Here is a 288,358-nt window from a genome sequence, read left to right as displayed (position 1 = left end):
ATTCATAATTATCATATTTTGGGGCCCTATAAAATTAGAAAAAATTAAGAGAAAATCATGATACTTTTTTTTCTTGAGAATTTAATATTTTCGAGGGTTATTTAATGTTGAAGTACATTTTCTCGTGCTAACATTAGATAGATGCGGGTTATTCGTATATTATTAATATGATTATACCTCGTATTAATAGCTATTTTTGTTTAGATTAATTTTAAACGATGTTTGCATGATTTTTTTTACCATTGTTTAGCCATTCTTTTTGGATATGTTCTTTACGTTTTTCAATGATGATTATAATCTGCGTTCAAAGTGTTTCACCTTCTTTGACACTTTTTCATGATAATTTATTTTGCACTTATTTAAGTGTGGTCTATGCTTAATATCTTAAGCCTAAGACAAATTCTATCATGGGTTAGTTGATCTGTTTATTTTGGTGGATTTTATTGGATGTTTTTTAAGTTTTATATGAACTTATCAGGTTCTACCTAGATCACTTGTGTTTAGGGGTTTTTTAATGAGTGTTACACACATGTGTTTTCACTTACTTACTTTGGAATTTTACGTGAACGACATCACGTTCATATACTCCGGATTGATGAGTTGGCCATCAATTTTAATGCTTCTTTTGGCATGATTAATGACCATTAGATTGTATGCATTGATTTTTATGATCAACTATGGTTTTTATGGATTCAAGGAGCTTCTATGCTTTTATCCATGGTTTTATTAGGATCTTTTGATCTTTTGGGACAATTTCATGTGCTTTGAAATAGCATTTGTCTTCATTTTTTGCACATAATTTTGGATTGTGTTCCTTGTACTCTTGTACATATTCTAACTCGGATACCTAGTTGCTTATGTATCTAGGTGAGTTATTTTTCTACCCTAGCTTTATTGTGTTTATTGGATAGTTATCATTAGAAAGGTGCTAATAATTCAAAATTCTTTTTTAATGATGTACTCGGAAAGAGTTATTTCTTGATGTGGTCTCAGGAATATAGAGACATGTTTTAGTATGTGAAAGCCTAGGATAAGGTCATCTTATTCCTTTTATATAGGATTTTATTCATATTTCCTAGACGTCATACTAGGGAGTTTCAAATTGATAAGGTATGTATGGGTGGTATCATGGTGGTATGGGACGCTAGGGATCCCTCACATATATTATCTTATGGGATAATTTGGGCTCAAGATTGTTCCTTTGCTTACATCACTTAGCATGTTAACCTTAACATTCAAACATAATCTCATTTTTTGAATTCATTTAAAGTTGTTGTGTGGACATTCTCTAGATAAACTTCTTTTATCTATAGCTTGCATGTACTGTGATGAGTGTAATCTCGTCGGTATTTTCACTTGTTGAAATCTCTTTCTTTAAAGTTCAACGAGTTTATCTTGTTGTGTTCTAATTAAGAAAATTTAGATTTTTCCTTTGTTGGCATTTCTTTCTCTAGTTCCGAACTTTAGGTGATTTACTCAGTCAACCTGATGGTTTACGGATGGACATATGTGACTCATCGAGACGTGGATGACTCTCTATGTTGATATGGGTAACTCGGGATGCTGATAATTCCGTGAGTAGATGTGGGTACATCAGGCCGCCGATGGATACCTGGTTTCTACTGTTATAATGCCATGTTTTCCTACTTTATTGTGAATGGTTTACAACGAGAAAACTACTGTGAGTATGAATTCCTCTGATCATCCATAGTCTGATGGGCAAATAGAGCGTGTGAATCAGATTATAGAGGATATGCTTTATGCATATGTCTTTGGAAAATCATCATTGAAAAAAATATCTTCCGATGATGGAATTTACCTATAACAATTTTAAACATACGGCTATTGGTTTTAGTCCATTCATGCTTATGTATGGGTTTCAACCCAGGACACCTACTATTGATGTTGGTCTTGAGGACATTGAGCTTGATGCATCAAGGGATTTCTTATGTGATATGTAGGAAATACTGACCGAAGCTTAGGATTCTATCAAGAGTGCTCAAGATTGGGTACGGTTCTATGTTGATAGAGGATGATCAACTTGGTTTTTTGAACCAGGAGCGTTGGTTTATTTAAAAGTTCCTAAAGATTCTCAGACTTTGTCAAAAGAAAAATGCTTGAATTTATCTCCTAGATATTGTGGTCCATTTCGATTTATACATCGGATTGGCACGGTTGCATATGAACTTAAACTACCTCTACATGTTAGAGTTCATCTAGTCTTTTATATCAATATATTGAAAGGGAAATTGGGAGGTGAGGATAACACAGTTACTCCTCTTCACAAGAACTCGTTGAAGTCGAAGAATTATCCTATGTTCCACATGAACCTGATAAGGTACTTGAATTGAGGGAAAGAAAACTTTCTAGTTGACTAATCCCTGAGGTTAAAATTAGGTGGAAAGATAGGGAAATAGAGGATTCGACTTGGGAGTTGATTGAGATTGTTTAGCACAGTTCTCCTTATTTTCATTGCAAGAGTGCAATGTTTTGAGAGAGGGGAAGTATGTTATATGCACATTATGTATGCATATACTAGGAGGCTAACCCACATTAGACTTGTGATGAGCATGGGAACAAGCTCTAGTGGAGTTTGGGTTAGGACTAACCGTAAGGGTTAAGGTTTAAGGTTAGGCTTGTGAGCATGGGAACAAGCTCTAGTGGAGCTTGGGTTAGTGCAATGTTTTGAGAGAGGGGAAGTATGTTATATGCACATTATGTGTACATATACTAGGAGGCTAACCCACATTAGGCTTATGAGCATGGGAACAAGCTCTAGTGCAGCCTGGGTTAGGACTAACCTTAAGGGTTAAGGTTAGGGTCAGGCATCCAAGGGTCACACATGGGATATGGAGAGTCAAGAGTCACTTGAGGACCCTCCTATATAATAGGGGCATGGGGCACACTCAAGGGAGGCTTAGGCTATGTTCTCTTGATGTTATCTTGTCTCTTGTGTAGAGGATCATAACTACTCACCTACCATTTTACACTATAGCTACATGCTGATGGATTGGAGTTATACCTCTTGATGGTATGGGACACCAAGGTAAAGGTATGATGTACTTCATTATAATTCATGTGTGCATCCCTTGGGCTCGGGGGTGGTCGAGTGAATGAGTTTATGCCTGATTTGTGCATGTTTATGCATAACAATTATCTAGAGAGATCTTAGGGTTTTAACACAAACCAAAAGATCATTGCTCCTGCCGATGTTCACAGAATCTTCAGAAAAGGGAGCATTGGCCATGGGATGTGAGTGCCAGGTATATAAATTGACCTTAAGCATTTGAGACCCTTTGTGGAGGTAGACATGATGCATGTCCCAGTCGTGGCCTAGGGTTTTGCAAAGTTTGCGTCCGCAAGCTTGATCACCAATTTGGTGGGATCAAGGCATGGTTGGTCCCAGTTTTCCCAACATGTTTGTGTGAGAATGCTTACACTAGAACCTCCATCCAGGATGCCTTTTGACTACATGTCCGTTATAGGAAATGGGCAATGTTGTGTGTATCATCACCTTCAAAATATCGTCCCAACACATTGATGCGAATTGTGGGTAAGTCTTTCGACTGTGGGTTGTGGTAATGGAGTAAGTCTAGATGATGGGGCTCATAATTGTATGAGGAATCTGAGGTAGCGCCCTCCTCCATAGAAGCCTGTAGTTTGTGTTCCATCCAATCCCGAAGGTCATTCCATAAATTTGGACTACCTTTTAACAAGGTTCCTATTGGCATGTGGATTTGGGAGGAAAGGAAGGCAGAGAGGCTAGCCAGGTCCCATTGATGAGTATGGGCTTCTTGAGGGGAGGGGCCTTGATCATAGATTGTGCCAGCAATAGTATATGGAAGTTCAATTTGGTCCTTATTTGACAAGTGTGGAGGTCGAGAGTTGGTTGCAGTAGGAGGATAAAATATCTTAGTAAATTTTATGTGTGGACCTCGTGAGTCGCTGTCGGACTCTGTGTGTCAGTGTTTGCATGAGTGGTTCGATGTGAACATGGGAATTGGGCTTGGCCATTTATGGAATAGGCATTGGAGGATGAGGAGGAACAAGAGGGAAAAAATCGTCGTTTGTCAATATCATGTTGGCGAACAGATCTTCTGCAGCCTTGAGCGTTGCAGGGGCTCTTGCCTGATGTGGTGTGGATGTCGAGATTCAATGGTGCATGACACGCACTCAGGCACACTGGGTCAAATGCTACAAAAATAGGTGGCGTTTCAAGGTGAGCCTTGTATTGCTCTACCAGTGCTTGGGCCTCCTAAGGAAGACGTTTCTTCTCAAGGATGGCATTGGGATAGGTGGCCAGCCGTTTTTCTTGCTTGGTGGGTTGCATGGGGGAGTGGCAGTTCGGCACGATCATCGCTCCTCAGAATAGGATGATGTGGTCTTTGTTGAGCCTGTGTGTGGATGCTAACCACCCGATCGTCTCTGTGGGCCAACATGCTTAGAGCATTGCTTCTTTTGGGATGTGGTCTTCTTTATCTTGGCTTGCAACCATGTGACGACATTCAATGGGATAGTGGATATCTTTCCATGTTGAGCGCCCAACACATTGAGGGATGTAATGCCTTTGATTATGGAATGAGAAACTGATTGCAAATGGAAATCCTTATAGGTAATGGTCAATTCCACAGCCATGACATTGTGGTTGCATTGGCAGACATTTCTTTTGAGGGCATTTTGCCACTTTATGGGGTCCATGGTAAAGGAAACACATAAGAGGTGGTTTCCTTGCGGGTGCACCTATAGTGTGCACAAATGGTTTAGGGTCCGGACATTATAAATATGAGCTAATGTATATAAGACATTTTATGAAATATGAAAAGGGACAATCCCATTTATCTCAATTGAGTCTTGCCTTCTCTCCCTCTCTCTCTCTCTCTCTCTCTCTCTCTCTCTCTCTCTCTCTCTCTCTCTCTCTCTCTCTCTCTCTCTCTCTCGCTTATGGTGGCATGCTTGCTTGTGATTGTTGGTGTATGTGAATAGGAATGATGTTGCTCTCCCTTCTCTCCTTTACTCCCATCTCATTGCTCTCCACCTTGTCTTGTTTGCATACGATTGACATGAGTTACAGGTTGAGCTCTCCATAGCTCCTTCCCTCTTGCTCCTACCTAGCTTGCTTGGATCTCTCTTTGGGTGACACAAGGAGAGTGTGGAGTGAGCCCCTAGCGGCCTCACATCGGAGTGTTAATCCTAATAGGGTTGGCCAAGTCCTAATCACCAGATTAGACCCTTGCATGCACTTCCCTCTTCTTCTCTCTTATGCTTGTGAGGTAGTATGTTATTCCATTGATATCTTTGGTGCCATTGCTGGGGAATGGTCTCGGGGGGGTCACTCATAAATATGTAAGTGTAGCACGTGGGTTCAACCACGTGGGTTCAACAGGAGTTTTTAAAATCCCCTTTTTACATATTTTTTTATATACAGAAGGGTACCATTTAAAAGGGCTATTTACAAATTAAATAGAAAAGGGTGTGTTTTATTCATGAAGAATTTACAGATAAGGCATTTTTAAATTAGGCCTTGAACGCACGTGATATAGAGAGTGGGAATGGCATTTGGCTTAGGGTCCTCTAGTTTTGATTCATTAGCTAGATCTTGATTTAGCCAGTCGGAGTGCAAATCCACCGGTTGGTTGATTAACATTGTTTGTTTTGTGTTTTGTTGGATATTACCCGGAGTTTGGATCATTGATAGAGCATCGAAGCATTCGACTCTTCATTGCCGAGAGTGGGGAGAAGGAAGTAAGTGTCTCTATTTTCCCTCAACATTCAAGAAATTTCAATTTGTGTGGTTTTTCTTCATGTTTGTATTTTTTAAATCATTCAATTAATTTTAATACATTAGCTTAAACCATGCATTGTAGGTATCAATAAGTAGCTAGAGACTAGCTCTAGTTCCTTGTAAAAACAAAAACATCAAAAAACCTTGGGAAGATGCGTGAATCAGGCTGTGCTGATTGGAGAGGTTCCTAGGAAAAATTGCATTCTTCTAGGCTTCTCTAAGAAGCGGACGTCCATGGTGGGCAAGTTCAGGGAACGCCCATTCCAACTCTGGAATAATTGTTCCTTCTGCGTGTGCAACCCAAATTAGGTAGATTTACTGTCTAAATTTGGTAGGAGCATTAAAATTAGTTAATTGCATTTAATTGGGCCTCGTGTGCATTAAAGTGCATTAAAACTAAGAGAATTTTGTATTGTAAGAGTGGTTGTTAGACTTGTAGCCATTAGGCTAGCCAAATTTGAAAATTCCCTGCCTGATAGTGCCACGGTCATACGCTCCAAAGGTGCACGCCTATTTGCTCCTCATCCTGAAGCGAACGCCCATTTGAGTTCCCTTTTGCAGCTTGCCACATCCATTCCACTCGGCCCATAAACTCGCATGTCCATTCCTTCTCCTCTTTGTTGAGATATCGAGCTCGTCTAGTGAGGCGGTGGCCACTGATGACCCACCTGGGGGATAGGCCCCACACTTACACCACTGGCATGGTTGATGAGATCTTGGGTGATATGCGGCCAGTGGGATGACACGCTGTGTGACAGCCATTCTAGAGACTGGCATAGTTATAGCGCCAGCTCATTTAGTCGGGTTCACACTATAGAGAACCCATGTATGTATTGGTTGAGTACCTTTCATATTATGTGTACTCTTATTCTTATATATGGTGTGTTGAGTGTTGAGTAGAGAAGAAGAAGATTTTCAGCCTCTCACCTTGTGTGTTCTCTATTAGGGTTTTGTGAGTGTGTGTGTGTGCTTGCAAGAGCTCAAGCTCTCTTCCCCCCTGCATCTTTTCATGGTATCAGAGCCTGGTTCGTGCTAAGGGCTGAGCTGCAAGCAAGAGAACCACAGGAAGCGATACGAGGGTAAGAGCTTCAACTACTCTTCCCTATTGTGTTGGTGACTACACCCTTGTCGGGAGCTCTATGGGAGGCACCGGCAAACGGTCTCTGATTGAGGAGCTTTCTTCGCGGGAGTAAAGCTATAGGGCAACTATACAGTCCTTCGGACTATTATTTCCGGGCCGAAAACGCGTTTCGGGCGCGTCTGGACCTCCGTTTTTCAGAAAGCAGGTGATTTCGAGCATTGCGGGTAAGTCATCGATTCTCTGCAGAACTCTGTTTTAAGAATTGTAGGAAGACAGATTGACTGTGCAGACACTGTGGGTGCTGCAAAGAGGTCTACAGTTGCCATTGGGTGTATGTATGCACATTGAAGTCACTGTTGGTGACATTTGAGAGTACTACAGTACCGCTGTGCAGAAAATACAGCAGTTTGTGCAGAAAAACCAGAGTGCAGTTTCTGGTAAAATTGTGTGTTTGGCAAGATGTCTAATGATGGCATAACACAGATTGTGGCTGAGAAGCTGGATAAGAATAACTTCCATGCTTGGAGGTTAAGGTTAACGAATTTCCTGATGGGAAAAGGCTATTGGGACTACATAGAAGGTGAGCATGAAGAGGCACCGGAGATACCGGATATAAATTCGACTGCTGCAGATGTGAAAGAGTTTAAAGACTGGAACCAAGGAGCCAGGAAAGTAATGTATTGGCTTTCCATTAGTATACAGGACACCATGATTGGGCACATTCAGGATGCCAAGTCCCCCAAGGAGGCGTGGGACACCTTGGTAAAGCTTTATGAAACAAATACCAAGGCACGTAAGATACAGTTGAAGAATGAACTTCATACTGTGGAGAAAAAGAGCATGTCTGTGAATGACTATGCGTTGAAGATAAAGGGTATTGTGGAATCCCTTGCATCTATTGGTGTGTCAGTAGATGATGATGACAAGGTGGAAGTCTGTCTACGTGGTCTCGGGCCACAATACAAGGCGTTTAAGACATCTATTCAGACTCGGGAAAACATTCCCAACTTTACAGATTTGGTGTCTATGCTAATTATCGAAGAGAAGAGCTTGGGTGAAGACCAACAGTCTTCACAAAGCAAGAACAGTTCAGAGCAACAGGCCTTCTACACGAGTTCAGGAAGAGGACGAGGTAGAGGAGGCCGTGGACGCGGTCAAGGAGGTGGCCGAACAGGTAATCAGAATTATGGCCAGCAGCAGCAGCAACAACAACAGTCCCAGAATCAACAACAACAACAACAACACGCAAGTGGAAGAGGCAAATTCAGAGGCAGGGGGAGTCAAAGAGGCCGTGGAAATTGGCAAAGGCAATATAATGATGCACGTGAATGCTATTATTGTGGTAAGCCTGGACATGCGCAGGCAGAATGTTATAAGAAGCAAGCTGACATGCAAAATGGAAAAGTGCAGCAAAACAACTATGCATCCTCAAGCAGAAATAATGAGGATAATGAAAGGTTGTTTGTTATGCAGCATGTCGTGAATGCCATGTCTGAAAATGTGGATGCAGCACAAAAAGATAATGTATGGTATGTGGATTCAGGCGCTTCGAACCACATGACGAGTCATGGGGAGTGGTTCAAGGAGATGAAAAACTCGGAAAGACCAGGTTTTGTGGAAACAGGGGATGACACTGCTCATCCAATTGCCCATGTTGGAGATGTGCCATTGTCTATGCTACAGGATGGCAAAGTGAAGTACCTTGCAGATGTACTTCATGTACTGAACATAACAAAGAATCTGGTTTCAGTTGGCCAGATGATTGAGCAGGGTTTACAGGTTCGGTTTAACCCTGATGGATGTTATGTTGAAGATTTTAAAGACAAGTGCAGGTTGGTTGCAAAAGGCAACAGAGTGGGTAGAATGTTTACGTTGGATGTAGACATGCCTGAGATGAGTGCTGCGATGTTTGCAAATGGTTCAGGAATTGTTGCAGACACAGACATATGGCATAAAAGAATTGGACATGTGAATGTGCAGAGATTGAAGTCTATGCAGACAAAAGGGCTGCCAAAATTTAAAGTGGAAGGTATGCATAAAATCTGTGAAGCATGCCAATTTGGGAAGCAAACAAAGCATGTGTTTCCACGTAACAGATATGTGAGCAGAAATGCACTAGATGTTGTGCATTCAGATGTATGGGGTCCTACGAAGACCATATCTATGGGAGGCTACAGGTACTATGTGACTTTCATTGATGACCACACAAGGAAAGTGTGGGTATATTTCATGAAGGAAAAGAGTGAGGTGTTCACTCACTTTCAGAATTTCAAAGTTTTGGTTGAAAAGCAAACAGGGAAATATATGAAGTGCCTAAGGTCAAATGGAGGGGGAGAGTACTTCTCCAATGAGTTCTCTGATTTTTTGAAGAAGAATGGTATTCGGAGACAGTTTACATGCAGATACACTCCGCAACAAAATGGAGTTGCTGAGCGGAAAAACAACCACATTGCTGAGATTGCGCGAGCATTGATGGAAGAGAAGAATATGCCGCATTGCTATTGGGCTGAGGCTGTTTCAGCAGTATACATCATGAACAGGACTCCAACTGCAGCCATACATGATGTAACTCCAGAGGAGAGGTTTACTGGCAGAAAACCAGATTTGTCTCATCTGAAAGTTTTTGGATGCATTGCATATGTGCATGTGCCAGATGAGCTGAGAACTAAGCTAGATCCGAAAGCTGAAAAATGTGTGTTTATTGGATATTCCCTTGAGCAAAAGGGATACAGGTGTTATAACCCTGCTACACGTGAGTTGAGGGTAAGCAGGGATGTTATCTTTGATGAGATGAGCAGCTGGTATGCTGCTGAAAAAGAAGCTGTTAGGGCTGATGTGAGTGGAAGTGTGGTTGCACAGAATGCAGGTCAGCAATCACAATCTTTGAGTGGACCAGGAGAGTCCTCATCTAGTGGGTCTGTTGATAGACCATGGAGTGGCAGGCTGCATCATAATACCAGTCCTGCAAATGTGATTAGTACATCACGTAAAGGAAAAGAGAAAGTGGTTGAGCCCCTTGGTATGCCTGACATTTCTGCAGGGCATTCTCATGTTGATGGAGAGTCTAGTGGCTCAGATATGAGCCTTGATGAGGAGCTTGGGATCCCAGCTATGAGAACACCTGGTGTAAAGAAGGCTATGGAAGCCATGAATGAAAAGCTGCGAAGATCTGGGAGAGTGAAGAACCCTGTGCAGAGGTTTACTTATGATGGTTATGTGGCACATCACTATGCATATATGGCAAAGGTTGTGCAAGTTGTTGAGCCCACATGCATTGATGAGGCTGTTGGAAAAGTGTGTTGGGAGAAAGCTATGGATGAGGAGATGGATGCACTATATGGAAATGAAACTTGGAATTTAGTGCAATTGCCTGAAGGCAAGAAAGCCATTGGATGCAAGTGGGTGTACAAAGTTAAACATAACAGTGATGGAAGCATAAACAGGTACAAGGCTAGATTGGTAGCCAAAGGATATGCGCAGACATATGGCATTGATTATGAGGAAACTTTCAGCCCAGTTGCCAAGATGGCAACGGTGAGAGTTGTGATAGCAGTGGCTGCGTCAAAGCAATGGTCTTTACATCAGATGGATGTAAAGAATGCATTCTTGCATGGGGATTTGCAAGAAGAGGTGTATATGTTGCAGCCACCTGGTTATGAGGATGAGGGTCACCCCGAGCATGTTTGCAGGTTGAAGAAAGCCTTATATGACTTAAAGCAAGCACCAAGAGCATGGTCTGACAAGATTTCTGAATATCTTGTCACTATTGGCTTTCATGTAGCCAATGCAGATTTCTCATTGTATGTGAGACATGGTGATAGAGGAATTGTGCTTGTTGTCATCTATGTAGATGACTTGATCATTACGGGGGACCATGATGCAGAGATCTTTGATGTAAAGATCTTGCTTAGACAGAAGTTTGAGATGAAGGATCTGGGGGAGCTCAGATATTTCTTGGGCATTGAGGTGATTAGGTCACCACATGGTATTGGATTACTGCAGAGACAGTATGGCTTGGACATGTTGTCCAAGTATGGTATGACAGGCTGTAAGCCTATTTCTGTGCCATTGGATCAGAATGGCAAGTTGAGTGCAGATTCAGGAGAGATCTTGGAGGATCCTACTATGTACAGGAGCATAGTAGGAAGTTTGATCTACATGACGATCACCAGACCAGATTTGAGCTATGCTGTTGGGTTGGTGAGTCAGTTTATGCAGGTTCCACGGAAACCGCATTTGGATGCAGTGAGACGCATACTGAGGTATGTGAAGTCTACTTTGCATTGTGGACTATTCTATGAGACTGGGACAGAGATATGTGTACATGGGTACACAGATGCTGATTGGGCTGGTAGTATCTCAGATAGAAGATCTACCAGTGGATTCATGTTTTTTTTAGGGAGTGCTGCTGTGACTTGGAGCAGCAAGAAGCAGCCTACGGTTGCTCTATCGAGTACAGAGGCTGAGTACAGAGGAGCTGCTATGGCAGCATGTGAGGTAGCTTGGTTGAGAAAGCTACTTGTTGTAGATTTGGGTCTATCAGTGGATAGACAAGTTGTCATTTTCTGTGACAACATTAGCAGTATACAGTTAGCCAGGAACCCAGTCTTTCATGCTCGTACGAAGCACATAGAGGTCCACTACCACTTCGTTAGAGAGAAGGTCTTAGCAGGAGACCTTGACCTTGTTTATGTCAGCACAGAGGATCAGGTAGCTGACATCTTCACCAAAGCATTGGGTACAGAGAAGCTCCGCAAATTTAGGGCTTCGCTTGGTGTACATGAGATGGAGTTGAGCTCGAGGGGGAGTGTTGAGATATCGAGCTCGTCTAGTGAGGCGGTGGCCACTGATGACCCGCCTGGGGGATAGGCCCCACACTTACACCACTGGCATGGTTGATGAGATCTTGGGTGATATGCGGCCAGTGGGATGACAGGCTGTGTGACAGCCATTCTAGAGACTGGCATAGTTATAGCGCCAGCTCATTTAGTCGGGTTCACACTATCGAGAACCCATGTATGTATTGGCTGAGTACCTTTCATATTATGTGTACTCTTATTCTTGTATATGGTGTGTTGAGTGTTGAGTAGAGAAGAAGAAGATTTTCAGCCTCTCACCTTGTGTGTTCTCTATTAGGGTTTTGTGAGTGTGTGTGTGTGCTTGCAAGAGCTCAAGCTCTCTTCCCCCCTGCATCTTTTCACTCTTGGTGAGCGAACGCCCATGCCCATCTTGAAGTGAATGCCCGCGGGGGCATCACCTTGCCACACCCGTTCCAATTCATTTTATCCCAAACGTCCGTTTCCTTTCCTGCCCCTGAAGCGAACTCCCGTTCCATTTTGCAATCTTATTCCGAATGTTTGTTCCCTTCCTCACCTGAAGCGAACGCTCGTTCTATTTCATGCCAAAAGCAAACATCCATTCCTTCTCTCACTAAGGGGCAAATGCCCGTTCCATCTCAATTTCTTCAAAGCGCACGCCGTGTTAGTCGAGAAGTGAATGTACGTTCCTTCTCTCACTGAGGAGCATACGCCTGTTTGCTCACAAGTGTACGGACATTCCCTTTTTTTAAAAAATCTTTTCTCAGAGGGCTCTGCACATTACTTCTATATTCCCATGCACCTACACTCGAGTAGGTTGGTGAGAAATAACCCTCTTTTCGAGACAAAGTGAGCTCTCTAAACGCCCCTTTGCAAATCAGGTCGGACCCATCGATAAATATCGCATGGAGTCAAACGATGCTCATCTTTGACAATACCAGCGAGATCGAGGACCTCCCCAGTAGTGGACAAGGGACTCGAGACCCTGAGGCAAGAGATTGAACCACAGTGTATGGACAGACCATCTGTCTAGGAAGCTACTTCCATCTCTCCAACTCATTCTCAGCAAAGCCTTGTATCAAAGCTTCTCATTTTATCCTAGGAAACGCATAGTCCATAGAACCGCAACCCAGGGTGAGAGATATGAATCAACCTCAAGAAAGTGGACCCGCTCCATCTCTAGATCTTAGAGTCAAAATTGACCATAGCAAAAGCCATTAGTCTCAGACCCAGTTACCAGACTAGAGAGCCATACTTGTCTTAGGGGTGGCATACTCATTTAGAGCTCCGAAAACCTTGCCAAACAAAAAACTAGGTCCATCTTCCCAAAGGTTACGTCATACCAAGAGAATGAGTCTACCCAAGGCCATCGCCACAACAGGGCCCGTCGATCTATCAGCAGTACCCACCTCAAGGAGTGTACCAAATGAGACCACGTGGGCCACAACCTGGTTCTTCTAGAGGGCAAAGACGCCCACTGGTCTACTATCTACTATCCACCTAGTCCCCTCCACACACTATTCCCCAACCTGCACCACTACTCCCGCCATGACAGGGTTGACACCTTAAATGTTAAGGATTGCCATGGAAATAGGGAAGGGGTAGCCGCTGGCATTACTCCCCCTACACCAGTTCGACCTAGGCAACAGGAAAACGAACCAAACCAGCAAACATCTCTAAGCTGATCACAAAGTTCAATGGAATAGGTGACCCCATTACTCACCTAGAGATGTTTAATCAGATATGCAAAGCATTTGGCCATATAGACGATCAGAATAAGATAAGTGCCTTACCTTGGATAGCAAAGCTGGCCAATGGTTCAGAGCTCTGAAAGCAGAAGATAAATCTTCCTTCGAGGGCTCGAAAAGAAGCTTTCAAAGTGGGGCGTTCTCGTCAAGGTACCCGACAGAGCCCTGTTGAACAGTTGAATAATGTCAAACAAAATGAGGGCAAAACCATCAGAGATTACATAAATAGATTCAGATATCTCCACTCACGTGTAGTACTACAGACAAGTTCTCTAATGAGAGACTAATTGGGAGATTTTTGGAGGGACTTGAAGATATTCCCCTACACAACTTCTTGTTTGCCTTTGGTCACACCTCTTTTGAAAAATGCTGCAGGAGTGCTCTAAAGTTTGAGGATAACTTCAAGGGAACACGTTCCCAACCACTTTACAAAGGTGCATTAGAAGCCTCCTTCAATATCACCAGCACACAAAGCAGCCTAATGAAAAGGGTAAGGAGTCCATGTCTGGACAAAGTGTGGAGCAACTAGCCGCCGCCCTAATGCAACAAATGACCCGGTAATGGAGAATCAACCAAGGCCGAGATCGAGGGGTCCATCCACATCTTTATCTTAGAAGGGAACTAGTATGGTGCCCGACCTGTCGAGAAAACCATACTGGCACTGAATGTCCTCATCTAAGACCCCAACCAAGTCTTTATTGTACCTATTGTGTAAAGTGGGCAATCACGAGATCTCTAACTGCTACCATCACAAGGCTGCTTTAGCTCGAGCGATGCCTCAAATACTACCCATAAACCCCAGGGGCAACTGCTGGCTTTACCAGGTCCTGCACATCACAATGCTCCTTAACCTAGCCAAGAAGTGGCCCAAAGAGAAATTCTTAGGGTACCAAAAATGCCCTTACCGCCCCCAGTTCTCCCACCTTAGTCCCCGTTACCCAGAGTCACACCAGTTTGTCAGATAACCTTGATAGAACTCTTTGAGGATGGGAATGAGGGAGAAATCCTAGAGACTCCCACTTATGAAATCCAAGAGCCAACAAGACCACCTTCACAAATCCTAAGTCACTATGTCATGGAGGGTTATCAAATGTACCCTGTGTACTTTTAGCAGCCTTGATATCGCAGGCTAGGGATATGAATCAGACAATGAGAAGACCGCCCATACAGTGTTATGATTGTGGTGGACCTCACCGAGTGGCTAAGTGTCCTAACAGGAATAGAGCGACGAGTGCCCCTGCAAGTGCTCCCACCATGACTCCACTGTGCGTTGGATGTGGTATCGATCATATGTACAAGGACTGCCTACTATGACCAGGAACAACTAGAAAGGCTCATGAAGCTAATCCTAGCACCAGCCTTAACCTGATGAGTGTTAGAGATGGTTTATTCAGCAGTCCCTCTCAACGCAATGACCAGGCTACAAAACAGGCAAAGGGCTGCAGCACATGCCAACAGGGGCATCAACCTCTCAAAACCAGGACCAAGCAAGAGCCCCTGAACAAGCTCGAGTAACTTTACACTCACGAAAGAAAGCCACCAAGGTTGGGAAGGGAGAACGCCGCGTGATTATCAAAAGCGGTTATGACTCTAGCGGCATAACAACTCATCCTTTGACTTCTTCATCTGAAGAAGAAGATATGCTACGTGCAGCCGCCCGAGTCTAAGAACCCATTGACACCCGTCAGCTACCTAAAAAGATTATGGAATATCCAAATCCTATTGAGGAAAAATAAAGACTCCTAGCTTCCCAAGAGCTAGTTCATGATGTGAGAGCCAAGCTCAGTTGTTTGGAAGCTAATCCTCCTACTGCCTACCTTGAACCATGCCCATATGTCTCAAACTAGAGACCTCCGCATGATGCTCAGGTTTATCCATGCGGGCTTCAAAACCAACCACTCTGGCAAGAGTTAACAGAAGAAGAAGCTACCCCCCAACAGAAAAAGAGGGTGGCAGAATATCTTAGAGACTTGGGAGATGAACATCATAGGGGAAGCAATGGAGAAATCCCTATTCCCATCCCATACGCCTCAAAAATCTTGAGACAAAGCAGACCCAACCTTCCTCAAAGGATAGCCAAGAGACATTGCATATCTCTCTTTTTTCCTTTATTCTCAGGTCCAAACCTTGCTCCAAAGTAGCCCAACCCTATGGAATGACCTGAAAGACTGGATGGAGGGACGTCTCAGGGCAGGCATGCACAAAACCATGGAGGAGCTTGATCGCTCTGATGAATCTAAGGAAGAAGAATTCCACATACCTCTTAAATAAGGTAAAAGGGACTCCTACCGCTCGAGTGAACAAGCTCGGACGATACTTTGAAGGTGATGAACTCAATGTGGCCTTGCCGATACAATGGCCACCAAGTTACTGTAATCTTGGATGGAGGAGCTGGAGTGAGCATTGTGACCAAACAATGCTAGGAAAAATAGGAAGCACGTGCCTTGGATAATAACGCCTGATTGCTAGTTAAACTCACTGATGGAGCCACCACTAGACCCATTGGTCTACTATAAGGGATCTTAAAATTAAGATTCTGGGAACCACCTACCACCACACGTTTGTGGTGATGAATTTTGGACGTCAGCCAGTTTCATATATGACTGCATCCTTGGCAGACCCTTTATGCGAGAATCCAAGATGATCCATGATTGGGATACTAACCACATCTACATTTGGAGAAAAGATCTTACCTTCAAGATCAATCTACGCACATGGAAAGTACACCCCATGAGTGGCAGACCATTTGCCTCGAGGACTCAGTCACAACTACACAAACTACTAAAGTCCATCTATGCTAGACATGCCATTAAACACTAGAAGATGAAAAGGAGAGTGAGGATTACGCACCACTTCCAGAGCCAAAAAACTGTGAGAACTAGATGCATATCCTCGCTACCTTGGACATCTTGCCTAGAAAACCTAGTACAAGATTTGCCACGACAGATGGGCAAGAGCTTACATCATTATATATGCTTAATTTAGTATATCTACCTAATATAGCCATGCAAGAGCCTGAACAGGTTGTTTGAGCTAAGCCATCAAGGAGTACACGCTCCCATAAAACTCACAAGCCTGAGGGATTCCTAGACAACTCAGAAACCCATTGGTTGAAATATGTGGGTGTCGTGGAAGCACATGAGCATTTTAATGAAATGTGGCAAAAAGAGTTTGCAAATAGCTCTCTTTTGGTCCACACTACAGTCCCACAGCCAGTTGAACCCATTCAACTAGAACCAATCCCTGAAAAGCTTTGCCGCTTCGCATGCAAGGCATGCAACAAAAAAAGAAGCCAAAAGGCTAATTGACGAGGAAAGTGCTAAAGCCAAAGAAACACGACAGGTGCCCAAGCACCTGTTGTGTTTCGCATGCAAGGCATGCAACAAAAAAAGAATCCAAAAGGCTAATTGATGAGGAAAGTGCTAAAGCCAAAGAAACACGACAGGTGCCCAAGTATCTTAAAGTGCCCAAGCACTTTAAGATCTTTCAAATGGATAATTTGCTTTGTTCAATATGATTCGGCTCAAAGGTCTAATAGTGGGCAACCTAGGACCTCATATGATGGCGGTCCACAGCCAAGGTTAAGGAAGCGACCTTGGCAGGCTCGGGTGAAGTCCCGAGGCCCGTATTCATTTACAGAAGACCTTTCAAAGGAATAAGAGGCCAAGATCATTACTCTCTTGAGATTGAATTCTAGGACTGCTTCATTTGGAAGTACATGGATATGAAGGGTGTACCTCCAGAAGTGGTTGAGCACACCATCCCATGGTTGACGGAGCTAGGCTAGTCAAACAACGAGCTTACCCAATGAACCCCAAATATTCCAACATGGTCCACGAAGAGATTGAAAGACTTATCGATGGCGGATTCATCTATGAAATTGAACATACGGAATGGGTATCACTGATTGTGATAGTGCCCAGGAAAAATGGAAAAGTCAGGGTGTGCATTGACCTCAGAAAGGTCAATGCTGCACCACAACATGTACTGAAGAATCCATGGTCAGGAGCTTCCACGAATTCATCCGCACTATGACCAAGTCCCTAACCCAGCGGTGATTGCCTCGATTCGATTCTTTAACCTCATCATCACCTTGCTAGAGTCCTTCCTGACATGGGACAATTACTTCGAAGAAGCCTAAGGCCTCGCCTTGCTAGAGTCCTTCGTGACATGGGACAATTAGTTCGAAGAAGCCTAAGTCCTTGCCTTTGACATCAATAAAGGGCCCACCTTGCAATTGTTCCGCTACTATAAACCGGTCATGTGGATGCCTGCTTGGCGGCTCTAAACTTTTGAAGACATGATGGAGACAAACTTCTGGACCAACTACCGCGTCTTCCATCGTGCCCCTCCCACTTCTACCTCGTGATGGGACTTTGTCCGCATTACTCTATCTACTACAGATAACTTCTTCGACTAGTTCCAAAGACGGACCTACAATTGAGAGGAGGGTATGTTAAGCACTCTGGCTTATGGCTTGTGTAATGCCGGTCATAAGGAATTGATGTACATAGAGCTAGTTAAACTAGGAAGACTAGTTTTGTGCCCCCATTTGTAATTGGGAGGCCAGACATTGTAAATATGAGCTCATGTATATAAGACATTTTATGAAATATGAAAACAGACAATCCCATTTATCTCAATTGAGTCTTGCCTTCTCTCTCTCTCTCTCTCTCTCTCTCTCTCTCTCTCTCTCTCTCTCTCTCTCTCTCTCTCTTACGGTAGCATGCTTGCTTATGATTCTTGGTGTATGTGAATAGGAATGGTGTTGCTCTCCCCTTATCTCCTTCACTCCCTTTTCATTGCTCTCCACCTTGTCTTGTTTGCATATGATTGGCATGAGGTAGAGGTTGAGCTCTCCATAGCTCCTTCCCTCTTGCTCTTACCTAGCTTGCTTGGATCTCTCTTTGGGTGACACAAGGAGAGTGTGGAGTGAGCCCCTAGCGGCCTCACATTAGGGAGTTAACCCTAATAGGGTTGGCCACGTGCTAATCACCAGATTCGACCCTTGCATGCACTTCCCTCTTCTTCTCTCTTGTGCTTGTGAGGCAGTATGGTATTCCATTGACACTTGCATGTTGTCATCTCGAGAAAGATCGCCTATTTATAGGCCTGATCAAAGGGGGAGGGGTCCTTGACCAACATGTGGTTATGAAGCCTTGGATTGTGCAAGCCTAAGAGGAAATGATACATTAATTGCTTATCTCTCAATTTTTCCCTCTCTTCACAATGCGAATCAAGGTACTTGATGTGAGCGATGTAGTCGCGTAATGTTTCCTCGGGTTTTTATAGTTGGATGATGGGGCTCCATTTGGGCCCCTAGTATGTAAATCCGAGAATGAAGGCCTCTCTCACTGCTTTGAAAGTGCTTTTGTGCCAACGATCCAAGGATTAAAACCATTGCACGGCCTTGCCTTCAAGGCTGAGTCCAAGGAGATATATTTTGGTTGCATCGTCGAAAATTTCAAATGCCTGACAAATTTGGTTAAAGACCTTGATGTGGTATAGGGGGTCTCCAACTGTGGAATTTTGGCAGAAGTTTGAAAGTTTTTGCCCACATAGATTTTGTATGTGATGTTTGTGGGTGTAAGTGTTGTGACACTCCCCTTCCTAGAGCTTGTGCTAAACTCAAAAAGAATGGCAAGTTATGGCGCAAGGGGAGGTGGTACAAGGGTGGGAGGTGAGAATAGATCCATGGTGGATAGAGAAGAGGGTATGTGAATGTGCTCGGAGCATCTATCCACGCCTAGGTGCATGTATGGAGAGGCCCCACTGGATGAGGGCTCTTCAAAGATTGTATGGCTTTTAGTATGGGGAGGAACGGTAGTGGCAAGTGTGGAATGGCCGTACGGATTTTCTTTTTATAAAAATGTTAAGTTTTATTTTTGAACTTTTTTTGGTACAGCCATACGCTTACAAGCATACGCCCGTAGCTTTAGTATGGAATGGCTGGCAAGTGTGGAACGACTGTACGGATTTTTTTTAAAATATTTTTTTATACAGTCGTATGCTTACAAGCGTACGCCCGTGGCTTTAGTATGGAATGGCCGCCGTGACAAGTGTGCAATGGCCGTATAAAATTTTGTTAAATTTTTTGGGTATGATTGTACGCTTATAAACGTACACCCGTGGCTTTAGTATGGAACGGTCGTACGAAAATTTTTTTGGTACGGTCGTACGATGTGGCTTGAAGGTGGTACAGCCATGGCAAATGTGGAACGGCTGTTGCAAGTTGGAATTTAAATTTGAAATTGAAATTTGGAATTTGGAATTTGAATTTGAATTTGAATTTCAAATTGGAGGGGAGTGAGAGATAACTGACTCCCTTATTAATGCTAGGTAGGGCTAAAGTTAGAGGCTACCTCTAAATTAGTGAATTTTGACTAATTTAGAGGCACTCTAGCTTAACTAAAGATTAATTTTCTTAATCCCACTTTTAATCACTCCTTAACCCTCTTCTTTGCCCTCAAATTACTCTTAATTGGTAAGGAGTTTAAGCATGGGGATTTGATAGGTGGATTAGCAATGTTTATGCTAATCCAGAGATATAATTATCCCAAAAGAGTTTCACTAATTAGGTCACTGATTAATCAACTTAAAAGAGGGAAAAATTAGACAAAAGAGACCAAATTAGTGCTAATTCTTACTAATTAAGGCCTAATTTGAGTGAACTAAACATATATTTAAGTCAAGGCAAGTGTTTAGAACACTAATGCCACTCCAATTAGTCTAATTGCAAGCAATTAGGCTCATTTTTTTAGTTTTTTGCTCTCTTTAAGTCTACTAATCTCACTAACTAGTAGGTTAGTGATAATTAGTAAAAATTAAGAGATAGTTTATGGTTTTTTTTGTTTGATTAGTGTTCTATCTAGTAATGTTAACCTACCTATGCAAAGGAATGAAGCAAAAAAAAAGGAGATTAAACTAAAAATTAACAAAAAGAGTCTAGGTTTAAATAAAATTCCTCTTAATTAGGCTCTCTAATCACCCAAATCTCAAGTTTTTTCCACTCAAACAAGTGATAATCCTACTCTAAACACAAAGCTATACATGAATCTCACCAAAAACACCAAAAACAACCAAACAAAACATCAAAATACAACAAAACATAAAAATACTACATGCCAAAGAGCCTACCCGGCATCGGCGGGCTATGGAAGCTCCGTCGGATTCAAATAAAAGCTGGCGTAGACAAGGCTCTCCCTGGTAGCAGCGGCACCAAAGATGTTAAGGAAACCCTACCCTAACGTGTCATGGGAAGTTTCCTATCCGTCGAGCTCGAGCAGCTCAAGAGCTCCACTGTAGACACTCGTCACCGCTGTCCTCCCACACTCATTGTCACACCGAGGTGGTTGCTCTAATCCTATGGGTGATGCAAGCTCTCTCACGAAGATTGTGTGGGATCTCTACAGAAGAGGATCGCATTGGTAGTCCTAATCACGAGAGAGAGAGAGAGAGAGAGAGAGAGAGAGAGAGAGGAAGCAAGAGGAAACAAGTGATTAGCACTAATCACTCCCAAACCCTAACCCTAAGCACACCACATATGCTAGATTAGAGTTGCAAGAGAGAGGGAGAGAGATAACACTCCACTTATATTACACAAATGGGAGAATCGATTACAAACAAGAGAAATTGGCTTTTATAGTTCCAAGCCTTTTCCCACTAGGGAGTAAGTGACTCAGGGCACCCAAAACATAGTTACAAGGCTTTTCTCTATGGTTTGGCAAATTGACCAAGATTCTCTTGTCTATCCTTTGAAGCTCAATACTTGGGAGCATCTTTAGGGTGTTTCCCTCATCAAATGATGGGATTTACAATATAGCATGGGCACCCATTACATAAGTGTGTGGACATAGCTGTCATAGGAATGTGTTAACCAATATGTGGTTAACATAAGGCAATATTGATGGCATCAAAAAATGGAGAGATGATCATAAGAGAAGAGCATGAGTATACATCAGGATGTGACCCTCAAGTTAGTATATTATTCATCTCTAGCTCATGCTTCGATTGTCATATACCTTGTTTAATACACTATACTAAATATCATGCTTTTGTTTAATGTTAGTACAAACTATATAATGCAATATGGTTAGAGGGAAGGAACTTTCGCACACTGAGCATGTGGATTCTAAAAGAAACACATTTGATTATGGTGTGATAGTAAATTTTCAGCAAGAAAGTCGAGCTACTAGACATGATACCAATGTCATAGAGGACAATCTTGAGTATTATGGAACTATTCACGATATTCTTGAGGCTGGGTTTAGAGCATTTAGTCTATTCATTTTTTATGTCAAATAGTTTAAGGTGATTTATAGAGGTGCTGAAGAAACTGTGACCAAATGGGTTTCTCCAAATTGATTCCACCAAGTTTTGGAATGATGAGAAAGATACTTTCGTACTACAACACTGTCAAACAAGTTAGTAACCCAACCATCATCGGTAAATCTTAATGTAGTATAATGAAAGTGTAACCCCTTTGCTTTGTGATTTTAGATTGTATTTCATGCCGATCGAATTGATCCAAAGTAGTGGTATATTATACAAGTTTCTCCTTGTTTAAAACATATCTTTCAAGATCAAGATGTTGAGGCCGAATCTCTGGATGAGGTGCAAGTACTACCTCAAATCGACTCATTAGAAGAAGACGATGATGAAAATGAAGAAAACAATTTAGAGGAGACCGATCAGGAGCAAGAGGAATATCAATCTGAAGAATACGTTGAGCGACCTATCAATCATGACAATGTTTTATTGGATAATGATAGTGACAATGTTTTATTGGAACCCAAAAAGAACCTTTAATGTTATAAAATCATTATAGTTGGTGTATCTAATACGAGTTATATCATCATTAAGCCGTGCCGAATTATGTTCTGTCTAAAGCTCGTCATTTTGTCTCTCTCTACTACACACATTGTGGACACCTATCACCCTCCATAGCTCTTCTTTCTCACTTCTTGTGAACTAGGCCTGTACTAATATATGGTATCAAAGCTGCTGGGTTAACTGGTCGTTTGCGCTACTCATCCACCCATCCCTTGCCTTTGATCTCATCGATAACTATTCGACCAGCTTCCACGATTGCTTTGGTGAATTATTGGTCGGCATGCCTACTGTTCGCCTTTCTGCTCCTTCTGCCCATCCTAACTACTTGACCATTGTCAACTTTTGTGGTTATCATCTCACTAACAACTCTTGCTGCAGTCGCCTTCTCTTCCTATCAACTAGGCCTTTACTATTGTGCATGTGGAAGGCAAAAAGAATGTAGTGGCAGATGCTTTGTCACGCAAGCCACAGGTCTCTGCAGTTTCACTTGCTTATCATCATGAGCTTGATGAAATGAAAGAGTAGTATGCCCATGATGAGGACTTTGAAAGGTTGTATGATCAGATGTCTGAGGGTCAGCGGCATGAGCACTATACTCTCAGAGATGGGTTCCTAACGAAGCAAGATTTAGAAGCATGGATTTACTATTAATCCTCTTGTGTCTTAAGCTTACTTGAAAACCTACTTCTAAATATATGGCAAACCCCTAGAAATAAATTAACCAAAACGTAACTTAAATCAATTTTCTCAAGAATAGACTCAATTAGGATGATAAAACTTTATTAAAGCAAGATTAGTGAGATGAAGGGGGAAGAAAATCTAGTTTTTAAATAGATTTGGGAATGGAATTGGGGCACCTTAATCCATTTATTGGTGGGATCTATGGTAAGGAGAACTTAGTCTATGTTGTGGGAAATCTTTTCACTAAGAGAAACATAAAAGGCATAAAAAGCACACACAAGGGAGGAAGGGAGTAGCAAATTTGTGATAGTTTTTGGCAGATTTGGGAGCTTTAAAAGCGTGCTTCAGGCATGGCTAGAGAGCCTCCTTAGTATGGGATTCAAGGCTTGGGTGTTGGGTGAAAGCATCAACAAGATGAGCATTATATGGGACAAGCAAGGGATCACCTCCATAGCCATCATCTCAACCTTAAAGAAGTGCTAGTTTTTAGCATGCAAAATCCTCAAGAGTCCATGATACTTTTCATTTTCCTCTATTTTCTTCTCTTAAGCTAAAGATAGCAAGAGAGGGGGTTTATTGAATATAATTAGCATGCATGAGTAAGAGGTGGTTTTATTCAACTAATGGATAAGGTTTGTGAGATAAGTGTCACCACCCTACATGTGTTGCTAAACTAATTTTCCTCTTATTAATAATAATTTGACATTATCCTCAACCTTTGCATATTTGTTTAATTTTTCACCCTTAACACTTTCCAAGGTTTAATGCTATTTAAATTCAAGGATGATAGGTTTGTACTATTACATTAAATTCAAGGATGATAGGTTTGTACTCAGGTCATGGGATTACATTAAATTCAAGGATGATAGGTTTGTATTTAAATTCAAGGATGATAGGTTTGTACTAAGGTCATGGGATTACATTACCAGATAATTCATTCTTCTATTGATGATCATCACAAGTCTACTAATTAGTGGCTACACACACACCACTAACTAGGATCCATAAAAATCCCTATACATGGGTCACAAAACCATAAAGTCCAAGAGAAATTCTAAATATTAACAAGTCCATTAACGTATCCACATATTGAACTGGTCTATGTGCACAAGGAGCAAGCCCTACTATGGCATCCAGCTAATGAAGTTATGCCCAAGGGTTCAATCTTTCTCCAATGAACCTAAATTACACAAAACTAAATCAATCTCTCATTTTATCCTAGATTAGAGTTCTAATAGAAAAACTTCCATTCACACATTTATCTTAATCCATATCACCTTAGGGTGTACACTGCTGAGGAGTAAGGGGGGTAAGGGCCATCTTACAAACTCCCCCACTAAAGAAATTGAGTTGTCCTCAAATCACAAAAGAATGAAAGTTTCCAATAGATCTCATCTAGTCATTCCTAAAAAACTCTATTCCTTAAGGGCTTCTCTAGAATATCAAAGATTCTCTTTGGCTCCATGGGGAATTTGGTTTGACCCTCGAGTGCTACGAGTTCATTTATTATTACCTCAACCTTAGCCCAACATTTACATATTTGTTTAATTTTTCACCCTTCACACTTCCCAAGGTTTAATGCTATTTAAATTCAAGGATAATATGTTTATATTAAGGTCATGGTATTACATTACTAGTAAATAATTCATTCTTCTACTGAGATGATCTTCACAAGTGTACTAATTAGCAGCTACACATACCCCCAACTAGGATCCATATAAATCCCTACACATGGGTTACAACCATAAAGTCTTGTACCCAAGAAAAATTTTGAATATTAGCAAGTCCATTTATGTATCCACATATTGAACCAGTCTATGTACACAAGGACCAAGCCCTACTATGGCATCTAACCAATGAAGTTATGCCCAAGAGTTCAGGCTTTCGCCGATGAGCCTAAATTACACAAAACTAAATATGTGTATAGGGTATTTATTTTTTATAGTACACTAGTTAAGGCACCTATAATCCACACATAACCTAAGGGAACCATATATTTTCTTTTAAAATAGTATAGGAGATCCCCAATATGATGATGCATGTATAAATCATTACGGTCTAAGTGTTTCTTCAGCTCTAATCCTTCAATTATATTTCTTATAGCACATACATTTTATAGGATCTCTTACCACCACTGGGACTAGCACCTGGTTGAAGACTAATCTCATGGTCTACTTCCCACCATAAAGGTGGTAATTGAGTAATCTCATCTGGATATACATCAGCATATTCACTAAGCCATTCCAGCTCATATCCCTTTGAGTGAGCTTTAGGTTTGTTGAGTTTGAGTAAGTAAATTCTTAGCCCTTTTCTCAGACCCTTCATTAGCTTGGAAATCTTTACTATGTCTTCCTTGGAGTAGAGACTTGCTAGAGGAATCATTTGTAAAAAGTTACAATTCCTTGACTGCACAAGATATCAGCATGCTTTGTAAGCCAATCCATTCTCAAGGTTCTATTGTAAACTCCTAGAGGTAGTACTCTAAATTCATGAGAGGTTTTGCTTTCAGCAAGGGTAAATTAAAAATTATCTATTTTGAGATAGATTTTCACTTCTCTGTCACTCACTAGCTTATTTTTACTTTAAGCTCATGGGAATATTTAATTATTTTTAGGTTTAACTTTTTTACACATGATGGAGACATAAATGAATGGGTACATCTAGAATCGATGAGAAAGGTAAATGGGGTACCTTGATAAGATCTTAGTGCACATCTCAATTCAAACCTAAAGAATCTCTAAAAATCAAATCTATTTATCCTATCCTACCCAAGGCTCAACCTAAATAGAGAGTCACCCAAGAAGATATAGAGGTCAAGCTATGCCAATTTGCAAAGCCTGAATTAGTTGTACCATCTCATCCTTATTTAGCTTGTTCACATAATATTCAGACCAATACATGTATACAAATTTGTGCATCAACTCTATCACATCCAACCCTAGAGTGGTTTCTTTCTTAAAGGATATATAGTTTCTAGTATTCCACATCTCCCATAAACATCAAAACCTGATTATGTTGAAGATTAAATAACCAGCTCCATCATTGGCTATGTTGAAATATACAAGTGAATAGGGTGTGTGCGGGAACAAGCCCTTGGTTAGAGGCTGTAAAAGAGAATGTGTAAATGTGAGAGAACCTGTGAAAAGGTGAGAAGAATCTATTGGGAGAGAATAAAGGAGGGTAGCATGAGAAGATTTAGGATGTGTGGAGATATTCTGGGAGAGGTGGAGATATTCTGGGAGAGGTGGAGAGAATCAAGCAAAAGAGGTGGAGTGAATCAAGGAGAAATCAGTGGGATTAGATGCTTGGATGTAAACACTATAAATTGAGGCATTGGCCTAATGAGAATTTGTTGGTTTTTTATTATCCATGCCTACATTAAGCTATTAGTTAATTGCTTACTAATCACGTCTTAATTATCACCTAATGATATTGATTCTAGCATTTGATCCACCATAGCTTGTCACATTGCTATAATTTTAACATGGTATCAGAGCCAAGCCTAGAATCCATCAAGTTTATGAGCCCATTATCTAGTTAATTAGGATTAGTAGATAATTAGAAAATAATCAAATTTTTAGTTATTTTCAAGAAGCTTTTTGTACCCCCAGCTAGTGGAGGAGCTCCCTCTCCTTGCACACTCAAAATTAGCCCAAATCCTTCTAGCCCAACATAGCCAGCCTCTCCACGATCTAGCCCATCGAATTAGAAGCGCAAACTACCAGCGCATTCAGGAGAAATCGCGATTTTGTCAAGCGCTTTTGTTTCTGGGAGCAAAACTGAGATCTTCTCTTCCACAAATCAAATGGGTCTAATTCCTCTTAGCCCCAGGTGTTTTCAAGCATGCTCTACAAGCTGATGAAGTCAGAATTTGATTTGATCAAGTCTACAATGAGATCCAAGCTCTTCATTAAATTTGCCCAGGTGACTTTGGTAATACAGAGATTACACATTTAATGTTTGGTCAAATCTTGTGTTTCTTGGCTTAATCCTCTACTAGACTGATTGCTATTGATGGCCTTGAAAGGATTTGAGCTCATTTGAACTCTAAGGCCTCAAATCTGGGCTCCCCGCATACTCTGTTTTTTGTACACAAAACAGAGGATTAATTTGCTAATGAGTGATTAATCAATGCTAATCACTATATTTTGGTACAATTGAGGGTTCAAATTAACCATTAGGATACAGATCCCTATAGCTTCAGATTTCAATTCGGAGATGGTTTGATACTCCAACCATTCCGTACAAATTGGTTACCCTTGATTTAATGTAATTTTTTGGTAAAATTATGCTATAAATTTGTGGTAATCATCATTTTGCATTTAGCCCTTGGTTAATGCCTGCAAATCACACTCAAATTCAAGATTATTCACATTCAGAGTTGCATTTGGGAATGTGCATAAGAATGAATGCTATATGCATTATGTATTGGGCACATTACATCAGTGTAAAGATGGGATCAAACACTGCCCTTGTCCAGAATAAGGCTAGAGGTAAGACCTCCCGCATAGATTTGGGTTTGCACTACATAATGACACAAGATAAACATCAAAAGCCCAAAAGAACTGTCAGCAAAACGTTTGAACATGTTGCTCACATGGAGCACTGACGGACAAGCTCATGGCCCTAGCCATAAAAGAAGAAGAACATCTCTTTCCAAGAGGAAGATCCACACCAAGAAGAAAAGCTAAGGGAAGTATTGAAGGAAGAGATGGACACAAGAAGAGAAGCTGCCACAACAAGAAGACTAAAAGAAGAGGAAGACACAGACGCGTGAAGAGAAGCTGCCCACGACAAGAAGACTGAAGACAAGAAAAGATGTGAGGCTCCAAAGAGTGAGGAGCCATGTGAAAATCTCTGAGAGAGAGAGGGAGAGAGAGAGAGAGAAAGAGACCCCACAACCCAATGTAACCTGCCCCAACAAAGTAAAACCACCTCTGAGCCACCGATGATGTAGGCCATGTGGTAGATGTATGTGTGAGCACTTTAGTCAAGGTCGCGAGCACTTGTAGTAGCCTTGGACGACACATAGAGAGAGAGAGTGTCAAGGACTATGAGTTTAGGGACTTGAGGCACCGGTCGGCGGACTATCAAGTAAGAGAGAAACTTGATATAGGGTCCAGGTGTGCTAAGTTCACTTGAGGGGAGGTCACAGACTATCAAGTAAGAGAGAAACTTGGTATAGGGTCCAGATGTGCTAGGAGTATTCACTTGAGGGGAGGTGTTGAAATATACAAGTGAATAGGGTGTGTGCGGGAAGAAGCCCTTGGTTAGATCCTAGAGGCTGTAAAAGAGAATGTGTAAATGTGAGAGAACCTGTGAAAAGGTGAGAAGAATCTACTGGGAGAGAATAAAGGGTAGCATGAGAAGATTTAGGAAGTGTGGAGATATTCTAGGAGAGGTGGAGATATTCTGGGAGAGGTGGAGAGAATCAAGCAAAAGAGGTGGAGTGAATCAAGGAAAAATCAGTGGGATTAGATGCTTGGATGTAAACACTATAAATTGAGGCATTGGCCTAATGAGAATTTGCTGGTTTTTTATTATCCATGCCTACATTAAGCTATTAGTTAATTTCTCACTAATCACATCTTAATTATCATCTAATCACTTTGTTAATGATGTTAATTCTAGCATTTGATCCACCATAGCTCATCACATTACTATAATTTTAACAGGCTACCCATCTTCCTAAGATCTAGTCCTCCCACTGGCCTTGTATTCCTATACTATAACAGACCCATTTCCCACATGCCCCTCTAATGGCTGGGTAGTCCCAAAAGGCATGTTTCCCATCTTCCAAAGTAGTCTTGCATCTAGGACAGCATCCACTAGTAAAGTTTCTCTGAAGTAGCTTGATCCCAATGGGTAAGGCCCACATGCATATCCTCCATAAAAAAAATCTAAGATTTTACAAAGATACATGTCTCCCATATTTCTTTCCATCTCCTTCTCCAGCTATTTTGGCTCCGGTTTACCCTCCAAATATTATTACAGTAGTCTACATTCACCTCACTTTTCCTTAACTCCTTAATACAAGTCCCTAGTTGCTCCTTTATCCAGTTTTATACCATTATACCAGGTCCAATCCTTAATCCAACATGATTCATCAAAAGCTGTAGATGTCCAACCCTTTTGTACCTCATCCAGTACCTACCTAACCAATTTCCTTTCCCTAGGAGACGGTCCAAACTCCTCTTCTAACTATTCAAGCTCCTTCCACTCCACCACTGACTAATCCCAACAATCTGCCAGCCTCCTTAGCCCTTTATTATTCAAATTTTTAGCTGATCTAAGGTCCTAGAGAACTAAGGGAGGGTTAAACTTGTGAGTCCACCATATCCTCGAGCTTAACAAGGAATTCCCTGATGCTCTGCGACATCCATCCCAGATCATCAACCCCAAAGCCTCCTTCCATTTGTTGCATAGCATCCTGTGACTTTTAGGGGGGCATAAGAGAGTATCTTATCCTACCATCCTAGTCCCTGCCACCTACCTTTTGATTGGATATGAGAGTATTCCACTAGCTCCCTTCCCATCGTAGTCCATATCTCCTCTTTTGTTGAAGACACTTAGAGAGGAGCAAATCAATCCTTGCTGTGGTCTGAGAGGGTAGAATACCACCTCCTTCAGTCTTGGGTAAACATAGCTTGTCCCAGGCAGCCACGATGAAGTTTTTTTATTAGGTTTCTCATTTTGTTAAAAGTTTTCCATTTTATCCTACTCTCCTCTCTCCTAGCACATTTTTCATCCTCACTTGAGATACAAATTAGCTTCTTTTTTTGTGAGTTTCCCTACTTATCAAATTTTTTATAGAAATTCCATCAGTACACTCTCCATCTCCTTCTTTCTAGTATTCTTTCTTCAGCTCTCAATTTCCCAACCCCCCTTATTATAGCTTGCATCTCATTAGCAAAAGATCTCGAAGAACCTTCAAAGGTCCCTCTCTTTTTAAGTCTCCCGCTTCCCTCCTCAATGTAAATAATAAATAGCTCATCCTTGAGAAGCAAATTGTTTCCTTGTGGGGAATTTTTTCAGTTTAACCTCCTCCCTCTCTCAATTATGTGCTATTCCCACTTCAAGGGCATATGGTCAAAAGAGCAGTGCTAGAATCAACTGTCATCTTCAAAGTGTGAGGGACCTAGATTTCTTGATGATTAAGAAAGACTCTACCAATCCTAGATGATGAACCAAAGTATTGCAAGCTAAAGTAAGTATGCCCAGGTTTAGACCCCCAATCACCCATGTTCCACCCATCAATCAATCCCATCTTTCCTCTCTCAGTTTCTCCCACCTCTTCTTCTCTTGGCCCATCGAAATGGTGCTCCCCCCACACCTATCCAGTTGTTTTTCAACCATATTAAAATATCCTAGAAGGATACAATGGCCCTCAATATTCAGATTAGCAATCCATTCCCACATTCCACTTCTAACCTTAGGTTGTGAGCTGCTCCATAGAAATTCACCACCCACATCCTTTCCCCATTAACTTGGATCTCCACCACCAAAATCCTACCATTATAATGATTAGCAACTATATTAGGGTTTAAACTTATTTTAATAATAGTCATCATTCCACTATACCCACCATTCACTATACCCACCATTCACTCCCCCATACAACACAGTCCAGTCTCTATACCTATCCTTCCTAAAGGATTTTAGTCCAAACAAGTTATGCTCCTGAATAGCCATAATGGGAAGCCCCCAATCCTTGACTAATCCCCAAAAGGGTTTAAACTTATTTTAATAATAGTCATCATTCCACTATACCCACCACCATTCACTCCCCCATACAACACAGTCCAGTCTCTATACCTATCCTTCCTAAAGGATTTTAGTCCAAACAAGTTATGCTCTTGAATAGCCATAAGGGAAAGCCCCCAATCCTTGACTAATCCCCAAAAGGCAGAGTTCTTTTTCCTATCCTTAATCACTTTTACATTCCATGTGCAGCCACTAACTTCTATTCACTTACTCGTGTTAAGGCTGTTTCTAGAACCATGTCCACCTCCTCATCATCACCTTTGTCAACACCGTCTTTCTGTATCTCCTTCCAAGTCTCTTTCACCTACCAATTAAACCTTTGTACAAAGGATGTCCCACTCTCCACATCCCCCAGAGGGCCAATTTGTTATGGGCCTTTCTCGCCTCTTCCTTAGCTTGTCTGAGATTAGCTTTCCCTTTAGTTTTTGTCCCAACCTGATCCCCCCCGTCACTAACTAAAACTTCTTTCCCTTTCTCTTATTTTTACACCTCTATGATTGCCTCTCTATCCTTAGCAATGCTATCCCCACAAGTTTCACCTATCTTCCTCTCCTTGCTTGCTAGTTTTGCATGCACCCCCAGTACAATTCTTGGCTATATGTCTAAAGCCACCACACCTGAAACACGCTCCTGGAAAACAGACCAAAATGCAAGCTTTGTTGAAATGTCAAGCTCAACATGAAATGACATTCACGAGGTGCCTGCGTGACTGTTCGATATTTTCATCACTGATATATCTTCGCCAAAGATTCTACAGTTGGACTACACTGACTACTCTATACCCATCCACTCCACTTTAGTGTATTCACATTATGGATTGCTTGTATATACTCTAGTATGTATGTTAGTCACTTTATCTCCTTTGTAGACCTCTTTTGTTGTGAAGAGAAGAAGAAGAACAACAATTTTCAACCTTTCATCTTGTGTGTTCTCTTCTAGGGTTTGTGTGAGTGTTTGTGCTTACAAGATCTCAAGCTCCCTTCTCCCCTACATCTTTTCATGGTATCAAAGCCTAGTTCATGCTAAGGAGCTGAGAGGCAAGAAAGAAAAGATAAGAAAAGGTACGAGAGTAAGAGCTTCATCTACTCTTTCCCCTTTGTGTTGGCTACTACACCCTTGTCGACGAGAGCTCTTCGGGAGGCATCGGCATACGAACTCCAATTGAGGAGTTTTCTCCACTGGAGAGGAGCTTTAAAGCTTCTATATTGTCCTTCAAATAGTATAGAATCCCTGAAGGTCCTTTAGAGAAAACATTTCAAGCCAAAAACGTGTTTCGAGTGCATCTAGACCTCCGTTTTTCAGTTCGCGGGGCGTTCACGGGCACTGCGGGTAAGTTTTGATTGTCTGCAAATTTCTGTTTTTGGTACTACACAGGAAGGGTGATTTATTGTGCAGGCATTGTGTGTATTGCAAAGAGGTCTTACAAGTACTATTGGGTGTATGTATGCAAGTTGAGGTCACTGATTGTGATAGTTTGGGTGTAGCATAGTATCGAAAAATCCAACAGTTTGTGCACGTCAAACAAGAGTGCTATTTTTGGTGAGTTTGTGTTGTAGACAAGATGTCAAATGATGGAATTAATCAAATTGTTGCAAAGAATCTTGATAAGAGCAATTTCCATGCTTGGAGGTTTAGATTGATAAATTTTTTGATGGAAAAATGCTATTGAGACTATATTGAAGGTGAGGCACCAGAGATACTGAAGATTAATCCAACTACTGCAGATGTAAAAGAATACAAGGATTGGAATCAAGGAGCAAGGAAATTCATGTATTGGCTTTCTATTAGCATACAGGACACCATGATTGGATATATAGAAGATGCCAAGTCACCCAAGGAGGCATGCGACACCTTGCTGAAGCTGTATAAAACTACCACCAAGGCATGAAAGATTCAGTTGAAGAATGAACTTCATACTGTAGAGAAGAAAAACATGTATGTGAATGATTATACCTTAAAGATCAAGGGCATTGTGAAATCCCTTGCATCTATTGGTAATTCTGTTTTGATAATGATGATAAGGTGGAAGTATGTCTACATGGTCTCGGGCCACAATACAAGACATTCAAAATATCTATTCAGACTCAGGAAAACATTTTCAACTTTACAGATTCGGTGTCAATTTTGATCATTGAAGAGAAGAATTTGAGTGAAGATCAATAGTCTTCACAAAATAAAAACAGTTCAAAGCAGCAAGCCTTCTATACAAGTTCAGGTAGAGGACGAGGTAGAGGGCCAAGGTGGTGGCCAAACATGTAATCAGAATTATAGTCAGCAGCAACAACAACAACAGTTCCATAAATCACAACAACAACACATAGGTGGAAGAGGCCAGTTTAGAGACAGGAGGAGTCAAAGAGGTCGTGTGGTAATTGGCAAAGGTAGCATAATGATACACGAGGCTATTTTTTACTGTGGTAAGCTTGGACATGTGTAGGCAGATTGCTAAAGAAGCACAATGACATGTAAAATGGAGAAGTGCAGCAGAATAACTGTGTCCTCTAGCAAAAATAATAAGGATAATGAGAGGTTTTTTGTTATGAAATATATAGTTAATGTTGTGTCTGGTGATGATGTAGCAGCATGTAAGGATGATGCATGGTATGTTGATTCAGGTGCTTTGAACCACCATGACAAGTCATGGTGGTGAGTGGGTCAAGAAAATGAAGAGTCTTGAAAGACCAGGTTTTGTTGAAAACAAGGGATGACACTACTCATCTGATTGCCCATGTTGGAGATGTGCCATTGTCTATGTAGGATGGTACGATGAAGTACCTTGCAGATGTACTTCATGTTCCAAACATTACAAAGAATTTAGTTTCTATTGGCCATATGATTGCAGGTGCAGTTTAACCTTGATGATTGTTATGTAGAAGACTTTAAAGATAAGTGTAGGTTGGTTGCAAAAGGGAACAGAGTGAGCAGAATGTTTACATTGAATGTAAATATGCCTGAAGTGAGTGCTGCAATGTTTGCAAATGGTTCAAGAGTTATTGCAGATACACACATTTGGCATAAGAGAATTGGACATGTAAATGTGCAAAGAATGAAGTCTATGCAGACTAAAGAAATTGTGATAGGGTTGCCTAAGTTTAAGACTGAAGGTATGTAGAAACTATGTGAAGCATGTCAATTTGGAAAGCAAACAAAGTATGTACTTCCACATGATAGAAATGTGAGCAAGAATGTACTAGATGTTGTGCATTCATATGTATGGGGTCTTGTGAAGAGACTGTCTATGGGTACCTACAAATACTATGTAACATTCATTGATGACCACACAAGGAAAGTATGGGTGTATTTCATGAAGGAGAAGAGTGAAATTTTTACTTATTTTCATAATTTCAAAGTGATGGGTGAAAAGCATATAAGAAAGCATGTGAAGTGCCTAAGGTTAGATGGAGGGAAAGTATACTTCTCCAATGAGTTCTATGATTTCTTATGGAAGGATGACATTCAGAGACAATTTACATGTAGATACACTCCATAAAAAAATGGAGTTGCTGACCGAAAAAACAAGCATATTACAGAGATAGCACGAACATTGATGGCAGAGAAGAATATGCTGCATAGCTATTGGGCTGAGGCTATGTCTACAGCAGTTTATATCATGAACAGGACTCCTACTACTACAGCCATACATGATATAACGCAAGAGGAGAAGTTTACAAGCAAGAAAACTAATTTTTCTCACTTGAAAATTTTTTGATGTATTGCATATGTGCATGTACCAGATAAGTTGTATACTCACAACTAGATCCAAAGGTAGAAAAATATGTGTTTATTGGGTATTCCCTTAAGTAAAAGGGATATAGATGTTATAATATTGCTATAATTGAATTGAGGGTAAGTAGGGATGTTGTATTTGATGAGATGAGTAGCTAGTATGCTACTAAAAAAGATATGTTAGGGCTTATTATGTAAGTGGAAATGTGGTTGCACACAGAATGCAACTCAACAATCACAGTCATTGAGTGGACCAAGAGATTCCTCATGCAGCGGTTATGTCTCACTCCATCCCTTGAAGGATCATCCTCCCTTGGAACCGTTGCATGAGAGCCTTTCCTGGTGTGCCCCAAGTGGCTCCGGACTCATAGGACTTCCATTCCCTTGGGCTTTATGGAACACCACCAACCAAACCTCTTGACAGGGAATTCTTACCTGTCTTGTGTTCCTTGCCTTGGGCCTCGAACTTGTGCACTTTCCTGTGCCTTGGAGACCTGTGCACCTTCATCTGGGACTAAATCAGTGTTTAGCCTTGCTAAGCCTAATGCTCTGATACCAATGTTACATGTGGAAGCACTAAGAGTCTTTTTTCAGCCCTAAACACCATGTGGGAACAGCTTGATGCAAAACCCAAGTAGAAGAGAGAGAGAGAGAGAGATAGCTGAACCATGGAATGGTAGGCTGTGTCATAATATCAATCCTGGAAATGTAGTTGGTACATCACATAAAGGCAAAGTGAAAGTGGTTGAGCCCCTTGGTATGCTTAATAATTCTGCATGGTATTCTCTTGTTGATGGAGAGTCTAGTGGCTGATGAGCCTTGATAAGGATCTTGGGATTCCAGCAATGAGAACACTTGGTGTAAAGAATGCTTTAGAAGCTATGAATTCAAAGTTACAAAGATCTAAAAAATTCAAAAACCATGTGCAAAGGTTGACTTATGATGTTATGTGGCACGTCACCATACTTATATGGCAAAAGTTATGCAGGTTGTAGAGTCCACATTTTTTGATAAGGCTATTGGAAATGTATATTGGGAGAAATCTATGGATGAGACGATGGATGCATTGTATGGAATGAGACTTGGGATTTGGTGCCATTGCCTGAAGGCAAGAAAGCTATTGGATGTAAGTGGGTGTATAAGGTGAAACATAACAGTGATGGTAGCATAAGCAAGTACAAGGCTAGATTGGTAGCCAAAGGATATGCACAGACACATAGGATTGATTATGAGGAGATGTTTGTCCCAGTTGCAAAGATGGCAACTGTGAGAGCCGTGATTGTGGTGGCTGCAACTAAAGGCTGGTTTTTACATCAGATGGATGTAAAAAATGTGTTCTTGTATGGTGACTTGCAAGTACAGGTCACCCAAAGTATGTATGTAAGCTTCGTAAGGCCTTGTATGGGATGAAGCAAACTCCACAAGCATGACATGACAAGATTGCTGAGTATCTTGTCACTATTGGTTTTCATATGGTAGATGCAAATCACTCTTTGTATGTGCGCAAGAGTGATAATGGTATTATGATCATCACCATCTATGTAGATAATCTTATTATTGGGGGTGACAACTTGGAAGAGATTGAGCATGTGAAAAGTCTTCTCAAAAGGAAGTTTGACATGGATTTGGGAGATCCGCACTACTTTTTGGGCATTGAGGTCATTCACACACGTGATGCTATTTAGTTATCATAGAGACAGTATGTATTGGACATGTTGTCCAAGTATGGGATGGCTGGTTGTAAGCCAATCTTAGTGCCATTAGATCAAAATGGTAAGCTCAGTGTGGATGCAGGTTGTGTTAGAGGACCCCACTATGTACAGGAAGATTGTGGGGATTTGATCTATGTCACATCATCAACATGCCAGATTTGAGTTACACTATTGGCTTAAAGAGCCAATTTATGCAGGTTCCGCGCAAACCACATCTTGACAGTGTGCGACGCACACTTCAGTATTTGAGGGCAACTATTGATTATTTATTGTTTTATGCACCATTAAAGCTATGTGGGTACACAGATGCAGATTGGGCAGGTAGTATCCCAGACAGGAGATCTAATAGTGGATTTATGTTTTCATCGGGGAGTGTTGTTGTGACATGGAGCAGTAAGAAGCAGCCCACAGTTGCCTTGTCGAGTACAGAGGCAGAGTATAGAGAAGCTACGGTGGGGTAGCTTGGTTACACAAACTACTTTTGCTGATTTGGGATTGCATGTGAAGAGAAAGGTTATCATATATTGTGGCAACCTTAGCAGTATACAGTTGGCACCAGGAACCTAGTTTTCCATGCAAGAACAAAAGATATTGAGGTACACTACCACTTCATCAGGGAGAGAGTCTTGGCATGCAACATCAACTTGGCCTACGTCAACACACAGGATCAGGTCACTGACATCTCACGAAGGCCTTAGGAGATGAGAAGATTCGTAGATTTTGAGATATGCTCGAAGTTCACGAGCTAAAGCTGAGCTTGAGGGGGAGTGTTGAGATGTCAAGCTCAACATGAGCTGACACTCACGAGGTGCCTACGTGACCGTTCGACGTTTACATCACTGGCGGGTTTGGTAGCTGGCACACCGACATATCTTTCGCTAGAGATTTGACAGCTGGACTATACTGACTAGTCCACACCTACCCACTCCACTTTAGCATGTTCACATTATGGACCGCTTGTATATACTCTAGTATGTGTGTTAGTAACTTTATCTCCTTTTTGTAGACCTCTTTTGTTGAAGAAGAAGAACAATTTTCAGCCTCTCATCTTGTGTGTTCTCTTCCAGGGTTTGTGTGAGTGTGTGTGTGTGCTTGCAAGAGCTCAAGCTCCCTTCTCCCTGCATCTTTTCAGGCTCAACTCTAGCTTTCCTAATTCCCTAAAGTCTATCTCCAGGGTTTTAGGGGTTTCCACCATTGTGTTCCATCATGTAATACACACACCATTTGCCTAGCGGCCTTTTGCCTAATCTTTTAGAAGGTACAAAACCGGCCCAAGAGCACATGCAATCTCACTCAGCGCAGGTCTAAGCCAGGGAGGGAAGCCCACTATTTCTACCCAGAAAGGGGTGCAAGCTTTTATTCACATCAAAAAGAGGGTCGAAAGGAATAGCATGTACAAGTCTATGCCCCATGAACAGTGGTGCTTTTGCAAATAACTCAGAGACGGCTTGCCCTTTGGTGAACAGAACATTGAAAAACCCCTTACCTAGGTAAAACACCTGAGAGAACCTTGTCATGGTGGAAGATGTCCTCTGCAACCACTTGCCAATGTCAACTTTGGATGGGGGCTTGCCATCAATCACACTACACATAGAGAAAAGGCCAACTTGACTCCTAATAAGCTCCGAGGAGACTCTCATGCATACCTTACGCTCCCTCGGATGAACCCGTTGCATTTGGGCGTTAAGCTTTGCTGCAATCCAGTCAAGTAAAGTCTTCTTTCTCTCCCTCTCCCCATCGTCTTCGTCACACATGCGCTTCATGTCCTCAAGGTCCTCCAGCTCCCAATCCCCCCAGCCACCAACATTCTCTGCCACCTCCTATGCTTATCCCCTCTCCATCTGGGTCGCGAGCGTGCATGCACTGAAATAGAACCCCGGCCTGGTTACACATTCCACTATGCCGAAATGCGGAGGGTGATGGTCATGATAGTCGCCCGCGCAGGAGGGTATGCGCATGCGCTCTTGACGAGCACTCTAGGACCCACGTACTAGACGTCACCCGCCCAACGTACGAAAACATGCACTCCACATGCATAAACGAAATGATCGTATCTCCCACGTCGCCACTCCCTACTATTTTCATCACTCTCAAAGTCTATAGGCTCTCGCACCCAATCATGGAGATATTTCATCCTCCATAGCTTCATGATTGATCTCCTATGATTTCCAACATGGTATCAGAGCCCATATCCACTCTCCTTCAACTTGATTAGCCTCATCTTATCACATACAATAATCATGATTAGTGATTAATCACCTATTTTTCTCATATTTAGGTCATATCATGGAGATATTTCATCCTCCATAGCTCCATGATTGATCTCCTATAATTGCCAACATGGTATCAGAGCCCATATCCGCTCTCCTTCAACTGGATTAACCTCATCTTATCACATACAATAATCATGATTAGTGATTAACCACCTATTTTTCTCATATTTAGGTCATATTCTCCTTTTTTTCACCTTATGGACATCTCCTCTCCTAGCGATAGCTGGTGGAGCTTTGATTGCTCCCTCATAGGAACAACCAAAGCTCAAGCCAAGCATTGGAGGTTCTTCACAACTCAAAGGCGCATTGACGTGCAACATCAATGTAGAGAAATGCAACCAAAGAGGCGATTTTCACTGATTACACCTATATTTTTTGGGAAAAACAACCTAGCACTTCAATGACACCGTTTCGGCCTAATTCGATCACCACTCAAGGGTTTTTGAGCCTTGCAAATCTGCTTGTTACATTGGATTTGCAAAAGAACGCATGTAGCAGCTGGTATAGCACTCGCGATGCATCACACAAGCTATTTTTGGCATAAAGGTGATTAAGGTAGTATTTTTTAAGATTAATCTTATGCTTAGTGGCTTGAAGCGCATGTTAACCCACTGCTATAAGTACCTCTTAAACCTTTTCCAAAAAGAAGTTTGGTGAAATACCTTCAATCTTACACTCCACAGTGGTCCTTCTTTTACACTATGAACAATTAATTGCCTTTTCTAATCAAGTAATTAATACTTATCATTGAGGTGATTTTGGATCATTGGGATTTCAATTATACCATTGCGGATGCAGCTGCTATAGCCTCCCAAAGCTTCATCTTGAGAAAGTCCCTTGTTTTGTCCCTCCCCGACGATGCTGTACAAATTAGGGTATTTTTGCACAGTTAACAAAAAATTACTTTCACTAATATATTGATTAGTGCTAATGATCCGGGGATGGATCAAAGCCATATCCATGAGAATACATGTGATAATCCACACATGAGGGATCATGAGCCAACTTCCATGAAAGCCAAGATCCAGTCATCATAGGGAGTAATCACCCAGACATTGAAAGACTACCATGAATCAGCCATAGAAGTATGAGCTCCAAGAAAAGTATGATCGAAAGGTAATCAAAGTCATAAAATAAATCAAAAGGTAAAATAGCTATCTACCAAGTGACTCATATAGCCACTTACCCTAAAATGTGTCCAAACTAGCCCATTCCCAAAGCCTATGTGCCTCAATCCCAATGTGTACATGTGCTAATACCAACTAAAAGTCTAAGGTTTGCAGGATCAGAGCTATGGAGGGTGTAAGCACTCCATGATGTGTGCAAAGGAATAGAGAGAGAAACAACTGTAGAAAGAAAAAGAATGTAAGTTGCATGACTCAATGGATACTTGGTTTGATATTGATTGATGTGTAAAATGAAGTACAAGGCCTTTGCATATATATCCCTTTCAATATGCCAAACCCTTTGACCCTTATTAAATGCAAGCTCATCCACCTATAAGAGGTGGTTCACACGCTAAAGCACACTTACAACCATTAAAGGGGATGTTCACACACATACAAGATCCAATATATCCCAACAATGTGCTAGTGGAAAAAAATAGCTTTGTTATAGTACATGCCTACCAGATTGGGTGTCCTAAATTCTTCGATTGTCATAGATAACCTATTCTCATTTACACTCGCCTTATTGGCCAGCCTAGTTACATATCAACCACCATTTTCCTATCTCAAACCTTGTGTAAGAGTCAAAGAAAGTAGATAAAAAAGTGTCGAAGAAAGCATAGTGTTGGAGTTTTCACCAAAAGAAGCTTCTACACAGGCTCACCTATTGTCCAATGCCCATGCATGCTACCTAAATATGCACGTGCTCTGTAGGTAACAGACGTATAGGCATTGTTTGTTCTCAAACTTACATTGAGCCTTATCTCTAATAGTCATCCAAGTATATCTCTAGATGGGGAGACCATGGGTGAGTGCACGCCTGGCCCATGGTACAACCCATCACCTAGACCTTTCTCAAATTAGTAGGAGCCTTCTATGTCCTCATCTTTAACCACACCATCCATTCAACCCACCATGCCTCTATCCTACGTGCTCATCGACAATGCTAAATCCCTCAAGCCACAAAGGCATTGCAGCTATGGACACATCTATGTGCAAATCCATTACAGCTATGGACACATCTATGTGCAAATCCATTGCATGCCTCAAACACTCGATTGATTTTAACTCCACACGAAAAGGACTGTCAAGTAAATGTTGAAGAAAGAAGCAAAAAGAGTTGAAGAAAGCAGTTGGTTAGAGAAGTTCTTGTGTTGGGAGTAGTACACCCACATGGGCACACCTTCTGCCCATTGCCCATGTACATCACCTGCATGTTTCACTATGGGCATCATAACTTTTTCAATTCTCACATCTCGTGGGGCACACACAATGTACCTAAACCTAATTGCATCCCTGCCAACCCTCCTAATACATCTCTAGATGGGGGAATCGTTGCGGGCGCAAACCTACTAGCCCATGGTACAACCCATCGCTTGGAGAATCCCTGACCTTACACGTACCTCCAATGAGCCCTTATGCATGTATCCTCTTTTTCGACTTCAATTCAACAACAATAAAATTTCTCTCTAGTAGATGTATTCACCACAAAGAAGCCCAATCTCTAAGCATCACGCTATGAGATCCAAGTATAATACAAACCTCCATTTACCCATATGCCAATCATTCCATGGGATCCTAGCCAATCATAGAGTGTGGACCGCTTTTACCAACTACCTCATGTTGAAGGGTCCATGCCACTTCCATAACCAACAGAGACTGGGCATGTATTCACCACAAAGAAGCCCAATCTCTAAGCATCACGCTATGAGATCCAAGTATAATACAAACCTCCATTTACCCATATGCCAATCATTCCATGGGATCCTAGCCAATCATAGAGTGTGGACCGCTTTTACCAACTACCTCATGTTGAAGGGTCCATGCCACTTCCATAACCAACAGAGACTGGGCATGAAGAACCTCTACATCTTCTATCACTTTCTAGGTTGCCCCGACAAGTTGCCTACCATTAAGACTGCCCAAAGCTTCCCATCACTTTACCTTGCATCTTGCTTAACGGATTGGTCCTAAACTAACCACTTAACCTCAGCCATCAACTCCATGTCGTATCATGGAACATCCATCCCATCTACTTCTCGAGAGTAGCTTCACCACCAACGGGTAAGACGAGGACGCAATCACCATTAGAAAGGAAGGTATGTTAACACTCTGTTGGTTAACATTATTTCGCTTGCCCAACCTATCGTCGACATTATTTCGCTTACCCAACCTATCGTAAGGTGCTTTGCCATCTTACTCACTCAAATGGGCACTTAGCTTTTGACGACATGGGAACATATAAAGTGGTCTTACCCTGCGCTTAATGTCAAATAGGAAAAGTCTACGAACATAGTGTACATGGTTTCTTAAGACTAGTAATAGAGGTTGGGCCATTTTTAAGTTTGGTCGACCTACTATGAAAACTAGTTTTGTATATGTGTCATTTTTTACAATAATCAATACACAATCATTCCCTTGCAATAGTTTTCTTTTCTTCCCTCTTCTTGCTTGCTTGCATGCTTGCTATTGAATCGTGCTTGCTTGATGGATGCTATTGAATCGTGCGCTTATCCTGCGCTTAATGTCAAATAGGAAAAGTCTACGAACTTAGTGTACATAGTTTCTTAAGACTAGTAATAGAGGTTGGGCCATTTTTAAGTTTGGTCGACCTACTATGAAAACTAGTTTTGTATATAAGTCATTTTTTACAATAATCAATACACAATCATTCCCTTGCAATAGTTTTCTTTTCTTCCCTCTTCTTGCTTGCTTGCTTGCATGCTATTGAATCGTGCTTGCTTGATGGATGCATGCTAGATAGATTTGATTATAGGTTTCCTTCTTATAATAACTTTTTCTTTCCTCGCCTTTTGTTAGAGAGAACCATCGTGAAGGGCCATCTCTTCTTGCCTCCATCTAGGCATTGAGAGCTCTCCCGTCATCCCTTTGGCAAAGAGTATTCCAATGTGATAACAGAATGAGGATTCAATCGACAAGCTAGCGCATCCACAATGGGAAGTTGCATTTGCGACTCAAAGGCAAGACCCAGCAACACATACTTCGACAAGGCTAAGGTAATCTCTTGACTTGAACATTTAGCATGCAACGTAGATATACATTTGACAATATGAAATAATTGAGGTGTAACTTTAGATCTATGAGGAAAGTGAACAATGTAATTCTGCAACCATTTGCACTCTACTCTTGAGTATAGAGAATGCAATCATTTACAGCTCTTGAGTAGTGCAATTTTTAAACCATTGGCTAATTTGATTTTATTTTAATATTTTGAGATAATGCCAAGATCACGAGATACAGGTAGTTTTGGTTTAAGTAATAAGTGGTTCAAGAGTCCAAGTTAAAGTTCAAAGAAAATGTAGTTTAAGGAACTAGTAACTCATGTATGAAACTAAGGATGCTAATGCATGGTTGAGCATGTTTGAGAGCTTGCATAGCATTTTTCATACATGGGTGAGGATTCAAGAATGTCATGATTCATTAAAAGTACTAGAGACGTACATTCCTCAAGCTCAAGAGAGCCATGTTTGTCATGGTAGTCTATGTGCTAGACGAAAGCGCACACTATGTTGAGTCAAGTAGATTTTTTAAGTCGATTATACTATGAGTTCATTCAAGATGATTCAAACTTAGAATTGGTTCATTATAAAATAGATTGAGCTAACAAGGTACTATATGTGAGAATGAAAATCAAAACGATCGTAATATCATACTCTTAGAGAGATCCCTATAAAAATGCAAAGAATATCCCTTGTCAAATGTAACTTGAAAGGATAGCATTATCCTAGGTTTGACTTTTCCTAAAAGGGAAAAAGAGAATGCTACAACCCCTCTCGACAAACGCTACAAAGTATGTGACCCATTGGTGGCATATGGCAATACATCACATCTTAGATAATAAGTGTGAACGCTTGCCCATAATTGATGGGACACTTGGGTGACAACTGTAGGCCTAAAAACACAATGATGTGTAGCACAAGGATATTAGCTAGACACAAGGATAAGTGAGTATAGTGTGTAGTCGGTAAGGTACACACCGGTTTCCCAACAATATTCACTACACAAGGATGAGTGAGTGTAGTGTGTAGTCGGTAAGGTACACATTGGTTGCCCAAGTCATTTGTATTTATATGATTGGCTGGTTAAACAAAAAATGTCATGCTAGGGTTTCATCCTTTTGGGAGAAACACTCTTTATATAACTGGGTGGTTAAACAAAGTATGCCATGCTAGGGTTTCATCCTTTTGGGAGAAACACTCTTTATCTTCTTCTTCTCCATGTTTGTGAGCTTGGAGGTGAGATTTAGGGTCATGCTACGGTTTCATCCTTTTGGGAGAAACACTCTTTATCTTCTTCTTCTCCATGTTTGTGAGCTTGGAGGTGAGATTTAGGGTCATGCTAGGGTTTCATCCTTTTGGGAGAAACACTCTTTATCTTCTTCTTCTCCATGTTTGTGAGCTTGGAGGTGAGATTAGGGTCATGGTTTCCTGCATGGCTTGGGTCATGCTAGCCTATGCTTGATGGCAAAGTACCTAAGAATGGTTCTTTGCTTCGGCATGATAACTGATCATACATACACTTGATTCTTCTATGCTCTCAAATACAATTCTTTTGTGAACTTTCAATCACTAAAACAAGTTTAGAAAACTTTGTACACCTAGCAATAACTTCGCTAAACATATGGCATTGATTACTAGGACTGTTAAAATTCCCTTCTCTTTTATGAATAACATGTCCTCTCTCTCCTTTCTCTCTCTCTCTCTCTCTCTCTCTCTCTCTCACTCACTCACTCACTCACACACACACACGCTTTTCCTAGGGCATCACATCAACTCATACACTATTGTAATGTAATCATTCCCTCCATTTGGGCAAAAATGATGAAGCTCGCAAGGTTCATTGTTCTTTAAAAGCAGCTCTCAAGTCAAAGGGTTGTGCGAACACGCTTATACCTTTTCACCTTTCTCATTCAGAAATATCACATACTCTTCATGGCATGGCATGGCATGGCATTTGAAATGTACCGTTCATCATAATGCTTAAGCACAGACCTAATTCTCTTTTTTTTTTTTTTAAAGGTGCAAAAAGAGAGCACTGGTGAAGGGCATGTGTGGGTGAACAAGTCGTTTAGAAAACTAAACGCTGCAGAGCTCAAATAAGGCATGATTAGAGTCTCAAAATCCTAGTTTCTTTACTTGAGATCTGGCACCTGATATGCATTCAAAGGGTCGTGTACAGGCAGGCCTTTTCAGCCCACGAGCACGTAGATGGCGTAGATGATGCCGGGGAGGTAGCCCAGGAAGGTCAAGATGAGGCATATCCAGAATTCAACCTGCACAAGCACACACGGGACCAAGCCACAATTAAGAGAGGCGAACACGTGGGATGTGTGTGTGTGTGTGTGTGTGTGTTTGGGGGGGATCGCTTACCGCACACCCGAACCGCAAGAAGACTCCCAAGGGGGGCAACAGAATTGACAATATCACCTCCACAAACAACGCAGAACCCATCTCTTCTTGCTTATGAAAAGCTGCCTCAAGCAAGGCTTTGTGTGAGAGAGCTACTTGAAAGCCTTCTGATAAAAACAGGGCTCGTAAACAGTGCTCGAAATAAGCTTTTTCTATCACATCTGAAACCGGCCATAATTAACCTATGCCCAGTCTCCTTTCTTAATATTTTGTAACTTTGTGTCCATGTGGATTGGAGTGGCAACTCATATGGTTTAAGCTCACAAACAAGGTGCCTAGGTGCAAAATTACTATTGCCAATGACTAAATTTGTGTCAATTGTGAGTTGTTTCGCATGGAATGTAACGAGCCGTTGGACCATAATGTCTTAAAATCTCATGTTGTCGTAACGATCTTAAAATCTCTTGCTCTAACCTTTGCCTTGTAATAAGGAACCACATCATGTCGGCTTATATAATATATTTGGGTCAACTATGAGGAGCTGATTAAGCTTGTTTGCAGAAACTAGCAACTGGATCGTGTTCTCATATTTTAGCAAAGGAGATATTTTTTTAAGATTAAGATTTTCATGTTGTTTAATGAAGATACAGCTATTATATAATCGCACTATTAATCAATCCATGTAAGAAGATAGAGGGACAACCATTGTGAATGGTTTAGGATTAGGCTTATGATGTGTTCTTACAGGCTATTAAAAATAATATTGATGTGTGAAAACTATAACTTATGTGCGATTTATAGTAGAAAGCTATGTCATTAAAGCTGAAAATGTTTTAAAATGCCTTTCCAAGGAGACCATATACTTGTTGCTTCAGCATCCATGTTGGCATCTCGATATTGAGAAGAAAATGGAGATGTTGGATTGTTCCTTGGTCCATCCTAGGACCGGTTGAAATATCAAACACTAATGTAGTAAAAATAATCATGGTATATATAGTGAGAATTTGGTAAATTATATGTCTTTTTGGTAATGTGAAAGCCCAACATTCAAGTCAAGAGCTTAACTTAGCCTTGCCGAATCATGTGTCATTGGGCCTTGCCTTAGAGCCGCAATTGCAACTTCCCGATGTTGTGGGTGCACTAGCTCATCCGTCATGTCCTCACTCCATTGTCACACTAGAATACTCCTTGTTGATGGGGTGAAAGAAACTCTTTATTCCTAAATGGAGGTAAAGAGAGATTCACCTCGCACTTGTTCGCTCTCACAAAAGGCAAGGAAAGAAGAGGGAGTTAATGTAAGGGAAATCTACAAACAAACCTGGCATGCATCCATCAAAAGCAAGTGAGATTCAATAGTATACAAGCAAGCAAGAGTAGAGAAGAAGAGAAGCTCATAAGAATTCTATTGTAAGGAAATGATTGTGTATTGCTCATAAGAGGAGAAGAAGAGGAGCTCATAAGAATTCTATTGTGAGGGAATGATTGTGTATTGCTTATTATCAAAAATGATTTATACAAGCGACTAGTTTTCGCACTAGATCGACCAAACTTAAAAATTATCCGAATTCTATTACTAGTCTTAAGAAAGTAATGTGTAGATAAGTCCACTTTATATGTTTCAAGTCCATCTTACAAAATAAGTTCCCATTCGGGCATGTAAGATGGCAAAGCACCCTACATACCTATGAAGCGAGTGAAAACGTGTTAACCTATGAAGTAGTTAACATACCTCCCTTCCTAATGGTGACCACATCCTTGTGTCATCCAAGTGGGTTGGTGAAGTCCCTGCCGGGGTGGAAAGGTTTGGATGGCCTAGGATACGCCATCAAGTTGGCATGCGAGGTTAAGTGGTATGGTTTCAGACCGATCTACACCCAGATACAAGGTATATTTTGGTGAGAAGCTTTGGGTAGTGCTGAGAGTAAGAATCTTGTCAAGGTAGTATAAAAGGTATAGGAAATATATAAGTTCTTCATGATGCGAGGCCTCCTTGTATTGTGAAAATAGCTGGTACCCATCAAAATTAGGTAGTTGCTAAGTGGTTCGCACCATGTGATTGGTGGAATGAGCGCCAAGACCACCATGGACTAACTTGCATGGGTAGATGGTTGTCTTGATCTTTGTGGCATGATATGATATTATGCCCCGAGCTCACAACGTGCTGCCTAGAGATTGGGTATCTTCGTGTGAATGTGTCTATCAAGGCGAGGTGGTTTTGATGTTAAATTAGGTTAGATAGTGCCATAAGATGGCACTATCTACACGAGTCTAACCATGTTTGATGGGGCAAAGTACCTAAGCATTGTTCTTTGCTACCACATAAAGAACTCATATAGTGTACAACATCACAATATAACACCCCGTTTGATGGGGCAAAGTACTTAAGCGTTGTTCTTTGCTACCACATAAAGAACTCATATAGTGTACAACATATCACAATATATAACACCCGGGAACTATTTTGAGGCCTACCCCAAGGCTCAAAGGATGCCAAAATCTCTCCCTCTCTCTCTCTCTCTCTCACAAGAATTTCAATAATTCTAGTGGGACATAGTAGATCAGCATCACGTATAATTAATTCTAGTGGGACATTACATCAACATCACATATTATTGATTCTAGTGGGACGTTTCATCAACATCACATATATTTGTAGCCATCGCCTTGATTTGTACAAAAATGAGCAGGCAAACATTTAGCCATTCATTGAAAAATATTCGTTATCCTCTAGGAATAGACAATTATTGGAGCGAGCACTTGAAATAAACCTCACCTTTCACCTTTTCTTCGTTAAAAAACAGGCATACTATACACGACATCTGCATTTGAAATGTATCGTTCATCATAAGGTGGTAGTTCGTGAACCAAGGGAAAAAAAAAAGGTTAGCTTTAACCTAAAACCTGCTCATTTTCGAGAGCGTCTTTCCGATGTAAGGTTCAGGAAAAAATGCTTCTGAAACACTGCATTTAATGCTTAGACATTACATTTAATGCTTCTGAAACACTGCATTTAATGCTTCTGAAACACTGCATTTAATGCTTAGACATTACACGAATGTTTTAAAAAAAAAAGCTGTGCAAAACAAAACAAAAATTGTACTAGAGAAATGAAGGGCATGTGAGAAAAAGAGGGTTTTAAAAAAAATCAAACATCTACAGTGCAGAAAAGGGGAAAAAATAAATAAAACATTACAGGTCTGTTCGAAAGAAGCTCTGCAATGTATGATGACCTAGAGATGGCTTATTGGAGAAGTGTAGATAAGGGTTCTGTTTCAACCGACGAGCACGTAGATGGCGTAGATGATGCCGGGGAGGTAGCCCAGGAAGGTCAAGATGAGGCATATCCAGAATTCAACCTGCACAGGCACACACGGGACCAAGGGGTTTTAAAGCCACAAATAGAAGAGACGAATGTGTGTGTGTGTGTGTGTGTGTGTGTGTGTGTGTGGCGCTAGGGGAATCGCTTACCGCACACCCGTACCGCAAGAAGACTCCCAAGGGGGGCAACAGTATTGCCAATATCACCTCCACGAATGTGGCAGAACCCATCTCTGCGTGTGTGTGTGTGTGTGTGAGAGAGAGAGAGAGAGAGAGAGAGAGTGTGTGTGAGAGAGAGAGAGAGAGAGAGAGAGAGAGGGGGGGGGTGCCTCCTTGCTAAAAGCCGGCTCAAACAAGACTTCGTGTTAGGCGGATGTACATCACGTTATCGGTGAAAGCTAGGCGTGCCAGCAGCTTCGGTGGAGTCCAGCTCATCTGACCTTTCCAGATTTGCATTCTTTACCTTGTGGTATATCCCATTACAAAACTAACCTTGGACGTCCATGCAAAAAATTAAAATTAAAATTAAAATTTAAAATTTAAAATTAAAAAAAATAAAAAAAATAACAATTTAAAAAAATAAAAAATCCTTGCTTCAACAAGAGGTTTCATTTACGGAACTAAAGAATGGCATTGTAGCAAAAACAAGGTGCATGGACATTATCTATCTCTCTTTTTTTGGGGGGGGGTCTTTTGTGCCTGTGTGCTTCCGTGCCACCCCACCACAGCTAGCAGGTTTTGAACCCAACACCTCCTGCATGAGACTTCAACACCTTATTGTTAGGTTGTATCTTCATTGGCTGGACACTGTCTATCTATTGGTATTTCGTGAGCAATTGCACAAACACTATGAGAAACGACAAGTTTTTATCAAACCGCGCCATGGAGCCAGCATCGGTATGAGGTATAGCAAATATAATTGATTTTGTGGAGCACCTACTAGCAATGCTTCTCCCGCAACATGGGATTGTGAAATGACCCTACACTTCATGACCTTATGTTGGCCCATTGAGGTATGCTCACATCACAATGGGATAGGCAATAATATTGGCTAGTGTTTGCGATGTGCAAGGGTCCCTACACACTATGTAGTGCATCCACACAGTTAGACAATACTACCAGTTGTATTTCTAAGTGTTCCTAAAGCTAAAAAAGATGGCTTATGCATATGGGGCACCTATTTGTCCTTTCACACATGGAGTACATCCAAACATTAGAGGGCCATAATGGGTACATGACACATAATCCACATAGATAAGAACAAGACATTAGAGGGCCATACTAGTTACATGACACATAGTCACATAGATAAGAACAAGACATTAGAGGGCCATACTAGTTACATGACACATAGTCACATAGACAAGGCTACTAACAATGTCACTATTGAGTGCAATCATATAATCACAACTCATCTTGTGAGTGGCATTGCCATGTGCAGTGCACTTTCATCAATGTCAGGTGCACTTTCACCAATGTTGAGAACTTTTAAGGGAAGGCTAAGAAACCTTGAAATCCCTACCAAGACCACGAAATTGTGGCTGAAGTAAAAGTGAAGAGCAACATGCAAGTAATAATGTGAAGGTAAAGAAAGACTACTAGGAAAAACCTCTCCTTATATACAAAAAATTGCTAGAGGCTTTACATTGCTGACTCAATTCTCAAGAAGGACACATGAAATGTAAGACAAAACTATCCTTCATTTTTCTAAGCTTTGGAGTGAGTAGCTCATCATGTTATTATTTATTATTATTTTTGAAGAATTTACATATAACAACTAGGTTGGATGCATTATTCTTATTCATTCCACACACATGCCCATTATCAGAGAGAGAAAGATTTGCACACTAAAGACAAAAAACATAGTGCACTTGTGTGTGTGTGTGTGTGCGCGCGCGCGCGCATTAGGAGGGGGGGAGAGACAGCTCTACATCGATGTTGTTGAGAGAGAGAGAGTCTCTTGGGTGTCTACACATAGTCTCAAGAAAATAAGAGCAGCTAGTTAACCTAACCAAACAATTATATTTGCTTAATCTTTGGACATTCAAAAAGAACACATATTCTCTCAAAAACATATAATGTTCCTAGCAATTGTTTGCTTGCACTTTTTATCATTAAACCACCCACTACTATAAACCAGCCATGAAAAAATAAGTGTATAATCATTTTCACATGAAAAGTTGAATCACAACCTATTCCATACTCTTCCACATAACAAAATTGTCTAAGTGTTACATTATCAAGTTCCATATTCTTTTACATAATAACATTTTCTTTCAGTTTTACATTCCTTGAAGAATGTTTCCCATGTCTACACCCTAGTGTAGTGGTTTTAGACAATGTTGACTTGTATCTTAGCTTTATTAAAATGAAAAACCTTGGTAGAGCATGACCCCTTACAATAAAAATTGTATGAAATCATTTTATTTATTTTATGCTATAAAAGGCAAAGCACCTGGCGGAGGTCATGGGCTCATGGACATGTTAATATGTGGGGCTTTTGGCCTAGGCTTATGGGGGCATGGGTATAATAAGTGAGAAAGAGGTGGAAGTCTTTGATGATTGTCATGACTTTGAGGAGAGTGACCATGATTATGAGCCGGATAGTGAGTTTCCTTTCGACCCCGGCGGCACTAAACATTGTTCATAAGATGATTATGATGGCGTACTTATGTGTACTTTGGAGGATACTTGCATGGAACCAACCTTATGGATATGGGATGGGTGGAACCAAGTCAATCACCATTTGCATCACCGATGTTGTTGGCGAAGAAGAAGGATGGTACCTTTCAGACATTGATTATAGGATTGTGAATAAGATCACAATAAAAAAATAGGTATCCTATCCCAAGGATTGATGATCTATTGGATGAGTTAAAGGGTGCCAAGTTCTTTACAAAGATTGACTTGAGGTCTGGCTACCATCAAATAAGGATGAAGGCTAGTGATGAGATTAAGATAGTATTTAGAACCGAAAGGGAATCGTATCATTATATGGTGATGCTATTTGGATTATGCAATGCACCAGCCACTTTTCAAGCCTTAATGAATAAAATGCTTCAACCATACCTCTTCAAGTTTGTTTTGGTCTTCTTCGATGACATCTTGGTGTATAGCAAGAGTAAAGAGAAGCATTTGGATTATTTGGATGACATCTTGGGAATCGTATCATTATATGGTGATGCTATTTGGATTATGCAATGCACCAGCCACTTTTCAAGCCTTAATGAATAAAATGCTTCAACCATACCTCTTCAAGTTTGTTTTGGTCTTCTTCGATGACATCTTGGTGTATAGCAAGAGTAAAGAGAAGCATTTGGTTCATGTTCGCAAGGTTTTTGATGCACTTAAAGCCAGCTAATTGTATGCAACAAAGGAGAGTAAATGTACATTCCTGGTAAGTGAAGTTGAGTACCTTGGTCACATAGAGAATGCTTACTTCTACCCCAATTTTGGTGTGCCCGGATTTCACCAAGCCTTTCACTATTAGAGCAGATGCTTGTGGAAGCGGTGTTGGTGCGGTGTTATATCAAAACCATGGGTAATTACATTTGAGAGCCGTAAAATTGATGACAAAGAGAAGGATACGCCTGTCTATGATCAAGAGATGAGGGCTATATTACATGTGATCAAGAAATGTCATCCTTATTACTATGGAAGCAAGTTTTATGTGAGAAGTGACCATAAAGTTCTCAAGTACTTCCTCTTGCAACCAAATCTCTCACTCAAGCGAAGGTTGGCAACCCTTCAAAATTATGATTTTGAATTCACTTATACGAAGGGGAAGGATAATGTGGTGGCTGATTCACTCTCAAGAATGTGGCGTATGTTGTTTGCCATCATAGAAGTATATAAAGATTGGATTAAAGACATCCAAGAGGAGTATATATTGGATGAGGAGACTTCACAAATGATGCAGAAATTACAACTTGACATTTGTGAAGAGTTACCTCATTTTTGGTTGCAAAATAGACTCCTTTACTTCAAGGAGAAGGTGTATCTTGTACCTTTCAAAAAGAAGGTGTTGGACGAGATGCTTGATTCTCCCATGGTGGGACATTTGGGGTTGTTTAAAACCTATAATGCCATCAAAAAGAGCAATCATAGGAAAGGCCTTTGGAGTGATGTGAAGGAGTATTTTGCCAAATGTATGCCTTGTCAACTCAATAAGGATCCACACAAAAGCCCGATGGTTTGCTTCAGACTTTACCCATTCCAGAGGGTAAATTGACTCGTATAGCAATGGATTTTATCACGAGTCTTCCTACCACCAAGAAGGGGTGGAATATCATTTATGTAGTGTGGTTGATCGGTTAACAAAAGCTACCACTTTGTGCCTACAAAAGTGAGATATTTGACATCTATGGTTGTATGTCAATTCATGGATTATGTGTTTTGGATGCATGGCATACCGCAACATATAGTAAGTGACCAAGATGTCAAGTTTACGGTCACATTTTGGCGTACATTATTTGAGAGTATGGGTACTCAATTGGCTCCAAGTACAGCCTATCACCCGAAGACCAATGGTTAAACTAAGAGGGTAAATAAATATCTTAAGACTTACTTGAGGCATTGTTGCTATGAGGCGCAACATGCATGGGATGATTGGTTACACTTATCCAAGTTTGCCTACAATAGCACTTACCATGTGAGCATTGGAATGTCACCTTTTGAGGCTGTGTATAGGTATAAGGTGCATGTTCCAATTGTAGCATTCAAGAATGACAATGTGAATCCCAATGCAAAGAATGAAGTGGAAAGAATGCAAGCTCTCTTACAAACATGCAAAGATAATATCAAGAAGTCTCAAGGGAAGATGAAGCATTATGAAGATGCACATTGAAGACCATTGGAATTCAAGGAGGGGGATTATGTATTCTTGAGGATTCCCAAGACATGCTATGATTCTCTTAAGGGCAACACTAACACAAAGCTTGCACACCCTTTCTATGGTCCATAGAAGGTGGTGAGAAGGGTTGATGAAGTGGCCTATCGATTTCTACTTCCATCCACTACGAAGATTCATAATGTGTTTCATGTATCTCATTTGAAGGCATATATTGGACTGGAAGTGCAAGTCTTGGATGAGATACCTCCTATGAATGAGGATGGCATGGTGAAGGATATGAGAACTCATTGAATGCATCCGATGGGAAAAATTGAGCCATGTAACAGTGAATATGTGTGCTGCAATTTCCTGTGATTCACTGTTTGGAGGCCAATATGATGCTCAATTGGGATGTTATTGACATATGCACTTCATGGGAAGTGTATACTATATGGTGCTATGTTTTGGTGGTTGTTCGGGGAGCATCACATGAGATTTTGAAGCTCTTAAGCATGGTTATGCTCTCTTGGACAGTTTTCTAACATGGTACATCTACATGCATATAGTGGACATCCTCATACCAATGAAGTAGAAGAATGTTTCGAGGAGTATGGTTTGTAATGTGGTGGAGGACATGGGCTCATGGACATGTTCATATGTGGGGCTTTTGGCCTAGGCTTATGGAAATGAGCATAATAAGTGAGTGTGAAATAGGCTAAAGTATATAAGATAATTGCTCATAGTTGTAGAGGTACCTTTTGACTCTTTTATCATAGTACAATTACCTTAATGCCTATGGCTCAAGCTTTCATGGTGAGATTCTCCTTTCTTGAGATGCTAGGATGGTGATCAACCTATACCCTTGTTGTCACTCCAAGTATTGATTGGGCCTCCATTTTGCATACTCACGGGAACTTAGCACTTTATCACATATGGATTTACCTAGGGAAGTTAGTGATAAAAGAATGTATGAGATCACTTGAGTACAATAACTTGAGTGCACATTTTTATGAGGTCTACTTACAAGTGTTACATTTACAAGAAGCAAGCACCTCTATGACTCAGGAAACTTAGCACTTTCTCATATATGGATTTACCTAGGGAAGTTAGTGATAAAAGAATGTATGAGATCACTTGAGTAAACATGTTTATTACGTCTACTTGCATCTATTACATTTATAAGCTGCCAATATCATTAACTATATTAAATGAATTTCATCTTAAAAGTGTCACAAAACTAAAAACAAGGATGCAGGCACACTCAGATAGATAAGGTAGAATGAAATCTCATAACCATGAGCTCACAAAGAGAGCCAAAAATTGGAGGAAGGAGGGAGAGAGATAAGCACCATGAACACAAGATGTGGCACTCAATAAATCTTACATTCTCTCCAAGACTCTCTCACTCCTTTACAATGAGTGAAACACACTTACATAGAAAGATAAGGCTCATGTATATAAGCCATATGTCCCATCACATATCACTAAACTACACATATCAAAGACTCTCACTCCATACAATGAGTGTAGCACACTCACATAGAAAGATAAGGCTCATGCATGTGAGCCATATTGAAGAATACAAGCTCAAGTAGGCATAGAGTATGTGAACAAGGCTTAAAGCCTTAGGTTTATGGTTTTTTATGAAAAGCATGCTTTATTGTTTTTTAGGAAAAGCATGTTTGGATTTTATAAAAGTGTATATATAGACAAGACGCCTAGCATAATTAACAATTTGACATTGTATGAAAAAGGGCTTAGATCTAAGGGTAATAAAATAAGTCAATTAAGGCTTCATCAAGTTAGTTTTAACACTAGTATCAGAGCTAGCTTGCAAGTGTTGTGGCTGATTTTTGTGAACGATAGTGTAAGAAGAGCACTATTATTTTTTTTAAAGAAGAAGATCTCGTCATTGGAGGTGGTTTTGAAGGAGGTGTTTAAAGAGTGAAGGCACTTAACAAGTTTGTAGCATTTATATAGTAGTGATGTATGGACGTAGGCCAATAATGGCTTGGGACACTTTTCCCTCTTTAAGAGGTTTTTTCTCTGAGGCATGTCACTTTACTTGTACTTCACTCATTCTCATCAATCTACTTTGAGTGTTGTGCTTGCATCTATCTCTCCTTGCTTGCTGCATCTATGTTTATGTTGCTACATTGATCTCCACTCCAATAATTGGTGTTAGAGTAGGTTCTCTTGGATCTCACCCCCTTGTTATCTTCTCCTCGAGTTGCTCTTTTGAGGGGGATTTTTTTTGGCTAACATTTTCTAGCGATCGTTTTTGGGAATCGGGCGAGCAAATTCCAAAAAGATACCCTCCCCTCCATGAAGAGAGAGAGGGGAAAAGACAATTGAAGAGAGTAATACAACATAATTATTTGTTGAGAGGGAGAGAGCGAGAGAGAGCTAAAGGGAATGAAAATAGAAAAACATGACAACATCACATTCTCTATATCGAGGTTATTGCTTCAAACTAAAAATAAAACCAAGTTCATTCAAGTACAACTTCCAAATACAAAAATGTGAAAACCATCGTCTTTACTACTATGGGCCTTGCTTGTCCTCCGAGGTGTAGGCACAAAATAAGAGAACAGTGTTTGTACCCTTCCAGACTTCCTCTAGCAAGACATGCTCACACGATTCATCACTTAATAAAACCATGGGCTCGCCATATCGCAATTAAGCCCACCACTTTGGCCTTCACTTGAGAAATAGCATTATCATTACTAGGAAGTGGAAAGGATGTGAGACCTTTCCATGCTTGTATACCATCTATGGTCTTCTGCTTGACCTCCACATTGGTGGCCTCCCTCTGGATATGCGCAGCAATAACTTCAATGTTAATATTTGATGAGGCCATCACAAACAAAATGAAGGAGGGTTTAGGGTGGTGTGCTTTACTAACAAGGCTTGGTGGTAATGGTGATCAACAAAGTGCTTTGGAGCTTACCTCTATATTTATAGCAATGGGAGAGGTGCACTCTACCATTGACCATTGCGCCACCATTGACATGTCAATTGATCCTCCATTGCACCACCATTGACGTATTAATCGAGCCTCCACTGATGCAGCTTCACTGTGGTGGTAGGAGCCATGCACTACTTCTTGCACATTGCTTTGTGCTCTCCTTGAGACATAACACACACATACTTTGTTATGTGGGAAACCATGCTCTGCTCCCAATGAAATAGGCAAGACCTCTCCCTATCTATAAGGACGTTATTTTTTCCACCATTAAACACATGTCGAATTGTATTCCAATTAACTTGAGCCTTGTCTGCCACATGAAAAACGAATGAAATCTACCATTTCACAACCCTAGTTTGCCATCACTTCATTAATGCATTCCCATAACAGACATTGGGCCTCCATATCCTCCTTTTTCATTTCACATGTTGCAATCGTTAAGATCCTACATGTTGCGTGAAAACTCTAGTCATTTATGAGGTAACACAATTGACCAGATCTAACTACCTTAATATTCTACATTGGTAATATGCTACCTTGGATCATACATGTGACAAGCCATGGTCACCTAATCTGATGTTCGTTGGGTGTGGTTGAACTATATCCACACATGTTCTAGGTCGCCAGAGTCGCGGTCTGTTGCATTCGATTCACCAAATCCAATCCTGAAGCGGGTCCAATGGTGGACATCTTGAAAACATAGCACTTCTCACCTGAGGACCCTTGACCCGAGAACTTGCTTCCGTGGAAGAAGTAAGTGCACTCTCACTTCAACTTTATTCAAGCCAAAGATCTCCTTTGAGGGCCCTCGCCGAGCTACAGTGAGACTAACCTCTAAAACCTAAAAAACAAATTGTTTAAATTTCACACTTTACTTATCTAGATTTTAATAACTCTTTTACAGAAACATAATTGCCCAACCAGATTAGCGTACTAGCTATCTTCCACCCAGTGGTCCCATCTCCTCTGTAATGATGATGAACTCTTGTTCCCCAATGAAATGTGAGGAACCACCTTCTTGCACTAGTGTTGCCATTACGATTTCTTTGGCCACACACATTTGTACCTTCCTTACCCCAACATTCCCTAGCACCTTGGACACTAGTGCCTTTGATGTGCCTACCCGTATATTATGTTGATGGAAAATCTAATCATCTCATCGGAGGGCATCACATAATAGATGTAGCAATTTCATGTAGTAATGCACGTCGCTGGCATTGAGCAGTAATGGCAAAGGAGCTTTTCAGACACATTGCTACACTCCTCTCTAGTGGTGGTCGGTGCCTTTAGCATGCTTCCAAAAAAATGTGATGTATTTGACACCTTGTGGTTCTTTAAACCGCGCAAAGTTCATTCACACACTTCAAACTACCTAGGCAATGGCTTCTCCGACATAATCCAGGGAAGGCAATGTTATAGGTTTATAGCTTTGACCACTAGTGGGGATCATACTTATGCTCCATGGAGTCCATTCCTAAACGTGTTCCCATGGTTTGTGGGAACTCAAATACAATATCACCATTATATTTCCTAGGAATCTCCACGTCCTTGATAACCTCTTTGATATTCAATAAAATCTTTGTTAATGTGTTTCCCTTCTTCATGCTCCAAAGGTATTCCAGAATTCTCTTACCATCTCCTCTTGCAACAATGGATGAGCCTCATGCATCGATTTTGTTGTTATCTTGAAAGAGACTGCATAAATCTATCACATTAGTCTAAGATGGAAGTCCTCTGGGCAGGCTGTTTAAGATGGCTATCGGTTGTGGGTTTGAGTTCAATGAAGCATCAACTATTGCAGAATAATTAGCTAAAAGAGAGTCCTCAAGTATATAGAAATCCTCCCCCTCATGATTAGAGGTTGCCTCGAGAGGGACATGCAACTATCGGGACCCAATATTTACTATGGCTTGCAATCCATAGAATGAGTGGGGAGCTACTTGTTCTTGTAAAAACTTTGCACTCATCACGAGAATTCGTCCATTATTGAAACTTAGATTCTTCTTAGAAGATGGGAATGCGATTGTACAGCTCATTGTAAAGAGGAACAAAAAATAAGTACACAAGAACAAGAAAGAATGACACAACAGGTACCAAGTACACAAGTAATGAATGGTGATTAACACCCTTAAATAAGTTGGTCATTTTTTATTCGACTATTTTAAAATAATTATTATTGAACGCGCCCTCGCGCCCCCCTCTCCTCCCCAAATGTGCCCTCTCACCCCCCCTCTCTCCTGAATGCACCCTCTCTCCTCCCTTAACGCGCCCTTGCGCCCCCTCTCCTTCCTTAACATGCCCTCACCCCCCCTCAATCTTAAATGCACCCTCTCTTCTCCCTCAACGTGCCCTTAGGCCCCAAATCTCCTCTCTACCCTCAACGTGCCCTCGCGCCGCCCCTTTGACCTTGTTGAAAAAATTATCACGCCGCCAGCTCATTGTTTCAACACTCGCGATGCGAAAAAAGGCACCCCAGATTTCGTCAACTCTCGATGTGGCATCTTTCAAGGTGACATCTTTCAAGCCAAAATGACTCCCCATACTCATTTGCAATCGAAGAGATTCATCGAAAATCAAGATGAGATCTTAGTCTTGCAAGACATGGGCATTTCACAAGTGGCCACATCAAGCAAGGTAACGAACACCTCTCGATTGCAGTTGACTTTGGGGGCTAGTTCCTTAATTCCCGCCGATAATCGTGTGGCTAGTAGTAGTGCCACGATTGTTGAAGAAGAGTCCGTAAAAGAGAGTTTTGGCCAAGTGGTTGATTGACACATCTCCACGAATTGGGTGGAGGACCACTTGGTCAATAATCTTAATTGCCTTCCTAGAGTGCCACTTTGTCGCCTCCTTGCAAACTCGGCAATCTGTACGAACGAGGATTCCATCGAGGGTTAATCAAAAGCATGGAGGAGAGCACATACCAATCGACAATGGCGGCTTTCATTGTCTCTAAGGGATTTCCTGGCAAAGAGCCCTTTTCATTCAACCATCGAAGTGCAGTCAGTCAACATGACCTATCAATATCAGCTGAGTTTGACACAATACTAGAGGAGACGGAAGGATGGCAACACATGGTTTGGGAAGATGTTTGTTGTTTGGGATGGCAACCATTGACTCAAATCATGGCAAGAATGGGAAAAAACCAATTGAGTTGAAGAGAGAAGATACCCAAGCTGATTTGCAAAGTGGTCCGATTCCTTGAGGAGGAGCAGGTAGTAGAGTTCTTGTTGGTGCTATGCATGATGAACAAGTAAGTGGATTGTACATTGTTTTTTTGTGTATCAAATGAACAAACATTGTATATGTCATCATTTACCTTGTTTAGTATACATGTAAAATTTCGAGGGTCACTACCATTCATGTGCCGAACACAACGGCACATGATACATTTATGATGCAGCATGTGGGTCTTGCCGATCCCACAATCCTTGTTGTCAAAGTTCAATGACACTGATCATGCATGGGCCAAGAAAGCTATTACTCATTAAGGACCTAATAGGTCAAAATGGTTGAAGCTTCCCATGGCACTCCTCTCACAATTAGTTTTCAAGGTATGTGTGTGCCTCGTTCTCAAACCTCAGTAAATCCATTTTTTGATTTCGAAATATGTTTCTTAAACATAAAAGCATTGCAGTCAGAGTTTGATGCCACGTACTAAGACAAGATCAGTGGCTTCCTAGGCTAGGGACTAGAGAATACCTTTTGAATGTAGAAATGTTGGACAAGAACTATAGAGATGCCTTGAAGGAGATGAAGACACTATTTACTAAGAGGGGACATGAGCTGGTACAAATTGCCAACTCTGAATATGGAAAAGATTTTTTTTAAAAGTGATCTCGTACCAGGGCTGGGGTAAAAAGGCTAGCGAATTCACTACTCCCAAACTAGTAGGGATTGCTCGAGCACATATTCTAAATGGAGAGTAAGATCTCTAACTCTCTTAACGCATTAAATTTTTTTAAATGTAGGTAGAAACATAACGCTTGTTCACAATGCAGGAAATATAGGCTCCTTGACATATTGGCGGGGGTGGCGAGTTCGCTATAAGGGATGCCTAGATTCTATCATTCGACAAAGCGTTCTTCATGTGGATCCTTCGTCATGTGTATTGGTTCTAATTGACCGAGTACCCACTATAGTTGTACGTAAAGTTGGAGACGGGCTCACCCGCTGTAGTAGCTGGCATGTATGAGAGAGCCACATTGGACTCTGGGGTAGGTATCACGGATGCCCTCAAATCTTACAAGAAGACTCACTATGAGAAGACGTTCGTAAGGTGGAAAGGGCAAATGCATGCCACCTTGGATCCTGACCAGCAACCACACCTGCCGTACATAGTACGATGCCTCTTGTATAGGAATGTAGTAGCATGCTACAATACTATTTTTTTTTAAAATTTCACCTTACATGGTGGAGAAGCTGTTATTCTTATTATCTTGGTTTCTTAGATAATTTTAATGTTTCTGTATTAGGTGGTAGAGAAGTAGTGTCTGTGATTCGGGTATATATTCTCGAGCACCCTTTAGACGTATGGTTACAGTCTAAGATAGAGGAGATAGGATTGTACCTCGATGAGTGGATCGACAAGATTTGGGGCAAGGACACATGGATACTATGCATGTGGTTTGGCTAGAATACCCAGAGGAGGAGTTTCCTCCAGAGGAGGTAGAGCAATTTCAAAGTACATTTCATTGTGTACGGTAGATCATTTACATGAACTATGAAGCATATCTTATGGGAATTTAAAGTTCCTATGTTGGTTGAATGTAGTAGTGAAGAAGGGTAAGAAGCCTGGCACTAAGCAGCAATCAGCCCCCCAGAAGAAAAAGGGTAAGAAATCAGCAAACGAGGAGCCTCCATCATCCACAACCGTGACACCAACACCCAAAAAAGGTCATGGCTAGAGTGGAAAGGGGATGACATTGATGAGGGTTCTGAGGATAGCTAGTCCAAGGATGATGATCATGGCAATGAGCAGTAGTCCCATGACGCACAGGGCAATGAGCAGCAGGTGACCTCGCATGGTGAGAGCAAAGGGTAGGGGTGGGGGAGTTTAAAAGAAGACAAGGCAGCTCTCTTGGGATCTACGAAGTGAACTTAACATGTTTGTACATTCATTAGTTCATTTATTGATCAAACATTAATAACATGTATTTGGTGTTGTCTAAATAAAGACAACCATCCCAGTGTGGTGGACCCCTTGCACTTAGTTTTGAGCTCCAACATTGATCACCTCTGTCTCTCACTTTTGGGAAAGCGAAAACACAGGTATGATCTCTAACCCGGGCTAGTGACTCTCTCCACTCATCGTCATTATGTTTGCAGTCCACTTATATGATTTGTTGTTTTTCAAGAATCTTGCAGTATTACAACGATTCATGGGATCTCTAACGAGGTGGGGAAGCATGGATGCCTTTGATAGCCTTGAAGGCCTACACTTGGTGTGGGCTGATTTTCCAACAAATCTCTGTCTCTTTAAGAACGATGTTGTGGTTCCTTGATGGAATGTTTTTAGGAAGGTACTTGTGGAGTCGGCTTATGTGCTTGCTTCTGCAGAGTTCCTACATGCCAAAGGCACTATGGTGTGCACTCTACATGGCTTCCCCCACGATACATGTATTTCATGTTAGAAGATGGCCAAGAAGAGGTGAGTGCAGTAGTGACTGGTTTTTATTAAAGTGAAGCTCAATGATTTCCCTCCCTAGCATACTTACTAGTGTGTGCACGTAGGTCAGTGTTTTGTTTATCACCATTTTCACACACCCCAGTGAGAGTACGTCCAATCGTCCAAAGTATGACACGCAGGGAGGTGAGGTAGCTGCAGATTGTTCAGGTTTCAAGGTGGATGACGATAACTTCTTGGAGCTGAAACCATAAGAGGAAACCTTGCCATGGACGTGGGGGCACCATCTCCACATGTTCCTCAGCCATATCCTCTCCACATCCATATCCTCCACTCGTTCCCAATACCCATGAGCCCAACACAATCAAGTGCCTTGTCATGGCCACCTGGTGTTCCAAGGTGTTGAGATATCAAGCTCAACTAGTGCTACGGCAGACCTTGATGACCCGCTTGGGTGTGATAGCTTCGCACTTATGCCATTAGCACGGTTGGTGCGATTATGGTTGATATGCCGCCAATGTGGATGACAGGCTATATGACAGCTACTTTGGAGTACTAGAGTTATGGCATAGTTATAACACCAGCTCATATAGTCAGGTTCACACTATAGACTAACCATTTTGAATGTTATTGTAGGAGAGTACTTTCCCTTTATGTATGGACTCTTATCTTTTAGTTATATGGATACAGAGAAGAGAAGAAGATAGAAGAAAATTCAACCATCCATCTCTCTCTTGTGTCTTGCACTCTCTTGTGTGTGTGTGTGTGTGTGTGTGTGTGTGTGTGTGTTTGCTTGCCAAGAAACTCAAGCTCTCTCTCTCTCTCTCTCTCTCTCTCTCTCTCTCCCCGCATTCTCTTTATGGTATCAGAGCTCCGATTCATGTGAGATCTAAGGAGGCAAGCAAGAAGCAAGAAAAAGCAAGGAAGGAAGCGGTACATGGGTAAGAGCATCATCATCTCATTCACTTCTTGGTTTAGGAATGTACAGCACCCCTTGGTAGCTCCGGGAGCTACACACCTCTAATCAAGGAGCTGGCTTCACAAGCTTAGAGGTGCCTGTGTGGTACATGGTACTTTGTACTAAAGTTTTGCGACCAAAATTATGTTTCGACCGTGTTTTGGTCTCCGTTCTCACTGCAAGGTATTTTAGCCAATGAGGAACCTTCGTAGTTGTTTTTTGAAGAGAATGCCACTCTAGGAAACATAAAGGCGTTCAAGGATTAGAACCAGGGTGCAAGGAAAGCCATGTATTGGCTTTCAATTAGTGTCACAGACACGATGTGATAGGAGACATATAGGATGTAACACTCTAGTAGTTACGTGGTAGAATCTAGTGGAGATGTTCCAAACTAATACAAAGGCAAGGAAACTACATCTAAAGCAAGAGCTGCATACTATGGAAAAGAAAAGCATGTCTATCAATGAGTATGCTTTAAAGATCAAGGGCATTGTTGAATCCCTTGGGTCTATCAATGTATCGGTGGAAGATGGTGATTTGGTGAGTGTATGTTTGAATTTTTTGGCAAAGAGTACAAGCCATTAAAAGACCTCTATTGCAATTAGAGAGAATATTCCTAACTTTCGGGACTTGGTGTCTATGCTGATCATAGAAGAAGAGTCTCTAGGTGAGGACTCTTCTTCACAAAGCAAGAACACATCAGAACATGCCTTCTACTCTAATTCAGGTAGAGGCAAAGGTAGATGTCGTGGTCGAGGCCAAAGTGGTGGTCGACAAAAAAATCAGAATTCTGGACAACAACAGTCCAATGATTCACAACACAATATCAATCATACATAGGTGGAAGAGGCCAGTCTAGAGGCAGGGGGAGCCAAAGAGGCTGAGGTAGTTGGCAAAGAAATAAGAATGCAAATAGCATAGAGTGCTATTATTGTGGCAAACCAAGGCACATGGCAAAGGATCTATAAAAAGCAGAATGATATTAAAAGTGAAAAATTACAACAAGGCAACTATGCATCATCTAGTAAACACGGAGGTGATGACATAAGTGAGCAGTTGTTTATAATGCAACGCATGCTCAGCTCCACAACAACAGGAGATGTGTTAGGATCTCAAGATACATGGTATGTGGATTTTGGCACCTCTAACCATATGACCAGTCATGGGTGAGTGATTTAAAGACATGCAAAAAATGAAAAAACCAAGTTATAAAGAAACTGGTCATGATATTGCGCATCCCATTGTGCATGTTGGTAAAGTGCCATTGTCTATGCAGGATGGCAAAATGAAGTGCTTGGCAAATGTACTTCATTTTCCAAACATTACAAAGAGCATGGTTTCTGTTGTGGACAGATGGTTGAGCAGGGTCTGAGTGAGGTTTAATCCTCGAGGATGTTTTGTGGAAGACTTCAAAAATTTGTGTCGCTTGGTTGCAAACAAAGTGTAATAGAAATGGTAGGATGTTTACTTTGGGTGTGAACATGCCTTAAGCAAAGGCAGCCATGTTTGCGTATGGAACAAGTGTCATTTGTAGATATTGACATATGGCACAAGTGCATTGATCATGTGAATATACAGCGTGACTGAAATCTATGCAGGCCCAAAATATTATTTTACAAGTTTGCCAAATTTTAAGGTTGATGATATGCATAAATTATGTGAAGCATGCCAACTTGGTAAGTAGGCCAAACATGCTTTCCCACATGAAAAGGTTGATGATATGCATACATTATGTGAAGCATGCCAACTTGGTAAGTAGGCCAAACATGCTTTCCCACATGAAAAGCATGTCAGTGCAAGGCCATTAGATGTCATACATTCAGAAGTATGGGGGTTGGCCAAGACTGCAACAATTGTAGGTTGCAGGTATTATGTTACATTCATTGATGACCACACTAGGAAAGTGTGGGTTTACTTTATGAAGGAGAAAAGTGAGGTGTTTTTTCACTTCTAGAGATTTAAAGCCTTAGTCGAGAAGGAAAAAGGCATGCAAATAAAGTGCCTGAGATCAAATGGTGGGGGAGAATATTTCTCCAATGAGTTCAGCGATTTCCTAAGATAGCAAGGAATTAAGAGACAGTTTACATACAGGTACACTCTACAATAGAATGGTGTTGCAGAGAGAAAAAACATGCGCATTGTATACGTGGCACGTGCCTTGATGGTTGAAAAGAATATGCCATATTATTTTTGGGCAGAAGTAGTAGCAACTACTGTGTACATTATGAATAGGTCACTCACTGCAGCTGTTCATGGCATGACACCTGAAAAGAAGTTTACAGGCATAAGACCGGATGCGTCTCACTTGAAAGTGTTTGGGTGTATTGCATATGTGCATGTTCTTGATGAAGTAAGAACGAAGTTGGATCCAAAGGCAAAGAAATACATCTTTATTAGTTATGCTATGAAGAAAAAAGGTTATAGATGTTATAACCCTACCACTCGTTATATGCGAGTAAGCAGAGATGTCTTTGACGAGATGAGCAGCTCGTATGCACCAGCAATGAAGGCAACAGAAGATGTAGATGTAAGAAGTGATGATGCTGCACCACATGTAGAGTAGTAAAATCGCAAGTGCTTAGTGGACCTGGAGAGCCCTCTAGCAGTGGATCCAATGTTAGCCCATGGTCAGGCAGGTTGAGGACAGATGTAGATAGACAAGTATCACGCAAAGGGAAGGAAAAGGTAGATCAATCTTTTGTGCCTGATATGTCAGTAGGCACTCATATGTGGATGGTGACTCTAGCAGCTCTGAGTAGAGCCTTGATGAGGATCTTGGCATTCCGTTTGTGGTTACTCCTGGTGTAAGGAGAACGAGGGTTGTTTTGAGGACACCTGGCAGTGATGGAGGTGTACGCAGGTCTATGAGGGTTAGGTACCCTGTTGTGACAGGTTAAGATATGATGGATATACAACCCATCATTATGCTTACATGGTTAAATCAATACAAGAATTAGAGCCACTTGTTTTGAGCAGGCACTTGGAAATAAGAAATGGGAAGATGCCAATGAGGAGATGGCAGCATTGGATACAAATGCAACATAGGAGTTAGTACCTTTGCCTAAGGAAAAGAAGGAAATTGGATGTATAAAGTCAAGCATAACATTGATGGTTCAGTGAGCAGGTATAAGGTAAGATTGGTTGCCAAAGGCTATGTGTAGACTTATGGCATTGACTACATGAAGAGACATTCAGCTCGGTTGCAAGAATAGCAACCTGAGAGCTGTCATTGTTATGGTTGCAATAGCAAAGGGTTGGTCTTTACATCAGATGGATGTAAAGAATACCTTCTTGCATGGTGATTTGCAAGAAGAAGTATACACGATGTAGCCACCAGGTTATGAGAGTGATACACACCTAAATTTTGTGTGCAAGTTATGCAAAGCCTTGTATGGCTTGAAGCAGGCACTCAAAGCATGGTCAAATAAGATTGGGAAGTATCTTATTACCATCGGATTTCAGATATCGAATGTAGATTTTCACTTTATGTGAAAAATACAGATAGAGGAATCATGCTATTAGTCATCTATGTGGATGACTTCATTATCACTGGTGATAGTGATGTTGACATAATGTCAAGAGGCTTTTGAAGCAAAAGTTTGAGATGAAGGATTTGGATGAGTTGCGGTATTTCTTAGGCATAGAGGTGGTGAGATCACCTCATGACATGTTTTGCAAGTATGGTGACAAACTGCAAGCCTATTTCAGTGCCACTGAGCAGAACACAAAGCTTTCCCCACAGATACATGTGAGCTTCACTACATACAGGCAAATAGTGGGTAGCTTGATCTACATGACCATTACTGAGCTATGTTGTTGGACTTGTGAGTTAGTTTATGCTGCAGGCTCCTAGGAAGCCACACTTAGATGCGGCTAGACGGATTCTCAAGTACATAAAGGCCACAGTTGATTATGGACTTTTCTATGAGGCTGGTATAGAGATACAGCTACATGGGTACACAGATGCTGATTGGGATGGTAGTGTTGCAGACATGACATCTACCAGTGGTTTTATGTTCTCATTTGGGAGTACTGCTGTGAGTTGGAGAATTAAGAAGTAGCCAACAGTTGCCTTGTTAAGTACAGAGGTAAAATACAGAGGTGCTACTATGGCAGCTTATGGGGTAGCTTAGTTTCAGAAGCTACTTATGGTGATATGGGTGAATCCATGGAGATAGGGCAATTGTCATTTATTATGACCATGAGTAGCATACAGTTGGCCAGTAACCCAGTATACCATGCTAGAACAAAGCATATTGAGGTGAACTATCACTTTGTGAGACAGAGAAGGTTCTAGTACAGGTGATGTAGGTACGGTATATGTCAACATAGGATCAGGTGGTTGACATCTTCACGAAGGCATTGGGTGGGCACAGAGAAGCTCCATATGTTTAGGAGCCTACTTGGGGTGTAGTGTGTTGGGGTGTAGTGTGTGGAGTTGAGCTCGAGGGGGAGTGCTTAGATATCGAGCTCAACTAGTGCTACGCCAGACATTGATGACCCGCCTGAGTGATAGCTTCCACACTAGAATTAAGAAGTAGCCAACAGTTGCCTTGTTGAGTACAGAGGTGGAGTACAGAGGTGCTACTATGGCAGCTTGTGGGGGGGTAGCTTAGTTTCAGAAGCTACTTGTGGTGATATGGGTGAATCCATGGGGATAGGGCAATTATCATTTATTGTGACAACATGAGTAGCATACAGTTGGCCAGTAACCCAGTATACCATGCTAGAACGAAGCATATTGAGGTGCACTATCACTTTGTGACAAAGAAGGTTCTAGTAGCAGGTGATGTAGATATGGTATATGTCAACATAGGATCAGGTGGTTGACATCTTCACGAAGGCATTGGGTGGGCACAGAGAAGCTCCATAGGTTTAGGAGCCTACTTGGGGTGTAGTTTGTGGAGTTGAGCTTGAGGGAGAGTGCTTAGATATCGAGCTCAACTAGTGCTACGCCAGACATTGATGCCAGACATTGATGACCCGCATGGGTGATAGCTTCCACACTTATGCCACTGACACGGTTGGTGCAATTATGGTTGATATGCTACCAATGGATGACAAGCTGTGTGACAACCACTTTGGAGTACTAGAGTTATGTCATAGTCATAACGCTAGCTCACATAGTCGAGTTCACACAATGGATCGACCATTTTATATGCTACTATAGGAGAGTACTTTTTCTTTATGTATAGACTCTTATCTTTTAGTTATATGAATATAGAAAAGAGAAGAAGATAGAAAAAAATTCAGCCATCCATCTCTCTCTTGTGTCTTGCACTCTCTTTTGTGTGTGTGTGTGTGTGTGTGTGTGTTTGCTTGCCAAGAAACTCAAGCTCTCTCTCTCCCCTGCATTCTCTTTACAATGGAGACCCAATACCGACATGTCATGCCACATATATCCCCCATGGATTCTTTTACAATGCCCTCATATGGGCACCACGGCCTGAACTTGCGAGGCTGCTATTTCCACCCACACTTGCACCACTTGGTAGAGCTCCCTACCCCATACCACCTTTCTTCTTCTACCAGCGCTCGTGCGGCGTTCGTATACTGATATATTTCACTAGCTCGTAATGAAAGAAATATATTGTTTTAGACATTATTGTTGTACATTTTTATGTTTAAAACAGTAATTTCTGCTTAAAATAGTAATTTTATGCTTAAAATAGTAATTTTTATTTCTGAGAAGTTATAAATATAGTGGAGATTGCCATGTTCCAATACTTTTCTTCTAGGCGCACATCCTACCCTATCCTCCCCTTATATCTTCACATTGCAATGGAATCTTGTAAACTCTTTTAGTATGGCTTCATCCAGCAATCCCTCTAATATTACTACATTTTCAAGCATCTTGAGCCTTGTTCTTCAATCTTTCTAGCACCTCAAAGAAAAGGAACCTAGATCGGATGCCTTTATGAAAGCATGGACAACAATATCTGAAGTGCAAGAACTCTACAAGAAGCTCACAACACAGAAAGCGGTAGACCTTGCTAGCAAGAAAATGCTAGAGGTGAAAACAGCACAACAACCATTGGGATATGGAAAGCTTTTGACATCATTGAAGAGATAAAGGAGGCTCCTCTTCAAGCTGAAGTTACCACGTTCATTGTAATTTTAAGGTAGACGAAGAAGGCAAAGATGATAGTTGAGTCCCAAAAAACAAAGTTGCAGGTGTTTGTCATAGTATGCTACAGTATTGCTATTTTTATTTGAAATATAACGGAAGTAGCAATGACAATCGTGTGTTTAACATCTTGGCCAAAGTTTACCCTATAATGCTGACTTATAAATAAGATTTGGAATACAATGCAAGTTTTAAATTATAATATGGTGTTGTCTAAATGAGTTGCAATGATAATGACCCATGGAAATAAAGATCATATACACACATGCTTTCATATATTGTTGCGTGTGTTCAAGTATCCGTAGTGTAATGCTGTGGTCTTGTAAGATTTGATTTAGAATGTAATGAAAGTTTTAGATCATAATACGGTGTCTTTGTAAATGAGTTGCAACAATGATAGTGGCCCACGGTGTGTAGTGCTCAACATCTCTCGTAGGTGTCACAGTAGAGGGAGAAGAGTAGACAATAAGTGTATAGAGAGAAACTGCTCGCTTAAACACAAAAAAATGCTCGCTCAAAAATGATCACCAAAAAAATACACTCCTCTTTTGATTGTCTCAAGTTGAGCTATCCTCTTAGGCGAAAAAAGTATACCATATAGTGTGCTATTAACTATGTTGATGATATTTTTTTCATTTCAAATGCATTTCAGAGCTTATTCGCATGTTATAAGATTTTGCAACCATCTCAAGAAAGTTCAAACTATTTTTGTTTGATTTTGGGTTTTCTACACAATAACAGTAGTATTTGGTATGTGTAGACAAGGCCGTCGTCTTCAACATTACATCTTCAAGTTCATCTTCAATGACTTTAATAGCATTGTCAACATTATCATTGATTTATGCATTCTTGTTAAGTATCATTTTCACACTCTACACTTTGTAAATTTTGATACACTTTGCAAGTTTCCATCGTCACATCAGTAATCTACTAGCAAACGATTTCGGTTACATTCAACGGACGTTAACAATACCTGCAGATAGTTAGGATACTTATATCATGTGTGAAAGATTAGTTATTTGCACGTAAAATGATAGGTAGTGATGCATTTGGGATGCTCACCACCACTGAAGATAAGCTTGACAAGACCAACTATCCATTGTGGTGTTATATGATACGCCATGTATTGGTCGCCAAAGGGCTTTGAAATAAATCACACACTTTTCACCTTTTCTTCACATTAAACCACACACTTTTCACCTTTGAAATAAACCACACACTTTTCACCTTTTCTTCACATTAAAAAACAAACATACTATTCATGACATTTTCATTTGAAATGTATCGTTCATCATAACTAGTTGGCTCAAAACTACCTTTCTTTGTTGACTCAAAACTACCTTTCTCCTCTTCAACGGTCCATGACAGTGTGAGGAAAAAAAAGGTGTACTAGTAGGGAAATGAAGGAACATGTGAGAAAAAGTGGTTTTAAATAATCAAACGTCTAAAGTGCAAAAAAAAGGGGGAGGAAATATATAAAACATTACAGGTGCCAGATCTCAAGCAAAGAAGCTGCACAGGGACAGAGATCTGCTTGAAAGGAGCTCAAATGAATGATAAATTTGAAGATCTAGTACTGGCTAATTGGAGAAGTGTAGACAGAAGGTGGAGGAGGGAGGGTCCTGTTTCAATCGACGAGCACGTAGACGGCACACACAGACCTTATAGGCGTGCCAGTTTGGTGGAGTCCAGCTCATATGACCTTTCTCTTTACCTTCTTCTTCCTGACAAAATTAACTTTGGACGTCCATGCAAATATATATATATATATATATATAATCTTGCCTCAAATGTTTTTAAATTAATTAATTTTGAAAGAATATTCTACTACATTCACTCGCAAATGTTCACATCGAATTGCCTCAATTATTTAGAGGTGAATATTCCATGTAAAATATTTATTTGATAACAATGGCATTGTAGAAAGAAAAAAATGTGGATGGACAGAACTGGTATTTCATGAGTCCCAAGGTTATGGGTTCGAGCCCCCCCTCTACAAGTGGTGGCATGTAGGGCGTGTGTGTTGTTCTATCTCATTCTAGCCAAACTTTATTTATATATAAAAAAAAAGAACAGGTATTTCATGAGCAATTGCACAAACACTATGAGAAACACTATAAGCAATTGCACAAACACTATGAGCAATTGCACAAACACTATGAGAAACGACCAGTTTGACAAACTCAGCCATGGAGCCAACATCGGTATCATGGCTAGCAAATATAATTGATTTTTGTGGAGCACCTAGCAATGCTTCTTCCGAAACATGGGATTGTGAAATAACCCTGCACTTCATGACCTTATGTTGGCACATTGAGGTGGTCTGCTCATGCAATAATCTTGCCTATTTCTTGTGATGTGTCAGGGCCTTTACACACTACATAGTGCATCCACACAGTTACACAATACTACCAGTTATATTTCTAAGTGTTCCTAAAGCTAAAAAAGATGGCTTATGCATATGGGGCACTTATATCATTCGTCCTTTCGCAAAAGGAGAATTTATAAATTCTTTTTTTCTCTACATTCCTAAAGCTAAAGATGGCTTATACATATGGGGGCACCTAGATGATTCGTCCTTTCACACATGGAGTACATCCAAACATTAGAGGGCCATATTGGGTACATGACACATAGTCCACATAGGAAAGAACAAGACATTAAAGGGCCATACTAGGTGCATGACACATAGTCCAGAGGCTTTACATCACTAACTCAATTCTCAAGAAGGACACATGAAATGTAAGCTAAAACCATCCTTCCTTTTTCCAAGCTTTGGAGTGAGTAGCTCATTATTTTATTATTATTTATTATTACTTTTGAAGTATTCACATATAATAACTAGAGTGGATGCATTATTCTTATGCATTCCACACACATGTCCATCATCAGAGAGAGAAAGGTTTGTCCATTGGACACAAAATGCATAGTGCACCTATTTGTGTGTGTGTGTGTGAGGAGGGGGAGAGAGAGAGAGCCTTGCCTTTGATGGTGCCTTTGAGCATGTCCATGTACCTATCTTTGTGCGTGCCTTTGAGCATGTCCATGTACCTATCTTTGAGCTTACTTTGGGCTTAATTTACAAGTGTGTATGTGATAAAGATGTACAATCTCTCCAATGAGCTCCAAGATCTTATCATTCAACAAATTTTATGCCTATAATAATATATGATAGGAATTTAGAAGAGGTAAAACTCATTTTCTCTTTAACACGGTCTTAAACCCTTTATCCAAGTGCTTGTAAATCATAGCATAATAATATATGATAAGGATTTGGAAGAGGTAAAACTCATTTTCTCTTTAACACAATCTTAAACCCTATATCCAATTGCTTGTAAATCATAGCATAAGATTGAGAGATGATCCCCACTTTATCAAACCCTATATCCAATTACTTGTAAAACATAGCATAAGATTGAGAGACGATCCCCACTTTATCAAACCCTTGATCCAATTTCTTGTAAATCATAGCATAAGAGTGTGAGCTGATCCCCAAATACATTGAGCATCAATAGGTGTGAAAGACTTGCTCACCTCCTACAAACAGCCTAGGGCTATATCCTTAGAGATTGATTTAAATTTGGAAGACTGGAGTGCAGAATTTACCATGCCTTTTGTGAGTACTCTTGAAATTACCATATCAACTTCGTCATCTCGATTAGTAAACATTTGTGCAATGTTCTTGCATGCTCTGATTCGACATTTCCATTGACCACCTCCCATAACCAATTTCTCGTAGTTTGTATCTTCCTATTCCTCCATTCCAAACTCTCCACATTAATAGACAACGGAGCATTTTCTATGTACTGCATCTTGTAATTTATCATATGTACACAATTTCCTTCTCAATCATCAACACATTTGAGCGCTACACAATCCTTACCTCAGTAGGTGTTGAGCAGATGTATAAACACTATGTGCTTGGTTGATGAGTCTTTTTTTTTGTATCCTAACAAACCAGCATGGTCCTCACATACATACATACTTAATGAAAGATGTTAATCCTAAAAATTGAAGAGGCTTTCGAGTAAGAGGATCAAGTGGATGTACTCATCCCTTTACCCAAAGATCAACATGTTTTTTACGTATATCTCTTTGATGTTACGTCACTATTTGTTGCACCATACTTGGTTTTTTCCTCTTATGTGAAGGTGCATACTCAATATCTAATCGAAAGTGTATATCTCTTTTCTTGTTCCTACATCCTATGTAAAAAATATACAGACAATTAACCATAAAACTTACAATAGAACATACAAAAAATTAACCAATTATAAACCATAACAGTATCCAATATTTAAATCTTAATTGAAAAACATAACATTATTCTTTAACATCAAACCAGTAGAATATAATGTTGAAACTTATCAAAAGTTAACTTAATAGAGTAGTAAATCATAATAATAGCAATAACAACATAGTAAATCATAATATTAATCACACCAATTAAAGCATAGCATCAAGCTTATCTCTAAATAAAAAGATTAATGAAGAGAAAGCTGAGCTTTCTTAGTTCCAAACCAAATGGCACCAATAAATCAACACTCATCATTCTTGGTCTCTGTATGATGTTTTCAAAATGTTATCATGATTTAGAAGATCAGTGCCATTAATGTGGGAATAGAGCGAAAGGAAGAGAGGCAAGTTACACAAATTGAAGGCCATACACACAAAGATTCAAATTTCTCTTCTACAAAGGAGGAAAACTATAAAAATTTGGAAAATCCCTCATAACCTACAAAAAAGAACCTTAAAGATGTGGATAACTTAAAAACATAATGGTTAAACAAGAACATATAAACTAGGTCTCGAAGTTTAAAAAAAAAGACTTGTAAACTGAATAAAAATTGGAGAAAATGCACACACACACACTCTTTAGACCCTAATCTAGGCATGGATAAAAAATAATTCTAAAATCCAAAGTTTACCTATAGATATATGAAATTTCTTAATTGAAATGTAAAAAGAGCTTAAATTTGTCAAATTTGATGGAATTTCTTAATTGAAATGTAAAAATATCTTAAATCTATTAAATTTGATGGAATTTCTTAATTGAAATGTAAAAGGAGCTTAAATCTATTAAATTTGAATCTTATTATAGATTCAACTTTATCACCATATTTAAGAGGATAACTCTTAAATAAAAGAACTTAAGCACACTGTCTTAAAAAAGAAAACTTTAAGAGGGTTAAATTTCTTCTCTTGCCATGTAAGGTATGTTTGAAAATTGTAGATAAAAGTTCAGGTCTCAAGAGAGAGAAAGTGTCAATTTTCTTGTAGCTCACATTGGATTCTTGTAGTCATTTTCATCTTTAGCAAAGAAAATGCTATTCTCAGTCAATTGCTTGTGCAACTAGACATGGTTTGTGTACTTGTGTTTGTGTACTCTTTTGTTTGATGTACCTTGTTTTTATGGTAGCTTAATGCTCTATTGGGATTTTAACCATTGAAAATTGTTTGGCTACTACTTTGATTTCTAAGTGTATTGTGAGATATTTTGTAGGTGTGAAAAAAGGCTTTTACAATTATTGAGCTTTTTCCTCCAATGAAAAACCTCCAGCTTTCACAAATGGATTTTCTAAAATTGAGGTAAATTTAGAAACACACCTAGGTTGGTGTGAAAAATAATTAAACTTTGCATGTGGTTAAATACATTAATAGTATTATTTTTAATTCCTAGGCACAGGGATGGCACTCATGCAAATTGTTTGCTTGAATTTTCTTTTTTTGAACAATATAACGTTTAAGGTATGTTTTATTTTTACTTAGATTTAGAAGAAATGTATTCAATTCTTAAATTTTATTCTTCTTTTGAATCGTTTTTTAGTTTTCAAGTTCTTAATAACGATGAAATGGACTTGCAGTTGTTCTGAAATAAAATGATTCAAATCTTATTGAATCAAGGAGTTAACGGCATGACATTAGAGCTTGGAGTTTACTCAACAAATTTCTATCTCCAAAATTATGCCAAGAGGCATGATAAAAAGAAGAACAATAGAATGTACAAAGCAAAAATTTACCTTCTATTTTCCTAGAGAAAATCTAATACAGAAGATAATGGTGAGGTAGAGCCACCATGTGGATAAAAGGATCATGATTTTGCATTTGATAAGATACCTTATCATGTTGAGGTTAAGGTTTGAAACCCTAACCATTTCTATGGTGTAAAGCAGCCCAAGTATAAGTCCCCCATTCAAATGGTGAGGTAGAGCCACCGTATGGACAAAACGATATAGCTCCCATCCAAATGGTGAGGTAGAGCCACCCTATAGAAGACAATGGTGAGGTAGAGTTGCCCTATGGACAAAAGTATCATGATTTTGCATAATTTTGATAAGATACCTTACCCTATCGAGATTAAGGTTTGAAACCCTAATCATTTGTGTGGTGTAAAGAAACCCAAGTATAAGCCCCCACATCCATTCACCAACAAGAAACCCAAACGTAAGTCCCCCATTCACGTGACCACACCAATTTCATGTAATTATAGTTAAGTGCAAACATACACACACATAGGCACATAATTTAAGGCATTTATCACATATGGCTATCTTTGATGTTTTTGATAATCACCTTGATATGTTTGTTGGTAATATCTATGAAGCACTTATATTGGGATCAAAAGATAAAAATGAAAAGTATGCATGCATGATTAAAGAAAGTGCAAAAGAGGAAAATGATTAACAATGTGATGAAGTGCATGTCTTTAGCTTTTGGCCCCCTAGACATTGTACATTTGAGAAATAACATGAGCACAATCTAGTCTAATATCTCATGCTCTTGTGGTGATATCATGCATGCTTGCTTGTCTTAGTTGATGCTTGCTTGCTTGTGGATTATTGTGTATATATAAGAGGATTGTATGTAATTCATTTTCGACTAATGAGAACCCATTATCACAATTGAGTATAATTATTATGCTCTTATGGGATAGCATGCTTGCTTGCTTGTGCCTTCTTTGATACCTTCTTGCTTGTAGATTATTATGTATATGATGAAGAAAATGAATACATTAATAATGATGGTTGCTATGATGACCCGAATTGGTTGAATGGATTTTGATGATGATTATGTAAATAAGGATGCACTTGCACTTGCATATGTAGCATCATGGGATGATGAATCCAAATTGACCGAGGGAAAATTTCTTGAAATAATATTCCTTAAGCCACAAAAAGATTTGAAAGAGATGGGTGTTCACATTGAGTGGGAGATCACCGATGATGGTGATATAAAAATCATTGAAAGGGTATGATGCCTTATATGGTGATAGTGTAAGTGATGCAGCTACTAGAACAGTTATTGATGGCCATTCAATTGACACGTGTGATGCAGGATGATGATGGTGCATCGTTTGTGATAATCATACATGTAGTAACAACAGTGTGTCTTTCTGTGTCTTTCGGTAGTATAAGACATGATGCATGTGGGACATGCATTCGTGGAGTATCAACATGCATGTATCTTGCTAGGTAAAGGAGTAGCTAATTTGTTATCCTGCAATGTCTACACTAGCCATTTTGGCATACTCTTGGATGCTTGTATAGCTTCCTAGCATTATACAAAGGTAGAAGTGTATCAAAGATGTCATGTGAGCATACATTTTGTTGTTCTTTACATAAAAGCATGGGTTGAATTGAGTTCTCGACAAAGAAAATATCTCTACTCACTAAAATCTGCTTTATGGTTGGATGGTAGAGTCTATGTCCTTTGCTTGTTAAGCTGTATCTCAAAAAAAAACACATTTTACCACCTTATCATCCAGCTTACTGTGTTGTTACTCAGGCACAAAATCATAAGCAAGATAACCACCAAAAACATGTAAATGAGCCACTTAGGACTTCCTTTCATTCCAAGATTCATAAGGGGTAATTATCGCAAGGCCTTGGTGGGGAATTTGTTTAGCACATAAGTGGCACACATAACTGCCTCCTACCAAAAAATATGAGGCAAATCTTAGCCTTAACCATGCAACATGCCATCTCCATGAGAGATACATTCTTCTTCTCAGTCACATCATTTTGTTGAGGTGTATAAGGCACTGTGCATTGATGAGATGTTTAAGGCAATATTCATTGATGTTTTATGACTCTTTTAGCCATATATACATGAAACTCCTTTGCCATATACTCCCCCCTTGATCAATATGAATGGTGCCAACTTTACATGTAGACACATTTTTAACCATAGGAAATAAAGTGTCTAAAGCATGTAAAAACCTCTAACTTTGCTTTCAACGGATACACCCAAGTACGCCTAGAGTAGTCATCATTAAAAGTCACAAAGTAGAGACATCCCCCCAATCGATGGTGTCCTCATGGGACCACATACATCACTATGTATGAGCTGTAATTTCTGAACAGCTCTAAATGATCCATCTTTTAGGAATGATGCCCATTGCATCTTACCCAAAATGCATCCCACATACATGTTTGATAGGGGCCTCATACACAGACTTATAATCAAAATACTAAGAGTTAAAAAAAAGCTTTATGTTAAACACATATTTAATTTACAATTCTACTTATTTTTTAAGAACTCAAAAATTAAAATATAAACACAACTTTTGCAATAGCCAAAAATTCATGTTATTAATTTGAGGTGGGGAATGCTACAACTACTCCACAATCTCAAAGATGTGAGGGGAACTACATTACTTAAATGAAATAGACTTTTCATGTCTACTCATAAACTTCCTGCCATCTACCTTGAAATAGAAGTTTGTAAGAGGATCATTTAACATCAATGATATCTCTTGTCTTGCCAGAGGCTAATTACTCTCTATGTTAGATGAAATTATGTCGTGGCCCTCCCAACGAACATCCATATCCACCATAGTAGAGTGTGTGGGGTCTCATAAATCTTGATCTAAGCTTAGCCAATCACCTCTTAAGAGCCTCCATCTTCTATACTTGAAACACATGCATAATGTTTGTTAGTAAAATGAAGTACCTATTCAACAAACAACACTAGTAAAACCACGTTTTTAACAGCAGTCATATTCATTCTAGTTACATTCATTGCAGTTGTCATATTCATTCCAGTTACATTCATTGCAGCTCTCACCTGAAGGCATCCAATTTTGTGACTCTTCACTCAATTGTATCATCGTGATAAGTTCTCTTTGTATCCCATTAATCACCCAAGAAATGTGTCATCCAACCATCACTTGGACTTTTGTAAGCATACTAGGTGATTTTGCTTGAATTTGGTCTAAGCTGGGATGTGGCCATTCAAGATTAGATGATGAAGGGAGTGGTATATGTTGCAAAGAGCCAAAATTAGCTCCTCTCGTAGGTAGAATGTACAACGAAACATAAAAATAGATTTGTTTGGTAGCCAAAAAACTTGCTTTCTTGTTTTTATACATCAATGTACCAATCTTGGCATGGAGAACAATGACATTTCCACTTAAACACTACTCCACATACTACCACTCTTCCAATGGGGAAGGATACAAAGCTGGAAAACATTATGTGCTTCAAAATCATAAAATAAAAACAACTAGATTTATTAAACTCATTGTTTGGCTTGTGCCTTGGAATTTGTTTAACTGGATGCAATCAGATTGTTTGTGCAAATATACATGCTGAATAAGAACTTCTGTTGTCATAGTTGCACCATCGGTTTGTCATCTAAACTCTATTATGCCTTTCCAATAATGTTTCGATAAGTCACTTATGTCTCTTAGCTTTACTTTAAGCCTTGAGTGCTTGGTTGTGGTAAGACCCAAGTGAATTTACTCTATTATTCGGGAACCCATTTTTCCTTCTCATCTCTCTAATTAAAAACCTCTATTACTTTTAGTCTTCCTTCTTTTAGACATCTACAATAAAGAAACATATTTTATAAAATAGATAAATATTAATAAAATATTGCCTCAATGTAAGCCATTGGATTAACCAACATATTGAGATTAACAATTTTGCACTCATAAACTAAATTAACAAAAGAATGAACTTGATGATTACCTTTTTACCTTCCCAGAGTCTCAAGCAGTCTCCAAACCAATAGAACTTGGAGATTAAAAACCAAAATGAAAAATTCAAAACTTACCATGTAACAATTACCAAACTTTTAATAACAAGAGAATAAAAAATGCATATTACCTTAAGCTTTCTCAAACTAGGCTCCACATCAGAAGAAAAACAAAGCTTCAAAAATTGCAGAGCAACACTAAAAATTAGTCTCCATCGCAACACTAAAGATTTAGAAACTTATAATACATATTAAAAAAATATTCAATTTATAACCTAAACTTTGACTGGTTTTTTAAAAGAACAACAAAATGTGAAATGTTTCTTATCTTTTTGATTCTTTGCAAGTTATAATTTAATCTTCAAATCTTCAAAACCAACAAAAGACAAACTATTAACATTAATAATAACATGTAAACAATTTCAAACTGGAATTAAAAACATTAACATACGAGAGAGGGTGCTAACTATAAATTTTGTTCCAAAAAAGCAAGAAAAGAAGGACCAAATTCATGAATGCCATGAGAAATAGCATTATCTCATTGAGCTTCTATTCAAAGGAGATGACACTTTACCAAAACATGAACATACTAGAGAGAAACCTATCTGTAAATTTTGCCCAAAAAAATAGAGAAGAAGAACCACCTTTGAGAACGCGTGAGGAATCAACAATATCTTAAAGAGATTATGTCCTAAAAAGATAAAATTTTACTATAAGATAGACATACTAGAGAGGATGCTTACAATAATTTTGTATAAAAAATAAAGCAATGAAACATAAATATGAAAGAAATTCATGATGAAGGAACATTCATTACTCTGATACTTTAATATTTTATTGTGTGAGGACCATAAGGTACATCTGACATTTCTTTAGTTTTTAAATATTTGGTCCCAATATTATAAATTAACCTCATCCTCACCTTTCCTTTTTGGATGATATTTTTGGCCTCTTTCTAGTCCTATAAACAAGCAATCCATTTCAGCTTAAAAATATATAGTTGAAGTCCTTCAAGTGTAAGAGAATTATCTACTTATATGCTTTGATTTACTACAAATAAATAGTGACCTACTTATATCTTTGAGTAAGTATCGTAATTGAACAATGTTTGATTTGTGAATGATATCCTACAAAACCTTGAAAATCTACAATTATCCTATAGAAAAAAATATTATTATAGTCAAGTTAATCTATATAGAACTTTCCTTTTTTTCAAAATAGTACACTACACAAAACTAGCAAAGATTTGTGTATAGTCTATTCAAAAAACTAAACACCAAAAATATACAAAGAGATTTTATTTTCAATGTTATAAGTACATTAGCCCTAAGAATATTTTTCAATTTTCCATATTTGAAGACAAAGAAGAACTTTGAAGCTGCAGTTATTGTGATATAAGCATCATTGTTAAGTATCATTATATCCCAAATTTTATGCCATCATAATTTTTCTCATATCCTTTATTGATGTTATACTATCCATAATTTAATGTCATCTCATAATCCTTTTGATTCTATAGGATCTATAATTTTCAAGGTTTACATTTGAAATCCAATAGAGGATTTTCCCAAGGTTTAGAAGAATTTTGAACCCTAGATATATACATCATCAATTGGCTTTTATAATGAGACTTGGTTTCATTGTCAATATCATCAAGTGGTTCCATATTATAGGAATTCCATTCATCATTGATCACACTCTCGTACTGTGAATGAATTTTTGTTATTGTTGGTGCTTGTTTATATAACATGTTGAGGGGATCAATGACTTTTTATTATTGTTTATACTTGCCCATAACATGTTAAGGATACCAATGTTCAAACATTAAAGCTATCTTTAAATGCTAATAGATATGGAAGTATCTCCTATCAATTCTGTATCATCCTCATTTCCTCCATATGAAAGTGGAAAGATCCTAATAGATATGGAAGTAATACTCATTCCCTTCATATACATATCGTCCTCATTTCCTTCACATGCAAGTGGAAAGATGCTAATAGAGATATGGAAGTATTACTCATTCCCTTCATATACAAGTGGAAAGATACCGATAGATATGGAAGTATCACTCCCATAAAATCTTTAGCTTCCTCATTCCCTTCATATACAATCTGAAAGATGCAATTATCCATAGGATTTGTGCGTGCCTTATGAGGAGAATTATTGACAAGGAGAGTGTCTTTTTTTATATATGTGTGCATTAGAATTGTGTCTAAACATTGTACAAATGCTTAAATATTACTTCCACATTTTATTTACCTAGGTGATATAATATTGGAAAAGAATTTTATAGAAATTCTCTTGATTCCACACCACAAAGAATCTCAAAGGATGTGGCATTAAGTTTTCCAATAACATGATCACCTTTAGCTGTAGATTAAATTCTCAACTCAAAATTTTGAGTGATCTTTCATAAGAATTCAACATAACTATTTGCTAAGAACTATCCATTCCTTGCTATTCCTTATAACATAAAGCTTTGATCATGTTTTTAGCGTGTCTCTACTCCTATGTAAAAGAAATTCATTTAAGTCATGTCTCTACTCCTAGCTATTCCTTATAACATAAAGCTTTGATGATGTTTTTAGCATGTCTCTACTCCTATGTAAAAGCAATCCATTTAAGTCAAGAATAATATATATATTTTTCTTGATGTGTCATCAATGAGGAAATATTAAAAGAAAACATAATAGAGGAGTCATGATCACAATACAAAGCATTGAATATAACAAAAAGAACTAGAGAGTAAACAATATTTTACTACTTTGTAAATGTAAATTGATGGCTATTCGCCCACATTTGTGCTTTGGGTAAGGAGCTTTGACGGTGTTCACACTTTTCGTACATTTGAAATCCCCTCCTCTAGCCTAATATCAATTCTATGGGCACCCACTTGAGTTAGAAAATTGGTCAAAGCCCCTTGTATATATATAACTTTTGATAATGTGAATGTGAAGAACATCTATTTTAATTTATACAAAGCTTTCTTCTCATCTTGAACTTTTACCCTCCTTCTTACTTGGTATGCATGCTAGCGTGAGTGCTTGTGTGTTTAGTGTGCATTCTATATAGCTTGAGTGAGAGAGTGATTGAGCTAGAGTGGAGTGCAGAGTGGTTCAAGCTTCTTAGCTTAAACATTGCCATGGAAGGGTTGCCATGAAGGAGGATTGAGAGTAGAGAAGGTTCCAACAAAGAGGGATTGACACTCCTCTTCGCCTCTTTTGTCTCTCATATTGTGACTTCCTTGATCCAAGATAAGTGGTTTTCCACTATCATACAATTCCTTTCATGAGGGTAAGATGGGTCTTTAACATGAACAAATAGCATGTTATGCTGGGAAGAACTAATCTTGGATGAGAGAAGGAAGTAAAACTCTCAAAGATCTATTTTTCTCACTTAATCATGCCCTTTGGATGTAAATCCTTAGTTAATGTCTAGGAAATGTGTTAAATAGTAGGGTATTAAGGGGGCTAGAGTGTTAATATGTGTGATTTGTGTGTATGGGAGTGGATTTGTGTGATTAGAATAGGTTCTCTTACTAATCATGACCCTTTTGTCATTTTTTGTTGGCAAGCTCTCTTAAGTGCAATTAAGGTAGTTATCTCTCCATTTGGTTACTTTCATCATTACCATGAGAATTAGCCTTATGTTAATTAGGTATTTTAGTATATATTAATATTTTTAATTTTTTACCAAGCTTAGCTTAATTTAGTTATTAATCTTTATAGCTGTGGTTTTAGAAGTAATGATTAGATAATCATGGTATTAAGGTGTTGCTATGCATCACCACTTTTCTAGAAAACCTAAAAAAATCTAGAAAGACAATGAAAAAGCCAAAAATACTTTTTAAAAATGTGTATTTTGCTCTCTCGATTTTTTTCAGATTGTTAAGCATTCAAATCATCAATCCAAGGTTCATATCATTACTAGAGCTAAAAGTGGGAATTGTTTTGGTAAATAATCTTCATTTCCACACACGAGTTGAGAAAAAGGGAGCTGCCACAATATGCTACAATTAGTGGTAAATTATCTTCATCTACACACACTTGAGCTGAAAAAAAGGAGGCTGCCAATATGGTACAAATTAAATATTCTATTATAAGAGGGTATAAAGTGGTGTAAAGATCCCAGGTGTACTTGAAAAGTAAACTAAGAATGGCACCAACTAAAGTCTTAAATACACTTTCGGATTGCTAACCCAAATTTGGATCATTGATCTTTATCAGATTTTGATCGTCGATCCCAACTCATAAGTTCAGATCATTGATCCTAATACCATCGTTTAATTTTGGATCGTGCGATCCAAAATCTAGATCGCTAATCCAACTCTCAAATTGTTACTACATAAGGTGTCTTGTTGAAGAGAAACCTAACCAAACCAAGCTAATCTCTTTGGTCTTAGAAGAATTAAGAAGCAAGAAGCTACATGATGTGTTATATGCTAGGAGGCATCGAACGCTAGTTGCTTGGATGCCATAGACTTTGATGATAACTTATGGGCATCCCCTTTACAGATAGCCATCTATAGATAGCATAAGGTCATACCTTTAGTCACCAAAAGTGTGCCCAACATCAAGAGCTAGGATTCAAAGAGGTTTGAAAAGCCCAAGAGTGTAGAAGACATAGATATTAAGCCATTAGGTGCTCTCTAGTCTAGGCGCTTCATAGCCGATGATGGAATACCCATGGGAGGCACTGAAGAGCTTGTCTCCTCACCCAAGCCCTAGTGTAAATAATAATGAATATGTTAATCTTTGTTTATAATCTTTGTCCAATCACAAACAATATAAGATATACACTTAACTAATATGCATATACATGTGTGTGTGCACCATCATGTGGAGAGTGTATGTAGTGCTACGTTGTAGGGTTGGTATGGAAAGGGTTTAACATCCCCCCACCTCTAATATACATCCAATCCCAGGAATGTGGTCAAATGAGATGGAAATGAGTATAAAAATGAAGGGGGGAAGGATAAAAAAAGGGAGATAATTTTGATAAGATAAATCCCAAAAGAATGAAGGACCATGCCAAAGATGTGTCAATGTAGAGCATGACCCAAGCCCAAGGACCCATAGGTTGTGTCGATGAAGAGGATCCGGCATGCACCAACCGGCATGCACCAAAAAGTGAAGGGAGGGAAACTCCCCCACCTTAAGAGTGTAGACTATATGGAAGTGAGGGGTGATCCACCACCTAAAAAAGTAGATCCCATCCACCAGGAACCTAAATGAAAATGGGGAACTCAAGAGGCTTACTAAGGTGTATGTCGGGATCCCATATGAAAATATGGAGCTCAAGAGTCAGGATCCCATATGTAGGAGGCTACAACAGTAGGTGCTCTAGCAAACAACATGAAAGGTATATGCATGGAGATAATGATGTCAAAGAGGCCCATTGAATTTAATGTAGATTAATCCTGGATCCCACACAAAGTGGTTCAAGGTAGGTGGTTTAAAGCATGGTTAAGTGGTTCAAGGTAGGTGGTTTAAAACATGGTTAAGTGGTACCACTTTTTTGCTTTCAAGTAAAAAAAAGATGACTAATTTTAGGGTTCCTATTGTGGTTTCAAATTATAAATACTATTCTTCAAAGTCCTTTTATGGACAAGAATCTTACTAGTATTTTCTAAATTTACCTATTAAAACTCTCCAAAACAGAATAAATATTAGTATTAAAAGAAGTGTCAAAGACACTGCTTTTTGTACCACCTATCCATGCTTTCACCCAGGTGTGCACGAGCAAAGACTAATTGATGAATGGTAACATGTGAAGTAGGGCCTATGGAATAAGGTGGAGCTAAGGTCTCCAAATGTGTCATAGAACGGAAGGGATGAAGAAGCTCCACCTCACAAAATGTAAAAACAATGGAGGTGAGAAACCCCTCAAATGTTGATGGGTGAGGATAAAGTATCCATATAGGAGGATCTTGGAAGTGCTAAAAGCAGGTTCTCTTGCAAATGCAAGTGAGGAGTGAGAACCATGCAACATGAGGGCAATAGAGATGATGAAACTAGAGCATGTGGTGCAAATGGTGGCCAAGTAATCACACAGGTGAAGGGGTGTCCCCAAAAAGATGTATCAGTGGGGTAGGGAAAGATCCTCCCTAACTAATAAGAGAAAGAGGGTTCTTGGATACAATGCTCGATGGCGAGGATATATGAGGTAAGGGGGGCTCCTCCCAAGATGCGTTGATACAAGGCTCAATATAGCAAGGCAATGGGGGACATGTGGAGCTCCTAGTGATGAACCATGATGTGGTCCAAGTGATGAAGGTATAACGGATATGAGACACTAATAAAACCCACATGACCTATGGCACGATGGGGCAATGCAAGGGACAAAACAAAGTACATCAATGTGAAGACATGTATGGAAAAAATCCACATGACTTTGGAGCAATAGAAAAACATGTGAGAAGCTATAGACTGCCATAAAATGTAATGAATGTCAATACATCATCTCTTAATGAGATAATCATGGATCACCCATCATTACATCAGCCCATGTGTCCTTAAGGAACGGAGAAACACCCCACCAATCCCTCATATTACCTAAGTATGTGCATGAAGCTCATGGTGTGGGAGAGCGCTCACATGATGGGTAGGATGATATCGAGAACATGTGCTAGATAACTGAGATATTAAGTAGCCTTTATTTTAAGGAATGATTTTTCATACATTTTAGTTATAAAACCGGCATATAGTAAAGATTTTGGAAACAAAAATCGGATAGATTTAAAACTTATCCTTATTTTGATTGGTTGTTGAAAAATAGGTTTTCTGCTCAATATGGGCAGTTAACCCCCGTTAATGTGTGTGCATAGTGGGAATTTAAGAGGGGGTATGGTGTTAGTGGAAAATAAAAGAGCGAAAGATGGCTATGCCCTCTTTTGCTACATAATAACAATATTGGATGACGAGAGGGATGCTCTGTATGGTAATGACACTTGGTTAGGGTTTCGTCCCTTAGTGTGTCGCGTCGCTGGTTTGTTCCTTGGATGTGCTCTGCATCGATATTCCAACTAAGGGATCCTCCTAGGGGAGGCCACAAGGCACTACCCCTTTGCCCATGCCCACCATAGGGAGATGCCCCTTGACTGGTGACATGGCCTCCCCTACTTCTTATGACATTTGTCCATCGACGTCTGGCATAACACGTGCCCCACAGTCTCAACCCCTACCTATCACATTGGATACGACCCCAAGCATGCAAGATCTGGGTTGGCACGTGTCTTCTTCTCCTCCACCTATCATGAATGCTGGTGAAATTATCAATATCACTACTTTTCAGGTTTTTGGTTGTGAAGGCTAGTCTAGCCTCCAACTATCTCCAGTTGTGCATATAAGCCCCTTCTCTAGTTTGCATGCAAGTAGCCATGCATTGCCTAGGGTTGGTGACTTCTGCTCCAAGAACTCCAACGCGCTTTTCTCTTTCTCCAACGCGCTTTTCTCTTTGGTCGAAGGCTCAAGCGGCCAGCTACTCCAGCAAGACTCCTTCAATAGCAAAAACTTCAAAAGCCAACATCAAGAAGCGCTACTCTCCCACGGAAAGCATCTATATGAAGGAGATGGAGGTTGGGCATCTCCTAATGATTATGCATAAGGACAAAGAGCTTGGAAAGACTAGCCACATTGGTCCTGAAGGTGAAGAAGGAATCAGTGTTCGTTGTGTTGAGCAAGAAAATAATCAAGGTTCAACAAGCAAAATCTTAGTCACTCTTCTCGTTGATTTGGTGAAGGATTGGCTGTAGTTTTTGGCTGTAGTTTTACTAGTCCCATGCCCTTGTTGGATTGTGTCATGGTCCTCACCCTCCATCTCAGGTCCTAAGAGGATGGGTGAGAGCTAACCGATGGCTTAGAGGGGTTATAGTGGACCACATTCAATACCTTCTCAACAATTATTTCTGCTTTCTTTTCCAGGATGAAGATATGGCCATTAACATCCCAGGTGCTGGACAATGGATGATCAGAAACTTGCCTCTGTCCCTTTTTTGATGGTATCTTGAATTTTCCCCTAGTGGCCCCAAATACCCTATTTGGGTTGAACTTCCTGATCTCCCTCTTCATCTTTACCCATTTCTTAAACGGATAGTTAAACCTCTTGGTAAACTCCTAGGGCAAAGACCCAACCTTGATCTCAATTCAAGGTGGCATCCTTAGGCTTTGATAGAAATGGACTCTAATAAGGAACTTCTCAAGGATATCTTGATTAATCTAGGCAAGGATATTGGGTTTAACGAGGTTTTAACTAGCCCATCACCATAAGAACCTGCCCAATGCCTGCTTTCATTGTAATAAACGAGGTTTTAACTAGCCCATCACCATAAGAACCTGCCCAATGCCTGCTTTCATTGTAATAAACAAGGCCATTTCATAAGAAATTATCCTCTCAAAGACTCCCCTATTCATGAGAACCCTAACTCTCAGCCAATAGAGGATATCCCCAAGGATAATGAAGGATTTCAACCTATTAATAGGAGAGGGAAGGGTTTTAGACAAGCCTCGCTTAAGCCCCGACGGGTCTGAGGGAGGAACCAGAATAGGTTCACTCCCCTAGTTGTTGATGTGGCTGACCCTTCTCAACCATTGAAGAAGATGGTAAATCCTCAGAAGGGGAATAATATGTCTAGGACTCCCAACTGAATACTTTGGTCAGATTAGAAAGGGAAATTGATAGAATGAATTTTAGTGAAGACTCACCCCTAATAGTCTTAACCCTGGAGGAAGAGAGACCACCAAGCTCTAATGATAGTGAAAGGATTAAAATGCTCTTTGTTGGAGCCCCAATGTCCAAACATGTCTTTGTGCTAGTCATCTACTTAGCCACATCCCGGACCAAGTTCAATCCTACCCCATCAGGACCTTTCCACCACAAAAAGACGAATCTCCAAGGTAGGGATCAATATTGACTCACCAATCTTAGGGGAAAAACAGACCCCAATCAGAAGTGCACATGTTACCGAAGTTGTCGTGCACACGGGCGGTTGAGCTCCCTTCCTCATGATTTGAGACATGTGTGTTAAGTGCTATCAACAAAGACTTCTATGACACCATGGTCGGCCACCACATATTTCGACATTCATTGGCCTAGGCACTAGAGAATTCCTACTTCTCTTGTAATGGATTATTTTACATGCGTGATCATTGTTTGTGTATGAAAGGCGCACCATGGGATAATAAGGTTAGAGTTACTAGCTAGAACAAGGTGTTTGCACTAATGTAGGCAATCTTGGATGCACTAGAACCTCATTTTTAACATTGGCAGGCCATGTGTGAACACTATGAGCCAAGTGTAAAGGTCAAATTGTAACTCTAAATCCTCATTCTTGTATGCTCTTAAGTAAAGAATAGTGCTCTATTCTTCGCTCAAACCTTGCCTATCTCTTACCTTCAATGCTTGTGTGAGTGTGTGTGTGGGGGTGGGAGAGAGAGAACAGTGGTTACACTCGAGACATGGTGGTGGCAGCTTTGTTGAGCTACTTCGGTGTTCTTCCATTGACGTAGCTACCATGAGGAGTCCCCATTTCAAGCAAACGAGATAGAGGTAAGTGAGAGTTACCTCACTAATGCATTGCATGTTTCCCATGACATATTTGGTTTGGGTTGGAGTTTAGGCTCCTCGAGGCATGAGAGAAGAGTCCCATTGAGTGGCCGAAAGGCCCGGTTCCATTGTTGAGACACCAAACTCTTGTTAACAAGTGTCTTGCATAACTTGCTTATTTAAAGTGGGTTTCACTAATGAGGAAAGGAATGATTCAATCAACAAAAGACCCCCCAAAATCATGCAAGTTTGTTTGGTCAATTTTGTTAATTTTTGTTTAATTTTGCACTCTTTTTTCAAGAAAATCGAAAAACAAATTTCTCAATTGAGCACAAAATCATGGAATTTTGATGAAACAAACCTCGTCATTGCGTCTGTAGCATGCCAATTAGTCTATTTGCATGTGTGTACACATGAATCGACAAAATTTGAGCTTTAATTTGATATATATAGCAAAGGGGTTTGTTACATAACAATTTCTGGTTTTTTTGCAAAAAAGAGAGAGCCAAAACTACCTTTTAGCTCTCAAATTGTCAAAATTGAGAAAAACTAACATTGCCATCATGTCCAAAGCATGCCAATTAGTCTATTTGGCTATGTGTGTGCACAATTTGGCAAGATTTGTGCTTGATTTTGGAGCTTGGCTTGAAGAGGGTTATGCTAAATTGAAATTTATGGTTTTCCATATTAAAAGACTATTTCAATCGCTTAATTGAGCGCAAAATCATGGTATTATGATGAAACAAACACCACCATTGCATCTGGAGCATGCAAATTAGTCAAGTTGCATTTGTGTGTGCGTGAAGTGATAAGATTTGTGCTTAGTTTAGATGCCCATATCGAAGGGGGTTTTGCATTAAAAAAATTCTGGTTTTTGGCATAAAAAAGAAAAGAAAAAATCTCATTTGACCCTCAAAATCTCAAAATTGGGAAAGACTAGCATTCCCATTACATACAGGGCATGCCAATTAGTTTATGTGGACATGTGTGCATCTTATTGGCCTATGGGCTGACGAGGTTTGTTTTACTTCTTAAAAATTCAGTTTTTGTCTGATTAGTGTAGCATTTGTAGATTTGGAGGTGCTTTTGTTGTCAATTTTACATTTGAAAAAAAAAACCACAAAACATCTTCTCTCGATGACATTTTTTAAAAAAAAACGCCCCCCTCTTAAGTGCTTCTCGCTAAACCATTTTATTTTATTTTTTTAAAAGCTCAATAAAATGCTACGCCAACTCGGGCCCGTCTGCTCACGCCGGCCGCCGTCGTGGCTTATGACGCCAACTACGCCCCGCCAGCTACGCCATCAGACGTAGCCTAAATTAACAAGCAAGCACTGACACCACTCTTATGCACTAAACACCTTACTTAACCAAAAGAATTCTACAAAAGTAGAATTCAATCAACATAATAGAAAAATAAAAATCGACCTTCCACCCAACCTTTTAGTACTTGCACTCAACCTTGAGATGAAGATCTAAAGGTATCCATAGACAACGAAAGCTCTAGCGAGCTAATCATGGATTCTACATTCGTAGAGGGGATGGTCACGACCATACAAGAAAACCTTAGGCTGGCACTAGGTCCTTATGGATTTGGCTATCCAATAGCTATATAGTATTAATTGGCAAGAAATCTTATTGTTTATTGGTGTCTCCGAAAAAGGTGCTGAGCACTTGCTAGAGGTTGTCAATTATCTCATGAGCATAGTACAAAAAGTGAGCGGCAACGATTGACATGCCTTATGCCCGCTCAAGATACTACACCAACCAACTATACCCTATCCCTAGTGGATCCGGCACCCCAACTAGCTGAACCAAGCCAAACCCCATTAGACTTTACAAATCAAGAGTCAGAGAACACCCAGTCTACACAACACTCAAAAGTAGCACTTGAAAAACAAATGCTTGTCATATTGCCAAACTCTATAATGGATCTAGAACCTCAAGAGGCACACAATGACCAAATAGAGCTGTTAGTGCCCATTACTCAAGCAGTTCTGATACACCCTACCTCTCTCAGAGGCTCCAAAGAACTCGACAAATGTTGCTCCATCTTCTAGAGGATATTTGAGCACATAGACGAACAGGGTACTTAAACGTGTAGATTGGGAATACAACATTGAGACCCAACTACTCAAGGACTTGTCCACGCACCAAGAAATTGTGCAAGTTATGTCAAGTACCATGAAATGAGCTGAGCATCTTCAAGAGGTTACCAATTGCATTACTAAGGTAGTTCAGAATGAGAGACACTTGTTTGCAACCGCCCTACCTACAAATGTGCCCAAGCCACAAGCTTAAGAAAATAAGGTAGAAACTGGGGTGCCGGAACTGGTGGAAACATCACCTCAAAGCCCATCATGTGCTACTTCTATCATGCCACCACCACACTTTCCAAAAAAACAAGCTCTAAAAATGACTCCACATGAGGGGGTGGCAACAAGATGTGTACTACCAGTGTGGCTATGGCAGCCAAGGAGAGTGAGTTTCCTAGCTGAAGCTCACAAGCTATGAAAATGAATGATATGCCTAGCTCAACTGAGAACACCAATGGACCCACAAGAAGGATAGATTTCTAGTACTAGGTGGTCAAATGCTAGTTCTATTGGCTCTTTGGACTCTTTAGTGGACATAAAAACAACTGCCCCTAAAGATAGCCGAAAATATCATCAATCACCTACTTCAAACTCTAGGGTTATTCAAAAAGATACCATTGGTACAATAGAGATGAACCCTAACAGACTTCTCAAAGACCCTTGAGCGCATAGACGGAAGTAATTCTAAAGGGACAAGATTGGGAGTATAACATAGCAACAAACATGCTTATGGATCTTATCACTGAGAAATGCTATCCTTTGGTTTGGCAAGCACTGAGAAATGCCATCCTTTGGTTTGGCAAGCACTTATGCAAGTAGCCATCGAGGACCTTGGAATTAAACAACCGAGACTTCATTTGATGATGATGGGAATGGATCACTCCATGCAAGAAATGAGAAAAGAGCAAAACATTGTTACTCATGCCAAAAAATCTCAAGAATTGTCAAAGGCAGATGCACCTATAGTTTCTCAAGCCTCTAAGCAAGGGGACAAGCCATTAGCCAACTCATGAATTGCATCTAACATGACATCCCTGGGATTTTTGACAAAGCCATCAACCGCTCCACAAAAGCAAGAAAAGGTCCAAGAACCATCTAACACAAGCATGAATAGAGCTCCAGATGAAATCCTAGCTAGTGAACCATATGTTCCTCTAGCTATTGGAACCATGGCCATGACCACATCATTGGAAAACTATTGCAATGTTGCGACATCTTGGCACTCTAATCACACGGGTGAGATTAATCCAAAACTTGCTACTTCATGTATTGAAGCACCTATGGTTTTAGCTACAATAGGTTTAGAACCAAAAAGAAAATGCATTGAACTAGCTAGCCCCTTTGGGAAAGTGCTATTTAATGCTTTGATTGATGGGGAAACCATGTACAACTTAATCTCTTTTGCTACTTGGTGCCAACTAGGAAACCCTAAGCTTCAACCAAGTGAAGCTAGAGTGAGGGATAGCAAGAACAAAAATACAAAAGTGCTTGGTTTGTTAAAAATTGACACCTATTGTGATAATGATCACCTTGTCGGTGACTCCCTAGTCTTGCATAAAGGTAACTTCAAAGGGCCAATCACCCTTGGTTACAATTGGTTGGCAAGTGCAAAAGGTAAAGGTGACTTTATAAAAAAGATTTAACATATGGTAAAACATTCTAACTACAAAACTTTGGTCTTTATGCAACCTTCGGTGAAGTTTCTAGCTCTCAAGGATGATCACAAGAAGGAAGCTTTGCCATCGAATGGATTTAAAGCTAGTTGATCACACCCATCTACACCATTGTCAATGGAAGATTCTTCGACTTTAACTTCTCTATTGACTAAAAAAAAAAGAATCAAAGAGCTCATAAACGAAAACCAAAATGTGTTGTAGAGTCCACATATGAATCTACTAGTAGGGAGCAAAATTGCCAAGAAGTTCCAATAGTTTGTCCAACCACCACTGACTCCTCTCCACCAGAACCAAAGCTTACAACAAGAAGTAGGAAAAACAACAGCAGCGAATGGAGGAGGTCAAAGCTACAAGTTGCTCCTTAGTGGATCCAAAAAGAGCTACAAGCAAAAGGCTTTTATAAAGGAAGTATTTGGGTCCCTAGGCAAAAGCAAACTACCATCTTACCCAGCCCAAGTACAACAAGGTTTCTTCATCAATGACCATGACCAATGTGCCCCAATGTCCAAATCACACTTGGAAGAGGAAACCTATTCGAATAGAGACCGTGACAATTCCACCATCAGTAGCAATTGCTTCACTGAGATTAGACAAGGGCAATGCACTTATGGATGTGTCTACAACATCCCCACCTCTCCAAACTTGGCTACCTAAAAAGCTTTTGGAGGGTACAACATAGCTCAGGAAGGGGGGAGTCAAAACCATGCTTCAGCATCAAAAATCCATAGACATCGTTACCAAGAGGCTTCTTCACCCAACAAATCATCAACTCATGCTACTGAACTCCAACTCTTTAGTGCAACACCCCCTCAAGAGGAAATAGACATGCCATTACATCGTGAAGAGTACCTAAGCCAAATTCACTCTTATGAAAGCACATTACCACCTCTTCAGTTAGTCGTAAGCACTTCTCAAGCACTCACATGTGTACCATCACCTAGGCCTTCTCAAAATAGCATTTGGAAAAGATGGTTTCATGAAACTTACACCAAAGTGAGTAAAGGAAAAACTTGAGGTGGTGACCTAAGAAAATAGTCTCATCTTCCTTAAAACCCTCTACAACACCTTACTCCTTGACATTTCACCACGTTCATATCGAGAGGGTGCTTGTTGGAAAATTTAATATAGTAAAAACTGGTATTGACCCAACACATATAGCATTAATACTTTTTACATAGCTTAAACATTATTTATTTCTTTCATAATCACAAAAATACAAAAAAGTAAAAAATAATAAAAGAGTAAGAGAAGAGAGCACTAATCAATACAAGCAGGCATGTACTTCATAGACTTGGCTAATTAGCATGTGCAGAGCTTTCCTTGAGGATTTTTTTTTCAGGTTTATCATGATGCAACAAAAAATCTTCTACATAATAGCAGACACCTACACAAAATTTTTCATTCCTAACAAGTAGCTATAAAGTCCTTCACCAAGATCAAGAGCAAAAGGATAAGCAATGACTTCAGGAGCTTCAAATTAAACAAGTGTACTCGAAACTGGCTCTTCATACATGTCTCTTTTGCAATTCTATACTTCAATTGTTCCCTTGAAGAGTATTCTTGCATTGCACTTGGCTGGTTTGCCTTTCTCTTAGTAGCTTCCAAGATGAATATTAATGCTAGCATCTTTTCTTTTAAATCATCCTTGCCTTACGATTCTGTATCTAAAGATAAAGTATGCCAAGGAGTATGCCAAATCCTCCATTTTACATTTATTAAACCATCTTTAGCTATAGTTTAGCTCTCCAGGTAATGTGTGAGTGAAAAACATGGTTATTACACTATGCCAAGCGAGACAAGAAAGAGTCTAGAAAAGGTTCTTGCTTGCTATTTTCAAGCACATACATGCTTTATACGGGCAGAAGTGGCTTGTTTGTAGATGATGACAAAGTTGCAATCTCAAATGTATTCACTTGTTGAGGCTTGCTAACACCAATTGATGCTCCTCCTAAATAGAAACAACATGAGTTTAACAAAACATTCAACCTCCTTTTGTTTCAAAAAAACAAAAGATTCACAATGCTTACCATGTCTAGAACAAACAAACTTTAGTGCTTTTTGAATTGGACTTTTTATACATGGACTTTTTTTCAAGTTTGACTGAGACTCTTGACTTTAGTAGGTGTCAATATGTTGCTTTCGCTATTGGTGCTTTCTTACTCTACTACAAGTAGAGGAAGGAATAAGATTCACAAAGCAAGATTAAGATTCATAAGGTGTAAGAACTTTCAATAGAGCTTTGCAAAATACTAACCATGTTCCAAATCCATATCCATGTTTATGCAACTAAAATATGTTTTCTAAAGGCAGACATGTTAAGCAATACTTCAATCACACACTTTGCACGAGAAAGAGAGTATCAAGACAAAGACAGAGAAGGAGAGCAATTAAAGAGAGACCTAGGGAGTTTAAGAGATTAATCACTCAAGCTAGTTCTAAGTGACTGCAATTAAAGAGAGACCTAGGGAGTTTAAGAGATTAATCACTCAAGCTAGTTCTAAGTGACTGTGGGATAAAGAGAGTGCAAAATATTGTATGCTTGAGCTAGTTCTATCTCATAAGAGAGAAACAAAATATCTACTCTACTCAGGCCCCTACAAGAAATGAGTTTATGTGATATTTCACTTATCCTTGTATTATGTAAAATATTCTCGAAACATATAATTTATGATTAAGAATTTTTAACTCTCTTCTTTTCTTGTACATTAAGTGTTAAAAATATAAAGGTTTTAAAGAAACTTTTTATATCAATAAATCCAAATAGCAAATCAACCTTTTTTTTGTTTAATAACTTTTCACTAATATATATATGTTGGCAGGTATATTTACATGCAATGTTTTAAATATATATTGCATTAAAGAAACTCCTTAAAAACATTTAAGTAAATTTATATGTTTTGTGTGATAGATGTATTACTTTCTCAAGCAAATATATGTGTTTTATGTTTTAATAAAAGCAACATATTTTTTGTTTCATAACTTTTTACCGATATATATATATGTGTGTTTTATGTTTTAATAAAAGCAACATATTTTTTGTTTCATAACTTTTTACCGATATATATATATATTAAATGCAAATATATATACTCAAGAGAGTCTTTTAAGACATTTAAGTAGGGCTTAAAACATATTGCAATTAATATATCTATAAGTGATATACATCAAACATATATATTTTCCTTTTGGTATCATACTCTTTTTTGACAAAATAAATTGTTAACTCATTCCTAGGGTTAACAAGAGCTACCACCATTATCTTACATCAACGAGTCAAGGTAGATATACCAAAGGGTCATACATTGAAGGTATGAAGCAATGGTGTCTAAATCTACAATTTGGATGGGTGCCCATAATGGTGTGATGGAGTATTTATGGCAATTCCCACTTCAAGAGCGTGTGGTAGCAAGTTAGGATGAAGTCCCAAGTGTTGTACTTCATGGAGATATTATGAGAGTAGTCATTGTAATAGCATTAGGCCTCTTATGAGCCTAAAGTGCCCGGCCAGCCCCACAGTTTAAGTAAGTGTAAACACTTATGGCTACATATATCAGTGAATATCTCTCATAATACAATATACTCTCCCATTGTGCAATTGAGTCTTGCTCTTACTAATCTCTCTCTCTAATGCATGCTAGTGAGTGTGCGTGAGTGATGTGAGGTGAGAGGAGGGACGAGTACCCGTAGTGCAACGCGACGGTGTGACAACGCTCATGGGAGGCATGGTGGAATTGCCCCTCAAGGAGTTGTTGAGCTTAGAGACCTCAAGGGTTACGAGCTCGGCCATTGGAAAGATCCTCACCACAGCTGCGGTTCACTAGGTAATGTCTTGTTGGATGTGTTTCACAAGGGGGGTTAGGGTGAGCCATAACATTTTTGGCGCTACTGCCAAGGAGTCATCCCTTGGCTTTTTCCATCTTTTTTCTCTAATCTACACATTGTCCATTACCCATTGTCTTGATTAATGGTTTCCCATGAAAAAGATGTGGATTTGATGGTGATTTGTGTGTGATTTGGTGTAGAATAGCTCTCTTTTTTGTTTTTGTAAAGAATACTTTTTTTTTCTTAATTTTTAGCTTAATTTGTTGTTAATGTGATGAGCTTGCACATAGTTTGTATTAGGCTTCCATTGCATCAAACAATGCAATAAAATGCAATTTTTAGTGAATGTTAGCTCTCTTTAGTGTTAAACATAGAACTAAAATCATTAATTTTAACTTAATTTGTGTGTTTTTTGTTGAAATTGTTTACATTAGAGTGTTAGCAAGAATTAGGAGTAGCTTAATCCTTCAAAAAATTTCTCAAAACCATCAAATAATCCTTGAATTTGACTAATTTCTCTTAATGGACTGGTTTTTGTCATTAAGAGTAATTAATCCACTTCAAGAGATAAAAATTTTATAAAATGTGTTATTTGGGGTTTAAATTGATCATGTGAGTAGTCAAAATTAGTGTTTATAAGTGTTTTGAGAGCATCTAGATGCATCAAAATACCTAATTACATCAATTGGATAAATTTGACTCTCTTTGCTTAATTTGCCTTAAAAGAGGAGACCAAAATTAAGAGTCTAATTAATCTCCTATTTTAGATTAATTTACACATTTGTTGATGCACATAGCTTAGCATTCCCTTGCTCTATCCAATGATGTGCTCAATTGTGTGAATTAATTAAGGATTAGTGGTTAATTAGAGCCTTTGATTAGTGTAAAAGAGGGAAAGATTAATGAAAGGATTAATCTTTAATTAGTTCTTAATCGCCTTTTTGCATAACTCATTAAGGCTAATGAGCATTCAATGAGTAGATGCCTATGAGTTGTCAATTTGTCCATTTTGGGAGTCATTTCTGAAGGGTGTAAAGGGTATCATAAAAAGGTTGACTTTTTTATTACCATTTACCTTTTCAGGAAAATGCCCATATCTCCTTAATTTTAAATTCAAAAAATATCTCCCCAAACAAAGAAATTTGTATTTTTCTCTAGAATCTAAATAATAATAAATAAATAAATAAAAAATTTTAAAAAAAATGATCACGCGTGAACCATTTTCTGCACTCTCATGCCTTAAGGTCTCACGGCCTAAAGGTTCACTCTCAAAAAAAAATCAAAAATTGTCACGTCCTAAGTGGTTCACGACGTGAATCCTTAAGTGTTTCACAGCGTGAAACATTCCCACACCCAAAAAAATAATAATTCAAAACCATTTTCTGTACTCTCACGCCTTAAGGTCTCACGGCCTAAGGGTTCACGCCCAAAAAAAAAAACAAAAATCGGTTCACATCCTAAGTGGTTCACGATGTGAACCCTTAAATGTTTTACGACGTGAAGCTTTAGGCATCTCACGACATGAAACAGTAAAAAAAAATATCAAAAATCAATTCACATCCTAAGTGGTTCACGGCGTGAAACAGTCCTGCATCAAAAAAAAATCAAAAAAATAATTCACACCACCTGAACCATTTTCTGCACTCTCATGCCTTAAGATCTCACGGCCTAAGGTTTCATGCCAAAAAATCAAAAATAAAAAATCGGTTCACATCCTAAGTGGTTCATGACGTGAACCCTTAAGTGTTTCACAACGTGAAGAACTAGGCATCTCATGACGTGAAATAGTATAATAATAATAAATTTTAACTTTTCTATGAAGTCTAGCTCACGGCGTGAAACACTAAGCATTTCACGGCATGAAGCACTAGACATCTCACGACATGAAACCGTTTTTTTTAATTCAAAAATCGGTTCACATCCTAAGTGGTTTACGATGTGAACCCTAAGTGTTTCACGGCGTGAAACAGTCCCGCGAGATGTTCCTCATTTAAACATAGTGAAGCAATGGCAAAAGAAAGATTGGTCTCGAAATTGTTATTCGTCGAATTCTATGCAACCTTTCTTAAAAGCTTTCAATCGACATCTCTAAGGGAGGATGAGCTCCTTCAAAATTAACCATCCTTAATGTCTCTACAAGTGAGGAAGCGAAATACCTTGTGTTAAGTGCAATCACTATGACCATACCAATCCCCATTGTGCATACAAGGCACCTGTCTTTCTATACTACATATATTGTAAATCCTTTGGTCATGATACTACAAAGTGTCCCAATTCATCAACAATTGACTCAAAACCTCCATCTCACAAACAGTCGAAAGGGTAGAAATCTCTCAAGAAGCAATCAATCAAACACTTCTGTGTTTCTATTGTCGTGGACCTCACAAAGTGACAAACTACATAGTTTGGAATACTTCCATGCCCATAGTCTCACTGACACTTTGCAACCCATGTGTGAACGATATGGCATTGATCACATGTTCTAAGATTTCCCAAGGCGAGTTGCTTTAATGCAACTTATCTCACAAAATCCAACTCTTAACATCTTAAGTGTACAAAACAAGCAATCATCCACGGTACCCTTGAATGTGCTCACACGCTTACAAGCCAAGGCACGAGAGACAGTAAAAAAGAATGCAAAAGATAAAACTTCGAAATGGGTAGAAGAACATGCCTTAAAGTAGAAACCAAAAGAGAAAACAAAACCTTATAAACCCAAGAAAGACAAGGGACAACAAACTATCAAAACCAAGGTTGAATTAAAGGACAAGGAAAAGGAGCCTATGGAGGACATAAATCCAATAGGGGACATAAACCCAAAAGAGCCAAAAGCTACACATGATGCAGAAGCATCCACCTCAAAGGCCACCACACAAACCACAAAACCCATATGTGCAAAAACACATGATGCAAAAGCCCAAAAGAAAATTCGATCTCGTTACATGGGTAAACATAATGAAAAACTAACGATCCAAAGAAAGTCAGAAGATGAAACAAGTTCTAGTACGTCACTTAGTGAGAATAAAACAGTTTTGATTCATCACTCAATGCAATCAATAGACCAATCAAGAAACTAGAACCCGTCCAACCACCCCAAATTGAAAATCATGATCATATAACATATGCAAAATGCAAAAAGCAAGCTCAGGAGAGCATGCTTAGCATGGTTGAGTGTCTTACAGAATCACCGGTTGTAATTGAACCTCATAATTCCAATCCTAGAAAAGCAACCAAAATACAAAACCTAGAGGAGTACCGCTTTCCCTTTCAAGAGGAAGACATACTCTCTACAAAAGAGTCATTAGAGACAAATTGCATGAATCATGCAGTCGAAAAGCACGTGACGAATTCAATGAATCCCTTATAAAATTAAAGCAGTCTCTCAAAACCTCATTTGGAGGAATTCTCTTCTCTCATGGGTGAAGCCAGCATAGCATCAACACTTGCACCTTTAAGGGCTCAACATGAGTTATACCAAGACATAAAGAGCTCCATAGAACGAGACTGTGAGGATTCGCAAGTTTCCAAACAGACCTCATTTAGAATTGTCAGAGGACCAAGTGTGCCATTGTACACATTGGGTACTCTTGAAAAAGCTGAGAGCCAAAAAGAGAACGAAAGTGAATGGGAATATGAAACCGAAACAAGATCTGAAGCTGAAACAAAAACTAAAACATCCATGGTTCCTCTTGAAGATTCTATCATGGTATGGTTAGATTTTCCTACAATAACAAGCAATGATGTTAAGCGCAAACACACGTTAATTAGTCCTTGAGCTAGTCTAAAATCATGACAATAGACACTTGGGTGTCGTTGGGGGACAACCTAAACTCATCCCTACAGACAATGGTCTTGCAAGAGGAGCCAATGGACAAAACATTGAAGTTCCCAGTTACTTTAGCTATGCTACTCAAACAATCGGTGGGAGATGTAGAATTTACATTCCATGTTACCCTAGATTCCCTTGAGTATGATGTCATCCTTGGTAAAACTTGGATACATGACTCGTTGTATTCAATTGATGAATCCATGCAAACAGCAATTGCTTTACGGGAGGACGAGACCTTAGAGGATCTGGAACTTCCAACATATCTTACTGAAAAGATCCCTCGGATTCTGGTTGGATTGGAACTTTCCAATAAAATCACCACAGCTCAAGCACAGCTTTATCCAACATGAGAACACAATCTCATGACCCTCAAGTTATGGGATTTGTTAGGCCAACCAACACTCATGGCTCGTTTCTTGAAGGGATTCCCTTTACACAAGACTTGAACATACCATGTGTTAGGGTACTTTGAACATACAATGTATATTGAAACTAACCCCCTTACTTGCAAGTTTTTTGTGGTTGAGTATGTGTTGGAAGAAGATTTGATCTTGGGGCATAAATGGACTGTTTCTACCCAAGCACCAGTGTGCTTTGCCATCCCCAGCGATAGAGTCATCATGATGGTCAATGACACAAAGTTGATGATACTATACTACAAGGAAGAGGATCCAACCCTAATGGATTTCTATGATGCTGGATGCAAAAAGTTATAAGCCTCTTCCACAAAAACCACTCTACACAATGACCTACCATCTGCGTCAACGACTGATCCTGATAAAGCATCTACTCCTTCAACCCCATCCTCACCAACGAATTTCGATGCCAAAACCTCTCAGTGAGCAGATATTCCTCAAAAAGTTTCCCACGTGCAACCATCTCTCTTTAACAAGGAACTCCAAGGAAAATCCCTGGAGCCAACGCCTCTTTATCAACAAACCTCACCAAAGGAGACGACAATATGCTCAAAAGCCTCATCATCGAATGCCACTCTACAAGAGACTTGAACCTCATCGTCAACAATGCCCATGAGTCTCAAACCTACAACCTCAGCACCAACTAATGTGAAGGAGGGCTCACAACCTCCCACTTTAACCAAAACGAAAAATCCACCAAGACAATAAAAATCAAGGTATCTTAATGGTATCAAAATGTGGGTGGAGAAGCAGCTACTTGTTGCTCAAGGCTACTATGAATGTGCCAATCAAATTTGGGTGCCTCAATAGTCCAAGCCTCTTCCTCAACGCAGCACTCAGAGGCCAAGGAAAAAGAAAAGTACTCCACAACACTGTCCACAAAAGCCTATGATGCGAGTTTCTCAAAGAACTCCACCAAGTCAATAAGTGTGGGTACCAAAAAGATTACTACAAGCACAAGGGTACTACCAAGATAATACCAAAGCTTGGATTCCCAAGCGCATCAAAAAGTCCCCTCAACCTGTTCAAAGAAACAAACCTCAGCACCAAAGGCATCAACCACCAGTTTATAATGTACATAAAAAATGGGTGCATGTGCATGTGCTTCAACAATAAGGATACTATGATGGTAATCCCATCATATGGTTGCCAAAATTGAACAATGTGAAGAAAGCCTCACCACCGACTTCAACCCCAACAGCTTCACCTAAAGTTCAACAAGAATGGAGGCCCAAGTAACACCAAGCAAGTCACTCAATCACTCTCGTGTATTCAGTACCTACACAAGAGCTTGTGTGTTCAAGCAACCCCAATGGTAACCAACCAGTAGTCTTACCTACCGCCTTGACAACATTTGAGAGCCAAAAATTTAAGAATCAATTCCCACGTCTGCAATGGAGACTTATGAGCACATCAAAGACAATCATAATGCTCTTTTCACTCCTTTGGATGTAAAGTGCAAGTGTAGAAGCTATGCAACAAACATAAGAACCTATTCTGTCAAAAAGGAGAGTAGCCACAAGAACCTATTGCTCACAAGATGGTAACAATTCAAAAAAAAACACACAAACACAAGGGAGTTACATATATGGCCTACCAAACAACTCCCAAGGATCTTAAATAGCTATTCCATTTTTTTAAAGCTTATTACTTACTATTCTTTTGGCTATGTTAATGTAGCAGCTGCTCCATGAGTACATATCTATACTCATGCACTGGAGGACATTTGCACTAAAGCCTCACCATCGACAACTTCCAGGTACATCTCTGGATGGGGGGCCATGGTGAGCGAAAACCTAGTCAATGGTACAACCCATCGCTTGGAAGTTTCTTTCAAATTGCACACCTCTCCAAATGACACTACCATCTTCACAAATCAATGATCTCCAATCCTTAGTGAAGATATCTATATTAGCCTCGCAAGTCAACGTAATTCTTTTAATCCTCGCCAACAAGTTGGTACTTCAACACACAGAGTAGTTCAATAAGATTTTATATGACTCACTTCTTGTACTTCATGTATATCTACTTCATAAGAGTACTTAAATATACATAAAAGCATAAAAAGCACATGGAAAGAAGCATGCAGGAACATGTCCTACTCAACAACATTTGGCAAGAATCCTGCCTTCATCGAAGGCCAATTTCTTCAAATAATGAATGTCACTTCAATGAATCAAATGAGGAACTGAGAATCGCCATCTCATTTTGATGGTAATGTCTAGATTCCTCCAGATCCTTCCCTCTCTTCTCTCCCATTATTAACATCTCTTAGCATCCCTACTAACACAAATCAAATGTAACCTTGCTTATGATTTCCAAAAACAAAGTGAGCAAAAAAAAAACATGCTCACACAAATATAAAACTGCAATCATTCGCAAAAAACCCCAGCCCCCCACCCTATTAGAAATTCCCACTAAACCACTAACCTTTTCATTCACTAACTAGCTTTTCTTATTCCTTCCGGAGGAATAACGACCATTGAACGTCAACATCAAAGCCATCGACAAAGATTGTCCATTCTCCCCACACAAAGGTCTTCAACGCGATCACGAGAGGACGCGATCGCCATCAAGAAGGAGGGAATGTTAACCCATTCCTAAGGTTAACAAGAGCTACCACCATTATCTTACATCAAGGAGTTAAGGTAGATACACCAAAGGGTCATACATTCAAGATATGAAGCAATGGTGTCTAAATCTACAGTTTGGACGGGCGCCCGTAATGGTGTGACAAAGAATTTATGACAATTCCCGCTTCAAGAGCATGTGGTAGCAAGTTAGGATGAAGTCCCAAGTGTCGTACTTTATAAAGATATTACGAGAGTAGTCATAGTAATAGCATTATGTCTCTTTATGAGCCTAAAGTGCCCGGCCGGTAAGTGAGTGTGAACACTTATGGCCATGTATATAAGTGAATATCTCTCGTAATACAATATACTCTCCCATTGTGCAATTGAGTCTTGCTCTTGCTAATCTCTCTCTCTCTAATGCTGCTAGTGAGTGTGTGTGAGTGATGTGAGGTGAAAGGAGGGACGAGTACCCGTAGTGCAACGTAGCGGTGTGACAACGCTCACGGGAGGCGCGGTGGAATTGCTTCTCATGGAGTTGTTGAGCTTGGAGACCTCAAGGGTTATGAGCTCGGCCATTGGAAAGATCCTCTCATGACAGTTGTGGTTCACCAGGTAATCTCTTGTTGGATGTGTTTCAAGGGGGGTTAGGATGAGCCATAACATAAATATATATTTTCATTTAATATCCATGTACATGTGTGTGTGTGTGTGTGTGTGGGTATTTAAATATGTATATTCTCTTTCCACACACGTCAAAGTTAAATAAAAAATATAAATTAAGCAAATCTTTTTGCACAAGAAATTCTAGCATATATATAATTAAAATATAACATATCCAAAAATATTAATCATTAGATGTTACATAATGTCTACCCTTTGGCTAAATGGGGACGCCCATGATGCTAGTGTGCCATGCTAGTGAATTGGTATCATGGGTGACCCCACATTAAATACTAATTACCTAGTGTTGTTGGTATATAGCTTGAGACCATGCTTGATGAGTGTATGTTGTTGAAGTGTAACAAATAGTGCCATGACAACTGCGTGTTGTCAAAGTGAAACAAATGGACTATGCTAGACAACTGCATGATCTAAGTATAACAAGTGGTTTATGCAAATGACATGTCTAGATGATGTGTATAGTGATACGCTCATTAAAGTGTAACAAGTGGTAAGACACGCCATGCTAGATGATATATATAATGATACTCTCATCAAAGTGTAACAAGTGGTGAGTGTATGTTATGTTTGTGCCTATCAACATTACATATTGGGATTAATTGTTATGATAGCAACAATTAATTGAAACAACTAATATGTTAACGTTTGTGAGATAGCTAATGAGCAGTGCGTGTGTCGCGCATGGAGGATCTTGTCTATATCATCTCGAATTATTATTATTCCATATGAGTTATTTTGTTGGTCATGTTCCAAATGATTGTACATATTATTTATGCACGCTTATGTGTGGCGTTGCTATATTACTAGCACGTGTATTAGAGAAGTTTTGGTTATTTTACACTTAATGTGTGAACAAGCTTTAGTTCTTGAGTTATTTTTGTAAAAGTGGAAAAGCAAACCCTATTTTGTACACACAACTATTAATATCTCCTTGGACTATATTTTGAATAGAATTCTCAAAATACTCATGTTGTGAAAGTGGAGCTGCACCCATGGGGGGGGATTTCACCCAATAGTGTGTTGATGGTAATGTTTACTCTATCTCATGTTTTATGTTATCCTTTAATCTTGCCAATTTGTTTCAAGTCTATGATGTGTTCCTTGATGTGTATATGAGTTTAATTAATTCTTCAAGAAGTACATGAGGGCCCATAACAATGGTATTAGAGATATGGGTACTTGTACTTGAATAAAAGAAAACGAGAAAATCAAAACCTTGATTTTTGGTAAGTTTTTGGAGCAAAGGAAGCTTGAAATTTAATTTTTGAAGGGTTTTCTTATGGCTTCAACAATTATTCTCATTGGTGCCATGGAATCCAAATTTGGAGAGAAGAAGCACAAGAATTAAGAGAGACAAGGACATATTATGGAAGACCTTTGGAAACAAGCAAAGGCAATTTTAACCATTGGATAATGCCTTTTCACACCACCCTTACAAGAAAACCACTTTCCACCTTCCCAAAACCACCCTCTTCTTGAAAAAGTGGTTTTCTTCAATCCTTCAATTCAGCAAGGGATGAAGATTATCACTCTGCTCTCAATTTTACAGAAGTTCATCTCATCAAACTTTTTTATAATCGTCAACGGCTATGAGGCGCATGAGAATTTGTGCTTCTCTCTCAATTGCACTGTTGTGCGGGGTCATACAGCCGTCATGAAGTCTTTTTTTAATCTTATTTTACTGTGCATTTGGTTATTCTTTTTTTGATTATTTTAATCTCTTTATTTCCTTGCATTGGCACTATTTACACCGGTTTCTTCTCTTTCTATTGTGTGTTGGTTCCCTTATCTCCCCTTGCCTCAAAGCTTTAAGCTTCGATTATTAAAGCCTTGTAATAAGCCTTATATTATAACACTTATAATATAAGCCTATATTACAAAGCTTATAAGCTTTACATATTGCACTTTTTTTAAAAATGTCCACCCTTTGGCTAAAGGGGGATGCCTGTGAAGCTACTATGCCTAGTGAATTGGTATCATGGGTGACCCCACATTAAATACTAGTTACCTAGTATTATTGGTATAGCTTGAGACCATGCTTGACGGGTGTATGTTGTTAAAGTGTAACAAGTAACGCCATGCTTGATGACTGTGTGTTGTCAAAGTCAAACAAGTGGACTACGCTAGACAACTGCACAGTCTAAGTGTAACAAGTGGTTTATGCAAATGACATGCCTAGATGATGTGTATAGTGATACGCTCATTGAAGTGTAACAAGTGGTAAGAAATGCCATGCTAGATGATGTGTATAATGATACTCTCATCGAAGTGTAATAAGTGGTGAGTGTATGTTGTGTTTGTGCCTATAAACATTTCATATTGGGATTAATTGTTGTGATAGAAATTAATTGGAACAACTAATGTGTTTACGTTTGTGAGATAGGTAATGAGTAGTATGTGTGTCACATATGGAGGATTTTATTTATATAATCTCGGATTATTATTATTTCATATGAGTTATTTTGTTGACCATGTGCAAACTGATTGCACATATTATTTATGTGCACTTTGTGCATGCTGGCATTGCTATATTACTAGCACGTGTGTTAGAGACACAGGAGAGCTGCCTACACGGGTGTTTGATCAGTTCCCAGATGCAAGCCTATTTGTTGTTCAGTCTGCACCCATGGAAAGAAATTGGTACTTTGACATCATAGAAGAGACATTGCTTATGCTGACATGAGCAGAGATCAGCATAGAAGAAACTGGCTCTCCAAAGTAGGGATCACCTTGAGATTGCAAGAGCTTTGTACAAGAAATGCATAGACCAAGTTGTCCACATAGATGTGTGCCAAGCCATGAACAAACAGCCATGCTAATAGAAGCACATCAACGAGTGGGCACTACTCCGGAGAAACAATAGGTAGGAAAGTCTTGCAAGTAGGCTTATGGTGGCCCATGGTACTTAGATATGCATGGGATTATGTCAGGCAGTGTGATGTGTGTCAGACGATTGAACAACCATCAATTGATCGGATGCCTCATTAGCCAGAACTACCAATTGAACCCTTTCAAAAGTGGGGAATGGATTTTGTAGGACCATTCAAACCTCAAGCAACAAGGAGGACTAGTGCCAACTGATTACTACACTAAACGGGTGGAGGTAAAAGCCCTCAAGGATAATTCACCTGCAGTAGTAGCCAAATTCTTGTACAGAACATTGTGATGAGGTTTGGATGTCTAGTGGAGTTGGTAAGTGATCAAGGAGGACATTTCATCAATGAAGGGATTCAGAAGCTGCCTTAGTAGCACATGATCCTGCACAAGAAATCAACTATTTACTATCCGCAAGCAAATGGTTAAGCAAAATGTACAAATTGGGTTCTAAAGCAGATCCTCCTAAAGACAGTCAATTAGAACAGAACATACTCGGATGAGAAGCTGCACTATGGGCATTCAACACAACATACAAGGTAAGCACTAGGTTTACCCCATTCTCTTTGGTCTATGGCTTAGAGACAATAGTTCCAATGGAGTATGTTGTCCCCAATCTCAGAATAGCCCCAACTGAAAGGCTCAGCCAAAGGAATCAGTCAACCAGCAGATGCAGCATCTCATGCAAATGGAAGAATACAGACTACATAGTGCATGGGTGGTAGACATCACTCAAAAAAGAAGAAAGATATGGGTGGATAGGAATAGCAAGCATAATATCTTTCAGGAGGATGACAAAGTACTATTGTTCAATTCAAAGCTTAGGCCACACCTAGGTAAGCTTTAAAAATGTTGGTGGGTCCCTATTAGGTCCCTATTAGATAGCAAAACAATTAAGCTCAGGCACATTCAGGTTGCAAACACTAGGTGGTTAAATACTCCCCAAGTCTCTAAAGAGATTCAGACGACTCAGGCCCTACAGAGAAAGAAATGATAAAGGGAAGCAACCAACAGGTCAGGAGGACACAAAGGCAGAAATAGTAGAATAGTTCATGGTAGTAACAATCCCCATCTGTATAGTGTAACCAAATGAAGACATGTGTGCAACAATCCAACGGGTAACATCAAACAAAGAGAGAATGCATGATGAAAAGCAAAGGGGTGTAAACGTGGAGCAAAGAGGTGTAATGCAACGCATAAAATAATGCAAATACACGTGGAAATCATGACATTTTTGGGCGGTTACCTCGCTTTTGGGGAAATCATCATGGGAAGGAGCAAAAGCCCCAAATTTGTTGCCCTAATCAAGCTACCCTCTTTCTCCTTAAATTATTTGCAACTTAATCTCTCACTCTTTCCCGCTCTCTCACCGTCTCCAGCTCTTTCGCTATCACATGTCTTTCCCCCTTCTTGCAAACCTCAACAAAAAAAAATCAGCCATGGCTAGCAGCAGCAACAAGCAAGTGGAGTTTGATCCCTGCAACACCATGTTGGACCCTATGTTTCAACATGAGTGGTTGTGGAAAGTTGGAATATACAGCTTTGTAGCAAAGAACTGGACGAGTCTACAAGAAAACATAGAAACACAGGTGCAGCTAGAAGAGTTAACAAAGAGAAACACAGTCAATATGGAAGGGTGCAAGGCAGTGCCGGTCACACCAGAAAACATAGCCAAAGAATTCAATCTTCTTGCTAAAGGCATCACCAACACCAACTCTTATGGTGTGCATATTGAGCAAGAGCTCTCCAAAGTCGGTAAGGAATACTCTATCGCCACCTATTTTGATACAAACAGGCAAAAACAATTCAAATTTTATCTGGATATGATCTGTCTGCTCGCCAAGAACACCAACATAAGCAAAACCAACTACAGGCTATTGGCAACAGAACATGGACAGAAAGTGAATTGGGCAGAACATGCAGTAGCAAGCTCAAAAGCTTAGGCTATCACGAGGTCACACAAAGATGGCTGGTCACTTAAAAGCTTCGGGCACAACTAGATGAGTTAGAGAAGGATGACTCAACTGTAAAACAAGAGAGATTGAAGAAGTACCAGGAAGAGGAAGAATCTAGGAAGAGACAAGAGGAGGAATCTAAGAGGCAAAAGCTAGAAGAAGAGGCAGAGAAAAAATGCCTTAAAGCCAAATCTGCCAAATGTGAAGAAGCAAACAAGGGTAAAGCATAAGCAACATCAAGTGGAGCTGAAAAGAAGACTTAGGAAGCTGCCTCCAGCAACACAGACCCTCACAAAAGGAAGTTTGATTGGTCTCCACACGTCACCACTCTCAAGCCGAAGAAGCAAAAGGAGGCCCAAGCAAACAAAGAGCAGTAGAAGCAGCAACTTAAAGACATAGGCAAAAATCTAGTGATAAGTGGATTGTCCCTTAGCAAAGAAAAAACAACAGACGTGACAACACAAGGTGAAATCCAACAATCACCACTATCATCAATGTTAAGTGACAGGCTGAATAGGATGATGCAGAAAACTAATCCACACACTCAGAACATTCTTACAACGTTAGAAATTATAGCAAACTATGTCATGGACAAGTTGGAGAATGAAGAGAGACTCACCAGGATAGATCAGGTGGAAGGGCAAGTTCAGCAGAGCTAGAAGCTCAAGTCCAGCAACACAATAAACAAGCTGCTGCTCAAGACTTGTTACGCGACAGCAAATAGCAAGACACTATTGCAAAACTATAGGAGGAAGCAACAAGACTGCGGAGGAGACGGGATGAGTTGAAAATGGTGGTCTCCGAGATCCGAGCAACAAACAACGAGATCCAAAGCAAGCTACATCAGACAGATCAGGCAGCTCAATCAACAGCTATCAAAGCAACCTGCATTGTGGACCACACTATCCAGATGATCCGCAATGTGGAGCTAGTAACGAGAAAAGATCGTAGGGAGTTACTCCAAAGGCAAGTTGCAGATATAGGAGGCCATGGAGGTTGAGGAAGAGTCCAAATGCCAAAGGAACTGGTGGCTATAGTACAACAGCTGGAGCCCATAAAGAAAATAACAGTTGGCACTATGCATGCCATAGATGAGATGTCACCAGAGCTGAAAGAGAAAATCATTATCTTAGAGAAACAAATGTTTGTGCAACAAGATGCCAAACAGACTGCCATGCTAGAGCTAGAAGAGTCGTTCAAGGCACTCACATCAAGGAAGAAGCCAACAAGCAATAGGAAAAACCAGATTAGCTGATAGAGCCAATCAAGAAGAAACTGGTAGAGCTACACAAAGAAATACAGCTAAGAGATACAAGGCCAAAGCCAATCAAGCAGAACTGGAGCTACAACATGTATAGACACAGCTAATGCAAGAGCAAAGCAAACAACAAAAGTTACAAAAAAGCTGCTAACAATCAAGCAGTAATTGAAATCAACTCCGCCAGCTGCCACAACCAATCAAGTAAGCATTCTCCGTCTCAGTATCCTGGTGAATCTACATGAGGCAAAACAAAGACAACACGGACAAGCAATAGAACAACTAAAGGCCAGAGCACAAAATCTGGAGTATGCTGCCTACTCACTCTCTAAGTTCAAACAGCAATACGTTGAAGAGGGATGGGACCTGCCTATAAACCCAAACAAGCTCAATGAATTTCTCAACAAATATAAACCAGAGGAAAAGTCCACATCCCAGACCCTAGGATCTTCATTCATCAGCAAATCCCACATGATAGTGCGCAGATACTATGGGGTAAGATGAGTTCGAAGCTGAACTAGATGTCCATGATGAAGACAGAGAGGCCTTGCAGTAGCTAGAATCCAACCCACAAATATACATATCTGGTAAACTATTCTTTCATTCTTTAAATTATCAAGATGTACATGCTGATGTAGATAGATTTTTTGATACAATTCAGCCCCATGATAATAGGGGAGGCTTAGGATGTGATCCCCAGGAAGCAAACATGCACTGGTAGAAAAATAAAGGGTGGTTCCAATCAAACCACACTAGGCCACCCCCACCCATCCATCAATCATTCCGATTAACCTTTGAGGCAGTTGTTGGCGTAGAGCCCACCAGGTGTGTGAGGTGTTGACCGTTGAGTAGAAGCCACAAACTGGAGGGACCTCAAGAACTGGTTGGAGAACATAGGCTGACTACAAAACGACAGTGCACAAAAGGCAGCACACAATGCACACTTATTGTAAGCATATGTATATATTAGTATGATAACAAAATGTTCTTGTAATAGTAAGGGCAATGGCGGGATGGGACAAGAAGAAGGTCCTTTTAAGATAGTAAAGAAGAAAGCAATTATAACAGATAGGAAATAGAGATATAGAGGGATAGAGAGAACCGTCGAAAGACAAAGTTAGTTTTGAGCAGAGTAGCATTGTACAAGTTTGAGGAGCATAATAATACAGAGTGCTTAAACATTATTCATTGTGTATTGTGTGAGTGAGTGTGTGAGTGAGCGAGTGAGAGGGTGAGCTTCTGTGTTTTTTGTGTGCATTCTCTTATTAGTCTTCTGTGAGCTTGTGAGTTCTGAACCACCTGGGCTTAGGCATTGACAGATTTTCTTCTAATCAGTAGTGACTGTCTTGCCTGTTGGATTGACCACCGACAACGTATATCTCCATGCTTTGTATGTACAGATCCGCACTCTGTCTGAACAAGTGATGATGTCAACAGCAGAAGCGGTTCCCTGGCCGTAAAATGATGTTGGTGGTGTAGAAAATGGTGATGCCTTGTTCATACAAACTTGGAAAGGAGAGAGAGATAGTTGCCTTCTTGATATATGTCCATGAACACCACATTTTCTTTTAAATATATGGGCTGCTTGCTTTTCCCACTCTTTTTTATCAAAAGCCTTAGAAATTTTAATGTTGCTTTTCCATCTTTACTCTTTTACGAGTTAAATGACTGCCTTTCCATGCTTTATGAAGGCCACGCCATGCCTTATGAAAAGGGTTCCCAAACACATTAATGATGACCTTTGACTTGCCCTTATGAGTGTTTGAGAGCCTTTACACAAGCACTTTTTATTAGATGTCCAGCCTTCTTTTAATGAAGTGGGGACCTATAGAAGACATTACGGCGAACATAAATCATAATGCTATAAATTGAGTTAAGGGTTTATCACTTGCAGAACTCACACAAAATAGGTATGCACACACGCGTCCCCATAGGGGTACCCAGGTGTCCTTGGTCCCATGGGGACACACATATAAAATACCAGGTATTGTCCAAGGAATGTCATATAATAAAATAAGTGTCAAACATGCATATGAATGCATTATGCACACGTAAACTTGGAGAATCACCCATCTGCTTTCTTGTACTTCTTCATAAACCTTACCCTGTTATAGAGTATGTTCTATGATACATGGCCAGGGCGTAAAATCTTACCCTACCATGGAGTACATGTTATGTACATGGCCAGAGCTTACAAATCCCAGAGTTCCATCGGGAAAGTCCGAAGGTAATCTCTATGGGCCATGCTAGAGATCCTTTCAAAATCCCACCATGTTCTAGATATCCATCATGGGTCTTGCCCAAAGTATAGACACATGCTTGCATGATTAATTTAGACAATCATAAGCCAAATGATCCGACAAATTAGGGGTTTGTGACATCCCCCCAAACTGATAAGACCCATGTCAAAAGATGCTCACATAACCTCCATTCTTTTGACGTTTGGACCCTTTCACTTTGCATAAGGATCTCAATGTATCATTCCAAAACTCCTTTGCATAAGGATCTCAATGTATCATTCCAAAACTCCTTTGCTCTGCATAAGTGTGACATGCAGAAGCCTTGACTTACTAGATCCAACCCTAAGCCTACTTATTAGGAACACTTATGCAAAAGCAATAATTGGACAGAGTTTAGCCCCCCCCTCCCTTTCTCCTCCCAGCTCTGATTCCTTCTGAAATCGGAGCATCGCTTTTTGCTTTTTGCCCCAAGCAGCTTTTCTCATCGAGGTTCGGGATCAAGCTTTGTGGGCGCGGCCATAACGGTGCGTATCAATCCTTCTTCTTTTCTGATTTGCTGCGGGGGACAGTGTATTTTTATGGCGGGGAAGAGAAGCAAGAAAAAGCAGGTCCATCTGAGGACGCCTTTCTCAGCACCAAAGTCTCCCAGTCCCGCATCACCCTCTCCAATTTTTGTGGCATGTGGCCTTCCAAAATTGACTATTGACGTGCCCCAATTGGGGATCAAATGCCAAATGACTAAACTAAGCCTTGCTATTCATAGGATCATGACCTACCCCTACACCTACCTGACTGTTGTGGGCTAACAAAGGAGAAGCCAAATGTAACATGGGTGCTTGTGGAATTGTGTTTATGAAGTGATTGATTGTGATTAGCACCTAATAACCTAATCAAAGACTTGAACCCATGAATAAACTGTTTCTTCATGCGCTTAATACACAGTAGAGAGAGATGACCTAATCTACCATGTATTACTAACATGAAATATGTTACATGTACACTGTTGAATAGAGATACTTAGTGGTACCAATGCTCCTGAGCTCTCATTAACTCCATGATGATCAATGAATAAATATGGCTAAAGCCTCGACTCCTATTTATAGTGTCTAATGTTAGTGAGTTTGCTACCAACTCTACCAACCCTAATAATAATGTCCAAATAGTGTGTTCACACAATAACCCAATAACTATGTCCACACTGGGCTGCTTAATGGGTGCCTAGACAATATGACAATGATGTGGCACAATAGCCCTTACGAACACATGAATCTGGCCATGTACTCAACCTCTAAGTTGGCCAATGGATAGAAGCATGTCCAGGTCACACTCGGGAGAGTGTGCACATGACATCCCCTCCTGTTTAACTTGGAGCACAAGTGCAAATGATGCTCCACCACTCTAACCTAGTACAGATCATCTAGTGATCCCGCTCTTTGCTCCACACACCGGTCCGAACTCCAATAGCATGGCTATCGGATGTGTTGTCTCCAATGATTATTCTACCAGCTCTCATCTCATCCTCCCCCTCAATAGATCTGGAGAGAAAAGTTTGAAACTCACTTGATGACTCCTTTTTGTCCTTGAAAACTGGAATGGACTCTGGGATGGTTTGCCCTCCATCTATCTGGATCACTTGGACTAGTAGTGTCTGCTCCTTGGGCTCATTTGCTTCTTAGTCTATCACTGATACCACTTCCTCTCTTGGAGGCTTTCTGGCATCCTCTAACACTCCCTCTCATGTTGAGCTTCATCTATGGATGGACTTACCACTATATGTGCTACTGTTCTTGCTTGGACCTCTTGTCGACAAGCTGCCAAGTTGTTCTCCAACTACTGGATAATCTCCTCACTCCATCGCCTCACTCCTCTCTATCCTATATGGTGCCACTAGGCTCTTGTAGAGATTGAGGTTGGTGGACCATGTTTTCTCTCAAGAAACTAAAGAGCTCTTTCACATTTGCCGAAACTCCATGTTCTACACAGTGTACCTTCTGTAAATGTACTTGAAGAAAAACAAACACACCTTTGTGGTCAAGTATAAGGCAAAGGTTATATCCTTGCGCGATGGAGGAAGGGTGGGTGTAGCCAACTGGCTTGGGCAGGGGAGGTGTGCCAGTTGGGGGAAGGTGTTGCCAATTGGCTTGGGCAAGGAAGCTACATATACATAGATATAAAATGCTACCCTATTTCCCCCCTCCATCCTCAAACTGGCCAACCTCTAGCACCCCCTTGGAGGCACACCCTCTTTCTCGCCCTTTGTCTTAGCGATCTTTGCACACACAAGAGCCATCCGGTACAGAATTTGCAAAACGCAACCTTGATGAAAAAAAATACAACGTAAATGAAAATGCTAATGATGGAGTTCTTTGTGATGGATCTCCATGCCCTTATGAGAGAAAAAAATCCAAATCAAGGATTAGCATGTCCATATGTGTGCACGTAACATCCCCTCTTACGAAACTTGATGACGGGATTCCATCATGATTGGATGATTGTCATCATCCCTTGTTTGCACACTCACTCCAACACGTGTCATCCTTCCTTCGTGCCAACCTTGACTGAACCCTACCATTCCTCAGATTCCACTCCATGTCTGATGTTGAAAACTGTGCCCCTCTTCTTTTTGTCCCCTTGCCTGCAATCTGTGTCCCTTAACATAGAGATGGGCATCTTATTTAGGATGATCCTACCTTTGCTCCACCCTTGGAATTGTACCCAAGAGCCTTTGGTATGCCCCTTTGAGCATGCAACTTCCACAACTACTTTCTTTCGGTTTTGCCTGTGCTGTCGAACTAGCCCCATGATTGCTACCTTTGATGTGTTTCTTACTATGGATCTGTGCACCTTCTTGGGACTTCTAGTGCTTCGATGAGCCTGATGTTCTGATACCAATGTGGCATATAGAAGTCTTGACTTACTAGATCCAGCCCTAAGTCTATTGATTAGGAACACAAATGCAAAAGCAATGATTAGATAGAGAGAGATGAAATGTGTTTTCAGGATATTGATATGAAATTAAAAGATGTCTTTGATTGTAAAACTTATGTGGCCCCAACTGAGGATCAGACGCTCGATGACTAAACTAAGCCTTGTTGTACCTACCCAAGTGTTGTCGACCAGGAGAGGATAAGACAAATCTTCATTTAATGCTGCCAACTTCCCCTATATGGTGTCATATGACCTACCTGACTAATCCTTTGATCTTGTGGGCTTCTTCTTTGCTTGTCTCAGAGCTTGTTACTTACCCTAAACTTGTTGCCAAATCAGGGATTAGCCATGTCCACATGTGTGCATGTGACATCCCCTTGTGCTAAACTTCATGATGCGATTCCATCTTTTGACCTTTCATTGGATGATTGTCATCATCCCTTGTCTGCACACGACTTCGAAAACTTGTCTTGCACATGGACTCCAAAACTTGTCATCCTTCCTTCCTGGCAACCTTGACTAGAAACTTTGCCATCCCACATATTCCACTCCATGTCTTGATGTTGAAAACTATGCCTCTCTTCCACTTTGTCCCCTTGCCTCCTACAGTCCCCATCCCTTAATATAGCGATGGTCTTCTTTTTAAGGATGATCTTGCCTTTGCTTCACCCTTGGAAGTGTTCATGAGAGCCTCTAGTATGGCCCATTGAGCATGAAACCTTAACGGCTACTTTCTTGTGGTTTTGCTTGCTGCTGCCGACCAGCCCCACAACTGCTACCTTGGCTGCATTTCTTACTGTGGATCCCTGCACCACCTTCCTGGGACTTCTAGTGTTTAGTTTGCATGAGCCTGATGCTCTGATACCAATGTGCCATGTGGAAGCCTTGACTTAGACATAGAGAGAATAGAGAGATGAACTGTGTTTCAGGATATTGATATGATACAAAAAGATGTCTTTGGCTGTAAAACTTATGTGGCCTTTGACCTTCCAAAATGGATTGATGGACTGATTGTTGACCTGCCCCAACTAGGGATTGGATGACTAAACTAAGCCTTGCTATTTATGTCACGTGCACACCTGTGCCAAAGCTAATCTTTGACATGAACATCATTAATCCTTGATTACTCGATCAGTTTTTGGTCACCATCAGCAGTAGCTTCATATCATCATCATCATCATCATCATCATCATCATTAGCATCACCAACATCATTATTAGTAGCATAATCTCATCATCAGTAGTACATCATCATCATAAAATCATGATCATCACCATGGGTAGGCGCATGGGACCCTATCGACAACCTAAGTAGCCCCCAGGCTGTAGAGTCGGCAGCTAGCAAAAGACCAAACAATAGGTGGCCAGATCGTAGCAAATGGCCAGCATAATGTGGGCAACATTTTAGGCAAAGCACAATATTTATCTGACATATTTCATGAATTTCTTGTCCAAACCTAGTTGACAACATCAATTCCTTGGCCGACCGGCTCCCTTTCACATATAAAAGCATGAAGTCATTTCGCAATTCATTCATTCAAGTCAATCATCGGTCTAGAAGCATAGAAGTCATGTAGAAGGGGCTAGAGGTCACCCCTCTGGGACTAACCAAGGGCCTAATCATGCACATACATTTAGTAGTCATGTAAAAGCATTAAAGCAACCTTTATGTACCTTATGAAATACATATAATCATGGCACCTATCTCTCTCTTCTTCTCTCTCCGTTGTCTAAGTTAACATCTTGTTCTTAATCAAGCTTAGGGATGTGGATCAATACAACAAGGCTTCTGTGCATGCAACATTGGTATCTGTAACTTGGTTGAACACAATGCTAATCAATACACTTAAATACACTAAGATTTGAAGAACACTTGCTCAAATACAAGAAGTAAATTGCTGAATTGACAAGAGACACACAATGAGCCGGAACGGCCGACCCCTCCCTTGAGTAAATTGTATTACTATTGGAGAAATTCAATACATAGCTTCACGGGCATCCATTGCCAAATCCTCCATGCCAATGCATATGAAATTCAGCATTTAGAAAACAATGGTATGTCGATGTAGATCACCAAGGAGCTGCCTTGATGCCCGGCCCGACTTCAGTGCCCATATTCTCTACCATTGGCTCTATGTTCTACCAAGCAAGGTAGCAACATCTTCAAGAGCACATAGGACAAGAGAAATACTACACAGGGCGGCTAAACAAGGAGTCCTGCCCTTCTACTGAGTAAGTAATGACAACACATTGTCCAATTAGCTTACCAGTCTTCATAGAAGTTGTTGCAAGCGGAAGCCTTCGCGTTGGAAGCTTTAGAAGTGTGGATATCTTCGATTTGCCGCAATCCTTCGCGACAAAAGTCTTCAAGAGGATGAAGGGAACCCTCGGAAAGCTTCCCCTATGGTTCAACTTGAGAAAGGAAGGCTGAAATTAGGGTTTTCAGCAAAAAGACCAGAAATTACAGCAAAAATGAGAGCTGTTTTGCTGAATTTCAGTCATTGGGAGTGAGGAGGAGAGTGATTAGCACTTGGAAACACTCTTGGAAGCTTTGAAAACACCCTAGCAAGTTGGGTATGGCTATGGAGAGCTTGGAAATGGAGAGAAATGGTGGAAAAACAGAGTTTTCAGTCTCCAAAAATCCTCATGAAGAGAAAACACGAATTTCTCTTAATAAGTAAGTGAATTGGGGTCCAATCAGGTGAAGGGACATGGGGAGATGCCCATTTATGAGTAAAAGGGGAGGATCAGGTCCTGGACATTGAGTCTTGTCCGCCTCGGGACTTCAGTGAGTGTGAACTTGGAAGAGGTCATAATTTATAAGTGACTTTTGGGCGCCCAAACTTTAATGAAATGGGAACGCACTCACTTATAAATATTGGCTAAGTCCTAAGGGCTATTTGAGCCTAGATCGGGAAATACTTACCACCTGTTCATATGCCACACAACCATGTCAGCAGACAGTTTCACACGCACGGTTCACGGGCGGGCGTCCCCTTACCCGGAACTACACATAGGTCATGCAGGCATGAAAACAGCATGCAATTTCATTTGCAGGCAAGCACATAAAGATGCTATGCAATGCAGCATTGGCATGAGCAATTTCCGTTCATGAAACCATATAAGACCAGGCGTTTCCAGGCAAGTATACGCAATACCAGACCCAGTGGAAAGCCAATCCTCCAGGCGTTTCCGGGCATGTACACAAAGGCACAAGTCCCAGCGGAAAGCCAAGTCCTCCAGATATTCCGGGCATGATAACATCAAGTCCCAGCGGAATATCATATCCAACTATACAGCATGACACGTGCCAATCACCTGCATAGGCATATTCCATAAGCCATGGACACTAATCCAATATGTACATAGTGTGAAAGCAAGAGTGAACCATTCGGGTGGCCAAATGGTGACATTCCCCCCCGCTTCTAAACAGTTGTCCGCAACTGAAATGCATCCAAATATGTCTGAAGCACATGCAGGCAATCTTTGAAGAACTCTTCATCTACCCATTTAGCATCAATGGGAAGATAGTTCTTAAACTTCACAAGGTAACGCCTCACAACTTTGCCTGCAGAGCAAGCTTGCGTTCCTTGTGATACACAATCTGCTCTGGCTGCAAGATCTCCTCAAGCTCATCCACTTCTGGCGGATCCTCAATGACCGTTTCACTGGGCTCCGGCCCTACATACTTGCGAAGAAGACTCACATGAAAAGCATTGTGTATGTGCCAATGACTAGGTAATGCCAATCTGAAAGCCACTTCATTGATCTTCTCGATCACTCGAAAAGGTCCATAGTACCTGGTTGCAAGCTTAGGATATGCACCCTCTTTGCCAGGCCTCTTTGCAAGTCCTGCTTTCTCAAATTTCAGCAATACCCAATCATTCTCTTTAACATCCAATTGCCTTCTATGCTTGTCGGCAGCCTTTTTATGCTTGTCTTGTGACCTTGCAATGGCTGTCCGCACCTGAGCAAAAGCAATATCCAAGTCTCTTACATACTCATCAGCTGCAAATATCTCATTCTTTGTGCGAAGGATGGGTGGCAAAACCACCTTACCATAAACAATCTCAAACGGGGCCTTTCCCGTAGATGCATGCACCGTGTTGTTATATGCAAATTCCACAAGCGGTAAGTACTTCTCCCAAGAAGACTTTTGATCCGCCACATAACATTTCAAGAGATCCAACACGGCTGAATTTGCAGCCTCACTTTGCCCATCCGTTTGAGGGTGAAAAGCTGATGAGAAGTCCAATTTGGTGCCCATATTATCAAATAAGGCCCGCCAAAAGAGACTTGTAGTCCTGGGATCTCTATCCCCCACAATGGACTTCGGCATTCCATGATGTTTGAACACTTGTGCAAGATATATTTTAACCATATGCTTAGCTTTGATGGTCTATTTGACCGGGAAGAAATGAGCTTGCTTGCTAAACCTGTCCACAATTGTCCAAATTGCATCATTACCCTGTTGGGTACGTGGCAAGTCCATAATGAAATCCATTGTAATACTTTCCCATGGCTGCGTGGGAATAGGCAATGGCTGAAGCAAACCTGGTGCCTTTTGCCTATCAAATTTGACCTTTTGACAGGTGATACATGCACGTACAGGTGCCTCTATGTCCTTCCGCATACCTGGCCAAAAGAAATACCGCTCAATCATGTGCGTAGTAGGCATTATGCCTCTATGACCAGCATATGGAGGAGCATGGCACTCATCCAAAACCTTTTGTCTCATGTCAGACACCACTCATAGGCAATTATCTTTCATGAGATAACCCTCTTTGATCACATATGAGGCATGTGCATGACCAGCCATCAAATCAGCCCAAATAGTGGCAAAATCAGCATCCGTATGATACAAATTACGTATGGTAGACAAGTCTCCATGAGAGGCAACCGAGATAGCTGCTACATACGGCTTTCGTGACAATGCATTGGCCACTACATTCTTCTTTCCTGGGGTGTGCAAGATCGGAAAATGAAACATAGAGCGGAAATTGGCCATCCTCATATGCTTCTCTGACAACTTAGTTTGAGTAAGAAAATACCTCAAACTCTGGTGATCTGTCTTCACAGTGAAATCAGCCCCCCCAAGAAGGTAATGTTTCCATATAGTAAGTGCATGAATTACAGCCAAGAGCTCTTTCTCATAAATGCCAAGAGATAGCTCTGCATCATGCAATCTACGACTCTCATAAGCCACGGCATGTCCCTCTTGATTAAGGACAGCCCCTATGCAATTTCGAGATGCATCACATTCCACACAAAAAGGCTTTTGCAAATCCGGAACGATCAACACTGGACCATGAGTAGTTGCATCTTTCAATTTGAGGAATGCATCTCTCTCTACATTAGTCCATTTGAACACGGCCTTCTTCTTTGTCAAATCATGCAAAGGAGAAGCAATCCATGCAAAGTGCCGAATGAACCTGCGGTAGTAAGAGCATAATCCAAGAAAACTGCGGATCTCATGCACCGAACTCAATTCGGGCCAATTCCGAATTGCATCAATCTTTGCAGGATCCATTCGCACTCCATCTTTGGACACAATATGCCCAAGATAATGTATCTCTGACAAGAAGAACTCACTCTTCTTTGCATTTATGAAGAGTTTATGCTTATGGAGCTCTTCAAAAACAATAGCCAAATGAGCTTTATGCTCTTCTTCGGTCTTCGAGAAGACTAGGATGTCATCAAAGAAGACACCTGTAAATTTCCTGTACCCACGGAATATGCGATCCATCATTCTATTGAATGTAGCCGGGGCATTTGTAAGACCAAAAGGCATAACAAGATACTCATAAAGCCCAAATGCTGTCTTGAAAGCAGTTTTGTGTACATCCTCAGGCACTACACGCACTTGATGATATCCACTCTTGAGATCAATTCGGCTAAAGCATGCCAATCCATCCAACTTGTCAAGGATGTCGTCTATGCGTGGAATCGGAAACCTATTCTTGATGGTAAGCTTATTCAAAGCTCTATAATCCACACACATACGAAAGGATCCATCCTTCTTTTGAACCAAGAGGACGGGTGAACAATATGGGGAAGAGCTTGGTTGAACCAAACCCTTCTCAAGAAGCTCATTCACTTGCTTCATGATCTCCTCTTTTTGGGATGCACTTACACGATAGGCTAGTCTATTAGGTGGTGAGCTACCCGGCACAAGATCAATGCGATGATCTTCCGGTCGTACGGGTGGTAACTCATCAGCAAAACAATCATTGTGCTCTTGCAAAAATTTCAGCCTATCATTACTAAGAGTGTTTACATGTACATTATTTTTCTCAACATGATCTCGTACAAAAATCAAGTACGCAAAAACACTCTTTTTCATTACTTTCTTAATTTGTACATGAGATACAAGGGGAATGGTATCACCCTCTTCACCAGCATCAATTACATGTTCTCGACCTTTATGCATGAAGGTGATCCTGTTAGTCTTGTAAGCCTTGCACGGATCAATACGTGTATGCCAAGGCTTTCCAAGTAATACATCACAGCCATTCAAAGGCGCCACAAGAAAATCCTCATGATCCACATAGCCTTGAATGTGTATGCGCAACTTGCCAAAAATAGGCATGACCTGCACTTCTCTACCAACAAAGGCAGCCCCTGCTTCAATTTGAGGACCCATGTCCTCCACTTCAATACCCAAAGCAGCTGCCATCTGAGTGGATATGAAATTCTCCGATGCACAATCATCAAACATGAACAAAGCGGGTTGATCTTTGAGCTGTCCCCAAGCTTTGCATACAACCCTATCTTTGCTATCATGTGAAGTGTTGCCCTGCACATCCGGAACCATATGCACATTAGGCTTTTGTACATTAGCATTTTCAGTTTTGTTCTTCTTATTTGGGCATACTCTTGCCATGTGCTCAGTGCTGCCACAAGTAAAGCATTTGCCTTCACGCATATATTGCTCCTTCTTCTCAGCACTAAGACCAAAGTTTGCCGGCTTATAAGGGCGCTTGTTAGCAAACTTATTTTCAGCTTTTGGACCTGATTTGGCTTGGTTTTGGTCCCTTTTTGGTGGCTGTCCATCATTTTGCAGGTTTTGGACAGCCCTCTCTTTGCCTTGAAATGAGGGTTTAGCCTTATTGGATCGACTCAATTTGAGTTCCAATTGCTCGGTGGCGATGGCGGCTGCGATTAATTGGTGTAAGGTATGACCAGGATACATTTGTAATCCCGCTTTGTACACGGGTTGCAATCCCGATTGAAACCTTATCTTCCTTTCCGCCTCGGTGACATGCATGAATGGAGACACCTCCAAGAGCACTTTCCAAAACTTTTGTACATATGCATTTACCGATTCCCCCTCATTTTGCTTTACCCAATCCCACTTCATTGTTATCTCATTCAATGCATTGGGAGGCAAGAATTGAGCATAGAACCTCTCCTTGAACTCTTCCCATGATCTAACAGGATTCGGTGAGAGCTTCTCCGTGAGCCACCAATGGGCAGCAGTGCCTTTCATGAACATGCTTACATGCCGGATCATGGATTTCTGAGTGAAATCCTCATCACTGAAAGCAATATCAAACTGGGCAATAAAAGCAAGTGCTTTTGATGCATCATATTCTCCATGATATGTGTACTTCACAGATTTGTCTCCGGCTTTGAAGTCACGAGACTTTGATGCATGTGTGTGCATCTCATCATGTTTTCCCCCATGTTTGTCCATTGGGACAGCTCCTGTGATTGGCATCATTTTTGGACCAAAAGGTGATGCATAAGGCATAGATACATGTGCCCTATAAGCATGAGGCATGGCTGGCCCCTCAACATGCATTGATACATTTTCAGCCATAACTTCTCCCTCACGAGCACACTCGAAGGCATGAGTGGCATGAGAGATACGTGGAATACCTGCACCAACAGAAAATTGCAGCCCATGTTGCATGTGTTGTGCATGTACATTTTCAGCCGGCAATGGCATTTGACATGCATTTTGACCACTGCCATAAACATTGTATCCTTCACGGGCTACATGAGGTATTCCTGCATGGCGTGAAGTCACTGATTGTTCCTCTCCCATCGCATGGAGGTTCATCCTCTTAGACATAAGTTCTTGTTCGGGTACTTGTGAGGATTCCAAGACATGTGGGATGGTTGCCTTTTCCACATAGGCATCCTCGGTACGAGCCAAGTATGCACGTGCTGCATCCCTCGGTTGCATGCATAGTTGTTTCTCGTACGCGTACGAACCTGTTTGTACGTACGAGTCGTACGGTACGATACCGTACGAATTCGTACGATATCGTACGGTACGAGTTAGGTTCCCCCCCCCCCCCAAATTTTTTTTCCTTGAAAAAAAATTTCCAAATGCTAAAAAAAAATAGAAACCCTGCTTTACGAAGATCCCAAATGCTCGCAATACTTCGCAACTTTCGTGTCCACTCAGTATTCCATATGGGGTTGTGGAGAGACCTAAAAAATCTGGCGAGGTAGACTGGTAGTGTACACTTGATTGGTAGGATGAGAGAATCTTGCTACATCACTTGGGAATCCCTGGTATAGGTAGGCTAGACAATTAGATTCTCAAGTTATGCACAAGGGAGAACATTTGGACATGGCCATTTTGATCTAGAGAGGAGTCCCTAAACTTATCACCCTAGATGCACTCCTCGTATTTGTGCAAGGACGGTCCCTTAGTCATAAACGCTACACTGGGAGACCTTTGGTATTGCATTACCCATCCAGGTTCTTTTTTGGAGACAATCGGGAGATCCAACCGGGAGAGACACATATCCATGTACTGGTTTCTGAAGCACTGTAGACTCCTCCCCTCCTAACCTTCCCTCACATTCAAGCTTGAAGCTCCATAGCTTGTAAGTGTAAAAAATAAAAACCGTATTTTATCGTACCGTATCCCAAAATTTCATATCGTACCGAATATTCCCGTACGGTATCGTACCGTACGATATCGTATTTTCGTACCGTGACAACTATGGTTGCATGTGCAACTCTTGAGCAATCATTGCCATTGCATGATTCATATAAGATTCAGCTTTCTTGGCCTTCAAACGGTCATGTACCAATGGATCCTCGCGGCGATAGAGATTCAATTCTTCTTGTTGTGCATGGAGAAGAACCTGCATACGAGTAAGTTCAGCCCTCAAGACTATGGACTCTTCTTCTTGCATCTTCTCTTTGCCACGGGACAGCTGTCCCACATATTCATGTTCCCTATTGTGCACCACATGAGTTTGCTCATCCTGTAAAGCATTGGAGGCATGCATTTCATTGTCCCTGCCTCTTGTATTAGCATCTCCAACATTCATTGTATGGCTGTCCATAATGTTCTAAGTGTAGAGATAGCTAGTGTTCACGGTGATCGTCTCTCACGATAGAAGTGAAAGAGAACCGTATGCTCTGATACCAATGTAACTTGGTTGAACACAATGCTAATCAATACACTTAAATACACTAAGATTTGAAGAACACTTGCTCAAATACAAGAAGTAAATTGCTGAATTGACAAGAGACACACAATGAGCCGGAACGGCCGACCCCTCCCTTGAGTAAATTGTATTACTATTGGAGAAATTCAATACATAGCTTCACGGGCATCCATTGCCAAATCCTCCATGCCAATGCATATGAAATTCAGCATTTAGAAAACAATGGTATGTCGATGTAGATCACCAAGGAGCTGCCTTGATGCCCGGCCCGACTTCAGTGCCCATATTCTCTACCATTGGCTCTATGTTCTACCAAGCAAGGTAGCAACATCTTCAAGAGCACATAGGACAAGAGAAATACTACACAGGGCGGCTAAACAAGGAGTCCTGCCCTTCTACTGAGTAAGTAATGACAACACATTGTCCAATTAGCTTACCAGTCTTCATAGAAGTTGTTGCAAGCGGAAGCCTTCGCGTTGGAAGCTTTAGAAGTGTGGATATCTTCGATTTGCCGCAATCCTTCGCGACAAAAGTCTTCAAGAGGATGAAGGGAACCCTCGGAAAGCTTCCCCTATGGTTCAACTTGAGAAAGGAAGGCTGAAATTAGGGTTTTCAGCAAAAAGACCAGAAATTACAGCAAAAATGAGAGCTGTTTTGCTGAATTTCAGTCATTGGGAGTGAGGAGGAGAGTGATTAGCACTTGGAAACACTCTTGGAAGCTTTGAAAACACCCTAGCAAGTTGGGTATGGCTATGGAGAGCTTGGAAATGGAGAGAAATGGTGGAAAAACAGAGTTTTCAGCCTCCAAAAATCCTCATGAAGAGAAAACACGAATTTCTCTTAATAAGTAAGTGAATTGGGGTCCAATCAGGTGAAGGGACATGGGGAGATGCCCATTTATGAGTAAAAGGGGAGGATCAGGTCCTGGACATTGAGTCTTGTCCGCCTCGGGACTTCAGTGAGTGTGAACTTGGAAGAGGTCATAATTTATAAGTGACTTTTGGGCGCCCAAACTTTAATGAAATGGGAACGCACTCACTTATAAATATTGGCTAAGTCCTAAGGGCTATTTGAGCCTAGATCGGGAAATACTTACCACCTGTTCATATGCCACACAACCATGTCAGCAGACAGTTTCACACGCACGGTTCACGGGCGGGCGTCCCCTTACCCGGAACTACACATAGGTCATGCAGGCATGAAAACAGCATGCAATTTCATTTGCAGGCAAGCACATAAAGATGCTATGCAATGCAGCATTGGCATGAGCAATTTCCGTTCATGAAACCATATAAGACCAGGCGTTTCCAGGCAAGTATACGCAATACCAGACCCAGTGGAAAGCCAATCCTCCAGGCGTTTCCGGGCATGTACACAAAGGCACAAGTCCCAGCGGAAAGCCAAGTCCTCCAGATATTCCGGGCATGATAACATCAAGTCCCAGCGGAATATCATATCCAACTATACAGCATGACACGTGTCAATCACCTGCATAGGCATATTCCATAAGCCATGGACACTAATCCAATATGTACATAGTGTGAAAGCAAGAGTGAACCATTCGGGTGGCCAAATGGTGACAGTATCATTGGTATCAGAGCATTCAGGCTCAACCCACTAAGCATAGTCCCAAGGAAGGTGCGGAGTTCTAGCAGAAGAATGTAACAGGGTAGCAGATGGAGTGGTTTGCAAAATAGGCGAAGATAGAGGAAACATTCCCTGAGGGTATGTACGTAGAACCAATACATCATTAAGCTCTTAGATTAGTTCCAAAGGCCTAGCAACATGCATGATCAGTTCTGGCAAGTGACCCACGGTTGTCTTAAGGGTAAGGGAAAAGCAGGCATGGGGACAACAGTGGAACAGATGCTCAGTTCTTCTGCAAGACTTGAAAGTGGAGATCAGAAGTGGAAAGTGTTCAGAAAGAAATATCAGTCAAAGTTGAAGTCAATTAAAGTAGCAGGTCAAAGTCAAAGACGGTAGTCTAGGGAGGAAGGATGACGGAGTTTGTCCACCCTTTTATCAAGTTTAGCAGGAGGGAATGTCATGTGCATGCATGTGCCATGGCTAATCTTTGGCATGAACATCATTAATCCCCATGATTAATCATTAGTTAAGCCAGCACATAGGTCACCATCAGTAGCTTCACATCATCAACATCATCATCATCATCATTAGCATCAGCATCATTATCAGTAGCACAACCTCATCATCATCATAATCATGATCATCACCATGGGTAGGGGCATCGGACCCTATCACGCGGCAGCCATAAGTAGCCTCCGGGTTGTAGGCAGCCAACAGAAGACCAAGTAGTAGGCGGCCAGAACCTAGCAAATGGCCAGCAGAATGTGGGTAGCATTTAAGGCAAAGCACAATATTTATTAATTATATTTCATGAATTTCTTGTCCAAACTTGGCCGACAGCATCAATAGTAGTTGGCCGACCAGCTCCCTTCCACATATAAAAGCATGAAGTCATTCAGCAAGTCATTCATTCAGTTCATTCAAGTCAATCATCAGTCTAAAAGCATAGAAGTCATGTAGAAGGGGCTAGAGGTTACCCCTCTGGCCTAATCATGCACATATATTCAGTAGTCATGTACAAGCATTAAAGCAATCTTTGTGTACCATATGAAATACAGAAAACCCTGACACCTATCTCTCTCTTCTTCTCTTTCCTCTGTCTTAATCATGTTTAAGTCAACCACTTGTTCTTAATCAGGCTTAGGGCTGTGGATCAGTACAACAAGGATTAGGGTTGTGGATCAGTACAACAAGGCTTTCACGCATGCATCTTTCATCCTCCCATACAAAAGAGGATTGGCTCCAAGAAACATGATAGCCAAGTTGAATACAAGCTATCATCATACACTCAGTTTGCGAATCCTTTAGGTGGAAGCTTTTCCAAAACACATTTACCAGCCCAAACCTTCACCAAAGGTCTAGTGCCTAGTGGATTTTCTATAAATGCCACAAAAGTATACACTAGATGCTTCTCCTTAAGGTACCACCTCTTGCTCCTGGGCCCAAACTTGGGCAACCTGGTCTTCACCTCTTGGATAATGAGCTCCTACAAACAAGCTTTTGTTATGGCTTCCTAGTATGTACCAAGATCTGATGTAGTGCATATCATCTGATTCCCGTGCATAAAGATTGTACTGCCTGAAGTATGTTAGCATCATTCAGCATGTTAGCATTTCTCTCTCTCTCTCTCTCTCTCCACCATGTTTTCTCACATGGTATCAGAGCAATCTTTTCCCTAGGACCTCCCATGGGTGCCTAAGACTCCTCCTAGTGATTATTATGTCTGTGTTTTGATACATTGACTCTCTCTCTCTCTCTCTCTCTCATGGTATCACATTAGTCTTTTCCCTAGGACCTCCCATGTTTTCTCTCTCTCCATGGAGAGCAGTTTTTTCCCTCATGGACGCCTAAGACGTGTTCTTCAATAAGCATTAAAAATATATTCAGTTAGATTCATTTTATGAGTTTATTTTTATGTTTATCTCTTGAATCACTGCTGCAACAACAATTGTATTCTGGGCATTTTTTGAGGATAGGTGGAATAGGGGCTTCAGCTGTTCTTCAACGCTCGGCTCTACATAGGAGCAACAACCAAGAGAGAAAGCAGAGAATTCAAGAAATGCATATTTGAAGCTCTAGAAGAAAAAGGTCGTTGCACGCAGGGCAGAGCAAAGCCATCAACAAGAAGAATAGACGGCAACCCACAGGGTCTGTGCACGAATTGCAAAGGAGAGCCACACGTGGAAGAGAGCAATACAAAGTGCAGAAAGTGGGCAGCTGTCAATGCAGATTTGACACTGTACAGGGCTGAAGGAGTATTGGGTGAAAGAACAAGCATTGGTAGCAGTCTGCGCGAGCAGAGTAAAGAAGAGTGTGTGCAGAATTGAACCGCGCAAGCATCACAAACAAGGTGGCCATCACTAAAAGGAGCTCGCGCAGCAGTAGGTCGCAAGAAGAAGAAGAACGCCCCATTTTTTTTGTGGAGCAAAGAGAAAACGCCTCATTTTTTTCTTCCTTCTCGATAAGGTCTGCAACCCTTACCCTTATCTTGCTTTTTCTCACTTGCCCAGCCAATTTTAGAACTTTTAAAAGGCTCTTTTAGGCCCTGCACCGCTCTCAGAGTTCCTTTTAAAAAGCTTCTTCTAAGCTCTTGCTCTCAAAGAGGCAGCAGCAGCAGGTTCTTTTTTTGTGTTTTAGGGAGGCATTTTTTTGGAGTTACTGGCCGTTCACGCGGTCATATCTTCGGATCTCTAACAATGCAGCATCTTCAGTTTTCGGGAGATGTTCTCTACTCGGCATAGATCCCTTCATGCAGAAGACAGTGCCTCATCATCTCGTAGATTTTGGGGCATGTTGAGATTGTCCGTCGATCTTCTCAGGATCGGACAGCTTCGATGCTACTACTTCGAGTTCACTTGGATTCATCTACGACACCTTCGAGTGCCACTTAGACATTCTCCAGAACACCTACCTATTTTTTTCGGCTTCTGAAAAATCTCCATAAATGTTTACCCTATTTTTATGTGTGCTGTAATAATCCGGAGTAGTACTCCGAAAATTGACTGTCTATGTTTTTCTGTGTGTTTTTATCATCGTATCCAGTATTTGTGTTCACCTAAATAACTGAAGCTGGGTAAAATCCTTTAAACCCATGATAGGAGCCAGGGGGGTTGTGAAACTGCTAAGGGTCATGCTCCTATGAATCAAGCTTGGAATGGTTCTAGGATGTAGGCACTTTGGTCACCTAGCCCTCTGAGTCAGTGTGCATCCACGCTTAGACCTAGAGCCTTTGTCCACACTTGTACGGAAGCCATGAGAGTACAACCTCTGAGGCATGCTCAAACTTAAGCCTCTGAGTTGGCATAGCGGACATGACTAGTAGATGACATAGTACAGTCTGGATGCATCTCCATCTTCGCTCCGAAGGGTTTTTTATTGGGTATTTTGGAGCTTCATATGTGTGCCATTTACCCCCGCTAACTCACTTACCTTATCTCACCACTTGTGGTGGATATGTATGTCTATGTGGCACTCTATACACCACATCTATACTCTCTCCACTCCTATATAGTCAGCCCGTGTACTCCACTCTCATTATCAGTGTACATTCACTCCTTCTAGTGATTATTGTGTCTGTGTTTTGATACATTGAGTCTCTCTCTCTCTCTCTCTCTCTCTCTCTCTCTCTCTCTAGCTACACCATGTTTTCTCACACTTACACCTACCCGAGTGCTGTCGACCATGAGAGGACAAGCCAAATCTTCCCTTAATGCTGCCGACTTCCCTTGACTTCCTCTGTATGGTGTTATATGATGTGTCCGACCAGTCCTTTGACCTTGTGGGCTTCTTCTTTGCCTATCAAAGCCTATTAGTTACCCTAAACTTGCTGCCAAATCAGGGACTAGCCATGAGTTAGCCATGTCCACGTGTGCACGTGACATCCCCTCCTTCTAAACTTGATGACGGGTTCCATCCTTTGACCTTAGATTGGATGACTGTCATCATCCTTTGTGTGCACACGGACTCCAACGCTTGTCATCCTTCCTTCCTAACAACCTTGACTAAAAACCTTGCCATTCCTCAGATTCCACTTCACATCTGATGTTCAAAACTATGCCTGTATTCCACTTTGTCCCCTTGCCTAAAATCCATGTCCCTTAACACAGCAATGGTCTTCTTGCCCAGGATGATCCTGGCTTTGCTCCACCCTTGGAAGCATTCCTGAGAGCCTTTGGTATGCCCCTTTGAGCATACAACTTACATGGCTGCTTTCTTGTGGTTTTGCCTGCTGCCAACTAGCCCCATGACTGCTACCTTGGTTGCATTTCTTACTATGAATATGTGCACCTTCCTGGGACTTGTAGTGCTTAGCTTGGATTGGTGCTCTGATACGAATGTGACATGTAAAAGCCTTGACTTACTAGATCCAGCCCTAAGCCTACTGATTAGGAACACTAATGCAAAAGCAATGATTAGACAGAGAGAGAAGAGAGAGATGAACTGTGTTTTCAGGATATTGATATGATACAAAGATGTCTTTGCTGTCTCATTGCCTGTCCAAGATACATATCCAACTCAGCTTTCCAAAAGCTTGCTTTCTCTGGCAATCAAAATGGTAAGTTTGTCTTCCAAACTTGTGGAGTATCCTTATGACATGTATGGCAACTCCATACATATCCACTCTCCTCTTGGTGATCATCTTACAAGCATATATGCTATCCATGCTATTTTTACAGCCTCACATGGCTTAAAGAACGCATGCCCACAGTGAAGATAAACCGTATACACAGCATCTCAACCAAGTTGGTGGTCCAAAAGAGTCCCAAATAATCACATCATTCATGGTAGCAACAAGAAAATCATTACTTGATGAGATTTGTCGGATACATGTCACCTGATGTGTCAAATATCAAATCCAAAAGCTCCTTCTCCAAGGGATGATACATGTTGATAATGTTTCATTGATTTGCCTTTATGAACAATAGAAAATATGTACAAAGCTAATCATGGCCTTGAACTGGCATCAAAGTCCTTGCATCGTTAAGATTCTGTGGACACTTGGCAGCCACATGATCCTTGCTGCCACATTTATTACACTTTCCATCGTGTATGTAATCATCATATTGTTGTGCAAACAGCTCTAGTCCTCAACGTTTGCCCTTGGCTTAGTATCCGAGCCTTCCTCCGCATCTTTTGCATCCTTAGTTATAGGTGTATGTGTAGATGGTTGTCCACGCTTTCTCTAATTAAAAGCAGCCTCGAGGTTACCTTTGTGTTACCGTGGAGAAGACCTATCCGAAGGCCACTTTATGTGTAAATTCTCGGCTATCCTTGCCGAGTGGGTAAGTTGCTGAATGGTTTGGTTAGGTTATCCGTAGACTCTGTTGAATAATGGAGTGCAATTGTGACCCAAACTTCCTCTGCTTCTCCTTCTTTGATATCTGCATGAAAGGGGTAAGTTGCTGAATGGTTTGGTTAGGATATACCCATAGACTTTGTTGAATAATGGAGTGCAATCGTGACTCAAACTTCCTCTGCTTCTCCTCAGATATCTCCATGAAAGGGGTAACCTTGAGAAGAATTCTCCAATATTTGGCCATGTAAGAGGAGACTCACTCTCCATTATCTTGGGTAATCCAACAATCCCATTCTTTTTGTATATCTGTCTCGAAGTTAGGAGGAAGAAAGTGTGCATAGAATTGTTTCTTGTAGTGCTTCCAAGAATGGGCCACACTTCCATCCAAAGTCTTTGCTAACCACCAATCATTCGCAATCCCTTTCAAGGGCATACCAAGATGACGAAGCATAGATTTCTCAGAAAAGTCTTTGAAGCCGCAATCTCAAACTCGTGGATGAAAGCGAGTGCTTTCGTTGTGTCCATCCTAGGCATTGAAGTTCTCAAACTTCATTGCTTGTCTCTTGACTTGAACTCTTTAAGCCTCTTACCATGATTTGAATCCCCTTGATCATTTCATGGTTGTCACGATTGTGACTTAGTTCATTATACACAGTCTCCTCATGGTTACAGATACTGAAGTGACATGATTACAGAGGACCCCTACACTCAGAAGGTCACGACTATTCGCTCTAGAGACATGCCTCTTCATCAAGAGCCACACTCCTTCGACACCGACTGGTCACACCCCTTCGCTCTAGGGTTGCAACTCTTCACCCAATGGTTGCAGCTATTCGTCCAAAGGATGTGTCTCTTTACCTAGAGTCATGACTATTGGTCATGGGATGTGTCTTTTCATTCGTGTCTCTTGAACTCCTATATAAGGAGCCTGTTGTATCACAATTTCAATCAATAAATCAAACATCTGTGTTCAAGTCTACTTTCAGTTTCAGTCTTAAATACACAGATAGTGGATGAAATACTAAGTAATAACAGTAATCCTCACAGTGGTATCAGAGCAAAATTTTTTCCCGGGCCTACGGTTGTGAGCCTCTCACACCCTCTCCGCTCTACTCTCCTCTCGGTGTTGTATGGAAGAAGCAGAGCGATGGTGGACTTGGCGTGAATCCTTGCCCGCAGTAATGTAAACAAGCAGCAAACTTTTTTCCGCCCTGTGAGATGCCCAAACCCTAACCCTAAAATCAGTCCAAACCTTAATCCTAAAATCAGCCCGCCCAAACCCTAAAATTGGGTGTAGCAAGTGTTGAATGGAAGAGCAGGAGAGAATGCCCCATTTAATTCTACCCAATTTTGCCAATTTTGCTTGATTAAGCATTTTTCCAATTTTCTATCAAAAAAAAAAACGATGGGAAGCAGAGAAGCAGAGAAGCAGAAACTCACATCAAAGTGCTTGTAGTATGCTGTGCTCTACTGGAGGCCCTCATCGCATCTTTTCGGGCTGCATTTCTCTCCACGCAGGGTCGCCACCTTTCGATCTTGCCGCTTCACGTTTTTTTAAAAAAACGTAACGTTTCACATAAAAAAAAACCAATAGCCTTATAATTTAAGGCTTATACTAAGCCTTATTACACGTGGCTCTACCAGCCATGTAAAGCAGCCAGCACCTAACGGCCAGCGCCAGCGCAAGGAAACCCAGCCGCCGCTGACTAGCGCACACTAAAAAAAAAAAAAGAGACGACCAGCGACCTGCGTATTAAAAAGAAAAAGAAAAAAGACAGAACCCGACGGCCAGCCTTCAGCGCATTTACAAAAAAAAAACCCATACACTTACGGGTTCCTACGAAATGGCGCCTGCCTTGGTCTTCTGCGCGCCAACTTGCTGCCGCCTCCCTTCCTCGAAAACAGCCTTCTTCATTGCTAGGCTCCTGCGGTCTATGATGGTGTTTTCCGCGGCTTGACGACTACGACCTTGGTGCTTCTTCTCCAACAAAACTATTTATTATGACATTCACAGCAACAAGCTGCATTCCAGCGGTTTGAAGCCATGTTCCATCAACAACCAAAAGCTCGTATCGATGAGCTTCAACATATTTCTCAACAAAAATTCTCTCACCCTAAGCATGGTTCTTCAGAGACAACTAGACACAAAGTATCTTCGTGCGAGCAACGTAAGCCTCAGCATGGATATTCTTGGAAATGTTACGGTTCTAAGCAACCAACTTCTTATTGGAATCATCAGCAACAGAAGCAGCAACATGAAGCTTCCAAAGGATCATATCTTGGAAAGAAATCAGCCATATCAAGATGGGCTTACTTAGTGGCACGTGTGTCCGACCCTAGTCGAGTACTCGGTCGTGAACGCCGCGACGTTGGACAAGTTTCCCCTCGCGAGCAATGCCCTACATTCAAGTCCTTGCAAGCTCTTGGTGGTAGTGTTGAAGACTTACTCATTCTCACGTTGTGCAAGAGGATCCTTGAGAGGTCTAAGAGGCGCAAACAACCTCAACCTCCCCCTTCTACATTGGAAGCCTTAATACCTGCTGAGAAAGCTGAAGATTCAGAAGATTCTGGTACATGTGTGACAAATACAATGTCCACCACTCCTTTTCTTGCCGTGACCCAGGCAGAAGCAATAGCCTCGTCACCGCCCGTGCAAAACGAAGTTTTTGCCTCTGACCAGATACCTGACGCCGTGGTGAATGATGCTTCTTCTTCAGAAATGAAGACTCCAGTCCTTACCTTCAGTGGTGCAAAGGATAAATCAGACGCAAACTCTTGCAGCATGACTTCAGTCGCTGCAAATGAATCTTTGGATATAACTTGTTCCGAGAACAACTTTCTAAGCAAAGAAAAGCATATGGAAGATATTTCTTCTCAACCTACGACAACACAACCAATGGAGTCCCTTTCAGATTTCCAAATGATGGTCACTAACCAAATGGAAAGTTTGGTGACACAATCCTTGATATTGGAGAATCAAGACAGTTTGCTTATGGTTTCTCTAAAGGCAAATGAAGATTCAGTCTTTTCTTGGACAAAGCTCGAAGTTACCAATGATGTTAACAAAAGTTCTACTCAAGTTACAAATATGATTCTCATACTTTTGGTAAAGATGAGACAAGTTGCAGATGCAGTTAATATTCAGTTTGGTATATGCAAGATTGTTATGGTCAACAATAATGCCATGACATGGGATCTAGCAGCTAGAGCTTTGGATGCAGAAGCACTTCAATCATTTCCCTTCTTCCAGAGTCTCAACAACTACCCCTGAGTTTTATTTTAAATGGGAGGGAATGTCACGATTGTGACTTAGTTCATTATACACAGTCTCCTCATGGTTACAGATACTGAAGTGACATGATTACAGAGGACCCCTACACTCAGAAGGTCACGACTATTCGCTCTAGAGACATGCCTCTTCATCAAGAGCCACACTTCTTCGACGACTGGTCACACCCCTTCGCTCTAGGGTTGCAACTCTTCACCCAATGGTTGCAGCTATTCGTCCAAAGGATGTGTCTCTTCACCTAGAGTCATGACTATTGGTCATGGGATGTGTCTTTTCATTCGTGTCTCTTGAACTCCTATATAAGGAGCCTGTTGTATCACAATTTCAATCAATAAATCAAACATCTGTGTTCAAGTCTACTTTCAGTTTCAGTCTTAAATACACAGATAGTGGATGAAATACTAAGTAATAACAGTAATCCTCACAATGGTGATGTCGTCGTGGTGCTATATCTATATCTCTATCATGATGATGTCGTCGTGGTGTGGTGTCTTGATACCTCTCCATGTGTGAACGAACACATCGTGCAGCTCATGTTCGAGCTTATGTCAAGAATGAGTGGAAGAATCTATAGTCTTGTCTTTCTCCTTTTGAGCCATACTATGTCATCGTCGTTCCTCATATTCAGCTGAGGGGCTTCAGAGACATTTGGATGCCTTCTTACGAGTCTTATGCACTTAGCAGGACCTCTCTGTTAACCTTGGTAAAACCAAGGTAATGGTCTTCAATACTTCCCGCCCCTTCACATCCAGATTGAGCTTCACATACAGAGGTGATCCTGCGGAGATTTTCTCATCCTATGTCTACCTTGGTGTCACTTTCACTCGCCCATGCTTCCTGCAACACATGCCAGAGTGACACGGGGATATGCAGCCTTGACCTTACTTGAGTGGCAGTGCTTCTAGGGACATTTTCAGGAGCCCAAGAAGGGTTGGCTTTTTGACACCCTTGTCACACCAGCCTTGATGTATGGAGCAACCTTGTGGGGACCAGATTTAATCGATGAGGATTGGCAGAGCAGCGAGTTGAGAGGCCCCAAGTCATGATGTTCTCCCATATGATCCGTAGCAAACCATCGATCCCACACCAGATTATCCAGGCAGAGTTTGCTGCAGCCCTGATGGTAGTGGATGCACTCTTCTAGACAGTCACATACCTCCATCACATCACTCACATGGATCCACAAGTGCTCGAGGCTTGCCCTGGAGTCCTCGACACTCAAGGGCCATTCTGGAGTGTTGTATGCCTTATTAGTTTCCACTTGGTTCTCAGTATATGGGCTCTGCATGTAACTTGGTTGAACACAATGCTAATCAATACACTTAAATACACTAAGATTTTATGGACACTTGCTAGGAGAATCAAGGACATAGTGTCATGGGCATTTCCATACCAATGCATATGAATACAATATTGCAAACAAGTGGTTGTCGATGTAGACTTGCAACCCACACTATCCTCTCAAGTACCCATGTTCCCTACCATCTGCTCTCTATTGTTCCACCAACACATGGTAGCAACAATCTGCAAGAGAGCATGTAGGACAAGAGAACACTACATAGGGTATGTGATCTTGTAATCCGGTTCCTTGCTACTTGCTCCCATATTTAAGCATAAAAGCTTACCAATAGCAAGCAGAGTTGATGACAGCGGAAGTCTTCGCGATGGAAAACCTTGGAGTGTTGAGATCTTTGATTTGTCGTCTTTCTTCGCGACAACAAAAGTCTTCAAGAGGATGAAGGGAACCTTGGGAAAGCTTCCCCTATGGTTCAACTTGAGAAAGGAGAGCTGAAATTAGGGTTTTCAACAAAAAGACCAGAAATTACAGCAATAAAGAGAGCTGTTTTGCTGAATTTCAGTCATTGAGAGTGTGTAGGAGAGTGATTAGCATTTGGAAACACTCTTGGAAGCTTGGAAAACACCCTAGCAAGTTGGGTATGGCTATGGAGAGCTTGGAAATGGAGAGAAATGGTGGAAAAACAGAGTTTTCAGCCTCCAAAAATCTTCATGAAGAGAAAACACGAATTTTCTCTAAATAAGTAAGTGAATTGGGGTCCAATCAGGTGAAGGGACATGGTGTCACGTGCACACCATTCAGGTGTACAGTGACATGGCATCATTTTAGCATCATTAGCATCATCAGGAGTTATCAGGTATTTTACAGGCATTTATGCAATTTTACAGGCATTTATGGGGCAGCCGACCAGCAGTCTTGGACATTTCATCTGGCCGACAGCAGTTATGCTGGCCGACCTGCAGCAGTCCTACATATATATACAGGCGCCTCTCCATTCAGTAATTCAAGTCCATCATTCAGCAATTAGCCCAGTATCCCTCAGCGTTTCTGCTCCAGGAAGGCTGAGAACAGTAACGCATCATCATCAGCATCATCTTCAGCAAACGCATCAGCATTCAGTTCAGTTCAGCCCATCAGATCTGCAAACGCATGGAGCATCCACCTTCCCGTGTTGGAGAGCATCTGCGTTTCATCATCAGGTCAGCATAGCATCTGTTCCAAAGCATCCCTTCAGCGTTTCCTTCCCAGGAGACAAGGGAAAGATAGTGGACAGCAGTTCATTCAGCATATCAGTATATTCAGCATATAGGCAGTATATTCAGCAGTATAGATCCATTTGGATCTCATTGTAACCGCATTCATCATCTAATATAGCTGCATTGCATTGACACATATTTGTCTATCTCTTAAACATCATTCAGTGCAGTTTAGTTAGACTAAGGTTGTGATTACTACGGTCCAAGACCTCTACATGTCACATTGGTATCAGAGCGTTATAAGGTAACCAGCCTTAGAGCATGTTCATTTTAGCAGTCATTCAGTCAAACATCATTTTTATCGCTTCTGCACAGTTAAACCCTGTCCTCAAAATCTTGCAGGCCACCCTTAGGGATTTTCCCTTAGGTATGCATTAGTAACCCACCCATCTGCATTCTTGCACAGCATATAGGGTTGCACATGGCTTGCATAGCAGACATCTTAGCAGTCATCTTAGCAGTCAGTCTTGCATCTGCAAGGCATACATATTTACCCATGAACTCTCTGGGGAAGAATGACATCCATCATCAAAGGAGGACATAAGTTTTGGGCTTCAACTGGCAGCAGCAGGGGGTTTCTCTTCCACAGAAGACGGAAGTTTGCTCCAACATCGCCTCAGGAGGTTCAGAGCTTCAGGAACGACGGAGATGGTAGGTGAAAGGTTTCCACAGGCAGGTCAGGGGTGACTCAGGTATTTCCAGGCAGTTTTAGCAGCATTTGCCATTCAGTTCCCGCAGTACATGGAGTCTTGGCTCAAAGGATTTCACTCCTGCAGACGACCTCAGTCCCAGCACAGCAGAAGACAGAAGGGGGCAGTGGTTCGGAGGAGAAGGATCACCAGAGGAGTCGAAGGTTGCCAGGTATACCACCCAGCAACAGTTTAGCAGCGGGGAATGTCACGTGCACACCATTCAGGTGTACAGTGACATGGCATCATTTTAGCATCATTAGCATCATCAAAAGTTATCAGGTATTTTACAGGCATTTATGCAATTTTACAGGCATTTATGGGGCGGCCGACCAGCAGTCTTGGACATTTCATCTGGCCGACAGCAGTTATGCTGGCCGACCAGCAGCAGTCCTACATATATATACAGGCGCCTCTCCATTCAGTAATTCAAGTCCATCATTCAGCATTCAGCCCAGTATCCCTCAGCGTTTCTGCTCTAGGAAGGCTGAGAACAGTAACGCATCATCATCAGCATCATCTTCAGCAAACGCATCAGCATTCAGTTCAGTTCAGCCCATCAGATCTGCAAACGCATGGAGCATCCACCTTCCCGTGTTGGAGAGCATCTGCGTTTCATCATCAGGTCAGCATAGCATCTGTTCCAAAGCATCCCTTCAGCGTTTCCTTCCCAAGAGACAAGGGAAAGATAGTGGACAGCAGTTCATTCAGCATATCAGTATATTCAGCATATAGGCAGTATATTCAGCAGTATAGATCCATTTGGATCTCACTGTAACCGCATTCATCATCTAATAAAGCTGCATTGCATTGACACATATTTGTCTATCTCTTAAACATCATTCAGTGCAGTTTAGTTAGACTAAGGTTGTGATTACTACGGTCCAAGACCTCTCTACATGTCACACATGGGGAGATGCCCATTTATGAGTAAAAGGGGAGGATCAGGTCCTGGACATTGAGTCTTGTCCGCCTCGGGACTTCAGTGAGTGTGAACTTGGAAGCGGTCATAATTTATAAGTGACTTTTGGGAGCCCAAACTCCAGTTCAATGTACATACATGATAAGAAAGCACGGGTGGACCAATTGGGTGGCCAAATGGTGACATCCCCCTCGGCTTCTAAACAGTTGTCCGCAACTGAAAAGCATCCAAATATGTCTGAAGCACATGCGGGCAATCTTTGAAGAACTCTTCATCTACCCATTTAGCATCAATGGGAAGATAGTTCTTAAACTTCACAAGGTAACGCCTCACAACTTTGCCTGAAAGCAAGCTTGCGTTCCTTGTGATACACAATCTGCTCTGGCTGTAAGATCTCCTCAAGCTCATCCACTTCTGGTGGATCCTCAATGACCATTTCACTGGGCTGCGGTCCTACATACTTGCGAAGGAGACTCACATGAAAAGCATTGTGTATGTGCCAATGACTAGGTAATGCCAATCTGAAAGCCACTTCATCGATCTTCTCGATCACTCGAAAAGGCCCATAGTACCTGGTTGCAAGCTTAGGATATGCACCCTCTTTGCCTGGCCTCTTTGCAAGTCTTGCTTTCTCAAATTTCAGCAATACCCAATCATTCTCTTTAACATCCAATTACCTTCTATGCTTGTCGGCAGCCTTTTTATGCTTGTCTTGTGACCTTGCAATGGCTGTCCGCACCTGAGCAAAAGCAATATCCAAGTCTCTTATATACTCATCAGCTGCAAATATCTCATCCTTTGTGTGAAGGATGGGTGGCAAAACCACCTTACCCCATAAACAATCTCAAACGGGGCCTTTCCCGTAGATGCATGCACCGTGTTGTTATATGCAAATTCCACAAGCGGTAAGTACTTCTCCCAAGAAGACTTTTGATTTGCCACATAACATTTCAAGAGATCCAACACGGCTGAATTTGCAGCCTCACTTTGCCCATCCGTTTGAGGGTGAAAAGCTGATGAGAAGTCCAATTTGGTGTCCATATTATCAAATAAGGCTCCTCATGAAAGATAATTGCCTATGTGTGGTGTCTGACATGAGGCAAAAGGTTTTGGATGAGTGCCATGCTCCTCCATATGCTGGTCATAGAGGCGTAATGCCTACTACACACATGATTGAGCGGTATTTCTTTTGGCCAGGTATGCGGAAGAACATAGAGGCACATGTACGTGCATGTATCACCTGTCAAAAGGTCAAATTTGATAGGCAAAAGGCACCAGGTTTGCTTCAGTCATTGCCTATTCCCACGCAGCCATGGGAAAGTATTACAATGGATTTCATTATGGACTTGCCACGTACCCAACAAGGTAAAGATACAATTTGAACAATTGTGGACAGGTTTAGCAAGCAAGCTCATTTCTTGCCGGTCAAAAAGACCATCAAAGCTGAGCACATATGAGGCATGTGCATGACCAGCCATCAAATCAGCCCAAATAGTGGCAAAATCAGCATCCGTATGATACAAATCACGCATGGTAGACAAGTCCCCATGAGAGGCAACCGAGATAGCTGCTACATACGGCTTTCGTGACAATGCATCGGCCACTACATTCTTCTTTCCCGGGGTGTGCAAGATCTGAAAATGAAACATAGAGAGGAAATTGGCCATCCTCATATGCTTCTCTGACAACTTAGTTTGAGTAAGAAAATACCTCATCATAGTGAAATCAGCCCCAAGAAGGTAATGTTTCCATATAGTAAGTGCATGAATTACAGCCAAGAGCTCTTTCTCATAAATGCCAAGAGATAGCTCTGCATCATGCAATCTACGACTCTCATAAGCCACGGCATGTCCCTCTTGATTAAGGACAGCTCCTATGTAATTTCCAGATGCAACACATTCCACACAAAAAGGCTTTTGCAAATCCGGAATGATCAACGTTGGACCATGAGTAGTTGCATCTTTCAATTTGAGGAATGCATCCCTCTCTACATTAGTCCATTTGAACACGGCCTTCTTCTTTGTCAAATCATGTAAAGGAGAAGCAATCCATGCAAAGTGCCGAATGAACCTGCGGTAGTAAGAGGATAATGTCACCAATTGGCCGACCATTTGGTCCATTCCTAGTTTTTGCGTCTCGTTCACTTGAGGCCAGGCCGGTGTCTCATGTGAAGAGGCCAGTATTTTGCTGACATGGACGGGAGCCAGATTGGTGCCACCCGTGTGTTAGCAGGATGGTGTCGTATGGACGGGAGCCAGACCAGTGCCACCCGTGTATGACCTGGACTGTGTTCGATCCATGGGACTGTCACGCCATGGAAGAGCCAGTATTTGTGCCGTGTTTTGCCTATGGGACTGTCACACCATAGGGAAACTCGTGCCTGGAACTGTGTCTTACCTATGGGACTGTCACTCCATAGGAAGACCAGGTTTTTATGTTTTATGTCGTGCCAGTTTTGTGCCGACAGATATTTTGTACATGTTCCATGAACGGGAGATATGTCCATGTTACTTTTTGCACATGCACACATATTTTGCATGTTTGAAACTGTTTTCGCATGACATGTATTTGTGTGTTTGCCTGCTTGACGTGTTACTTACTGAGCGGGGACGCCTGCCAGTGAGTCGTGAAGTCTGCCCTGTATTCTGACAAGTTTCAGTGCATGTGAACAGGTGGTAAGTATATGGTACTTGTTGTTTTAATATTTAAATTCTAACCCCTTTGTTTTATAAGGTTAGGGGTTCACACTTATTTAAAAGTGGGCACCCCCTTTGGGCACCCACTTAGGGGCCAAGGTGGGGAGCCTCACTTTTAAGTGAGTGTGGGGGTGGGCATGGTCACCAACCCCCACTAATCCCCCACATGCATGCGTGGGTATCTCTAAGGTTATCTTCACTTCAATTTTATTAAAAAAAAGGGCCCCCTTCAAGCGTAGAGGGCATCGCATCTTCTTGGCGTTGATTTTTCATCACCCGATTCCACCATCCTTGTGGAGATCAAGAAACGGCGACCATCTCCTACGCTTCGGCTCCTACAGCAACCAGGCGGCTACCTCTGCTTCTTCTCTCTCAGGCGACTGCTTCTCCACATGCTCTGCTGAGTCTCCAGTACAGGCGGCTGTTCTTGTTGCAGGTGGCTGCGCCTACACCATCTCCCCTCCTACAGGTGGGCTGCGCAAGTTGCAGCCAGGCATAGCTGAACTGCACAGGCTGTGAATACCTCATAGGCTGCAGCCCCAGGCGCCTGTGTATAGCAGCCAGGTGTCCCTTTTCTCACAGGCGGCTGTGTGCACCTCTACAGCCGGTCGTTTCCTTTCTACACAGGCTGCGTTATATCCCCAGCAGGCTGCCTCCTTATGGTGCTGCTCTTGTAGGCGCCCGTGTGCTCACGTGCTGCGCCTGTCTTCAGTAAGGCTTCCCACCATCTATAAGTGGACTGCCCACTCTCAACAGGCGGCTACCTCTTCAAATCAACCAGTTCCTTCACGCTGTAGCCAGGCCTCTCCTTCCTTGCTAGTGGGTGCTCCTTCTCTCACAGCAGGCGGCTGTGTTTTGTTGCGGTTGTACTTGGTGGCTGTCCTAAGTTCACCACGAGGCGACTGTGCCATCTCAACAAGGTGGCTGTTTCTTCTTCACAAATACCCCGGGTATTGGACTTCCTTCTGTCATCCACAACAAGTAAGTGAATTTTCAGATTTAAATAAAGTACTTTGTGTTTAAATCTGATAAGGGATTCCCGACTCCCTATACGGCCAACACCCGTTCGGTGCCGGGTTGTCCAAGCTGTATTGGCGAACCTCGGTCCAAAGGTGCTGAGATCGGGAGAGCCAGGCGTTAGTACGAGAGCGCCTGTTTGTGCGTGGTCTCGGAACACCAGTGAGGCGCTCTCCGCGGAGTCCAGTGAAAGCACAGGACCGTAGAGATTGGACCACACTAGTGGTCGTTCTGCTTCGAGTTTCTTCATCGAAATCCGAGCCTATTTGTTTGGTACTGTTTTCATATGTACATGGACATTATCTGGTTCTCAGAACCCATGGAGCATTGTATTCATTAAAATACTCCCAATAAATATATCATATATTGAGGGGGGGGTCGGCCCGTTCCGGCCCCAGTGCTGGTGTCCATCTTTCCATTTCTGTTCTTTTAAATTCAAGTTGTTTTAAAGTTGTCCATTTCAAATTTGTGGTTTTAAAGTTGTGCTATTAAGCGTGTGGGTGTCCAACGGAGTCTTTCCCACTTGACGGGATCGGTTTCATTGGTATCAGAGCACGGTTGTTTCCCTCTTCCTAGTGGGGAAACGAACCTGTGTACTGGACATCCCGCTTTTAGCAAACTTTGAACACAATGGACAGCCAAGGCAACCCTTTGGAAGTACCAAATTCGAGGGGTCCATCTAGTGCTTCTCGTGGGTCTGATGCCCTGCGTGGTAGGCACAAGCCCCTTGAAAGGGTTCTTGATAGTGAATCCAAAGGTCAACTGTCTCCAGGAAAGACAGTTATGCTTGAACAAGAGCCTGATGCTATGAGGGCTGAAATGGAACATATGAGAAAACTTTTGCAGGCTCAAGAGCAAGAATTGAAGTTTTTGCATGAAGATCCCCATCTGCAAAGTGCTATTGAAGCCAGGAAGGCTGATGCTATGGTTGATGTAACCTTTGAATCAATGGCTCGTGAAGTGGGCAAGAAACCAAGGGAGTTGGCACTTGCCTATCTCCTTCGCAAAGGTGATATCAAAGAGGGGGATGACGGAGAGCTAAAATTCAGAAATCCACCTCGTTTGAAGCATGGAGATCCCGCATCCCAGAGGCTGAATTTTCTTAATGCATTCAAAGACTGTTTTGCTGACTCGTTGCCAGGTGAATTACCTCCTCAAAGGCCCGAAGATCACCGCATAGATCTTGTGCCAGGTAGTTCTCCACCTAACAAACCCGCATACCGAGTAAGTGCTGCACAACAAGAAGAAATTATGAAGCAGGTAAACGAGCTTTTAGAGAAAGGTTTGGTTCAGCCCAGTTCCTCACCTTACTGCTCTCCTGTGCTTCTTGTTCAAAAGGACGGATCATTCCGTATGTGTGTAGACTATAGAGCTTTGAACAAGCTTACCATCAAGAACAGATTCCCAATTCCACGTATTGATGATATCTTGGATAAGCTTGATGGCTCAGCTTGCTTTAGCAGACTTGATAAGAGTGGTTATCACCAGATCCGAGTGGTGCCACAAGATGTCCATAAGACTGCATTCAGGACAGCCTTCGGATTATATGAATTCTTGGTAATGCCTTTTGGTCTCACCAATGCTCCTGCTACTTTTAATCGTATGATGGATAGGATATTCCGACCCCATCGCAAGTTTACAGGAGTCTTCTTTGATGATATCTTGGTTTTCTCCAAAAATGAGCAGGAACACAGAACTCATTTGGTCACAGTGTTCGAAGAGTTGCGGAAGCATAAACTTTTCGTCAATGCCAAGAAAAGTGAGTTTTTCCTTTCAGAGATTCATTATTTGGGTCATACTGTATCCAAAGATGGAGTTACAATGGATCCTGCAAAGATAGAGACCATTCGCAATTGGCCCGAATTGCAAAACGTACATCAAGTACGTAGTTTTCTGGGATTATGTTCGTATTACAGGCGTTTCATAAGGCATTTTGCTATGATTGCCACTCCTCTACATGATCTCGCAAAGAAGAAAACTGCTTTCAAATGGACTTCAAAGGAACAGGATGCTTTCTTGCAGCTCAAGCATGCGATCATATGTGGTCCAGTATTGATTGTTCCTGACTTGCACAAGTCATTCGTGGTTGAATGTGATGCTTGTGGTGATTGCATAGGAGCTGTCCTAAATCAGGAAGGGCATGCAGTTGCATACGAGAGCCGTCGTTTGCATGATGCCGAGCTTCATATGGATATCTATGAGAAAGAGCTCTTGGCTGTAATTCACGCCTTAAAGATTTGGAAACACTACCTTCTTGGGGCTGAATTTGTAGTCAAGACAGATCATCAAAGCTTGAGATACTTTCTATCTCAAACCAAGCTTTCAGAGAAGCAGATGAGAATGGCAAACTTTCTTTCCATGTTTCATTTTCAGATTGTGCATACTCCAGGAAAGAAAAATGTGGTGGCCGATGCACTATCTAGGAGGCCTTATGTTGTTGCAGTCTCAGTGGCCTCTCATGGAGATCTATCTCCTATGAGAGATTTGTATCATTTGGATGCTGATTTTTGCCTTATATGGACTGATTTGATGGCTGGTCATTCACATGCCTCTTATGTTATCAATGAGGGTTATCTCATGAAGGATAATTGCCTATGTGTGGTGAAGGATTTGCGTCCAAAGGTTATGGACGAATGTCACGCTCCACCATATGCTGGTCATCGAGGTATTATGCCTACTACTCGCATGATTCAGAGGTATTTCTTTTGGCCAAGCATGCGTAAAGACATTGAGGCTTATGTGCGTGCATGTATTACTTGCCAAAAGGTGAAATTTGACAGGCAAAAGTCTCCAGGTTTGCTTCAGCCATTACCTATTCCCTCGCAACCTTGGGAAAGTATCACGATGGATTTTGTTATGGATTTGCCTAGATCCCAGCATGGGAATGATGCTATTTGGACTATTGTGGACAGGTTTAGCAAGCAAGCTCATTTCTTGCCCGTCAAGAAAACCATTAAAGCTGATCATATGGTAAAGCTTTTTCTTGCTAATATTTTCAAGCATCATGGTATGCCTAAATCCATTGTTGGGGATAGAGATCCCAGGACTACAAGCCTATTTTGGAGGGCTTTATTTGATAATATGGGTACTAAGCTTGAGTTTTCATCAGCTTATCATTCCCAAACGGATGGCCAAAGTGAAGCTGCAAATTCAGCCGTGTTGGATTTATTGAAATGTTATGTGGCAGATCAAAAGACTGCATGGGAGAAGTATCTTCCACTTGTTGAGTTTGCCTACAACGATACAATCCATGCTTCCACAGGAAAGGCTCCGTTTGAGATTATTTATGGCAGAGTGGTCTTGCCACCCATCCTTCGTACTAAGGATGAGATTTTTGCAGCTGATGAATATGTTCGTGACTTGGATGTTGCCTTTGGTCAAGTGCGGACAGCCATTGCAAGATCTCAGGATAAGCATAAAATGGCTGCTGACAAGCATAGAAGGGACATGGAAGTCAAAGAAGGTGATTGGGTATTGCTGAAATTTGAGAAGGCTAGGCTTCGAAAGAGGCCAGGACGAGAAGGATCATATCCTAAGCTTTCTCCTCGCTATTATGGACCCTTCAAGGTGATTCACAAGATCAATGAAGTGTCCTACAGGCTTGCTTTACCTAGTCATTGGAAGATTCACAATGCTTTTCATGTGAGTCTATTTCGGAAATATGTGGGGCCAGATCCTGATGAGCCTGTCACAGAAGATCCGCCAGAGTTTGAAGAGCTTGAGGAGATCCTCCAGCCAGAACAGATTGTTTTTCACAAGGAGAGAAAGCTACCTGCAGGAAAGCTTTCCAGGAGATACCTTGTGAAGTTTAAAAATTATTTGCCTATTGATGCCAAATGGGTAAATGAGGATTGTTTTGCAGATTATCCGCAATTGTTGCAGGCATATCTTGAGGCTTTTAAGTTGAGGTCAACTCTTTAGAAGCCCGGGGGGATGTCACCAATTGGCCGACCATTTGGTCCATTCCTAGTTTTTGCGTCTCGTTCACTTGAGGCCAGGCCGGTGTCTCATGTGAAGAGGCCAGTATTTTGCTGACATGGACGGGAGCCAGACTGGTGCCACCCGTGTGTTAGCAGGATGGTGTCGTATGGACGGGAGCCAGACCAGTGCCACCCGTGTATGACCTGGACTGTGTTCGATCCATGGGACTGTCACGCCATGGAAGAGCCAGTATTTGTGCCATGTTTTGCCTATGGGACTGTCACACCATAGGGAAACTCGTGCCTGGAACTGTGTCTTACCTATGGGACTGTCACTCCATAGGAAGACCAGGTTTTTATGTTTTATGTCGTGCCAGTTTTGTGCCGACAGATATTTTGTACATGTTCCATGAACGGGAGATATGTCCATGTTACTTTTTGCACATGCACACATATTTTGCATGTTTGAAACTGTTTTCGCATGACATGTATTTGTGTGTTTGCCTGCTTGACGTGTTACTTACTGAGCGGGGACGCCTGCCAGTGAGTCGTGAAGTCTGCCCTGTATTCTGACAAGTTTCAGTGCATGTGAACAGGTGGTAAGTATATGGTACTTGTTGTTTTAATATTTAAATTCTAACCCCTTTGTTTTATAAGGTTAGGGGTTCACACTTATTTAAAAGTGGGCACCCCCTTTGGGCACCCACTTAGGGGCCAAGGTGGGGAGCCTCACTTTTAAGTGAGTGTGGGGGTGGGCATGGTCACCAACCCCCACTAATCCCCCACATGCATGCGTGGGTATCTCTAAGGTTATCTTCACTTCAATTTTATTAAAAAAAAGGGCCCCCTTCAAGCGTAGAGGGCATCGCATCTTCTTGGCGTTGATTTTTCATCACCCGATTCCACCATCCTTGTGGAGATCAAGAAACGGCGACCATCTCCTACGCTTCGGCTCCTACAGCAACCAGGCGGCTACCTCTGCTTCTTCTCTCTCAGGCGACTGCTTCTCCACATGCTCTGCTGAGTCTCCAGTACAGGCGGCTGTTCTTGTTGCAGGTGGCTGCGCCTACACCATCTCCCCTCCTACAGGTGGGCTGCGCAAGTTGCAGCCAGGCATAGCTGAACTGCACAGGCTGTGAATACCTCATAGGCTGCAGCCCCAGGCGCCTGTGTATAGCAGCCAGGTGTCCCTTTTCTCACAGGCGGCTGTGTGCACCTCTACAGCCGGTCGTTTCCTTTCTACACAGGCTGCGTTATATCCCCAGCAGGCTGCCTCCTTATGGTGCTGCTCTTGTAGGCGCCCGTGTGCTCACGTGCTGCGCCTGTCTTCAGTAAGGCTTCCCACCATCTATAAGTGGACTGCCCACTCTCAACAGGCGGCTACCTCTTCAAATCAACCAGTTCCTTCACGCTGTAGCCAGGCCTCTCCTTCCTTGCTAGTGGGTGCTCCTTCTCTCACAGCAGGCGGCTGTGTTTTGTTGCGGTTGTACTTGGTGGCTGTCCTAAGTTCACCACGAGGCGACTGTGCCATCTCAACAAGGTGGCTGTTTCTTCTTCACAAATACCCCGGGTATTGGACTTCCTTCTGTCATCCACAACAAGTAAGTGAATTTTCAGATTTAAATAAAGTACTTTGTGTTTAAATCTGATAAGGGATTCCCGACTCCCTATACGGCCAACACCCGTTCGGTGCCGGGTTGTCCAAGCTGTATTGGCGAACCTCGGTCCAAAGGTGCTGAGATCGGGAGAGCCAGGCGTTAGTACGAGAGCGCCTGTTTGTGCGTGGTCTCGGAACACCAGTGAGGCGCTCTCCGCGGAGTCCAGTGAAAGCACAGGACCGTAGAGATTGGACCACACTAGTGGTCGTTCTGCTTCGAGTTTCTTCATCGAAATCCGAGCCTATTTGTTTGGTACTGTTTTCATATGTACATGGACATTATCTGGTTCTCAGAACCCATGGAGCATTGTATTCATTAAAATACTCCCAATAAATATATCATATATTGAGGGGGGGGTCGGCCCGTTCCGGCCCCAGTGCTGGTGTCCATCTTTCCATTTCTGTTCTTTTAAATTCAAGTTGTTTTAAAGTTGTCCATTTCAAATTTGTGGTTTTAAAGTTGTGCTATTAAGCGTGTGGGTGTCCAACGGAGTCTTTCCCACTTGACGGGATCGGTTTCAGATAATCCAAGAAAACTACGGATCTCATGCACCGAACTCAATTCGGGCCAATTCCGAATTGCATCAATCTTTGCAGGATCCATTCGCACTCCATCTTTGGACACAATATGCCCAAGATAATGTATGTCTAACAAGAAGAACTCACTCTTCTTTGCATTTATGAAGAGTTTATGCTTATGGTGCTCTTCAAAAACAATGGCCAAATGAGCTCTATGCTCTTCTTCGGTCTTCGAGAAGATTAGGATGTCATCAAAGAAGACACCTGTAAATTTCCTGTACCCACGGAATATGTGATCTTTCATTTTGTTGAATGTAGCCGGGGCATTTGTAAGACCAAAAGGCATAACAAGATACTCATAAAGCCCAAATGCTGTCTTGAAAGCAGTTTTGTGTACATCTTCAAACACTACACGCACTTGATGATGCCCACTCTTGAGATCAATTCGGCTAAAGCATGCCGATCCATCCAACTTGTCAAGGATGTCGTCTATGCGTGGAATCGGAAACCGATTCTTGATGGTAAGCTTATTCAAAGCTCTATAATCCACACACATACGAAAGGATCCATCCTTCTTTTGAACCAAGAGGACGGGTGAACAATATGGGGAAGAGCTTGGTTGAATCAAACCCTTCTCAAGAAGCTCATTCACTTGCTTCATGAGCTCCTCTTTTTGGGATGCACTTACACGATAGGCTGGCCTATTAGTAGGCGGTGAGCTACCCGGCACAAGATCAATGCAATGATCTTCCGGTCATACGGGTGGCAACTCATTTGGTAACTCATTAGCAAAACAATCATTGTGCTCTTGCAAAAATTTCAGCCTATCATTACTAAGAGTGTTTACATGTACATTATTTTCCTTAACATGATCTCGTACAAACATCAAGTACACAAAAACACTCTTTTTCATTACTTTCTTAATTTGTACATGAGATACAAGGGGAATGGTATGACCCTCTTCACCAGCATCAATTACATGTTCTCGGCCTTTATGCATGAAGGTGATCCTGTTGGTCTTGTAAGCCTTGCACGGATCAATACGTGTATGCCAAGGCTTTCCAAGCAATACATCACAGCCATTTAAAGGCGCCACAAGAAAATCCTCATGATCCACATAGCCTTGAATATGTATGCGCAACTTGCCAAAAATAGGCATGACCTGCACTTCTCTACCAACAAAGGTAGCCCCTGCTTCAATTTGAGGACCCATGTCCTCCACTTCAATACCCAAAGCAGCTGCCATCTGTGTGGATATGAAATTTTCAAATGCACAATCATCAAACATGAACAAAGCGGGCTGATCTTTGAGCTATCCCCAAGCTTTACATACAACCCTATCTTTGCTATCATGTGAAGTGTTACCCTGCATATCCGGAACTATATGCACATTAGGCTTTGATGCGTTTGCATTATCACGCTTCTTGTTTGGGCATGTCTTTGCAATATGCTCAGTGCTACCACAAGTAAAGCATTTCCCCTCACTCATATATTGCTTTTTCTGTTCCGGAGTGAGACCATAGTCTCTCAGTTTGAAGGGACGCTTCTTGGTAGTGTTATTTGTTAGAATTTCGTGGTGCTCATGCTAGATCAAATATGTGGAGGAGAGAGACTCACAAAATACAAGAAAAGATCTTGCTTATTAAGTTGCTCAAAATACAACTAAGCTTCATGCTTATGAAATGCCTTCTAGCTCCACCTTTAAATAGGTGAGCTAGTGGACCATAAGTCCATTCACACACACACCCTTCTCCTCCCCTTTTACATAACCTTAGTCTCTTAATACCCCCCCTCAATACCAACTATGAAAAAAATTGGAATAGGTGGTATTGGACATAGGATGCCTCTATAACATTAGGCGTACAAGGTTAGGAATATAGGTGTGGTTACATTGAGATTTAAAACAATTTCTCAGTGGAGTTAGAGGCTGATACTAAGATGGGGTACTTTTAGCAAAACAGCCACTGCATCATCTTCATCCATTCTCGCATTCACTGATGCAAGTTGAGCCATAAGGCCCTTCAAGTGAGAGATGAAGGCTCCAATGCCGTCTCCCTCTTTGAGTTCCAAGCTGAAAAAATCAATTTTAAGTGAGATCTTGGAATTCTTACCACGAGCTCCATAGAGCTTGTCAAGCTCATCCCATTTCTCCTTTGCAGTCGGAAGCTGGTCCACATGGTGAATGAGAGCCTCATCAAGATGAAGCATGATGATGGCTTGTGTCCTCTCATCATCTTCAATATCTTCAGCCTTAGTTCGATCAATAACCTTAGTGCCGGAGATGAATGGCCAAAAACCTTTGGACATCATCTTGTACTTGACAAGGACTTGCCAAGTGTGGAAGCCCTCTCCTGAGAACTTCTTAATTTGGGTGTTGTCCTTTGACATTGGGTATTGAAGGAGATTACTAGAGAGTAATGGGCTGATTTATGAAGAAGTTAAAACCAGAAATTTGTGATGTTTTGGCTTAAGTAGAAAGAGAAAGGCTTATGAGAGTGCAACAACCCTTAATCAAACCAAGGATGTTGCATAAAAAAGGAGATTAAGATGGTGAAGTTTATGGTTTAGCAATTAGGGTTTGTACCCAATCACTAATTCTGATGGAGATTAGCTTCATTAGTGTCAAAGAACACTTTGTTCGGTGATTAAGATCACCATTAGTGTTTAGCAATACTATTAGTGCTTAAGAGCACTTTTCTAGCATCTAATAGACACTTGCATTGGTGATTAGATTCACCATTAGTGTTTGAGAACACTCTTAGTGTTTAGAAACACTTTGGAATGGCTCCCCTTTGTTGGATTAGTAGCCTCATTAGTGTTAGTCAACACTATTAGTGTTTATGAACACTATTAACAAGCTTGGGCAAGCTTTCATGGAGAAAAGAAACAGTAGGCGCTTGGTTTTTTCACTCCCACGGTTGATTCAGCCCGCCATTAGGGCTAAGATTTGAGCTGTAGGACCTTGAGACCATGGGCTTCAAAAGCCCTAAGCTCTCTAGGCCTGCAATTGCCTACACACGGCGAATGGCTGTACGAAATACTGCGCTGCAGAAAACGTACGCCGACCTGCTCAGTGAGCAATGTCGCAGCTGAGAAAGGAGTACTCGTCTGATGAGCTGTACGAATCTGAGCGCCCAGACCTCCTCTACATTTTCTTAGATGAAAGCACGCCGAGTTCTTGCCTCCACAAGCTGCTGGAGGGCCTCCACTGGCTAGGGGTAGATGAGGTGCACTCTAAAAACCACTTTTTTGACCTATTCTACACCTTGCAAGTTGCCTAGCTCTAGATACCATGTTAGAATTTCGTGGTGCTCATGCTAGATCAAATATGTGGAGGAGAGAGACTCACAAAATACAAGAAAAGATCTTGCTTATTAAGTTGCTCAAAATACAACTAAGCTTCATGCTTATGAAATGCATTCTAGCTCCACCTTTAAATAGGGATGAAAGCACGCCGAGTTCTTGCCTCCATAAGTTGCCTCCACAAGCTGCTGGAGGGCCTCCACTGGTTGGGGGTAGATGAGGTGTACTCTAAAAACCACTTTTTTGACCTATTCTACACCTTGCAAGTCGCCTAGCTCTAGATACCATGTTAGAATTTCGTGGTGCTCATGCTAGATCAAATATGTGGAGGAGAGAGACTCACAAAATACAAGAAAAGATCTTGCTTATTAAGTTGCTCAAAATACAACTTAGCTTCATGCTTATGAAATGCCTTCTAGCTCCACCTTTAAATAGGTGAGCTAGTGGACCATAAGTCCATTCACACACACACCCTTCTCCTCCCCTTTTACATAACCTTAGTCTCTTAATAATGGACTTATGAAATGCCTTCTAGCTCCACCTTTAAATAGGTGAGCTAGTGGACCATAAGTCTATTCACACACACACCCTTCTCCTCCCCTTTTATATAACCTTAGTCTTTTAATATTATTTTGAGCCTTTGGACCATTTTTATCTTGGTTTTGGTCCTTTTAGGTGGCTGTCCATCATTTTGTAGGTTTTGGACAGTCCTCTCTTTGCCTTGAAATGAGGGTTTAGCCTTATTGGATCGACTTAATTTGAGTTCCAATTGCTCGGTGTGGCGGTGGCAGCTGCGATTAATTGGTGTAAGGTATGACCAGGATACATTTGTAGTCCCGCTTTGTACACGGGTTGCAATCCCGATTGAAACCTTCTCTTCCTTTCCGCCTCGGTGACATGCATAAATGGAGACACCTCCAAGAGCACTTTCCAAAACTTTTGTACATATGCATTTACGGACTCCCTCTCATTTTGCTTTACCCAATCCCACTTCATTGTTATCTCATTCAATGCATTGGGAGGCAAGAATTGAGCATAGAACCTCTCCTTGAATTCTTCCCATGATCTAACAGGATTCGGTGAGAGCTTCTCCGTGAGCCACCAATGGGCAGCAGTGCCTTTCATGAACATGCTTACATGCCGGATCATGGATTTGTGAGTGAAATCCTCATCACTGAAAGCAATATCAAACTGGGCAGTAAAAGCAATCAGCTCAAACTCCGTACCATGAGTTGCCCAATGTGTCAAACTTCACAGATTTGTCTCCGGCTTTGAAGTCACGAGACTTTGATGCATGTGTGTGCATCTCAACATATTTTCCCCCATGTTTGTTCATTGGGACAGCCCCTGACTGGCATCATTTTTGGACCAAAAGGTGATGCATAAGGCATAGATACATGTGCCCTGTACATCTCTCACGATAGAAGTGAAAGAGAACCGTATGCTCTGATACCAATGTAACTTGGTTGAACACAATGCTAATCAATACACTTAAATACACTAAGATTTGAAGGACAATTGCTCAAATACAAGAAGTAAATTGCTGAATTGACAAGAGACACACAATGAGCCGGAACGGCCGACTCCTCCCTTGAGTAAATTGTATTACTATTGGAGAAATTCAATACATAGCTTCACGGGCATCCATTGCCAAATCCTCCATGCCAATGCATATGAAATTCAGCATTTAGAAAAACAATGGTATGTCGATGCAGATCACCAAGGAGCTGCCTTGATGCCCGGCCCGACTTCAGTGCCCATATTCTCTACCATTGGCTCTGTGTTCTACCAAGCAAGGTAGCAACATCTTCAAGAGCACATAGGACGAGAGAAATACTACACATGGCGGCTAAACAAGGAGTCTTGCCCTTCTACTGAATAAGTAACGACAACACATTGTCCAATTAGCTTACCAGTCTTCATAGAAGTTGTTGCAAGCGGAAGCCTTCGTGTTGGAAGCTTTAGAAGTGTTGATATCTTCAATTTGCCGCAATCCTTCGCGACAAAAGTCTTCAAGAGGATGAAGGGAACCCTGGGAAAGCTTCCTCTATGGTTCAACTTGAGAAAGGAAGGCTGAAATTAGGGTTTTCAGCAAAAAGACCAGAAATTACAGCAAAAATGAGAGCTGTTTTGCTGAATTTCAGTCATTGGGAGTGAGTAGGAGAGTGATTAGCACTTGGAAACACTCTTGGAAGCTTGGAAAACACCCTAGCAAGTTGGGTATGGCTATGGAGAGCTTGGAAATGGAGAGAAATGGTGGAAAAACAGAGTTTTCAGCCTCCAAAAATCCTCATGAAGAGAACACGAATTTTCTCTTAATAAGTAAGTGAATTGGGATCCAATCAGGTGAAGGGACATGGGGAGATGCCCATTTATGAGTAAAAGGGGAGGATCAGGTCCTGGACATTGAGTCTTGTCCGCCTCGGGGGGACTTCAGTGAGTGTGAACTTGGAAGCGGTCATAATTTATAAGTGACTTTTGGGGCCCAAACTTTAATAAAGTGGGAACGCACTCACTTATAAATATTGGCTAAGTCCTAAGGGCTATTTGAGCCTAGATTGGGTAATACTTACCACCTGTTCACATGCCACACAACCATGTCAGCAGACAGTTTCACACGCACGGTTCACGGGCGGGCGTCCCCTTACCCGGAGCTACACATAGGTCATGCAGGCATGAAAACAGCATGCAATTTCATTGCAGGCAAGCACATAAAGATGCTATGCAATGCAGCATTGGCATGAGCAATTTCCGTTCATGAAACCATATAAGACCAGGCGTTTCCAGGCAAGTATATGCGATACCAGACCCAGTGGAAAGCCAATCCTCCAGGCGTTTCCGGGCATGTACACAAAGGCACAAGTCCCAGCGGAAAGCCAAGTCCTCCAGATATTCCGGGCATGATAACGTCAAGTCCCAGCGGAATATCATATCCAACTATACAGCATGACACGTGTCAATCACATGCATAGGCACATTCCAGAAGCCATGGACACCAATCCAATATGTACATAGTGTGAAAGCAAGAGTGAACCATTGATGGCCAAATGGTGACAGCTTCCGTCAAGTTAAGCAGAAGGGGATGTCACGTGCATCCCGCACTTGGATGCCACGTAGACATTTCTGTACAAAAGGTGCAGGACCTGGGATGGTGAATTGGTCCCATGTGAGCCCAGTCCGGGACGAGTCAGCCAAGGATCCATCTCAGATATCCGAGGTCAGGTGTGCATTGTCGTGCACAGGAGTCTAAGGTTAGGTGTGCATTGTCCTGCACATGAAACAGTGCCAGTCCGCACTGTGAGTCTCCCTCTGGAATGATGTCAGTGATTCTGTGTATCTGGTATGGTACCGGATGCCAGATCATTGAGTAGTTAGTGTTTAGGACAAGGGGCCAGCCCATGGGGCTACCCCAAGTCGAATTGTGGGCATGGAAATGGTGTGAAACCACCCCCATGAGAGCCAGGAAGGCAGTGGCTGTACCCACCAGCCATGGGTAGGCCATTGGGGGGGCTGTAGGACAGCCCCAGGGGTAGGCCAGGGGTAGCTGATTGCTTATCCAGCTCTTGGAGAGGTTTAAGGCAAGTATGGGGCAGCCCATACAGGCTGCCCAGCCTCCAAAAGAGGGGGGCATTCAGTGCCCAGCCTCCTAGGCAGCAGGCGCCTAAGTGCCCAGCCCTATTTCCCATGCGCATGAGTGCCCAGCCATGGATTAAAGTGATGCACAGCAGTTTATGTATTTTTTCCAGCATTTAATGCTGTGATCTCAGTCGTGGGCAGAAATGGAACTGGCCGACTACTATAGTTGGGCTAGTATAAAAGGGAGAGCCCATGTTCCCATTCTTTTATCTCATTCTCCACCAAGAGTTCAAGCATAAGAGGCTAGACAAAGCCAAGAGGGTGCTAAGCAAAGGGTATTCCCAGCCAAGAAAAGGTCCAAGATTGCTGTATTTTCTTTCAGTTTTCTCATCATTCTAATAAAGCAAATACACCATCCGTGGTGGGGGCCCTACAGAGGGTAATTGGGACCCAATACTGTGTCCTCTCCACCTCTCTCCCTCTCTCTCTATTTTCTGCACTTCTCCTTTCAGTTTGTGCGTTAATTTCCGTCGCGAAAAAGAGTGCTGAATTCTGAGTATTGAAGTTACCGATTCTTCTCCGAAGCTTCCGCATATTACAATATTGCTTTAAAGATCTTATTTCTAAGAGACTTTTCTTTGACATCGAAAATTGCTTGTGGTTCTAGTTTGTTCCATGAACTTGTTTTTTTTTCCGAGAAAAGATCCTTTCATTAGTTATTTATTAAAAAAACGCCCGTTGGGCTACAAAAACCCTCTCTTGCTCATAAGAAGGCAGAGCAGAGATCCAATCAAGGCAGCTAGGGAGACTCCCCCTAGGTGCAAAAAAGTACAAATATCAGTACAAAGAACTGAGAGGCTATATCATACAATAGGAGGGGGGAAAAGCCAAACAGGTGGCCTGTAGTGCCAGCGGGGGGTACCCGCGTGTAGGGTATAGAAGGGGCCGCTACGCCAAGCGATGTGAAAGGCCTGGCGCCACAAGATCACCTCATCCGAGTCGCCCCGAATGCGGTCATACTGTCCTCACAGTGTGGATCAACTCCTGCCAAATCCCCCGAACAGTCTCTGCTGGTGGCTCCAGTCTCCCCTCAAAGGCCCTGAAACACCGGGCTCTTGAGGTGAACCAGATGGTGAGGCTGCTGAGGAGCTCCCATCGTAGATCCCTCTCCTGTGTCCAGCCGGCGGATGAGAAATCCGGTGAAGGAACAAGGCGAGGCTGGCCCCTAATGAATTTGATGGCCTGGTTGTCCTGCTCCGTCTCGTATCCCAGAGCAGGCCCTGACGAAGTCGACCAAGCAGCGGCACCCCACGTATACATGCCCTCTGGAGAGAGGGGGGCCAAAATGCGCAGCATCCGCAGCCAAATCTGCTGCGCCTGTGGATAGTCTCATAGGCAGTGTCTCTGTGTCTCCAAAGGGTAGCCGCATCGGATGCAGGCCGTCGAAAGACCACTGTAGACAAGCCATGTGCCAACTGCAGAGCCCCTGTGGGCAACCAACCACTAGAAAGTCGAGATCCTGCGTGCCTGTCGACTAGCCCAGAGCCTGGTCCAAAAATCCTCCAGGAACTCCTGTGAGAGTCCCTGTAGCCGCCAATGCTCCGATGTAGCTGGAGAGACCATCCTCCTCGCAGTCAAAATATGTCTCCCCAATCGAACAGTGTACTGGAAAAAGGTGATCTCTGTGGCCTTGGGGGATGCATAAGGATCATGCCACTCGTACTCGCCAGGGTCCCACTGGAGCCGGGCCAAGGGGCGCGCAGCATATGCCCATATGCGCCAATCAGAGTCCACATCTGGAGGGTCTGGATCAATATGCCACTTCCGAGAAGCGGCGGCCACTACCCGTATCCTTTGAAAGATGCACTCTGCAACCAAAGGCGACTCCGCCTCCACTCTCTGAAGTCTGCCCTCATCCTGGATCTCATAGTAGAGGCATCTACCATCCTCAGTGCAATCTCTGACAGCAATCAGGATCTCCAACTGTGTAAAGGCTCCCATCCACCGTGGGGCCGCTGGCTCGAGAGGCGTGAACCACTCCTCAGTGAGTGCCTCCTGAATGTCATCCCTCATAATCAGCCCCCCTCTGAAGTGACTCAGCCTCTCCACCTGGATCTCCTTTGGGAGACTGCAGAAGGCCTGCCAGTCTCCAAAACTGCGTGCTGGGCCTGCCGCCAATGGTCCCCAGGCTAGACGAGGCCGAGATCCCAGCATATGACCCTGCTCTGTGCGTACCGCTGGGCTCCAGATGAGCGGCTGTCTGGCCCGCTCCTCATCACAAGTAGGACTCCTGAGAAAGCCTCGGTCTTAGCAACTCCCAAGCTCGCAGGATGCTCAAGGCAAATCTGTCCTCCCATCCTCTACTGAGGCCTGTCCTCCTCATCTCTATGAAGATCCATCGTATCTCTGGTGCCCAAGTGCCCCCTGCTGGGGGAGCTCTAGCCTGCAGCAGTCGCTGAAAAAGAAGCTCCTTCCAAGGCTCAGCGCCTGGAAGCAGCCCCCTGTTCCTTGAACTTGTTTATCATCCAAAATATGATTGGGATCTAGAACATATCTCTTCAGTAGATTAACTTGGAAGACATTGTGGATTTTGAGATACGAGGGAAGTAAAAGTTCATAAACTTGATCTTTGACCCTCCATGTAATCACGTATGGTCACCTTCATTGAACTCCATGTTAGATCTTTTCAGATCAATGTTCTACTTTTGCATGTCTTGGGCAGCTTTGATGTCTTTCTTTATAGATTACATTTGATGATCCATCTTATCAAGCATCTGTTTTGACACTTTCAATTTAATCAGTGGGTTAGACCAATTCAATGGCATTAGGCAATCGTGTCCATATAGTGTCTTAAATGGGCTCATCTCAATGCTTTGATGATGAGAAGTGTTGTAGGCAAACCCCATCAGATGTAAATAGTTCATCCATCTCCTAGGTTCTCATCCATAGAATGCTCGAAGGATATCCTCGATTACCTAGTTTATCGTCGTTGTCTAATAAAAAAACTTGATACCTGAATATATCCCAATTCATTTTCTTAAGCTTCGGGGAGCTGTTCAATGTGACCTGCTTGTGAGAACTATGATGGAAAAACACCTGGTGGAATCATTCACCTTTCCTTACGTAAGGATTGTTCTAGTCAAGGTGAAGAAAGCTGACGGGATAGCCAAGTGTCAGGATATTGTGATATTATGTCTCGAGTGACTCGTACTCTTAGTGTAATTTTCCTACCAGATTATTATATGGATAGAGGGGTAGTAACATGCTGCGGAAGTCTTCGTATTGGAGGATCTTGTCACACAAATGCTCACACCGTCTTCTGTATCTTGAGTTTCGCGAGTTTAGCAATCCACTTTAATACTTCAAACTTTAGAGAGATATGAGAGAGAGAGAGATGAGAACTGTACACCGTATGGGGTCCTGAAAACCATTGAAGGGCCCCCTATCCCATTACCGAGATAGTATTTGCTTTATTATCTTTAAAGAGACTAACGGTGTGACTGACGATAAGCCAAACGCAAGACCTCGGAAGACCAAGTGTTGGGCTGAACTGTGCACTATTGTAGAAGCACCAAAGATGTCCAATCTCGACCCTATGCACTCTTCCCAATGGTATGAGGGAGGGATGCAAAGCTAGGGCTGAGAGAGGGGCTGTTTGGGACTGTTCTAGACTGTATATGAATGCTGTAAAGGAATGAGAATGCTGCGTTTTACCTTTACCAAGAGGCTGGAGCAAAACGATGATATGATGAATGTTGAAAACTATGTGGATGCAGAAAACGCAAGGCTGAATGCTGAACTAATGTGTTTGACTGATGTAGATGGCTGAATGCTCATGCGTTTGAGGCGCCTAGGGCTGTAGGAGACAAACGCTGAAGAGAGAGGGCTGAAATTGCAATCGCTTATGCTCTTGAGGCTGAGGATGACAAGTGCTTGATGGCTCTCTTGCTGAACATGATGAATGATGGAATGATTATGCAAAGGCTCTATTTATATGGACCATATGAGCCAGTCGGTTGGCTCCCGAGCTGGCCGATTGCTCATGTCCAATAATAAATGCTTAAATGTGTATAAAATGCTGAAAATGTTGGAAAAAATACCAGAAAAATCCTAGATAAATATTGGATGCTATCTGGGGTTCCTGCAATGGTCTAGCTGCTATGCATGAATGATGTGCAATACTACGCAGGATGCTTTCTGATGCAAACCCTAAGGTTTCTACTGACTGTATATGCATGAATGCGTCTCTTTAAGTGGGTTAAGGGACTTAGACTGACTGACTGACTGATTGACTATGGCTGAGAATGACCTACGTAGCTCGTGCCTGACTTATCTTGGACTGAGGATATACAATGGGGTCACGGCGTACGACAAATATCATCCTAAATGGAACTAATACTGGACAAATGTTGCACTGCTGATGATGAGCCAGTTTGTCACCATGCACTACAGTGTAGAGTGCATGTGACACACATATGTATAGATGTATGTATATGTGCACGCACACACACACACACATTAGTAAAACTAAATGTATTTTAGGTTAGTATAGTTTTTAAACTAGACTAGGGCAGATAGGATAAATTAGTGAAACTAACTATATTAGTAACTAGTAAGTTATTAGGTTAGGCTAGTATAGTTTAATACTAGACTAGGCTATATAGAATAAATTAGGCTAGGTTAGAACATATAAATCTAGTTAATATAGTCAAACTAATTAGTAAATAAAAATTTAAAAAAAGCTACTTATGCTTATGAGGGTATTGAACAACATAGAGTATACAGTTCACATCTTCGGTAAGTTGTTGGCAATCTTGCTCAGGCTTTTTATACAATGTTAAAGCTAAAAGTTCTTAGTTCTTGTAAATCACTTGTGCATCTTATCTAAGTGAGCTAGAGCCACTATTTGAACTGGTGGTATGGAATATATGCTAGATATTAACTGTACATTAAAAAATGAATCGATTTAAACAAAAAGAAATAAGTATATTTTTAACAACCATTGGATTTATCAAGATTTTGACCAAATCAGGATACCCATTGAGCACTCCTCAACCAATGCTAGGGAGAAACCTAGATTTAGTGTATTTTAACTCCTAAAATTGAAAAATACCACACTCGGCTTGAAATTTTTGAAAAATTGAAAGGTATGAGTTATAAAAACGTAAAAAATTTCCAAATATTATTTTCCAGCTTCAAAATTTAAGGTTAGTTACCAATTGAGTGGATTTAAAAAAAATAAAATAAAGCATTGTCATTCACTGTATGCAAAGAGGGTGTGAAAACCTCATGGGTTCTAATGCCTACTTGCAGAAATGGCGTTGCGACATCATCTAGCTTCAGTTAGCCATGTCTCATCATGGGCACCCCTTCAACCGTTGCCTTCAAGAAGAAGAGGTCTCAGCTACACCCTCAAGGTGTTACCATGTGTTGACACTTCCCCATTTGGTACCGGAGGCCTTCGTGTGCTGCCGTTGAGGATTGAGGCCGGGGCTGGGAAGAAGCGTGTGCCTCGCACTGAGAGCCACAAAGTGCGCGACCTGCGAGCCCGGAGGCTGGTAATGTCCTCTCTTTGCTCCTTTAAGATGCTTCAAAAGGCTGTGGGGGTCGTGGCAAATTTCATCCAAAGCTTCCATTGCTTACACACACACACACACACACACACACACACACACACACACATGCAGCCACCCCACGTGCACATGCGCGCACACACCCCACTTGCCCCCCCCTCCTCTTCACCACACACACACACTTCCCCCCACCCACACACCGTCATGGTCACTACAAGTCAAGTTCAACAGGCTGTATAAGTCAAGTACATTCTGCTCAGAATCTGTGTTGGTAAGCCTGGCAGCTTTTCCCCTGTCACCATCTGTGCAGAATCCACCGTGACTGAAGTGAATGGCTATTGGTTTGCGAATTTTCCAGAATAGGGAATGGCCATCAAGATAACTCTTCCAACCCTTGTAGCTTTTTTCGCCACATATTATAAAAAACATAGAACAACCGCCAGCCCCCCCCCTCCCCCTCCCCCTCCCCTCCCCACCGCCCCCGCCCCCGCCCCCGCCCCAACCCCCCCCCCCCCCCACACACACACACACACATCAAGTTACCTCTTTCAACTTTTGTTGTAGCTTTTTTCACCACATTATGAAAAGCATAGACACACAACACATGACATGAAATCTTAACGTTTTTCCTTTCATGTTCTTTGTTCTAGCTTACTGGGACCAGTCAGAGACCAAGGCTATTGGTATTTTGTTCGGATAAGCATCTGTACGCACAAGTCATCGATGACACCAAAAAAGCTACACTTGTATCAGCTTGCACCGCGCAACAGAGTGTTACTGCCATGGAGCAAGGATCATCTTACCCTATCTTGGTATGCTCTCCTTTTTAGTTGCTCCAAACCTTCTCAAAGGAATTAGATTAAATGGAAAACAAACATGCTTTTAATGGACAAACCTTTACAACATTCACATTGTAATAATTATGTTGTGTGGCATAGTATCTTTTGATTGTAATGACAAGTGTTGTTGGAAGAGGTACGTGCATCTACTTTTGTAATAGCATGGTGTTGAAGGGATATTGGCTACATGATCCTCGGGGAAAGAAGATCATTGTGAGCCATCTCATATGCCACCTTTAGCTGTTACATGCACCATACGGTCGGTCCAAGTGTAGGAGAAAGAGGGAGGGTACGGCCTTAGCTTAATGGCATGAGACATATGCAAGGAAAGTGCATAAATACAAGGGATTGGGTTGTGTCACAGCTGTCCTCATTTGATCATCTTGTCTCATGGTTTCTGGAGCACACAGTCAGGAGCAACCACTTGAGGGCTGATTGGAGGTGCTGGAAACAGATCTACAGCAAAGCATTGGGCTGAGCAATGGGATCGACAACAGCATTTGGGCTGAGATCAGGGATCACATTTTGGAGTATCATTTTGTACTTGAAGTTTCAGTTGTAACACATTTTCTTGTACATAGATATACATAGATATCTATGTATATAACACATTTTCTTGTACATAGACATTAGTTAGGGTAGTTATGTGTTGTAACACAACTATTTGTACTTGAAGTTTCAGTTGTAACACATTTTCTTGTACATAGATATACAATAGTTTAGGGTAGTTATGTGTTGTGCATGTGTCTTTGGGGTGAATTTGCCTTTCAAGGCATCTAAACGTGGACAAACATTCTGATTCTCTCAGAAGGTATTGATCTTTGAAGTACAAAAGTAATGGAATGAAATAATTGCTGTGGAAAAATGGAGCTGAGTGATAAAAACATGAGGAAGAGTGTTGCTTATGATGAAGAATCGATGATTAAGGAAGGCAAGTGGCCGCCACCTCTCACGTATGCAAAGTTCTTCAGTGGCATTGCCTATGAGCGGATAAAAATCGCCTATGGTGGTGAAAAATAGTAACTATGGGAGGATCTTGGGCCTTAGGTTTGTCAAAAAAAAAGGGGAAAAAAAAAGATAAACACTAGATTTTTAAATACAAGAAATACAATCTTCTAACCAAAAAATGAGCAATTGTCCCTCCAAGTGTAGAATTGGTGAACCTTGCGCTTAAATGTCAAATAGGGAAAGTCTGAGGACTTTGTGTACATACCTGCTTAAGACTAGAAAGAGAGGCAATTCTTTGAGGCCGCTTTATATGTTCGAGTGGCGTCTTACAAAAGATAAGTGTCCATTTAAGCAGGTAAGATGGCAAAGCGCCTTACGGTAAGTCGAGCGGGTGAAACTGTGTTAACCTATCCTCCTTTCTTATGGTGATCGCGTCCTCGCGTCACCCAAGTCAGCACCCATGTCGGTGGTGAAGTTGCTGCGGGGGTGGAAAGGTGTGGATGGTCCAGAATACACCATGGAGTTGGTGGCCGAGGTTGTCATGTGCACAGTGTGTATCTACCGTGTGCTACACGCACACAAGACTAGCTTCGAAGTTTGGGGAAGCTTGGAGCTAGGCAGGCTGATTGACGAGCTGAGTTAGGGATAAACTAATGGGTGGGCACCCAAGTATGGACGGGCGGGCGCCCAAGTGTGGACGCCCGATGACCGGCCAAGAGCCTATAAAAGGGTGGCCAAGGTTAGTCATTAGTTCATAGAGTCTCGCGTGTCTTTGTGAGACCTCTATGGTCAGGAGCCTGGATCTAGTGGAGACGTGCACCCGCTTCATGCAGTCGAGGCCGGCAGCAGTCTCGAGGCCCGCGAGGGTAGCTTCGTGGCGGTATGGGACGTCACGAAGTAGAGATTGGTCGGTACGTCCATCTAGTTAGCTCAGCTCGTCGCTCGGTGGGGACAGCCAAGTCTTGTGGGCTTGCCCACGGCTGTCAAGGTTGGGAGGTGAGTTAGTACTGTATCTCTATGTGCTTGGTCCGGGCATGGAAGACCGGGTTTCGAGCAATAGCTATACAACTCTGGTTATCACACTGGATGACTGTGGGCTCCTTCTGTGGAAACCCAATCTCGCTTAGCAGCCTCCGTAACCACAACCTCGCAAGCAGCACCACAAGCAGCCTGGTACTCTACCTCTGTCGAAGATAGGGCAATAGTTGGTTGCCTCTTACTGCTCCAAGAAACTGCTCCTGAGCCGAGGGTAAAAGTGTAACCTGAAGTAGATCTCCTCGTGTCTGGATCTCCTCCCCAATCTGAGTCACTCCAACCTTGGAGTCTGACTCCATCCCCTCCTGTGTAAAAGAGTCCTAGATCCTTCGTACTCTGTAGATACCGCAAGATCCTCAATCCTGCGTCCCAATGAGACTTCAATGGCGTCTGCATAAAAGAGCTCAACAGTCCCATGGAGAAGCTCAAGTCCAATCTGGTGTTTAGCAACCAGATCAATGAACCAACCAACTTCCGATACTGCGAGACATCAACTGGCTCACAAGGATCATTAACGGTTAACTTTGTGTTTGGGTCCATCGGCGAAGTAATAGGCTTGCAGTTCTCCATCCCAAAGGCCTCAAGCAACTCATGAACATACCGCTGCTGAGAGACAAAAAACCCCCTCTGGGTTTGCCAGATCTCCAATCCCAAAAAGAAGTGGAGTAAGCCTAAGTCGGTCATCTCAAACTCCTTTGACAAGGCAGCCTTCGTCATGCCAATGTGTTCTACATGACCGCCGGTGAGAATGAGATCATCCACATAAAGGATGATAATCGTAACCATGCCGCGTTCGCGAAAGAGATACAGGTTAGGATCTGCAACCCATCTCTGAAATCCAGTCCGAACAAAGAAGGAATCAATCTTCTGATTCCAAGCCTTGGGAGCCTGCTTAAGACCATACAAGGCCTTACGTAACCTGTAAACCATCCCTTCTGATCCTGGAACAACATACACCTCCTCCTGCAGGTCACCATTAAGGAACGCAGATTTTACATCCATTTGAAACACGGGCCACCTCTGAGAAGAAGCAAGGGCAAGAACGGTCCGAATCGTGGTCATCCGTGCTGTCGGTGCAAAGGTATCCTCGTAGTCGATGCCTGGCCCGCTGAGCATAACCTTTAGCCACAAGTTTGGCTTTGTGTTTGTCCACCGACCCATCTGACGCATATTTGGTCTTAAAGATCCATTTGACACCAATGACTGACCGTTTCGACGGCCTCAGTACCAACTCCCATGTGTTGTTCTTCTCGATGGCATCAAGTTCCACCTGCATGGCTTTCCTCCAAGTATCCTGTGAGAGGGCTTCCTTTACGGAAGTGGGCTCCTTGTCCCGCATAATGCGAGACATCAGAGCATAGTTTACCTGAAGAAGCTCCGCTGTATTGCTTTTGTCTCGGACTCTGTGTGATCTTTGAGGGCCGTCCTCTGTGGTCCACTCGGAGGGTAACTCCGTGACACCTAACTCCCGAAGGGTGTCCAACAACCACCTGGGTACTCGAACAGATCGAGGAGCCTCCAGCCGTTGCGGGGGCTCCACTCCAGCTACGGGCTCAACCTCCTAAACTGACTGAGGTTGATCAACTGAAGCAATGGTCGGGGAATCATCATCAGACTCCTCTGGATCTCCAAGAAGTGGCGACTCTTCGACAGTGGATACTGGAACATGCTCATCAAAGACAACATCCCGGCTGACAACAATCTCGTTCCTGTCTGGATCATACAAACTGTATTCCTTGGAAAGAGAATTATACCCCACAAATATAAGCTTGCGGGACTTGGAGTCAAGCTTCCCCCTGTGCTTCTTCGGAATATGTACGTACGCATCACTCCCAAAAACACGGAAGTGTGAGACATCAGGTTTCCTGCCAAAGTATGCCTCAAACGGAGTCATATTAGGTACTGAAGTCGTTGGAGACCGGTTGAGGGTATGGACAGCCGTTGCCAGAGCCTCTCCCCAAAGTGGACGAGGAAGATCATGATGCTCCAGCATGGTCCTCGCCATCTCCACCACAGTCCTGTTTTTGCGTTCTACAACTCCATTCTTTGAAGGCGATCCTGTATTGGCCAGTTCCCTCTTGATGCCATGATCTGCACAAACTCTGAGAAATACAGTCGAGGAGAATTCACCCCCTTTGTCAGCCTTGAGAGTCTTTACCTGCAATCCAGACTTTTTTTCCACCATCACGTGCCAATCCTTGAACCGTGCAAAAGCTTGGTCCTTCTGTGAAAGAAAGTAGACCCACGTGAATCTGGTACAGTCATCGACAAGTAGCATAAAATAGAGAGATCCTCCCAATGATGGTGTCTGCTGAGGTCCACACAAGTCAGTGTGAATCAACTCCAACGGTTTCGAAGCCCGCCTGGAAGCCTACTTCGGAAAGGATTCCTTGTGCTGCTTACCACGTATGCAAGAACTGCAACGTCCTTGCCTACTGCCAACATCTGGCAAGCCAACCACCATGTGGTCTCGGAAAGCTCGCCGCAGTGCATCCACATTTAAGTGGCCAAAACGAAAGTGCCACAGATCTCCGACCTGAGAACCTGTCAACGAGGAGAGTGCAGAGAGCTTGTAGATACCATTCTCCACACTGCCTTCCCAAACAACCTGGCCAGTCCCACGGTCCCGTAGAGCAATTGAATGCTCCTCAAATTCCACCCGAAAGCCAGTCTTGCATACTTCATGCAGTGACATAAGATGAAAACCCAGAGCAGGGACGTAAAGAACACGGGAAGCATGCTTGCCCCCCTTGCCGTCGGGAATAATCTCCATCCGGCCCTCACTGTGTATCGGAATAGTGGAGTTATCGCCAATAAAAATGCGACCTGACTTCCGTTTAAGATCCAAAAAGAAGTCACGGGACGGAGTCATGTGCTTGGAAGCACCACTGTCAAGAATCCATTCCCGGGTATCCTTCGCGCTGAAGCCAACTGCCTCCTCGCTCGAAGACGATGAAGCATCGGAGTCCATCATCTCTAAGTGCACAAATGCAGGAGTCTTTGCAGCTGAGGCTGAAGAATTAGCACTCTTCCCAGTCCGCTTAGGACACTTCCTCCAATAGTTGCCTTTTTTGCCACAATCATTGCAGGATCGTTCGGCCTTCAACTTCTCTCATTCTGTGTCGGGCTTCTTCTCAGAAGACTTCTCGGGTGAAGCCTTCCCTTTGCCCTTGTTGTTACTCCGGCCTTTCGACCGTTGGCCAGTTAAGGCCTCCGATCCTCCGCTGTGAGGAGGGTTCGTGAAACGTTCCTCTTGGTCCAAGACCATGGGCACAAGCTCCTCCCAGGTAATGGTGCTGAGCTTGCCACTCGTAATCAAAGAGGAGTAGAAAGCGGAATACTGAGCAGGCAAGTGGGACAACAAAGTAATGGCCATGTCTTCAGATGATATCTCCTTCCCAGCCTGGAGGACTTCCTGTTGAAGGGCCTGCAGCTTGTTAATGTGCGCCCGCATCGTCGATGACTTTGCAGGGTTCATAACCCGCATCAACACTTCCAAGGAGATCCTCTTCATGGGTGATACCCTGCTATAAAGAGAAGCCAAGTGCTGCCATATGCCTCTGGCCAACGTCATATGCTTTACGTGATTGATTACTTGTGGTGTGCAATTGAGGAAAGTAAATGACCGGACCCTGGCGTTGACACGATCCAACATCTGTGCCTGTGCCTCGCGGTCCTTCTTCATTGACAGTAACTCCCCTTCCTCTGCTTCCGGCCGTGGAACCCCGATAACGATGAAATCATCAAGGTCATATGACTCCAGCAAAGACTCCATCATAACCTTCCAGATGCCGTAATTGTTCCCGTCTAACTGACGGTCCACTGGGAACGTGGGGAGAGTCGGGATCTTCACATGCTTCTCAGCCATCTCTAACAAATCTGCCATCGCGAGGATGTAACAAAAAAAGGGTGGGTGGGTGGGAAAAGAAACTCTAAACCTGCAAGTGGCTGTCCAGCACCTTAGTCCGCCTTCCTCTTGCAACTTCTCTTCCCGAACAGTCCAAACAGTCCACCAATCAGCAACGTAACTATCCCCCTCTTGCTCAAAAAACTCCCAAGATCTTTCAAGAGCCTAGGGCTCTGATACCATGTCAAAATACGCAGCAGAAATGATAACCAAATCTGAGATCACAAGAGCAAGTAGAGTGCAGAAAATAGACAGCACAAGAGAAGGAGAGAGAGAGATAGGCGTATAACTCTTCTCTATACACAAGATCCCGAGGAAAACTGAATGAATACAATGTGGGGCAATGGGGCCTATTTATATGGCCCCATCATGCTGTCGGCCAGCGCTAGCATGCGCCGCCAGCTCTCACGACTGGGCACATCTAGTCGGCCAGTAGAAAAAAACTCCACGACTACTTCTGATCAGGTCGGCCAGCCCACGTGTCCAAGAGTGCAGTCAGTCAGCATCAGAAGCTCCTGCCAGCCTTTGGCAGCCACCCACACCATGGAAAAAATGGGGAAAAAATACGGGGAGTGAGGAAAAATGATAAAACACCTATACAGGGCGGGCACACCCACAACCTAGGCCTTGGTGTTTGATAAAGATAGGAGATGAATTCTAACAAGAAAGAGGTCAAAGAAAAGGTATGAGTTCAGAAGATTGCTGTTTTTCGGTGCATACTGCTGTTTTTTCAAGTTCAGCATGTTGCTTTTGCATCGTAGGAACCAGTGAGGAAGATTGTGGTCTTGTATGGTTGTTTGCTTTGCAAGAAGAAGGGTTGTAGGTGTTTCAACTGTCTGAATAGTTATGAGAGAGAGAAAAAGTAGAAGCCAGTCGGCTGTAGTTTGTAAAAGAGAGAGAGAGAGAGAAGAAGCGAAGGCTGTTCATGCCTTTGTGACGCCTGAAGGTTGCGCAGCCCACCTGAATGAAGACACCTATATGCAGGCAAGTCTTGCACGCAGGCTAGAAGTACACACAGGCGGACAGGATGGTGAACGTGGGCAGGCGGGACTTCATACGGGCTGCATGTGCAGCCAGGCACAGGCAGGCGCCCATGTGGATGTGCAGGCGGCTAGGTACATGCGCAGGTACACGCACAGGCGGTTACGGCAAGGTACACGCGCAGGCACCAGCCGAGTGCAGGTGGCTAACCACGTGCGCAGGTGGTCCACGCAGGCAGGCACGCGCTAATTACAGGCGGGAGGCAGAAAAAAAAAGTGAAAAGCAAACGCCAGCGTCGAGTGGAGTTTTTTTTAAGTTTTCGATATAAAAAAAAACTCACTCCATGCTTTGCTTTTCTTTGCTTTTGTTTTTTTGCTGAACCTTAGAAAGGGTTTAAAAAACCCATGCTTTGCTTTATAAGTGTTTTTAAAAAAGAAAAAAGAAAACATTATATATATATATATATATATATATATATATTAAATTAACCAAAAAAAAACACAAAGGCAAAAGCTAAGTTAGCTTTTGGGGAAGCCTATATATTCCCCTTAAGCGGGCTTCTTGCCACACATCTCTCAAGCTCTCAAGCTCTCTAGGACTCTCCTTATGCAAGATAAATATTTTCTCTCACCTTACCCTTTTGAAGATGTCGACCCAAGAATCCGAGTTGGAGCCCTTTCTCGAACGTGAAGACCTGCCAGCTACGGAAGCCACCGATGCCGATCTTTTCGACGATTGTGTTTCAAAATCAGATTTCCAAGAGTTTAAAGTTGCTCTCGAAGCTTCTTCCTCGGAACGTCAAGCACAAATCGCCGCGCAGATGCAGGCTTTATAGAATTCCATCTCTTTGTTGACCACTACCCTATCTACTCTTTCGGGAATGGATACCTTGGCATCTGCTTTAGGCCCCAATATTACTCCGGAACAGTTTGGGGGCGAGCAAAAGCAGCGTACCAAGGAGATAGTGGACACTTGGCTACATAAGTGGCAAGTCCATTTTCAGTTTCATCCATATAACGATGGAAAAAAGATCCAATTAGCTGCAGGTTTCCTCTCAGGAAAAGCTTTGCTTTGGTGGAAAGAACTCAACCCTAAACCAACAACTTGGGCACAGTTCGAAGACGTCTTGAAGAAAGAATTCCTCAAGAAGGAGGATGACTATGATGTTGTTGCCTGGTTTACTACTTTGACCATGATCTCGCAGAGCCTCACTTATGAGGTCTATCTCCAAAAATTTAGGGACTTGCAGATGAAAGCTACGAAGATGGATTCCACAACTCTTTTGGGTTTCTTCGTAGCCGGTTTACTCGACTCATACCGTTTACAGGTTAAAAACAACAAATGTAAAACTTTGGATGAGGCCATTCATTCCGCTTGTATCTATGATGATACAATGGTCTCTTCCAAGTCTAAACCCGTTACCGAGGAGGGGAACAAGCACAAAAGGAAGTTCTCCGCACCAATGGCTAGCAAGACAGAAGAAAAGTCTGCGGACCAACCTTCGAAGAATTCAACTTCGACCCCAGCGAAGAAAAAATGTCTCCTCAAGGCTTTGAAGCTCAAGAAGGAGGGACGTTGCTTCATCTGCGAAGAAAAAGGACATATGCGTAACGAGTACCTGAAGCAAAAGGGTGTAAAGACCAACGCAGAATCCAAGCCAAAGGCAGCTAACCAGTTGTCTTTGACAGGTACGTCAGTTACTGTACTCTCTCGCCCTAGTACACGTTTTGATTGTCTGTTCAACTCTAAAGTTTTTGGCTTGCATGATCTTCTCCGAGTTTATGGAGAAGTGAATGGCCATAGAATCCACATTCTTCTAGACCGTGGCAGCTCACACAACTTTGTTAATTGCAAACTTGTGCATAAATTGGGTCTTGATACAACGCCCAGCGATCATACCTATGAGGTACGCCTATCTGTGGGTCGGAAAGTATGGGATCGAAAGGTGGAGATGCTACCGATCCGGATTCAAGACTACAAAGATACTCTAGAATGCTATATTATGCACCTAGAACATGTAGACTTATTATTAGGGATTGAGTGGTTTAAGACTCTTCAAGTCCAGACAGATTGGTCTAGTCATATTCTTTCTTTTGAACATAGAAACACCCAGTATAGTATCTTAGGTGATTGTATACATCCCTCTCAGGGACCTCTTGTAAATATAGTTGATTTTGGTAATATAATGGATTTTTCTTTGTATACTGCTTTCCATTGTGTATTGATTCCACTTTCTTCATTTCTCATACCTTCTATGGATGTCAATGAATTAAGTGTATTTGAAAGCAAAGAATTAAAGAAGATACTTGATTCGTTTCAAGATGTATTTCCTAAGGAAGTGCCATCGGGCTTACCACTTAAAAGGGTAGTAGATCATCGTATTGACGTGATCCCTGGTGCTCACCCTGTTAGTATTCCATCTTACAGGATGAGTTCAAGCTGAGGAAGATGAGTTGGCCAAACAACTCGAAGATTATTTAAGGATGGGCCAGATCCGTCCAAGTAAATCACCTTGGGTGGCACCTGTGTTGCTTAGGAGAAAGAAGGACAACACCTGGAGAATGTGTATAGATTACAAGAGATTGAACAAGCTGACAATTAAGAACCGTTATCCTCTCCCTAGATCAGATGACCTGATTGACCGGTTAGCTGGAGCGAAATATTTCACGAAGATAGATTTACGTATTGGCTATCACCAGATATGTATTCATGATAGGCATGTCGAAAGAACCGCCTTTCGGACTAGGTATGGCCATTACAAGTTTCTCGTATTACCTTTTGGATTAACCAATGCTCCAACCACTTTTCAGCAGATGATGAACGATCTTTTTCGTGAACATTTGGGAAAATTTGTGGTTGTGTTCCTGGATGATATTCTGATATATAGTTGTACTCTTGAGGATCATGTTAGACACCTCACGATTGTCTTAACTATTTTAAGACAGAATCGACTATATGCTAAATTAAGTAAATGTGAGTTTTTCATGACAGACATCAAGATCACTAGAGATGGATTGAGCATTGACTACTATGACCGAGTACATAAGGTTCTGGCCTGGCCTATACCATGAACAGTGAAACAACTTCGTTCTTTTCTCGGTTTTGTTGTTTTTCTTCGGAAATTTGTGCGGGAGTACTCTCAGCTCACACTACCGATGACCGACTTGTTGAAAGGTCGTGGACGTAAGTCAAATCAGCCTATCACTTGGAATAACGATCTGGATATGGCCTTCAGACTTTTGAAAGATAAAGTCAAGGAAGCACCTATCTTAGTATTACCCGATCCTAGTCGGCCTTATGTTCTTGAAACTGATGCCAGTGACTATGCCATCGGGGCTGCTCTATTTCAAGATGGTAGACCTGTTGCTTTTGAAAGTAAAAAGCTAGACGACACTCAATCTCGTTGGCCAACCCTTGAGAAGGAGCTTTATGCGGTGATTCACGCTCTCAAGGTTTAGAGACATTATTTATATGGCTCCAAGTTTGTGGTATTGACTGGTATTGACTGATCATCAGTCAATCAAGTATGTGTGTGATGCGGATGATTTGAGAGGAAGGAAAGCTCGATGGGCTGAATTAATGTAAGATTTTGATTTTGAGATTCGTTATAGAAAAGGGTCCATGAATAGTGTTGCAGATGCGCTTAGTCGAATTAGAGAGGTGACTACTTTGTCGTTCATCGAGATTTCTACCGACTTATTTCAGTCATTGAGAGGGGTCATCATTGATGGCCGGCCCATGGATTAGCGGTTTGGGGCCTATGGGACACAGACCAGGCCACTGACAGAGATACACATGGCAGTATGGAACTGTAATGGTTCACTATGGGTGCAGTCTGGACGACTGGAGCATGTTATGGTGGGGAGAGACATCATACTTCTGACAGAGACACATCAAAGCCCAGAGAGAGGGCTACCTCGAGTAGAGGGATTCCAGTGGGAGTCAGCATACGGGAGGACCACATGCCAGGGTACCTCGAGAGGGTCGGGGGGAGTAGTAGTTCTATTCAGACGGGAGCTACAGGGGAGACTGAGAGTGGTAGCATAGGATCCAGAGGCCAGATACATGTGGATCAGCTTACAGCACTCACAGGACAGGGTTATATACATTGCCCTATGTTACTTTCCTCCATCAGGATCCTCCTATGTCATTACAGAGGACATGCCACAGGAGGAGGAGACAGGAGCCTCGCCATAGTCATGAAGGAGCTCAGCTGTTAGGGTTAGGGTTTGTATGCCCAAATAGTAGTGTACGAGCCCCAAATCAGACATGTCAAATGTCTGTTGCAGTATCTCTTTAAAAGCTGCAATTTTGTCATCATTTGATCCCATGAGCAAAAGATCATCTACATAAAGACTGATGACCAGCAGATCTTTCTCTTCTTTCTTTACATACAAAGTGGCTTCTGATGGACTGTTCACAAAGCCTTGAGTGAGCAGGAAAGCATCTATTTTTGCATACCAAGCTCGTGGGGCTTGTTTCAAACCATACAAGGCCTTTTTCAGCCTGCATACTTTCCCTTCATGACCATGGTCTGCAAAACCTATGGGCTGATATACATAAACTTCCTCCTCGAGGTCCCCATGTAGGAAAGCAGTCTTGATGTCCAATTGGTGAACAACCCAACCACGATGTGCAGCCAATGCAATGACACACCTAAGTGTCGACATACGGGATGTAGGAGCAAATGTCTCCTCATAATCAATGCCCTTCTTCTGTGCATAGCCCTTTGCAACTAGACGGGCTTTGTACCTGTCAATGGATCCATCTCCATGTCTTTTCAACTTATAGACCCACTTAGTACCAATGGCTTTCTTGCCTTTGGGCAGATCAACCAAATCCCATGTTTGATTCCTTTTAATAGAATCAAGCTCATCCTGCATGGCTTTATTCCAATGCACATTGTCTCGTGCATCCACAAATGAATCAGGCTCATCATCATCCTGTAAACTGGCTGCCATAACCATATTTAAATCCATGATGTGTGCATGCTCATTGGTCCGTGTCTCCCTACGAGTACGGCCAGCAAGAGGACCCTCTAGATGGCTGTCCTGTAATGTCCTCAAATACCATCTAGGTATGTGTCTGACCTGTGGAGCCTGCTGCCCCATATTTGGCTCAACTGCTAGCTCAATAGCCTGCTGAATTTCTGCACCATCTTCATGATTAGCTGGCTGTCCTGTAATGTCCTCAAATACCATCTAGGTATGTGTCTGACCTGTGGAGCCTGCTGCCCCATATTTGGCTCAACTGCTGGCTCAATAGCGTGCTGAATTTCTGCACCATCTTCATGATTAGCTGGCTGTCCTGTACCCTCATGGGTTGGATCACCAACTGTGGAATGAAACTCCATAGGTAGTAGACCTTCAAACACATCATTTTCAGCCTGATTTACATCATAACCAGCCATGGATATTTCTGATTTTTCATCAAAAATCACATCCCGACTAGTGAATATCTTCTTGGATAGTGGGTCATATAACCGGTAGCCCTTGCTCTCACGGCTATACCCAACAAAAATACATTTTGTGGCTTTATCATCCAACTTCCTCCTCAACTCTTTGGGTATGTGTGCATATGCTAGACACCCAAAGGTACAAAAATGTGATACCGAAGGCTTGCGGCCATGCCAAGCCTCAAAAGGAGTAATGGAAACCAATGCCTTTGTGGGACATCGATTCAAAATATGACAAGCACACATAACGGCTTCCACCCAAAAGATATGTGGTAGCTTCTTTGCCTTTAACATACATCTGGCCATCTCCATGAGTGACCGATTCAACTTTGCAGTTCGTAGAGCCTGATCACGTGGGAAAGGAAAACCGATGCATTTTTCCCAAAATACATCCTTCACATATGTGATCTTGAGGCTTCTCCATAAGAGGTAGGTCTGTCAACATGTTATGTCGCTGCATAAGCATAAGACTACCAAAATTTACATGCCCCATGCGAGCATGCCATAACTCCGCATCAACCATAGCTGGAGTAAGAGTGAATGCATTATAAGCAGACTGATCCACTGGCTGAAATGCATCCAACTGATAAAATCCATGACATAATGTACCAGTAAGCATCAAGGTCAAAGCATTAGCTTTGTCTCTGACCATGCATTTGTCATCATCAAAGTGGACTTGCATACCACACTGTGCTAAAGAAGAAATGGACAACAAATTCTTCTTTATCCCTGGTACATATAAGGCATCTGTAAGGCAAAGAATAGAGCCATCAATGGCTGTGAGCTGAATCTCCCCAATGCCACGAACTGGATATGAAGCATTATTGGCACACTGAACAGTTTTGCCAACAGGAGCAGGGCCTACATGACAAAACAAATCCCTGCGAGATGTGATATGCTCTGAAGCACCACTATCAAAATACCAAGTACATGCATGCTCTGTCACACTGAGTGCCTGTGAAGACCAAGAGGCATCATAGCTGCATGTGTAGAAACAGTAATCCCTGTCCTCAACAAAAGAAGCAGTCTCCGGAGGAGCTTTAGAGGCATCATTTACAGACATCCCAGATTCCTTTGCCTTCTCTTTGGCAATCCTCTTCCTACACTCTGTGATGTAGTGACCTGGCTTCTTACAGTAATGGTATTTGCCCTTCTTCTTGGGATGTCCATCACCTTTCTTGGTATCCTGAGATGAACCACCATCACCTGAATTCTGATTTGAACTCTTTGGCTGAGATTTGCCTTTCCCTTTTTGACCTATAGTAAATGCTTGTTCAGCACTTGTTCATATTCATGTTCTTCCTGATTTGCTCTTCTTGTAGCAAGAGAGCAACAAGTTCCTGATACTTAAGGGGTTCAACAGCATTCCTCATGCTGAGGCTCAAAGAGGTATGAAAAGCCAAGTAAGATCTTGGCAAAGAGTTCAAGATGGTGGACACAAGCTGTGTCTGAGGAATAATCTCATCCACATTGATGAGTTGCTCTCTCAAATCCTGCAGCTTGTTCAAGTGGCTAGACATATCATCTCCTTCATGCATTTTCTGATTTTCCAGCTCTCTTTTCAAAACTGAGATCCGAGCCTCATTACGAGCAGCATACTTTTGCTCCAAAGTCACCCATGCATTCCGTGAAGAGCCAGCTGAACGAATATGAGGTATAATAGACCTCTGTACTGACAATGCAATAAGTGACAAGGCTTGTGCATCTCTGGCATCCCATGTCTTCTGAGCATTTGTTCTTTGAACAGGCAATGGCTGACCTGGTGGCTGTACCTGTTGTCCTCGTCCACGAGCACCCCCTTGGGGAGGAGTCTCTGGAGCCAATGGACCTGGACGTGGTTCATCACCACTAACAAAATCCCAAAGACCTTTTGCCACGAGCACATTTCTCAGCATAAAACTCCCCAAGGAGTAATTCATGCCATCCAACTTGTCTTCCTTAGACAAATACGTGAATACATCACTCTGCTGTTGATTTGCCATTATGCCAATGCACAATGTTGTACCTGTGTATCAAAAAACCCAAAAGCAATAACCCTGAAAGCAACTGTACTCCACTAAATACAGCTGATCCAAATATGCCTGCACTCTCAATCCTCTGAATGTGCAACAAAATGCACCACTGACTGAGTAGAGCAATGAAAATGGCTCACACAGTGCCAAAATGCCCAAAATAGCCCAAAGTTACTGCGCCCAAAACCTTGCAAAAAACCTGTAGAGATTTCTTTGCAAGAAAATCTGCCTGTATCTGCCAGAAAATTTTCACAGAGAAAATGCCCAAATTTCAAAACTTGTAAAGCTTACCACAAATGTGACTTTTGCAAGTACAAGTCGACTGTTTGCTGTACGGAACAGTAGACAGGTACAGGTTGACTGTAGGCTGTTTGAAATAACTACACGGAAACAGGTCGACTGTACGGCGACTGTACGGAACAGGTACACGCAGCAGATACGGTACTGAAACAGCTGTCAACAGGTCAGCTGCAGGTATGCGCAGCAAGTACTGGACTGCTGTACGGAGCAGGTACAGTTGATTGTACGGCTACAGTACAGAGCAGGTACGGAACTGCAGGTACTGTAAAACCTGCTCTGCTGTACGGAACTGTTGCTGGCGTCTGACTGGACGAGCAGTTGCAGAGTTCTGAACAGAACTGGTCGCCTGGCAGGTGCTGTACGGTGCTGCAGGTTCTAGGCGTGCAGCTGACGGCGAATGGTACGGACAGTTGACAGCTGGGTGATGAACTGTACGGACAGTTGCACGTGCTGCTGGTCGCTTGCAGGTTTTGTACGGAACTGCAGGTTCTAGGCGACTATGTACGGACAACAGCAGGGTACTGATGGCTGGGTGAACCTGGGAGCTCTGATACCAAATGAAGGAGCTGCTGTTAGGGTTAGGGTTTGGAGGGTACTTCAGCAAGAAACGTGAGTGACAAAGAGAGGAACACGACTTCTCTTGTATTGAGTAGTGATAAAATGAAGTACAATAGCCACATAAAGAAGTGACCTAAAAGGTGTGTTCACATGGTCCGGCCATAAAGTGTGCCAGGTGGACCAAATCACTTATAAGCTATTATAAGTGGAACTAAGCTAAAACTGGGGGAAAAAACCTCCACTAACTGAAGTAAAAAGTGCCCCAGTAACCTACTGATGATCACTAGCACTCCTCTGGGTGCATACACAGCATAAAACCCAACATGTCAGAGGAGATTATGAGGGAGCTAAAGAAGCTCAGCTGAAACAATTAGGGTTTCATGTGGGAGACACACACAGAGAAGAAGGGAGAGAGAGAGACGTGTGGGGATAAGTCAACTCACAAAGTATGAGTGTGTGACTCCCCTATCACACATGTATATTTGCTCTAGTGCACATAGTGCACTTAGTACATTAAAAGTACTAAGCATAGAAACATGGGACGGGGAACGGGAACGGGGACGGGGACGGGGCAAAGGCCGTCCTGGGGACGGTGGAAAAAACGGCAATCTGAAAACGATTGTTTTTTTGCAATTTTTTTTAACACACTTGATTTACACTTAGAAACCAAGACATTAAGCACAAAATTGCACCAAAAAGAGGAGAAATGCAGTGTCGTATTAGCAAAAAACTATAATGGGGCGCTGATGGCGTGATAAACAAAAGTGAGTGTACAATCTAAACAAAAATGCCAAATGGCATAATGAAAGGCCCAAGGAGGGTGTACACTCAAGGCAAAATGACTAAGTGCCAAGATACAAGATTGCTAGCAAAAAAGTGGGGCAAGAGTCGAGACTCGAGACTCTAGACTCAAGAGACTAGGCAAGAGGCTGAAAAGGGTGAAGATCAATCGTGACCTCCTCAGTGAAGTCCTCCATAGGCTGGTCCTCAAGTGGGAGGGGAGGGGGAGGTGGGGGGGACAATGCCTCGGACACAACCTCAAGCTCCTCTAAAATCTCGGCCCTCTGCTGATCAGAGAGATGTGGGTCCTGCTGTGCCTGCTCCCATTCGGTGAAAGGATCTGCCTTCTTTGTCAAGCCCTTGCAAAGCATTCGCAAGTTGGCACTGACAAATACCAAATCATTTGCGCGCTGTACACCAAGGCGGTTCCTCTTCTTAGAGACAATGTGGCTATAAACTGACCAGAGTTGCTCTAGGCAACTGCTACTGCAAGCCTGTGAGAGTACGCGCACAGCAAATTCCAGCAACTTTGGAGTTTCCGCACCATAATCCTCCCACCAAAGTGCAGACCCTACCTTGAAGCGGTCCGCCTGTGCATCTGCCAAACCAAAAGCCCCCCGCTTCTCTCTATAAACCTGCAATTGGTCCTTGATTGTGCGGCGATCCTCCTCACTAGTGTAAAGGCGATCCAAGGTTTGTCGAAGGCCTTTGCTCACCTCTTTGTCCTTGTGTTGCCCTTTGCCTTGAAACTCAGGATCAACAATGAAGGCAGCAGCATGGAGGGGAGAGTGGTAGGCTTGCCACCTTTTCAAACATAGGGATTTGACCTGTTTATAGTGAGGCTTGACTTTGAACATTGCTTTTAGCTTCTCTGTCATGCGATCCATTGCCTCGTACACTTTGCCAATGCATGGTTGAGTGGAATCCACTACCCTAAGGAGATCAATAATCGGTTGCACCATCTCCACAAGCGCCTTGGCCTCCTCCCACCATGCCGCATCGTCCGCCCTTTCCCTGCAAAATTTGCCGACCGTCGTGGAAGCCTCTGAAGTGCGTGCAAACTCATCACTGAGGAAGAGTCCCCTCAATGCCCCGCTACATGTACACAAGCGGCCTAGCATGAGAAAGTTGAATGCAAACCTCGTCTCGGAATACTTAAGAAGAGAGAGGCTTGACTTCTTGGAAAACTCGTGCTGCACCCTTTGATGGTTGAGGACAAAGGTCACTATTTTGTTGGCACCCTCAATGACAGGTGCAACCCAATCCAAGGCCCCTATGTCTTTGATAAGGTTGTTGAGGCAATGGGCCATGCAAAAGCACACAGTGATGTGAGGATAAGTTGCTTGGAGAATTGTCCCTGCCGCTCTATTTGCCGGTTCTCCATCCGCACATATGGCAATGACATTCTCCGCCCCCACCGTCTCTAGTGTTGTTGCCCACTCCGCAGCAAGTATCTCGGCACTCTTCCCCGTCCCGGAAGCATCATGGGAGTCGACAAAGTATGTCTCCCCTCGTGAGTAGGCAACAACTCCATGGATGGAGCGCTTTCTAGTGTCACTCCACCCATCAACAACGAGGGTAACACCATTTTCAGCCCATTGCTCTTTCATGTGGTTGGCCGCCACCTCCACGCTTGCCTTCTCCTTCTCAAGGAGAGAGGTGCGGATGGTCTCCGAAGAGGGGGGAACATAAGAGGGTCCATACTCCGCTATCAATTTGCACATGGCCCGAAAGTATGGAGATCTATCCAAAACACCATATGCAAAACACAAACAAAATTTAGATTTTTACCATCATTTAGTCTTTTAAGTTTTAGTCTTTAGAGCATGATATTTGAATAGTACATGAGCATAGTGCCAAGGACTTACCGTGCCGCCCGAAATGCTATGTGGTCATGAAAGAAGAATCGTGCCACCGCCATGTCCACCTCCTCTTTCAATTGAGGGTTCCAATTCTCATCAAGAGTACTTTGGCGTCCCCGGGAAGCGGATGCCTCTCTTGATGAACGAGGTACATGCGGCGTTGATGTCCTCACAAAGGATGTGGGGTCGACGGCCACTTGAGGATTGCGTTTTGCCAACTCGGCCGCCTCATAAACCACAAGCTTTTCAAGGAGCTCCTTCTTCTTCTCGGCCGAAACCTCCTTGCAAAATTGCACTTCGTTGCCGGGCTCATGCAAGAAGTGAGCACGCACTTTGTGGGCACCGCCGGTTCGCTTGTAGTCGCAAAGCTTACATACCCATGGTCTTGAACCACCCCCTTGACCGTATTGCGAGCACTCTACCTCATCCCACCAACTCCATCGATGTATGGCGGGCCTCCTTCTTCGTGATGGAGCGGGTGTTGAAGTGGTGGAGGCGGCGGCGGACCCGGGTTGAGGAGAGGAAGGGGTTTGAGAAGAGGATGCCATAGTGATAGAGTAGAGCTTGAGATGGATGGTAGAGCTTGAGAAAGAGTCAAGACGGAGAATCGGGATGGAGATCTTGGAGAAGGAGAGCTTGGACAATGGAGTGGGTGAGCTTGGAGAGTGAGAGCTTGGATGTTGGAGAAGGAGAGCTTGAAGAGGGTGAGCTTGGAGAGGGAGAGCTTGGATGTTGGAGAAGGAGAGGTTGGAGAGGGTGAGCTTGGAGAAGGAGAGCTTGGAGAGGGAGAGCTTGAGCCTTGGGTCTTGGAGAGGGAGAGCTTGGAGAGGAGATGGCTTGAGGAGAGCATGGAGGTAGAGGTCTCTTATATAGAAGAAGAGGGGAGCCATGTGGGAGAGAGAGACTCAAGGAAGAAGCCTTGGAGGAGTTGCGCATCACCAAACGGCCAGGACAGATAGCCGTTGGCGCTGCCAACGGTCAAAAACTGCCGCCAACGGTCAGTTTGACCGTCCCCGTACGGACAGGGAACGCCGTTCCCGGAACGTTCCCGGAACGCGTTCCCGGCGTCCCCGTCCCGCCGTCAGGAAGCCGTCCCCGTCTCTCCGTCCCACGGACGTCCCGCCCCCGTGTTCCCCGTCCCTAGGGTCCGTTCCCCCCGTCCCATGTCACTATGGTACTAAGTGTACTATGTACTATAAAACTTATGGGCTTGTACACACTATAAGGGTGGGCATAATGCCTTTACCCCAACAACCTCCCACTTAAAGGCAATGTGCCCTTAAGTGAAGGAAAAGAAAAAATCAGCATGTACATGATAATATACAAGGCCATATCAAGGCTGAAACTGGCCTCATCCAATGCCCATCAAGTGTCTGCCAATGAGCAAACCGCTCTGGAGGCAAACTATTTGTCAACAGATCAGCCGGGTTGTCATCCGTATGAATCTTGACAAGCTGAATCAGCTTGTCCTCTATCACCTCTCTGATGAAGTGATACTTCACATCCACATGCTTCGTCTTTGCATGAAAGACAAGGTTCTTTGCCAATTGGATGGCACTCTGACTGTCACAATGCAACAATGGAATATCCCCTGTATAACCCAAATCAACCACTAACCGAGATAGCCATAATGCCTCCTTGCAAGTCTCTGTGGCTGCAATATACTCGGCCTCTGTAGTAGATAAGGCAGTGCACTTCTGCATCCTGGATATCCATGACACAGCACCTCCTGTGAATGTAAACACATAACCGGTAGTAGACTTCCGGTTATCTGGATGACCGACATAATCCGAATCCGTGTAACCATGCACTAATGCATCCTGTTTGCCAAAGCAGATGCACATATCCTGTGTGCCCTTCAGGTATCTCATGACACCTTTCACTGCTTCCCAATGCTTCTTGCCAGGGTTGGCCATGTATCTAGTAACCACTCCCACTGCAAATGCAATGTCCGGCTTGGTAGCAACCATGGCATACATGAGACTGCCACAAGCTGAAGCATACGAAATCTTGGCCATATCAGCCCTGTCACTATCCGACTGTGGGCTGTCCATAGCACTGAGTTTCACATATGGAGGCAAAGGAGTACTAGTATTCTTCCCCCCCTCCATATTAAACCTCTGCAAAACTTTGCCAATGTATTCCTTCTGAGACAAATACAACACATGCTGATTTCTGTCCCGAAGTATCCGCATACCCAAAATATGATTTGCATCACCCAAATTCTTCATATCAAAGGTCTGATGCAGCCTCTTCTTCAAGGCATCCATCTCTTTACGAGATTTCCCGGCAATCAACATATCATCAACATACAAGATGAGGATTAATAGACTGCCATCCAAAGCTTTCTTGGTGTATAAGCAGTGATCTATGTCACTCCTCCTGAAATCTTGGGATTTCATGAATGTATCAAATTTATGATACCATTCCCTTGGTGCCTGTTTGAGCCCATAAAGACTCTTTTTCAGCTTGCATACAAGCTTCTCCTTTCCATTCACTGCATAACCCCCTGGCTGTTGCATATATATCTCCTCATGGAGATCACCGTGAAGAAAAGCAGTCTTCACATCCATCTGAATCAAATCCAGATCATCATGAGCAACCAAAGCTAATACAGCTCTAAGTGTGGTCATTTTGACCACTGGAGAGAAGATCTCATTAAAGTCCACACCATATTCCTGCTTGAAGCCCTTAGCCACTAACCTGGCTTTGTATCTTGGCTTTGCTTCAGGTGCAACTTTGAGCCTGTAAACCCACTTGCATGGCAAAACCTTCTTGCCTGTAGGCAAATGCACCAACTTCCATGTTCCATTTTTGTGCAGAGAATCCATCTCTGACTTCATAGCACGCTCCCAAAGAGCCTTGTCTGCCCTCTGTAAAGCCTCCTTATAACATGAGGGCTCCCCATAGTCAGTGAGCATCAAGTAGTCAACCCCTGGAACAAACCTGTCAGGGGGTCTGGAGGGTCTTGTGGACCTCCTTACCCAATGATCATCATTTGCAGGTTGCTGTCCAGCCTGCATATCACCTATTGGTGGCTCCTGTTCCATGCCATAAGGTTGAAAGATCATGCCCGGTATCTCCTCTAACTGTGGGATATCCATAGGGATATCTTTTGCCATCTCTGGCTGTCCATTTGGACCATTTTCAGCACCATTTAAGGGCTGGTTTTGTTGCTGTAATGGCTGATTTACAGCCCTTGGTTGTTGTCCATGATGTCCATCATCATCAAAGATGACTCTGCCAGGCTCCTGTTGCCTTGCAGGCTCCTTATACATGCATGTTTCATCAAAAATGACATCATTGCTGCGTATAATATTTCTATTCACTGGATCCCAAAGTCTATACCCCATTTCACCTCTGTCACCATATCCTAGGAATATGCATTTGTGAGACTTAGGATCAAGTTTGGTGCGTATTTCCCTGCGTATGTGCACGTACGCAACGCAACCAAACACTCTCAAGTGCTTGTAGGACGGAGGCTTCCCTGTCCATACTTCCTCTGGCACTTTCCCACCAAGCCTCGTGTTAGGTGACCTGTTTATAAGATGAACGGCTGTCATAACAGCTTCAGCCCAAAAACCATGAGGTAACGCAGCATGTGACAACATAGAATGGACCTTCTCCTGAATGGTCCTGTTCATCCTCTCTGCTGTCCCGTTTTGTGGAGGATCATAAGGAGCAGAGAGCTCCCTCTTGATGCCTTTAGCATCACAAAAGTCCTGAAACTGTTTGGACATATACTCTCCACCATTGTCGGAACGCAAAGCCTTCAGTGTTTTGCCAGTTTGATTCTCAACATGAGCAACAAACTTCTCAAACACTGAGAATGTATCACTCTTCAAACGAAGAGGATAAACCCACACTTTGCGTGTGGCATCATCAATAAAAGACACAAAATATTTTGCCCCTCCCAAAGAAAGCTGAGGCATCTCACATACATCTGTATGCACAAGCTCTAACTGAGCATCTTTCTGTCCAAGAGCTTTCTTGTGGGGGCACTGGAGTTGCCTGCCATATATACAATGCTCACAAAACTGAAAACTTGAGAACTTTAGAGAAGGCAAGTAACCATAACGAGACAATTGCTCCATTCCTTTGACACTCATGTGTCCCAACCGGCTATGCCACATAGAGATTTCCGGCAGCTCGGTTGCATTTACATTAGCATGGTGACAAACACCAGCATGAATGAAGTAAAGAGTGTCCACCTTAGGGCCTCTGGCACGAACCAGTGAGCCCTTACTAATCTTCCACTTTCCACTACCAAATGTGGTAACATAACCAGCATCATCAAGCTGTCCAGTAGAAAACAGGTTCTTCTTGATCTCAGGCACATGCCTGACATCATGGAGCATAAGCTATGAGCCATCTCAAAACACAAGCCTCACATCACCTCTGCCGAGAATCTGGCATGCATGGTTGTCACCCAAATAAACTACTCCTTCATTGCCAGCAGTATACCTGACAAAAAAGTCTCTGCAACCTGTGACATGAAAGGAGGCACCTGAATCAATGATCCACGAGTGCATACCATGACCATCTCCTGCATGGAGTGAATGGGCATCAAGTGAAGACATGAATAGGACTTCATCCTCACTGTCACCTGCATGTGACACATTCACTTCTTCAATCTTGACTCCACTTTTGCCCTTTGGCTTTGCATCTTTGGCTTCATCTTTGTCTTTGTCTTTTCCTTTGCCCTTTTCCTTTTGATCATTCTTCCATTTGTAGCATTGCTTTTTGAAATGTCCCTTCTTGCCACAATAATGGCATTCCAAGTCCTTTTTGGAGCGGGACTTGCTCCTTCCCCGTTCTTGGCTTTTACCCCTTTGCTGGGATCTCCCACGTGCATTCATTGCATTGGACTTTCCAACAGAGTTGTTCTTCCTGTTCATCTCCTCTTGAAGGAGAGCACCCTCCACATCTGCATATGACAGCATAGCATTTGAATTGCTAGTGGCTGTCCTGAATGTGTCCCAACTCTCTGGCAAAGTGCATAAGAGAAAGGTGGCTTTGAACTCATCGTCCATTGCCAACTTTTGATTGATGACCTGGCTGACAACACCATTAAACTCATTTAGATGGGCTGTCATAGACGCCCCTTTCTTCATTTGAAGACCTATGAGTTTCTTCAACCAATACACTTTGCTTGAGGCACTTTGCTGGGCATACAAGTCCTGCAATCTTTGCCACATTCCCCAAGCTGTCTTCTCTTCACGTATGCTGAAAAGTAAAGAGTCTGACACAGGCAACATGATGGTGGATCTTGCCAGCTCATCCATATCTTCCCATTCTTCAGCAGTAAGAGAAGCGGGCATTACACCCCTTTCTTTGATGGGCTTGTGCTGCTTCTTCTGGAGCAACACATTATAGCACTGGGTTTGCCAAATGTCATAATTATGTGAGCCTTCAAGCTTTTTGATGTGAAGCAATGAAGAGCTCTCACCTGTGGTTGCCATAGCAATATGCAACCTTTGACACAGTCAATGCCTGACTCCCTGCAAAATGTGCGAACACTGCACCAAAAGCACACAAAGTGCTCACAGTTGTTCTCCCAAAGTTTATCTCCCACTGCGGAAGCACAAATGCAACTCTCCTCCCAGTGAATGTGATAAAATCACCAAAATCTGGTTGCTGCAGATTTATGACAGCACCTTAGATGTGCTCTGTTCCCCTGCCAAAATACTGTACAACAGTACTAAGTGCTCACCAATGATGTACCAAATCTGTACCGGCAAGTACAGCAGCTGAAAATGAGCCTTTTCCTCACTCAAATCAATGTACAGCCATGCCAAAACTTGTACAAAGTTGTACCAAATTTGTACCAGCAAGTACAGTAGCAATAAATGCTCTCCTGGCTGTCCAAATGAGTGAAAATCAGACCTTGACAGTCCTCACCACTGCATACAACAGTCCCGGACAGAAATTGGGCAAAAGCCCCTTGACTGCAAGTGGATTTCTGAGGGTTCAAGGCATAAAAGTCTTCCCTGCTGCTTTGCCAAGCTCAACAAGCACAAAATCTTGAAAAGCCCCTTGATTCAAGATCAATTTCTGATCATGAATGGTACATTAATGCACATGAAAGGCATCCAGAGTCTTCACAATGCTTCCCCCTGGCCACATATACATCCAATACATAAAAGCCCCTTGATTTACTGGCACATTGAGTGTTTGAGAGGCATCAACACATTGCCCAAAGCATCAAATGCCAGTGCCTGCATGCAAATCAACCCAATTGGCACAAAAGCCCTTTGATTTGCACTCCAATTTCCTGCAATTTAGCCCCGAATGTGAGATTGCTCACATCATACAGCATGTGTGAATGCCCAATGGCACAATTACATCAAAAGCCCCAAATGTTAACACCCAATTTCCTGCCAATTGACCCGGAATGTGACCAATGTCACCCAATGTTGCCAATTGTGCTCAAATCTAAGCCATTAGGACCTGTACCTGCTCAATTGATGATAATGGGCATGCAAATCCCAAAATTGAAGCAAATACCTCTGAAAATTTTTGATTTCTGTGTTGCAGAAAAGGGGGGGGGGGCGTCGTATTTCAAGTTCTACGGGCAGGCGGAGGTTTTCTGTAACGGGGAGGTTTTCTGAAACGGGGAGCTGGTGATGACGATAGACGGAACTGCAGGCTGGTTGCGGCGAGACGGGGATGGAACTACAGGCTGGCAGTGTCGGGGATGGAACTGCAAGCTGGCGGCGTCGAGGACGGAACTGTAGGCTGGTGGAGCTTCGCTATAGGCGGCTCACCTGCTGTGAGCGCTGTCGCAGCGAGTCGGGCGGCAATGGTTGTCTCCCCACTAACTCCGTCGATGTTGGAGGCCAGACCGAGCGAATGGTGGATGAGGAGGAGCTGAGCCTGCATGAGGCGAGTTGCGCTATCAAGGTCGGCGACGATGGAACGGAGCCTCTCCCGCACGGCGCCCGACTCCTCCAGCTGCGCGCGAAACTCCTCAAAACTGCCGGTCCATAGACACTACAGACGAAGCCATATGACCTTGTTTGCCAGCGTACACAGTAGTACAATGTGCCCTTCTTCCCCCCACAGAGCAGTAGTAGAAACACCCACAAAGCCGATGTCGCTTTGAGTAGTTGGAGAGAAATGCCCACCTTGCCTTCGTGCTAGCTCTGATACCAGTTGAAGGGAGCTAAAGAAGCTCAGCTGAAACAATTAGGGTTTCATGTGGGAGACACACACAGAGAAGAAGGGAGAGAGAGAGACGTGTGGGGATAAGTCAACTCACAAAGTATGAGTGTGTGACTCCCCTATCACACATGTATATTTGCTCTAGTGCACATAGTGCACTTAGTACATTAAAAGTACTAAGTGTACTATGTACTATAAAACTTATGGGCTTGTACACACTATAAGGGTGGGCATAATGCCTTTACCCCAACAGATTATGCATTATTCTACACTAGGGGAAGTATTTCTTACGGGCGACTTCAATGCCCACACACAGAGCAGACAGTGTGAGGTGTATGACTATGATGACATGGAGATCCTCCACCCTGTGGATCCAGAGGAGATAGGGGCTAGTCGGGCATCAGAGGACACTGGACCAGACAAAGGACATTATGGGGACCACTTACTAGAGTTGGGAGCCAGGCATCGTCTCGTTATTTATAACGGGATGCTATAGTGGTCGGGATCAGGAGGGCTGACATGCTTCCCACATGGGGGTCATACACGGACCGGAGGCACGGTGGTAGACTACATTATGGGGTCTTTGGAGGCATCACAGCTTGTCACCTCATTCTCCATTCCACCTCGTTCTATTGGGGCAGATCATACATACTTGGCATTTTCACTAGCCGGATCACCAGTATCACCAGCCCCCCACATACCGATGCCACACACTACCATCTACTTCACACATGACATGGCAGACATATACACTGGCAGAGTAGAGGATGGGCTCCTACTCATGGATCCCCTAGCACCTATGGATACCATTACAGCCCAGCTGGCATCACTCCTACACACGGCTGCATTACAGAGCTTCCCACATCGTGTCCACTCAGGAGAGCCTGCGAGATCTGGGACTATGCCCCAGAGCAGATGGTATGATGACGAGTGCAGAGCCCTATACTCACGGCTCCGCATACAGAGAGCCTTGGGAGCCATCACAGAGCAGGAGTCGAGGAGAGAAATGAGGAGACTTATTCGCCGCAAAAGGCGGGCCTTCGCAGAGATACAGGAGCTAGAGATCTTTCATTTCTTCATGAGTAGAGATAGCCTTATCTCATGGTAGCACTTCAGAGATTCCTGGACACCGACACCTATTGCAGACCCACAGACATGGCACACATATGCAGAGGGCCTATACCACGCCCCACAGCAGCCACCTATACCTCAGCCACACAGGAGCCTCGACCTACCACAGCTAGCTTCTTTACCCACTCGATAAAGGAAGCTATCCGCCGCCTACAACATGGACGGGCCGCCGACCATATGGGCGTGCAGGGTGAGCATCTCATATATGCAGTAGATTCTTTGGCTCCTTTTCTTGCACACCTGTTTAACAGGGCACTAGCAGAGGGTTTGCCTGCGGAGTGGACGATGCACACCATTGTGCCGATTCACAAAAGGCGATATGCTCGATCCGAGCAACTACAGGACGGTTATGGTTGGCCACGTGTTGGCCAAACTCTATGGTGCAGTGTTGGAGCAAGAGCTTAGCTTATATGCTGAGCGAGCAGGTTTACGCTCATCAGGGCAGGCAAGCTTCAGGAGAGCTTTCTCTACCACTGACCATGTATTCACTTTGAGATGTATGATTGATCAGGCCAGAGTGAGGAAGAGAAAGCTGGCATTTGACACAGTACCACGAGAGAGGCTCTTTCAACGACTGCAGCCTCTTGGCATACCAGCAGATATGACATGGGGCATTTATGCATTATATGAGCAGGTTTTTGGGCAAGTCAGATGTCCAGGAGGTATGTCCGAGACTATTGCTAGCACCATTGGTGTGAAGCAAGGATGCCCACTTTCCCCCACGCTATTTGGGTTATACATTGATGAGGTGGCTGACTTCATTGCACGGGGAGGCGGATATGGAGTTGATTTAGCAGGTACCTCAATACACATATTATGCTTTATGCTGATGATATTGTATTAGTGTCTGAGTCTCCAGGAGGTCTACAGCAGCATCTACATGCACTCCATGATTTCTGCACACAGAGGGGTCTTACTGTGAACCTTGGGAAAACCAAGGTTATGGTCTTTCATACATCGAGACAGGGCAGGAGTCAGCTGACATTCACTCTCGCAGGATGCCAGGTGGAGGTGGTGACATCATACGTGTACCTAGGGGTTACCTTCTCTGCAGCAGCCACACGCTTCACCATGGGTTCAGCAGCCAGAGCTAGATTGACACGGGGATATGCAGCTTTGGCTATGCTAGAGAGATAGTGCCACCAGGCGCATTTTCAGGAGCCCCGGACGAAGGGGTGGCTATTTGACACATTAGTCACACCGGCACTGATGTATGGAGTAGCGGTATGGGCGCCAGGCCTTGCTACCCATTGGTGGACACAGATAGAGAGACCACAGGCCCTCATGATGGCACGCATGATACGCAGCAAACCGTCAGTACCTCATGACATTATCCGAGCAGAGTTTGCTGCGCCTCCTATGATGGTAGAGGCCATATTCCAGACTATATGCCTGCTAGACAGATTTAGAGAGATGCCACAGGACAGTTTGTCATACAGAGCTTTTGAGGCATCTAGACAGCTGGCTGAGGCAGGAGACAAGAGGATCATGGTATGCACAGGTCACACATTGGTTCTCACAGCATGGCCTAGACATGGATCATCTACCACCATTCCAGTATGACAGGGATGCACCACATATCCGTCTCTCTCATAGTGAGAGGAAGAGAGTATTGAGACAGGACCTATGGCAGCTCTATACACGAGAGACATGGATATCGCCTACACAGCCTCTTCCACCGAAGATGCTATACTACAGAGATCACTTCATGAGTATCACTGATGATGGATTTATAGAGAGGCCTAGATACATGGAGGGCTTTTTACCACACGGCTCCCGAGTGGCTATTGGTGAGCTTAGAGTTTCATCACATCGATTGGAGATCGAGACTGGCAGAGCAGCACGGATCCCCCGAGAGGAGAGGGTATGCAGATTGTGCAGAGAGGAGGTGGAGAGTGAGGAGCATTATGTGTGCAGATGCAGAGCATATACAGCCATCAGAGAGAGATATCCCATTTTATTCAGAGAGCCACATTCCCTACGCCAGATCTTTGAGGCAGCAGACCAGCCCATACTGGGGAGATTCATTCTAGACATACAGCGTCACAGAGAGACATCATTACAGGCTCAGACAGCTCCAGAGGGGGGGGACGACAGACAGATTACTACGTTTTTTCAGAGATCCATCCCACTCCCAGCCCCTACACGGCAGGGAATTACTCTCCAGAGAGTAGACACTCAGAGCCCGCAAGAGACTGAGGACACCTGGCTTTCGGACACCACGCCTATACCAGAGAGAGATGACAGAGATCAAAGCTCAGTTTCACAGAGAGGGTGCGGAGCGACTGGCTCGCTTCAGAGCAGACCTAGGCGTGTTCTTCAGGGAGCTGTGGACACCCCCTTCATTGATGTATACCATTTTATACCCCCAGTATGGTACAAGATGGAGCTAGCTAGGATGCATATCATGATTGTATACGCCATGCGTATAGCTTTGCATTCTCCTAGTAGTAGAGCTCCATCCCCTTCCCCACTCATTGTACTTATTGCACACCCAGATTCAGCTTTTTAGTTCAGTACTTTTTCATTTTGTTGGGATGACAGAGGATACCCCATACAGGTACACCGATTTGTCTCATAGGCCGAGTTCGGTCTTTTGGAAGACGTTAATAAAATCTTTCTTTCTTTCTCTCTCCCTCACACACACACACACACACACACACACACTCTCTCTCTCTCTCTCTCTCTCTCTCTCTGTTTTTTGTTATCTTTCTTTATTATTATTTTGTACCCAGGATGATGTACCTCATGGATATTTTGGTCTCATAGGTCATTTTGGCCTTTTGAAGACATTAATACAACTTTCTCTCTCTCTCTCTCTCTCTCTCTCTCTCTCTCTCTCTCTCTCTCTCTCTCTCTCTCTCTCTCTCTGTGTGTGTGTGTGTGTGTGTGTGTGTGTGTGTGTGTTCGCCCGTCGCCCCCCTTTCCCGCCTCCTGCCCATTTCGCCCGTCGCTTCATCTCTGCCTCCTCTCCCACTGTTCGCCCGTCGCTTCAGTCTCCGCTGCCCGTCGCTTCATCTCCGCCTCCTCTCCCACTGTTCGGCCCCGTTGGATATTTTGGTCTCATAGGTCATTTTGGCCTTTTGAAGACATTAATACAACTCTCTCTCTCTCTCTCTCTCTCTCTCTCTCTCTCTCTCTCTCTCTCTCTTCGCCCGTCGCCCCCCTTTCCCGCCTCCTGCCCATTTCGCCCGTCGCTTCATCTCTGCCTCCTCTCCCACTGTTCGCCCGTCGCTTCAGTCTCCGCTGCCCGTCGCTTCATCTCCGCCTCCTCTCCCACTGTTCGGCCCCGTTTCCCACCCACCCTTGCTCAGGCCCCCAAGGCAGCAACATAACTCTCTCTCTCTCTCTTTCTCTCTCTCTCTCTTTCTCTCTCTCTCTCTCCTTGCCTGCTTCCCTCTCCCGCTTGCTGCCTATCTTTCTCTCTCTTCGCAACAGCCCCCCCTCTGGCCTCTCTCTCTGTGGGAAGAGCTGCAAACATGCACAGAGCTTTCCTATGGCCAAGGGTTAATAAATTTTTTAACCCGAAACCAGCCTTTTTCAGCCCAAGACAAGATGGAGAGGATCGACATTGAAGACCTGATCAAGGCAGCCATCCAACAACACAAGAAAGAGACGGACAATGCAATTAATATGGTCAACCGGAGCCTTCTTGACAAAGTCAAGAAGCTTGAAGCGCGGATAGCAGCCCAAGATACAGAGATCGCAAATCTCAAGATACAGATTAGAAGAAGCACGTGCTCAACATAAGCTCGAGGAAGGTGAAATTCAGCCCGTCATGATGGAGGAGCTGAACACCATCAAGGCCCAAGTGAGAACACTTCAAGAGGGAGAAGAAAAGAAAGCCCGGGAGACCTCCTCGTGGGTGGAGGTGCTCACAAAGACGCAAAAGTAGATAAAGCAGAGAAATGGATGGAAGTGGTCAAGAAAGGTAAGAACAAGGAGGCCGAAAGCACATCTACCTCAAAGATTATCAACCTAACCATTGAGGAGGAACAAAGAAGAAAGACAAGGGAACTTCATGTGCAGATCACGGGGCTTAAGGACGGTGACAATGTAGAGGAGGAAGCCAAAGATTTATACACACGCATGGGCATTTCGAGGCCTACACACACGGGGGCTTGGAGAGTGGGCAAGAAAGACAAGAATGGAGGAGAGAGCTCGAAGGAGAGAGCTCTCATTTTACGCTTTCCCACCTTGGAGGCCAAGAAGGATTTCTTGGCCAAGCGCTCCGCCCTTAAGAAAACGGGCATCTTTTTAGGAGATGACCTCACCTTGGCACAGCTAGCACATATGAGGGAGTGCATGCCGGAGATTAGGGCAGCCAGAGAAAAAGGGAAGCTAGCATTTTACAGAGGAGGCAGAGTGGTGATACTAGAGAGACGCACCACCTGACGGTGCGAGACCTATGGGACCAGTCTGAGACTTGCAGTATGGAACTGCAACGGAGCATTGAGACTGGATGCAGCGCCCAAGGGGCAATCTCCATATATGATTATAGATGAGGACATATGAGAGTTCTCCAGGGAGGGAGATGTTATCATACTTGGGGACTTTAATGCTCGAACAGCTCAGTACCAGACCTCCTTCTTTGACACTTCGGAGGAGATGTTGAGAGAGATAGATGTGGAGGAGATGTGTTTGACCCGGAGATCATAGGATGAGGTGGAGTGTACTGAGTATGGGAGATACCTCTTGGAGATGGGGACTGCACATGGGCTGGCCATTTTAAATGGCCTAGAGAGGTATCCACTTGCCAGTGGCTTTACTTGCTTTCCACACAGACATGGGGCCAGCATAGTGGATTATGTTTTAGCCTCGCCAACCTTCATCCCGAGTATCCAGGATTTTGCGATTGGCCCCACGCCCATCGGAGTTACGATGGATCATGCACTTCTCTCCTTTACGGTGGATTTCCACTACAGTACCCGCCAGGTTGGGCAGTCCTCCTATCACCCGAGATATACCTTGTGTAGAGAGACTGATGGAGTATACACCGCAGAGATCTACAGCTTGTTGAGTGCAGAGGATCCACAGAGGCCATTAGCAGAGCTCACACAGATCCTGACAGAGGCTTTACATACAGCTGCAGCGACGGCCTTCCCACACATGCAGCCCACAGTACGACCACGTCCTGGGAGCATGCCCCAGAATAGTTGGTATGATGATGACTGTAGGGAGCTCAGAGCCCGGCTACAGAGAGAGGTGGCCACAGGTGTTACTACATATAGACAGTCACGCATCATCTTCCGATCCCTCATTCGGCGGAAGAAGAGAGCATTCTTAGCTCGGCTGGAGAGAGACATCTATATGTTGTTTTTGAGTCAGGATTCTGGGGAGGCCTGGAGATTGCTTCGCCTCCGGCAATTACCTCTCCAGATACATGGGACGAGTATGCAGCCTCCCTCTACACAGTACCAGAGCAGCCACCACTACCGAACCCTCCAGAGCCTTGTCCTCCCACTTCTACCTTCTTCACAGCAGAGATGGTGAGGAGGACCATCAACAGATTGCATACAGGGAGGGCACAAGATCATGAGGGCATTGTAGCCGAGCATTTCATACATGCTAGAGATATGATTGCAGACTTGCTAGCTCTCATGTTTAATAGAGCCATGTGTGAGGGGTTTCCTGGGACTTGGAGTACTTCCACGATTGTGCCGGTACTCAAGTCTGGAGATCCGAGCCTGTCGACTAACTACCGCACCATTATGATTGGTCACTTGCTGGCCAAGCTATATGCCTCTACTCTTGAGCATGAGTTGAGCAGATGGGCAGAGAGACAAGGGGTCCGAGCTCAGGGACAGGCCGGTTTCAGGAGGAGATTCTCTACTTTGGATTATATCTTTACCCTCAGGGCTATCATTGAGGAGGGCAGAGCACATGGGAGGAGGATCTACTGTGGCTTTGTGGATTTCCGCAAGGCCTTTGACACAGTGCCCAGAGCTAGACTGATGCGCAGGCTGCAAGACTTGGGGGTTCCATGTGAGCACATTTGGGGTATTATGGCACTTTATGAGACAGTAGTTGGGCAGGTGCGGACTTCAGAGGGTCTCTCCCAGCCAGTACACTCCACTATAGGGGTGAAACAAGGCTGCCCGCTCTCTCCGACTCTATTTGGACTATACATTGATGAGATCTCTGATTATATTGGGACACGAGGGGACAGAGGAGTGTAGTTGGCTGGCACTTGGATACCTCTGCTCTTATATGCTGATGATATTGTGCTTATAGACTCACCAGAGGGTATGCAGATGCACTTGGATACTTTACATGCTTATGCACAGGACAATGGGCTCTCAGTTAACCTTGGTAAGACCAAGGTTATGGTGTATAACACTACAGCTCAGTGGGTCTGGAGATCAGCGCCTATTTTCACATATGGGCAGGAGACAGTGGAGTACACATATCTTGGAGTGGTGTTCACTGGGCCCACATTTTCCATGAGGGGGGTAGCAGAGGCCAGATTGACTAGAGGATATGCAGCACTAGGAGGTCTAGAGAGGATGTGCTCACAGGTACAGTTTCAGGAGCCACGCACTAAGCTGTGGCTTTTTGACACGCTGGTCACATCGGCTATGCTATATGGAGTACAAAACTGGGGGCCTAGCCTAGATCGTCACAGTCGATCAGGACGCACATAGGATGGATGGAGATCGATGGAGAGACCACTTGTGTCCATGATCTCCAGGATGATTCGGGCTAAGGCCTCGGTACCCCATGAGATTATCCAAGCCGAGATGGGAGCACCACCGATCGTAGTCGAGGCTCTTGCCAGATCAGTGTCCTTCATTCATAGCACCTTGGAGCTTCCCGGACACCGGTATGCACGACTTGCTTTAGAGTCCTCTCATCAGCTAGCCATGGAGGGAGACACTTCATGTTGGTATGCGCAGATAGCATCCTGGTTTGAGCTCCATGGGTTCAGCTTAGACAGACTTCCACCCTTCCAGTACTCTCTAGAGGCACTCTCTCTCACCTTGACACATTCTGAGATTAGTAGAGTCATCAGACAGGACCTCATTCAATTGGACACTCGGAGGACATGGCTAGAGCCCTCACAGGAGTTAGGGACGAAGATGGCTTTCTATAGAGACCATCTTCTCCGCACCACTGAGGATGGCTTTATACTTAGACCGAGCTACATGGATACCCATTTGTCTCATGGATTGAGGTGCGCCATTGGGCAGATCCGCACCTCTTCACATCAGTTAGAGATAAGAGACAGGCAGATTTAGAGGCATACCTCCAGGGGACAAGATATGTCAGATTTGTTGGATAGAGCCAGAGACGGAGGAGCACTACATCTACCATTGCCTTTTCAGAGAGGGATTTGGACCACTGGCTAGAGTCATGGACTATTATGATCAGCGATGCTTTGGTTTTTATCTCCTGGAGATCCGCAGGCTCAGAGAGTCCATTATGAGGAGCAGACACCCGACTGGCAGGGAGTCCACACAGAGACAGATTACTGACTTCTTTAGAGGGACTACCTGGGAGGAGACACAGCCGATAGCCGAACAGTGCGCACCCCGTGGGACTCTAGTTGAGAGAGCTATCCAATTGGGCAGATCCAGACGCCCGAGGGTTCGCGGATCCTTACATCAGAGACGGTGCCTACATCGGAGGATTCAGAGCATCATTGCGAGGCATCGGGCTCGTCCAACCAGGCATCTCACTATGGCAGATATCCAGGCCATCCGGCAGAGACCCATGCTAGAGCTCCTAGGATGATTACCACTCCAGCCATATACTGTTGTACTCACTGTCACTTTTGTACTCCCCCATATTCATGTATTCATGTATCCATGTACTCATGTACCCCATTTTGACTAGTAGCATTAGCTTCCCACTCTCCCTAGTTGCTACTTCCGGATGCTCCCTACTAATGTATTGTAGGGCTAGATACTTACCTTCAGTCCTTTCTTTTCTTTTCCAGATAGTGTATCAGATGTCACATGGTTGTAACTTTGGTCTCATAGGTCACTTTGGCCTTTTGAGGACGTTAATATAACATTTCATTTCTCTCTCTCTCTCTCTCTCTCTCTCTCTCTCTCTCTCTCTACCCCATTCTTTCTCATCTTTGAGAATCAATCTCTGTAGACAGTTTTATACTTTGATAAGGAATATTCAGCACCTTGGTTCTTGACAATTGCACAATGTAGCGGAGATAAGAGTGCAAGATAGAGAGAGAAAGAAAGAAAGAAAGATATATTAAGCGTCTATAAAGACCCAACGGGCCTATGAGACCAAAGTGATACAATAATGTCCATGGCATATCTCATCATGGAATGGTATGCCATCTACTGGGGGGTGATACAAAACTGTCCATGGAAACTCATCATGGAATACCGGGAACATAGAACATGAGAGGAGCATCACCCCCCAGTAGATGGCATACCACTCTCCAAAGTATCAAGCATGGGGCTAATGAGTATGGCTGAGAGGTCTCCCTCAACTATGTCACATGGAAAGGTCATGTGGTAGCTAGCACACAGGAGCTTAGCCGTTGGCACTTCGTTGGCCCATCCTTGCGTGAAAACCAGTCACCCTCATCCTCTACACTTTCCCTGAGGTCCTCTAAGGGGGTCTCTGATCTCAATGCTAGGGGTATACTGTGCCTAGTGAATACTCCTAGCCACTGCAGAGGAGAAGGATCAAGTATCGGGGCCAACCACTCCGGAGGGATGGAAGAGTTGATGTCGAGGCTAAGTTGGTCTCTGCCCTGGATCCCAATAAGGCCTCTCTTCTGAGCCTCTGGGGGTAGTTGTTTGAATGCAAGCCAATCTCCAAGTGACCTAGCAAGGCCCATACTCAAGGCTCCCCATGATACATGTGGGTGTGCCCCAAGCATGTGACCACTAGGCAGAGAGACCAAAGGATTCCAGATCAAAGGCTGCCGGAGCCGCTCCTCAGAGGCTACAGAGCTGATTGTTGTAGGGCTGGTGAGAGATGATCCCAAACACGCAAGACACTGGCTGCAAATCTGTCCTCAAATGCTGGCCTAAAGCCACGTGTCCGCATCTCTATGAATATCCATCTTGTGCTCTGAGGCCAAGCCCCCATCCCCCCCCCCCCCCCCCCCCCCCCCCCAACATGCGGAGATCCTAGCCAGGAGGAAGTCCTTCCAAGGCTCACCACCCGGAAGAAGACCTTGAACAATCAACTTGCCCAACAGGACACGGCTTTGAATGGAGGGGTCGATGATGCCTAGGCCCCCTCTGTGTCGTTGAATGATCACTCTCCAGGCCACCTTGGCCCTAGCCGGTCTCCCATCACTGCCAACCCACAGAAAGTTCCAAATCAAACGCTGAACTTGACCAATACATGCCCGGGAGAAAGACCAACAGGAGGTAATGTACCACATGGTGGCAAGAAGAACCTGGTTCGCCACCACTACCTAGCTAGCTAGGGAAAGCCTGGCCGAACTCAAGTAAATAGCTTCTTCTGAATGCTCAGAAGAAAGGGGGTGAATTGCTACACAGAGGAGATGTCAATGCCAACTTGGCATCCAAGATAGTGAACTCGAGTTCCCCTCGGGACAACCCATTGAAAAGCTTCTACTGGACACCAAGTCGGGGTAGGTGACGAGCCAACCCAAAATCCACATGACTTGTGCCAGTTGATTTGTGCTCCAGATGCACGACAAAACATCTCAATTGCCTCGGCAAATCTGAGGAGGTTCCCTCAGCCTCGACAGGTATGCTGCTGTATCGTTGGCGAACTCGGAATCAAGAAGCCCGCAATCCCTAGAGTCCAGTTTCCTAGGTGGAGAGAAAACTGCTTATGGCCTCAACCAATGAACAGGAAGAGATAAGGTGCTAGAGGGCATCCTTGTCGGATTGAGTGTGAAAGTGGAAATCTGTGACCTCTGGCTATGAGAAGCTGAGTAGAGTCCCGATACACCTTGGACCCACTCTTTTGGGAAACCCATCTTGCACATCGTCCCCTCGAGAAAGCCCCAATCTACTCTATCATAGGCTTTCTCAAAATCGAGAAGGAGCACAATCAGATCTTGCTGTCGCATCCTAGCCGTCATGGTCGCCTCCCAAAAGGTGAAGATGTTGTCTAGAATACTCTGATCCTTAACCAAACCTATCTGTCTACCATGAATCAAGTTGAGGAGAAAGGGCTGCAATCTCCGGCTAATGGCCTTAGCTAGAATTTTGTAGTGAGTCCCTAGGAGGGTGATGGGTCTCCATTGTCAGATCTCCCCACCCTCCTTGGGAATCAAGTGGATCAAACCCTCCGATAACCTTTCCGGCATGTCTCCTGTAACCATTATCTCATTGAAGGCAGCCTTGAGGCCACCTTCCATGAGATTCCAATGCCACAAAAATAAAGAGGCTGGCTGGAAGACCATCCTCTCTCGAGCATTTGCCCCTTGGTAATGCTGTCATAGCCTCTGCCAACTCCTCAACTATGAAGGGGGTTAGGAGGAAAGTCCTAAGAGAGTGAGGGACCACCTCTCTCGTGTGTCGCCACCCACGCTCATGTGCATCCATCACGTGTGCGGAAATGGGGGCACCTGTGAGAAGAGTGCCGAAGAAATCTGTGGCAATGGCTCTCACATGTGGGGGGTCTGTAACAGTGGATCCATCTGGGCCTTGCAACTTGCGGATACCCTCTCTCTATCTATGTGGGCCCGCAAGCTCAAAGAAATCTCCAGTGACCCTATCTCCCGCCTGCGTCCAAAAAGAGGCTTTGGTGTACCGTGTGGTATCTGTACTCCACCTGCCACTCCTCAATGGATCTGAGCTCCATACGTGCGGCATCCAACTGATTGTCAATCCACGGGCTATTTGATGCACTCTCCTGAAGCTACTGTAGAGAGGCAAGACCCCTACGAATACTCCTCTCCTGCTCTTGGAAGCCAACCAATCTACTCTGCACTGCCTCTTGTAAAAGACTGCTAATCTCAATCCACGGGTTATCTGATGCACTCTCCTGAAGCTACTATAGAGAGGCAAGACCCCTGCGAGTACTCCTTGATAGAATGTGCAGCGAAAGAAGGGAAAGTGGAAACACAAGAGAGAGAGTGAGAGAGAGAGATGGAGAGAAAACACAGGTGAGAACCTGCTCTCAATATCATCATCAAAAGGAATACATGTCTCGAGCAAGAGGGGAGAAAACCTCGTATGTGAGGGACTGTAGCAAACAATGCTAAGCAAGCAGTGAAGAATGAGGGAGGCAAGCTAGCTATATATATGCCCACAGGAAGGCAGCCGACTAGGAAAAAGATCCTCCATGACTAGGAAAAAAAGCCCAAGACTCCATAAAATGGGGAATAATATGGGAAAACATATGTGAGAGGTGACCAACCCCTATAGCTAACATGGTCAGCCCTAGAGGCTAAAATGGGACACCACACAGGAAGCCAACAACATGGAGATGATGTCTAACACCCCTTCTGAGCACCGGATGCTGAGTGAACTCCAAGAAGCCAGAGACACTGTCCTCGACCAGTGATGTAAGACTGCAGAAACAGGTACCAAGAAAGCTCCACAAGCAATCTCCTCAGCAACTCAGCTGCAAAAGTAACAGAACAAGCTGCCAGGTACACCGCTTCTCTGGAAGAAAACAACCATGTAGGCTGCGACGTGCTGCTCCAAATAATGGTTCCAAACCCAAGTGTAAGAACACTCCCCGAAGTCGTATGTCGTGTTTCCAGCCTGGAGAAGATATGTAAAACCTCAAAACCAACCAAGATTAGATCCTATAGATAATCAATCCTGGGAGAAGCAAACTGCTCCTCACTGGAACCCTCAAAAGAAATAGAGTCAATTTGCTCCAACTCTGTACCAAGAGTAGCCAAATGCTGTACAAAAGCATCCTCTAAAAAGGTCGGCATCAGAAGATGTAAAGACTTTGTAGAAAAGATGGGGTCCATCTGCACAAACTCCGTACCATGAGTTGCCCAATGCTGTACATAAGCACACTCCACTGAGGTGGGCATCGCGAGATGAAAGGACTCCATATCGCCCTCTGAAAAAAGATGTCGTCAGACTGGTACAAGCCCAACTTGATTCTGATCCAAATCCAAAAAAATCTGGAAGTACCATTGTGCCTAGGTATGGTTAGCAACCACAGATCCAAAGCATCCCACCAAGTCCAAAAATCCATCCTCCAAAACAACATACCGCATCAAACCCAATGCAGAACTGGCGGGGGAGAGGCATCCTCAGAAGCATCACAAAGAGAGGCAGAGGTAGACATTTCCCAAGTGATATTGTCACCACAGGAAACAGCCGTTTCCACCCCTAAAAACTCGTTTCCCCGTTTCCATTCCTCGTGTTTCCCGTATCCCGTTTCTGGTGACTATGTACAAAACAGCTCCTGAAATTGATCCTCAAGTGAAGTAGCTAGAGATGGGCCCCCTCTAAGTGTATAAAACTTCTTTGGGAAGCAAAACGCAGCCAAAACACTACTGTCCAGCAAAAAACAGCACTCCACCGCCAACAGAAGGCAAGGAACATGAAGAAACCGGGTAGTTGTGTAGGCCAGGAACAAAACACAGGTATATAGATGCTCCAAAATCAGCAAAACGCTGACTGAAATCAGAAATTCAGTATCCTCCTCAAGTACCAAACTGCCTCCAAAGCCACAATCCAAACAAAACACCCCCTTTGCAAGTGATCTGTGTCCATTGGAGAAGAAAACGCAACCAAACAAGGGCTACAAACCTGAAAATTCAGGCCAACCAGTGTCCACACCTCTTATGAGGAAAAACGCTGAAGAGAAGGTACCTTCGGGTCCAACAATGAAGCCCAGATGAAGGTAGAGCTACCAGCAAGATCTGTTCAGAAAAACGCACAACTAGGGGTGCAAATCTGAAAACGCAAAAGGATGTGGGGCAGTAGATAGGGCTGAATCTGGAAAAGCAGAAGAGATATGGTACCATCAAGTCCCAGAGCAGCAAACAGCATCAGAAAACCCGTAGGAGAAGAAAACGCACATGTGTGGCTGCTGTCTTGCAGAGAACAGGTCGCTTGCACTACAGGGAAAGATGAATCTGAAAACTGCTGCAAAACTGCTGTAGAAAACCACCTGTAGAAAAACGCAGCACTCTAGGTGATGTTGCCCTGAAAACAGAGCAGAAAACAGGTGAATCTCAAGGATCAAAATCTGTAAAGGATGACCAATAGCTGCAATGGAGAAGACGCCTGGAAGAGGTAGGCAACTAGTAGCAACTCTGAGAAAAAAAACGCAGATCTGCAGAAAAACACAGCCAGGAGGGAGAGGAGGGAGCATCCAACACTGTAGATCACCGGCGCTCTGATACCATGATAGAATGTGCAGTAGAAGAAGGGAAAGTGTAAACACAGGAGAGAGTGAGAGAGAGATGGAGAGGAAACACAGGTGAGAATCTGCTCTCAATATCATCATCAAAAGGAATACATGTCCCAAGCAAGAGGGGAGAAAACCTCGTATGTGAGGAACTGCAGCAAACAATGCTAAGCAAGCAGTGAAGAATGAGGGAGGCAAGCCAGCTATATATATGCCCACATGAAGGCAGCCGACTAGGGAAAAGATCCTCCACGACTAGGAAAAAAAGCCCAAGATTCCATAAAATTGGGAATAATATGGGAAAACATATGTGAGGGGTGACCAGCCCCTATAGCTAACATGGTCAGCCCTAGAGGCTAAAATAGGACCCCACACAAGAAGCCAACACAACAAGGAGATGATGTCTAACACTCCTCTCTTGCTCTTGGAAGCCAGCCAATCTGCTCTATGCTGTGAGAAACCATGAGCCTAGATTTATCTTAGACACAGTATGAGGTAATCCCTTGAGGGGGGGATTGTTGGGAATCAAGGTCTTACCTATGCATGTGAACCACCTCTTATAGGGGTCACTTATGTGTTGTGTATGTTTGTGTGAACCACCTCTTATCTAGATATTTGTGTGATGTGACATAAGCAAGAGAAGAACCTTTGGGCCTATAGAGGTCTTGTATGTTCATTGAAATAAACACACAACTATCCCATCATTGACTCGTGCCAGTCTCTCTCTCTAGAGTGTATTCTAACACTCTCTTTAAGCTTTCACTGTCTATGCTTTAGCTTCAGCCATATTTGTTTATCAACCTCCATAGCCTGCAGCTCAAGCTCCACCATATCCAACAGGAAGATTGCGTTTGTGGGTTGAGCCAAGCAGGCGAGAGAATCCAGTGGTGTGTATGCACGGGGGAGCTAATGACTGGGGCCTAAGATCATGTGTGGATGAGTAGGTTCTCACTTGTGCGCCTGTGTTTGTATTATTCTCTTGCATGTTTTGCTATTTTGGGGTCTTCTTCCTTGTTCATGCATGGAGCCCAAGGTCTGGAGGTTAGGGTTTTCTTCAAGCTAGGGTTCAGGCAAGGGCCTGACACATTGCATGTGAGAGGATGGAAGCTTGGAGCAACCACACAAGCTTTGGCGTCACTGAATCACAACAATTCTCTGTATGTTTTCAGTTTTGTGCTTTAAAGTAGTTTGAAGAATCACGCTTCTGCCAAAGCTGTTCTGACAATAATACAGCAAAAAATAAGCACAAATTCAGGAATTCACACCTTTTTAAGCACACCCAAGTTACTGTTTTGGCATTGGAAAGTGAGCAAGAGCAGTGCACAGTAGTTTGAGTGGTATGTAAGCTGTGTTGAACTGGCACAGGGTGGCCCAGAGCAACTAAGCTTCGGCTCTCATTGATTAAAGGAATCACCGTGCAAGGAGGGGGGAGGGGTCATGTGCATGTCTCTTTTCAGTTCATTTTTCTTGCTGTCTAATGGCTTCAGTGTTGATTTATAGATTGATTTATCTAAAAATCATGATTCATGGTGCAAGCACTTGTGAGGATCATGCCCTTAGTGTTGGGTATAGGGGGAGAAGCCTACACACACACACACACACACACACACACACACACACACACACACACACACACAGCTGCAAGAGAGAGAAAATGAGTGAAGCTCAAGAGTGCTGGAACAGATGTACTCGATAATAATAATGAAAGTACTATGTGATTACATGAAGTAGCCTAGGGCAAAGTGCCCAACACACATAAGTGTGTTCACACGGGGAAAAAACCTGTCCAGTCACAGGGAAAAAGTGCTCGTGAGTAAGTTGTGTTCACACCTGAACTAGCCGGGAGTGGTCATGACCAACAAACCCCCCTCAAGTGAATGGTGTGAACGGAGACAGGGTGTAGCAGACTACCCTGGTAGAGGCTGTAAACTCAAAGCTTCAAACTTTTCCCTCGAAAGAGGCTTTGTAAACCCATTTGCTATATTGGCATGTGTAGACAAATAAGCCAAGTCAATCTCTCCTGCATGGAGCCTTTCCCTAACATAATGATAGTGAACCTCAATATGCTTTGTGCGGGCATGAAATACTGGGTTTCATGGAACTGCCAAAGCACTTTGACTGTCAGGGGACTACTGTCCAACACCAAGATCGGCTAAAAGGCGGCGTAGCCAAACACATTCCACAGTAGCCGTAAAGATTTCCCTGTATTCAGCTTCACAGCTAGAAGTGGCTACTGTAGGCTGCTTCTTACTGAGCCATGAGATGCATGAGTCACCAAGAAGAAAACAATTACCACTGGTTGACACTCGCGTGTCATAGCAACCTACCCAATCACACTGTCTATAAATGCAAGCAAGCATAGTGTAGAAGAACTGCCATAAAACAAGGCAAAGTTGGCAGTGCCTTTAAGATAGCGAAAGACACGCTTACACGCTTACACGCTTGCCAACGCATAGTGCTCGGACAATGCATGAATCTGTCAACTGAGAAACAACATACTGTATGTCCAAACGAGTCGAGCATAAATAGATAAGGCATCCCACAGCTTGCTGATAGGTGGCAACATCAAAAGGCTCACCAGCATGCTCAAGTGACAGCTTTAAACCTGGTTCCATAGGAGTAGAAAAGGTTTACAATCTGTCATGTGAAAATGCTCAAGGAGCTGTTCAACATATCTGCACTGAGACAACATGATACCCTCCTACATATATATGTTATGAGAACAACGCTCGCTGAAGCTCCCGCCCACCTCTCCCTGCTCGCGCTGTTGCACTGCGCCCTTCACCTTCCCTGCCTGCTCGCCCCCTCGTTTCCTCCTCGCTTCCTCCTTCTCCGCCTTCCCTGCATTGCCCGCCGCCTGCATTGTCCCCCGCCTTCTTTGACCCCCGCCGCCTGTCGTTTAGCCCCCCCCGTCTACACCCGCTACTGCGCCCCCCCCTTCCGCCTGCCTTCGCTGCTGCCCATAGCTCTGCTCGCCGCCTTCCTCTCCCTTACGCCTCCCCCCCCCCCTTGTCTTCGCGCCCTCCTCCTCTCTGCAGCGGCTTATTCCCCCCCCTCCGCCAGTTCGTTTTTTTGTTGTTTTTTTTCCGCCCATCCCTCTTGCGCGCAGCCCCTGCCCTCCCCCCCCCCTTTTTTTTTAGGTTTTATCTCTTTCGCCTTCTCCCCCCCCCCCCCCCCTCCCTCCTTTTCTTGCTTCCGCCCCCTGGGGGTTTTGATTTCATTTTTCGCTCCGTATTCCGCCTCTCTGTGTGCAACTCGTTTCCAGCAAGTTCCCGCCTTCACCTCGCCTTCGCCGCAGCTTCAGACTCTAATGGAGGCTCCTCCCGCCCCGCCTCAGAGGGACTCATCCGCAGCCCCCTCGCCCGCCCCTGAGGTCACCCCCATCAGGCTTTCTCTTTCGCCGGAAGAGGAAGCGAGCCTCACCGCAGAGGTGGAACGCCTCCAGGCTCATTCCACCATCTGCCGTATAGTCGGCACTCGCCCCAGCAGAGGGGAGATCAGGGATCTTCTTCAGGCCCGCCTTCTTGCAGATGTGGGCAAGATCCTGGATGTACAGCTTCTGGGCCGGGGACATTATCAGATCGAGTTCGAGGCCGCCCAGAGCGTTGCCAAGGTCCTTGCCATGAGTCCCCCTTGACATCAGGGGTGCTCGGGCTTTTTTCAGACCTAGGCAGTATGGATTTGACCCAGCAGCGGCGGAGCAGGGAGAGCGCCTCTTCCATGTTACAGTTTGTTTCCCTGGTCTCCGCCGGGAGTATCTTCCGCTCCTCTCCAGGCTCGGAGCATTGGTGGGCTCGGTACTAGAGACGGGCCCCTCAGCAGCTTCAGTGGTGGCCAGAGCAGCTGGGCTACCTTCGGTCAGAGTGTTGGTGTCTGACATCTCCTCCCTTCCTAAGGTCATTCAGTTACCTAGGATAGGGGGGGGGGCTCCCGAACCAGTGCTTCATTTACAGGCAGGTCGGTCATCTGGCCAAGGCCTACCCTCGCAGGAGACCTCGACCCTCACCACAGCAGCAGGCTACTGATGGCCCGCCCACAGATTCGGCTCGGCAGGCTGCCTCTGGGACACCTGCTCAGGCCAGAGAGACCTCGGAGTGGCAGCCTGGACAGGGGCGCCGCCGAGGGAGACAGCCACAGCAGCACGCCCAGAGACCGCTGCAGCAGCAGCCGCAGTCTCAGCCTCACTGGGTTCCCGTGAGGAACAGCTTTGCTCCCCTTCAGGAGGAGACCCCTGCAGCGATCGAGGACCAGGAGATGCCAGCTCCCCCTCCTTCACCCCCCCCACCCCCGTCCCCTCCCACCGCCTCGCTTCCACCATCGCCTCCTCCCGCCCCCGCTCCGGTTTCGGCAGCGGCTCCCTCTCCACCTCCCTCGCCTCCCCCTCCTCCCCCTCCGCCCGCCCAGCTCAAAACTCGGCCCCCGTCCTCCTGCAATCAGCACCTGGCTGCGAGCTGTGGAATACAGAGCTGCCACCCCTCTGATCCATCCTGGCTCAAAGCCCAGGCGAAGCATAGTGCCCTCTAAGAATCCCCAATCAACTCTATCGTATGCCTTCTCAAAATCGAGAAGCATCACGACCAAGTCCTCGCCAAGAAATCTAGCTCGGGCCGTCGCCTCCCAGAAAGTAAAGATGTTGTCAAGGATACTACGCTCCTTGACAAATCCTGTCTGAGTAGCATGAATCAACTCCCCCAGGAAGGGCTGGATCCTCAAACTCAAGGCCTTTGCTAAGACCTTGTAGACAGTATTGAGGATCGTAATAGGCCTCCAATGCCGAATGTCATCTGATACTCCCTCCCCCTTGGGGATAAGATAGATCAAGCCCTCTTAAAAGCTCTGCGGCATCACCCCAGTGTCCAAAACATGCTGAAAGCCCCTGCGGAGGCCTGGCCCCAAAAGGTCCCAATAGCGCATAAAAAAGGCCGGCGTCAGTCCGTCCTCCCCTGGGCAACTATGTCGCGGCAGGACCCTCAAGGCCTTGGCAAGCTCAATCTCTGACAGAGGCGCACCTAGAACTGTACGCATATGGTCTGTGACCCTCCTTTGCACATGGGCCCACACAGTCTGTCTGCAAACATCTCGATCCTCAGTGGCTGGCTCCGCTGAAAGCAGGTCACTATAAAATGCAGTGGCAATGGCTCTGATCTCCCCGAGCTCAGTAGCAACCGATCCATCCGGTCTACTAAGCTGGCGGACTCCTGCTCGCGCATGACGGGGTCCAGTGATCTCAAAAAACTCCCCAGTCACTCTATCACCAAGCTGCGTCCACTGAGAGGCCTGACGACGATAGTAAAACTCTTGTCTCTGCTCCTCTACCTCTCTAACCTCCTGACGTGCCTGGCTCAGCTGGGACGCCACCCACTCACATGCAGGCTGCTGCTCCTGAAGGCGCTGTAGCGAAGCAAGGCTGCGTCTCAGCCGTTGCTCCCGCTCGCGAATCTCTCCCAGTCGTGTCAAAGCTGCAGCGTGTAGAAAAGAGCTAAGATCAATGAGTCTGGCAATGCATCTGTAACCTGAGTCCAGAACTCTGCTCTGGCACTAGCATGATTGGGCGCATAGATGTTGAGCACACCCAATAGCTCATCATGCATCCTCAGAATGACATACTGTGCTCTACCAGGCACAATGATCCCTCTATCCACAATGGCCTGCCGCCATACATCTGCAATAACCATGCATACTCCTCCCTGTCCACCCAAAGGACCAAACCCTGCAGACCAAAAAGTGTCCCATCTACCAGGCATCACCGAACCATATCTCCGGATCCTGCTCTCACCCAAATGGTGCTCCTGCATCATCAAAATGTCAATGCTGCCACCAACCAGGCATCTTTGAAGCTCCTGCCTCAAGCAACCTCGATAGCGTATAAAGTGTGCTCCGCCAAGGCCCTGTACATTCCATGAGATGATCCTCATGGATGCCCTGCTGAGGTGGATGCTGTCTCAGCCGTACGGCGGGCCTTCGCAAGCGGCTTGGATGGAGAATAGTCCCCATCCGAACGGCTGCGAATCTGCCCACCCGGTGTACTGCAAGAATCCCGGATCAGGCGCCAGTGGCTGTGGCCCATGGCGACTGCCTCCTGCTCTGACAGAGAAACCTCGTGTATACTCACATATCCAAGGTCACGTGCCAAGTCTGCCACTATGCGCACGACCAAATGCCGAATCCCTGAGGTATCCACACTCCCGGTATCCAAGAAAAAATGAGCCAACTCCCAAAGTCGGCCTATCACATCTGTCACCTCCAGATCGCTCATGTGGTGAGAAAACTCAACTGCCTGAGTCTTCAAAGTGCTGAGAGCGAGCTCTAGAGTCCACTCCCGGTCACAAGGTCCACATAGAGGGAACGAGAAGGCCACCGCTGAGTCTAGTGCCTCCTCCCCGCGGGCCGGAGGTATCACTACATGAACTCGAATGGGTGCTGGCTCATGGGGGCCCTCTGCTCCAAAAAGCCGTGTGAAGGTATAATCAAAGGCCTCCGAGCGCTGTCTAATGCCAAGGCGACTCAGCCGACTGCGGATAGATGAAATCCGTGAGGCCCTAATCGGCATAGGTCTCCTCTGTGATGCTCGAGCGAGGTCAGTGCTCAGCGCTCTCCGGACTGCAGGTGAGCGCCAGGGAACTGCCAGGGCCTCCCAGGAAGGTGAGACCAGATCAGTCCGTCAGGGGTGTCCTCTCGCCCCTTTCCTTTTTCTCTTCTTTGCGGAGGCTATGAGTATGTATTTGACGGCAGAGGAGGTTGGTTTGAGAGGACTTCAGCTCCCAGTCCGGGGGGAGGATTTGCTTGATGCTGAGTTTGCAAACGACACGGCCCCACGGTGGATGGGAGCCTTTACACAGTTGGAGATTCTGATTGCTGTCAGAGCTAGCACTGAGGATGGCAGATGCCTCTACTATGAGATTCAGGATGAGGGTAGACTCCAGAGAGTGGAGGTGGAGTCGCCTTTGGTTGCAGAGTGCACCTTTCAGAGGATTCGGGTAGTGGCTGCCGCTTCTCGGAAGTGGCATATTGACCCCGACCCTGCTGATGTGCTCCCGGATTGGCGCATATGGGCATATGCAGCGCGCCCCTTGGCCCAGCTACAGTGGGACCCCGGGGAGTACGAGTGGCATGATCCTTATGCATCCCTTGAGGCCACAGAGATCACCTTTTTCCAGTATACTGTTCGGCTGGGACGGCATATTTTGACGGCGAGGAGGACGGTTTCTCCAGCGGTAGCGGGGCATTGGCGATTGCAGGGACTCTCACAGGAGTTCCTGGAGGACTTCTGGGCTCGGCTCTGGGCTAGTCGGCAGGCCCGCAGGATCTCGGCTTTTTACAGGGGCTCAGCAGTTGGCACCTGGCTTGTTTACAGCGGTCTTCCGGCGGCCTGCGTTCGATGCGGCCACCCTATGGAGACACAGAGACATTGCCTTTGGGACTGCCCTCAGGCACAGCAGATTTGGCTGCGGATGCTGCGTATTCTGGCCCCCCTCTCTCCAGAGGGTATGTTTACGTGGGGTGCCGCTCCTTGGTCGACTTCGTCAGGGCCTGCTATGGGCTATGAGATGGAGCAGGGCAGTCAGGCCATCAGATTTATTAGGGGCCAGCCTCGCCTGGTTCGGCACCGGATTTCTCGTCCGCCAGCTGGACACAGGAGAGGGATTTACGATGGGAGCTCCTCAGCAACCTCACCATCTGGTTCACCTGGAGGGCCCGGTGTTTCACGGCCTTTGAGGGGAGACTGGAGCCACCAGCAGAGACTGTACGGGGGATTTGGCAGGAGTTGATCCACACCCTGCGAGGACAGTATGACCGCATCCGGGGCGACTCGGACGAGGCGATCTTGCGGCGCCAGGCTTTTCACACCACCTGGCGCAGCGGCCCCTTCTACACCTTACACACGGGATCCCCCCGTTGGCATTACAGGCCACCTGTTTGGCTATTCCCCCCCCCCTATTGTATGATTTAGCCCCTCAGTCCTTAGTACTGATGCTTGTATTTTGCAGCACCTAGGGAGAGTCTCCCGGGCTGCCTTGCTGTATTCACTACTCTTTTTCTCTTATGAGCAGGAGAGATCTTTTGTAGCCCTACGGGCGTTTTTATATAACTAATGAAAGGATCTTTTCTCGGGAAAAAAAAAACATGATACCCTCCTCAAAAGGTATAAATTGTATGCCCGAATAGTAATGCAAAAGCCCCATGTCTGTGACATCAAATGCATGCTGTAAATCAGCCTTAAAAGCTGAAATATCACCCTCTTCAGGGCCAGTGATGAGCATGTCATCCACATAAAGAATGAGGATGAGAATATTGTTCCCACTGTGGCGAACATAAAGTGTACTTTCAGCTGAACTATTTTGAAACCCTTTGGCAGTTAAGTATGCATGAATTTTGTGATACCAAGCACGAGGAGCCTGCTTGAGACCATATAGTGCTTTATGTATGGCATACTTTTCTTTCTGCACCTTTTTGAACAAAGCCAAGAGGCTGAGATACATAAACTTCCTCCTGCAAATCGCCATTCAAAAAAGCAGTTTTGACATCCAAGTGATGTACATGCCATTGTTTGTGTGCAGCCAATGCAATTACAGTACGTATGGTAGTCATACGTGAAGTGGGAGCAAAGGTCTCCTCATAGTCAATGCCCTCACGTTGGGCATACCCTTTGGCGACCAAACGAGCCTTATGGCGATCAACTGAACCATTAGGCTTACACTTTAGCTTGAAAACCCATTTTGTGCCAATAGCACGCTTGCCAGGAGGCAAGTCACGTAACTCCCAAGTACCATTTTTGTCAGTGGAATCCAACTCCGAACGCATGGCTGCCATCCAATTGTCATCCTCCAATGCATCAACATGAGAAATGGGTTCCTCATTACAAGCGGTGGCAACAAGAGCTGTATCCACATAATGTGAAGATGAATTACAAGAAGCAGCACGTGTACGACCTGGCATAAATGTAGACTGTTTGCTATCACGCAAAGTCTCAACCAGCCATCTAGGAACAGTTTTTGACTTCCTAGTATCTGCATCTTCCTCTGCCTATGCATCACCCAAGGAATCCTGATCAATTTGAGGCATTTCAGGATCATTTTAGGGCAAGTTCAGTTGTTGATTTTGCTGATTTTCAGCAGGCATAGGTGGCTGTAAATGAGCTGAAACTGGCTCTACATTATCCACATTGGAATTGAATAAAGGCAACAGAGTATCAAACACATCTTCCGGCCCAATAGATGGCTGTCTGGTACATGAGACAAGTGGTTGAGATGCATATTCATCAAAGATAACATCTCTTGACACAATGATCTTGCCTGTATTAGGTACATAGAGTCTGTATCCCTTATTGGGCGCACAGGTCAGCAGGTGGCTGTGTGCGCACAGGTCAGCAGGCGACTGTGTAGGTGCCGCACAGCAGCTGCGTAGGACAGCAGGTACAGTGGTACAGTCGGCGACGGCTGGGCAGGTACAGCAGTACACGTGTAAGGCGGCTGGGCAAGTACAGTTGGCACAACGCACAGTGTACGGGGCAGCAGCAGCCGGCAGCACAGTACGGGCAGGTACACAAGGCGGCACAGGACGGTGGTGACCTGTACGGGCAGTGGCTTCAGGCAAGCTCTAGGCAAGGAGCAGAGGGCAGTAGGGGAAACTGACAGGCTCTGATACCAATGTTGGGTATGGGGGGAGAAGCCTGCACACAGACACACACACACACACAGCTGCAAGAGAGAGAAAACGAGTGAAGCTCAAGAGTGCTGGAACAGATGTACTCGATAATAATAATGAAAGTACTATGTGAGTACATGAAGTAGCCTAGGGCAAAGTGCCCAACACACATAAGTGTGTTCACACGGGAAAAAACCTATGTCCAGTCACAAGGAAAAAGTGCCCGTGAGTAAGCTGTGTTCACACCTGAACTAGCCGGGAGTGGTCATGACCAACACTTAGTTCATCCTCTTGATACCATCATCTTGATGCATGAATAAGGCTCGACTTGATCTGTCCTCCTGACCCACTCCCTAGGGAGGGAAGTGATGGCATGCAATTTCAGTACCAATCCTTGCAATACAAAAAAAAAGAGAGCATTTCCCTTAAAGAAAAGAAAGGAAGAAGTAAATATACTTGCAACATTGCATCTCTCAACTGTGGGCAGCTACATACATGGCTAGTTTGTACAGGTTATTTATTTCATGATGTCAATTTTATCGATTTTATCATGTCTAATGGCAGTAAAATTCTTGGTTTAATTGGGTGTTTTTATAAGAGACGCCCTTTCAAATTGGAGGCTGTGTATACTCAGGATGCTGCCAAGAAACTCGGTGAGGAGGTAGCCATGGAATGTGTAAGGCAAGGTATCACAAGAGTGATTTATTACAGGCGTGGTACTCTGCATTGGAAACGCGTGAAGACATTCCGTCTTGCAGCACAAGATTATGGCCTAGAGTTCGAGTACCCAGATTAAGCTCTGAAAAACAGAGTTTTTTGCAGTACAGGTCCTCTTTTAAAGGTAGAGGTAAGAAGCAGAGTATTCTTTTGCTGCTGTCAAACTGGGGTTATGCAACACTTCCAATCCCAAGGTTTATAACCTGTGTAATTCAGCTTTACTCAATGTCAACACTAGGCAACTCAGATCATATGTTTGTCCTTGTATAGCTCCAAGGTACTACAAGCATCCCCCTGATGGACGCCAAAACTCTTTATATCTCTGATGTGAATAGTTCCTTTGTAGTATTGCAATCACTAAGCTGGGTAAACGCACATAAAAATCTATGTTTTGGTTTCTTACTAGTGGGTCAAGTAAAACATTAGTTGCTCTCTCTCCTATGTCCATTCTCGTGGATGGTAAGTCTCCCCCGCGCACCCGAGAGATGCAAGGAAACTCCAAACAACTCGATGTTTATTATGAGAGGGTTCAACCCTTAATATACAAGTTATAAAAAGTGGAAACTCTAAAAACAATGGAAAGCATTTTGCTAAAAAACACCTAAGTGGGAAAAAGCTTAAAGCCTAACAAACCCACTTTACCCGTGCATACTCAATTAGGGCTGTTCACACACATGCCCGTGGAACATGCTAGCATACTCCGATTTGCACGCAATTTGGACCGTTAGGCTCGTCTTGTCCTCGCCAACATCTTGAGCTTGTCTTTCTCACACTGCCCCTCAAGCTCAAGATCTTCAAAATAGATTAGCTTGTATTGCTACTTTTCAAGGTAATCCATGCATTGTTCCCTTCAAGTCTTCAATGTCGAGGGTGAACTCAATTGTTGACAATTCTATGTCATCAACCACCTTTGTGGTGTTGAAGATTGAGTCACTTGGATTCTTGACTTCTTCATTGCTTTTGTTGTTGACTTTTTTTGCTTTTACACTTTGTATGTAAACTTTGAGCACTCTTGGACTAAGTTCTTCTTTGGAACTTTGTGATCCATCATTCGATGATTGAGAAATATCCAATTTCTCCTTGTTCTTGTGTGTAGTAGCCTTCTTTGGTGATCTAGCTTCTCTTGGCAATCTTTGAATCCTTGTTTCATTCTGTCATGTGCTTGATGTAGACCACAGCCGTTTTTATGAGTAATGGCCACACTGTGGGAAGTTGTGAAAGCTCCTCTCCCTTTGTTGCGGTTGAGTGCCCCAGCCCTCGCAAAAATTGTGGTTGGGGCTTGAGATCAAATCAGCAACTAGAATAGGTGCACTACCTCCCGACCTAACTTTTCTTTTCACTCCCGTTGGGCACGAGTCTAGAAATGTGGTTAGCCCTTTTGCCATCCGGCTCTCTGCAGCACTTTCAAGGTAGTTCCCATCACTATTTCCCCTAATATCTGCCATATAGCGTATGGGGGTTTACAAGAACCTCTAGGTCTTCTTGGAGTGTTTTTCATGTTCTTGAGATGTACCAATGTACCAACTTTTTGATTTATCAAATGTCACTTTCCTTGTGATGTGTATTTCTTTTGTGAGTGGGTTCCAACATTTGTATGCTTTTCTATTTGTTGCATATCCAAGAAATATACACCTGACCTTGTACTTCTGTTTGGTACATGAACATAGGCAATGGTTCCAAATACCTTAAAATAAGATAGGTTTGGTTTAAAACTTGTGCAACTTGTGCACACCTCTTCTGGACTCTTGTATTGTCCATTTTCCTGCTGGAAGTTGCTTTTTCATTTAACATAGCTCTTGCCATGACCTCGCACTCACATAGAAATCAAAATGCAAACACAATACATAAGCATGTGGCTTTAACTGTAGTTTGAATTGCTAATCAGCCTTAGTCTTAAATCGTATAGTCATACTCTAGATTACTTGAAGTTTGAAAAGCTTCTTATGACAAGAATTACACTACCTAAAAGAATTAGGTATGCACTACCTAACAATGCATGGTTAGTGATATAATATGCTAAGGTGAGTGATTGTTTAGAGGTGATCATAAAAGAATTACATTAGTTATAAAGTTTGTTATTATCATAAATTAATTTGAATTAATTTTTGTGCCAATTGTCCATAGACAACCACTTGTCATGTGAGTAACCATATGTGCTATAGATTGATTATCTTTTAAGCTAATAGGAAACATTGAAGGGTGGAAAATGTTTTCCACATCTTTCTTTTTACACCTTTTATTTATTTTTTATTTTTTATCTTCATAGTGTCTTCTAAATAGAAAATCCAAAAAACTATATTGCATATTTATTCTTTGAAACATTATATGTCTTGACAAAGCTTCACCATCTAGTCATGATTTCATTTCTTTAACGCCATTACATTGTCTATCTTTGAAAGTAGGGCAATGACTATGTTTGAAAGACAATGCCAAAAGGTGGATGATTTGGATTAAAAAGAGAAGACCTTTTGTTACAGTTATATGGTTGCTATAATCACATAATCTTGTGATACTACACACCAAAACGGGGTTTTTTTTTGGAATCTTAATGGAGATATTTATTCAAAGGGATAATTGGCAATGAATCTTTAGCATCGAGGGTAAGATACTTACAAGTGCATTCTCTAGTGGAGGGTAAGATACAAGTGCATTCTCTAGTGGAGACATTTTGTTCTCAATTACAACTACTTTAGTTGTGATAATTAGATCATTTCTCCTAACCTATTGTTGTAGGCCTATTTATGGAATTAGTTTGTTGACGTACTAGAAGTATACAGTCATTTAGTATTTTACACTAGTTATTAATGTCGTAAATGGCTAGAGAAGTCACCACAACAAGGCATCGTGATTATATTCGCTCCCAAATGAAAAGCTCTAGTGGCTCTCCACATTATAAGATGTTTGCTAAGATTGATTAAAAAACATACTTTTAAAAAGAACTATTTTATAAATTACCATCTATTGTAGGTAGGACATGGAACACTTCCTCTCTCTCTCTCTCTCTCTCTCTCCCCCCTAGACACCATGCAAAGAAGACAATATTAAGGAGGTGTATTACCCCATTTTGGGATAACTATCCACACACACGAGTGAGGAAAAAGTGTCATACAAAGACACTATAAAAGGTGTAACATTTATGAGAAATATGGCCACACCTAAACTCATTTAGTTAAGTTGAGAGTTTTGGGAGTTCAAGTGTAAATAAGAACCACTTGTATATAATACATTATCTCATAATGAATGGACACAATCCCCCTTTGTGCTAAACATATTCTCTAGTTTTCTACTTGCTTTTTTCTTCTTGTTATGTGTGGAGAGAAAGAAAGAAAGATATATTAAGCGTCTACTAAAGACCCAATGGGCATGGCATATCTCATCATGGAATGGAAAATAAAACAGAGTGAAAACATAAATATAGCTATCTCACTAGGGTGTTACAAAAGTGTCCATGGAAACTCGTCATGGAATACTAAGAACATAAAAACATGGGAGCAACATCAGCTCCGAGTAGATGGTATACCACTCTCCAAAATGTCAAGCATGGGGTTGACGAGTATGGCCGAGAGGTCTCCCTCAGCTATGTCACGTGGAAAGGTAGCTTGATGGCGGTGGAGCATGTCTTGGATCTGGAGAAGCTGATGAGGTGATCGTGGCAAACGGGGGGGGGTCAAGGGCGTCGGGCACGCCGGAGTGCAGAGGCTCGGTCCGAGGTAACTCCTCTCGAGCGAGGTAGGTCCAGAGAGCAGCTTGTGGAGGGTCCACAAGATCCACTATGTCGGTGTCCACCTCCTCCTGGGTCCAGAAGAAACTGGTGATGGTTGGCTGTCGAGGGAGGGGGCGGGGTGGATGGGGCCTGTGTCTCAAGAAGGTGTCCCTGTGTCTGCGGAGCTCAAGTAGGAAGAGGCCCAGGCAACGCTGGTCCTAGAAGTCAATGATCCTGGAGAGTGGACCGAATCCCTCACGAAATAGACAGTGAAACCTCCCGCAGATCTCATAGTATACTGGGCAGTGGCATATGTAATGCTCCTCCGTCTCAACCTCTGTGTGGCATAGTCAACAGATCCTCTCCTCTGGGTGTCCGTACGAGCTTCCCAGCTCTGAAGATGCGCTCAACTCTACCTATCTCCACTCTGAGAGGCAGTGGGAAGAAACCCGTATCTAGCCAATCGCAATCCGCATGGCATTAGACATGTGAACACTCAAGTAGCCCGGCTGCTGGATGAATCCATCCTCAGTGAGTGTGAGGAAGTGGTCTCTGTAAAAATGCATCTTCGTGGGGAGCTCTAGGGGTGTGATCCATGTGCAATGTGTGTAGAGGCTAAGAAGATCTGACCGGATAACCCGGTTGGTATCCTCGTGAGGAGACAGCCGAAAAAAAGGGGAGTCCAAACTATACTGAAGGGGGGGTAGGCGGTCCATGCAGAGCCCATATACTGAGAACCAAGTGGAAACTAGTGCATACCATACTCCACAGTGTCCCTCAAGTGCTAGCTGACTGGAGGACTCCAAGGCAAGCCTCGAGTACCTGTGGGGATCCATGTGATTGATGCGATGAAGGTACGTGAGTGTCTGGAAGAGTGCCTCCACTACCATCAGGGCTGCAATAAGCTCTGCCTGGATAATCTGGTGTGGGACTGATGGTTTGTTACCGATCATACGGGAGAACATCATGACCTGGGGCCTCTCAACTCGCTACCAATCCTCATCGGATAAATCTGGCCCCCAGAATGCTGCTCCATACATCAAGGCTGGTGTGATGACGAGGGTGTCAAAAAGCCAGCCCTTCGTCCTGGGGTCCTGGAAATGTGCCTGGAAGCACTGCCGCTCAAGTAAGCTCAAGGCTGCATATCCCCGCGTCACTCTAGCATGTGCTGCGGGAAGCATGGTAAAGCGTGGGCCACTGAAAGTGACACCAAGGTAGACATAGGATGAGACAATCTCCACCGCAGGATCCCCTCTATATGTGAAGCTCAATCTGGATGTGTGTGTGTGTGTGAGAGAGAGAGAGAGAGAGAGAGAGAGAGTTGAGAGTAGAGGATATATTATTGCTTATTCATGTCCATTTCTTTGTGTGAGAGAGTAGATAGTGAGACGTGTGCTAGTCCTTGTAGCAAGATGAAGAAACTTCCTCTATGATTGAGAAGAAGAGAGGGCAAGAAGGAGAGAAGTTGGCAACCGTCGGTTAGGCTTGGATGGCTTCAAGAGACCCAAGCTTGGAAGCAAGGAAGTACCCCATGATCGTTATTTCTTGTTTGTGTATTTCTTTGTGAATGGTTGAGTTCTATAGAGGGAAAAAATGGGCCATAAAATATTTAGCGTCAATTCACTTACAGAGGCATTCTTGCTTCATTGTCCATCGCTCCCTTGTGCAAGTATCTTTTCCCATAGCCACCATTTTTGAGCAGTATTGTGTTGGTTGGGAAGAGGACAAGGTTTGGAGTTTTGTGAGAAAAAGAAGGAAAATTTGGATGTTTTTATGTTTTTATGCATTGTTTGGCTTTGTGAGTACTTGGGTAACCTAGAAGAAACGAAAACAAACATTTTTATGCATTTTTACTTCTTTAGATCTCTCCTGCTTTTTCATGCCATGGAATTACGGGTTTTACGATTTTAAAATATTTTTTTAATCATTAAAATTTCCATTGATAATGCATAGACCATCACCCTATGCGTACCTCTTGTACTACCACCACAACTAGTTCCTCCAAGAACTATACTAATACAACAGTACTCGATGACTATGTCCACAGAGACAGAAACTCAGGAATAAGAGAGCTATGAGTCTTATGAACAACAAGACCCATACGAACAACATGGCTTCACCCATGGATTATGCCTATGTGTTCGAATCCATGGTGCAACAAAGAGTGAGAGGCCTTAATAATCTGGTACATAGGCCATCAATGCAAAGTCCCACACCATATTGTGGAGTGTCCTCACAAAGGCCTTTTACTAAATCTCCCAAGGAAGGCTCTAACTTTCACCTCCCACACACTGAGTCCCTCTTCACTCCCTCTAGCAATGTGGGGCCTAGTTGGATTGGTTCTAGAGGAAGAGGTTTCAGAACTAGCTCTCTTTATGGCCGCTTAAGAATCATTATGGGTTTGTCCAAGGTCTTTGGAAAACTTTAAGGTTCCCTCTCATTGGTTCTATGGTTGGTTCTGGGATAGGGCCATGGATGCACTCAGGCAGTGTGAGTGGTCTATACTCAATCAGTTTGTCTAGTACTTGTTCTAGTTTATCCTACTCCTTCCTCACAAGCTCTTGGGCTTCTTTCTCTAACACAGGGTTGGGATACTCCTTGAGTTTCTTCAGAAGGTTTTTGTAATCTATGGGTTTATTTTCCTTGGGAAGAGAGGGTCTCTGTGATCACTTTGCTGCCTCCACAAGGGGAGGTAGCTCTTCAGAGTTCTTGTCCAAACCACTTTCGATAGTTATTATGACATCATTGTCCTTGATCGTGCATTACATTTTAGCATGCTCTTTGAGGTCTTATTCTTTTAGACCTCCTGTTCCAGTTTATAAGCTTTTTTAGGGGCTAATGTAGCCTTTGGGGCTTGCCCCTTAGGCTCTCATACTACTTCTTTGAAGTTGAAGCCTAGACTATTTTGGCAGTGTCCAGATGTTCCCTTGGATGCTGCCCTCGTCTTGGCTTAGAGCCTTGTGATGGAATTAAGGGGGATTGTATGAATAATACCTCCTTGCACACTCAACAAATTAAGGCTCTTGAAGTGGTAGAAAATTCTTATGCCACGGGGGTGATTGCCACTTAGTTGGGATAATCATTATAAGCATGGTTGAGTTTGCATTTGTCACATGGGTCACCATATTTAGCATAACAGTTTCTCCAAGGTAATTGAACCTAACCTAAAGAGGAGGAGGATGAGACATATCCCATTGAGAACCCTCCCTCCATAACTAGAACCAAAGTACAACTAGAAATGCCTATGAACAAGCTTGGGAACTTTGAAAGAGACGAAATGAAAGGAGTGTTACCTAAAGAATGGCGGTCTCCGCAATCTTGTATGGTGGTGTTGGTGTCACCAGTTATCACCAAGGATTGCTTGGAGGCCTAGGGAAGCCCACGACTCACAAGCACAAGCCTTGGTGATTATGCTAGTGTTAGCATAATCACCCCTGGATTGTTGGGAGGCCTAGGGAAGCTTGCCACTCATAGGCACAAACCTTGTTGTTAGGCATCCTACAAGATGGAAAAGATACAAGACCTTTGGACTAAGTTTCTAACATACATTTGTGGTGATGAATATTCAAAGGAGAGGTTTATGCACTATGACCATTGGAAGGCCTTACATTCATGATTAAGAAATTGATCACATTTATATACGCAAAGGTAACTAGGCCTTGAAAATAAACTTAAAGATAGGGAAGAGATCCCATGGGTCAAGGCATTCTCCCAATGAGTCTAATACAACTATCCGCACCACTTCGGTCAACATGAATAAATGTTGCAACAAGTTATTCTTTGATTACCCTATGCATGGAATAAAAGTGAAATGATCATCTTGTTTATCTTTGGCTACTCTTATTGAGAGATGCAGACTCTCTACCATATCTTGTTGAAACCACTCAAATGTCAATTATGGGTTAAACATGATGTCATACTTGGACACATCATCCCAAGAATGGCATCTTCATAACAAGAACACGAGTTACCACCACCCATCAACTATAAGGGGGTATAGAGATTCATGGGGCATATAGGGTATAATAGAAGATTCATCTTCTTGTATGTAGTATATGCCAAACCCTTGGATAAGTTGTTGATTATCTTCAAATAGGCAAAAGAATATAAATGGTCATACTACGCCTAAGGATTATCACTAACCTAGAACCAATACACTAACAAGGTTTCCTAGACTTGAGACCATAGTCCCTACCGAGTTACAAAAATTGCTCCTCAAAGTGCCTCAAAGATAGAGACCCTGGATGGGATTGAGATGGAAGGATATTTCAATGGTAGGGAGCTAAAATGCTAGTATGGACCTCTCACCTAGGACATGCTCTATCATATCCACAAGAAAAAGAAGCAAAAAAACCAAAGAGGCTATAGACGACCCCCATACAAATTTTTGTACATGTATAGCTGACCTTCACGATTCATCGAGATAAAAAATGGAGGAACCTAGAGTTCCCCACCACCTAGTTGTGTACCTTAGCTAGCCATAATGTTTTTTCGTGGGAGATGTGGACCTTGTTAGGCCACCCACTCCTCACACCATCGGCAACCACCACCATAATAAACAATTCCACTCCATAACCATCGGTTGTTTTGAAGTGGAATTTTTCATTGAATCTAAGAGTCTTGTAAGTTTTATGTGACTCCCACACGTATAACGAGATAAATCATCATCCTTTAAAAGGGGAAACAAGGGTACCCTTGGAATTCCCAGATGCTCCCCAGATCCAAAGGGATCATCATGGTTTCACAACACCGTCGTGCACCATGCTATAACATCAACTCCCTAAAGGGAGGCCAAAGTTCAAACAAGTGCACCAACAAAGCCGATGGTGGTGGCGTGCACACCAATAAAGCCCAACACCAATGGGTTCTAAGCTTTCTTGTGGTGGATGTGCAAGAAATTCTCCACCTTTGGTGCTCATTCAGCCTACATGGTAGGCCATAAACCCTAAATCCTTGTTGTACATATATGTAATGTAATACCCCCACTCAAGTGTTTAGTCACATTTATCTTAAAAACTTAAAAACCTAAAACAAAACTAAAAACACACATGTACCCTCTACACTCACGTGTGCAATCCACCCCACATATGTGACCACACTTGCACACTATGCCGCACACACACTTGCGCACACAACACACACTCATGTGCACACAAAACATGCATCACATACACACACCCATGCCCGCATGTGCACGCTCTTTACATAGACGTGCACCCACAATAATCTGCATGTGCACACACGGTTCTATGCACCCTCTACACATCCACACACTCGCGCATGCATTAAAAAAATTACATGTACATGCATGCACCCACACATGCACACATATGCATGCACATAAAAAAACAAAACCTCCCCGAGTCTTAATGAGTATAATTTTTTACCTCTTTATTTTTATTTCTTTCTTTTTTTAGTGGTATTTTTCATTCCTTTTTCTTCCTTCTTTTTTCTTTTTCTATTGTATTTTTAGATTTTAATAAAGAATAATAAATCTATTAATCAATAAGCAAATAAAAAATTTAGCATTATCAAACTTGCCACGCCGACTACTTTACCCACAAGTGGGCTGCAGGCTAAAGCTATACCACAAGGTCACACAAGATCAACTGAGTTCCAAAAGTGAGAGATCGTGGTGTTCTTGGTCAAGAGTTCTTTTATGGTGCATAGAAAATCAACACGATACTACCCACAAGCTAGTTAAAACACATGGATCTAGGCATGGCTATGGTGAACTAAGGTATGTGGAAATGGATTAGCATTAACATCTTGACATACAAGAAATGCAAGAAAACAAATTAAGAATAATGACAAAGTTAATGACCAAACTAGAGAATATTGACAAGAGGTTTATCAAAAATTTCACATACTAACAAGAACATAGTGACAAGAGATTTATCAAAGTCAATATCTGCAACGACACTTGTTCCATGCACAAACATGGCTGCCTTTACCTCAAGCATGTTCACATCCAAAAGTAAACATTCTGCCATTTATGTTACCCTTTGCAACCAAGCGACATGCTGATTTTTGAAGTCTTCCACAAAACATCCTTGAGGATTAAACCTCACTTGCAGACCCTGCCCAACCATCTGTCCAACATAAACCACGTTCTTTGTAATATTGGGACCATGAAGTACATTTGCCAACTACTTCATTTTGCCATCCTACATAGACAATGGCACTTTACCAACATGTGCAATGGGATGCACAGTGTCATCAGTTGTTTCTACATAGCCTGGTTTTTCCATTTTCTACATGTCTCTAAACCACTCACCATAATTGATCATGTGGTTAGAGGCACCAAAATCCATATACCATATATCTTAAGATCGTGACACATCTCTTGTTATGGAACTGAGTATGTGCTGCATCACAAATAGCTGCTCACTTCTGTCAATGAAGCGGTGGAGTTCTTGCTTAAGAAATTCCTTGTGGTGCACAGAAAGTTGACACCTTACTACCTCACAAGAAAATGACAAGGCCAAAGTGGTAAGGCTTTAGTTGCATTGTCAGGGAATCTCATTAGGTGGCTTCAGCACCTGCACCAGTCTCCAATAGGAAGGAGTCTCTTGGTGCACTTCAATGTGCTTGGTCCTGGCATGAAAGATAGGATTATTTGTAATTGCCATTGCATTCTGACTATCATGGAAAATAGAACTAGGGGTGTCTGAAGAGACACAAAGATCCTCTATCAATCTTCTTAACCATACATATTTAATCATTAAAGCGAATGCTACTCTATATTCAACTTCACAGGATGATTTTGCCAAAGTTGGTTGTTTCTTACTTAGCCAAGATATGCAAGAATTTTCAAAATTAAATAGTTTCCATATATGGATTATAATGTATCATAAATCACCTTTCTAATTGAAATTAATACAGGCATACAGTTGTAAATCACCACCTTATCATAGAACAAGCTAAGATCTTGAGTGCCTTGCAAGTATCTGAAGATACATTTAGCTGCCAATGCTTAGTGCCTAGGTAATGCATGAACTTTGAAAGTTGTGACACACCATACTAGATGTCTGGTCGTGAGGTACAAAGATCTTGAGTACCTTGCAAAAGTATATGAAAATACATTTGGCTACCTACCAATACTTAGTGTCTGGGTAATGCATGACCTTTGAAAGTTATGACACACCATAATGGGTGTCTAGCTGTGAGTTACAAAGATCTTGAGTGCCTTGCAAGTATTTGAAGATACATTTGGCTGCCTACCAATACTTAGTGCCTAGGCATTGAAAGTTATGACACACCATACTGGATGTCTGGCCATGAGTTACATAAATAGATTGATTGTAAGTGGTTATGTCAAATGGTTCACCAACATCCTGTGCAGACTAAGTTTTACACAAGGTTTCATTGGTGTAGAGATAGGTTTGTAACTTTCCATGTTAAACCTTTTGAACAGTGCTTTGATTTACTTTGACTGCTTAATGGTTATACCATCATCTTGCTGTATAAACTACATACCCAAATAATAGTGTAATAGACCAAGGTCAGATAACTCAAAATTTGAGGCAAGGTTAACTTTGAAGGCTATAATAAAATTCTTTTTAGTAGCATGTCATCTACATAAACAATGACGACAAGCAAATCCTTCTTGTCCTGTTTCACATATAAAGTTCTTTACATAGGACTATTTTGAAATCCATGTCCAGTCAAGTAGGTATGAATCTTTTGGTACCAAGCTCTCGGGGCTTGTTTTAAACCATATAAGGCTTTATTAAGCCTACATGTACCTTTATTAAACCATATAAGGCTTTATTAAGCCTACATGTACCTTCTATTCTTGACCAATTTGGGCATTGGTCAAGTAGGTATGAATCTTTTGGTACCAAGCTCTCATAACATAAGGTTTTATTAAGCTTACATACATTCTATTCTTGACCAGTTTGGGCATTAATTGACTCACATAAACTTCTTCCTATAAGTCACCATTCAAGAACATTCATTTTGATGTCTTATTGGTGCACTTTCCATCCATGATGGGCTGCCAAAGCAATAACAAATTAAATAGTGGTCATACACAAAGTGGGAGCAAAAGTTTCATCATAGTCAATCCCTTGGGCATAAACTTTTACAGCAAGTCCAGCCCTGAATCTATCAACTGATCTATATGCCTTTCTCTTAACTTTAAAAATCCACTTATTACCAATAGCTTTCTTGCCGAGTGCTACATCTACTAAATCCCAAGTACCATTTTTATGAATGGAATAAATTTCATCCTATATGGCTTTCACCCAATTTGGATCTTCTTAAGCCTCTTCAAAAGATTTAGGTTCATCTACATCATGTAGAGAACTAAAAAATACAAACTTTGCAATATCTGCTAAAGAAGTGGTTTGAGCACCAGATCTATTTCTACTCTACAAGGAGCACATGATTTGCTATCCTGCAAGGTTCTTCTAACCCATCTAGGTTAACCCTAGATTCATTGGATTGCTAATCGTTCAGCATTTACTACATCTTCCAGTTGATGTGAAGTTAGTGCATCAATTTCTTAAGCATTTACCCTCACAACAAACAAGGATTAGTAAGCAAAATCTGTTGAGAATCAATAGGAACTCGCACAGGTAATAACCCATCAAACAAATTTGAAGAATTGGCATAGGTATGCTTATTAAATTCTATCATTGGATAGACAAAATCCTCTACCAAAAACAACATCCTTACTGATAATAATCTTCTTTGTAAGAGGATTATAGAGAAGATAACTTTTACTTTCAGCACTATAACAAATAAAAATGTATTTCACTGCCTTGTCTCATCAAGCTTAGTTCTGTTTTGTACTGAAACATGTGCATATGCCAAAAAACCAAAAACATGCATGTGTTTAACCTTAGGTTTTTGATTGAACCAAGCCTTATAAGGAGTGATAGTCTTTAAATCTTTAGTGGGGCACTTGTTCAGCACCTAGGTAGCACATAGAACTACTTCCATTCAAAACTTATGTGGAAGCTGCCAACCTTTAACCATGCATCTAACCATCTCCATAAGAGTCTTATTTTATCTCTTAGCAACACCATAGAAAAATGGTGTATAAGGAGTTATACACTAATTCTTAATGCCTTTTCGTGCTAAAAATTCTTTGAATGCATTAAACATATATTTTCCCTCTCTGTCTCAATGGAGAGTTTAAAATTTTAAGCCAATTTTATTTTCAACCATAGCAACAAAGTGTTGAAAATGAGAAAATAACTCTGATTTTTCGTTCATAAGGTAAGACTAGCCGTACTTGCTATAATCGTCAATGAATGTACAAAAGTATAAGTTTCCTCCTAAAAAAGTACTCCTCATTGGACACCACACACATCACTGTGTATGAGCAGTAATTTAGGATCAGCTCTATGTGCTACTTCCTGTGGGAAAGATTGGCAAGCAAGTCTGCCAAGGATGCATCCTTCACAATTATATCTTTGTGGTGGATCAAGGTCTCATCAAGGTGAGGACGATCCTATAACGTCCCATGTGTTTGTAAAAGCATCAAAATAGCCAATAGAAGTATGGCCATACCTAGCATGCCACACTTGGGAATCTTTCATTGCATTAGAAGTGTTTACCAAACAAGAAACATCGCACTTGTCACATATATCCAATTTGTATAAACCAATGTGGTTAAAAAATCTAGTAAGCCTATCCAATGAAATTGAGAGCCATCAATCAATTTCGATGGAAATGAACTACTCCCTCATGTTTTTAACTGCATCACTCTAATGCCTACACATGGCTGCGAGAGTGTGGTAGACATTAAAACTAGATATCAATATAGATAAACTAGAACTTGACTCTCAAGATAAATGTTATAGACCATCTTTCAATTTGGGGGTCTTTCTCCATTATTATATGACATAAGCTCATTAGATCAATAAGACTATCTTGTATCCCCTAGTCCTCCATAATAAAGTCATTAGTGACCAATGGTTCATGGTGCAACCATTGGACCAATGTGGAACCATCAAGGTAATTCTCATAATATGCACCTTATATATATGTGCTAATAATCAATGTGTATAGGCATTGGTGTACAATCTTAGGGTGAAGCACTGATATCAAATTGCATGGTGGTAACATACTAGCTACTCATATCCAAGAGAAGGTGGTTTTTCTACTTGGTAAAAAGGACAATGAATGAGCCACATAACAAATGCTTGATGTTGCCAAGTAAACCTACAAGAGGCCAAGCCTTAATCTTGACAAGAGGCCTTTATTTGATTCGATGACGACGAGGCATCTTCGACTGCGGATGAGCCTGTAGACGCTAACGGCTGTCTGTACGTGAAACAATGTAAATATCGGTTGGTGGGCCGCAGAGTGGTGATTAGTGGCCCTCTTCATAGCAATTATCTCAAAGGTTTAAAAACGCCGTCAACTAATTAATGGAATTTCTCATTGTAGGCCCCTTTGTTAAGAAGGTCATTGCTTTGTAACTCGCAGCAATTGTACCTGTATTGTGTGTATGTCACATGAATAGTGTGTGCATTTATGGCACACATCTATCCAGTGTGTGCATTTATTGCATTTATGGCACACATCTACGATTTGTAGCTCGCATTTTTGAGAGCCATATTATGATATCATGAGGGGCTCTCTCATGAGAGTGCAGAAGTTTACAGTGCAATGAAATTATTCTTGATTTGGCATAAGTCTTTTTTTAAAAAGAATGCAAAAGTGATTTAATTAATGGTATCAAAGTATGATACAACACCCAAGGGTTAGTCTCTCAGCTTGCTTAGCTTCTTGCTTAGAAGCTTTGCAGTGGCTGATCTCTTCCTACTTGGCTAGTTTGCATGCTTCTAGAAGAAGTTCCTTAACTGAGGCTCTTGAGCTAGAGATATTTCTACCAATGCCATGATGTATCCTAGCATTCCTATTCTCCCAGATGGCATTGAGCATATAACCTTTGATGGTATGCCACATCTTGTAAATTGCTGGGTTCAACCTTCCTTTGCAACCAAGCAATGCTTGTTTCCAGTTGAGATTATCCACCACCCCACATTCATACAAAAGCTGTTTGACTTTGGTCCGCAGAGGGTGAACCTCCTTGCATTCCCACAAGGCATGCTTCATTGTTTCCTTTTTGCACCTACAAAGAGGACACCAGGGGTTGCCATCCTTCCACCTACATGTGAGTCCCCTCACTGGAAGCTTTAGATGCAGAATTCTCCACAGTAAGAGATCTAACCTCCCTGAAAACACACAGATAAATGGGTAGAAAGGCTAGTGACAAGATGGGACAAGGAGGGATGTAGACTAACACTTCAGTACTATAAGAAGAGATCCAAAGACACATGGAAGTCAACTGGTAGTGCAAAATGAGGCTGTGGGCCAGTTGTCTTTGAAGTTGCTCACTACGTGCAGCATATGCATCTCTTCCCTACTATATTTAGGGAGTTCCACTAATCTGGTGAGATTGTCCACTACTGTGCGTTCTTATCCCACATGTCACTGAATTTGGCTAAGCCCTTGGCTTCAATCTTTTTAGCTAACTTGTTGTTCATCCAGAGTGCTGGTTTTCCATCTTTCATAGCAGCCTTACTTAGCCAGATACTTTGCTCAAGGGAGGAGTCAGCCCTACCGTTACCTCTCCAATCTGCCTGAGCAAGTATCTCTTTCCAACTAGAGACCAGATGCTGCAGGTATGTTGATCCTTTTATCTTGATAGAGCCAAGATACATGAGCTTATCCATCCAGTGTGTATGGAGCCATCTATAACCCTCCACTCTTGCCTCTGCAATCTTCCACTTGGTGATAATTGCCCAGGGCTGATTGGACTCCATCTTGCCTATCCACTTATCCAGCAACTGTTTTGCTTTATCAGTGATGTTTGGCCCCCCATCATCTCTACTAGAGCAAACTTGTTCCCATGAAATAAATGACCAAGTTCTCTTGTCTGCAAAGGACCATAAAATTCTCTAAATTGCTTTGACAGCCTATCCCAATCTGCATTGGAGAATTTAATCATAGAAGCTACATACACTGGGAGAGCCAATAAGATGTGTCTCAATGCAATTATCCTTCCTGCCAGGCTTAGCCTCAAGTGGGCTCTGGATTGCACCTTCTGTCTAATTCTTGCTTGAAGCCATTCAAAGCATTGGTGAGATGTTAGACCAAGCCCCACTGGGCACCCAAGGTATCTGATTACATTTCCATGACCAATGTCCTTCAATTTGAAATCAACAAGACAATATGATCCTCCATCATAGCTCAGTTTAAGGCACTCAGTTTTTTGAGGTGCTATTTTGGACCCAGAAACACTACAAAACTGATCATATACCTGCACCAAAGCTGTCAAGCTCTCTTTCTCACATCTTACTATATTACTATTGTCATCAGCAAATAACTGACGGGCAAAGACTTTTCCTTGAGGCAATGGGAGTGGTTTAAGAGTCCCTTTCTGGATCAAGAGGTCTACATTTCTCAAGAGTGGATCAGTGGCCAAGGCAAATAGGAGTGGGGCCAAAGGGCAACCTTGCCTCACTGACCTGCTTAATTTGAGTTTGTTGGACACATAGCCATTCACTTGCACTGCTGCATGGGCATTGCAAAAAAGAGTCTTGACCATGCTTACAAACATTGTACCAAAGCCCACCCTCTCTAGGACAGCCAGCAAAAACTCCCATCCAACTCTATCATATGCTTTCTCAAAGTCCATGTTGACCATTACATACTCATCTGCCTGCTCAGTTGCCAATCTACTGCAATTATCACATTGAGGATAGCCTCATGGATACTCCTCCCCTAGACAAATCCATATTGCATGGAGTGGACTCTTTGACTTACCAATGTCTTGATCCTACCTGCCAAGGCCTTGGCCATAACCTTATAAACAGTATTCAACATGGTAAGTGGCCTGTAATTTCTGGCCTCCAATCTGTCTCCATTTTTTGGGATAAGCTTGATTAGACCTGTGTTTATACCCTCTGGCATATAACCATCTTTCCTGCATGCATTGAGGAGATCACACAAATCTTGTCCAGCATAGTCAATAATCTCTTGCAGTACTTCAGCCTGCAATCCATCTAGACCTGGTGCTTTTTCACATTTGAGTGATTTCACCACATGCTCAATTTCATAAAGTGAGAAGGGTCTGCCCAGTAGAAGTCTTTTCTCATCTGTAATCAACTGGTTCTAGGAACTGTCTTAATCTCTCTTGGTAGTCACCTGATGTATCCATTGGTGATCCTAGTACACTAGAGAGGCTCTCCACAAATACTTGCCTAATTTCTTCTTCATCTGAGGTTATTCTACCATCTGGGCATTTGATGGCACTGATGTATTCTGAATCCTTCTTGGCCCTCAAAGACTTGAAGAATACCCTGCTAGGAGTGTCTCCTACCTTTAGCCAATATAGTCCAGCTTGCACTCTGGCAGACTCAGCTTTTTTAGATTCCATCACTTTGGCATGCTCCTCCAAAATGTGAAGGAGGTGGAGCAGGTGAGGCTCTTGCATGCTTGATCCACATGCAGCCCTATCACAGTTGAGAACATATTCTAGCTTGTTCTCCTCTTTCCTCCTGGCCTTGGCCCTTTTCTTCCCTTCTCTCTTAGCTAGGGATGTGATAGCTTGGACACCAGCATCCCATCTGCTGTATGGGTCATTACCCTCATTCCTAGCTTCCAGCCATACATCCTTCAAATCCTTGCAAAAGGCTTCGTCTTTCAGCATAGATACATGAAACTTAAACAAAGGAGGGCCTTTGTTCACTCTTCTCTGAGTCTTGCTTCTGAATCTTAGCATCAAGGGGATATGATCTGATACTGAATGCATATGCAGTAGTTTGCCTTCCAATTCAGGATTTAGCCAAGAGGCTTGCTCTGAAGCATATATCCTATCTAGTCTTTTAGCCACAAATCCCCCCTGTACATGTCTATTACTCCATGTAGGTGCCAGCAATGCCTTACATCCATTTGCGAAGGCCAGATCTATTGCATCAAATTTTCTTATCCACTCCTTCCATTGCTGTGGTGCACTCTCCTCAGAATTTTCAAAGTTCCAGTCTCCTCCAAAGACGATAGGGATGTCCCATTCCAAGTTTAACAAAAGATCCCACATTTGCCTCCTCTCTGCCTCCACATTGGATGTATATACATTGACTAATCCAATCTCAGCCCCTTCTATGTCCACTTTGCAAGCAATTAATCTACCACAATCAGCATATATTACATCCCTGGCCTTGAATTTCTTGCTCCTGACCCTCTTGTTGCCTTGCTTACCAAGCACTCATACCCTTTGACTTGAATCTGCATCTGGCCCAATTTTGTTTCTTGAAGGATGAGGATATCAATACCCTCACTTCTGATCATCCTTCTTACATACTCTTGCCTTGCTTGAGATCACATGCCTCTTATGTTCCAAGAGGCCATATTGACTGCTTTACAGAACATATCACTCATTTCCAACAGGTGTGTGGGTGATGTTCTCCTCTCCCCTGCACTCCAACAGTACTGCAAACGGTTTGCTTTTGTTCCTTGCCTCTTTCTTGAGGTTAACTTTATCCTTGGGCTTGTTTGTGATATCTTGCAGAGCATTTTTCTGGTTGCTTTGGGGTTTTCCACTACCTTTCTTTTGACTGACAAGCTGCCAATCCTCTGCACCTTTCTCTTTTGATGTTGCATTGTGTGTCTGGTCTTGCTTGGAAGTAGCTGCTGCATGCTGCAGATTCTCGCTCTTGTCTTTGCCCTTCTGTTTTTCTTGCACCTCAGCTGATGAGGTCTGGGCCTTTTCAGTATGCACATCACTCTTACCAACAAAGGCATCTTGCTGCTTACTCTGGACACTGGAGTTATCCTGAAGTTCAGCTAGGAAATCCTTGGCATAATGCCCTTGGCCTCTACATTTAAAGCATGAGTCAGGGAAAGGTTGAAAGAAAACCTCCACATCCACCCTAAGACCAGCCATTGAGAATTGGATTAAGTCTGGTATCTCTTGTCTCCTGTCCCAGAGAATGCATGCCCTCTTGGCTGCTCTGCTCTCATACATACCCTCCTTAGGGACATGAAGCACCTTCCCAAGAGCACTTGCCATCTCCTTAACTTGATCCCAGAAGTAGTAAGGCAAGCCTAGGAATTCAACCCAGACTGGGCACTGATGTAGCAGAATCTCCTCAGGCTTGATGGCTGGAGACCATGGAAGAGAATAGACAATGTTCCCTCTATATGCTGCCACAGTTGCAAGGACAAAATCCCTCTGGGCCTCTGTTTCCACCATGGCTTGGTAGAAGCCCTTCCCAGCAAAGTGGAACTTGCATAAAGTGACCTTACTGCCATATACCTCCTGAAACCATCTCCTAAAGTCATCATCTGAGGGGGGCTTCCCCATGAAGTAGAGGTACAGCCCACATGCCATAGCCCTATTCAGCTCATTGATTGTTTTTCCAAGAGACAACTCCTTACCTGCCTGAAGCACTCTTTTCCCTTCTGATACCTTGGCAGACATCTTGCCCAAGTCTTGAGCCAGCTCCTGGTGGAGATATGCTCTTGCTTGCTCTGATAAACCACCATTCTGCACTCTCTCAGCATATCTTGTATGAATTGTTTCCATTCTGATGTCACCGCTTACCGTGCTCTACTCAACGCATGCCCACTTCTTGGCGGACCTTTGCCCACATGTGGTACCTGGGACCTCCAGTGGCCATATCAGCGTGCAGGGCACGCGCCCTTGGCTGGGGGACTGAATTGTCTGCTTTTCCTACTTCAGATTCAAAATGCAACCATGCAGGCTTCCAGCCCTATGCAACAGCTCCACAGCAAATCCTTTCTAATGCTCCTTCTTTCATTCGAAGCAAAAACCCGGCATCAACTTGGGCCGAGAAGAAGATAGTGAGCTTGTTCTCACTAATTTGGCATAAGTCTTGCTTACCTTTTAATCTTTAACTAGCTTTTTTTTTTTTTGAACAATAAAGTATTTATATTAACTATTCAAAGTCAAACAAAAACATCATTTATCACCCCAACACCCGACTATCCAACTCTGTCCTATATCACCCCCAAACCCACACTACTCTACAGTAACTCCTTTTTTATCTCATTTAAAATTTTACAAAGAAAATCCCATCTTTCATCTTCACATAAAAAACTCGATTGATCCCATGAGATCTGATATCCCAAACAGTAAGTAGGCCTCCATCATGGCCTCATTAGTACAGCCAGGGGAGATTGTTTTTCCAGGACTCCTCCATGCTTTGACCACACCTTAACAGTAGGTCTTGTGCCAACAGGGTTCTCAATAAAAGCCACGAAAGTACGACCCACTTGCTTTTCCTTGCAGTACCATCTCTGAGTTTTGGGCCCAAATCTGGGAGGCCTTTTCTTCTCAATCCAGCACCTCACCTGCATCCAACAAATCCACATTAAGGAAAAACCCCTAGTATGCATGAAGCTCTGCCAAGATAATAGGGACATAATCAAGGTACATTCCTCTGTAAATTCTGACTCAGCAAATCCAGCTCCATAGACCAAATTTTATTTACATTACATATAGACCAACACATGCAAATACATTTATACATCAACTCAGAATCCTGCAATCCTGTACATGTAGTCTTCAAGGACACAATTTCATTTCTACTGGTCCAGATTTCCCATAAAGTGTAATTTCTGACAATGTTAAAAACCAGTCCACTGAATTCATCACTGATTGCCCACTTTCCAAGAAGCCAGTCGTCCCAAAAGGTTTGCATATTTAAGCCCTTCCATATCCACCTAGTCATTTTACCCCAGGTACTCCTTAAGGCAGGGCAGTCCCAAAACACATGCTTACCACTTTCCATAGAAGACCTGCATCTAGGGCAAATACCACTAGCCATGTTTCTTTTATGCAATTTATACCCAATGGGAAGTGCCCACATACAAACCTTCCACAAAAAGACCTGAAATTTCTTGGGCACCTAACAGTTCCATATCAAGTGCCATCTCTTTTTCTAGCTAGCAACACTCCACTTTACATTCCATATTTTGTTACAGCACATAACATTAGCATCTCCCTTCCTCATAAGTGTATAAATGTCTTTAGTTTTACCATCCTTCAATTTGACCCCATTGATCCAGGACCAGTCCTTGATCCAGACTCAAATATATGTGGGTGTGGAACATAACTCACTGTGCAGCAACTCCAGCACCTGCATCATCAAGTCTTTCTCTTTTTTGGTTAGCTGAAACTCCAAAGATAGTAGATTTAACTCTTTCCATCTAGCGGCATCACTGTCCCAACAATCAGCCAGATGTCTAATGCCTTTGTTATTAAGACTCTTAGCCACTTCAGTATCCAGAGCAGCAAAGGGGGGGGGGGGGGGGGGGGGGGTCAAACTTGTGAGTCCACCATAACCCTAGTGAGAGCATGGAGTTCCCACCACCATCCCAAACCATAAGGCTCAGATTATCTTTCCAGCTGTTGCATAGCATTTTGCAAAAATAAGAGCATGTAATTTTCAGAGGAGCAAGTGAGAACAATTTGTCTATCTTAGTGAAGTTCCCCCATCTACCTTTGGCCAGTACGCGAAGAGGTGAGGAGGCTGAGGCGGTGTGCGTCAAAAGGAAATGTGTCCCTGATTAGCTTAACGAACGTCTCTGTAACTGTCACCAATTGGCCGACCATTTGGTCCATTCCTAGTTTTTGCGTCTCGTTCACTTGAGGCCAGGCCGGTGTCTCGTGTGAAGAGGCCAGTATTTTGCTGACATGGACGGGAGCCAGACTGGTGCCACCCGTGTGTTAGCAGGATGGTGTCGTATGGATGGGAGCCAGACCAGTGCCACCCGTGTATGACCTGGACTGTGTTCGATCCATGGGACTGTCACGCCATGGAAGAGCCAGTATTCGTGCCGTGTTTTACCTATGGGACTGTCACACCATAGGGAAACTCGTGCCTGGAACTGTGTCTTACCTATGGGACTGTCACTCCATAGGAAGACCAGGTTTTTATGTTTTATGTCGTGCCAGTTTTGTGCCGACAGATATTTTGTACTTGTTCCATGAACGGGAGATATGTCCATGTTACTTTTTGCACATGCACACATATTTTGCATGTTTGAAACTGTTTTCGTATGACATGTATTTGTGTGTTTGCTTGCTTGACGTGTTACTTACTGAGCGGGGACGCCTGCCAGTGAGTCGTGAAGTCTGCTCTGTATTCTGACGAGTTTCAGTGCATGTGAACAGGTGGTAAGTATATGGTACATGTTGTTTAATGTTATTTTATTCTAACCCCTTTATTTATAAGGTTAGGTGTTCACACTTATTTAAAAGTGGGCACCCACTTTGGGGCCAAGGTGGGGAGCCCCACTTTAAGTGAGTGTGGGGGTGGGCATGGTCACCTACCCCCACTAATCCCCCACATGCAAACGTGGGTATGACCAAGGTTAACTCCACTTTCAATTTTATTAAAAAAAAAGGGCCCCCTTCAAGCGTAGAATCCATCGCATCTTCTTGGCGTTGATTTTTCATCACCCATCGCTTCCTTCTTACGTAAACAACCGGCGACCAGCGCTTCGGCTTCTCACAAGCTGCGCATACCACAATCAGCAAGGCTGCGTTTCTGCATACAGCCAGCAGGCCGTGTCCATCAGCAGCAACAGGCGGCTTTTCTCTTGAGGCTGCGCTTCATCCTCCATACAGGCGACTGCACCATAAGGCTGACGGCTGCCTACTCTACAGGCTGTGTGTTTCATTTCCAGCCAGGCTGCGCTGCCCCTTGCAGGTGGATGTGTGCCCATTTCCAGCAAACGACTGCCCCTCATAACAAGGCTACCTGCCTTCTTTCTGCAGGCGACTGTGTGACCAACTTCAGTGGGTTACTCCTCTTCTCCTGCAGGCGCCTACTCCTCTTCCCAAGCAAGCGATCCCTTCTCCATACAGGAGGCTGTGCCTTCTATAAGGTGGCTGCACTTGTTGTAGCCAGGCGGCATCTTTCTTCATAGCAGGTTGCTCCTCCACACAGCAGCCAGGTCTCTATCCTTCCTGCAAGTGGATACTTTTTCTCTCACAGCAGGCGGTTGTACCCTTCGTGGTGGTGCTAGTCTTGATGCTACTACTTGAGGCAACTCTTTCTTCGACAAGGGTGGCTTCATAGTCTACACAAACACCACAAGTTTTGGTTTTTCTATCAACCATATACAAGTAAGTGATTTTCAGATTTGAGTAAAGTATTATATGTTTAAATCTGATAAGGTATTCATCCCTCTACGGCCACACCCGTTCGGTGCCGGGTTGTCCAAGCTGTATTGGCGAACCTCGGTCCAAAGGTGCTGAGATCGGGAGAGCCAGGCGTTAGTACGAGAGCGCCTGTTTGTGCGTGGTCTCGGAACACCAGTGAGGCGCTCTCCGCGGAGTCCAGTGAAAGCACAGGACCGCAGAGATTGGACCACACTAGTGGTCGTGCTGCTTCGAGTTTTCTTCATCGAAATCCGAGCCTATTCGTTTGGTACTGTTTTCATATGTACATGGACATTATCTGGTTCTCAGAACCCATGGAGCATTGTATTCATTAAATACTCCCAATAAATATATCATATATTGAGGGGGGGGTCGGCCCGTTCCGGCCCCAGTGCTGGTGTCCATCTTTCCATTTCTGTTCATTTAAATTCAAGTTGTTTTAAAGTGTCCATTTTAAATTTGTGGTTTTAAAGTTGTGCTATTAAGCGTGTGGGTGTCCAACAGAGTCCTTCCCACTTGACGGGATCGGTTTCATTGGTATCAGAGCACGGTTGTTTCCCTCTTCCTAGTGGGGAAACGAACCTGTGTACTGGACATCCCGCTTTTAGCAAACTTTGAACACAATGGACAGCCAAGGCAACCCTTTGGAAGTACCAAATTCGAGGGGTCCATCTAGTGCTTCTCGTGGGTCTGATGCCCTGCGTGGTAGACACAAGCCCCTTGAAAGGGTTATGGATAGTGAATCCAAGGGTCAACTGTCTCCAGGGAAGACACTTATGCTTGAACAAGACCCTGATGCTATGAGGGCTGAAATGGAACATATGAGAAAACTTTTGCAGGCTCAAGAGCAAGAATTAAAGTTTTTGCATGAAGATCCACATCTGCAAAGTGCTATTGAAGCCAGGAAGGCTGATGCTATGGTTGATGTAACCTTTGAATCAATGGCTCGTGAAGTGGGCAAGAAACCAAGGGAGTTGGCACTTGCCTATCTCCTTCGCAAAGGTGATATCAAAGAGGGGGATGACGGAGAGCTAAAATTCAGAAATCCACCTCGTTTGAAGCATGGAGATCCCGCATCCCAGAGGCTGAAATCTTTTATGCAAAAGGAAGAGGTGACTGTCACCTCTCGACATGCATCTTCTCCCCAAGGCACTAAGCCTGACAGATTTATGTATGCCAGTGCTCATGGAGGGCACGAAAGTCACATGCATGCAAGATATGTATCTCATGGTGACAGGTCTGCTTCCAGAAAAATTTTGCCTTCTGAGTTGTCTCATGGAGAGACTATGCTATATGCAGGTAAGTCGCATGCATCTGAGCTTCGAGTTCGTGGAGCACATGCCACCGTGCCCCATGAAGCTTCTTTGACGGCCCATGGAGCCCATGCAGACAGGGCTACCCCGTTGGATAAGGGGAAAAGAAAAAGAGAGGACCATGAGCCTCATGCCAGGAAGCTCAAGGAGTTCAAAGCAGGTGATAAATCTGTCAAATTTGATGTCTTTCATGGTGAACATGATGCCTCTAAGGTGTTAGCGTTTGTGGCACAGTTCGACATTGCTTTTAGCGATGAGGACTTTACAGAAAAGTCGAAGGTGCGCCATGCTAGCATGTTTCTGAAAGGCACTGCTGCCCATTGGTGGATCACTGAAAAGATCACCAAGGATCCCATCTCTACTTGGAAGGAATTCAAAGACAGATTTTATGCTCAGTTCTTGCCACCCAATGCAGAGCAAACTCTCACTCAAAAGTGGGATAGGCTGGAACAAAAAGATAATGAGAGTGTGCAACAGTATGTTAACAAATTTTGGAAAGTGTTGCTGGAAGTGACTCCCTTCATGCTAATCACCGAGGATGAAAGAAAGAGGAAGTTTCGTTCTGGATTGCAACCTGCATATAGATCGGGTATTGAATTGCACCCAAAACATACGTTGCAACAACTCACAGCTTCTGCCCTTGCTACAGAGCAATTGGTGCTCAAGATCAAGCAGGATCAAGGAGGTTCCAAGGCGAAGGACAAGGCTGCCCCAAATCAGCAAAAGGGCGGACAGCCATCTAAAAAGAACTTCCGGGAGCCTTACAAGGGTGGTAAAGCTGAAAATTACACATCCAAAGATCAGGGCCCAAGAAAGAACAAATTTGGATTAACCCCGGAGCAAAGAGAGCAATATGCTAAGGATGGAAAATGCTTTTCTTGTGGTAGCAAAGACCACATGTTTCGGCAATGCCCAGATCGCAAACCAAAGCACGAGGACAAGCACACCAAAGCAAATGTTCATGCAGTTCCTGATGTGCAAGGTAATACAGGTCATGATGCTAAAGAGCGTATGGTTTGCAAGGCTTGGGGGCAAATCAAGGATCAGCCCGCACTATTCATGTTTGATGACTGTGCAACTGACAATTTCATCTCTATGCAAATGGCAGCTGCATTGGGAATTGAGGTTGAAAACATGGGACCTCAGATTGAAGCTGAAGCTGCATTTATTGGTAAAGAGGTGCAGGTTACCCCTTTGATTGGGAAGTTGCGTATCCATATCCAGGGCTACCTTGACAATGAGCATTTCCTAGTTGCTCCTCTGAATGGATGTGATGTATTGTTGGGCAAGCCGTGGCACCATAGGCTTGAGCCCCGCAAAGACTACAAGTCCAATATGATTTCTTTTATGCATAAAGGCCGCATGCATTTTATTGATGCTGGCAAAGAAGGGGATTCCATCCCAGTTGTATCACACATCCAAATTAATAAAGCAATGAAAAAGAGTCTTTCAGCGTACTTGGTTTTTGTGCGTGATAGTCTTGTGCCAAATCATCAAAATGTGGATGCTATGTCTAATGATAGGCTGAATTTTCTTAATGCATTCAAAGACTGCTTTGCTGACTCGTTGCCAGGTGAATTACCTCCCCAAAGGCCCGAAGATCACCGTATAGATCTTGTGCCAGGTAGTTCTCCACCTAACAAACCCGCATACCGAGTGAGTGCTGCACAACAAGAAGAAATTATGAAGCAGGTAAACGAGCTTTTAGAGAAAGGTTTGGTTCAGCCCAGTTCCTCACCTTACTGCTCTCCTGTGCTTCTAGTTCAAAAGAAGGACGGATCATTCCGTATGTGTGTAGACTATAGAGCTTTGAACAAGCTTACCATCAAGAACAGATTCCCAATTCCGCGTATTGATGATATCTTGGATAAGCTTGATGGCTCAGCTTGCTTTAGCAGACTTGATTTGAAGAGTGGTTATCACCAGATACGCGTGGTGCCACAAGATGTCCATAAGACTGCATTCAGGACAGCCTTCGGATTATATGAATTCTTGGTAATGCCTTTTGGTCTCACCAATGCTCCTGCTACTTTTAATCGAATGATGGATAGGATATTCCGATCCCATCGCAAGTTTACAGGAGTCTTCTTTGATGATATCTTGGTTTTCTCCAAGAATGAGCAGGAACACAGAACTCATTTGGTCACAGTGTTCGAAGAGTTGCGGAAGCATAAACTTTTCGTCAATGCCAAGAAAAGTGAGTTTTTCCTTTCTGAGATTCATTATCTGGGACATATTGTATCCAAAGATGGAGTTACAATGGATCCTGCAAAGATAGAGACTATTCGGAATTGGCCCGAATTGCAAAATGTACATCAAGTACGTAGTTTTCTGGGATTATGTTCGTACTACAGGCGTTTCATAAGACATTTTGCTATGATTGCCACTCCTCTACATGATCTCACAAAGAAGAAAACTGTTTTCAAATGGACTTCAAAGGAACAGGATGCTTTCTTGCAGCTCAAGCATGCGATCATATGTGGTCCAGTATTGATTGTTCCTGACTTGCACAAGTCATTCGTGGTTGAATGTGATGCTTGTGGTGATTGCATAGGAGCTGTCCTAAATCAAGAAGGGCATGCAGTTGCATACGAGAGCCGTCGTTTGCATGATGCCGAGCTTCATATGGATATCTATGAGAAAGAGCTCTTGGCTGTAATTCACGCCTTAAAGATTTGGAAACACTACCTTCTTGGGGCTGAATTTGTAGTCAAGACAGATCATCAAAGCTTGAGATACTTCCTATCTCAAACCAAGCTTTCAGAGAAGCAGATGAGAATGGCAAATTTTCTTTCCATGTTTCATTTTCAGATTGTGCATACTCCAGGAAAGAAAAATGTGGTGGCCGATGCACTATCTAGGAGGCCTTATGTTGCTGCAGTCTCAGTGGCCTCTCATGGAGATTTATCTGCTATGAGAGATTTGTATCATTTGGATGCTGATTTTTGCCATATATGGACTGATTTGATGGCTGGTCATTCACATGCCTCTTATGTTATCAACGAGGGTTATCTCATGAAGGATAATTGCCTATGTGTGGTGAAGGATTTGCGTCCAAAGGTTATGGACGAATGTCACGCTCCACCATATGCTGGTCATAGAGGTATTATGCCTACTACTCGCATGATTCAGAGGTATTTCTTTTGGCCAAGCATGCGTAAAGACATTGAGGCTTATGTGCGTGCATGTATCACTTGCCAAAAGGTGAAATTTGATAGGCAAAAGCCTCCAGGTTTGCTTCAGCCATTGCCTATTCCCTCGCAACCTTGGGAAAGTATCACGATGGATTTTATTATGGATTTGCCTAGATCCCAGCATGGGAATGATGCTATTTGGACTATTGTGGACAGGTTTAGCAAGCAAGCTCACTTCTTGCCCGTCAAGAAAACCATTAAAGCTGATCATATGGTAAAGCTTTTTCTTGCTAACATTTTCAAGCATCATGGTATGCCTAAATCCATTGTTGGGGATAGAGATCCCAGGACTACAAGCCTATTTTGGAGGGCTTTATTTGATAATATGGGTACTAAGCTTGAGTTTTCATCAGCTTATCATCCCCAAACGGATGGCCAAAGTGAAGCTGCAAATTCAGCCGTGTTGGATTTATTGAAATGTTATGTGGCAGATCAAAAGAGTGCATGGGAGAAGTATCTTCCACTTGTTGAGTTTGCCTACAACAATACGATCCATGCTTCCACAGGAAAGGCTCCGTTTGAGATTATTTATGGCAGAGTGGTCTTGCCACCCATCCTTCGTACAAAGGATGAGATTTTTGCAGCTGATGAATCTGTTCGTGACTTGGATGTTGCCTTTGGTCAGGTGCGGACAGCCATTGCAAGATCTCAGGATAAGCATAAAATGGCTGCTGACAAGCATAGAAGGGACATGGAAGTCCAAGAAGGTGATTGGGTATTGCTGAAATTTGAGAAGGCTAGGCTTCGGAAGAGGCCAGGACGAGAAGGATCATATCCTAAGCTTTCTCCTCGCTATTATGGACCCTTCAAGGTGATTCAGAAGATCAATGAAGTGTCCTACAGGCTTGCTTTACCTAGTCATTGGAAGATTCACAATGCTTTTCATGTGAGTCTATTTCGGAAATATGTGGGGCCAGATCCTGATGAGCCTGTCACAGAAGATCCGCCAGAAATTGAAGAGCTTGAGGAGATCCTCCAGCCAAAACAGATTGTTTTTCACAAGGAGAGAAAGCTACCTGCAGGAAAGCTTTCCAGAAGATACCTTGTGAAGTTTAAGAATTATTTGCCTATTGATGCCAAATGGGTAAATGAGGATTATTTTGCAGATTATCCGCAATTGCTGCAGGCATATCTTGAGGCTTTTAAGTTGAGGTCAACTCTTTAGAAGCCCGGGGGGATGTCACCAATTGGCCGACCATTTGGTCCATTCCTAGTTTTTGCGTCTCGTTCACTTGAGGCCAGGCCGGTGTCTCGTGTGAAGAGGCCAGTATTTTGCTGACATGGACGGGAGCCAGACTGGTGCCACCCGTGTGTTAGAAGGATGGTGTCATATGGACGGGAGCCAGACCAGTGCCACCCGTGTATGACCTGGACTGTGTTCGATCCATGGGACTGTCACGCCATGGAAGAGCCAGTATTCGTGCCGTGTTTTACCTATGGGACTGTCACACCATAGGGAAACTCGTGCCTGGAACTGTGTCTTACCTATGGGACTGTCACTCCATAGGAAGACCAGGTTTTTATGTTTTATGTCGTGCCAGTTTTGTGCCGACAGATATTTTGTACTTGTTCCATGAACGGGAGATATGTCCATGTTACTTTTTGCACATGCACACATATTTTGCATGTTTGAAACTGTTTTCGTATGACATGTATTTGTGTGTTTGCTTGCTTGACGTGTTACTTACTGAGCGGGGACGCCTGCCAGTGAGTCGTGAAGTCTGCTCTGTATTCTGACGAGTTTCAGTGCATGTGAACAGGTGGTAAGTATATGGTACATGTTGTTTAATGTTATTTTATTCTAACCCCTTTATTTATAAGGTTAGGTGTTCACACTTATTTAAAAGTGGGCACCCACTTTGGGGCCAAGGTGGGGAGCCCCACTTTTAAGTGAGTGTGGGGGTGGGCATGGTCACCTACCCCCACTAATCCCCCACATGCAAACGTGGGTATGACCAAGGTTAACTCCACTTTCAATTTTATTAAAAAAAAGGGCCCCCTTCAAGCGTAGAATCCATCGCATCTTCTTGGCGTTGATTTTTCATCACCCATCGCTTCCTTCTTACGTAAACAACCGGCGACCAGCGCTTCGGCTTCTCACAAGCTGCGCATACCACAATCAGCAAGGCTGCGTTTCTGCATACAGCCAGCAGGCCGTGTCCATCAGCAGCAACAGGCGGCTTTTCTCTTGAGGCTGCGCTTCATCCTCCATACAGGCGACTGTACCATAAGGCTGACGGCTGCCTACTCTACAGGCTGTGTGTTTCATTTCCAGCTAGGCTGCGCTGCCCCTTGCAGGTGGATGTGTGCCCATTTCCAGCAAACGACTGCCCCTCATAACAAGGCTACGCTGCCTTCTTTCTGCAGGCGACTGTGTGACCAACTTCAGTGGGTTACTCCTCTTCTCCTGCAGGCGCCTACTCCTCTTCCCAAGCAGGCGATCCCTTCTCCATACAGGAGGCTGTGCCTTCTATAAGGTGGCTGCACTTGTTGTAGCCAGGCGGCATCTTTCTTCATAGCAGGTTGCTCCTCCACACAGCAGCCAGGTCTCTATCCTTCCTGCAAGTGGATACTTTTTCTCTCACAGCAGGCGGCTGTACCCTTCGTGGTGGTGCTAGTCTTGATGCTACTACTTGAGGCAACTCTTTCTTCGACAAGGGTGGCTTCATAGTCTACACAAACACCACAAGTTTTGGTTTTTCTATCAACCATATACAAGTAAGTGATTTTCAGATTTGAGTAAAGTATTATATGTTTAAATCTGATAAGGTATTCATCCCTCTACGGCCACACCCGTTCGGTGCCGGGTTGTCCAAGCTGTATTGGCGAACCTCGGTCCAAAGGTGCTGAGATCGGGAGAGCCAGGCGTTAGTACGAGAGCGCCTGTTTGTGCGTGGTCTCGGAACACCAGTGAGGCGCTCTCCGCGGAGTCCAGTGAAAGCACAGGACCGCAGAGATTGGACCACACTAGTGGTCGTGCTGCTTCGAGTTTTCTTCATCGAAATCCGAGCCTATTTGTTTGGTACTGTTTTCATATGTACATGGACATTATCTGGTTCTCAGAACCCATGGAGCATTGTATTCATTAAATACTCCCAATAAATATATCATATATTGAGGGGGGGGTCGGCCCGTTCCGGCCCCAGTGCTGGTGTCCATCTTTCCATTTCTGTTCATTTAAATTCAAGTTGTTTTAAAGTTGTCCATTTTAAATTTGTGGTTTTAAAGTTGTGCTATTAAGCATGTGAGTGTCCAACAGAGTCCTTCCCACTTGACGGGATCGGTTTCAGTAACCATGTTAAAGGCAAGGTATGCTTGAAGCTGAGCTTGGATTTTATGAGAAGTCAGGTAGGGTTATTCTCAATGTGTAGCGTGTTTTTGTTCTATCCAGGCAAACCTCCATCGAAGGGAGAATTAGGTAGGTGGTTGCAGGAAACTATCTTGCATGATTGTGCTGTGTCTAAGATCTTCTATCTTGGCAAGGGGTTTTTAACTAGCTTTCTTAATGATGAAACTAGCTACTTACTATGAAATTATTTATTTCATTATTAGTTTCTTCCATATCTTTTAATCTTTAAAGTTCTAGCTTTCTTAATGAGAAACTAGTTACTTACTATGAGCTTCTATAGGTTCCTAGAATACCCACAATGTGGAATCTAGGGAGACTATCTTTGTCTTCGATGCTCACATTGATGGGGCAGCTCGTTGTGGAAATATCCCGCCCAGATCTTCGAGTTATTGAGGTGGGCTAACATCCTAACAATGCATTTTTTTGTATCTAGTAGGCCACTTGAGATGAGTGAGGAGAAGAGTTCTTGGCTAGATGCTCCATGGGGGTAGGCCCAAGAATATATGGATGAAGCTCTTGATGTAGAGGAAGCATACTGGTGTAATTTCTAACCTAGGCTAGAAACTGTTAGAAGTCATCTCCTGTCTATTTTTATACACCAGGGCCTTTGTTGTGGGTGTGCCCGCCCTTATGAGGTGTTTTATCATTTTTCCTCACTCCCCGTATTTTTTTCCATTTTTCGGTGGTGTGGATGGTGCCAGATGTTGGCAGGAGTCTCTGACTGTCCATTCAGCAGTCGTGTGGCTGGCCGACTGCCCAATCAGCAAGCGTGGAGTATTTACTGCTGGCCGACTTGCTTTATGCAGTCGTGGAGGTGTTTACTGCTGGCCGACTGCTTCATGCAGTTGTGGAGAGCCACCAGCACTGGCCGACTGCATGCATGGGGCATATAAATAGGCCCCATGCTCCCCACCACGTTCTGTATCATTCCTCGGGATCTTCTTGTGTATATAGAGCAGAGTTACACGCCTCTATCTCTCTCTCTCTTGTGCTGTGATTTTCTGCACTGTGTTTTGCTCTTGTGTTCCCAGATCTGGTCATCATCTCCGCTGCATATTCTGACATGGTATCAGAGCCTAGGCTCTAGATAGTTCTTGGGATTTGTGTGAGCAAGAGGGGGACTGCTGTGTTGCTGATTGGTGGACCGTACGGGACTGTTCGGGAAGAGGAGAAGCAAGAGGACGGCAGGCTGATTTGCTGGACAGCCACTTGCAGGTGTTACTTCTTCTTTGTTCCCACCCACCCACCCTTTTCAGAGTACATCCCGGCAATGGTAGATCTGTTTGAGATGTCCGAGAGGCATGTGAAGATCCCGACACTCCCCATGTTCCCGGTGGACCGTCAGTTGGACAGGAGCAACTACGGCATATGGAAGGTTATGATGGAATCTGTTCTGGAGTCTTACGACCTCGCTGATTTCATCGTTGTTGGGGTTCCACGGCCGGCAGTAGAGGAAGGGGAGTTACCGTCGATCCGAAAGGACCGGGAGGCTCAGACACAGATGTGGGATCGTGTCAACGCCAGGGTCCGTTCGTTTATCGTTCTCAACTGCACACCGCAGGTAATCAATCATGTAAAGCATATGACGCTGGCCAGAGGTATATGGCAGCGTTTGGCCTCTCTTTACAACAGGGTATCGCCCATGAAGAGGATTTCCTTGGAAGTACAAATGCGGGTTATGAGCCCTGCAAAGTCGTCGACGATGCGGGAGCATATTAACAAGCTGCAGGCTCTTCAGCAAGAAGTTCTTCAGGCTGGGCAGGAGATATCGTCAGAGGACATGGCCATAACGTTTCTGTCGCACTTGCCCTCTCATCACACTGCTCACAAGGATCAACACCTGTTACGGTGCAAAACCAAGTCATGGAAACCTGCTGAAGACCACGCAAGGCCTTCTGAAACCTGTCAAAAACCCCCTCTGAATCCGGAACCACAAAGCCTGGAGAAACCACCTCCTTCTGCAAGTAATCAACTGCCACCTGCCTGGCTTTCCAAAAGGTCCCCGTGGAAAGAACATCCTCATCTACTACAGGAGGTTCTTTGTCCCGAATACTACGAGACATCAGAGCATAAGTTACCTGTTCAGTTTCCTCTAACTGACGAATACAAGAACTACCAACATCAGTAGTGGTGAGTTCCTGCCAACTGCTGCCATCTACTGGCAAGCTATCCACCATCTGGTCATGGAAAGCCTGCACCTGCAGCGTATCCACACTTAAGTGGCCATTACCGGACTGCCACTCATCACAAACCTGAGGACCTGGGAGAGAGAGTACTGAAAGCTTGTAAACTCCATTCTCCACTCCGCCTTCCCAAACCACTTGGCCTGTTGCTTTGTCCCGGAGAGCAACAAAGTGCTCATCAAACTCCACCCGTACGCCAGTCTTGCAAACCTGATGCACTGACAACAGATGAAGCAGATGACTCTTTGGGAGGCAGGATTGCATTTCCTGTGGTTTCTGCGGCATGCGAAGGATCGTGGACTCTTATACACAGGAGGGGGATTGTTGGATGGAGTCCGACTCCACGGTTGGAGTGACTCAGTTTGGGGAGGAGATCCGGACACGAGGAGATCTACTTCAGGCCCAGGAGCTGTTTTACGGAGCAGTAAGAGACAATCATCTTTTGCCTTGTCGAGGACAGAGGCAGAGTACCGGGCTGTTTGTGATACTGCTTGTGAGGTGGTGAGGATGCAGAGGTTGCATTGCACGTTTGGGCTTCCACTGAAGGTACCCATGGTCATCCAGAGGCACTTTGTTCGTGAACAGATCGTTGCTGATGACATCTTGCTAGAGTTCTGTTCGACGGAGGACACTACGGTGGACCTCTTCACAAAGTCGCTATCTCAGGATTTGATCAGGCGGCACCCCAACTCCCTGTGGTTGGTTTCACGGCCAGGAGCTGAGAGGGGGTGTTAGAAGTCATCTCCTGTCTATTTTTATACACCAGGGCCTTTGTTGTGGGTGTGCCCGCCCTTATAAGGTGTTTTATCATTTTTCCTCACTCCCCGTATTTTTTCCCATTTTTCAGTGGTGTGGATGGATGCCAGATGTTGGCAGGAGTCTCTGGTGGCTGGCCGACTATCCATTCAGCAGTCGTGTGCCTGGCCGACTGCCCAATCAGCAAGCGTGGAGTATTTACTGCTGTGGCCGACTTGCTTTATGCAGTCGTGGAGGTGTTTACTGCTGGCCGACTGCTTCATGCAGTCGTGGAGAGCCACCAGCGCTGGCCGACTGCATGCATGGGGCATATAAATAGGCCCCATGCTCCCCACCACTTTCTGTATCATTCCTCGGGATCTTCTTGTGTATATAGAGCAGAGTTACATGCCTCTATCTCTCTCTCTCTCTTGTGCTGTGATTTTCTGCACTGTGTTTTGCTCTTGTGCTCTTCAGCTCTCCTCTAGTGTCAGCTGATCTCACATACACATCCCCAAAGCCTTCCTGGAGCCTCTCCTGACTGAACCAAACTAATTTCTGCCTCAAAATTCTGACTTAGAAGTCGTTACAGAAACAGAACTTTCCACAAGGGTCTACAGACTCTCTCAGGCCTTCAGGCTACATTAATCTTGAAAGGATATCACACTATAAACCTTCTACTGACTACACTTGATCTACAGCTTCCTCCGAAAGACTAACAAATCTGATCCAGCTGAATTAGAACTCCTCCCCAATGGGTCAGCTAGCACTTCCAGATGCCCAAACCACTCAAACCACATAAGGTCACATCACAAGGTCTGAAAGCAGAGTCACTCCATGCATAGAAGTACTCAGAACACAAAACCTTTCAACTGCTGACAACTCTGACTATAAACACCAGACCCAGAAACACTTCTTACCCACTCAGATAAATCAGTTTAAGATCCCCACACTTCCAGCTGATGGTTCTGATGTTCTGCTCTAACACAGAGCCATCTCTATACACTTTCTCTTCTGATTCTGACTCAGAATCAGTTCTGACACAAAAAACACTTGATTTGCCCACTCAAGGATCCCTCCTCCATAATCTCACTCAACACAACACAAATAAAGCAGCAAGGCACAAAACGCACCAAACCCCAAAGAACTCAAGCTCAAAACACTGTATCCTTCATTCAAACCAAACAAACAGTCTCAACAAGCGTGAGACCTTGGGCTTCAAAGAAAATTAAAGAAAGCACAAGAAACTTTCAAGGTCTTCCACAGATAGACCCACAACCTCAAACTTCATAGCATCATCCTCATCCTCTACTAACCGGCTTCCAACAACTGACAAACAGCTACAATCGAAGAAGTTCTGATCTGGATCATGTCTCTAACAGAGGTTCTTCTCAAAGAACCCAGGAAACACCTTGGCCAATTCTCCAGTCGACTGCCTCTAATTTAATCGAAAACCCTCACTGCACTGTCTTCACTACAAACTAAAAAAAGGCTACAGGATCTCTAACCTACATGTTCCATGATGAAAAATAAACCTACAGGAGACCCCTCTACTGCAGATTATGCTCTCCTCTCTCTCTCTCTCTCTCGTGATCTCTAGCCACCGCAATTGGAGAGTCCTCAAAAATGATCATCCTCCTGCTTCTTCAACCTGTGTTGCCACCTTGAATTCTTCTAGAAGATATCCCCACCAAGCTCTTACGATCTCCCATTTTCATTTGGCACACCTGCTCAATCACATTTGATCGCCACGTTTCTTTCATTTTTCGGGACACAATCCTCATCGTCATATACACATATCTTACTTACATTATGTTTGGACAGGGCTCTGGATTCCGCTCACAATGTGTTATGGGACACTTATAGCAAGAGACGCATAATTTAATGAAGAATGTTGCATAAATTACATAATTCAACTGGAATTGTGCACAATATTTGATTTTGGAAGTGTGCATAATTTGACTAGAATTATGTGCAATTTGACTAGAATTGTGTGGGATTGGATGTGACAAATAATACACGATTTGAGAGTCAAATGATGCAAAATTCAACCAAGAAAGGTAAATAGCTAAGAATAGCGAGCTATTCATTTATATTCTTTGTAGATCATAGGCAATGTTATATCTTGTCAATGATCCTTGGTTGCAACATGGATTACATGATGGTTTCTTCCACTCTTGGAGTTTGATTCACAATCACTGTAAAGGAAAGGAATGCAACATGTTCTAGGCTCACCATATATCATGGATTCCTAATGACAAGCCCACCATGGGAATCAATTATGGTCTCCCAAATGAGTGCTTATTCAAGATAGACAGGGTGCCTGATTGGAGTGATGAAATATCTTAATACTTTATAAATGGTTTTCCGCGCAAGATGACCATTGAACAAGAATAAGATATGATAGCTTATCAAGCTAGTAACACCATATCAATTAATAGTGGGACAATTATATAAGTTAGGTAAAGATGATATTTTACGAAGATGTGTTTGTGAGGATAAATTTATACATATGTTAGAAGTACACACTTCGAAATTGCAGGACACTTTGGTATGGGGAAGTGCCATCACAAAAGGTTCTCTAAGCAAGATTATGGTTGCCAACACCATTTGGTGTGATGCAATGAATTTTGTCAAAGTTTACGATGAGTGTCAATGATTTGGATTTGATGTACCATGCAAAGGGATAGAATGCCCCTCTCTCCATTTATAGTGCTGCGACCCTTTGAGAAGTGGGAAATTGATTTTATAGGACTCAATAGTCCTCATTAGCCCTATCGCACATAAGATCTAAGCCTACTACATTATAGTAGATGCGACAAATTATTTCACTAATGGGCAGAATTCAAGGCTACTAGGAACACCAATGCTTGTGCCACTGCTAAATTCTTATACAAGCAAGTCATTTTCAAGTTTTTATACCCTTTGGAGATAGTAACTAGCCAAGGGTCACATTTTGTCATTGAGGTAATTGATAGTCTCATGAAAGGCTTCACACAAAAAGTCATCACCTTACTATATCCACAAGCCAATGGGGTTAGGGGGAGCGTACTAACAAAATCCTATGTGGCGTTTTGAAAAGATCGTTCAAGCCAATAAAACAGATTGGGAACACAAGCTTATAGCTGCACTATGGGCTGATCATTAAGTAGCAACTAGTTATACCCCGTTTTAGTTAACCTATGGGGTTGATGTGATAATGTCCATGGAATATATCATTCCCAGTTTTAGAATTTCTATTTAGTGAGAGGTTAACCAAAAATTTTATGACTGACAGGATGACTTGGAAAAACTAGAAGCAACTAGATTATTAGCCATACATGGGCTAATGGTAGAAAATCTCCAGGGCAAAAATTGGTTGACCAAAATGTTAAAGATAAGGAGATTAAAGAGGACAATCTAGTGTTGTTATTTGGAGTGTTACAAGACACTAAGTGAACATAACCGAGCAAGATCCAAACTCGAGTGATTGCAAAAAACCATATAGTGCTCTAGGTGATGGATCCCCACATCCATTCAAACCACCGGGTCTTGTTATAGCTTCTGAATGTATTGACACATATTTTCATTTTAGAGTGCTCAATTCAACATGCAATCATAAAGGTGAATCACGCAACATACTCAGAGCACTGAAATAATTACAAAAATATGCAAAACAACCAATGCTTGCTCACCCTATAACCATGTGGTTTGCAAACACCTCGAGGAAACATGGGATTGGACAACAATGACCTCCAGGAAAGTCTAAACCACATGACGGTACAGACGAACACTCCCCAGTTTGTAATAAATGCGGTTTTAGCCTGATCCTCCGGTGCCATCTGCACCTGGTTATACCCATTGAACCCATCCAAAAAAGAGTAAATGTCATGGCCTACTACATCATCCAAGTTACTATCAATGTACGGCAAGGGAAAAGGATCCGGAATAGTGGCCACATTCAGCTTGCGGTAATCCACTCAAACCCGCATTTCTTGTTCTTCTTGGGTACTATAACAATTGGGGATATCCATTCTGCTTTATCCACCGGAGCAATAAATCCCACTCGCAATCAATCTATCGAATTCTTCCTTAACCTGCTTAGCCACATGGGGATTCATCCTGTATCTCTGCTGCCTAACAGGTACCGCATCAGGCTTCAAATTGATCTTATGCTGGTAAAACTTCGGGTCCAAACCCTTCATATCAGAGTAATCCCATGCAAACACATCCTTGAATTCCCGCAAACAGGTTAATCAGATCTTTCCGAAACTCCACTGGAAGAGCAGCACTAATCTTCACAGGTTTGTCTTTCCACGACTCACCCAAGTTTATTGTCTGCAATTCCTCTTCCTTGGCCCTAGTCACCGTTTGCATCTGTTTCTCAAAATTCCTTTCCTGTAGCAATATCTCTTTTATGTCCAACTCGACCAATTCATCAGCAAGTTTCTGATTATCCTCGCCTTCTGCTTTGCTTTTGGCTTCCTGAAAAGATTGATACCCCTATTGAATTTCTTTAGTATCAATAACACAGAGTGACACCAGATCCTCATTAGTTGCCATAAACACCGCTTCCTCATCGTCATCCAAGCCTTCCACCATATTGACAGTCTCCGCAATGATCGGTCTGGTAGCAGCAGCAGCCGCACCGCTCTTCCAGAGTTACCTTAACTTTCTTCTTCCCCCTGCGGAGTGTCAGCACATTTGTTTCCCAGTTATGCTTAACTCTCGCCTACCTGAGCCAAGGCTGTCCCAGCAACAAATTTAAATCAACCTGAGCTCCTTCCATATCTAGGACCACTAAAGACAATCGGAACTGTATTCCAGCCAACTCCACCACCATATCCCGCAAAATTCCCAGAGGATGCACCCGCCTTTGATCTGCCATCCGAACCAAAAAAGGTGCTGCCTCCCATTGCATTAAGTCATACTTCCGACAAGTAGCGGTGATTATGATATTGACTCCAGACCCACCATCCAACAGCACTTGATCAATCAGATGTCCTCTATACTTCATTGTAGTTACCGGAATACAAGTGTTTGACAGTGGTACCGCATCCACCGGGCCTTCCATCTGCTGAACCGCATGGCTTGCGGGTTCTTTCGCATGTTGTTTCCTTTGGTTAGTAATCTGATCTCTGAATGCGGGTACCAGCTCCAACAGCTGCCCCAGTAGTATAGTGATGGGATACTGCCATAAAGATGGGATTTTCGGAGTCGAAGTCAAACTCGGTACCTTGATAGTCTCATTGCTCAATCCCCTTTGTTGGCTAATGTTTTCCGGCATGTCCACTCTCGTTGTGGTACCCTGTCTACTGGTATTACTTTGAGAAACAACTAGATACGATTAGTTACGTTATTTAGTTTTAAATCTTGAGAAGACCTTGTTCTGTGGGAGGGGACCATAATCGGCTGTGCCTCGTAAATGAGGAAAAAAACGGTGATTCCATGGACCAAGTGCAAGTCTCTTCTTGATCTAACTGTGTGACTTCAGGTTTGGTCACATCAATTTATCTAGTTAAGATTTGACTCATTAGAGTAATTTTCCCATTAGAAGGTTTTTCCCAATTGGCAGAATCGTCCGTGCCTTTCGGGTGCGGGAGACTTCCGGGCCCGCCGATCTCGGGAGGGGCTGCCCAGGCTAGCCTCTCGTCCCCGGACATCTGCACGCGAGGCCCCGAGTGTGTGGACCCCGCCCCGCGCGGGAGGCCGCACGCCGCTTCCGCCGTCTCGGCAGGAGCCCCGAAGCGAGTGGGGGACCTCACAGCTGGTATGAGAGGCCTCCTGCGCAGGGTAGGGTCGACACAGCTGCTATCAGAGCTTTGTTGAAAGCTAATAAGGATAAAAGAATTCTTATCAGAAATGGATAATAAAAACTCAGAAAAAAGCATTTTTCATAATGTATTTTCAGTCCGTAAGCTTCTTTAATGAAGAATTTTTAATCAAAGAAATTATTTTTATAGATGGAAGTGCCGTACTTATCTGGTATTCCCGACCTCACCCAGTCACAAGACATGACTGCGTTCGCCTTTGAGCATCTCATCTCTTCCACCACTGCAACTCGAACAAGCTGAGTCAGACTCGCACGCCATTTCGAGGATTTATATTTTCCTGACCCAGCGGAGAGATGACAGCATAAGTGGTTTGCGTGGTTTGCAGGGCAGTATGTCCACGCCTCTTGCGACCGGCGTTCAATGCTGAGGCAAAACCTCTCATTGGCCATGATTTTGATAAAGTTGAAAGTGGTACATGGTGTCATTCTATATCATTCAATGCCTTGGAATTTCAGACTCTCATGCCAAATCTATAGACTCCTTAGTCGCTTTATTCCTAAGGAGAAGATAATAGCTCCCTTTTGAGTGAATGTTTGTATCGGGGCATGGCTATGGCCCAGTACCGTCATCTTATGCATCTCTCGCGAGGAGATTTTGATTTCTGGAGCCGAGCTGCTCTATGTACATATTGAAACTTTTATATAAATAAAGAAATGTTTTCTGGAGAAAAATTCCCTGCTATATAAGTGATTATTTATGGATGATCAGACAAGAACCGTACTTCACCCCACTTATGAATATACTGGGACTGGTTGGCAACCCAAGTTGACAATTCATGCCTCACCACCTCCTACTGTGGCCAGTCGATAGGATCCTTGTCTACGACATCTTGTGCCTTCACCTTAGCACCGGATCTGGTTACAATATGGACCGTCGGGGCTTCATCTAATGCAACCAATTGCACCATACTGACACTCGACGCCTTTCCTACCGACTTTGATTACTTTTCTGCCTTTTGGGCATCGTACGATGCTGCCTCCGAACATTCTGACCGCCAATGGCCCTCCTCCAGGCAAAACAAACAAGTTTTAGGGCGCGCAGTGGCACCGCGACCTTGGCCTCTTCCACCACCTCTTTCGCCCTGAACGAGCTACCCTGGAATTCTTGCTACGTCTGGGCAAAAGATACCATCGGGCCAGATGATTATGTACCATGCCATCCCCCAATGCCTGCCTTCTGTGCCCTACCATTATAATGGCAATCTTCCGTATTTTGGGTAGAAGATTTACAAATATCACACCAGCGCTGATTCAAAGCACATTCGTGCATAGGGTGCCCCGGATTCTTACATGTAATGCACCAGAGACCCTTATCTGTGTTCTTTTCGGTCTCACTTTGACTCAAGGAGCTTTGCGAGTGCTCCGCATGGTGCTCATTTTTATGGTCTTTCCCCTTCTTCGACCCTTTCTTCTTGGACTTCTCGGCTTTCTCATCCTCTGAGTCCTCACTGTCATCAGAATCAGACTCTGTAAGGTTCCCCCCTTCTAAAATAGGGGAAACACTTAAGATAGTCCACTAAGCGTAACTTGGAGAAAATTTCCTATTTATCGACACCTTGACCATGTAGAGATTCAAGGATACGATTCATAGATAAGACCTAGTCCTATCCCGCAAGGGGAGCATGATCTTCTAAAAATCAAATCACCCATAGGGTAATTGATCATAAATTGGGCAACTACTAGACTTGATTTCTAGAGAGGCAACGCTTTTTTCCTTATCCATGCAAGACACAGCCCGCTGGCCTAGTCTTCTAGAATAGAGTTGCCCAAGAACCTATTTATCTAGCGTAGGGCTTTCACTTAATCTGTTGGAAAGCTACCCGAACGGGTGGACCCGACTAATCGGGTCCACCCGTCCATAGGATGGTGCCGTCGGGACATTCCATCCTCCCACTTTCCACCCTACTCACGTGTCAATTTGTTTTCTAATTAATCCTACCACACTGTTTGACATAAATAAACATGTTCCTTAATTAAGGCCCTTTTCACAAGGTTTGTTAAAACAACCTTTTTCCATAGTACAATAATGCCAAAGACAAGATTTATAAAAAAGTTTATACATGAATCAATTTCATACAAGCCAAACCAGCTCTCTTATTCTTATACTGCCGATGATCTAGAATTCGGCCTTCCAGCCTTTACATGCTGGGCAAAACCCTACGGGACCATACACCTCATCGTCGGCCGCCGCTGGCGAGGACTCAAGCCAACCTGTCGCCCTCTCAGGCTCCATCGCTCGATCCTCCCGCCTCTCAAAGGGATGCCTGCACACTAGGGTGGGCTTATTCACCGCACTAGCATGGGCCCTCAGAACTAGACAGCATCGTAATCTCTCGCCTCAATCGGCGAATCTTATTCTCCCAATGGTATGAGGGATACCCTGGGCCATTCCCGGCTACACAAGCACGGAACAGAGTTAGCGTCGAAGCCAGGAAAAACTTGCACTCTTTAAAGATAACAATTTCAATGCAATTTATTGAATACAACATCACACAATTCGTAACTTCATACAATTTTGTCATTATTTTAAAAGGAAAAGATACACATTTATTAACACTAATATTAAAAAAACTCTTCTTTAAAAGATAACCAAGCTAACCTGGCCACCATTTCCTTGAGGAGCTTGTAAAGGGAGGGTTGGACATCGGGAGCATCTTCCCTAATCTCGTTATTGCGCGCTCCTCTCGAGACAATATTCTGACGTTTACAGAAAGGGGGCCATCTTGGATGTCGTCTTGTAGGGCTCGCTGTCGCGGTCGAAACGCTTCAGTCGGATCTCAATTCTGAGATCGTTTGCTCACTGTATGAGCAAAAGACCACAACGCACGAAACCTCTCTTAAGGCTAAAACCTCTTACTAAAGTCCACGCAAATGGGGGGGGAGGAGGAATTGTGAGATGTCCTTAACACAAAAACGTTTTGCAAAAGGGGAGAAAGGTTGAGGGCTGCTGTAAGTCTCTTCACACAGGGGTGTGGAAGAAGAGTTAAGGACACTCGCTCCTAGCAAGAGGGGGAATGAGAAAAATTGCCTTATCTGAAAAGTGGCAAATGAGGGGGTGTGAGAGGGGTGGCTGCAAGGGACGGCTGTACTACAGCAAGTACACTGCACAGGGACGGACGACGGTACGAACGATGGCACAGCAGAGCATAGGCTACACAGAAATGCGTGTTGCCCATGGAGCACCCCGGGGGTTTATATAACTGTGGGGTACGGGTACGAGCGCTGCGCAAAGCAAGGACAAAAGGACGGTGTACTAGCAAAGACTGTAGATCAGTGGCCTGCATGGGTCTAGGGGAAAGGTACGGTGTTGGTTAACAGGGAAAGAAGTGGTACGCATGTACCTTATCTGGTCAGGCATGGGTGTCCACGTAGCGGTACGTGTGGACCACACAGTAGGCGGTCGTCCTTTGGTTCTTGTGCGGCCATCGTACGAGCACCCTGGTAAGTGTGTATGGTCCAAATTTTGGGCCGGGATCCCCAAATTTGGAGCACCGACCTCGATTTGCGTGCCGGACCGCCCCGGGGGACGATTTTTTTTTTTGCCCGGGAGGTTCTCCTGGTCGTTGGGGTTCAAACCGTTCGTCAATCGGACACCCAGTCGTGCATTTATTAAGGTTTAAAGGTCGTTGCTTTTTAACTAAAAATGACTGAAATTTGTGTATAAGCTTGATTCGGTGTCCGTTTTGGATGCTGTAAAATCTTATATTAGGGTAAAATCGCATGCAGATTCCAAATTTGGGCTCAAAATTTGAAGATTTTAAGTAGAAATGACTCATTTAATAAAATCATTGATTTTTATACCATAAAAACTCTATTACATGGACATTTCTTTATTGTGAAGATGGATATGTTACAAACTCCGAACTATCATCAGAATCTTCACTATCACTTTCCTTACCCTTTCCTTTCCGATCTTCCTCTTGGTTTTACTTCCCTTACCTTTCCGGTCTTCCTCTTGGTTTTACTTCCCTTACCTTTCCCACAAGTGTCTAATGAGCGGCCTGCCCGTATAGCTTGCTCAATGACATCTTCCAAGGCTACAATTACCATATCCACTGTTGCCATTGCCGTCTGCTTCTGCAGATCCTTGTGAGACATGTCACACAAAGAATAAATTTAGCACCTCCGGGGCTGGTCGTTGAGCCGTTGGAACCCTCTGCAACAAGATTTGGAAACAAGCTGCATAATTCTCCACATCCTTTCGGCCTTGCTTTAACTCCCGTAAGCGCTCTAGGATTTGCGGCATTGTCTTCTCTTTCCTAAATCGTCGCAAAAACGCTCGTTGTACCTCATCATAAGTCGGGAAGTGATCCACTGGATACTGTGATGCTTTACCCTGCAGCGTTGTCTCAAAACCCGCCTCCTTACATGCGGCATCCACTGCCCCAGGAAAGTTTAATGCATAGTGTTTGTCGAACTGTCTAACATGAGCATCAGGGTCTTCTGATGAGGACTTTCCACGGAATTTGTTATATCTGACGGGTGCTACAGCCGCCATCACTACCGGAAGCGAAAATAGTTGTCTCACAACTCCAGATGGTGAACCAGGTATCGGACTATGCCTTCTCCGTGACTCAGATTTCGAATTCCGTCTTCTTACCGCGCCAGGCAACGACCGAGCTCTTCGACGATTGGTTGAGGAAATCGATTCATCCTCACTCGTTTATGGTTCCCCATCAGATGCAACACCATCGCGCTGCTCCACACGAACTGGACTGCGGCCTCTTCGACAATGCGGTTCACCAGTACGGGGAACAATCGGCAACGGCGGTCCTTGAGAACGAGTGCGCATGAACTCACCAGGGATCTGATGATGATCGTGGTCGTCATGTGTTATCCGTCATAATTAATTGGTAAGATTAATACGGATAAGCGATGTTAAACATAAGCTTAACTAATACGTGATTATAGAGAAACAATCATCAAGAATATAATCTACTGCATACGCACAACACATACAGAACATGGCAAAGAATTGCAAACCCAGAAATCATAGACGAGATAACCTCACTGGTTTATTCATGTGCTTCTTACAATTTATAGCAGGTGTACAAGCACCGCTTGACGTTCCAATACGAATGGTTGCGACTATTCATTAATTCTCCATACCGACGACGACGATTGCCCAATACATAGCCAAAAGCAAATCTAAGAAAGTTCTAATTTAAAAAAGGCATGGAAGAAGGCCATGCCGGGATGGCCTTGTTCTGGGCATTTTAAAAATAAAATAAAATATCGTATTATATGTATTTGCAGGTGCGGCTGCACGTGCCTCCAACAACTATAGTGCGAAGGGGGTCTACGAAGATGGTGGTGCCTCCCATAGGGGGTCTGCTTGTGGGATTCAAGAGTTCAAACAAAAAGGTTAACATACATAAAGACAGCTCGGGATACCGTGCTCCAGTGTTCGAAAAAAACCCGGGTATAGTGTAATTTGCACTTGCAGATTTTTAAAATTACTTTCAAATTTGAAACTTAAGGGTACAAAAACCTGCAGATTTTGAGGGGTTGTAGAACAAAAACCTTCAAAATTTGAAAATTTTCTTTATAAATAATTTCACAATTTTTAGATGAAGGTTTTGTACTTTTTGGGAAAATAGTTTTTTTTTAACACTGCCGTGCTCCCACCATATGCAGCCACTAACTAGTGTGTTGCAAGAGGTCCACCATCAGTATACAATCTACCTGTCATCATCATTAGAGTGGAAAATCCTGGAAGCCATGACCCCACCCCTGATTAATAGAGCGAAAAATCCCGAATGACACCCACAACTGCCAAGACGTAGAAGAGGAGCTACAAACCTACATCCTTACATTAACATGACTCAAAATTAGTGATGCCGAGAAGACCTTGATTATTACATTTAGTGAAGATATTCAAAGACATTTACCTCTACGACTCCTTTTCCAGTTGCAACTTCCATTGAAACAACGCCTACAAACCCAAGAATTGCTGCACGCCCTAACCATATGTCCAAGCTGTTGCTTGTTTCACATCGTGTTGCTACACCAGCTGATTAATGGCCACAAAACTTTCTCTTACACATGTGACACCTTTAATTTGCCTGCAAAAATAATTAATTGCTACACCAGCTGATTAATGGCCACAAAACTTTCTCTTAGACATGTGACACCTTTAATTTGCCTGCAAAAATAAAGGACACCATACATAAGTCAATGTGCTTTCACCACAATATAGCTCACACATCACACTTACATAGCAAGAAGAGGCCCCAACAACAGGAAAAGTGGGAGGCATTTTGGGGAGTATAGCTTGGCACGGTATCACCACTAATCTTATTATGGCACACATGCAAACACAATGTGGTGGTTAAGCACATGCATGCACTAAAAAATTCCATACACATGTAGCATACATACACAGACGTACATCACATGAGTTTTTTTGCAAACACAATGCATGTTTCTTGGAGCTTCTTTGCCATCCACGAGGTATGGTCTTGGAGATGGGGTGTGGCATGTTTCCCACTCTAAAGGCATGTCTTTGTTTAATCCCTAGGTAGCAAAGGATAGCTCCTCGAAGGCCAATAGTGGATCCCCACACAGATCTAAATACGGCCACAAGAGCAGATTTGTTGAATATGACCATGGAAATGGGCATAGGTATGGTTAGGGAACTGGGCACTATCCTTGAATCCAAACTATCTTAGATGAAGTTGCACATCATTTCGAAACTCATGCAAAAGTTCTCAGGAGACGGTGATCCAATCCAACACCTAGAGATTTTTGAGTCAACATGTGAAACCTGTGGGCCGGTAAACAATGTGACCATGATACATGTCTTTTCTCTAACTCTAGAAGGGAAGGCCCACCAGTGGTATCGAACCTTAAAGCCTGAGGACAAAGTCAATTTCACTCGGCTTAAGAATGTGTTCATACCAAGCTTCACTCGAAGTGGTGATGATAGTTAGAGTCTTGTGGCTCAGCTCCATAACATCAAGCAGAAAGAAAATGGATCCATGAGGGATTATGTTTCTCGACTCAAGAACCTAAAGTCAAGATGCGAATTGAGGGAAAGGCTAATTGATGAGATCAGTTATTGCCCTATTTTCGAAGAGGAGTACGAGATCATAAGATGCATGATTATTTGGTGCTAGCCCGGTCGACTACTCGTGATACTTGCTGCTGTAAGTTGGCTATCGAGCATGAAGATAACATGCTTTAGTTTTTGCAACTAGAAGATGCCAAGGTAGCTTCGGTAGTAGGAACATCACGAGCCTCTAGTCATCAAGACGTGGGACCCAAGAACAAGCAAGTTGGAAACATGGCAATTGAAGAACTCAGTAATGCCATCATGGAGAGCTAAAAACAAGGAATGGGAGGGAAGCATCAAGGAATTCCCATCTCTACCCACGGAGAGAGTTAATTTAGTGATCAATCTGTAGACAAAATCATACAAGCATTGAATGTCCTCACTTAAGACCAAGACAATTGCTCTATTGTGCTCATTGTCACCACAATACTGCCATGTGCAGATACCCGAGGATCCAACCCTTAGCACAATAGCCAGCACCCATGGTGCCACTAGCTTTACCAGCACCACCAATGTAACCCATGTGCAGATACCCGAGGATCCAACCCTTAGCACAATTGCCAGCACCCATGACGCCACTAGCTTTACCAGCACCACCAATGTAAACCAATGTGGTTGTGTAGGTCAACCAAATGCGTCCTATTTACTGAGGGGAATGTTTAGGATGCAGGATATGATGCCATTACCACCACCTATTCTACCACCATAGCCACCCCAGGCCAAGTTCAACCAAGTGTTGATTGAAGAACCCTTGGATATGCTCAAAGTAGTATTAAATGACTACTACGAGAAACCAATTGAGATCACACTAGAGTGTTTTGTCCTACAAAATAGCATGCCAGTATCAGTGTTTCAAACCATGGTACAGTGAAAGGGAAAAGTTATAAACCCGACTATTGGAATGGGACCCATACAATGCTTTCATTATAATGGACCTCATTGAGTAGTGAAGTGTCCTCTGAAAAATGTAGCTAATGCTGGTCGTATTGGAGAATATCCAAATGCGGAGGAGGAAATAATAAAACTCGAAGAAGCTAAGGCCGTTGTAGAGGAATGTCAACGCAACCATGAAGCCATATTGAGGGCCAACAAGACTAGGGATACATTGTATCCACAGAATGAGTGGCTAAAAGGAAGAAAGTTGCAGATGCCTACTCCAATTCATAGCCCTACATTCCATGGTTGCATATCAATTAAAAGTGTCCTACATTCCATGGTTGCATATCAATTAAAAGTGTCCTACATTCCATGGTGGTTGCTTAAAAAAACATTAAGAATTAGTACACTTTGTGTATGAATTGTTTATGGATGGAGAGTTAAGATGATTTAATGTCTGAGAACATAAAATTGTCTACATGAAGGCCCTTTTGAGAGATCTTTCTGAAAAGTTCTTCATCGACTCAATATTGGGCCAAAGAGGTAGTTCACTACAAGGGAGGAACATTGAGGGGATGTGTTGGAACTCAATGTTCTATCCTAATCATTATTACTATGCCAATACTAGCTAGCTGTCCATTTGGGAAGGCCCCCTTTATGAGAAGAAGCCACTTTATATTTGACTAGCAATAAATGTTAGTTTGGATATTGGATGGTGTGGTTGAGAAGTGTGGGTGATGGTTAAAGCCCGCTTTATGAAAAGAAGACACTTTTGGAGTAGTAGATCCTAGTTTGTATATTGGATGATGGTTAAGAGAGGATCTAGATAGGTTTTGCATATCTTGCCAATTGGCTAGATGTATGCAAGTATGGAATGAGATTCCCATAATTACCGCACTAAGGGTAGAGAAAGATCTATATGGTACCCATTATCCTTGGGTTATGGTCCCTAAATGAGGTATCTAAACTACCTCAAGCAGATGGGGTATATTTTTTTAGTGAGCATTTTCAAGCGAGCGCCTTTTGAGTTTAAGGCGAGTGGTTTTTCGGTGCACATTTTCGAGCGAGCACTTTTTGGTTTTAAGTTGAGTGGTTTTTTGGAAGCATTTTCGAGCGAGCGCTTTTTGGTTTTAAGGTGAGTGGTTTTTTTGAAGCATTTTCGAGCGAGCACTTTTTGGTTTTAAGGTGAGTGGTTTCTCACTCAACGCTTTCTATCTCTGTGTACTCTTTCTCTCTCCTACTTTCCGCACACCTACAAGATGTTGAGCACAAGACACCATGGACCACCATCATTGCAACATTCTCACAAAGACAACATAGATAGAGAAAACTTCCATTATATTCCAAAGCAACATTACACAACTAGAGCATATTGTGACAAACAGCTAACAAGTTGTTGAACACACGCAACAATACAAGAAAGCATGTGTGTACACTTTGTTGCTTACTTCCATGGGCCACTATCATTGCTACTTCTTCATAAATTTTTTAATCATTAAAAAATCAAATGTCTACGGCCTCTCTTTCACTCACACTCTTACTCCTGGCCTCTCCTTCACTATCCATATTACTCCATCTCTCTCTATTGTTAATTCAAATATCTAAATAGTTACAGCAAAAGCATAAAACGATGCTATAGATGTAATATGAGTGTACAAAAGTGCATCACAATGATGTGTAAATCAATATATTTTTGTCATTATAATAGATGAAATACATCAATAAGGGCACCTTGGCTACTAAGCGAAGAAGGAAGGTGAATGCATGTAGCAAGCTTTATTAAATAGAGTAGGTGGAGTGGGAATAGAGGCCTCACAAGTTCAGATGTGGTGCCCATGATGAGGGCATTGTTAAAGAAGCCACAAGGGACATATGTGCAAAACCAAGTCGAAACGGGGGATCCCTTGGAACACTAGGTGGCGAGGCACTTGACCTTGTTGGGCTTATGGGTATTGGGGCAAGTGGAGGAAGGTGGTGTGGAACGTGTGGAGCCTAATGCCGTGCAGGAGTAGATGAGGCTTTGATACCGTGAAAGAACGTTGAATGTAGAGCAATAGCAAAGCAACAAGCATAGAGTGGGCAACAAAGCACCAATGGTCATGATCTATAGAAATCCAATGGTGTCAATTCCCTTTCAATCAACAATGGCTGTGCTCGAATCCAATCCAATAGCCCATATTGTTCTCTCTTCAATGGCCAAGATCTGCCGAGAATCAATAGCTCAAAACCAATTCAAAAGTTACCCAATACTTAGAAGTAGCTAAATGCTCAAGTCTATGTTCCTAGTCATTAGTAGCTAAATGCTCAAGTCTATGTTCCTAGTCATGATGGTGATCATATCAACTCTAATGAAGTCTCTCCTATGCGATTTCTCAAAGCATCATTCTTATCATTCTCCTCTCTCCTAAAGGACAAGGGCGGGGGTGGGGGGGGATATGTAGTTGATAAAGCTTTTTATGATGTTGTTTGTCTTGAAGTTCGAGAGGATGCTAAAGTTGAAGATGCTCGAGCTAAAGTTTATTCTCATAACTACACTCATCAAATAACAAACAAAGCCAATTGCACAGGTCAAGAAAAAGTCTCAATTATTAATCGTTTCTTTTCTAAAGCTCAACTTGATTTGGGCTTAACTCAATTATAATCAAAATAATGCTAGTTTAGGCAAGCACAGATGTGGCTCACCACACCCATGCATAAAAAAATGGGAATCTCTTTCTGTTATGCACAATCACATAAGCATGTGTACTATAAAACTCAAGAGCATCCTCTCTTTTGTTTAAGATGAGATGGGAATGTTGGAATGCTTAACCTAGTGTGAACACCTACTAAAGATATATGATGCCAAGCGGCATGTCTTGCACAAACATTACCGACCGCTCTAATATATGAATGTAACCTCCAATTTCATAATACAATTGTCGTAAGATCTCTCTGTGTAATGTCTCCCTCTTTGTGGTTATGGAGCTTGTGTTTAACCCTCTTATGCCCTCTTGGGCATTCCTACATCAATGAGTGCAGTAGCTTAGAACTTATTAATAGCACTAACTAAGTGCAGGAGCTACAACAAAGAGAGCAAGACCAAATCAGCTATTTTAGCATATATATATAAGAAATGGTAGCAAGAGCTTCAATGCTAGAGAAGGTGACTAGGTGGCTTTACATGGAAGGTCAACAATATTAGAGGATATTTTGAAGCAGAGAAGACATCTTACAAGTTATACGTGTAGGAGAAACTTCTCACGGCTTTCCCAATTGTGTCATCACCAACAATCATAGCATGGCACACAAAACTAGAGCTTAGGTGAAGAAACTCAAAAAAGGACAAATCAGAGTCCACTACTCGTGATAACCTTATCCTAATAAGGTTAAGGTTTGGTAAAGCCTTACATGAAGAAGCTCAAGTGTAAGCCCCTGTTCACATGGCCACCACAATTTAATTGTAAAAAATAATTAATTGTGTAGCTGTAAACACACAACACACACACAAGCACATATTCTTAGGTGTGTGCCCATGGATATTTTAATGTTTTTTTATAATCACTTTGGATATTTCTATGAATCACTATATGGGGCTCATTAGATGGAAAGGAAGAGCATAAGTACATTGTAAAAAATGGACACATGCATGTGACCAAGGAATGGATGATGGGCAAGTAAGAAATTTGTTAATAAATGGTCACGGACATGGCTGATTACACTTTAAAAAAGACTTTAACATTCACAATGGCACAAATAAGCAACTTGTTAACAAATGTCAAGGAAGTGATAAATTACATGTTGAAAAAGACTTTAACGTTCACAATGGCACAAATGATGTATATGCATGTGGTGATGATAATTCCTTGGATACTATGCATGGATGTAATAAGTAAGATGATGTAGGTGATGATGCTTTACATGGATGTGATGAGCAAGATGATGTAGGAGACGATGCTTTACATGGATAAATGCAAATGGCTTAGATACATCATGAGCTTGTTAAACTCAATGATTGGATCGAGTACAAGTATGTGTACAACACAGTAGATTCCCTAACAACAAACCATGGTGTAGAGGGAGTGCGCCATCTTTCGACAAAGACTGGTGAGGGGATGAATAACCTTAACACATAATGATTATACATTAACACTCAAATCATCATTAACATATGGATTGGCATTAACATTGTTGACACCCCTCATTCACACTCACCTTGGTGTTATTCTTTCATCTCTTATTGTCCAAGAGAGCTATTTTTATGATGCACTTATTTGTAACTCACTCATATGTACATGATTTTGAAAGCAGACGTAGGATGAGTCGTTATTGGGGGGTATGAAAACCTATGTATTAGAAAATACTTTATCGACACCCGTGATTCACACTCACCATGATGTTGTACTTTCATCTCTTGTTATCTTAGAGAGCCATTTTTATGATGCACACGTTTGTAACTCACTCATGTGTATATGATTTTGAAAGCAAAGGCATAGGATGTCATAGATATTATTTTATTTTTGAAAACAGATGTATTAAAAAATATTTTTCATGGGGGGTGTTGGAAGACTAAAATGCAAGTATTTTAAGTGTGCGTTATTATTAGGTAGTAGTTTTATTAGAGAACCATTGATTAGGTGGAGAGATAAGAATGCCACATGAGTGATGATCTCGAGAGATAAGTTACTTGCAAATGTTCACCTTTGAATTAAGTTGTTCAAGAGTAAGGGATGAGTTGAGAAAGCCTTTCCATTTCAGATTGTGGTCACCTTATGCTTCTCCTTATATTACTAGGTAGGGGGGATTACTGAGGAGAAAGCTCCGAGCTACCTTGGGTCATTGGTAGATAAGGAGTTCTATCCTTATTGGTTATAGTTCCTAGAGTTCCTAGAGTTCCTAGAGTTGCAATTCACATTTTCTACACCTGGTGACACTCTAGGTATAGTTCCTAAAGTTCCCAAAGTTGCAACTCACATTCTCTACTACTGTAGTGTGGTGACACCATGGCTAGGTACTTATAGTGTCGTGAAACTCTAGGTATCCCTGGCTAGGTCCTTATAGTGTGGTGAAACTCTAGGTATCCATGGCTAGGTCTTTGTAGAGTGTATACACTTTGCTTCATGTGAATTGGTCTGATTAAGAAGAATTTTAGGGATATAAGAGTAGCTCGTGAAGTAGGTGATAGACTTGCAATGCAATAATCAAAGTTGCATAACGATTGAAAATGGTCCTATATTCCATGGTTGCATATCAATTAAAAAATTTCCTACATTCCATGGTGGTTGTATAAAAAACATTAAGATTTAGTATCACTTTATGTATGAGTTGATTGTGGATTGAGAGTTAAGATGGTTTAATATGTGATAGCATAAAAATGTATGCATGAAGGCCCTTTTGAGAGATCGTCCTATAAAGTTCTTCATCAACTCAACATTGGACCGAAGAGGTAGTTCACTACAAGGGAACATTGAGGAGGTGTGTTGGAACTCAATGCTCTATCCTAATCATTATTACTATGCCAATACTAGCTAGTTATCCATTTGGGAGGGCCCCCTTTGTGAGAAGAAGCCACTTTATATTTGAGTAGAAATAAATGTTGGTTTGGATATTGGATGGTGTTATTCAGAAGTGTGGGTGATGGTGGTTAAAGGAGAACAAGCCATGCATGCATCAACAAAGATGAAAGTGGAGTTGCCAAAGTACAAAGGGGACAAAAAGAAAGACCTTGGCATCTACATACTAGCCTTTGAGCAATGGGCCAAGCTAAAAGGCATAGACATGAAGGACTGGGAATATTATTTTCCTCAAACAATACTAGACAAAGCTCAAAAATGGTACTATTAGTATCCCCTTGAGAGAATTCCATCATACGACTTATAAAGGAGAGATTTTTTGAAGTGATACAACAAAACTTGCAGTGGATGAGGACTTGCTATGTTAGTTAGGGAAAATCAAGCAACGAGTTCTCTTTGTGATGTGAGAGAGTTTATAGAGAATATCAAGGAGCTATCCAAATACATGGAATGATCCTCCTACCAAGCAGAATCTGAGGTCCTAGTTCCTAAATGGGTTGAAAAGGATGAAATTATGCGAGGCAAAGTGCATTCACTTGACAAAGGGATTGGAAGAACTCTTGGAGTAGGGACTCAAAGTGGAGAGTAACGCTAGCCACCACAAACATAGTAATCATGAGATTGAGGAATCCAAGAGCAACTCGGAAGAAGAAAAGAAAATGAAGAATAAAAAAGGAAAAAAAATGAAAGTGTAGAAAGGGAAGAGTCAGAAAATGAAATGAACACCAAGGTCAACAGAAAAAAGAAAATCTGAGGCAAACTGGAGAAGAGGTTGGAAGAAATCACCAAATAGCTCAAGGAGCTCACACACAAGAGGATGAATCCACCTCATAGAAGGGAGGTGTGGTGAACCAAGCGCAAGAGGTCATGACATTCAATAAAAGACTGCATTAGATATAGTTAATTGTGATAAGCTAGACCACTTAGCAAAAATTGAAGCCGAATTCGCGATGAAGATACAAAGGCAGCAAATCTAAGAGTTATCATGAGAGAATCAACAGTCAAAAAAGTGATAGGAAGAGGTGGAGAAAGAGTCATTAGGGCCAGAATGAACTGCTATAATTGTGGTCAGAATGAACTGCTATAATTGTGGCCAGGAAGGGAATGACACTTTGCTAGGAATTGCCCAGAAAAGGCTAGAACAAGTGATAAAGGAACAAGAGTACACTTGGTGATCCAAGAAATTCAAGAACCAAAAGCCAGAGTTAGTACTCAGGCAAGAGAAAAAGCAACTAGAGAAGCAAGGTGTCCCATAGAGAGGAACAAACATATCACTAGAAATCAACCTACTAGATTGAGAGTTTACATATTTCAAGAGTACTCCCTTAGAGCTTCAAGAAGAGCCATTGAACTCCCAAATCCATTACTATTTGGGTGTAGGCATAGTTGATTTTTTCATAAAAGTCAAAATAGAGAGTACTTGTCCTTTGATTGAAGTCAATCCTTTCATAGGGTTGTTAGTACTCCTCAAGATTTTCCCATCAAGCTATATATCATTCCATTTGGTGGATCACTTGTTGGGGATTTTTGGTCATTTTCCTATTTTCAATTGTAAATCAAAAAAGTCAAAGCAGAGGGTACTACAGCTTTGACCAAGTCAAAAGTGATTGTATACAATCACTTTTGACCAAGTCAAAAGTGATTGTATACATAGGTAGTAGACTCCATTACCTCTCCATAGAGCTAAAGATCCTTCAAATTTGAGTTTGAAAGTTTTTCCAAAGGTCATTTGACATTTAAGATAATGCCGAAGGCTGAACCCACAAAAGAAAAATATAAAGAAGCCCTTGACGGACACATCGGATGCAAGGAAAGATGCCCAAGGAGCTATGCAAGAAGAGATTAATGGCAATGTCAATGAAGGGATGCATCAAGAGACAAATGTTCCACAAATGCCTAAGGATGGCGGGACATAAATATGAATGCCATGATGTACTTCATGCGAATCATTCTTGATAGGATGGACTAAAGATTTCAATTCATGGTGGATAAGTTTGATTCTATGAGCAAGGAGTTACATGATAGGTCACAGGTTTGAGGCAAGATGCGGATAAAGGCAAAGAAGCTTACAGTGGACCTATGTTGCATCCACATGCACCAAACACTTTTCAACCAATGGGGCCACAAGCTTATGGACCTTTTATGGGAGGTTCACATGCAAATGCAAATGCATTGTATACTCCTCAACCTAGTATGCGCCATGGTGATAGAAGTCACGGATCTATTTTTGGAAAGGAGAACTTGCCGCCGTCATTGATGCATTAAGGTGTAACAGTATGCCGGGATTGCCTATGCATGATGTCTCTTCAATGCAAGAGAGAAGTTTGGACAAAGGCAAAGGCATAGTTTTGGAAGAACCAAGGGTAGATGGAAATTGGAATCCTTCGCACATGAGTGGTTCTCACTTCAATGAGATGGGAGGCCCTCACTTAATGAGATGGGAGGTCATTACTTCAATGAGATGGATCATCATTCAAATGAAATGGAATCTAGTCATGTGGTAGGCCATATCATTTCAATGAGCTTGGGGGCAATCATGTTAGACCATTTGAGCATAGGCTACATGATCGTCATCAAGGAGTGAAGGACAAGATAACATTCACTAAGTTCAAAGGTGAAGGCTCAACCAAATGAGGATTTTGCAGAATGGATTGACAAAATGGAGCTTTATGTTGAGCTTAACCCTTGTAGTGAAAGGGCCAAGGTGTTGTTTGCTACTTTGCATCTAGAAGGCTATGCCCATGGGTGGTGGCGGCACTTGAATGCTCGTGAATTTTTTATCACTACTTGGGTGGACTTCAAGAATGAGATGGGGAGAACTTTTGTTTCAGCCCTTAATAGATCAAGGATGGTGGAGAAATGGGATGATCTCACTTAAACGGGCAATGTCAAAGATTATGTGCACAAGTTTATGAAGTTCTCACTTCATGTGGAAGGCTTGAGTGAGGAGTATAGATTGAAGAAGTTCATCAAAGGGCTACAAAACAACATTAAGGTTAATGTGGATTCTTAAAGACCCGGAACCATCAAAGAGACCATGCTTCTTGTGGGAATCCTATGAGGCAATACACATGGAAGCCGAGCAAGGCATGGGCTTAGGGCTTATTTTGGCACTTCAACTATGGGCAAGACTTCAAGTGGTGTTGCTTCTTACACGGGTCTTGCTAGATTCCCAATCGTTGAGGTGGAAGAGAAAATTCGAGTGTGTTTTTTGAGGGACCTTTTACTGGCAACTCTTCTCTTAAAAACGTGGACATTCTCTTTACAGTCCTTCCGCCACTACCTCTAGCCCCAGCCCACTACTACCCCCTACAACCTCCACCACCACCTAGAAGGTCTAGCCCACTTTCTTCCCTCTAGCCCAACTTAGCTCCTCCCTTCTCTCTCTCTCTATCTCTCTCTCTCTCTATCTCTATCTCTCTATCTATCTATCTATCTATCTCTCAAACTCCCACCCTCTTCCCCCTCTCACTCCCTCTCCCTTACCCACCCTCCCTCTCACTCTCTCTTCTTCCCCCTCTTTCTCTCTCTCTCTCTCTCCCAACCTCTTCCCTTTCTCTCTCCTTCTCCTTCTCCTTCTCCCTATCCCTCCCTCTTCCCTCTCTCCTTCCTTGCCCTCTCCCTCTCCCACCCTCCCTCTTGCTCTCCCACTCTCCCTATGCATAATCTCTCCTTCCCTCTCTCTCCCAACCTCATTCTTTCTTTCTTCCTCTCCATCTCCATCTCCCTCTCCCACACTCTTCCCTCTATCCTTCCTTGACCTCTCCCTCTCTCACCCTCTCTCACCCTCCCACTCTCTCACCCTCTCTCACCCTCTCCCTCTCTGACCCTCTCTCACCCTCCCTATGCTCTCTCTCACTCTTTCTCCCTTTCCCACCCTCCCACTCTCTCTCTCTCTCTCTCTCTCTCTCTCTCTCTCTCTCTCTCTCTCTCTCTGCCTCTCCCACTCTCTTCCCTCTCTCTCACCTTCCCTCTCCCACTCTCTTCCCTCTCTCTCACCTTCCTCTCCCACCCTCTACCCTCACTTCTTCCTTCCCCTCTCCCTCCCGCACCCTCCCTATGCACAATCTCTCCTTCCCTCTTGCTCACTTTTCCTCCATGTCCCACCCTCTCTCTCACTCTCTCTCCTTATCTCCCAAAATTTTTTTCTCCCTGTACCACCCTCTTCCCTCTTTCTCTCCTTCCTTTCCCTCTCCCTATCAGTGTCCCACTATCCTCTTTCACTCTCCCATCCTCCTGCTCTCTTTCTCCTCATCTTACTTTCTCTCTCTTATCTCTGTCTCAACTTACTCTATCCCTCAAGCCAATGCATGTATGAGCCATTACAATACATTGCATTTCATAGCATTAGGATGCTATTACATATGCATGTCACTGTATGGTACTACTTTATAATGCATATTGTTGCATGTGATTTCATGTCATTGCATGCACTTCAAGAGTATTGCACGTCATTATGCGCCTGCGCATGTCATTGGATGCCTTTACATGTGACTACATGTCATAAAAAACAATGAACAACGCAAAATTGAAAATTATAATATTGCAACCAATTGTGGGCAAAATATAATTTTATTCCTCCCTAAAAGAAATTATATCAAGATCACATATTATTTCCTAAAAACAACAAAAAATGTAAAATTTAACAAGGCAAATTATAAAAATGACAAGGTGAATTATAGTTAAAAGAAGACTTTATTCCAGAAAGGTTGTTACATCTTTCTTGTATACTATTACTAAAGACAACATGACAGCCTCACGTAACTGCATAAGGGTTCCTACAAGTAAGTACTTGTAGGGGCTATAGCCTTAAATATTGTTTACTAAAGACAACTTGACATAAGGGTGCCTATACCTATGTACTTTTACAGGCTACTCTATTCTTCAACTCCTCTCAAAGGGAATCCTCCTTTTTTCCAACAATGTAGCCGTAACTCCGCCAAGTGCCGATAGTGGTTCCAATCTTCATATTCTAGATATATAGATCTTTGGAATCAATGGGCTCATCTGCCAGAAGCTTGCTCCAAAGATTACGGTCCTCTATTGTGATTTTGAGATGTTCTTGCACATCTCCACCCAACTTTGTGCACAAATCTTTGCAAACAGCCTTAAGGGTATCCTTGAGAGTAGAGTTGGGAGCATTTGATGAAGACATGATAAGATCGACAAAGATAGAGGATGAGGGAGAAGGTGAGGGCAGGTGAAGTAGAAAATGATGGTGATGGAGAGTGAAGTAAAGAAGGAAAATTAGGGAGGGAGAGAAACAATAAGAGAGAGAGGGAGGCAATGAGATATGGGAGTGAGGGTTAGAGTAAGAGCCATGGGTCATATATATACATACATTATGCTAAAAGAAAAAAGAGATTTTGCATAGATATTTCCTAAATTTAGAAAAGTAATTGCATGGATAAGTGCTTTGTGTAGGAAAATTAATTTCATGAATAAATGCTATATTTAAGAAAATCGATGTAGACATCAACATTGAGAAGACCTTAAAATAATAAATGAAGATATTCCAACCATTGACATACAACCATATTAATTGTCCTACTAAGACATAAAAAAAATAAAAAGTAAGTAGACCTTCATAGAGAGTTGTTAAAATCATGATATAAAAGACATTTTATTATCGCAAAATAAAGGACATTTTTAAAACAATAGTATAATGTCATCAACCTAGAGGTCCTTTTCATATTGTTTTCCTACTACTCAACATTATTATTAGGTCCTCCTTTTTTAGAGTGGGTTGATATATAAACATATTATGGTTCACATCTAACCCAAAAATATGTAAATAAATAAAGTAAAGGTGCTTACATGCACAATATGGTCTACTAACCCCTACCCTGATTTGAAAATCATGGATTCTTTCCATATAGTCACTCTAGATTTTTCACTACGTAGTAGTGATTTCTCGGTCTCAATTACAAATACTTCTATCTACCCGGCCTTAATGACCAAATGCTCAAAGACCGTAGCTATGTTTGAAATTGTCGAATCTATTCTCTTGGTCGGCATATCCGCTATGCCACTTCTGTACTTTGTTGACCTATGGGCTACATCATTTGCTTCTTGTTGTAGTCCCTTTTGCAACATAACTCCACCAACCTCCAATGCTTAGATCTCATCCATAGTAAGGTTTGTACCTTGTCTAATTGACCATATAACCAGGGGTCTAGGAGGTGATTGACAGATAGCATTACATGCTCTCCAAGTATGATCCATGCTTATGTTTACAAAACCACATAAACTGATGCATGTCGCTCCCTAACCACTCTCTCATATTATAGAAAGATGGAGCTAGAACACCTTGCCTAAAGCTCTTGATGCTCTTATTATACTTGCCATCTTGGCCACCTAACCATCCTTGGCAAGGGACCTTGCTGTGTAGTAGTGTTCAACAGATAGCCCACATTGAGTCGTGTATGTCATTCTCCACAATTTCTTGCACCTCTACTTTAGTTGCTAATCCCTTTGCATTGTGGTGTGAACACCTTGTGTAGCTGTAGGAATAGTGCGTGAAAAGTTTAATCTCCTACCTTATTTCTTTCATGGCTGTTTTTATGTGACATACTCCAAACGATGTGATGAGTTGTCTATGTGAAAATATACCAAAACTTGCTATTTTATCCAGGCTAAAATGTTTTTTTTTTTGCATTTATTTGTCTTTGTTTGCTGACCGATAGCTCTCCCTGACCGACTAGCGGCCCTACAACATATATATAGCTAACACACATATAATTATAAGAAACTCATTATAATTTAGCTAACACACACACACACAATTGCTCCAAATTTATCGGTGCTTCTTCATCTACAAACAACACATCATTCCATATCTACTGTTGTTGCTGGTGTTTCTTCATCTACAGACTACGCATCACCTTCTACCTTCTGTTGCTGTGCTGCCGGTGCTCCATCCTCTACAGGCCGCGTTTTACTCCATACCTACAACTAATATCGGCCTCCCTCTCTGGATCAGCAACAACGCTTGTTCTCAGGAGTTGTACCTCACCTCTGCAATAGCCTTTGTCTATAATACACCATCGTTTATATCTACATCATATCAGTGGGATAGCAGCCCTCTCTGCTACTCATCATTGGGAAAGTAGCCCTCCCTACTACAATAGAGCTTTCTATCCTTTTTACCTTAGCTCCTACTATCTCAAGATCGCGGCCCTCTACACCCTCATCCATCATCACCGGGACAACAGCCCTCTCTGGTCCTTTACCTTGATATTGGGATGGTAGCCCTCTCTGCTCATTTCTTCAGGACATCAGCCTACCATCTGCTTTGGATTGTGGCCTTCTCCACCCTCAACATCAACACAGGACAGCAGCCTTCTCTGCTCTTTCAGAGTCATACACCGAGCTCTTATACCAGATTTCATCATATGTACACTCACTCATTTCATGCTGTGTTGATTTGCTCTGATCTCTCATACATTTGGTCCTTTAGTCCTTTTGCCCTCACATGGTATCAGATCTATCGTGAGCAAAGGGATTGAAGACCTTCAGCTGATTAGATAGATATAAGATGATCTACACCATCACCTTGTGGTTTGATTGCAAAAACCTTCACTCCAAAATGAGTAGATAGCATTCCAGCATAACCATCAGGTTTAGTAATATTAAAAAATCCATGCATAGTCCTAACAATAGGATCACTCTCTAAACCTTCTACAAGAATGTGAAATGTTGTGTTTTCCTTGTCAATAAACAAAAACACACGCTAAAAGAAGATAGAGGAGAAAGAGATCTCTATTTGCAAAGTACTATATCTCACAAAAGCAAGTCAAAATAACTCACAAACCTACAACAAACTAATAAAAATGAATTTGAATTTTAAACACTATATCTATACATATTAAAATAAATTTAAAAATATGTTTATTTTCATAAAAATATATTATTTTTTTATAATCATAAAAACATTCTTCAATCCTTATAAATAGTGTCATCACAATACACAAAATCTAAAATTCATTTTCAATGAGAATATTTGATAATAAATGTTTACATAACTAACTCCCATATATAAATTATTTTAATTATAAATATTATGATTTTATTCCTTCATATTCATTTAAACAACTTCCATTAATAAATTTTTAATTAAAAATTAACATCATTAAGATTACTCTTAAAACAACCTTATTAAAATTAAATTACTCTTAATAAAAACAACCTTAGTGAGGGGAAAAGGCATGGTCGCCCTTAATGAGAGGGAGAGACAAAACAAAGAGAGGGAAAAAGGCATGGTCGCCCTTAATGAGAGGGAGAGACAAAACAAAGAGAGAGAGAAGGAAATGCTTACTTAAGGTCATGCCCTCACTTCCTTCTCGATCTCCCTTAGTGAGAAGGGCGATTGCCCTTAGTGAAGGAAGAAGGCATGGTCGCCCCCTTAATGAGAGGGGGAGGCGAAACGCAGAGGGGAATGTCCCCACTCACCTAGGGTGACTGACCCTTAGTGAGGGGGGTGAGTCACCCCCCTCACTAAGGGGGGAGACATCGGTAAGGAAATTCCCAACTTTGGGGAGACTTATTCTACTACATGAATAGGAGCCTAAGAGCCCACATAGCTTAACCTAAACCTTAAGAGGAGGAGGATGAGCCATGTCCCATTGAGCACCCTCCCTCCCTTCATAACCAAAAGGAGGATGAGGCATGTCCCATTGATCACCCTCCCTCCATAACTAGAAGTGTAACTAGAAGTTCCCATGAACAAGCTAGGAAGAGATGAAATGAATGGAGTGTAACCTAAAGGAATGACGGTTTGCGATCTTGGATGGTGGTGCTGGTGTCAACAATTATCACCAAGGTTGCTGGGCGGCCTAGGGAATCCCACGACTCACAAGCACAAGCCTTGGTGATTATGCTAGTGTTAACATAATCACCATGGATTTCTGTGAGGCCTAGGGAAGTCTGCCACTCATAGGCACAAAGCCCTGTTGGTCAAACCCTTAGGCATCTTGCAAAATGGCAAAGATACAAGACCTTTGGACTAAGTTTCCAACCACACATTTGTGGTGATGGATTTTTAGAAGAGAGGTTTATACACTATGATCATTGGAAGGCCTTACATTCATAATTAAGAAACCAATCACTTTTATATACACAAAGGCAACTAGGCCTTGAAAATAAATGTGAAGATAGGGAAGACTCATCCCATGGGTCGAGGCATTCTTCCAATACATCTCATAGGAAAGACTCATCTAGTGAGTCTAATACAACTATCCACACCACTTCGGTCAACATGTGTAAATGTTGCAACAAGTTGCTAGTAGATAGTGAAGATGAGAACCATGACTACTACGAGCCTCTTCTAAAGCTTGAAGACTGCGAGGATTGTGTTCATGTCTCGGTGACAAAGTTCCACAAAATATTGGAACAATGTTTAAAGCACTAGATGAGACAAAAGTAACTTTCCATGTTCATGCTTAGTGTCACATCCATTTTGGGAGGCAACAATAGCTTTAAACCATGAGTAGCTAGTGATTCATCTAGTGATGACTCCTTTGTAGAACCAACTACTACATTGTCCATGGTCACAGATCCAAGAAGGATAAAACCGCATAAAAAGCCTAAGAAGAATCTTATGCTCATGAAGATGGATCTTCATTGGCTTTACTATATTGAGGACATGGATTGACATGAGACTTACTCTAGAGGTGGAGGCAATGGTCAAGCCAAATGGCATGACACGATACACGTAGGTTCCCCATTCCATAGTAAATGTTGTCTTGTATTGAGAAGTTGGCTCTATTGCCACTTGGTTGAAGCCCGAGAAGAAGCTATACGCTTCTGCTTTAACATGTGGTTGGTGTAAGCTAAGGAGTAAGTAGTAATCATGAAGTGTGGTGGCATTAACCTTTTTGAGGTTAACACACACCATCGATGACACCCACTTTGGTGTGTTTGATTTCATACACAAATCCAACGTTGATGAGCTTGTCTGGTTCTTCTTTGACCATTTGTTCATACTTGGGATTCATGTGATAGGCTTAAGCAAGGCTATCAATTCTCCTCATGCTCAGGGGTGAGGTCTTTGGAAAAAAAACATTAGTTCTTTACCCTAGGCCAGAGAGATTTACTTCTTTAACTTCTGTCTTTAACTTCTGTAGGGCCATCATATGAAGCATGTGGCTCTTTGCTTAGGCTCCTTCTAGCCTTCTTATTGTGTATCACTCTATCCCCAATGTTGTAGCGCTTAAAGGAATCGAGCACTTGCCTCAAATATTCCTCTTGATGCTCAACAAGCTCTTTGGTTTTTTTTCCTTCTCTACCTCAGCCTTGACACGTTTGGCGGCTTGGTTGAGCTTGGCTTGCTTGGATCTTATGGGCTCCTTGTCATCTTTATTGGCCACTATCTTGGATTGAAGGGTGATCTTATTTAGGTAAGCTAGAGTAGGTCGCATGTCAATCCATGTCCTCAACAATTATATTAAGCTTCCATCTGGCTGCTTGTTGGCAAAGCTTAGCTTGGTTGGAGCTTGTGGGATCCTTGTCATCTTTATTGGCCACTTAGATTGAAGGGTGATCTTGTTTAGGTCCTTCAAGGGTCTCCTTTGAAATATCATAGAGATATTCTTTGATGACACTATGGTCTCCTTTGAAAGATCATAGAGATATTCTTTGATGACCCTATGCATGGAATTAAAGTGAAATGATCATCTTGCTTATCTTTGGGTAGTATTATTGAGAGGTGCAAACTCTCTACCATATCTTGTTGAAACCACTCAAATGTTAATTATGGGTTAAGCATGGTGTTATCTTGTTGAAACTCTCTATCGTATCTTGTTGAAACCACTCAAATGTTAATTATGGGTTAAACATGGTGTTATACTTGGACACATCGTCCCAAGAATGGCATCTCCATAATGAGAACACGAGTTACCACCACCCATCAACTATAAGGGGATATAGAGATTCATGGGGCATATAGGGTATTATAGAAGATTCATCTTCTTATATGCAGTTTATGCCAGAACCTTGTATAAGTTGTTGATTATCTTTAAATTGACAAAAGAATGTGAATAGTCATACTAAGCCGCCTAAGGATTATCACTTACCTAGAACCAAAACACTAATAAGGTTTCATAAACTTGAGACCAAGGTCCCTACCGAGTGATAGAAATCACTCCTCAAAGTGCCTCAAAGATAGAGACCCTAGATGGGATTGAGATGGAAGGATATTTCAATGGTAGCAAGCTAAAATGATAGTATGGCCCTCTGACCTAGGACATGCTCTATCATATCCATAAGAAAAAGAAGCTGAAAAACCAAAGAGGTTGTAGACCCCCAGGCATACAAATTTTTGTACATGTAGCTGACCTTCACGAGACTAGAGTTCCCCCCCCAGAAAGACCATCTAGTTGCAGACCTTGGCTAGCCATAATGTTTTTTCTTAGGAGATGTGGACCTCGTTAGGCCACCCACCCCTCACACCATCGGGCAACATCACCATAATAAACAATTCCAGTCCATAACCATCAGGCTTGCCTCTATAGGTCTAGACACTATATCTTTGATGAGTGCCATGCCCATGAGGTTATAAACCTAGTAGACAACCTATAAGACAAGGATGTAGAAGTTATCCATCCAAACCAAGAGAGATAGGAAATGCATCACATCCAAAGCCTCAACATCAGCCAAGGGTGCCCAACCAGCACTAGCTAGAGTTGTAGTCAAGGAAATGATCATGGATGACTTGGCAGAGAATGTAAGATTCCTCCCTCCAGCTTTTGAGGTGTGCAGGTGTAAGAACCTCCCCTTCTGATCTTATAATTATTCCCCTCTTTGAAATAAAAGAAAGATCTTGTTTTACCCTGTTTTGGCCTAGACAGAGAAAATGTCTAGAGGGAGGTAATTCAAAATTGAGATATTTTTGGATATAAAAATCCTCCTAGTGTCTAAGATGGTTTCCCTTGAAACAGAAATTCAAAAAGAACTTTTTAATGTGCAATTGAAATTAATTGAAAATAGGTATAAAGGACCTTAGCCTAAGGGTCCAGATTTTCAAAAAAAATTGGATTATGGTCCAATTAAGGTTCCTATAGACCAATAAGATTACTCCAAATGTAGGGAGGAGATAAATTGAAGAATAAAAGAAAAACCCCCCCAAAAATGAGTAAATTCTCACATAAGATGAAGAGTGGACTAAGGACCAAAGAAAACAATTAAAAAACTAAATTTTGACACCTCAATGTGGGGATCTCCCCTCATGAAGTAGGCACCTTTTTCTCATCATTATCCCCAATTTTTTATCAATAAAATGAGATATTTTCATCTATCCTCTCTCCTATTCTCCTATTTCAAAACTAGATCCAAAAAGTAAGTTGAACTGACCCAAAAATGGTCAAAAATTGACCAAACTGATCTGGAAAATTCTAGAATCAGTTTGCTTGGTTAGAGGCTCACTTTTTTCTATAAATAGAAGCCTCCCCCTTTGTAAAAGCTTAATGGTGTTTATGCACTGTTACTCTGCTCTCCTGTCGTCTCCTGAGCAATCTACATTGAATTTTTTAATAATTCAATTATTTTTGGCCTAATCCTCTCCAAAGTGAATTGGTGGCCACTCTTGCTTCAAACAAGACTAGAACCCTCAATCCCTCAAGCCAAAGGAGAGCTTACAAGCTCCATGTAAGCTAATTTTCTACTTGTTTAATGAAGAATCTATGGTTTTCTTAATTTTTATGTTTTGTAGATGTTGAATTAAATTCAAATGCTGTGCCTTTGATAAAAAAGCCACCCCCCTTCTCCTCTTTACATTCCAACCTTTCTCAATCCTAGAAAGATTAACTAAAGGATTAATTAAACTCTTTTTATTGTTTACTCTCTTGAATTTAGATAATTATGTAGATTAGAGTTCTATAAATCGAATTTGGATTAATTTAAGTTAAATAAAGAATGATAAAAATGAGAAATGGTCAGCCATACAAAGGAGGTTATGGTAAAATTTTTCAGAATTTTATGGAAAAGAAAGTTTGTTTTTATGTTATTCCAAAAGAGTAATTCCCACCATTTTTGCATCTAAAAGAAATATTCTAATTACTCCATGTACATATTCACCTATGAATATGCATGTATCACTGATATTAATTATTAAATTTGATTTTTATGCATAGAAAGATGCATAAAGGAATTTTTTTAATTACAAAAGTGTTATTCTCATTAAATATGAGTTTTATGCATAGAAAGATGCATAAAGGATTTTTTTTAATTACAAAAGTGTTATTCTCATTAAATTTGATTTCTATGCATCGAAAGATGCATAAAGGAATTTTTTTATTTTCAAAAGTGAATTTTTTTTATTACAAAAGTGTTATTCTCATTAAATTTGATTTCTATGCATAGAAAGATGCATAAACAAATTTTTTTATTACAAAAGTGTTATTCTCATTAAATTTGATTTTTATGCATAGAAAGATCCATAAAGGAATTTTTTTATTACAAAAGTGTTATTCTCATTAAATTTGATTTTTATGCATAGAAAGATGCATAAAGGAAATTTTTTTATTGCAAAAAGTGTTATTCTCACTAAATTTGATTTTTATGCATAGAAAGGTGCATGAAGGAATTTTTTTAATTACAAAAGTGTTATTCTCATTAAAATTTATTTTTATGCAAAGAAACATGCATAAAGGAATTTTTTTTATTACAAAAGTGTTATTCTCATTAAAATTGATTTTTATGCATAGAAAGATGCATAAAGAATTTTTTTCTATTACAAAAGTGTTATTCTCATTAAAATTGATTTTTATGCATAGAAAGATGCATAAAGGAATTTTTTTATTACAAAAGTGTTATTCTCATTGAATTTGATTTTTATGCATAGAAAGATGCATAAAGGAAATTGTTTTATTACAAAAGTGTTCTTCTCATTGAATTTGATTTTTATGCATAGAAAGATGCATAAAGGAATTTTTTTTTATTACAAAAGTGTTATTTTCATTGAATTTGATTTTTATGCATAGAAAGATGCATAAAGGAATTTTTTATTACAAAAGTGTTATTCTTATTAGATTTGATTTTTATGCATAGAAAGATGCATAAAGGAGTTTTTTATTATAAAGGCGTTATTCTTATAAAATTTTATTTTTATGCATAAATAGATGCATAAAAAAATTCTTTTTATTTTTAAAGTGTTATTCCTATATAAATTGATTTTATGCATAAATAGATGCATAAAAGGATTTTTTTAATAAAAGTGTTATTCCCACTAAAGGTTATTTCTATGCATAAATAGATGCATAAAGAATCTTTATATCAAAATTAGAATTCTCTTAAATTCTATGTTTAAATTCTATGAGTATTTGATAAATGAATAATTAAATACTCTAAGAGAGAAAATTCTATCGTTTTATATTCACACGGATTGTTAAAAGAGAATTCAGGAAATCTATCGAGTTTGAAATATTCAAATAAATGATTAATCTATTCCTCATTGAAATTTGTAACTAATTTAGAAATCAGTTAAGTGAATATTCAAAGAAAGAAATTTAGTAAAATAGTAACTGAATCATCAAACCTTTTCGAGAAAGATAGATCAGGAAAAATCTTATCCGACTCGAACCTTGAATCTTTCATCAGTTTTGAGGAAAGAAGGTGTGACCAGTTTAGAAAAATACACTCAAAACTCCTGCCAAATCTGAAACTAAGTTTGAGATCCTTCGAATAATTGATCTGTGGATCAAGGTTATAGAATTCGAGGAATTTTGGTATGAAATTCAGAACTCCGATCAAGAAGTTTTGGGGATACTGATTCAAGAAATACTCCTTGTATTCAAAAGAAAATCAAACCGAAAACTTGCATAGAAATGAGATGTGATGTGAATCAGATAGATGTAAAGAATGGATGGATGTGGATGTGTATGTGATGAAAATGGATGTGAATAAGTATGTGAAGAATGGATATGGATGTGTATGTGAAAATGGATGTGAATGTGTATGTGAAGAATGGATATGGGTGTGTATGTGAAGAATGGATGTGAATGTGTATGTGAAGAATGGATATGGATGTGTATGTGAAGAATGGATGTGGATGTGTATGTGAAGAATGGATGTGAATGTGTATGTGAAGAATGGATGTGAATAAGTATGTGAAAGAATGGATGTGGATGTGTATGTGAAAGAATGTGATGTGATGTAAAGAGATGTGATGTGACATGAATATATGTGGATGTGAAGTGATAGATATGAAGGTATGGATAGATGTGAGTAGTTGTACATGTGAACGATTGGATGGATGTGGATGAATGAGATGAGATGTGTATGAATGAGATACGATGTGGATAGAAGTAATGTGATATAATGTGGATAGAATGTATGTGATGGGATGGTTATGAGAATGAATGTGGTGGATATGAATGAATGAATGTGATGGATATGAATGAATGTGATGTGATGGATGTAAATGGATGTGATGGACGTGAATAGATGTGATGTAATGTGAATCAGGATGTGAATGAATGAGATGTGATGTCATGTGAATCGGGATGTGAGTGAATGAGATGTGATGTAAATTGGGATAGATGTGATATGTGATGTGAATGAATATGATGTGATGAGATGTGAATATGGGTAGATGCGAGTGGATGAGATCTGATGTGAATATGTGATGTGAATGAATATGATGTGATGAGATGTGAATATGGGTAGATGCGAGTGGATGAGATCTGATGTGGATAAATGAGGAAAGATGTGATGAGATGGAAAATGATGTGATGAGAATGGGAATACATATGAAATAAATGAGGATTTATGTGGAACAATGTGGAAAGACGAGAGTTCGTTATAGAAACTGTATTTATGACCTGTTTTTAAATGACTGTTTTATGTCAAAAAAGCTGGGGAAGCATTTTGATCGTCTTGTGAATGAGGTCATGGTGGAGACCTAATTGATAAAGTTGCAACAGCTGACACGGAGAGTCAACGGAGGATGTCTCGCGTGGCAAGGTCGGCCGAGGTCTTGAACAGCCTCGGTTCGATTTAAATGGTGAGCTTCCGGTACGGTGGATGAGGGACTAAGGAAGTAGCCTATGATGAGTGAAGCGCTACGTGACCTGCGAAGGATCCTAGAGGGTGCTGACCATACGGTGCTCGGGCTCTGAGTCACCGCAAGGATACCCACACGTACGTCGTGGAAGATATTGGAACAAGGAGTAAGATTTGTTTTCTGAATTCGGGCATGGATCTGGTTGATTGACCTTGCTGGTCCTCAACGGATGAGTCCATGGCTCTTTTTTATGGATATGTTGGTTGATCTTGCTGATCTTCGACACAGATTCTATTTTGATTCTTATAAGTGAATATATTACCGGGTACTATGAGCTAGGAACTATTGAAAAGGTCCCTGAGTGGACAGGTGGTGAGCGTTTTGGTTGCCAATGATGCCATAAGTACACTGATGAATGAAAATTTAAAAATTAGGATTCAACCAGATTAATTTTGGAGGATTATGATCAGTGATACTTTAGTTTCATTAAAAGATTGTTTTAAAGACAGTTGAATCTGTGGGAAAGGCAATTTCATATTTTTTGGGTGTGTAGGTGGTGTGACTAGTTTTAAGTTTGCATGAATATCCGGTTAGGGGGCTTGGAAACTCTTTTCCCTAGTACCCGAGACAAAACCTAACCAAATTCTTAAATGGATTCCATCACTACAGTGGTTGGTCGGTTGGCTAACCCACAGAACTGTGGATGGGGTTAGGCTGGACTAATGGATCCCTAATATGAGACTCAATTCTGTTATGGTACGATAGATGAAGTAAATCCCGGATAAAAATTGTTCTATGGAAAAGAATCAACGGCTGTGCCTCTCAATGAGGAAAAAAGCGTTGGTCTCTATGATCCAAGTGCAAGTCTTTTCCTTGATCTGACTATGGGTACTTACGAGTTCGGTCAGATCAGTTCAGTTAGTTTTAAGACTCTTGACTACGTTAGAGTAAAAATATCCTGGAGGAATCGCCCGTGCTTTCCGGGCAAGGGAAGTTTTTCCGGGTTCGATTTTGGAAGACCCGATGGATTAGTCTCTTGTCCGGATATCCATGGGCGAGGCCCCGAGTGAGGGACCCTGCCCCATGCAACAAGTGCTACTTCCTCTGCTAGCACCCCTGAATTCGTTGCGCGGAGAGGGCAGGGATCTTTCAGCTGGTATCAGAGCAAATTGGGTAAAGTGGATCAACCAAGAGACCAAAAATGTCAAAAATTTATGAAGTAGCAGTGAAAGGTTGTAATTGTGTGATGAAATTCATACAAATTGATATTTAGAATGAAGATTCATAAATAGGTAATTGGGTCTTCAAAAGGAAGTACCACAATTGTATAGAATCCCTGACTTGCTTGACGCCTAGACATGATGGTATTTACCTTAAAATTCCAAGGACCGTGACTACCCGTATATATCGAGGGTATAACTGTAGCTCTTTACTGGCAGTATATACGAGTAAATCTAAGACCTTGAAATTATAAGCGAAAATGCTATCCAGATGATGAATTCGAATGTGGTTGATATGATTTTAAAATTTTGGTTGAGATCTGATGAGTTGAATTGGATTATGATTGAAAAAATGATGATTCCTAAATTTTGGTTGAAAAGCGATAAGCTGAGTAAAACCACAATGAGGATGAATGGGATGAGTCCCTGTGATGATGTTCATAACTGGAATGACGATAATGACTTCAACAAATCACTATGAGATTAGTGGATTGTGCTGACAGATTGCTAATGTTAACACTTGACCCAGTGGATCAAGTTAAGGGTTGACAAATTAAAAACCTGTATAATTGAAATTCCCATGGAGGAATGTTCAGATGGAAATTTCGGTCTAATGGACCATTATTGTGTTAAGGATATGAATGATATGATCTGAAATAATTATTATCTGATGATAAGTTCTATATAAGGGATCTTTATTCTAGGATTCTGTTGGGTTTGAAAAGATGCAGGGGGGAAGAGAGCTTGAGGTCTTGCAAGCACACATACACTCACAAAACCCTAATAGAGAACACACAAGGTGAGAGGCTGAAAATCTTCTTCTTCTTCACTCAACACTCAACACACCATATACAAAGATAAGAGTACACACAATATGAAAGGTACTCAACCAAATACATACAAGGGTTCTCTATAGTGTGAACCCAACTAAATGAGCTGGCGCTATAACTATGCCAGTCTCTAGAATGGCTGTTACATAGCCTGTCATCCCACTGGCCGCATATCACCCATGATCTCACCAACCATGCCAGTGGTATAAGTGTGGGGCCTATCCCCCAGGCGGGTCAGCAGTGTCCACTGCCTCACTAGATGAGCTCGATATCGATATCTCAACACTCCCGCTCGAGCTCAACTCCATCTCATGTACACCAAGCGAAGCCTTGAATCTGCGAAGCTTCTCTGTACCCAATGCTTTGGTGAAGATGTCAGCTACTTGATCCTGTGTGCTGACATAAACAAGGTCAAGGTCTCCTGCCAAGACCTTCTCTCTGACAAAATGGTAGTGGACCTCTATATGCTTCGTGCGAGCATGAAAAACTGGGTTCCTGGCCAACTGTATACTGCTAATGTTGTCACAGAAAATGACAACTTGTCTATCCACTAATAGACCCAAATCTGCAAGTAGCTTTCTCAACCAAGCTACCTCACATGCTCCCATAGCAGCTCCTCTGTACTCGGCCTCTGTACTGGATAGAGCAACCATAGCAGCTCCTCTGTACTCGGCCTCTGTATTGGATAGAGCAACCGTAGGCTACTTCTTGCTGCTCCAAGTCACAGCAGCACTCCCCAAAGAAAACATGAAGCCACTGGTAGATCTTCTATCTGAGATACTACCAGGCCAATCAGCATCTATGTACCCATGTACACATATCTCTGTCCCAGTTTCATAGAACAGTCGACAATACAAAGTAGACCTCACATACCTCAGTATGCGTCTCAATGCATCCAAATGCGGTTTCCGTGGAACCTGCATAAACTGACTCACCAACCCAACAGCATAGCTCAAATTTGGTCTGGTGATCGTCATGTAGATCAAACTTCCTACTATGCACCTATACATAGTAGGATCCTCCAAAATCTCTCCTGAATCTGCACTCAACTTGCCATTCTAATCCAATGGCACGGAAATAGGCTTACAGCTTGTCATACCATACTTGGACAACATGTCCAAGCCATACTGTCTCTGCAGTAATCCAATACCATGTGGTGACCTAATCACCTCAATGCCCAAGAAATATCTAAGCTCCCTCAGATCCTTCATCTCAAACTTCTGTCTAAGCAAGATCTTTACATCAAAGATCTCTGCATCATGGTCCCCCGTAATGATCAAGTCATCTACATAGATGACAACAAGCACAACCCCTCTATCACCATGTCTCACATACAGCGAGAAATCTGCATTGGCTACATGAAAGCCAATAGTGACAAGATATTCTGAAATCTTGTCAGACCATGCTCTTGGTGCTCGTTTTAAGCCATACAAGGCTTTCTTTAACCTATAAACATGCTCAGGGTGACTCACATCCTCATAACTAGGTGGCTGCAACATATACACCTCTTCTTGCAAATCCCCATGCAAGAATGCATTCTTTACATCCATCTGATGTAAAGACCATTGCTTTGACGCAGCCACTGCTATCACAACTCTCACTGTTGCCATCTTGGCAACTGGGCTGAAAGTTTCCTCATAAATCAATGCCATATGTCTGCGCATATCCTTTGGCTACCAACCTAGCCTTATACCTGTTTATGCTTCCATCACTATTATGTTTTACTTTGTACACCCACTTGCATCCAATGGCTTTCTTGCCTTCAAGCAATTGCACTAAATCCCAAGTCTCATTTCCATATAGTGCATCCATCTCCTCATCCATAGCTTTCTCCCAACACACATTTCCAATAGCCTCATCAATGCATGTGGGCTCTACAACCTGCACAACCTTTGCCATATATGCATAGTGATGTGCCACATAACCATCATAGGTAAACCTCTGCACAGGGTTTTTCACTCTCCCAGATCTTCGCAGCTTTTCATTCATGGCTTCCATAGCCTTCTTTACACCAGGTGTTCTCATAGCTAGGATCCCAAGCTCCTCATCAAGGCTCATCTCTGAGCCACTAGACTCTCCATCAACATGAGAATGCCCTGCAAAAATGTCAGGCATACCAAGGGGCTCAACCACTTTCTCTTTTCCTTTACGTGATGTACTAATCACATTTGTAGGACTGGTATTATGACGCAGCCTGCCACTCCATGGTCTATCAACAGACCCAGTAGATGAGGACTCTCCTGGTCCACTCAAAGACTGTGATTGCTAACCTGCATTCTGTGCAACCACACTTCCACTCACATCAACCCCAACAGCTTCTTTTTCAGCAACATACCAGCTGCTCATCTCATCAAAGACAACATCCCTGCTTACCCTCAACTCACGTGTAGCAGGGTTATAACACCTGTATCCCTTTTGCTCAAGGGAATATCCAATAAACACACATTTTTCAGCTTTTGGATCCAGCTTAGTTCTCATCTCATCTGGCACATGCACATATGCAATGCATCTAAAAACTTTCAGACGAGACAAATCAGGTTTTCTGCCAATAAACCTCTCCTTTGGAGTTACATCATGTATGGCTGCAGTTGGAGTCCTATTCATGATGTATATTGCTGTAGAAACAGCCTCAGCCCAATAGCTATACGGCATATTCTTCTCTTCCATCAATGCTCGCGCAATCTCAGCAATGTGCCTGTTTTTCCGCTCAGCAACTCCATTTTGCTGCGGAGTGTATCTGCATGTAAACTGTCCCCGAATACCATTCTTCTTCAAAAATTCAGAGAACTCATTGGAGAAGTACTCTCCCCCTCCATCTGACCTTAGGCACTTTACATATTTTCCTGTTTGCTTTTCAACCAAAACTCTAAAATTCTGAAAGTGAGTGAACACCTCACTCTTCTCCTTCATGAAATATACCCACACTTTCCTTGTGTGGTCATCAATGAATGTCACATAATACCTGCAGCCTCCCATAGACATGGTCTTTGTAGGACCCCATACATCTGAATGCACAACATCTAGTGCATTTCTGCTCACATATCTGTTACGTGGAAATACATGCTTTGTTTGCTTTCCAAATTGGCATGCTTCACATATTCTCTACATACCTTCCACTTTAAACTTTGGCAGCCCTATCACAATTCCTTTAGTCTGCATAGACTTCATTCTCTGCACATTCACATGTCCAATTCTTTTATGCCAAATGTATGTGTCTGCAACAATTCCTGAACCATTTGCAAACATCGCAGCACTCATTTCAGACATGTGAAGGCCTACAGCCTCCTCTACCTCGTCCTCTTCCTGAACTTGTGTAGAAGGCCTGTTGCTCTTAACTGTTTTTGTTTTGTGAAGACTGTTGGTCTTCACCCAAGCTCTTCTCTTCTATAATCAGCATAGACACCCAAGCTCTTCTCTTCTATAATCAGCATAGACACCAAATTTGTAAAGTTGGGAATGTTTTTCCGAGTCTGAATAGACGTCTTGAACGCCTTGTATTGTGGCCCGAGACCACGTAGACAGACTTCCACCTTATCATCATCATCTACTGACACACCAATAGATGCAAGGGATTCTACAATACCCTTTATCTTCAATGCATAGTCATTCACAGACATGCTCTTTTTCTCCACAGTATGAAGTTCATTCTTCAACTATATCTTACGTGCCTTGGTATTTGTTTCATAGAGTTTTACCAAGGTGTCCCACGCCTCCTTGGGAGACTTAGCATCCTGAATGTGCCCAATCATGGTGTCCTGTATACTAATGGAGAGCCAATACATAACTTTCTTGGCTCCTTGGTTCCAGTCTTTAAACTCTTTCACATCTGCAGCAGTCGGATTTATGTCCGGTATCTCCGGTGCCTCTTCATGCTCACCTTCTATGTAGTCCCAATAGCCCTTTCCTATCAGGAAATTCGTCAACCTAAACCTCCAAGCATGGAAGTTGTTCTTATCAAGCTTCTCAGCCACAATCTGGGTTATGCCATCATTTGACATCTTGCCAGACAGACAAATTTACCAGAAATAGCACTCTGGTTTGTCCTGCACAAACTGCTGTATTTTTTGCAGCAGTACTGTAGTACTCTCAAATGTCACAACCAGTGACTTCAATATGCATACATACACCCAATGGCAATTGTTGACCTCTTTGTAGCACCCACAGTGTCTGTACAGCCAATCTATCTTCCTGCATTTCTTAAAACAGAGTTCTGCAGAGAATCGATGACTTACCCGCAGTGCTCGAAATCGTCTGCTTTCTGAAAAACGGAGGTCCAGACGCGCCCGAAACGCGTTTTCGGCCCAGAAATTTGTATCCTATAGGATGCTTTAAATGCCCTATAGCTTTACTCCCGCGAAGAAAGCTCCTCAATCAGAGATTGTTTGCCGGTGCCTCCCGTAGAGCTTCCGACAAGGGTGTAGTCACCCAACACAAATAGGGAAGAGTAGTTGAAGCTCTTACCCTCGTACCGCTTCTTGTGGTTATCTTGCTTGCTCAGCCCTTAGCATGAACCAGGCTCTGATACCATGAAAAGATGCAGGGGGGAAGAGAGCTTGAGCTCTTGCAAGCACACACACACTCACAAAACCCTAATAGAGAACACACAAGGTGAGAGGCTGAAAATCTTCTTCTTCTTCTTCACTCAACACTCAACACACTATATACAAAGATAAGAGTACACACAATATGAAAGGTACTCAACCAAATACATACAAGGGTTCTCTATAGTGTGAACCCAACTAAATGAGCTGGCGCTATAACTATGCCAGTCTCTAGAATGGCTTTCACACAGCCTGTCATCCCACTGGCCGCATATCACCCATGATCTCACCAACCATGCCATTGGTATAAGTGTGGGGCCTTTGATAAAAAGGCCACCCCCCTTCTCCTCTTTACATTCCAACCTTTCTCAATCCTAGAAAGATTAACTAAAAGATTAATTAAACTATTTTTATTATTTTCTCTCTTGAATTTAGAAAATTGTATAGATTAGAGTTTTATAAATTGAATTTGGGTTAATTTAAGTTAAATAAAGAATGATAAAAATGAGAAATGGTCAGCCATACAAAGGAGGTTATGGCAAAATTTTCCAGAATTTTGTGGAAAAGAAAGTTTGTTTTTATGTTATTCCAAAAGAGTAATTCCCACCATTTTTGCATCTAAAAGAAATATTCTAATTACTCCATGTACATATTCACCTATGAATATGCATGGATATCACTGATATTAATTATTAAATTTAATTTTTATGCATAAAAAGATGCATAAAGGAATTTTTTAAATTACAAAAGTGTTATTCTCATTAAATATGAGTTTTATGCATAGAAAGATGCATAAAGATATTTGTTTTAATTACAAAAGTGTTATTCTCATTAAATTTAATTTCTATGCATAGAAAGATGCATAAAGAAATTTTTTTATTTTCAAAAGTGGAATTTTTTTATTACAAAAGTGTTATTCTCATTAAATTTGATTTCTATGCATAGAAAGATGCATAAAGGAATTTTTTTATTACAAAAGTGTTACTCATTAAATTTGATTTTTATGCATAGAAAGATGCATAAAGGAATTTCTTTTATTACAAAAGTGTTATTCTCATTAAATTTGATTTTTATGCATAGAAAGATGCATAAAGGAATTCTTTTTTATTGCAAAAGTGTTATTCTCATTAAATTTGATTTCTATGCATAGAAAGATGCATAAAAGAATTTTTTTATTACAAAAGTGTTATTCTCATTGAATTTGATTTTTATGCATAGAAATATGCATAAAGGAATTTTTTTATTACAAAAGTGTTCTTCTCATTGAATTTGATTTTTATGCATAGAAAGATGCATAAAGGAATTTTTTTTATTACAAAAGTGTTATTCTCATTAAAATTGATTTTTATGCATAGAAAGATGCATAAAAGAATTTTTTTTATTACAAAAGTGTTATTTTCATTGAATTTGATTTTTATGTATAGAAAGATACATAAAGGAGTTTTTTTATTATAAAGGCGTTATTCTTATAAAATTTGATTTTTATGCATAAATAGATACATAAAGAAATTATTTTTATTTTAAAAGTGTTATTCCTATTAAAATTGATTTAAGCATAAAGATGC

The 288,358-nt window shown here is 42.6% G+C and overlaps 4 protein-coding genes and 1 pseudogene across 11 annotated transcripts; 2 read left to right on the top strand and 3 right to left on the bottom strand.

Moving 5' to 3' along the window:
• Positions 1–44,694: 44,694 nt before the first annotated feature.
• Positions 44,695–45,143, bottom strand: LOC147622300 (low temperature-induced protein lt101.2-like). Its single transcript, XM_086823706.1, has 2 exons — positions 44,973–45,143; positions 44,695–44,875 (listed from the first exon to the last, which is right to left on the bottom strand). Exons 1-2 carry the CDS (start codon positions 45,051–45,053, stop codon positions 44,792–44,794), a joined length of 165 nt encoding a protein of 54 aa, XP_086679832.1. The 5' UTR covers positions 45,054–45,143; the 3' UTR covers positions 44,695–44,791.
• Positions 45,144–48,070: 2,927 nt separating this feature from the next.
• On the bottom strand, positions 48,071–48,636 carry LOC147622299 (low temperature-induced protein lt101.2). Its single transcript, XM_086823705.1, has 2 exons — positions 48,420–48,636; positions 48,071–48,307 (listed from the first exon to the last, which is right to left on the bottom strand). The coding sequence occupies exons 1-2, from the start codon at positions 48,498–48,500 to the stop codon at positions 48,224–48,226; spliced, it is 165 nt and encodes a 54-aa protein (XP_086679831.1). The 5' UTR covers positions 48,501–48,636; the 3' UTR covers positions 48,071–48,223.
• Positions 48,637–111,988: 63,352 nt separating this feature from the next.
• On the top strand, positions 111,989–211,683 carry LOC147622297 (uncharacterized). Of its 6 annotated transcripts, XM_086823398.1 has the most exons (6): positions 111,993–112,244; positions 127,627–127,802; positions 127,907–128,116; positions 160,401–160,645; positions 161,311–161,472; positions 211,163–211,683. In XM_086823398.1, the coding sequence occupies exons 4-6, from the start codon at positions 160,403–160,405 to the stop codon at positions 211,358–211,360; spliced, it is 603 nt and encodes a 200-aa protein (XP_086679524.1). In that variant the 5' UTR covers positions 111,993–112,244; positions 127,627–127,802; positions 127,907–128,116; positions 160,401–160,402; the 3' UTR covers positions 211,361–211,683. The 6 variants fall into 6 exon arrangements, with proteins under 6 accessions (XP_086679526.1, XP_086679524.1, XP_086679529.1 ...); XM_086823403.1 differs by lacking the exon at positions 211,163–211,683 and adding an exon at positions 161,864–162,352 and having other exon boundaries at positions 127,627–128,116; XM_086823401.1 differs by having other exon boundaries at positions 111,994–112,244; positions 127,627–128,116; positions 211,184–211,683.
• LOC147622298 (uncharacterized) lies at positions 186,007–192,878 on the top strand (annotated as a pseudogene).
• Positions 211,684–225,639: 13,956 nt separating the features above from the next.
• Positions 225,640–246,768, bottom strand: LOC147622296 (uncharacterized). Of its 3 annotated transcripts, none has more exons than XM_086823397.1 (2): positions 246,724–246,768; positions 225,640–231,322 (listed from the first exon to the last, which is right to left on the bottom strand). In XM_086823397.1, the coding sequence occupies exon 2, from the start codon at positions 230,532–230,534 to the stop codon at positions 229,380–229,382; it is 1,155 nt and encodes a 384-aa protein (XP_086679523.1). In that variant the 5' UTR covers positions 230,535–231,322; positions 246,724–246,768; the 3' UTR covers positions 225,640–229,379. The 3 variants fall into 3 exon arrangements, with proteins under 3 accessions (XP_086679523.1, XP_086679522.1, XP_086679521.1); XM_086823396.1 differs by having other exon boundaries at positions 246,194–246,753; XM_086823395.1 differs by having other exon boundaries at positions 246,231–246,753.
• Between the last annotated feature and the right edge of the window lie 41,590 nt (positions 246,769–288,358).

This window comes from Cibotium barometz, chromosome 29, assembly GCF_041138505.1.
Source record: "Cibotium barometz isolate CiBa-2024 chromosome 29, ASM4113850v1, whole genome shotgun sequence".
NCBI classification, from domain to species: Eukaryota; Viridiplantae; Streptophyta; class Polypodiopsida; order Cyatheales; family Cibotiaceae; genus Cibotium; species Cibotium barometz.
The sequence above is the reverse complement of the archived record's forward strand: the minus strand, read 5'-3'. Positions and strand labels throughout refer to the sequence as shown.

Bases quoted from the DNA above. Each gene is read 5' to 3' on its own strand.
- LOC147622297 (XM_086823400.1), top strand. From the start codon at position 160,403: ATGGCGTTGCGACATCATCTAGCTTCAGTTAGCCATGTCTCATCATGG. The intron at 160,646-161,310 runs GTAATGTCCTCT...TCTTTGTTCTAG, and splicing joins ACCTGCGAGCCCGGAGGCTG to CTTACTGGGACCAGTCAGAG. The intron at 161,473-211,162 runs GTATGCTCTCCT...TGTTTTTATAAG, and splicing joins GATCATCTTACCCTATCTTG to AGACGCCCTTTCAAATTGGA.
- LOC147622299 (XM_086823705.1), bottom strand. From the start codon at position 48,500: ATGGGTTCTGCCACATTCGTGGAGGTGATATTGGCAATACTGTTGCCC. The intron at 48,308-48,419 runs GTAAGCGATTCC...GTGCCTGTGCAG, and splicing joins TCTTGCGGTACGGGTGTGCG to GTTGAATTCTGGATATGCCT.
- LOC147622296 (XM_086823397.1), bottom strand. From the start codon at position 230,534: ATGGAAACAATTCATACAAGATATGCTGAGAGAGTGCAGAATGGTGGT.
- LOC147622300 (XM_086823706.1), bottom strand. From the start codon at position 45,053: ATGGGTTCTGCGTTGTTTGTGGAGGTGATATTGTCAATTCTGTTGCCC. The intron at 44,876-44,972 runs GTAAGCGATCCC...GTGCTTGTGCAG, and splicing joins TCTTGCGGTTCGGGTGTGCG to GTTGAATTCTGGATATGCCT.